At 41.1% G+C, this 288,358-nt stretch overlaps 2 protein-coding genes and 3 long non-coding RNA genes across 16 annotated transcripts; 2 read left to right on the forward strand and 3 right to left on the reverse strand.

Annotated features, from left to right (window-relative positions):
- The first annotated feature begins 4,066 nt into the window (after positions 1-4,066).
- FAM120A (family with sequence similarity 120A) lies at positions 4,067-57,934 on the forward strand. Of its 4 annotated transcripts, none has more exons than XM_040568184.1 (18): positions 4,067-5,036; positions 9,917-10,163; positions 14,672-14,754; positions 23,679-23,807; positions 24,286-24,382; positions 25,476-25,573; positions 25,820-26,103; positions 27,500-27,587; positions 30,865-31,089; positions 34,287-34,461; positions 39,900-40,149; positions 41,502-41,616; positions 45,387-45,596; positions 46,550-46,733; positions 47,719-47,856; positions 49,327-49,468; positions 53,166-53,262; positions 56,032-57,934. In XM_040568184.1, exons 1-18 carry the CDS (start codon positions 4,563-4,565, stop codon positions 56,341-56,343), a joined length of 3,348 nt encoding a protein of 1,115 aa, XP_040424118.1. In that variant the 5' UTR covers positions 4,067-4,562; the 3' UTR covers positions 56,344-57,934. The 4 variants fall into 4 exon arrangements, with proteins under 4 accessions (XP_040424118.1, XP_040424117.1, XP_040424120.1 ...); XM_040568183.1 differs by having other exon boundaries at positions 4,129-5,036; positions 25,473-25,573; XM_040568186.1 differs by lacking the exon at positions 47,719-47,856 and having other exon boundaries at positions 4,143-5,036.
- LOC121075226 lies at positions 57,345-68,524 on the reverse strand. 3 transcript variants are annotated; one of them, XR_005822828.1, is made up of 3 exons: positions 68,385-68,524; positions 64,176-64,592; positions 57,345-59,675 (listed from the first exon to the last, which is right to left on the reverse strand). It is a non-coding gene; the product is annotated as an uncharacterized LOC121075226 (long non-coding RNA). The 3 variants fall into 3 exon arrangements; XR_005822827.1 differs by lacking the exon at positions 57,345-59,675 and adding an exon at positions 62,039-62,442; XR_005822829.1 differs by lacking the exon at positions 57,345-59,675 and adding an exon at positions 62,039-63,516.
- On the forward strand, positions 60,421-165,186 carry PHF2 (PHD finger protein 2). 7 transcript variants are annotated; one of them, XM_040568187.1, is made up of 23 exons: positions 60,423-61,386; positions 120,287-120,372; positions 124,767-124,833; positions 125,246-125,360; positions 130,631-130,791; positions 133,444-133,585; positions 136,358-136,544; positions 137,086-137,248; positions 138,329-138,416; positions 139,033-139,139; positions 140,340-140,431; positions 141,702-141,791; positions 143,081-143,452; positions 144,393-144,512; positions 145,724-145,842; positions 146,518-146,696; positions 146,924-146,997; positions 148,853-149,010; positions 156,252-156,529; positions 159,038-159,133; positions 160,054-160,163; positions 161,358-161,619; positions 164,272-165,186. In XM_040568187.1, the coding sequence occupies exons 1-23, from the start codon at positions 61,242-61,244 to the stop codon at positions 164,358-164,360; spliced, it is 3,300 nt and encodes a 1,099-aa protein (XP_040424121.1). In that variant the 5' UTR covers positions 60,423-61,241; the 3' UTR covers positions 164,361-165,186. The 7 variants fall into 7 exon arrangements, with proteins under 7 accessions (XP_040424125.1, XP_040424121.1, XP_040424127.1 ...); XM_040568189.1 differs by lacking the exon at positions 60,423-61,386 and adding an exon at positions 68,510-69,047; XM_040568191.1 differs by lacking the exon at positions 161,358-161,619 and having other exon boundaries at positions 60,421-61,386.
- Positions 165,187-187,880: 22,694 nt separating this feature from the next.
- On the reverse strand, positions 187,881-196,612 carry LOC121075657. Its single transcript, XR_005823086.1, has 3 exons — positions 196,386-196,612; positions 191,724-191,766; positions 187,881-190,268 (listed from the first exon to the last, which is right to left on the reverse strand). It is a non-coding gene; the product is annotated as an uncharacterized LOC121075657 (long non-coding RNA).
- Positions 196,613-227,190: 30,578 nt separating this feature from the next.
- On the reverse strand, positions 227,191-260,771 carry LOC121075530. The gene is made up of 4 exons (XR_005822999.1): positions 260,654-260,771; positions 232,917-232,980; positions 228,103-228,158; positions 227,191-227,436 (listed from the first exon to the last, which is right to left on the reverse strand). It is a non-coding gene; the product is annotated as an uncharacterized LOC121075530 (long non-coding RNA).
- Positions 260,772-288,358: the final 27,587 nt, after the last annotated feature.

Below are 288,358 nucleotides of genomic sequence, written 5' to 3' on the forward strand. Positions count from 1 at the left end.
CAGGAAGCCTACATGAGCAATACAGGATTACTGAAAAGCAAATTCAGATGCTGCAAAATGCAGTTGATGCAGTTCACAGCTCTCAGTGAGAATGTCCAAAAGAAGATCGTTCTCCTGAGCACCAGCCTCCTACCCCAGTTCCATGTTGTAGCAAACCAGAGAGGATATGCACGCAGACACAGAAATGGCTTGATACCAGTGAAAAGATGCAAATCATATTCACCAGGTAGTAATGCAACCAGTCTCTTGCAAGTGTAAGTTCTGCTGGAAGTTGAATTTTAAATTAAGTTGAAATGTTAGACTGCAGGAGTGTTTGATGTATTAGAGTAGATCAGTAGAAACGAAAAATTTTGGCAAAGTGCTTTGCGAAGAGGAAGTTTTATGAAAGAAACTATGAGAATTGGTATTACCTGATTATTGCTGGAAGAATAATATTCCTACTTGTAGACTAAGAAAATATTTAACTGTTCACAATAAATCTGTTTAAGGTGAACAATCACGGATGGGTTTCTGCAATCATGTCTTGCACAAAGCTGAAAATGGAAGAAGTTCCAGAAATAGACTGAAACTCACCTAAGAGCTAATGTTGATGGAGACTGATAAGCATTTAAATGACTCAGGTGCCTCCCATATGCACATTTTTTTCCTGTCCTAAGAGGAAAATGTTTCATCATAAGGTATTTCACAGATATTTGAAAAAAAAGTTACTGTTTGCTAAAGCAAGATGGTCTTTGTAGATGTTCTGAAAGCCTATACAGAGGTATCTGAAAACATGAATTCTTCAGCTGTATAAATTGTGTGTTTTGTATATGGTTTATGTACAACAAAATAAGAGACAAGAAAGGGACGTCTCACCTGGAAGCAAGTGCTATGGTACAAAGTTACAGCAGGACTTCAATGATTATCAATTTTTGCACACACAGACACACGCCTTTTAAAAAATAAATAAATAAATCTGTTTTTTTAAAAAAAACAACCTACAGTAATTTTTTTGTTCAACTTTTATTTTTTTTGGAACTATTTTAGAGTAAGTGGCAAGCATGCCTATAACTTGGGGAGAAAAAAAAGAAAAAAGGAAATCACTTGAAATAACGTACGTACTGAAGATGGTGGTATGTCAACCTGGGGAAGTGCCCCAGTAAAATGTTGATGTTTTTATATAAACCACATAAGGAACCTGCTAGCTTCTATAAGCAAAATTTTGAATAAGCAGATATGCAAGAAATTTAGCATGAGAGGAAAAAGGGCTAGTTTTATCACTGCGTGCCATGTACCCCTACTACAGTCAAATGCTTCAGATTACAGGAAAGGGAAATAGGGCAGCTAACAGTCACAACTAACAGAGGAATGTCAGCGCTTACTGGATGTTTACTTACAAATGTCTGCTTGAAATTCAGTACAGAAATACTAATATAATAGGCCTATGTCACCTTGAGCGTGGAAGTAACAATGCATGAAAGTGTCCCGGTGCAGGATAAGCCCATGGCCTGCTCACTGGACCCACCAGAAAGCAGGCAGGACAGGAGCTTTTCTCCTGCTGCAGTGAGGACTGGAAAGTTCTGGGGCAGCAGCTCCTCAGTGAGACACACCAGGGTGAGAACAGAGGATAAATACTAAGGGAAATCAGGTAAAGCAAGTGTTTCCCATGGATAATACACGCATCAATTATTCCCAGGCAGATGTACCCATCGAGGTTACCCTCAATAGTTCATTCCATTGCCTACATCCACATTCATCTCGTAGGACCAAGTTCGTTAACAGAGAATGAAGGCTAAAATGGTATCATTCATCTCTATGTTCTTGCCCTGACATGGTTATTCATTAGGAGTTCTTCCTAATGACTGTTCAGTTCCTTCCTTCTAGGGAGCCACTCCTAATTCTCTTCTATTCAGGTTGGATAATGAGTCACTGACTTTAATATTAATCTTTATTAACCCTTCCCTTTCACAACCCACAGAGTGCAATGTATTGTGTCTCAGGGCTGAGAAAGAAAGCTCCTCAATGCCTTTTCCTCTATTGTGCCATTTTCTTAACGTGCAGAGAACCCACTGACTCCTGCAGGCTTTCTGCTGCTGGTTGTTGAAAAAACACCTTGTTTGTCTTCACGCCTTCGCTTAATTGCTTTTTAGATCTTAGTCTACCTGTATTCCAATGTAATTTTGTTTTCCATAACTTACACTTCTTTTCCTTTGCCTTCTTGTCTGGCCAATTTTTATTTTACCAAAAACCAGTTGTGTGTCAAATAACTTTTTCAAGCACTTTCCCCTTCCATTTTACCTCCCTTTTCTCTTTTCTATTGTGGAGGGAGGGTCGTGGCTGCTTGTGAGCTTGGTAGCACTCAGTAACGCTGAGTCCACCTAACTCATGGGAAGTGTCATAAAGGTAACAGCTGCTTTTCCAGTTTCAGATGCTTTGAACCAATTTTCCTTTTTTTTTTTTTTTTAAAAAAAAAAGAGCAACAAAACAAAAGAAGTAAAACCAAAGTAAACAGGAAATATGTGATTTGTCATTCCTAAGAATACCGGACTTAAATATCCTGTGAAATAATTACTCAAGTATTGATTTCTTCTTCAACAGTGATTGCTCTTTTCTTAAAAATAATTTAATGGCCTGTCCCAAACAGGTGCGTGACTGAGAAAATGAGATGAAAAAAAAAGCATCTCTTAAATGTGTGTTTTGAAGAGGTGGCATACTATTGTTTTACAAAGACTTGGTTCTGAATAGCACATCAAAAGAGTACATCCTTTAGCTGTTTTTGATCAAATTTTGTACTCCGTTTGGTTGGCATGTTGGTTATATGCAGGCATGTCCCATCAGCTGCTTTTTTGCACGTGTATGGTGGTACTTGCTGTTTTGATCAAGTTTTGAGCATTTGGGGATCTTTGTATTTCTAAAGCCCTTTCTCCTTGTTCCTCTTTCCTTGTATTAGCAGTGCTGGTCTACTACCATACTTTGCATGCCTTTTAAAGCGTTCTTATTAAGGCTTTTTATTTAGATGTTATCATAACATGTGACGACTACTAAAAGAAAATTTAAGAAGTCTAAGGGAAAAGTAGTCTGAAAAAATATATTATTTACTTAGGAAACCACACCTGGATTAGTCCAAAAACAGAGTTCTAGGAAGAAGCATGTGTTTCTCATTGACTACTTCCAGAGCTTTTTCAGTATTCTTTATTTCAACACCCTTACGCCGTACCAGACGGCCTCGGCTACAAATACCCACCGAGCAGCCTCACGCTACCGCTGTGCAGCCTGGGAGCGAACCAGCCCCCTCCCTAAGGCGCTGCTATTCTCAAGCGTGAATATTTACTTCAGGTGCCCATGCAGCCTGACTGAAATCTCATTAAGGATACATTTATCTCCTGATTGATAAAATATTAACGTGAATATACAGCATGCGCAGCTTGACATTTTCTTACACAGCAGAGAGGGCTCCGACACTAAGTTAATTACTTCAAAAGCAAACGCGATTTCTGTGGCGTGGGACAGCCCCGATTTGGGACTTTTTAACAACATTTCCCCAGCTCGGCCTGAAGAAAGCTAACTGCGGCCTGCCCCGGGCAGCAGAGCAGGTTTTGTCCCCGAGGTTTGTGTTTACACCTCTTTGCCGGCGGCAGTAGGCACTCGGCCGGCCCGCGGGCGACAGGCCTGGATTTAAAGCGCTTTTCGGACACTTTCCGGGCAGAGGCCGGCCGCGAGCCTCCCCGGCACCGAGGGGAGAGGCGACGGGGCCGGAGCCGCGGGCAACAGGTGCGGGGCCCGGCTCGGGCACGAAATGGCGGCGTGCGGGGAGCGCTGCGCCCCGGGGGCTTCTCCCCGCTCGGAGGGGCAGGGGTAAGGGAAGGAGAAGGAGGGGGAGGGGGAGGGGAAGGGGAACGGGCCCCGCCGCGGCCCCGTCGGGCTCCCGCCGCCCGCCCCCGCCGCAGCCCCCTCCCCTTCCCCGCCAGCCGCATCCGCCCGCGGCCCCGCGCATGCTTGGGTTATGCAACGGCGGCGGCGGGCGGGCTGCCTGCGGGGCCGCGCCGCCCCACAGCCGCAGGACGGGGCAGGGCAGCGCCGGGAGCCGTGAGGGCGGCGGGCACCGGGCGGCGGCAGCAGCGGGGTGCTGGGGGCCGGCCTCTCCCTCCCGGCGGCGGCGGCGGCGGCCGGGTGCGCGCCCCTTGCCGTGAGTGGCAGCGCTGCCCGCCGCCAAGTCCCGCCCGTTCCGCTCTCCCTGCTGCAGGCGGCGGCGGCGGCGGGTTGGCTTCCTGCGCGCTGTGCCGCTCCCCCGCCCGCCGGCAGTCGGAGCCGCAGCGGCAGCAGCCCGGATCCCCCGAGCCATGGCTCTGTGAGAGCAGCACATGGCGGCCGCAGCAGCCATGAGCCCCCCACTAATCCATACAACTCCCCGCTGAACGGCCGCCTCCAGCAGCCAGCGCTCCCGCCCGCAACCACCGCTCCCACCGCCCGCCCGCAACCACCGCCGCGCCGCCCGGCCCGAGCACAGACCCCGCCGCCGCCGCCGCCGGGCCTCCGCTCGCCCGCCCGCCCGCTGCCGCCGCCGCCGCCGCCCGGTCCTCGCCATGGGAGTGCAGGGTTTCCAGGACTACATCGAGAAGCACTGCCCCAGCGCCGTGGTGCCCGTCGAGCTGCAGAAGCTGGCGCGGGGCAGCCTCGTGGGTGGGGGCCGCCAGCGGCCCCCGCAGACCCCGCTGCGCCTCCTCATCGACGCCGACAACTGCCTGCACCGGCTCTACGGCGGCTTCTACACGGACTGGGTGAGCGGCGGGCAGTGGAACCACATGCTGGGCTACCTGGCGGCCCTGGCCAAGGCCTGCTTCAACGGGAACATCGAGCTCTTCGTCTTCTTCAACGGCGCCCTGGAGAAGGCCCGGCTGCACGAGTGGGTGAAGCGCCAGGGCAACGAGCGCCAGACGGCGCAGCAGATCGTCAGCCACGTCCAGAACAAGGGCACCCCGCCGCCCAAGGTCTGGTTCCTGCCGCCCGTCTGCATGGCGCACTGCATCCGCCTGGCCCTCATCCGCTTCCACATCAAGGTGAGCGGCCGGGCCCCGCTCGGTGCCTGCCCCGCAGCTAACGGGGCCCGGCCCGGCCCGGGCGGGGTGGGGGCGCCGCGCTAAGATGGCAGCGGGGCCGCCCGGGGCACGGCGCTCCCCCAGCGCCGCAAAATGTCGCCGGGCCCGGGGGGGCGGCCCGAGTTTCGGCGGGGCGAGCGGCGCCGCGGCCTCGCTCCCGGGGGATCTGCTGTTTAAGACATCGCTGCCGTATGGGGGGCAGGCGGTGGAAGCCCCGCTCCTCGCCCCCCTCCCGGGGAAGTTCGGGGCCTTCCCCGGGCGGGGCCGGGCTCCCCCCCCCACCCTCCCGGCCTGGGCCTCGGAGGCCTCCGGTGGGCGGCCGCCGAGCGCCCAAGTTGAGCGGGCGGCCGCGGCGAGGCCCCGCGCCTCCATGTTCTTTCGGGGCCGGCCTCCGCCCGCTCCTCGGCCTCAAAATGTCCCTCCTCGGCCCCGCGGGCGCCCCGCAGGTGAGAGGCGCTTCCCAGTGAGCACCGCCGGTTGATGGATGGCGAAGAGGAGGAGGATTAAAAAAAAAAAAGTATGAGGAGAAAAAAAAAGAAAAAAGAAACGGGGTGGATGAGTTACCGCCAGGCCCGCAACAAGTCCTACACTCCAGCGTGCCCAAGGCTTCGTCCCTGAGCCAGGTGGCTCCGACAGTTCCGCGGGCTGTGTGGGGACAGCCACCGCTATCCTGGGCAGCCCCTTGGGACCCCTGGGGGGCCAGGCACGGGTGCCCGGAGCCCTGCGTCCCCCTGCCCGCTGGGTGTCCCCAAGCCGTGGCGAAGCAGGACTGGTGCTGGGCCACAACACCCACTGCTGGTGTGGGACTGGGAGCCATGGCCGTGCCCGCCGTAGCGGTTCGTGGTTCTGGTCAGGCCACCAGCACAGCTCCGAGCATTCAGGGGATGGGAGTGCTGCTGGGGAGATGGGGTGGTAGCGAGGACGGCCTCGCATCCAGGGGTTTTCTGGTAGCTGGGAAATACTTGTGTTCTTCGAGCACAAAGTTGTAGGGAGCGTGCAGGGAAGGCATTAACCTTGCTCTTGTGGATGCACGATAAATCTCGGTTTGTTACTGAGACGTAGAGCTGCTTAGTAAAGGAATACATGGGCTAGTGTAACTTTTTTTCTTTTAATGTGGATTCTGTGTGTAATGCAGTGTTAAAATACATAGTACGTGATTCAAAGCTGGCTGTTTTGATTTTGATAGGAATTGAGTATTTGTAATGGTCCCAAAGTACGTTGAACTAGTTAGTCGTTTAAATATGTTTCAGACCACGTTAGTTTCTGTGGAAGTACCTTACATCCTAATAATGTCGCCTCGTTTGACAACTGTGTCACCTGTAGCACTTTGTTTGCTTTCAGGCTTAGTGGCAGCATTAGCTACTTGACGATTTCTTGGTAATAGGCCTTATTCTTAATCTCTAGGAACAGTTTTAGGAACGAGAGGGCATGTCATGCTGGGTCCCTTGTATAACTCTAATATAAAAAAGGGGGGAGGGGGAGGTCAATTTTGCTGGGGGAGATTCAGGAGCGGACATTTGTTTTAGGTTAGCTTGTGGAGCTGACAAGTGCAAGTTACCAAATAGTAGCGCTGGGGGAGTTTGTTGTTGTTAGGAGCATTCGTGCCATTGAACCAGCTCTGGGAAGGTCTGCATTGCACTGGTTCTCCTAGCTGGCCAGCTGTCTTGGAAATGGGAAGGATGTTGTACGTTCCCATTCCATGCTTTACCCCTACAGCTCTTGAGATACTGGATGCTGATTGAATTGATTCATTTTAGGGTTAGGTAGTATATTTCGTGGTTATAGTACAGGATGTACTTTAAAGGTACTATTGAACTTTTATCATATTCTTTTTCCTGTTTTTCTTATACAATTTATTCTCTTTATAAATCAGCTTTACTGCATTTATCTTTCTGTCTGTAAACCTTACTCCAGTTTTATTCATGTTCTCCCTCATGCTCACTTTCTAGCAACCCTCCTGGTGGGCAGACAGCAAATGCGGTTTGAATGTGTGATTTTTATTTGCATGTATGGGTGACTTTGTATTTACGTATGCATGAGACAGTTACCAAATTCTAGTATTTTCTCTCTATTTGTTTTGAAAAGTTGGGTTTGAGAATAGTGATTAACTTGAAATATGAAACTGATTTTCATATTTTGAGGAAACATTAGAGTCTTGAGTAGAAGGCTTCTTTGCAGACCTATGAACTGGCTATAAATTTAATCTATTTTGGTAATTAGGGGGGAGGAAAAAAGGAACGTATTTCATCTAGAACAATTATAAATCACTCACAGATGGTTTCAGCAGGATGTAAAAATAACAGGTTCCTCCTAGTTATAATAAATATCCTATGGGTTCTTAGCTTAATTGTGACCTGATAGTTTTCTGTTTGGGGGAGGGGGAATAGTTCATAAAAGAACCCTTTTAATGCGAAGCACGCTTGCTGAAATTTAAACACTTCAGCAGAGCAGATCTTAACATCTTTCACACTTTGGTGAGACTTTGTTTTGTTCTCAGCATATGAACGTGCATGTGCCTGTTTACTCATGCAGAATTTTCTCTTTCTGGTCCAGCATCGCTACTGCTTACACAAGATTTAGTCTCGAAAACTGTTCCAAACTGCGGGCTGTGATTCCCTCCTCCCTGCCCCGAATTGATTTTGACTTGTGCACGCTGTGTGGGTGCAGTTGCATCTTTGGGCTCCCCTCTGGTACGACCTGTAAGCTATCTATCCCGACTCTCACCGGGTTTGAGTTTTACATTGCAGGTTAGCTGTACCTCGGTAAATATAGCTCTCTTCCGTGTGGCAGCTCAATTATTTGAATAGGGATTCCAGCATTACATAAACACTGCAGTTTCACGCTCGGAGCACGCTGTGTCAGATAGCTCTGTAAAATGGGGAGGGAAGGAGGGAGGGGACTGGTGCTGTGGAGGGGGAGGAAGCAGTTTGTAGGAGAGCAGAGCTGGCCAGGAGCTGAGTTTCCTCTCGTGTTGCCTGCACATCCATGTCACACAGAGCTGTAAAAGAGTTTGTACTCTGTAGGTGTCTGTCGTGCATGCAAATATGTTTGTTTTAAATATATGTACGTAATTTAAATTTATGTACCCTTTTTAAAAAAAAAAAGCTATGGGGAATATCCTAATTTAAAACATACAAGGACTTGGAGGTGGGGAGAGGGCTGCGTTGCCCTCCCTGGGTTAGTCACTGTATAAATCTGACGTCTGTAATTGTTCCTGTGGTATTTACAGTCTGTTCCTATTCTGCGTGCAGCAGGCGCGCACATTTTGCTAGGTGACAGTACAATTCATTAGAAAAATGAATAGCTCTTGTGTTTCTCACAGAAAAAATTAAGTTTGGAAAGCGCCGTGGTACAGTCCATCAAGCATGTCTCAAAAGAAGTAACATTTTCTCAGAACTGTGGGGCTGTAGCACGGGGAGCAGGGAGAGGTTTGGGTGCTTTCCCCTGGCGGCAGCATGGCTCTGAGCGAGGTGCGGGCTGGTGGGTGCTCAGGGCACCCAAAAAGGGGGCATCTTGTGAAGCTACGTGGGAGAAGCAGGATTTGCCAAGCCTCAGTGGATGCCTAATTCAGCGTCAGGTCCAGAAGGTGCCTGCGAGGCATGGGTGGAAGAGGAAGGATCACTTTAAACTTGCTGTTGGGCGAAGGGAGCCTGTTGCTGAGAGGGAGGTGGGTGCTGGAGCATTTTGTGGGGCCGTGGAGGTGCAGGGCTGTGTGCTCAGTAGGACTTGGCTGTGGAGGAAGCACAGAGCTGCTCTGGCGCTCACGCTGTCGTTATTCATACATACCGTGGCGTCTGAAGCTAATGGTTTTGTGCGCGGCTATTTTGGGATCGCTTGCTATGTATGTTGTTAAAATGGAGTACCTAGCTGGGTTATACCGAGGCAAAACTCACGCGGGGATTTCCGAATGTTCGCTAAACGGGTCGATGGGAAAAGCGCCAGGCATTAGGAGCACTCAGCTGGCGCTGCTCGTGTCGGGCTTGCAGGCAAGGAGTCGTCGCAGCGGTCCCTGCGGCACGTCGGGGCACGGGGCTGAAGCACTAACCCGGTGCCTTGGGTTCGCCCGGTGGATTTTCCATTTTGTTTTGATCTTGTCGAGAAGAAAGGCTTGCTTTTATATCTCCGACGGTAGGGCTTGGCCCGTGTCCCCCCAGCAGAACATGTCTGTTCTAGTCATCCAACAGCCATAGCCTAAAATATGTGCTCTGCTAGGCAACGTGAGCGGAGAGGTGCAATTCGGGCTGTAAACCTGAGGCAGTTTGCACCATCAGAGGCAGCTGTGCAGAAATGAAGGGGCTGTAGGGGGTCTGAAGGTGGGAAGAGGAGGCAATTAGGCTTCAGAGGGCGGGGTGGACATTGGAAAGGTTAAGAAAGTTACCCGTGTTTGTCTGGTGTTAGTTTGTTGCTGCTGGAACAGGGTTGTGAAACTTTAAAAGTGATCGTGTGGTGGGGGTGCTTTTCAAGGGGGCACCTTGGCTTGCGGACCTGCTCGAGTATCCCCAGCCTTAGGGCTGTTTCCCATGAGTTAATGCAGACATTGGTGCAGTAATATGTTTGGAGCTTGAGTGTTTCTGTTAATAAACAGTTACTTCAGATGAGTTTAGTGCTACGTAATGCCACTTCAGTGAGTAGGCTTCCAGAATTTTGCATTGTGCTGCTGAGCAGTCCTTGCATCCTGTCTGAACATGCGATGTCATTGAGTTCTTTAATCGCTATAAATATTCTGCAGGTGTTTCAAATACACATTTATAGTTTCGGAAAGACCTAATATATCATAATACGTGTGATAAATCAGTGCTGCAATTTAACACTGTAGCTAATTATTCTGTCTTCCACTATAGGTTGCACAGAGCATTGAGGATCATCATCAAGAAGTAATTGCTTTCTGCAGAGAAAAAGGTTTCCATGGTTTGGTTGCATATGACTCCGATTATGCATTGTGCAACATCCCTTACTATTTCAGTGCCCATGCCCTAAAACTGAGCCGTAATGGGAAAAGTCTCACAACAAGCCAATACCTAATGCATGAAGTTGCCAAGCAACTGGACCTGAATCCAAATCGCTTTCCTATTTTTGCTGCTCTTTTAGGTAAGTGAAGTAATAAAAGAACTTGATGCTAATAGTTAGGCTTGTAATGTTAGTTTCTGTTAAATTATACACGCATATGTTAAAACATTTGATGAAGCATCTAGGCAAAGCTCTCCATTTGTTTTAGTCAATCCTGCTGGTCTTGAGGTTGCCTGGATGCTTTTTTTTTTTTTTAATGAGGTCAGGCATGCCAGATTTGTAGAGACCTGTGAGTGATGCAGACTGTGGCTGTCTAGAAACAAGAACAGGAAGTAAGAATTCTGCAAAGCTCTGCCTTGCCAAAGTGTTCTCAGTGGTGGGGGTAGGGATTCAGGACAGTTGTGGTTCTGCTAGTTCTGGTCTTACATGGCATGTGAGATCTGATCTTAGTAATACACTTTTCAGACTGGGGAAGAGTATTTCTGGAGCAGACTTTGGATTGCAGGGGTATTTTTCCCCTCAGATAAATATTGGACAAATATGACAGCATAACAGCTGCACCAGAAATGTAGTATAGTCGAGTAAAACTCCACAGAAAGTGTGGATGATCAGCACCTTAACACTAGCTTCGTTTGGATAGTTCTTTAGCCCTCCTGCTTCTAATGGTAAATGGTGTTGTATCTTTAAGGAGCATAGATTGGAACAACATCAGCTCCACATCCCTACTGAAATGGGGCAATTTCAACACACTGTATTAGCACAGCTGTCTAAGGTCTAAGATGGAAGAGGGAATTAATGACTAATAGACTTTACTCTTTTAAATAAATCTTACTTATTGGAGTCTTCTAACTTAGATTTCAGTAAATAAGCACAGAGAAGCCATATTCTTGATCATGTCTTACTGAACAAAAAATTAAGAAAACTGGATTTTCTTTTCATTTTCACACTGACTTTGTATTTTAGTGTGGGTGCACGATTCTTTGAAAGCTCTGAATGAGAGAGGATATGTTATGCTGCTTTAGCATACTGATATTTTAATAGTCTTAATATTAAAATTGTTTCTAATCCAGGCAGATAGCTTCCACATTACGGAAAGAACCAATGGGTCTTACAATAGAAAGCCACAAGTGTTTGACTAGCTGAAGTTGTTTTTCTGTTACTGTGTGATTTTTCATATCAAGAGTGGTTACCTGCTTTCCTGGCTGTACGGAAGAATGGCAGATGATTGGCTAAGCTGCAATTTAAAACAAAAACTCTGCGTAAATTGCACGGCAGACTACTATTGCTAGGCTTTGTTTTGGATTCTATAAATAAGTCGTTGAATGCCAGTTCAATGAGTAAGAATTACTGTTTGAAAAGCGGTTTCACAGTTGCAGATATGCGTTACAGGGTTTATGTGAAGTACATGTTAATGATGTTATTTTAACTTGTAAGAGCTGTAGAGCTACATGGCCAGTTGAGCCATTGCTGGGTTATATGAAACGGGGTATGAAAAATATGCTAGTAAAGCTTTTGAAGGTTTTGAAAATTTGAAAGGAAACTGAGGTAATTTCAAATAATTACTTAGAGATGTGTAGCTTTTTTTCCAAATTGGTACAGAGGTTGAAAAAGACAGTTCAGCTACATGTTTAACTTTGTGTATTCTTTTGTATTTCTTTTATGTGTGCATTCAGTATGAGTAAGCAGAATGGAGAAATGTTTATGAAAGACAAAGCTAGAACAAAGATACTTTAGAGTTTTTACTGTGATGAGTATATTTTTTTTTATTAGTGAATAGTATGAAATCTAGGTATTTGGTGATATAAGCAATGATTATATAAGCCCACAACAAACAGAGACTGTTTGGTTTACTGGCAACAGTTTTCAACTTTGACATCCTAAGGACTAAGTACTTAGTGTTTTCATAAAACGTTAAATGCATATAGGCACATAATACTGTGTAGTGTGCAGTATGTTTAAAGCAGGGTAGCCTATTCAGATCTACTATATTTATTTATTTTATACATGAGGGCTTGAATGACTTCACTGTTTATTATGCCTTTGTTCCTGTGGCCTTTTCGGGGGTCTTTTGAACTTCCTAAGTAGAATGAAGAAAATGACAATGGGAAAGGATAACTGAGTGCTTGATTACGTAGAAAGTATATGAATCTGTTGCATTGCTCTTCGGTTCTGGGTGCAGCAGTATAACTCCCCGTGCTAGTACCTTGTTTTGGAATAAATGAGGAGGGGCTTGTGAAAAGACACCTAAGTGGTCAGTTAATAAAACGTTCTCGATGGCACATTCTTTGGGATTGAGTTTTATTCTGGTATACAAACTCTGTTGTTAAGTATCCAGCAAAATATTTTTCTGACTGTACCAACTAGGCAAATTTTTAAAGATTACTTTCTGAGATGGTTATGTATATACTATAGTTTTTCTTTTTTTCCTTCTTACAAGTTTCCCTACAGAATGATTTTATAGTCCTAGCTTTATAATGTAATGAGCATCTTTGTCATAGGTAGTCAAAATGCGGCCAAGATACTGTGCCCTCCGAGAGTGTGCTCTTAAAGTTGTGTCCTAATTGCTGCTGATGTAAACTGGGAGCTGATTAGGTTCCTTGGTAAATTTTGATTCAAACACTTAAGAATGATCTATAAAAATAAAATAAAATAAAGCTTCAGCAGTAGAAAAACAAACACAGTGTGAGGTATAGGACTATAATTCAGTGAACTGTTTAGAAAGGGCACTGGCTTCAATTAGTATCTAATTGCTTTAAAAAAACCTAAGGCATATGCTATAATAAGCCATTAAAATGGGAAAAATCAATATATGTTGAGGTTGTTCAGCCAGGTCAAGAAATAGAGGCTGCTTATGTAACGTTGACCTCTTTCCCACTGTGGCAGTACTTTGTAATGTGTCTAGTTATGTAGTCTTACTCTGTTTCTCAGTAAAATTTTAGAACCACTTAAGGTAAGTACAGGCATCACCTATTATCTGACTATAGAAGACACTGCTGCACTTCAACATACTGAATTCCAAAACTTGCTGTGCAGTGAGAATTGATCAAATGGTCAGACCGCCATGTATGTGTGTTCAAGAGGATGGAGTTAACTGACATGACAGATGGAGACCAAACAAGATTGAAGTTTTGGTAGGGGGAAGAGAAGCTCTGACTATTTTAGGATAATCTGCAGGAGTTACCATGAGTTATCACAAAACCTTATAGTGGCCTGGCTGTAGATGATTCTTTTCAGACCTGCATTATAAAGACTGTCTAATCCTACCTTGATTAGATTAGTAAGAATGTGGCTGTTATATACAAACCTGTTGAATCTTTCTAATGTGAAGTTTAGGTGTAGCTCCTAATGAATAAAGATTATGTCTCCCTGTTGGAGATTTCAGCTGGAGGTGAAATATTGATTGGATAAGAGTTCCCTCTCTGGAAGACATTCACTAGTCGCCAGGCAATGAACAGCTTTCTTCATTTTCACATGTTGCACAGCATTAAGAGCAAAGCCAAATATTTTATGGGCAAAATATTAAGAAACTAAACAACTGTTGTGATTGATTTAGCACTGTCATATTCTTTATGACTTAGGCGGGAGCTCAAGATATTGTCCAAATTGTGAAATGCAAAAAAAAACTATCCGACCTGTAAGCATACTGATATGAATGAGAACCATGCATTTACTGCTAATCTGCTACTTGGTAAAAAAACAAATTTTGAAAATACCCTCAAGTTTCCTACCAAAAGTGTAGTAATACATTGTCTTGCTCTTTATAAAGTTTGTATTCACAAACTCTGAACTCTGTCAGTGGATGATTAATTAGTATTCAGTGAATTAAAATGTTCAAAATGTTTTCTACTAAGATTTTTTTTCCCTGAACATAATGTGCTTTGAAAAACAAAACAAAACAACCTTTTCAGTGATTTTACATTTGGTATGAACAGCTTGGTAAATATAGCTATCATCTTTGTTCATTGGAGCAACTAAGTTCCTGATTACTTTGATGCTGCCAACCCAGGCTCTTTCCTAACCTGGTAGGCCAGGAAGAAAAAATTGAGGAACTGGGGACCTGCTAAGTATCACCAGAGCTTCTAGCATTCCTGAGGGTTAGATAAACCTGCCTGCTGGCTTACTGCTCGACCCACGCTGTGTAGCGGAGCAGGGTGCGGATTCCAGCGGCAGCTCTGGTGTGCATCGGTAACAGCACGTGCTGGCGTGCAGGATGGGCTTTCCAGCTTCTCGGGGAGCAGCGGAGCCTGTTCATGCGCTGTCGCACCTCAACTACTAAAGCCTGTTGAGGATCCCCTCATAAGACGTGTGTGAGGTAGACACCGTGTGTTGTGACTGGGTCTGTTGCTTCTCTAAGTGAACTGGGTTTCCTGGAACAGTGCTCTGTGAGCAGAGGGAAGTGTGTTTTGCTGTAAGGACAGTATTTTGATTAGGATTTTCTGGAGTGACAAAAAGGATACCTGCAAGTTCAATCTGTCTTTGGTAACTCTTTATTGGGAATTGAGGACTACATACTTGTTTTGCTGCATGTGGAATCAGCGTGTAATGTTTTTAATGTCTACATCTTAAATAAAGTTCTGCCTTTATTCTAGGTAATCATATTCTACCTGATGAAGATTTGGCTTCTTTTCATTGGAGTTTACTTGGTCCAGAACATCCACTAGCTTCACTTAAGGTACAAATTTTATGCAACTACTGGCAATTAAACTAAAATCAGTCATAACAGTTAATCAGAGCGCTGTAATAGATTAATATTTTAAATGTATTGTGAGTATAATAAAGAGCAAGAGGAAGCTTATTCAGAGTTGTGGTAGCCTGCCGTAGCTTGTGCAGATTTTTGAGTCAGAGCAGCTATGCAGGGCTCTTGTTCTCAGTCACCGTCTGGTGTCCCTGCCCCTCTGTTGACTGCAGAGGATACCTGGGGTGATTAGCCTTACCAGGCTAAACTTAGCCTTTGCGATCCCCCTCTGTGCCCTTCAGCTCCGTGAGCCATCCACCCAATCGCTTCAGTGTGTGCTTTTTCTTAGAGAATGTAGCTTTTTACACGCTCTCACTTTCTTTTTATAGGATAATTTTTTGTTTAGTCATGTTCTTCAACTGTCAAAAATAATTAGTAGGATATCTTCCTACCAAATTCTTTTATTTTCTATTGGTCCGAATTTGTGTGAATTTGTCAGTTATCTGCACTTCTTGAATTACAGTGTAAATATACCAGAGTTGGTCGCACAAGAAAGTCAATGTGGTCTTCAGTAGATTACTTTTTTTGAGGCAAGTGGCTTGTGTCTGATGCTCTTAGTTTACAGTATGTCTGTTCTACTGCTTAATCACACTTGCTTTGTGCATTTGCCAAACAGCTATAAAAGGGAAACTGGACACACTGGAGATGGGAATAATAGTGACCTTTCTTTCTCTCTGCCACAATAGACATATTCTTTTCCTTTTTTCCGAAGGTGTTCCATGTAGCTAATCAATTTGCGTATTGTAAATTCTGTAAAAGTGTTCTGTTTTAGTATCTACAACAAAAATAGACTTTTTTCCTGCTACTCCTAAAGTTTCTTAAGCATTGGGGGAAAAAAGGAATTTAACTTAACTTGCTAAAGGTAGAATTTAAGATTTTCAGCAGTGTTTTTAAGGCTTTCAAGTGCATTGCCTAGCAAGCAGGTATGAGAATTTGATGTTACTCATCCCCTATTTTGCTACCACTCCTGTTTTAGGAAGGTAAGTGTCAGCATGTTGTAATCGCAAAACAATATAAACATGCGTGTTTGCTGCTGCCTTGTAATACTTGAGATGAAAAAATGAAAGATTAAAGGAATGTGTCTGTATTTTTATTTTTGACTAGGAAGGTTAAAATGTGTGACTTCTCTCAAAGTGGTTGATAAAACTTTCTGATGTGCAGAATACTTTTCTGTGTTTTAGACTGAGTAGATTTGTCTTATAGCAAGTTCAGAATATGGGTGTAGAGATCTTTTGAAACATCTTCTAAATATATACTGAATTACATGACTAGAGTGAAAATCAGACATTTGTCATCTTTGCTTCTGCATTTACGTTTTCAGTGAAAGCACCAATTGGGCTTTTTACCTGGCATCCTAAGGAAATTAAACTTATTTCCTTAGAGATCATTGGGCTGACTTGGGCAGTCCTCCCTTTATTTGATCTGTTGACCAATATTAATCAGATTTGAAAGTAGTTCCCATTTGGCTGTTACAGGCTCTGTGAAAGCTGATACGCTATTATTGGTGAAAAAGACCCAAATTAGTGTCCTTACTGAGGGAAAAGGCTAGCACAACACGCAGTTTATTTCATTTCACAGCAGCAGGCTGGTCAATTGTTAAGTACATAGCCCCAAACTAACCGCAGCATTTCTGTCTCCTGGCTGATAATGATGTCAAAAGGGAGAGAAAGAAGCTGGGCTGCAGCAGAAAGGACACAAGTCTACAGGAAACCAATCTTCATTAGTTGCCAGTCAGGGAACAACTTCATTTTTTAGCTTCAATTTCAGCTGTGCTCATGGTTTGAAATCATAACTTGTTTCAGTAGCTCATTAGTTCAGTTTTGTTTTGACATGTCAATGATGTCATTACAAGTTGCTCTGTAGAGACTATTAGTTGTAGATGTACAGAAAGCAATACTCCTTGTAAACTTTATGAATACTTAAAGAACTTGAGACAAGTTTGTTAGCTGTAAGTTAGAGGGCAAAAAGTAGTTTCAGTGCAGTTTTTAAAAAATAATAAAGTATCACAAGCTACTGTAAAAGTTGGAAGCGGGGCAAGGGGAGTCGTGGGCTACACTTAAAACGCTGCTTTGTTGCATCTATTTAGATTTACTGCTGATTGTTTTCAGTGCCTAGGAACACAGAACTCATTCTACACCTCATTCAATTCATTTAGGATATAGAAAACTGTTCTTATTGCTTAAAGACTTTAATCTTTTATATCTAAGGCAGTAGATAGCTAACAGATTTGGTTCCCAGTGGCTTGGTTCGTAGCTTCTCAGTGAAATCTGTGACAGATAATACACAATTTATTTTCTGCGTTTTTTCTCACTCTTTTATTATGATGTAGCAAAATGGTTACTCTTCCTATAAGAGAAGCTTTGCTGGTTCACCAATTTAGAAATGTGACTTAGAATAAGAAATTACCAGTCTTCACTGGTAGAAAACTGGCATGTCTGCTCAAGTATCAAGTTGTTGAGGTGAAGAAAAAGCAGAACTAAGTAAACTGTCACTCTTTTAAAGCGGGACATGGGAATGGACCATTCATCTAGGAACAGCTGAGTAGAAACTGAAAGGAAGGGAAATTGAAATCTGAAGAAAGAGTCCGTCTTTCACATCTAGAAGGAAATGAACCAAACTGTCCTGACAGCATTCTTACGTGCTGGGTAAAAAGCGGTGCCTGCAGAAGGCACCAGCACCAATCATCAGCTCAGCAAAACTGTGAAATTCTGTGGAAAAATTTAAATGAAATGACCACCAAGATCAGAAGTTGAAACAGGAGGTGAGATGTTAAAATTCCTGAGAGAATTTGGCTGCTAGTCCTAGTTTGGGAGGTAGCATTATACTGTGTTTTATTTGTGCGCTTCAGGATTTATTTTTAAGAGGTCTACAGAAACAATTCAGTTCCCATTCTGGAAAGCCTGCTACAGGAAGGGGCTTCAAGATCAGTGCATTTTTTGCATCAGAACTGAATTAGGAGGGGACTTTCTTATCTCTAGGATGAGTTGGTGTTGATTTGGGAGGACATAGCATCAAAGAAATGCAAACGCTTCATACACAAGGGAAAGGTAATCTTAGAAACAAGTCTTAACACAACCTCCGTTTTTTGGAAAGAGAAAAATATGCAGGGAAACTGTGAGATTGATGCCTTCATTTATGATGGATTATCCTCCTGTTAGGGTGGATTTGAAAGGATGAATTTGCTGAACTCTTTGGCATGGTCTCGATATGCCCACCATTACAATATATCACATCTATTTTTACCTGGCAAAATTAGCTATCTAATCTCCTTGGCTGCTTCACCTTGGTAGAGGGACAGAAAGAGATGCTTCCAGAAGGCAATTCAAAATGTGCAAGTTGGGCTGCTTCTGTGAATTGCTCTAGGAAGTTCTTGTCTTTCTCCATTGACCTGAGAGGGAGTCTGCTGGAGGGAGACTAATCTTAGACAATGTGCTGCTGCTCAGATGGTACTCTTAAAATGTGCTTCAGGTAAGTGTTCTCCTGCTGGATGCTAAGGGCCATCATAGGGTGATTCAGGTTGGAAAGGATTTCAGGAGGTCATCTAGCCCAACCTCCTGCTCAAAACATGGTCAACCTGAGGTCAGAACACATTGCTCAGGGCTTTACCTAAACTAGTCTGGAAAACCTCTGAGGCTGGCTGGTGATTGCACAACCTGTCTGGGCAGCCTTCTCCATGGCTTGACAGTCCTTGAGGTAAAAATGTTTTTCCTTGCACACAGGCTGATCCCATCTTATTATAGTCTATGCCTTTTTTCTCTTCTCCTTCCACAACACACGGCAGTGAGGGGCCTGGCTCTGTGCTTTGGATAACCTGCTCATTGGCATCAAAAGACTGCTGTTAGGTGATCTCAGAGCCTTGTCATTGCCAGGCTGAGCAAGCTCTGTTCCTTCAGCCCCTTCTCATAGAGCTACTGTTCCAACTCCTTGACAGTCCTGATGGCCTCCAGCTGAACTTGCTCAACTTTATTGACATCTGTCTTGTATTGTTTGGGCATTGGGAGCCCAAAGCTGGATGCAGTGTTCTGGGGGTGATTTAATGAGCAAAAGTCATCACATCCCTCAGGCTGTGCTCCTGCGGCCCTGGGCACAGCTGGCCTTCTCAGCTGTCAGGGCACCCTGCTGGATCCTGCTCAGCTTGCCATCTACCGAGAGCCCCAGTCTTCCTTGGCACATCTCCAGCCTGAATAGCAGCCAGGTGCAAGGCTTGCTTTTGTACTTGTTGGATTTCTTAAGGTTCCTGCTGGCTCATTCCTCCAGGTTGTCTAGGTCTTTCTGGATGGCAGCCCAGCCCTCAAGTTCATGGCAGTGTGCAGGGTTGTCAGGCGGATTGTCTCGTGTGCGGTCTGCCTGTATCATCTCTTCAGCTTGTCTTTGTGCTCTCCCCTATTCTTTTTGGCATCTTCTGGTTCCTCGATTTAGGTTTGACTTTTCTCCCAGTCCTATGCATATAAATTGTTCACAAATTATCTCCGCACTGTGTGTATTGTTCTCCGTTGCCACCCTGACATAGGAAAGTAGAAAGAGATAAATTTTCCAACCAATATGAAGGGAGGAGGGGGGAGAGAGAATTTCTAATTGAATAACCCGATCTTAAGGGAAAAGCTGAGCTTCTCATTTGAGAGGATTTTAAGGCATCCAATGAACTTCTTGCCTGTTTGGAAAGGTTGATCAGATGCACTACAAGCCTGTAAGATTAAATGTATTTAACCTTCAAAGGCTGAGACAAGATGCAAACTGTTTGGGTGGGAGCTCTACCAGAAATTACTAGACAAAAATAACAAAACCCAGATAACTTGTAATGTTCCTCATATCTTCAGCCTTTTCTCTCACCGATGAAAAAAATATTCCCTATGTGTCACCTCCCTATAATTGAACATTCGAAGTTTCTTTTTTAATGTTTTGAAAATAAAATGAAATTGATTATCTGTTTCTAGCAGGCACAACAGTAAATGCTGGTACTTGTGCTGATTAGCTTTTAAAGGCTTCACTTCCTGGAGGTGGTGGGTAACCGTAGTGGTCCCAGAATGGGGGAGTTTTTTCCAAGTGTAGCTTAGGTTCTTCCTACAGTATCCTGCTAATCTAGTGGAGTTGCACATGTGAGCCTATTCTCTTTTGAAAAAACATTTTTGCAAGTTTATTTCATCAAAACCAAGGCTTTTTTTTTTAATCTCTTAGCTTCAAGGCTTGTAATGTTGCTCTCTGCCTCTTGTTTTGACAAATACCTTTGTAAAATTAATTTCCTTTCCCCACTTAATCTTGCCAAAGTGCATTAATAGGTTACTTGTGATTCTTGTCAGTGGTCCTTCATGAAATTAAAGTAGTCCTTTTACAACTAGGAAAATGCAGTTGTCAGATGTCACGTGTTTTGTAACCTGATTCCCTCAAAGAGTGTGATCTACCTCCATGTTTGACTTTTCAAAATTTGTTTTTCATGTTGTCTGAAACTCTTCTGAAGAGGTTAAGGTAAAACTGGCTTCTAGGAAGGAAACTCTTATAACAAAAAATTAACAAAATATGATTCTAATTTTATTCTGAAATGCTTTGAGTGCAGCTAACAGCACATTTGAATCATTAACAGGTTTTCTGTAAATTTTACTGTTAAGTCTTAATGTATTTCACCTTACCTAACACTGAAGATTTCCTATGTATTTTAATGCACACAGCATTAGAAACATTTATGATTCAGTGCAAAATGTACAATTTTAGACTTCTAGAACATTCAGAAATGAATAGAATTTTTTTCCTCTTCAGTAGCAGGAAAGTAGATCTTATTTCTCTGCTTTTTTGTTTTTGGCTTCTGTGTAGGTCATGACATTTTTATTTTTGAGGGTGTTCTCACATATGGACTAGATGTATTCTGAAACAGAATAAAAGAGAATAAAATCCAGATGTCTGAAATGTCTCTAAATCTGCAATACGTACTTTTAAGATGGTCTCACTTCAGAAGTTAGGAATATGCACCAGTGAGGTCTTCAGGCTGTTGGTTTAAAAGGAGCTAAACTGGGGGCGATATGCATAGTAAGCCCGTAACATGTCTCGCTTGAGCTTTGTGCTTCCAGGGTCTGAGCTGAATATTAGTGCTAGAGTGTCATGATATCATCTCTTGATGGTAACTGCTTAACGTTTATTAAATGTAACTATCTTGGAAATTACATAAGCCTGATGATATGCTGTGCGTGCTTTTCATCCACTGAATTTTCAAGCAGACATTGCAGAAACACTTAGGCAGTAATGCAGGGTTTCTCCAAGGTGCTCTGCAGAGAGCACATCGAACACGACACAGCCATGTTATGATTCAGCTGCTTTAGAGATGTGTAATAATTACACGTACAAATAAAATGGTAGGTGTTCATAAAACGACTTAGATTACCAGTGAGAAGGAAAGCTATGTCTTCTGCTAGCAGATTGGAACAAAATTCACTCATCAATATTTGTGAGTGTAAGCTTACATATGAATGTGATCTATATTTAGGATTGTTCTGAACACTCGGATTGCACGCTACGGAAAATTTAAATTTACTGTCTGAAATAAAAAAATAATAGCTGTGCCACTTACTACACCAAACCAAACTGTTCTTTGTTCAGTCTCATAAAATGTGAAGCTCATTTTGGTAGAGAATGACCAGATACAGAATGAATATCCTGACACTTCTGAAAAGTAGATATGGGGAGAAGGAAATTAACAAAAATGGGAATCTGGGCAAAATTTCCATGGTCTAAATATTAAGAAGGTAGTCTAAGAAATTGCATAATAAATGGATCAAATACAGGCAGAGAAGACAAAGTAATGTGGTGGACTGCATATAAAAAAAAAGGGCTTGTTGTGCGGACTCTAAATTGCAAATATAAATCTAATTAAGTATTAATAAGAATTTTGCATAAACGTTTCTGACGAGGCCGGATTGCAGTATTTTTTAGTACAGTATGGTACCTCTGTGTGGAATACAAACAAGGATTTTTCACCTTTTCTCATATCTAAAGTATAGAACTCTTGAACAGTAATTACAACTTCTCAAATCTTGTATCACTGAATTTAGCAAATAGGCAGGTGAAAGTTAAAAATCTGGCTGCCCATATAGGTACTAACGGAGTACTCCAGAATTGTACCGAGGATCCAGACAGAATTTTTATCAAGTTCCTTAGGCAGTCTCAGAAATGTAGGCCGTGTAGTTGGAGGCCTCTTTTCTGTCCCTGTGCGCATGCGCTCTGTGCAGCATGGAGGGAATGTAACCACCTGTCTATGGGTGAGTACTTCTGGAGACCCAGCTAGCAGCACAGCTACACAGCTTTTAATTTTGCAGTGGTCCATGATGCTTGCTTGACCTGCACTTCCTTTAGTACAGACAGGATCGTATAGTGCGTGTAAGAGAGGTAATTCCCATCACAATATGCTGAATAATCCTTGGTTTATTTTCAGGTCTGTAGGTATAGGAGGAGCCTGTCGACAGAGTTGAGATGGAAGGCCACGATTTCCAGAACTATCTGGTTCCCTTCCTTTCTCCATAAGAGAATGGGAAGAGTTTAGGCCAAAGAACTGAGTGAAAAACTTCCTAGTACAGTAGCAGAGCCTGGTACAGCAGAGAACTTGTCAGCTGCTGAACTGTGGGAGCTGCATCTGTAGGGACTTTGGAAGTCATCCCACAAAGTTCTTCCAGCTCTTTCTTCTTTCTACAGAGGTCTTTTACTACAAAGTCCAAAGTGATTTGTATTTTGTCAAGCCCGTGGCCTCGGTTGGTGACCATTAAATCAATGGGAATTCATTATTTTCCTAAAATCTTGAGTAGACTGTACTTTGGACTCTGTAGAGAAAAATCTATGGTCTGGATGGACTCGGGTCATAAACTTGAGGGGGATTTTTAGCATGCCTTTAAAGCGCATGTTTCTCATACATTCAGAATAGTCAGTTAGTATATGAGGTCAGACACATCCGACATCAGAGGGTGGAACATCAATTATTTTAATGCCAGAGTGTTGAAACTACTTTATCAATGAAATTATCTTCTGAAGAACATCCTGTGTGTCTGTAAAAAGAGTAACTGTGTTGATATTGAAATGCTTGGAAGAGAAAGTAAATATGCTCACATAGTAATGAGAGAAATCTGTACCTCTTTTTGTATAATATAAAAGAAATAAACAATATTTTCTTGCCTAAAATGCTACATATGATGTGAAGGTGTGTGAATATAGCATACTATAATGAAATATGCAGAGTTTGAAAACACTAGTCATTTAACTATGTATTATCTTCAAATAATAATTTGCAGACCAAGACCTGTAGAATCTTGAGAGTAAGTTTCTTTGAGATATTCCTTTTCTCTGTTTGTTTTTCAAATCTTCCCCTCTGTTTCTGTTTCCTGTGCACAGAGATCTTTCTGTCCCCAGTGGATCTCTTTCAGCAATTCTGACACCACTTTACGTTCAGAATAAACTGTGTCAATATATTAAAAAATAATAAAATAAAATCTGGCATATATACCAAATGGATGTATCCTCTAGAAAATCCTTTATCTAATGTGGAAATGTCTAACTGGAAAGCAGCAAAATAATTAGTGTCATTGACCTTGTTTGTTGTTGGACCAGATACTTCACTTAGTCAACAAATATTTACATACAGGTGAGGTTTCATATACATACATACATGGATACATATATGTACTGTAAATGAAAAATACGAGTCATTGTTTAAAGTGAAGTTCTTAAAACAAGGTGGAAGCCCAAAAATATTTAGGTCCTTAAATCTGTCAACATAGAATGTGTTGAATATATTTTCAATAAACAGTTGTGTTAATTCTTTGCAGTATAACTGAAGTATCTTGGACTACCCTGTTATCTCATAGTAACGTATGTGCGTGTTTTCACAGGTACGTGCTCACCAGTTAGTTTTACCACCATGTGACGTAGTAATCAAAGCTGTAGCTGACTACGTCCGTAACATTCAGGACACCACTGATTTGGATGCCATAGCAAAAGATGTTTTTCAGCATTCACAGGTAAAGCATGAAAAAAATATATTTTTTAAACAGTTGTGCACTTGTGCTCTAGACTTGTGTTGAAGAATTGCATTCAATAAAAGTAGTGTTTTGTATCAGTTGATACAGGAATCTGTCAGTATATGCAGTGTTGTAGGTACCCTAATGTAATTTTGCACTCTTTTGGAAAGCAGAAATTCTGCGCTTATTCCCAGTGTTTTAAAGTTAAAATTTGTGATAACCACAGGGGTTTTGTAGTCTAGCTTTGTGTATTATCATTGAGAATCAGTGGTACGTGAGGATAATAATTTTCAAGCTTTATCCTTGCAGGAGTTGACATAATATTTCTTGTGAGGGTGTGGTGCTATAGTCCTCATGGCTCCATAGGCGTTAATGCTGTATGTGATATAAGTTAACCACTCCGCAGTACTGTGCTGACCTATAGATGACATGCCTGGATTTGATCCTGATGGATATTTCTTTTATTTATTTATTTTAGTCTAGAACAGATGACAAAGTTACTCGATTTAAGAGAGCAGTTGCTTATTATTCAGCAACTAATAAACCTATGCCATTTCATCCACCACATTACCTAGGTAAGTAATTAAAAAATAAAAGACTCTTCAGTTTAAACAAAACCTGGCATAACCCTAAATTATTATTTTAATAACCCTAAATTATTATTAACGGGGTCTTTTAAAACATATTTATTCTCTGGCAATACTCATTAACACTTGAATACCACGCTTCCAAAAAAGAGTTTTCACGGAGTTCAGAGTCTTCACAGTGGCTGTGTTCTTTCCCCAAAAGGAGAATAGCAGTCTGGACTGATTTTCCTCTTAGCTATTGCTGAATCAGTTCTAAGCATTAGGTCACTTGAGAGTATAGTGTTGGAAACGAGTGAAAACTGGTGTCCAGTTCCAGTCGTGAAGACAGTTTCTTTTCCACAAAACATTCTTACTTCTTGCTCGATTTACCTGATGTATTTTAGAAATCTTTTCATGGTCTTTGATTTTTCTGACGTTATAACATACGTGCTTAAATTGCAGCCACTAATTGATCTGGTGTTGCAGATTACTCACAAGATGTACAAACTAATCATATGATCATAGCACTTAACACATATCCCTCATTCTTAACACTAAAACTTAACTTGAGCTGAAATTTTCCAATGACTTTCAGTTACCATACTGGTATGCTAATATATTTTTTCTTCTCTTTATTTAATTGGTTTTTGTTTGTTTTTCGTTCCAAGAGCTACAACAAAAAGAGCATTAAGTCTACTCTAAGTCAGATACTCAAATGATAAAAAGTGCTAGCATTGTGTGTCTCTGTGACATTGGTTTTGTCAGCTTCTTGCTTATCACCTCTCTTGGGCTTTTTTCTTTTAAGTTTCCTTTGATTCCCAGGTAGAATAGAAGTGTACAGCAATGAGAGAAAAACAATTGACAAAAGGTGAGGCAAGTAAAATAGACTTCACAAGCTATTTTTATTAAAAGGCAAAAACGAATAAAACTGACTTAAGGCATACTGGAAAACAGTAATGCTAACAGAACAAGAAAAGATAAACCATAGAAGCAAAAGGATACAAAAAGTAAAATTTGTGTCAAATAAATAGTGAGCATTTTCATAAGTGGTTTTCTTTTCCCCCCTGTTTATTTCCCCTCCTTCCCATTTGCAATGCAGCAGCCAGACCAAATCAGTTTGGAATGCCTGGGATAGTGCCACCATATGTTCCTTCTCAGATACTTAACATTCCACAGACCTCACTACAAGCAAAACCTGTGGTAAGTGTAACCCTCTGTCCTTCTCCTTGGGAGAAACCTACTGTGCTCCTTGAATTCACTGACTGCATTTTAACCCTGGAGCTATAAAGATGCTGTAGACTCTGGTAGAACAATTTTTGTGGATATCCATGACAGCTGAGATTTAATGCGTACAGTTGGAGTGTGTCGCTTGGTTAAATAATATATTCAGTTTTAAAAGAAAAGTATTTTTGTTACCTTCATTTAAGAAAGATTGCTTGATTTTAGGCCCAGCAGATGTCCAATCAGGGTGGTGCCCAAGGTCAGGGTCCATACCCATACAGTCTCTCTGAGCCAGCCATCACCTTGGAAACAGGTGGAAAAAGTCTTTCTGAGCAGAACAACTACAGTAACATTCCTCATGAAGGAAAACATACACCATTGTATGAACGATCTTCTCCAATAAATCCAGCTCAGAGTGGGAGCCCTAATCATGTGGATTCAACCTATTTTCCTGCCTCTTCTACATCATCCTCCTCTGACAACGATGAAGGCAATGGAGGTGCAGTGAAGTAAGTTTTTCATGAAGATGCTTTCTTACTCAGCTTCTCCTAAAATAAATTTATTTTCATAATCATTCAGTATCCTGAAAGTAAAGAAATCTGCTTATTAGTGATATGATAGACCTTCACGAAATAGTCTTGGGTCACTATGACTGCAAATATATTCATGGTTCGCTCTAGTCACCTTGTTCCTTAATGAGCAGAAATCCAAAACCAAATAATATTGGATATTTTTCCACTTCTGCCCTTATGCTTTATTGAAAGAAGGAAAGAGTGAGATTTTGGTAAATGTCATAAAACCTTCCCGTTCTTTTCTTTGTATAAAGGAAATATTCCTACCTCACAGTACAACTCAGTAAAACTTCAGTAACTAAAAACTATGAAACTTTACTGAATTTGTAGTGTTTGCACTTCTAAAATTTTGGGATAATGTGGTTTAGCAGAGAAACTTGATGTGAATGTCAGAAACTCAAAATTTAAAGCAATGACCGAAGAGCCCTCGTTGACAGGCTATGTATAGAACAAAGGCGCAGTGAAATTGGTCTTGCTCTCTTCTACTAATGTGCCTTGTTTACTGCAGAAGTATTTCTGACTTCCAGTAGATCATATGTCTGTCCTTGGCAATAAAGTTGTGGAGACTTCCTTGTAATTACTGCTTACTGACCTACAAAAAGGAAATTTGAACGGTGGCGGTTTGTGTTTACCTTCGTCTTGTTAGGTGTAGTGGATTACAATGTGAGAATCAAAACCTGTGTCTTTAGAAGGCCTGTGATTGCCTCTAAAAGTTTGAATTTGTGTATAATAGTATAAATAAAGGTTGGACTAGATGAGCTTAGAGATCTTTTCTAACCTGAAGTATTCTGTGATTCTACGAAATATGCTTCTACATCATATTAAACTCTGAATGTATCTACAGTTATGCATGGTAGCTTGGACTTTGTTCTGATGCAGTCTGTTGACTTCAAATATTATATCATGTAAAGTATTCTTCATTTTTTTCATAAGACTGTCTATTGCATTGTATGCAGTAAGTTTTGAATTAATTTAGAAACATAAGTTTAGATAGTATTGCTGTTTGTAGAAGTAGTCTTCATCTGACAGAGAGAAATTACTTGGCATAGTGACTAATATTTAAAGCTCAATTGAGAATTTTTCTTGCATGAACGTTATATAGTCATTGTAAAGGATTCCTTATAGCTTTTAAATATGATCTAAATATTGACATAGTATAAATGAATAAACACGGTTATCTAAGTCTTCAAGACTCCTACAAATTAACATTTCTAATACATAGCATCCCTTAAAGTCCTCTCTGGCCAATAGATCCGTTAACAGTCGCTGAGGATTTATCACATCATACCTTAAGCAGCACTTTAATACTATGTTTTTCTTTGTTGTCCTTCAGCCATGTCAGTGGGAACAAAATAGGCTGGGAAAAAACAGGAACCCAGTCAGAAAGTCAAACACGCGGAGACCTGGGAGACCAAACAAAGGTAATTTGTTAAGTTCCAAACATTAATTGCAGTGTATTATTTTGTGCTAAATCTTTATAGCAAGCTTGTAAGTAGAATTTTCAAAATCGATCTGTGGGATTTAACATAATTTTTTACACTTTTTTGTGAATTTCAAAGCAGTGGCTTTAAAATATAGTAAGAAGATTTCCAATGAATATTGTAGCATATGCATAAAAATAAAAATTAAATAGGCTGTTTTAGAAAATGCTAGATAAAAAAGAGAAACAAAGTTATGAACATGTTTACCCCTTAGCTAACAGTCTCATCCATGTATATTGCTACCCACATCTACAGTAGCGCATTATTTTGATTTTTACTAAGGATTCTGGATGGGACACAGTCCATGGGTACAGGATCCATGTCATGTAAGCTACAGTATAGTGAGAACAGCTCTAACGCAACATTTCAGCATTAGTCATGGACCGTTATAGGTGTATTAAAGCTCAGCTGAGGAGTAAAAGTCCTTCACAACCACTTGGTATGATTTTCACATAATACATATTCAAGTAGCTCCATGGGAACAGCTACAATGTATTGCTACTTTACTAAGTAAGGATGGAATAATTAAGCCCTTGTTAAAGACTTAACGTTATCCTATTAAATTTCTTGAAGATATAAAACCATTGCCAAATTAAGAGCATGACGGTCCATTTTCCGAGTGTGAACCATGTTTAGCATTTGAATCATTTGCATGTGATACCTCAGCATTTTTGTGATGGAGCAAGCTATTAGTCTTTTGTCAAAAAAAAAATAAAAAAAAATCATGAGTTACTTATGCTGCAGAAAAACAGAAGAACATTTTCCCTGTACCTTTGGCATAGAAATTCCAGTAAACTTTGGCTTTGTGCTTAAAATATCAAGCTGGTGATTTCATCCATCAGTGGTTATTATTTTTGCAGACTACGCCCCGCATGATAACTGTATCTGCCTGTGGATTAGTCACCGTATGCAAATGCTAATGTGACCTATTGCATTCCTTTCTTGTCTGTACTACTGGCCATGCGTGAAGCCCTGTGTATGCTGCACCGCCCCATGCCCTCCCAGGGGAACGGAGAGCAGGGGGCAGCCGATGGTGGTGGTGCTTCCCCTGCAGCTGGGTTGTGGGTGGGTGGGACATGCTGCAGTGCACCCCTGCCTGCCCGTCCTGGGACACGTGGAATTAGAGCTGTGTAAGCAGTGATTAAACTTTCCAGGAGATGCATGCCTGCAGTACAACTTGAGTGCATCCAACTTAATGTGTAAATGCTTTGAGTTCTACTTGCATACTTTTATTTTTGAATATCAAGCCACTTCTTTAGCCTTCCTTATTAGTAGACAGTTGTATCTCTCGAGCACAACAGGGAGAAGTATGAGTACGTTTTGTAGATTAACTTACTTCCTGAAGAGGTATATATAAAATGATTAGAAAAAGAAATATTTCCTAAAGGTTTCAGCTTTGGAATGAGCTATGTGATTTTCTCAGGTAATTCGAAGTGCTGAAAACCTAGCATAGATCAGACAGCACCAATCGGCACTTACCCTGTTGACTTGCCTGTCAAAATTCCTGCCTTGGAGTTGTGTAGTGTGGGATTATATGTGACAAAGGTGTGCTCATCTCACTTAGGTGTCTGCATAGTCCTAAAAATAAATAAAATAATACTTTACTGCAGTAGTTCCTCGGTTTAGGTGTTTGAATACCACTGTGAAAGATTCAGGAAGAACCTGGGTAGTGCAAATGAAGAAAACATTGGTACATTTCAGGTTTGTTTGTTTTTTTTTGTCTTCCTCCCTATGTGCCCCTAGTAATGAGCAGTCTTGTAAACTTCTCTTCATGTTCCAATATTACTGACTTTTAATTGTTGGGGTAGTAGAAGACAGGGACAAAAATCTTTAAACTGGTAATGAAATGTAAGGATAGTGTAACAGGTTTAACAGAGCTCCAGTAGCTTGTGTTTGTGTTCTGTGTTACAAGCTTTAACCTTTTATTCTATGCATTGTCATTTTCATAAATGAAAAGTCTAGGTTACAATTCTAAAGTAGAATCTTTCAGTAATGTCCTCTTTTATTGTGTGCTTTAAATGTAAAAATCTTAAAACAGTGTCCCCCCTTTGATATTTTGATAGAGCCTGTTTTTAGTATGCACCTTCCAGTATAAGATTGTTGGAGGTTTTGAGCATTCCTTTAAAAAAAAAAAAAGGCAGATTTGTATTTTTCATCAAAGCCTGGTAAACAAACTTAGCGTGTTACGAGTGTTTGTTTTGTGTTTTTCCTCCTGTTATTTCTTGTACTTTGTATGGGATTTCATGGCTTTGGCCATTTCTGTTTAGGGTTTGCTTTTGACGTTGTATGCAGCATGTGAAATTTTATGCACAAATTGTGAAAATACTGATGCATAAGGTATCATTAAGTGCACAAAAAGTAATTTCTAATATTACTGTAATAGTTTATAGGCACGAAACTAGTATGAACTTTTTTCCTGAAGCTAAAAACAGCTTTCAGTTTTGTAGGCAAGGATTTTAGGAATGAACTCTTTTTTTTGGTAGTATCTGTGAAAGCTATAACACAAATGCTTACAAAAGGCTTATTCACTGGTAGGTTTACAGTACGTTTTTATGCGTCATGTTTTTGCTCTAAGCCTATGAACTAAATTTCAAGAAGTGGAACTAAATGCCATTTTAATCTTGCAGTCAGTAAATGTTACCATTTTCTCTTACATTCTTCTTCTCAGAGTAATTTTATGTTATAAAAAAATAACACTTAAGGCTTTTGAGTTCAGACACTATATTTGTAATGCATTTAAAATGCACTATGTAGTCTTTCTTGCTTCATTTAGAAATACAGTGGAGGGTTGTGTTAATGAAAGTCTAGATAAATTACAGCCTTTGTGTCAGTTAAAACATGTAGTTGGGTAGAATTTTGGAAATCGTTATGAGGTCATCCACATTTCATTAAGAGGTCATCATTCACTCTTTTGTATTGTGCAATTAAAAATTAAATAAAATAATAATTACTTGTTGCTGTTATAATAAGTTGAAGCTTTAACATAATACCTTTTCAGTAATTGTCTTCTGCTAGCAAGCAAAGGCTGTAAGTTTACATTCTCTGAAAATCTTTTAGTCAATGTTGGGTAGTGTATTCTACCTACTGACACGTCATGACGTGAAGATTTACTATTTTCATTGTGAGTGAAGAAGGAAATTGCTGTTCCTCTTGGCTGATCTTCTGGTATGTTTCTGTACACTTTCAAAAGCACTTTATTTCCTATGTTCTGTTATAGGCAGAAGGTTCTTCTAGTGCTTCTTCAGGAAGTCAGGCAGCTGATGTCAAAGGGAATCAAACCAGTAATCCACAAATCCCATGCCTGTTGTCAATGCCCACCAGAAACCACATGGATATTACTACTCCTCCATTACCTCCAGTAGCACCTGAAGTATTAAGAGTGGCAGAACACAGGCACAAGAAGGGGTTAATGTATCCCTACATCTTTCATGTCCTAACCAAGGTATGACATTTTACAATTATGTGCTATAAAATAATCAGTTTGTAAAGGTAATTGCACTTACGTTTCTGGATAAGAACGTCATAATTTCATATCCTTTCTGATGTTTTGAGTTTTGGTCCATTTTTAGTGCTTCCTTCTGCTTTCTAACCACTGATCTGGGCTGGTATATTGTTCCAGTAAATATGAGTTGACTGTTATTAGAAGCGTTTACTTAAAAAATGGCTGATTTTTCTGAATATTTTGTTTAAATATTTTATATATCTCTGTGTGTGGATATATATAATTTGCCCATTTTCATCTAAAAACTCCAACATGTGTACTGTGGTGTCTCTGCCAAGTCTTCTCTGTTTTCAGTGTTCAAAAAATACTTAGATTGTTTTCCTTCACAATTTGATCCCTCCCATCCCTGGTAGCTACCCCTGACAGAAACGTAGGAGCTATAAGAAATCCCTCTTATAGAATCATAAAATGCAATTATAGATGAACTTGATGATGATATGAATTTTTGGCCATTGATTTGCTTGTTTTATGTGCTAGCCTTAACGTCCCAGGGAAGCTACAAGCATTTTCACACAGCATAGGCCACTTTCTGCAGTATCTTTAGTTTAAAAAAAAAAATCAAAAATCTACCTCAATAGCCACGTAAGGACAGCTTGAAAAGCAATGGGTAAGCTACTTGTAGAAGTAAGTAGTGGTGTTCCTGCACTGTGCTCAATTTAATCAAGTTTCAAAAGACACGAGTTCACACTTTATTGTTCCTTCTAAGTGCAAACATATGCATCCCAGAGCTAGACAACTAATTCTCGTCCACTGAAGTCTTCAGAACACTTGGTGCTGGTTTTTGTTCATCAAGTCCATTCAGCATACATATTTGTACAGCATGTAGCAAAATGGTGTTGTCCACATTCCTGGTCATTTGTATTAGTCTTAAAAATCCATTTCAGGACGATAAGGACAATAGGCTGGGATTTGAAATGCATAAAAATAGACATTTCTGCATCAGGGTTTGGAGTTCCTAAATCCCATGTGTTTATTTTGCACCATACTTTGTATAGTTGTCACGTTCTTGTACTTACAATGTTTACCAAAGAAAAGTGGAGAGGAAACAAAAGGCCTATGAAGACCATTGATGCCAGTTCTATTTCTTAGTTTACATAACCATATACTCCTAATACACTTAAATACTACTTGATACTTAATTGATACACAAAAGTGTCCCAGATTTTGTTGCTGTTACATGTAGAGACAAATCTTTAAGATGTTCTTTATACCTAACTTAGTGTTGACTGAATTAACCTAGCTATATCGTAATGTAATCACTCCAAGGTGTCACCTACTGTATTCAGTACTGGGACAGTTTAAACATTTTTATAATTAAAGTAGCAAAAGTGTGCTTGCCTCTTGTCAGTGTTGAATATAAAGGCTTTGGGGTGCGATGCAGCGAAGGGATTAAATGCCACTAATTTTTTTTGTTAGTCTTGCTACTGATTCATAAAATCTTCTGTTTTCCCCTAAATACAGGGGGAAAATGAAAGGGGAGTTAATTTATTCCTTTTCTAGGGATGAAACTTTTTGCCTGCTTCTGCAATGGTGGATTTATCTTGAGTTGTAAATGAACAGTCTTCTACCTGGTTTCAGAAATCTCAGCTATGTCAGGTTTCCCTGATAAATTTCTACACTGCAGTTACTTTAATAATTTAGAAATAGTATCCTCTACTGAAATTCCAGTCTGATCTTAGACGAGAGGAGATGGAATTGACAGTATTTAGTAAAGTGAGGCATTGTGCTCTGTGCCATCACTTATTGTCACTTTGTGGAGTATAAACCACAATGATCTTATTTCCAAAATAAAAAGGTCAAAACGTTAATTGTACATGTGTACAAGAAAAACTAATTTGTGTAATACTTTAGCCATATAATATCTAAAAACATCTAATATTGCTGACATATTTTAGGGTGTGAAGCCAACAAGTAACTTTTATGTAGTTATATACTTACAGCTGTATACAGCTTCCACCAGTTCTGCCTTTTAGTCTGGTTTGTGTTGATTGCAAAGGCTTTTGAGCATATAGGATGCTGTAGTGTTTCCCTGTATCTCATTCTTTACTGGAGAGTTTAACTGGAAATGTAATCAGTGTGGCTCCCTCAAATGTTTTTCTAAATCCGTGTTCTCCTTACATAGGACGATTTAGCTTAATTTTGCTTAAAAATTCTGATACAGTAAAATAAAATTAAAAAAGAAAGAACTGATAGACAGGGCTCTTCTGCAGGTTGCTTTTACTTGATAAGGAGTTAAACTTCATGAATTATGTTACAGGTTTTCATTTTTCTACTACATAGAAAGGATAAGTTAGTGGCATTTTAAAATTTTAAGAAAAAGCCCTTTTAGAAAGCAGCAGGTATTTAATTTGTGAGATGCATCTCTGGAAATGGGTAAGGTTTATTCTTCAGGAAATTTTTGTTGAGGTCACTGTCAGAAGAAGATGAGAAAGTTGGGTAAACCTTAAAAGGTTTGGTGGTTCTCAGCACCTTTTTAAATAGGAATATGAGTAGCTTTCTCAGAAAATCTTACAATGATTGAATGCACAGATACAAAAAATATAGAATGTTGCTGATATTTTGAGAAAGAATATTGGAATGTTCTTTCATGCTTTTTTTTTTTTGACAAAGAAAGTATAAAATGCTAAAGCTTTATTTACTCACATTTGAAACAGTATTTGTATAATTCCCAGTTAGCTTTTTTGGCCAGGTCTTCTCATAATATTTTTTACAGTGAGTCCCAGCACTGTTTCAAACCCTTGCATCATAAAGTCAGGCTGGTGATTTTAGACACCATGAATATTTTTTAAAATAACTATCTGCAGTCTAGATTTAGTATTTATTATTCAAATGTGCTTTGAATGTCTCTTAATTCTATAAGCACATTACTATATTGTCATATATACTGTTTTTCTCCTAGAAATATCTGTATGTAAAGATGAGTAATTAGACAGTCACACACACACACACACACACACTTGTAGGGTAATCCTCCTCTGGTGTTACCTTCTCATATGTAAGATCCACATTACTGCTGAATCACATTTTTCTTGACTAGATGAGATTCATTTTACAGCTGGATTGAGTTATTGAGCATACCTAAATACTTTCTGTTCACTTTAACACGTTGTGTTTTTCTGCTTTCTTTCACACAAAAGGGTGAAATCAAAATTGCTGTTTCTATAGAAGATGAAGCCAACAAAGACCTGCCTCCTGCTGCTCTGCTTTATAGGCCAGTTCGTCAGTATGTTTACGGAGTCCTGTTTAGTTTGGCAGAAAGCAGAAAGAAAACTGAAAGACTCGCTTTTAGAAAGAACAGACTTCCACCAGAATGTATGTACTGTAGAATCCAGTCTATTTCTCTTCCCTTTTGCCATGTTTTCATTTGTACTATGATTTGAATGAGAATAATTACTAAGATTTCATCAATGTGACTAGAGCTGGAGGAATTTGACTTACTAGATCCATGGATAATACAAAAAGATGTTCTTACTTTGAAATTTTATTTCTTGTAGTAGTTTAAGAACTTGAAATGTTACCCTTTCTAAGCAAGTTCTGGGGTTTATTTTTTAAAGTATATGCTTAAGCTGCTGTCAGGCTTGCAGCAGGTAATGTCGTATTTTGATGTAGTTTTCAAAGGATATGGCAGAGCTTGATTAAAAGAAACTTGTATTCTGAGCATATGCATGCAAATTCGTGTGCTTTTTTCCCCCTCGAGGACGAGACATGCATATGATAACTTTCCCTGTCTTCCCCTCTGTCCTCCCAAATGTATAATTAAATGTGCTTCAGTGAATTTTGCAAGTCTGTTTAGTAACTTTCAGGTGTTGGCATAAAAACTTGGTTTGAAATTTGCAGAAATCAGGTGTAGCACAACTAAAGGAAGACTTAAATTTTTGTGAGCAGACTTGTCAGAAGATCTTATGGCTAATTCAGTCAGAAGGATCAGTGTTAATCTCATATTAATCTGGAAGTTAACTTTTTAAGTTTTCTGCTTCCAGGAATTGCTTTTATTCCAGAAAATTCACCCTCCTCATTCTGCATTGTTTTACTTGTAAAGAAATGCATACAAGGATATGACTGAATGAACTTTACAGTAGCATCTTATAAAGGTTAAAGTAATGCTAAAACATTAAGTCGATGGCAGCAGCAGAAGTATTTATATCTAGGCTGCTGTCACTAGGCTAAATTTAAGAAGCAGATACTTAGAACGTAGGAAAGCGTTATTCAGTCTTCATGTGTAAAAGAACAAAAATAAGAATCAATTGTAAACTTCATGTTCATTCCCTTTTTTCATTTTTAATTGTTAGATGTGTTTGTACATTCATAAGGAAGATGATAATCTTCCAGTGTTTGAAAAACTGTTAATCTTCGTTATTTTGTGGAATTAATATTTACCCTGTTTGAGTAATGTCTTGCGACACATATTGTCAAAACCTTAACCCTTTAAACTCAAACAACATAATAGTATTTCAGGTTACAAGGTCATTTCAGGATTAAAATAATGAAGTTATTTGTGGTATTCATTTGACCTCATTAGACATTTGTCCTTAAGTGTACTACAGTATTTGGAGTGGTGAAATAGCTAACTGTTGAAGGTCTGCTTTGGTTTTCAGAATGTTTTCATCTTGTAAGCCTAGAATGTTCTCAGTAGACTGATGGAATACACACATGATCTCTATTTTCTCTTCATTTATGCTGCTTTTCAGAGGTTTATTCTCAGTGGAGGCTAAGAACACTACTGCTGACTTGGTGTAGTTACAGGAGCTCCAGCAAATCTTGCTGCAGGACACATTCAGCTACCTGACCTACTTCTGTCTTAGGACTGGCCATGCTCTTAAGAAAACAAAAATTGGAACATCTGCCCTAAGATTAGCGCTTCACTGCAAAGCTACAATTGCTAGTAAAGATAGATTTGAGCTAAGATGCACGCTTGTGGCTTGAAAGGGCTAGCTTACACGAATGCATTTCTTTTGGTTGTCTCTGTTACGGAGTAGCAAGAATTAGGTAGCCTGTGCCAGACAGAGGGAGAGAATAGCCTCTCAAATGGCAAGAGCAGATTTCTCAAATCGATTTGTCACACTCGTTAGCTGCTACTAACTTCTCTGAGGACTACAACACAAGCTATAATGAACTGACAGTGGTGATTCCCCATTAGTGCCTTAATTTTTATCACTGCTCTAAAAAAAATAAGTATGAAACAGTAATTAACAGAAAAAATCAGAAGAATTAAGAAATTAATTTCTAAAGGCATGCATACTGTCCCTAGGTTTATGTGGAGAATTGATGATTCTAGTAATACGTCTAAAATTCTGTCATCTTTGTTGTACAAACCATTACACTGGCAATGTAATAATTGTGTGTGAATAATTTGCAAGTACATTGTGTGTGAGGGTTATAGGAAGCTGTGAAAAGTACACAATAAACTTGATATATCAGTATTAGTGCTAAATTTATAGACAGTAAGATAATGGATCTTTCTTAAAATGGACTTCTTTCTGTCTTTTAAATCATTATTTTTATGTAGTTGAAAAGTCAATTAAAACAACAGATCTGCTGGAAGAGGTAGTCAGTGAGGTTTTTCAGTAATAATTGCCTGCTAAGTAATGCCTTTGCTGTACGTGTCCTCATGTCTCCTCCCAGAGGATATGAAAAGCTGAATTGCAAAGTTCTTCATAGTGCTTTTACTGCCAAGTGTGCAGCATTGGCTGTGCTCCCCTTCCTTGTGAGGGGATACAGTCAAAATGTCTGACTTGCTCTTCTTTTCAAGCTCTGAAATGGGTTATTTCCCCGGTTCTAATAAATATATGTGTGTAGATGAAACCATCTGCCCTTTCCACTCTGCAAAAATGCACACTTGTACAAGCTGTCGTAACTCCCGGTTGGATCCGAGGGTTTGTTATGTTAAGCCTAGCCATCTTGTGATGTACTGTTCTCCATCAAGGATGTATTCAGCTGACACTGCTTCTGCCAAAAGGAAAGCCGTATCTTGGGCAATAGCCCTTTTGCAAAATCAGGCATGCGTAGCTCAAGCTGTACTGTCAATGAAGATGACAAGGCTAGAGGAGTCTTGATTAATCTTCATTAGCTAGCTCATTTTCTGATAATGGTGGGTAACTCACACCTCATGTTCAGATCATGGAAAAAAATGCAAAGAGAATACCAGAAAAATCTGAGTCACAGGTAGCCGTGAGGGCTCTAACAGACAGCTGGAGCATGCAGAATGCTGCTGCTAATGGCTTCAGAGCCTGTAGCAGCATTCACAGGTGTTTATCAAGCTAGTTGGCTTAGTGCAGGTTGGTGCTGACCTTTTTTGCTCTTGGACAGGCCATCAGTGTCCTAAGGGTGATGGTTAAAGCAGACATCAGTACGCAGTGCATTTACTTGGGCTACTGTGAGTAGTCAAATCTACTGATCGGCAGCAGGAGGAAGTTTAGTATAAAAAACAGCATAATTAGCTCTGTGGTGTTGTGGCTGAACATCCTCTGATCCTGAGTGTTTGTTGTAGCTAATGCAGTCTTCAGGGGAGACGTTTCTTATCTCCAAGTGAAAGTCCTGGAAAGAAAACACAAAGCATTCCTCTGAGGACAGAGATACTCAGCAGTTGAGGAAGATGGCATTTTTGGCAGCAGTCCCAGTACAGAGTTGTCAAATGTGTAAGATAGGTCCTGGAGAAATAGACATGGACAAGTCCTAGATTCATCTGTTATGTTAAAGGCTAAATTTGAGTGAACAGTACTGCAGTTACTTTTTGACTTGATACAGCTGTAATTCCTCCTTTCCGTCATTCGGGGGGGAGGGAAATGTTTGCCAGTCCACTAGACTGCCCTTCATATTAAACCACTCTCCAAGAAGAATGGTTATCTTTCCCAAAATAACCATTGCTTGGCGTAATTTTGAAACCAGGGTGGATCTCCAGCAGATAATGGTATTACTGAGGAAGGTACCTTTTGAGTGAAAACGAAGGGTTTTGTTCTGTTTTTACAGAACATTTGTGTTCTGTAAAGCTCTGTCTCCTTGCTGTTGTCTGCTGTTAGAGGAGTGGTGAAAGCTGGAGGGGTGATCTTCTGAGGGTGCTTAGATGTGTGCTCACAAAATTTGCATCTAGTCCCCTCTGGAGGGGCATCCAAACTGAGAAACAGAGTGTAGCTGGGAGTATTGTCTCTGTTGTCAAAAGGAGGTTGAAGGGAAGAAGAGAAGAACTCCAAAACACAAATAACTGGTTTATGTCAATTGTCAACAGTTTGGCTTTTTCACTGCTGAACAGATTAAGCTGTCCTGCATAGTAGCCTCATTGTTTTCCCTAGCCATTTGCTGGGAGAGCTAAGAGGTTTTGGTCCAAAAGTACCTCTTGCTTCCAAGACCTAAAGCAATTAAACTAGTATTTGAAAGCCTTTGTAAAAGCCGTCCTTTCATGTGTCCATGTTTACTGTCCCAGGCCTAAACAAGAAGTGAACACCAGCGTGATACACCCTGCACAAATAACAGAGTAGCTCTGCTGGCTGTTGAAGCCCGTCTTAAATAGCTGAGCGGCATATAAAAACTGGGAGCAACCAAAATAGAACGTGGTTTTGTCGTGAGGCTACCGACTAAATATATCAGAATATTTATTCTCATTGCTGCGTGTTATCTGTAAAACTTAGCCTGAGGTCTATAAAACATAGCTGTACTGCTAGAGTAGTTTTAGTCCAGAAAAGTATGAGAGGGTGTGCTTTAAGGTATTCTGGAGCTTTTTTTATAATCCAGATCATGGCCTCTGCCATGGTTTGCCTGCCCCTCATTATGAAATCATTTGCAAAGCTGATGTCTGATTGCTGAAGGAGACTTTGTAGCTGTGAGAGCCATCCTGGCACCAGCAGTACTCTCCTCTCAATCCCTAACCGAAAGGCTTCCAGCAGAAAGAGCAGGTCTGTTCTCCTGTGCCGCTTTGCTAGCGGAGGAATCTCTCCCGGCTGTAACCTGAAGCTTCACTAACAAGCTCCTTGAGTCTTTCCACACTGCATAACTGGGCTCTGAGTTAAGAAGGGTGCAAACAAATTTTGAGCTGTGTTAAACTTGGGGTCACTCCAAGGCCAAAGATATCATTTCTCGGTCTTGACTTTTTTTTTTTTAAATTGTGTTCTGTTTTAGTTGCCGTCAAACATAAAGAAGGGAGGGGCTTTAGCAGCAATATGGAGTTGAACACAGTTTTCATAGGTGAAAGACAGCATAGCAGACAAAAAATACTAACCTCTTCATAAAAAGCAGTGCTGTAAATTGAAAGGCATGTGCAAATTTTGTAAAATGTTAATTAAAAAAACAACAACATATAAACCCATATTTGAGATCTAATTCCATTGCAGTATTTGAACAACTATGAAGAAGTATGACATAAGCTTTAAATCTGATTTAAATAAAATCACTAAGGTCATATTGTTCCTAAAAGACCACATCTAGAAAAATATTTGTATTTATGTACTGATTTTATCGTATTGCTGTAGGTTTTTGATCAATGATGCAGATACTTTAGAGGAACGTATTGCATATCGATTTGAAAATAATTATTGTAACATTCCTAGTGTACACTTGGTTGCATGCACTTATTTTGTAAGTGATGGTAATTAAAGGATGGTCCGTGCAGAATTTGACTTGCCAATACAACAGTGTGATCAGGATGTATCACGATCTCAAAGCGATACTTTTGGGATCAAAGTCTCTTGCATAGAAAGTTTTCAATATGTGATACTTCTTAACTCTGAGTTCTTTTTCTTTCAATTGTTGTCATGTTATAGTTTCACCAGTGATAATTAAGGAATGGGCTGCTTACAAAGGAAAATCTCCACAAACCCCTGAGCTGGTGGAAGCACTTGCGTTCAGGGAATGGACCTGTCCTAATCTGAAGAAGCTGTGGCTGGGAAAAGCAGTGGAAGATAAGAACCGAAGAATGAGGGCATTTTTGGCTTGTATGAGATCAGATACACCAGCAATGCTCAATCCAACTAATGTGCCCACTCATCTTATGGTGCTCTGTTGTGTACTAAGGTCAGTGTTACCTTGCGGTAAAACAGAAGGAAGGAAAGGTTTTACTTTTCAGCATGAACTCTCTGATATATTTAACTTTGTATTAAACTGAGTATAGAAGGTGTTAATTCCTATTTGCAACTTCACTGGGTTTGTTTCATTTTTAGAACGTCACTTTTGGCAGTCTTTAAAGCATGCTGTATACTTCAAGATTTCTTTCTTCAGTCTCTGGAGAACTGAAAGGAAGAGGAAAAAAAAATCTTGTGTTGCAAAGAGGCCACTGTAGCATTTGAATTAATTTACCCTTACTATACTCAAGGCTTCAACTTCAAGAAAAAAAATAAATCAGAGTCTCAGAGGCTGTGTTGGTGAAGTAGTAAAGCAAAATAGCAAGCTCTTCAGAGAACAGCTGTTTAACAGTTTATTGGGATTGAAAGTGGATGTGAATGATAGTCTGCCTATGGTGTGTTTAGGTTCCCTGTGATAGAGTTGCTCATCTGGTTGAGATGATGATAACCAACACTTGAAGTATACTACTAAAGAGAAAGTCACAAGGTCCAAAATATTTATTTAATTTTCAGAATGAAAATTAAACTAGAAATGAAAGTTGCTCACCTTTTTGGGAAGGTGTGATTATTTCAGTATGACTAGCTTATAAATGTGGCAGAATGCAGGGTTGGCTTGTTGCACAGGAGAATTTTTAAGCCATTTTTGAGAGTGATAAATGTAAATTTGTCTTCAGTTCTACCCTATTATGTCTTGCCTTTTGAGCACTAAAAGTCCTTTTTCTCCTTTTAGAGTAGTAACTATACAAAAGAATAGACAAATAGTATCTTAAAGCTGAGCTACTCATTTGTTTGGATAGCATGTTTCTTTCCTGTGACATATGGCATATATAAATTGTTGTTTACTTAGACATGAAGTTTCATTGGCTACTTATTTGAAGTGGAGACCATAAAATTCACTAAGGCATTTTTGAGTAGCATGTTATCTGGAAGCCATGTTCACAAAATCTTTTTACCATTAGGTTTTTTTTTGTAAAGACCAGTAATCTTAACATTATTTTATTTTTAGGTGTATCAGAAGCCACTTACGTTTTAAATTCTATTTCAGTGGCCTGTCCTCTACCTCTTCACTTGGAAGCAGGTCATTCTGTTGTGAATTGCAGAAGTGATTCACAGCCAGTCTGTCTTTGGTTTGATCTTTAATCTTCAAATCTATTTAACGTTTTGGCAGTTCTAACTATTGAAATCTAGACAACAAAAAATATTTCTGTTTTTGTTGTTGCGTTCTGCTGACTTCTGATCAAGTAAAATGCCGCTTGATTTATCTGCTAAAGGAAACTATTGGCTAATGACTAGCTTCCTCTGTAGGTATATGGTACAGTGGCCAGGAGTTCGTATACTTCGTCGCCAGGAACTTGATGCTTTTCTTGCCCAAGCGTTGTCTCCAAAGCTCTATGAACCTGACCAGCTTCAGGAACTAAAGGTAGCTCTTAACTATAATTTCCATAACTTAAGAGATTTATTTCCAGCTGACACACGTTGATAACTGTAGCAGGTGATGCATAAATGCCTGTCTCACCAAAAGCCTCGCATGTTTACATACACTTTCCAAAATAGTAATCTTCATATTTTTAATTGTTGCGAAGATTGATAATCAGTCCTGTTTCTTTCACTGAGTAAATAAGTAAAATTTTAAACATGTTCTTATATTACAGAACTCCTGTCACTGTTTAACTAATTGTCTTTTGGAATTTGTAAAACAAATATGCTTCCATTAAAGAGACCTTTTTCCTTGTGTGTAAATACAAACTTGGCTATTTTTTCATGATTCAGCGTTCAGATGATTTTTACAGCTAAATGAAGAAGAAATGGAGAATGCCTTGCATAATCTTGAATGCTAAAATGCAGGATTATAAAAGGAAAACATACAGAATTGTAGAAAAATTATTTTAAGGATTTTAAAAATTAAGATCTCAAAGTTTCTTTTCTTCTAATATTGTAGTATTAGATGAAGTAAATACAGATAAAGTTGTTTAGTGTAGTGTCCTTATTGTAAATACAGAATGCCTGTCAGTCTGTGCAACATCTTCTTACTCCAGAGGATTTCTCCACCCAGCTATCACATGCTCACAGTGCAGTTTCCTCTTCCAGCCTTTTAGTTAAATACGAGATTTGATCTTTGGTTTTTGGTCCTACATTGTTAGCTCTTAGAAATTTGTTTAGAACCTAAAAAAAAAATCTCTACTCTGAATAAAATGGTAGAATTTAGCCCTTCATTTGAAGCAAACATTTTTCTGAATGGAAATAATTATAGATACGGTTTTCTACATAGCATAGGTTACATCAAGTAGTGTATCTGATAACTAGAAGTACTGGGAGGTATTAGGATGTATAAGGAATGGATAACTGGAAGTGATCTATCTGATCTCTTGTCTGCTTTCATGATCAACATAGTAAAGGAGGGGAGATGCTGATCACCTCATCACATAACCTTTTGTTGAAATCATTTTGAATGGTCTTTTTCATATATAGGGCTTAAGTCTGGAAAGTCTAGTTATCCGTTCTGCTCCCAGCTGTGCTTGGATACATGCTGTCCTTAGTTAAATTGGCAAGGAGAAGCCGGGTATGTGTTTTTCAAGTTACTCATATTCGCAGGTACACACTGCAAAGGGGCACAGACAAAAGCAGCAGTCCTAGCATTGCTCTTCACAGAAGAAACCGTTATTAAGCTCATGCAGATTTCATCTATTAGGCTTTTCTAAGGAACATTTTGCCACTAAAACCTAGTCAGCAAGAGCATTTTTAAAGCCAGCAAGTGACTGTTTCTCTTCTATGGGTGATGGGCAGAGTCTGGCTTGCATTCCTGCATGTAGCAACCTGGCAAGGATTTCTCAGTCTATAAACCAAATCAATCTGCTTGTGGAAACCCAACACCTTAGCCATAGAAATACTAATAAGTGTCAGGGGAAGAAAACACTACACAATCTATTTGAACTTGTCACGCAGCAACTAGTGAATTCATGTTACCAATCTTAATGGCAGAGTTAACAGAAAAATTAAATCGTCTTCCTTTTCCCATATTCTGAAGAATAAAAAAAAAATCCAACAGGAAAAATTTATTTGGCTGTTCTATCACTGTTGAAAAAGATATGAAGAAATACATAGGAGGACAGCTACAATGAACATCTGATGAGTTCGTGCAGGACCACTTGTTTGCTTCAGCACTCAAGACTGGATTGCTGGTAACATGAATTATAAGCATATTAGGCTCTCGAGAACAGCATTTTTGAGTATTGCTCATTAGCATAAATTCCTTGAACAGAGGCTAAATGTAAATGCAGTCTGTCAAGAGAATTGTTCAGATGTTTGCTGGAACTCCTTTTCAAGGTAGACATTCATGCTGGAAGCCCTGTGTGCTTACTGGGCCTTTCTGAATCTCAGAGGTTCTGGCTCTAAGACGACAGCAATTGTATGAGGTATGGTGCGAGGAGCAGTGCTTTGTCTTCAGGGAAGCAGTGGCAAACCTCTGCCAAAGGAACAAACTGACAGCGAGTTATCCTGTATGCTCAGAAGAAATACAGATGGTCTTATCTGAGGTGACAAACACTGGATGTAGCAGAGTAGGAGGGGAGAGTCTTTCAAAGTCTCAGTGAGAGCATGGTTTAAGATATCTACCTCAAGCTCCTAAAGGGGAGTAATTGTACCTGTAGATATCAGTGGAAACTCTAACGATAGTTTTGTAGGCAAGGCTGGATGCATCAAAAACAGCAGAGTATCGGCAATGTAGCATTCAATATCTGTTTTCAAAACACAGCACAATAAACACATAACATGCAGGGGCAGAGATTTTGGGAAAGTTATATACAAGAGTTATCAAAGACTTGATGCAAAGAGGAGGAAACCCCACTGTGAAAATTGCTGGTCTTGGAGATCTAAGAGAGGAATTCCTAGAAAAAATATTTTTTACATTCCAACACAAAATGAAAGGCAGAGACAAGGCAAGTGATGAATAGCATACAATATTTTTGTTTAATAGAAATTGTTCTCCAAGTATTAATTTTAAATCATACATGAAGAGTAATGTGGATGATTTGCATAATATGTCTTGGTTAACTGAAAGATGCAATGTTTCATGTGCTGTTGTTACTGTCTTCATATGAAGCAGCTGCTTCTCTTTTTGTTGAAGTCAGACAGAAAGAGCAGCTGAGTTTGAATCCAGCTGCATATCTGCAAAATGATCTGGATAGTCTTTTGGATCTTAAAGGTTGCTTATGCATAAGGAAGGTAACGTAGTTTAATTTTAAAATTTAATACCAAGGTCTTTAAAATGTTCCCAAGAAGGGGATGGTATTTTCAAAGGTGTTTTAGAGGACAGCAGTGATGATATTTTCTTATTCTAAAGCTAAAAATGTATTTGCTGCAAGCAAATCCTTTTTGCTTTCCCCCATCAGCTGTGAGTCACTATGTAATTCTACCTTCGTTTACCTATCCTGCATCATAAATACAGTTGTCATATTCATAAAAATATCACTTCATTTATAGGAGACACATTCTAACATAGCAAAATCTTGAACCAAGCTATTATAAAATCCGTTATTAAATGCATTGGAAAGGAAATGTGGTATGTAGGAATTAAAATTGAATGCTGACATAGAGCTCATTCCTGAAACTTTCCTTAAAAAAAATCACAGAAGCACAAGATTATTTGAAGTGAATTTTTTAATGAACTTTTCTACTGCTGATTTCCTATAAATGTCTTGTAAAGCTTTTCTTTGCTTTAATATGGTTCAGCATTGTTGGGAAAAAAAAAAAAAGAAAAACTGTACTGTATAGTACTGTATATTTATCAATGATATTACTGCAGCTAAAGTATGCATCGGATGTGTTTTAGACACTACATGCCGCAAATTCAAGATGTGTATTTTACTTAGAGCTTTTACTGACTTCTTGATAATGAATTGAATTTAAATAATTTCTTACGCTTTGTTGTTAAGAAAATAGCTTTTTACTTTTATTTCTCGCCTCTAGAGTTGATGGATGGGAACAGCAGCCTTCCCGAGTATCGCAATTTTGCGTATACAGGTTGTAGATTCCCATGGATTTTTCTAGTCAAACTGGTCATTACATGTGAAAAGTCTGATAACCTTTTAAAATCACTCTGGTTTCGAGAGTTTTGAAAATAATGCAACTATTGGAATAACTTTGAATCATATCACATTATTATCTTACTAAATAAACTATTTTTTTAAACAGATTGAGAATCTCGATCCCCGAGGAATTCAGCTGTCTGCTTTATTTATGAGTGGTGTTGATATGGCACTTTTTGCAAACGATGCTTGTGGGCAGCCAATTCCGTGGGAGCACTGCTGTCCGTGGATGTATTTTGATGGAAAATTATTCCAGACCAAGCTCATCAAAGCAAGCCGGGAGAAAGTTCCGCTCATTGACCTCTGTGATGGTCAGGTGTGTGGTTGCAGAAGTGTGACAGAATATTGTATGCTAGATTTTCAGAAATGTTAGGTGTGTTTTATCAGTCATTTACTTCACACATCATCTCTCTGCTTAAAAGGGATATACAGAGTGGATGGCTAATAGGTACTTGTCAGCTCTATTTACTCTCTTAACTCTGTTGTTGAGCTAGCAATTGTGTCACAAAGGACTGAGCTGCCATGGTTTTACAATGAAAGGAAATTTCTGATTTATTTTAAAGAGTGTGAAGTCATTCTTATAGTCCTTAAGTTCAAAATCTCTTCACATTTCTTACAGCCATCATAAAATACAACTGAATTAGATTTTTGATATACCTAGTTCATTTGAAGTTATCTAACTGTAAAAATGGAACCTGATAAAATTAACAGTTTACCGAGTGACCAAAACTTTTTTTTCCCCAACTGTTTGGGAGGTATGAAATCTTTTAACAAAACAGCTTACTTCCTACTTTTGACTCAAGGGAAGCTCCTTTTAGATTAGATGTTGATGCTGGCTGTGGTCACACTCAGGCTTGTTAGTCTCCAGACAAATTTTGTTTTGCAGTCCAGGTTTACGATGATTATTCTGTTTAAAGTTTAAAGGGCTGCATTAAGTTTTCAGAAGACTATACACTGAAGTTTCTCAGTTAATTTCTGGAAAACCCTTTTTAACTTTTATAATTTAGGTGTTTTCAACTTCTAAACTGTCTCAGTTTAGACTTCCATCTCTCTACTGATAAATAAGGATTTTCTTGTGAACACATGGTATATCGTTGAGCTATTAGTAGGTATGCAAGATAAATTATTGTAATTTACTAGCTAGCCTTGTGGTACTTATGTACTCCTCTGTTCTTTTGCTTTCTTCTTTGAATTTGTTCTGTGAACATAGCTTTGTACAATTGAAACCAGAATTCTAACATCTGTTTCTGACCTTCTCTTTATTCCTAGGCTGAGCAGGCAGCCAAGGTTGAAAAGATGCGTCAGAGCATCCTAGAAGGATTAAATTTCTCCAGGCAGAACCATCCTCTCCCTTTCCCACCTCCACCTGCCATGCCTTTCTATCCAGCTTCTATGTATCCTCGACACTTCGGGCCAGTCCCACCACCTCAGGGCAGGGGGAGAGGCTTTGCTGGTAAGTGATGGGGCAGCAGCGCAAAACACATGGGCGTGAAGCGTTACCTTGTTTTTCACATTCCCCAAATTGAACTGATTTGCTCGTTCAATTTCATAGGAAAAATACATAAAAACAACTGTTCGGCACATATTGTCCTGTGCCAATCACTGCATTTTGTTGTTATTTTTATTAGCTGTAGCCTGGCATCATGGAATGTGTTGTATTGCTGCATATTTCCATAAGGATTTTTAGTAGCTGTGCCAGACCACAATGTTTTTACAGCTATTGTATGAAAAAGCAAAAAAAAAAAAAAAAAAGAGGAACAGATCAACACTGGATGATATGAAAAGGCTCTTAAATGAACTGTACTTTGCTTCAAAATGTTCGTGTTTATAAATATGAAGAGTACCTAAATGAATGGACGCAGTCTAACTCTCAGAGTTGAAAACAACCTTTCCTCCTCCCCACCCCTCTCTATTTTGCTACAGTCATTTAACCATTGGCACCCTCGAGTGTAAATACTGGAGAGCACTGGTTAAACCATTCCAGGCTGTTTGTAGAATGATTCCCTTTTTCAAAACCACCACCAGGTGCATAGGACCGTAGTGTATCGATGCTGGCCATTCAGAGCAAGACTTTTTTGGGGTGCCACCACTGTAGCCATTGAAGCTCATTGCCAAAAAGTAGCTGCAAGCACCTGTGTGCTCGTTGCGCCGTAGAGGCTGGTGTAGCTGTTCCAAACCCGAGCAGAAGGCCCGCTCCCTGTGGACGGGAGAGCCCGTGCTCGCCGAAAGCAGCAGGAGGGCTTTGGCCAGGGCTCCCCGAGGCACCGCGTAGGCCTGGGCTGGGCCCAGGCACTTCTCACCCGGTGCACAGGAGCGTGGCCCCTGCTGCTGGCGCTGGGAGGAAGGAAGGAGGCAGCAGTGGCCCTGCTAGGGGCCTTCCCGGATGCCTGCCCCCCTCACAGCTTTTCCCCTGTCTTTCTTTACCCTGGGTCTAACAGGAGTCTATGGCTTCGGAGGCCCTTATGGGGAAACAGTAGCCACAGGTGCTTACCGGGCCTTCCGGGTGGCGGCAGCGGCAGGACACTCCGGAGCCTTCTCTGGCAATGACAGCAACAGGACTAGCAAGTTTCAGGGCGGTAATTATACCCCAAACCCTTTTCTTAGAGCTTCTGGCAACAGCTTCCTTCACTTTATGGTTTGGTCTGAGGCTTCCTACTGACTCCAGTTTCCCTCTCTCCCTAACCATCTCAGCTCTCCCCCTCCGCAGCCAGCCTGGCTGCTGCGAGGCCGTGCTTTCCGCTCTGCTGCCCGGGCTGTCCCGGCCCCACGCACCCCTCGGTGCCAGCCTCTTGCGCCTAGAAACCCTCCTTCGGGCACAGAATAGCTGCAAACGCAACGAGCCCTTCTGTCTCCTGCGCTTTCAAATGTGAGGGTGCAGTCTGTCGTGAGCTGAACTGTGCTGGAACCTATTAACAGTCACTTCCTAAAATGCGGGGACAATTGAGCTTTTCGTAAAACAACACAGTATAGAAGTTACTGACTTCAGTTACTGCTAACCCATTCCTTGCTGGCGTCAGTGTCAGTGTGGTTGTAGGCGTGAGACTGACTTACACATTTGTGTGTCCATTGCTTTTCTCCTATACGAGGTGAGACAATGGAAATCTGCAAATTCCAATCCCTTGTTTCGGGTGGAATTTTTCCATACGTGTAGCTGTTCTTTCTGGCCTCTGAGCTTTTATTCTAAGAGCGCACATACCTCTAATGCTTCATTGTGTGAGTAACTTTGCCCCCGTAAATAACGTGCATTTGAAGCTGAAAGACTTGTACAGGGAAGTACAAACCTTTTTGAACTTAATATACTAGGAACTAAATTACTGATTAACGTTTGATGACTAATCGTGGCTGTGTAAATGCTGTATTTTGTAACCCTTTCAGTGCTGATGGTCTTACCAGTAACATCTGACTCAGCTGTACTTACCTTCTTGAACTATGTTTCGCCCTAGTGTTGATTTTTAAGTGCACAACACAGATGTAAAGATGAGCAACGTGAATTAAAATTATATTCAAATTTTGGACAGTAGCTATTTCAGCTGCTTTCTGTGGAGGTGGAAGAATAAACCTATCTTTTACACTGAGATCAGTTTAAATGCTATATTTTTATTAAGGCTTAGCATTAGTATAGATAATTCTGCCTAATAAGTTGTTTACAGGTCATCTTTGTGTCTTATGCTGATACTCGATGTTCACTAAAAAGTGCTTTTAAGCCTTCAAAAACCACTTCATTAGGATTGCAGGAAAAAATCTTCAGATAACTTGTAAAATTTCACTTCGGTTTCTCAATGCTTGTTTAAATTGTGTTTTTAGTTACTGAAACTGAAGTATTCGAGATCATTTTTTCTTTGCAAAATTCATACATGTTTTTAAAAAGATGGAGGGGAGGACTCTTTAAAGTTACAGTTATTCTGAAAGACACAGAATGAAAAATAGTTTACCAATATCCAAAGAGGAAACTGTACATGTAATCTGAACCAACAAGCTTTCCATTCATTAGTAACTTTAATGTTGCAAATGTGAAGATCAAGTTTTGGTTTTGCTTTTGTGTGCAGGAGTCCAACCTATTCCTTCTCAGGGAGGGAAACTTGAAATTGCCGGCACTGTAGTCGGCCATTGGGCTGGAAGCAGACGTGGACGAGGGGGTAGAGGGCCATTTCCTCTGCAGGTCGTTTCTGTGGGAGGACCAGCGAGAGGGTAAGTGCAGTCTTGTGGAATGTACTTTTCATGTCATTTAATGATCAGGGAAAAAAAAACAAAGGAAAACGGGGGAAAGTTGCAGGCATTAGAAGTTGCATGCAACACATTTTAGGATACCTTACACAAGTTATACCCACTGAGTATTCAAGAAAAGCGATTACATTCATGTTAAGATGTTTTTAATCAGTTATTCAGATGAGTATAAGCACTTTTATGTGCAAAAAACATTCATACTCTGAATCTGAGAGATGAGCTGGATCGTTTTGTACAAGATGACGACTCAGGGGCTTTCCCTTACATGAAATCAATAAATACCTTATACCTGATCAAAACTGTCACAGCATTCAATTTTTTTTGTCATGGTAGAACATTTATAACCAAGTGTGATAAATTTTTTAATAGCTTCATTATGTAATTCTTCTGTGAAGCTGAAAACAAGGACGTTTCTAGGTTTAATAGTTCACTGCTACTGTCAAGATGGGAGATGTGCTTAAAAGAATGCTAATTTCTTCATCTCTTTCACTCCGCTTCACTACAGCTGAAATTACGTGTGCACAACATTTCTGAAAAATAAATAATTCGTGCAGGAGTATCTAGTGTTTTACTGTTTTAGGATTGTTTTTTCCATGGGTTTATTATTCACATCACAGAGCTGTCTGTCGTCTTTGATTAAGATTGCATCTGTTACAGTAAACTGTCCCAAAGTTATGTGATGAATGTATTACATGTCTCGTCAACTATATTAAAGGAATGGAGTAAATTAGGTATATTTATGTGGTTTTGAGCCAGGAAGTGTCTGAAAGAATAAGTCTCAAACTGCATAGAATAATAAAATTTCTACACTAACAGAATAAGTCTTGAATTCCTCTCTGTCCATTAATGAAGTCAAATGTGCAATATTAAGCATAGTGCTAAAGTCAGTATGAACTGTGTGAATGCCTGTCTTGTTGGACTGAGTGAGGAGATGGTTAGACCTGAAGCCCCGGGACAAGGGAGAGAGGCAAGAGCTGAAGGGTAAAAACAACAGAAGCAAAGATGAAAAGTTCAGCAGCAGCAGACAGCATTGGTGTAAGAACAGAGCTGACACCTTAAGGGGTGCAAATTTAGTTAGGCACACTTTATTCCCAAGGTTGGGATTCAGTTGCCAGAACATATGCCTCTAGTGCTGTTTTAGACACTTCAGACAGCTCTCCTAAGGTAACTGGCTGTGCAGGTTAGCAGGACCTATAGGACACCTGTGCTCTTCTGGAGCAGCAGACCAGCTCAAGGATGTGCTGAGGCACAAGACTCTTTTGCATATTTTAATCCTTCTCCTCAGTTTTAGTGGACAAAAATAACATTTCATGAGGCTAACGTGTGATTACAAATTCTCCAGTCCGTGGATGGACTACTACAGAGCTTTTTCCTTCAGTTAAGTACACTGACTGCACTACTGCTTGTGAAAAATGTCCAGGTAAATTATATTGCCATAATCAAGATTGCTGTCAGAGTGAGGCACCCTGAGTGGTTATCTGGAGACACCTTCAGGCTCAGATCTGTCTTACATTTATACATACCATTGACTTCATAAAATAACAGTTCCTCCATTTTCTGAAGAAGCAAATGCATGAATTTATGGAAAACAGCAGCAGCCAGAAACTAACACTGGAAAGTCTCAAGTTAATTTCCCTCCTTAGCTGGGTAGCAGTCACAATACTAACAGGATTTTATTGCCCCTTTGTGCTCCATAAAGTACCTTTATGGCAGAGAAATGCTGTTCTCCAATAGTAGCTTTTGAGTTAGGATTTAAAATACCTGATGTTTTCCTTCTGTCAGAAGCACTACCTTTGGCCAGTTAGGTTTGGATGCAAGTTGTCACCTCAGAAAGACAAGGAAGCTGCCAGAGCTAGATCTTCCTGTCTATGTTAAATCATAACTGATACTAAATTCTTTACATCTAGAATTACTAGAATTAGTCAAAGAGGAAAAGCTACCACAGGCAGGTTAGCTGTTTGTTGTTTTAGTTTGTATGAAAATTAAACGTAGTAGGAAAACGCTAATGCTATTGTTCAATCTAAAGCCAAGTATTATATCAAGTATTATAAAGATTGGGGTCCTTGTCTGCAGATGCCATTTCTTACTAATGAACACTTGACTAGGAAAGAGCACATTTCATTGACTGCAATTTATCATCTAGCTGTACACAATTATTTTCCATTTTTTATCTGTTTCAGCAGAGGGGATCATGTCAAGCTTGTTTATGGCATTGTCTTATGTCTGCGCAACACTGAACTTGAATGTTGTTCTTATATAAAATTATACCAGCTGCTTTTAACTAGCTTTGATCCATTAGTATATCTAGCGTGATACTAATCTGAGTTGGAAAAATCTATTATTCAGTTTCCTGAAGGGTATACTTTCACCACTTTAAAAAAAAAAAAAAAAAAAAAAAGGAACAGGTAAGTCATCTTAAAATCTTTGGAAAGAATGCAGTGAGAGTCATTAAACATAAAACACAATTCTTTCCTCCTTATCCTTTGCTTTGACTTTGAAAATCCAGTATTTAATTTCTTGTACTGCAATGTGTGCGTGTGTGAATCTGCAATGTGTGAGGAAAGACTCGCATGGCACAGATCGGTGTTTCTCTGCTTTGTCAGTTCAGCCTAACTGGGTTGCTACAGCATAGCAGCAGCAGGAAATAGGAGCACTGAGCAAAATCTTCATTCCTCTTTAAGCTGTTATTTGTACAGCTCATAGGGACCTTACTGGCATATGGGAATTGTTACATGATGAAACAGTAGGTATATGGATGTTAAGCATGTGGAAACATTGGGTACACAGAAGTATCCAGCAGCATCTGGCTGCCCTGTGCTAGCTTCAGGGGAGTCTGTGTTCATGTTGCGACCTCCCGGTGTTGGGCAGGGGATTTGGAGGAAAAGTAGAGCAATCACCTGTCTCCAGTAGAGATAACAAAAAGAAGTTTTAGGCAAGAAATAGTTCTTGACACAACAATGAAGGAAGTTGCATTTCTGCAATTGATTGCATTAAAAGTTTTAACTGAGTGAAAGTTTGTTTTGATCTAATCTTTACTGAATCAAATCAAAAAGCCACCACCTGATGTATCCTGGTTGGAAGATTCCCATTTAAAAGCATCCAAACTTGATATATTGCTACATGGCAAATCGGGCTGAAGCCTCCATTTTTTCCCTCAGATTTTTAGAAGAAATCAGATAAAAGGAAGAAAGGCAAAATAAAAAATTGCTTCAGTTTTGATGGGAGAATTCAAAATTATCTATGTCTAGCATATTTATGTGTGGGGAGTGTTATTAAATGGGAGAAATAGCCTTTCAAGTGGTTTGAGTTGTTTGCACGTTTTTTAAGGCGAAAGTATTTTGAGCTCTGTTTTTAAAGGACTGTAAAGATAACTTGACATCTTGAAAATGTTTTTGCAAAGTTTGAAAGTACTTAGTTATTGTTTATCATAAAGTGAAATATAGGAATAGTGATTTTACTGCTAGCAAAATGAAGTTTTTTAGATTTCATACACTTGTAAGTAGTAGAACACTAATTCTTAATTAGGCAGTCATGTATGAAATGTAAATGGTAGTCACTAGACGGTAAAGCTAGAAAAAAACATTCTGCAAGCAAGATGAAATTTAATGTACTTTGAGATTAAGTTGATGTGCGTTTTTTCTTCTTTTTCCTCAACTTATAGGCGTCCTAGAGGAGTTATTTCCACTCCAGTGATAAGAACTTTTGGAAGAGGCGGAAGGTACTATGGGAGAGGCTATAAAAGCCAGGGAGCAATTCAGGTAATAAAGCCATGTGCCTGACCCTCTAGTTCATAGGCTAGTATGGTATGGACTTCCAGGCCACCTAATACTGACAAGCACAACTTGAAAATATAAAAGTGTTTCTTACAGTGATCTTGCCTACGTGTTGAAACTGTAAGCTGCACATAAAGACAACAGGCTAGTTTTGCATCTCAATCACAAGCAAACTTTGGTTATAAAGACAGAAGCGGAAAATGTATTTTGATAGGAAGGTTGTGCCTACACAGTTCTAACCAGTTGTGGGAGTAGAAGAGAATTTAGAAAAATGGGAGAAATACAAAGCTGAAACAAATTAGCAGTTTCTGTTCCCACCCCCAGTCTTTCCCAGTTTTTTTTTTTTTTTTTTTTTCCTGGAGCCACAGTCCAATCTCATGAAGAAAAAATAGTAGCAGTAGAAGATTTTTTGCTGCTGCATGGCTCCAAATCAAAGAACTTACATTAAACTTCTAGGAAACAACAGACCAGTCTTTGCCCCCTGAGCACACAGTTTCATTTTTGATGACAATATACAAAGAGTCTGTGGATCATAATTTTTGTCTTTTCCACGGATCCTTTAAATATAGCTGAAGCAAACTGATGTTTCATATTAAATGCGAATTGCTTCAGAGTTGTGTTTTCCTCCCTTTTTTCATTGTTCTTACTGCTATGCAGTTTTCAATGTTGAAAATCCCAAGGGTAATGGATGAGTGGGTAGTAAATAGGCGGAAAAGTTTCAGAATAAATATATCATATGGTTCTTTGATTTGTCATGTAGACATTAGAATGTAAGAGTAGCAAAATGTTTGCAGGTATCAGACAGTAAGAGAAGGGATGTTCTCCAGTGGGTAATGAAGCAACTATTAACTTAAAGTAAAACTTGCTGTTTTAGATGTAAAAATGGAAATACTTCTCTTGTTAAATTTCTATTTACACAGATTGTGTTGTCTATAGATGTACTTATGTATTTAAAGTTTTAGCTCTTGTACTTTAAATAGAAGAGAAATCACTGTTAATTATATAGTATCTCATTTCCAAGTACTTAATTCCATGAAATAAAGCAAGCCTGGAGAAGGAGTTCCCAAATATGCTGGGCTTCCTGCAGGTTTACATATGTAAATGTAGTTCAGAAAGGACCTGCAGGTAAGATGGTAGACAGCCTTACCAGCCTGTCAGCAAGTTTGTGCAGTCACATTTTTATTAATAATATATGATTTGGATGGTAAATACTTGTAATGGCAAGTAGTTTGGTCTAAAACTGTGCCTGTGATATGAAGAGGAAAGATAAATAGTGACATTTTCTGCAAACTGGCCCTGAGCTCATCAAATTTTACTATTGTCAGTCACTCTACTGTAGTATATGTTCCTTTTACAAGAAGAAAAAAATAAAAAAGATGGATTAAAATGCATGTGGTAGGGAGAATTTCGGAAGCTTAATACATAACAAGTAGATTTTTATACCCAGTTAAGATTAACTGGCAACAGTGTGCTTCCCTGTCCTACAAACCTGGGCAGTTAAGGAAAGAATGCTGATGTAGGGCCAGATTCAGACATGCACATTTGCAACAAGTAAAATCCTTCCTGGAGAATCCAGTGGCTTTATTGATACAGGTTACGAGGTGCCATGGATAAAGGTTGGAGAATCTGATGGAAATAAGCAGTTTGTATTTATTGAACATAAGACATGCTTATTTCTTCACAAGATAAGATCTTTCACTCTTGATCTGGAAACACAAAAAAGCATGTATTTAAAATATAATGCTTACTAAAGCCTGAAAAAAGTACATTTACACACATGATAAATACTCATTGTTCTCATATGCCAATTATATTCCTATGCAATGTTACTCCAGAATATTTTCTGATTTCTCTAGAAAACAAGGCTTATGATACTGATAGTAGAGAACAACAGTTCTTAAGTTTTTCACCTGCAAAATCTTTCAGTCATTCATGAGAGTACTAACCATGCTGGCTTTAGTATGTCAGAATTATTACACTATGAAACTGTGTGCTATTGTTCAAGTTGTATAAGATATCCATATCTTAGTCATTTCTTAGTATTTGACTTTGTTAACAGCGTGACAGATAAGTACAGTACATTGCTTCTTAGCAACCCAACCTACTTACTTCTTGTTGTTTAAAGCCTGTTATGTTTCTGGAATGCTAAGATTCATTGTTACAGATGCTTAAAAACTAAATATACATTCTAATGCTGCATAAGTATGTTTTTTATTGCTATACTCAGTTGTGTAAGATTCTGCTATATGCTTTTCATATGAAATCACGTGCCTAATCTCAGAAGCGTATAGACTAGTACAGATAATATTGCATGGTACTTTTGCACTTCTTAAAAGTTCTGCAAAAATAAGTTTTGGTTTGTATTTGAATACTGTGTAATCATATCATTAAATTATAATGTATATGAACCAAGAAGCAGAGTTAAGCTGTATATTGTTTCTCAGTTTTGGTATTTCTATACTTTTGTGTAGCTTTTACATTATGAAATAACTGAGGCTTCAAAGTATAAAGTGCATTTTACCACAGGAACATCAAAAGGCACGGCTAGAAGGCACTCAAATCTGAAATTCCTTTCACGTCTGTGCTCTGATGTTAATTTTGTATGACACTTCGTTTTTCAGCAGTACATAATATTCAGTGTTTACTTGTGATACTTCTGCACATTGCATGCTACCTATTAATAGTGTCATTGTAACAGATTGTAAATATATAGCAGTGGTTCTTCAGTAATTTTCTTCTTTTCTTAAAAAATAGGGCAAACCTCCTTATGCTGCTTCAGCAGAAGAAGTAGCCAAAGAACTTAAGTCAAAATCAGAGGAATCTAAATCCTCAATTGTGTCTTCAGATGGATCCCTGGCTGAAAATGGAGTTGTGAATGAGGAAAAACCAGCTTCCCAGATGAATGGGAATACAGGAGACATCAGGGCTTCCAATCAGTCTGAAAGTGCCTTGAGTAATGACTCTAAAATGTGCAATACAAATCCTCACTTAAATGCACTAAATGCAGACAGTGTTTGCCATAAAGATGATACTCTTGAGGCCACTGTCTTAAAAAAAGAAGAGTAAACTTATTTTTTATAGAGGGTGAAGGATGTTGGGAAGGGTCAGGATTAGGAATATCTGGAAAGAAAGAGAGCCTACAGTTACGTACATTTTTTCCTTTCCGTAAGAGAAAAATGAGGACTTTGGAAATTCGGATCCCTCTTTGATGTCAGAGATTTAAACAACACATTTTTAGTTTTAACCAGTTGTAGTCAAAATGCTACAATAAAACAAAAAAGAAAGAGAATGAAGAGCATTTGACTCCCGCACTTAAAATGAAGTATACATAAAGTTTAAACTGGTTATGACAAAAGCTTGTAGTTTTGTTTTTTTGAAATATAAAGAAAACAAATTTTGGCAGTCTTTAAGTATATATAGCTTAAAATATAATTTTTAGTACTTGGCACCATATGTATGCCATTATATTTGATTTTGCATTACTGTGTCACAATAAAGCTTTCTTTAAGGCTTTGATTTCATGATTATGGGGGGAAAAAGGCACAACCACAGTTTTTTCTTTCTTAAATTTCATCACCGTTGATGTGGTTCTTTTGTGTTAAAATGTGCAAACTATCGAAACTAAAAATTATAGAGTAATATTGCAGTTCTGCTGATTTTAAATATACATCATACATACTTTACAAGCAAGTTAAATGGAGATAAACTTGAAATCATAGAAGATGCAAATGACCTTTCAAAATAAACACAATGTGTTCTGAAACTTTTTGTGACTAATACCATGCATCCGTGATCAATGAACTATGTGGTTTTGAATCAGACGTAGACCATTAGTACTACTATTTGAGCTAAACTTCTGCATGGTTCATAATTTTTAAAGTGTGTAGTTAATATTATGCATGTTATTGTCCTCTTTCTTCCATTCTTACAAGTACTGTGCCCATTTGCAAAAGAAAAAGCTAATAATCAGTAATAGTCCTATAAAAGATGTTAACTATGTTTAGTCATTGACTGATCTTGCTCTAACCTTAAAATTTTGTGATTATTGACCTCTGTTGCATTTATTCTAAAACTTAAAAAAAAAAAAATTATCTAGCCGTTTTGAATATCAACGTTACCCTGGTGTACTCATTGCTGTATGCATTATTGTTCTCTGTTGCTGTTTTATGCCTTCATATTAGCAAATATGAAATTCTGTGAAAAACAAAAAAAAAAAGCTTTGATCTTCAAAAAAAAAAAAAGTACCCCCCTTCTGTAGCAGGAAACAAATGGCTTGTTCTTGAGAACTTTCCCATCAAGAATTTAGTATAAGCAAATATACCTGTATCATTTTGATGTTTTTGTTAGTGTTTCCAAACTTAATGTACTTCAAAATCAGAATCATTTCTTTATATTCGTTTTCATATAATTCTCCTGATGCTCTTCATCACACATTAGTGATCAGAAATGAGGTGTAATTCCCCATTCCCTGCCCGCAAGAGCTAAGTAGGTATCTTAATGTAAGTTGAAGGGAGTTCTGCCCCAACTCATGGATTGTGCAAGAATGAACTACTGTTGGGTTTGATTGGTTGTAGATGGATTGTGGTGTGGTGTATTTGAAGGCTATTGAATGCAACTTACAGTGCTTAATAAAAATCTTTATTCTTTTAGTATAAAATACTGTATGCCTTTTTTGTCAAATATTTTTTAATTACATGTTGTAAATAAAAGTTTTCCTATGCCCAAATAAAGTGATTGAGTTAGCAGACTACATACACTATGTCCTCCTGAAAGACAGAAAGAAAACAAAGCAAAACTTTCATATGCTGCCATTCCTGGGAAATAGCACACTTAATCAGAGTAATGCTGTGTCCTTTTTATTTTATACAGCTGTTTCAGATGCCCACTCTTAAATGCAAGATAGCTAATGAGATGCAAATATTTGACAGAAATAACAAGGACAGTTGTTTAAAAAGAAAAAGGCCATCCCCAGGTGCTTGCAGTGGTGCATCAGTATTATGTTTGACATACAAGATGATCAGCACTGCTTGTATCCCAGCTCCTTGTAGCTGAGAGCAAATTATTCTGTTATGTGAGCATTATGGATCACATAATGGATCGTACTGACATAACACGAGTAGTTATACGTTTATACCTAGGTTGATATCAGAATAGCTTTTCTGTCTAGGCACGCCCTTATTGTCTGCTGTCTCTATCTAAATGTTCATCTGTTTACTCTAGTGCCTGACACACATTGTTAAAAACAGTCTTGCCCTGAGCGTTTTTGATCTCATGTTGTGTCTACATGAGCAGTATTAACAGCTCTGTGCTCTTACTATAGATGCAGTTTATAGCAGCGCAGCTGTGTTTTGTGCAAATTGCAGCAATCATTCTTCCTCTCTCCCTTCAGAAGTGAAGTGAGCTGGAGAGGAGCAGTTTTCCTGGTATAACAGCAGCTATGCTGGGGATTCTGTTGCTGAGCTCTTGGGACTGTGTCCCTTCCTGCCCAGCAACCATGCAGTACTATTCTCCCACTGTGGAGTGTGTGTTCCATCTCTTGCTCTGGTGAAGTTACAAGGCACCAGTTGCCCCCTCTTGCAACAGCAGAGAGGATGTATTCCACTGCTATAGCATAAACCAGTCACTGCCATGCAATAATCGATGTCAACAAAAATAAATCTTGTCTGATGTTGCCTACATAGATATTACCTGTGTGCCATGTGCTGGAAGTACAGTGACTTCACGCCTTTCCTTAGTGTAACTAAACCTGCAAAATTTGTCATGTGTAGCTGGAGTGCAACTAGCTATCCACACAAGCATGACTGAAGTCAGGATGTGAAAGTACAGCAAATGGACTAGATCATTGCCCCAAATACAAAGCGATGCATTGACTGTTTCCAGAAATTATGGTGAAAGTTCGGCTTGCATTACGTTTGTGCCTGTTACCCGGAGCACTTCCTTCATGGCCCATTTCAGTGCCTGGCACTGCCCCCGGGAGGCCAGAACCTGTCTTCTCGGGCAAAAACGACATGGGGCTGGCAGAGGCAGATGCTGAGGCAAGAGGAGGACAAGCTCTCGGCAGCTGGTAGATGCTTGTGGAAGTCTCTGGGGGAGTCTGCAGGTACAGTTTGAGCAGGAACATGAGAATCTAATTCAGAACCAACACTTTTTTTCTTCTTGCTCTCTGCAGTGTGGATGAACAGTTTGGCAACTGAGAATTGGGGTGATGCAGCAGTAGCAACTCTGGGGCTGAGCACAGGCTGCACACTCACAGGTTAGGGGGAGCTGAACAATGTGGTGAATCCACTCAGTGGAGGTACACGCGTGGGTGCGTGTCTTCACCCTTGGACCAGAGGCTGTGGGCACAGGAAGCGGGTTGTAATCCCTCTGCTACTAATGCAGTAGTCTCGAGTAGATTCCTGCAGGAATTACAGTGCATTTAAAATTAATTTAATCCTTTTCCAAAGGTTTACATCTCACGCTTCCTGACAAATGTCTTTCATACATGGGTTTATACATCTGCACATACATCATGTTGATTTTCACTGTCACATGAACTTTTTTGTTGTGTTAATTGAATTAGTGAACATTTTTTAATAATCTATTGCCATGCGTAGACAGGTTGCCTGTATCTCCTGAAACAACGCTGGACTTGGGGCTCACAGCAGCTCTGCCCCGAGCATGGAGACATTGAGGCAGCTGCCCTACATTTCGCTGGTGGTCCTCTCTTCTCTCTGCAGTCCTCTGCTGCCAGTCGTATGGGGACCATGCAGCACTGGGGCTGCAGCACACCTGCTGGGCGGTGGCAAAGGGTGGCCACACCAAACGCAGGCTTATGCACTGCCATAAGGTTTACTGTTAATGACCCAGAAAAATGTCTTGGGCACTGACTGCGAAGGCAGAAGTCAGCTCCTTGCCACGCAGCAAGTCTTTGCACTCTGTGGATGCAGCATCTGGAACAGGTGCCCAAGACTGGAGGGTTCATTATTATTTATATAGGCCAACGTGGTGTACGAGAAGTGAGCCTTTTCATTTCTCAAGTGAAAACTGATAGGAACAAAGATGATGGCTGCCAGACCTCCCAGCTTACATGCAGCCAGGACGTCACTACCCATCTCCAAGGCGAGAGCTACACGGGGGTATCAGCCACCAGGGTCCTGCAGCAGGGTGCTGGGGACTGTGCTGTGCCGACCAGATGTGGCTCTGAGGCCAGCTCTGTGCCCTGGCTCCAGATATGGAGCCCATCTCACAGCTCCCATTGCCCAAGCACAAGGAGGGGGGCTGGTCCCACGGGTGCAGGGAGAGCCCAGCGTTGGGTTAGAGAAGGGCAGTCAGAGAGATGTGAGCTGAAGTGACCTGATGGAGTACTGGTGGGCGAGCAGTGTGCTGGGGAAGAGCCAGAACCATCTCATTTCCTCTGCTCGTGGCCGTGCTGTGGCAGGAGGTGGCTGTGTCATGGCCGAAGTGCTGCGAACAGGCCTTGGACTGCGGCCACGAGGCAGACTCAGGGCCTTCTGGTGGGAACAGCCGGCCGGTGAGTGAGCTGGCTGGTGGGGTGTTGAGAAGGGCCAGCTCAACCCTCACAGCAATTTTGGTGGTATTTTTCACCTATAGCTGTGACTACTACAAGTAGAATAATAGACAGCCCCTGCCCTCCTGCATTTGCAGCAAGCTTTGCTCCGCTCCTTCCAGGCTCTCCACAGGCCCTGGAGGCCTTGTCGTGACCCATTTTTGCCTCCTTACAGGAGGTGAGCTGTGGGGCTAAAGCTGGATCGGATCAATGCAGCAGTACACAGCTAAGTGCAAAAGGCGCAGCAGCCCGAAGGGAAGTCAGGCAGGAGGCAAGGAGAGCTTTTGTAGCACAGCCTTACCTTGTGCCATAGGACATCCCTTTCTCTCAGCCCACCTGCAGCCTAGAGACGAGGCAAAAGGAAGGGCAACGTAACAAGCAATTAGGCAGACCTCATTATCACAGTGGCAGGCCTATGAGAGGAGAAGCTTGGGCTGGGTGCCCCCAGGTGAGCCTGGTCTGCAATCACCAGGCATGGATGGCCTCCTTCCTTCAGGGACCAGGCTGTGTGCTGGGGTTGGCAGGGTGTGAGCACGGTGCTTCTTGTGGCCAAGCAGCAGGTAAGAGCTGATCTGTGTCTGTATTTAATACGCAAGTGAGGGGTGTCAGTGCCAGGAGGGATTTGGTTGTCCTGGCAGGAGAAGGTGTAGTTCTGAATGTTTTGTGGGGTTGTAATGAGTTGTTGGTTTGGTGTTTAGGCCTAGGTGTGCTTTGTGATGAAGGGTGGGCCTGGTTTCTGGTTGTAGTCACATCTGTCCTCACGTAGTTACGCAGATGAATTTGACAATATAAACAAAAAACATGAGGGGATGAGTTTGACAATATAAAGAAAAAAAAAAACATGACGGGACCCTGAAAATATAAAGTAAAAGTTGGGGTAGGTGCTACAGAGGAGCAGGAGTGCTGCAGATTCCTGTTGTCTCTCAGCTTGTTTCATAGTGGTGCAGTTACAGCACTTGTGACAAAGTGTAGTGCCCTGTGGTGTGCCTCCTGACCAGGATACATCCACCTTTTCGGATGAAACAGCCTCAAGTGACCCTTGTAAGTACAAGTAAGAAATTCCAAAATAAAATGCAGGAGGAGCTTCAAGTCTTCGTTGCAACTTCCCCCTTGGACTCTGATATCGTAATGGATGGAGGCAGAAGGCAGCTCTCAGCACAGCAGCGTGCTTTGGGTGAAAATAACAAAATACGAGTCCGACTGCCAAGTTATGAAATCTTGTTTACAAATGGTTTAAATGTTTATAAAAACATTTTGCATGAGGCTCCTCAGTGGCCATGTTACTCGAGTAATCCTGGCCAAAATCACTTTCACAAAGCACTTCTGGAAGCTGCAGCCTGGCCCTGCAGCCTTCGTGTGCTGGGCAGAGCTGCTGCTGGGCAGAGCTGCAGCTGGGCGAACGAGGTCGCTGCTGGCCCTGAGGAGCTTCTGCTGCCCCTGAGGGTGACCTGGGGATGAGGCAGGGCATTATCCCTCCAGAATGTGGCTTTTCCCTTGAAGAGCAGAAGAGTTGGCAACCAAGTACTGATTTCTAGAGATTGCAACTGAACCTCTTCTGATGGTTTTTCTGCTTGGTGCGCCTCAGACCTCAGCTCTTGCTGGTGACTCCTGCAGTCCTACGGTGACAGTGACAAGCAGTCTGTCCATGCAGCCCATTGCTCCAAGAACCAACCATGAGAGCAGCAAAGGATTTTAAAAAAATACATATTTTTCCCTTTCTTTTTGTCTTTTCATTCTTATTTGCATCAGTGGCTGTGGACTCTGCTCTGACTTTAAACTTGCATCTGCACTGATGTATTTGGGCTGCTTTTCCTGGGGGCTCGTGGATGCTTTGGGTGCTTTGATGTACCAAGCACTGGGTGAAGTGAGGCCTTTTCAGGGAGGGAGCGGGACAGATTGCTGCTGCTTTCATCCAGCAGATGAGTTGTGAGGGAAGCCTCCTGGCTTGTGCTGTAGGTGGCAACTCTGACTCCTCTTCAGTGGCTCCTGCTGCCTGTGGGAATGCTGCTGCCCTGCTCGTGGTGTGCCAGCTAAATCACACTTGTAGCTGAGATTATGACGATTTGCCAGGGGAGGTATTGTAAATCCAGACTGGCAGATACAGCTGCTCTGTACTGCCTGTCTAAATTGGCTGTTTCCTTAGAGAGTAGAAGCCCAATTTAACCAGGACTTAGGAAAGAGGCAATGACTGCAGGGTGCATGAAAGAGGGGAGGGATGTGCAGGAGTACCAAGCCTTAGGCTTTTGTTTGTGAGTGCAAACGAGTGCCTGAGCTCCCGCTGCTTCGCTCGCCCGCAGTGCCTGCAGAGGGCTGCCGAGCACAACCGCGCTGGGCCTTGCCTGCCTCCCACACCGCAGCCTCCGCCACAACACTTCCTGAGCACTAGGGGCCTTCCAGGGTGTGTGGAACTTGGACACCGGGCAAATTGTGAACACAGTCCAACGAACATGCTGGGAAATGTGTTGCCCAGCTCACAGACCGTGGCCCAGGAGCAACTGGCTTGAAGTGGAGCGGACGTGTGGCCTCGCAGTGAGGCTTTGCAAGCTGCAGGCCCCTCGGCTGCGAGGCGTACGGAGGTTTGGCTTCTCCTCTGGCTCACGCCAGCACAGCTTCTTGCTTGTCCAGGCGAGGAGCTGGGTCGGTGGCTGGGTTTGCTGTCCTGTCTGTGGGGAGCCAGGGTGCGTCTCAGGCTGTGTGTGAGAGGTTACAGAGCGAAGGCTGGAGCAAGAGGGTGGGCGGCGAAGCCCCTGCGCCGCGGCCTCCCAGCCCAACCCCTTTGCCAGCCGCCTGTCTCACTTACACAAGTGTTTCTGATGAGTTAAAGCAGGTTGATATAACACTACATGACTGGGTGTTTTGCATGTTGGAGGATGTGGCCTGTAGGAATCGGCCAAGTCCCCATCCAGTGATGGAAAGGTGGTAGGTTGATACGGGAGGCTGCTCTCGGACTCAGCCCTCACTTACTGTCCTCTCCTTGCTCTTGCCACAGCCCAAGCGGGGATGGTGTGCTTCTCTGATATTTATTTTAATTTTTTGTATTTAAGCTATCCTCCTGAAAGTTAAGTTTGATGAACTATTGCACATGTAATGTGTGTGGTGAGAGAAAAGGCATAGCTGGTGTGATGCTTCCTGCCACCTGGGCTCTAAAAGTGAGGACTATGTTTAATGGAAATATTTCTATTGCTGAATTAAATGTTTGCTTCTGTCACAGAGCTTAGTAAAATGTGACAGTCATTCCACTACTTTATGCCCTGCTGTAAAACACAGACAATAAACACTTCAAAAATATTTCTGTACCCAATGTTCATTAAATTGCAGGAGGCTTTGGCTAATAAATGTATATACTTACTTCAACAAGCACATCTGCCAGCACACCTGAAAGGCTGCAGGATGTGGTCAGGGTGATGCTGCAAGGCAGATGATTGCTCTTTGATCCCACTGCCCTCTCTGGGGCTCCCCCCTGGCTGCAGCAGTGGCACAGGAATACCAGGAAGGGTGGTGGTGCTGGAGGACTACTCGTGATTTTCTGAATTATTAGAATCTTTTCCTCAAAAAAAAAAAAAAAAGCATTTGAAATCTTAAAGTCTTGTACAAAATGCTGGTAAGTTTTTATTGACATCTGATAGGATGGTCAAAGTTCAGGTTTTATGAACCCTGCAGATTCTGGTGAGCCATGCTGAAGACACAATTTTATTGTCAGTACAATGCTGATGCCCGATGAAGTAGCTTCCTTGTGTCAAGGTTCGGTGTAACATGAGATTGTGTGCTGAAATACGAGGCAAAAGGAAAGTGTTTGAGTCGAAAGGTACATATATGGACTGCTAAATGCAATTTGCGTTAACTGTTATGAATACAAAATAAATTCTTTAACTAGATCTTTAAGCTAATTTGCTACATGAAGGGCCCTTTTAACCTAGTCTCCAATTACAGTTTCAGTGATTTTAAATTACAAATGCTGTTTACATTCTTGACTGCCTTGCTTCAAACGGCATATCTCATTATTCCCCCTGGTTTGGAATTTGGGTTTACTTGGGTGTTTTATTACAGCATTTGAACTGCTGGCTCTGTGTATTTACTGTAAAGTTCTCCACAGGACAGCCCTGGCACTGTGAGTACTGCGTGACCGCTTGTGCCCATGGTAGACCTGCAGGTTGCTTCCCACTGTTATCTCACTTGGCCTCCGCTTCTGCCCATGGCAGAGCTGAACAATCACAGGAGACAGCGTGTGCAAGCTCTCTGTTCAGATCCTTAACTCAGCTGTATGTTTTTAGAAACCACGACATCATAGTGTTTTGTGAGATCTAACCAATTAATGTAATAAGGAGATCTGGTATCAGATGAGGAAAACTGGAAGGGACGTATGCTGTCACCAACTAGCTCCTCTCTTGCTAAAGCTCAGTGATCCCTGTTGTTTCAAGGTTGGTTTCATAGATATCTTCTTTGTAAACATTTACTTAATGAGCAGATATGGTCGAAGGGGAAAAGAAGTTAATGTGGTTTACTTCTTTACACTAGCAGTGAAATAACTCCAGGGACAACGTGTCTAAAGCTACAGAGAGGGACCTTGTATGTACCACTGTAGAGGAAATCTACAGGAAGTACAAAATGATAATAAGGAAAAACTGGAAAGCTCAAAAAATGGTAATAATGAGCTTCCCTCTAATAAAGAGCTGATAATGGTAATAAAGAGCTTCCCTCTGTGCTGGTGGTCAAGTCAGAGCCTTTTCTGTGCGCCTCCCCAGGCCAGGAACCCGAGAGCTGAGTATTGTGAGCCTTTGCTGTTTGCAATCAAAGAGCAGATGGAGGCTCCTCAGAAGTGCCCAGGTAATTCAGAATGTCACAGCTGGTGAGGCTTGTGTTCCGGGATCACCTAAATACTCCAGAAAAATCTCATCCCTTTCCAGAAGCTCAAAGATGGCAGCAGATCTCTGTGTGTGTGGTAGCCCCCGGGCTCCTAGTGCTGTGTGAGCTTGGCCTACAGCTAAGCTGCTGTGAGCATCCTGTCTGCGGAGTCTGCTGTCACCATGCAGGTGTTTTCTGGGCAGCTGTTTGGGCTTATGCTGTTGGGTGGTTGTTGCTGTTGTTTTTCCTATCGTTTTAAAAATATTTATTAAAAACTTGCTTCAGAATTTCAAACAAGTTAACTCAGTGATCAAAAAATTATGTTAGGTTAAGGCATCTCAGCATCGCTCCACCACTCGCTCCTCCCTGTGTGAGACCAGCCAAGCACCCTCCTTGCACGGCTCCTGGGTCTATAGAAAAACTCAGAACAATGAGACAACCTCACCGATTAGTTTCTTTATCTGCTAATCCCTGGCAAAATGAATTGTACAACGTCTGAGTTGCCAGAACAGAGCATCCGAGTCTCCCCTAACTTGTTTCTATGCGGTTTTGGCAGTGTCAGCTCCAGCAGCATCCGGCACGCCATCAGACAACCCCACCAACTTTGCACAAACGCTTGTGCTGGTGGCGCCTCTCTGCTGCTGGAGCAGAGAGCAGCAGGGGACAGCGGAGAAGCCTCACACTGCTCGGACCGCGTCTGTGGAGTAGTGTCTGGCTACACCCCCGTGCAGCCCAGCCACCCTTTGTTGTGGCCACCAAAATCCCCACAGTGTTAGGAGGGTTTCTTTCCCCAGTGGCTGCAGTGGAGACGTGCTGATGCTAGAATTTCAGGCGGTGCTTTGGAAATAGGACTGTTTTCATGGCGATGCTTGTGGAACTCGAAGAAAGGCAACGAGGATGTGATTTTTCACAGAACATATGGGTTTGGTAGCTCATAAACCAGGAACAAGGCACTCCAGGTTGCAGTTGCATGCCTTTCTAGTGTGCGGAGGCAAGAAAACAATTTTTGCTTGACTGTCCCATAATACTAAAGGTTATCAAAATCAACAAAAGTTCTATCTAAACCTTTCCTGCAAAGCTGAGAGGTTCTGATGGATGTGGTTGGCATGTTCAGGTGGTGACGAGGGGATCCTATAAAAGCCCACGTAACTCTTGTGATGGTTTTCTGGGCCTTGTCTCCTCATCCTGCATTACTGCCTAGACTTGCTCTTCTACTTTTCTGGTTGAAACCCCGAGCAATTAAAATCATGATAAATCAATTTAAAGTTAAAAGGGGTCTGATTTTTAGAGGACAAGATCCTTACACCACTCAGCATAATGAGGAAAATAGGCCCCTTTGTGTGCCTCAAAACGTCATTCAAAACAACTGAGTCATGATGTAAAATGTAGGCCTATAAACTTAGCCCTGTGTTACCACACCTTGAGCTATGCTAGAAATTTAGTTTCACTCGTAAACATTCATGGTAGACCCAGGAATGTAATTTCTGACACTAGTTCAATGTAGCTCTGCATGAACACTGACTGAAAGTCATTGCTGTGGCATGTAAATTCGATGGGCAAGGCAAGTAGTTTTGACAGTGTCTCTTCAATTGGCCTAGACAGGTTCTGCCTGTGCTGACAATGGCCTTATCTCTGCGGGGGGGAAAAAAAATAGAACTCAAGTTATTTGGGCCCTTGAATTCCCCTTGTCCACTACAGGTGATTTCTGATGATTTTTGCTGACTGCTGAAAAAACAGAAAGGTGTCCATTTTTTTTCTCTACTGACAAATAGATATATTCCCCCGTCCCCCAAATGAGATGGATTCAAGACACCAAATCAATCGTAACTGGCAATCACAGGTCAGGTGGGACTTCTTGTGACTACTTTATGAGAAGTTTTTGCACATCTATGAGAAGTGTGCCAGTAGCTATCAAACACACTCAGAACATATATCCCAGCAAAACATCCCAAAGTGTGACTATTTTAACCACCCTAACAGCTGTTTGGAGCCTAGGTGTTGGGGGAAATTCTCAATCTCGGTTCAAATTTTGCCTTCACCCCCGCTGTTTACTGCTCTCTGTCCATGAGGAAGCCGGTGTCTGTGGGCAGTTGTAGTCTGGGGCTACGCAGGAGTTGTGTGTCCTAGTGGCACCCCACAGCACGTAGCCCGTACCTGCTGGCTTTGGGCCGGTGCTTTGCAGGCACGGGGTGTTTATTTTCACCTCTGCTGTAGCAGCCCTGCTTGCTCTGTGGCTAGTGGCGATCGGACCAGCACATGCAGAAGCAGGTACCCTCACACGGACTGCAATTCTACCAAACAACTAGCAGGCCATTTATAATTATTTTTTTTCTTTTTTAATATAAATCAACACCCGTGCAGCTTGTGCCCAAAGGCCCCTAACCACCCCCAGGGTACTACCCAGTGGGGTGTCCTGTCAGCCGGGGGTGCAGCACGGTGGCTATGAACTGCTTGGAAGCGTGGATGCTCCGCACCTGGCCGCGGAGGGAGAGCTGCCCTTAGCTGGGGGCGTCCGAGCCTGGCTGCAGGACGGGGGGTATTGGGGAGGCAGCGGGGGGCACCGGGGGGGGGGGGGGTCTCGACCCCCTGCCCCCGTCCCTGGGCACCCCCCGCCGTTCCCGGGCCACTTTAAAAAGTCCCTCCCGGGGCACCGCACCGGCAAAAGCCCCAGGCACAAAGCGACCCCTCTCGGGCCCCGAGAGCCCCCCGAACTCACCCGGCTCGGAGCGGAGCAAAGCGGAGCTGCCGCCTGGCCTCGCCTCGCCTCGCCTCGCCTCGCCTCCCCCGCCGCCGCCCGCCCCAGCAGAGGAAATATTGCAATGTTGCAAGCTGACGTAAGGACATTACAAGGAAAGGGCTACATTTCGGAGTGTTTATGAAAAGCCTCGGTACTGTACTGTCACCAGGGGGCATGCAATATAATGCATTTCGCCAAACATTTTGAATAATAATCATTTAACAACAACAACAACAAAAAAGCCCCAGTCCGGTCGGTCGGCGCTCGCGGAGCCGGAGGAACCATGCAGCCAAACTTTGCGAAGCCCTTTATTATTTTTCTGACATTGCTCGCTCGCCCTTGAGGAGCCGTAATTGCATTATCTGATTTTTCCCCCCCCCTTCTTTTTTTCCCCCTTCCCCCCCCCCTCCCCGCTCCGTCTCTCGACATTGCAAATTTGCTGGCATTTTGGAAGGAGAAGCAGCAAAAGCTACCTAGCGGCAGGAGCCGCAGCGAGCCCTGCTCGCTTGTCTGGGAGTCCAGTGTTGTTTTGAAGGGAGCTAACATGGCGACGGTGCCCGTCTATTGCATCTGTAGGCTGCCATACGACGTAACCCGCTTCATGATTGAATGCGATGCCTGCAAGGACTGGTTTCACGGCAGGTAACACAAAGAGATCGGGCCTTTTCCCCCCTTTCGCCGCGATCCCCCCCTCTCGCTCGGTGCCTTTCGCCTCCTTTTCTCTCTCCAGGGCAGAGCGAGGGAGACGGTGCCGTTGGAGCCGCTGCCGTGTGCAGTTTTCCAACAGGCCTTTTTGGAGAGGAGGAGGAGGAGCCACTCTGCCCCCGTCTCTCTCTCTCTCTCTGTTGTATTTTTTTTTTGTTTTGTTTTGTAAATTTCGCTCAATTCTCCTCACAAAGCCCCCCCCCCCCCCCCCCCCCTTTCTCCCCGGGGCTCCGGTGTCATTGGGGTGGGGGGGCTATTGTGCTTTCCCCGGGGCGGGCAGCCGCCGAGCGGGGACCGCGCTCGCCCCGCCGCGGGGGCCGCTCCTGCGGGGACCGGAGCTCAGCGGGGGCCCTGCGGCTCCCCCCGGCCGCTCGCAGGAGCGGCTCGGAGGCGGCGGGGCGTCCCGGGGCTCGGCCGCCCTGTCAGCAGGTCGGCCGCACGGAGCCGCGGGCCCCCGCGCGGGGGTTTTCTCTCTCTTTTTTTTTTTTTTTTTTTTTTCCTCTCTCTCTCCTCTCCTCACCACCCCGCAGCACCGGGTGTTTCTGACAGGGCTGCTGCCATCGCCGCGCCAGCCTCTCGCCTTAACCCTTGGCGGGGCGAGCCGGGCGGCGGCGGGGCAGGGCGAGGGCTGAGGAAAGGGAGGTGTGTGTGTGTGTGTGTGTGTGTGTACGGGGGGGAACGCGGCGCCGCCGCCGCTGCTGAGGGCCGGGCTCCACACGCGCCCTGGCGGAGGGGAAGCGCGGCCACGCTGGCTCCGCCGCGCCGAGGGGGGAAGCCCCTCCGCACCCGGGGAGCGACGGCCCCGAGGCGGGGCGCGGCCGGGCGGGGAAGACCCCGGCGGGGGAGAGCCCGCCCCTCCGCCGGGCAGGGCCGGGCAGGGCGCCCACGCCTCCGCGGGGACGAGCAGGGTCCCCCCGGTCCCCTCCCGGCTCCCCCCCCGGTCCCTCCGCCGCCGTGTGGCGCCGAGCCCCGGCGGCTCCCGGACAATGGGCTCCCGCCTTTGAACGGCCCCAGCCGCCCCAAGGGCCGCCCCTGAGGGCTGCAGCCCCTCCGAGGGGGCTTGTTTAGGGCGGACAAAGGCGGGCTGGGGCTCTCGCCCCGGTTCTCCCCTAAAGCATTGTCATGGAAAGCAAGCGCAGGCGGGCTTTTGTGCAGGAGACAATGGCAGAGCGAGCGCGCTCGAGTTAACGCCGCGAAACTGAACTTCGGGAGCGTTTCGCTTTTTTTTTTTTTTTTTTCCTTTCTTTGTTCTGCTCTTTTCCCTCCGCGGTGAGAGCAATGGGGAAGTCGGCAGAGGGGCTGAGGAGCCGGGTGGCGGGGCGGGGAGGCAAGGGACGGGGAGAGCCAGAGAGTCACGGTCAAAATTAAAATCCAGTCTGTCACAGGACGAGCGCTGGGCACGGGTGGTGGTCGGTGAGGTTAAATTGTGTTAAATTAAAGGTGTTGGGTACGTGCCTGGGGGCAGGGGGCACTGACCGCGGTCACGGGTAGTCGACAGGCCCCGTGTCAAGTGCAGTGTCCTGGGAACTGGCCCTGTGCGCAGAAAAGCTGGTAAAGAAACCTAGCGGTGGCACTCGGGATGGTGTGCCACCAGTGGGTTAAAAAGCTGTTTATAAACGTGAAGTGAAATAGGGAAATACGCAGTTCTATGCCCGTGTTGACAGTGGGGTGCTCTGCGTTTGTGGTTCTGGACATCAGGTTCAAACAACGCGCTCTGGCCTGCGTTAACACCGAGGTACAGGTGAAACTGACTGAGAGGCTGAAGAGAAACTTCAACAGTTGTGCACTTGAAACTCGGGACACTAAAGAACTTGATAAAAATGAAGACTTTCACACTTCATGGATTCCTGAAAACCTAAGCAGGACAAGGAGTTAAGCTGCCTTGATACAGTGGGTAATGTTGATTAAAACTGATGAAAAGCGATCAGTTGTAACTGACCAAGATGATGATCATTCTGTGGGCAGCTCGGTGACTGTCTTCCACACGCAAAAGGAAAGGTGTTTCATTTATAAAGGGACAGAGTGGGGTTGTAAATCTGTCACACTGCCTTAAAAACAGGGTGCCGTATGCTTTTTGCTTAGCCACAAGGTAGCATCCAGAGATGTATTTTAATGTAAACAAAACTGAGAAGGAGGAGACTTCTGTTCAAGGGAAAACCTCAGATAGTTGTATTGGAGAAGTGTGTTGACTGATTAAGTAGGAAAGCCCTTGTATATGTGCCTATTTGATTTGCTTGGTATTACATGAACAAATACATATTCAACAACGAAAAATGTAAATCAGGATTTAGTCATGTAGAACTGTCCTGTCTCTCTCCTAGTCTCACAAAGCACTGATAGTGTTAATGTTTACATGGATACTCTACTGCAACCAAAAATAAGTGTGCAAAGCTGCACAAGGAGGCTTGCCCGACTTTTTAATTCTGTAATCATACTTATGTCTCTCTTTAACATGGCATACAGTGTGCAATTCAGAAAACAAATGTCATTCCTATTTTGGTTTTGTGGAAAAAGATCAGGTGTTTTCCTGCTTCCTTTCTGGCACTAGTTTCCAAAATTTAAAGAAATATTTTTCACAGTTTCAGTTATGCAGCAGTCACTGTCTCCCTGCAATCTAATGGTGGGTAGCATCTGTGGCAACTTCAGCAGTTCTGAGGGTAAATTAAAGGTACTAAATGTGAGTTAAACTTGTTTAATGCAATTAGAAGTTGGAAACAGGGAGCTGGAACCACCACCACGTGACAGATGAGCGCTTTCCAGACCACCACAGTGTACTCAGCAGTTTGCTGATGTGCCATTGACTACAGTTTGGAAATCACTGCTCTGTGATGTTTCCTCAAACAAGTGCTAGAGGGAGGGAGTCAGGGTTCTCAGGGGCTTTCAGATTTCACTCATCAGGGAAATTCTTATTAGTGAGGATTTCTCTTGTGAAGCAGTTTGATCTTTCTGTAGAATTCATTACTTAACTCTGAGAAGCTTCTAAGTGGTTGCTCATTGTTATATCTGAACTTTTGTGTGGCAGGGGAAGGCTGTACCTCAGAGCACTCCTCTGTTTCCTAGCTGCCTGTCATCGTTCTGTTTTGGGCCTGTACATAGTGAAGTTACTGCGTTAGAATACACTGCTGAATTGATATAGATGGCTGATAGGTTTCTTGTGAGAGACAAAGATTAGGCATCCCTGTTGATTCTGTGCATCAGTTGTTACTGGTAATCTTGCCCATGTGGTGGTGATGATCTATAAAGAGAAAGAGGGAAGACTTTTTCATCATTGGCTCCGTTCCTTTCCTGTGAATGCCTTCAGAGGCCCTTTGTTATGACTCCATATGTTACCCATCATCAGAGACCCTTAGACGCTGTTTATGAAGTGGATTGAACTAAGGAGCCACCGGTATGTTCACAGAGTGCTGTTTGTGACTTCTCATTAGATTGAGTTTCAATCGTTTCTGTGCTTTCTATGTGCCTGAGCAGCTCGAGACGAGCAGGTCCAAGCTCTGGTGAGAATGGAGGTGATCTTATAGGCAAAAGGAAAAAAAATGCGACAGCAGGGTTGTCAGACTCCTCTGCTCATGAAGACCGTACATTCTTTGCCAAAGAAATGCATAGAGTTGGGACACTTTGAAACGCTTACTCTTGGATTCCCAAGGAATTGTGCTTGTCCCTGCTGTTACTTTTCCTCCCCTGTGGTTAGTTAAGCTGGCAGAACGTTTCTGTAGCACAGCACTCACAGGGTTTTCCTGTTGGGGTGGTCATGGACTTGTCATCCTCTGTGAGACTGATGAGTGGAAATCTACTGAAGATATCACTTAGGTCAAACACAAAGTCTTATGGCCTGTATTTACAGGATTACAGTGGTCTCCAGTGGCCCTAGTTGCTGAGTCTGCACAGTCCATTCTCACTAGGGATATTGCTGGGGACTACCTGAAAGTCTTGAGTAAGGTGTCGGACTCAAATGAGCAGATAAACCATTCAACACTCGGACTTCTCTTTGTGGAGCTGACCATATACTAGCTGCGGTAAACCCAGCTCCCCAGTCCTGTGTTTGCTGTCCTCTGCATCCTCCTACTATGACCCCCAAACTGTTGTGTGGTATCTCCTGAAATACCCCTGAAAATTGGATGGCAGCTGTGGCTTTCATAGTGCACAGAACCCACCTCTGACCAGCCAACTCAGCGTAACTTCAGGGTGCAAACTCTTTTCCCCATATTTGGCACAGGATAAAACTTGTATAGTGCAGATACTGTACGTGATTTTGTGTGGTCATTTGGTGCTATATGTGATGTATGCCATCTGATGTGGATGTTTGTTCTAGTGAAATCCCTACACCCCAATTGCTTCTAATCCTTTGCTTTCTTGTAAAAGGCCAGCCTGGGTGCTCCACGCTTTCCTAGCTCCTGCATCTTTGCCATAATGCACGTATGTTACGTCCCCACCTCTTGGGTTCCCTGCCTGGTGAGGAATGCCAGGAATCATCCTGCGTGTTATCCAGCAGCAGGACTGCGGGTACGAGCAACAGCTGAGCGTCAGAGGTTCCCCCAGCTGTAAAGCCTGCTGGTGTGGGAGATGGCTCTTTGGGTCTGGGGAAGGCAAAGAAAGGAGAAGGAGGGAGTTGCAGCATGTGCTGATTGACAAAGAAGCTGAGAATCAGCAGGTTCCCATGTAGCTCCTCTGCTACGTCATCTGCAGGCCTGGCCAGCCAAATTGCTTCGTGCAGGCAGTGCTGCAAGCTACAAGTGTTTTCCAGGCCCCGGACTGTGCAGGCTTGCTTTAGGTAGGGTGGGAGAAGATAGTTCACCAGCTCAGGGGCATGGTTTGCCAAAAGCATGTTCTGCGTCTGCTTTGTGAACGACACCTTCTTCTCTACATCTCGGTGATGATGTTGGTCATAATCTGTGAAGTTGCACGTGGTTTAGGAGCTGCCTGTTTTAGGGGCACCCTCTTCTCCTGTGCAGCTTTGCTGCAGTTGAAAGCAGGTATGGTATTTTTGCAGACAGTTTGTGAATGCAAAATAATAATGGTAGGAAGATGTCATGTTTAGGAGGAAGTCATATTTAATAGCAAGCCTCTAACTACCAAGCTCAGCTATTATAGGAGTTTACAGAACCTAATATTCAAGGCAAGGAAAGTCTGTTTGTACAAGTTTGTTCAACTAAAAATCCGTTCTGGGTTATTTGGTACAGCTGTAGGTGAAGGAAGGTGAGTTATTTATTTTCTCTGCAGTGGATATTTTGTTACCAGTATTTAAAACACGCACCTGTGGTCTTAGGGAGGGATTGTACAATCACTTGATAAAAAAATAGCAAGTATTTTTAATATTTATTTTTCTATTCCATGTAGATTTAAACTTTAAAACTTTCTGCCACAGGCATAGCTGAAGTAAATGGCTTAGTAAAATTATAAAAGGTTTAGTTAACTAAAAATTGTTAATGCAGTTACTGTATCAGCATAAAATTATGATGGGTTTTAATCATAGTGCCTTGATGCACAGAATGAACTCCATCTGGATTAAGAAATGCACTTGTCTGTTATATTGCAAAACTAAACACACTGTGTTTGGGGAGATGTAATTCTCCTTCTGGAGTGTTCAGCATTGCCTCTTTTTTAAATAGGTCTAGTTTTGCATGGCAGTGTCTAGTTCTTCTCTTGTACATCTTTATCACTAGCTGTGGCCAAATTTGGGTAAATCTTAAAGATTAGGTTAATCCTTAAAATACCATGCAGTTCCCCTTAGTACTATAACAATGGAGGGAATTACTAACGTTAATTGTACCTTGCACAGAAAAGATTTCATTGAATATGAAGAATTTAGATAGAACAAGGTAAATACCTTTTTTAGATAAATAAACAGTTAATATTTAAAATTATTTCAAGTTGTTTCTGAAGAGTTTGTCAACATTATAGACTCAGTTATACAGAGAGGTTGACTAGAGCAACTATCATGAATAAGCCATACTAATACCTATACTGGAATGTGTTTCCTTATGGATGATTTATTCCAGAAAAAAAAAAAAAAAGTTGTTGAGAAGTGTTTATATAGAGTCCATAAAGCATGCTAATTATTCTGGATAAACTGTCCATACAGACAATTTAGTGGGAATTGTTTACTTTAGAAGGAAAATAACCTGAACAAACCAAAACACCTACTTAAAAATATATTTGCAAGTGTGGAACATGAAGAAGTTTTGAACTTACGATAAAGCTGTTAAAAGCCTTCTTCTGTTCAGGCTGAAATCAATGTCACTTTAATCTTCCTTTCTGTAACATAGTATTACTTATTCTGTAAGTTGAAAGCAGTTCAGAGAACTTAAGACACTTTTGTCGGTTCAAATCCATTATATACATATATATATATATATATATATATATATATAAATGCATTTTTTAAAAAATATCCAGGACTGCATAGAGGTAGAAATGCGTGGCACACTTGTCCCAGTACTCATGCTGACTTTGTTGTCTCGTACAATTGTGTGATCCCCCAGTGATTTTTAACAGCAGCTTCCAGAGTACAGGGAGTCTGGCCAGAAGGTAAAGCGAGTCAGTTTTTGTGTTGCCAGTCAGTGTTGTGTTCTTGATCCTTTGGCACGGCTAAGTAGACTGCTCGTCTTACCTTTCCACATCCATTTGTGCTCTGAGAAAGAAACTATGATTCCAAATAGAAAATATATTAGTTTTAGTATGCCATCAAAATTTCGTTTGACCTCAAGAGAGTCTCGGGCCTTTGCAGTATCAATCACATCTGCAGGAATACTTCGCAACTATTTGTTAAAAGAATATGCTCAATTTATATGGCAGATTTTCAAATACATAGTTTTATCTGCAGTTTTATCTTGCAGAGAAAATATGCTAGAGTGTTGAAAACTTGTATTTGCTGTAAATTAAAAGTATTGATTTCTAACCCCCCCAAAAATAAGTTTACGTTTAAATTGAAGTTCACCCTTAATTTTCTAAGGTGGAATTTTAATGCTGACATCCCCAGGAAAAGCACTTGATGCTGCGCTCTCTTGGTAAACTATAGGCTAGTCTGCATTTGGATTTGCATGCAAGAAGTGCATCAGCTTCCTCACTCAAGTATTTTCAAGTCTTCTGTCCTCTTCTGGAGCACTGCCTAAGTAGCAAACTGTTTTTCAGTGGATGTTAATACAACACTTAGGTCTACAAAGCTGACTTTGAATGTCCTTTTCTTTTATGATCAGTTACTTGCTGTAGGACTCAGCATGACTGTTAGACACCTCTAGGTTTACAGTGCCTGGATGCCTTGTATTTAAACATGCTGGTTAGAAAACCCTGAGGTTTCAGTTTGAAACAGCGTTTAACAGATGCACTTCAAGTCCAGTTGTGAAAAGCACTGTTTAGTCCGTTTTATGCATATAGGAGTTTAGGTATAATGAGTGCCTAACTGGCCTGTACATCGAGGCCTTGACGTGTCAGCTCAGCAATCACAGAACCTCAAATTAAAGAATGCTTTAGAAAATACGAGTTTCAGTAATACTAGGTGTGGACAGTAACGTAGGAGCTGGCCTACAAATATGTTGTTTGTTCAACCGGTATCTGACAGTAAGTATAGATCACATAAGGGTGTTGTATATAAAGATTCTTGTAATTTCAGAGGGGTTTACAAGTAAGAGGATAAAATGTTGTGAATTCACAATTCACATTTAATTTAAAAAGGTGTATTTGAAAAAGAGTATAAATTAATGAGTGCTCTTCAGCAGCCCAAACCTTTTAGCTACACTGTGTTTATTAAGCAGTCCTACAAACATCCAGGTGCCTGTGAAGTTCAGTAATAGCAAGACTGCACCCTTAGCAGGTGCTGGAATTTAATCGGGAAGTTAAAGCAATGCCATTTTTCAGGCAACAAAAAATCAGTTCTGCATGCAATGTGAGCCTTGATTAACTGACCCGCTGCTTTTTCCTTATTGCTAAATAGCTCTGCGATGGAGGAAATAGATAAAAATGTCATGAAAAAATGATCAAGGCAGTGTAGCTATGTATGGAGAAAAATTGGTGAGGAGAAAAAATGTTCCAGATGAATTATAAGACTCTCTAAACCCCATAATTTTCAATAGCACCTTAATTCATTTTCCTCTTTGTGATCAATATACATTTTCCAGTGAACGAGTGAACGTATCCACCTAAGTTCTTTTGATCATGTTATTTAAGCAGAGTTATTACAGTTGCGCAGTTCTCATGCACAGCTGCTGAACTGTTTGTTGGCTTTGTACCAGAGATACCTGCCTCCGGACACTAGCAATAGGGGTGCAGAGCCCTTTGTCAACACAGGAGGTTCAGCTCTGCTACCTTTCTAGACATCAGGTGGCTGATGGCAGTTCTGTGGCCTCCGTGAGATGAGGTGGAAGCCTTCATCCTCTCCCGACATGCCAGACACATTCAGTACCACGGGGCCGGCTCAGCACCGTGGCCGGGCTGCGCACTGTTCAGGGAGCCGTGGCAGGCAGGCACTGGGTTAACTAAGAAGTGCTATGTGGCTCCTTGTCATGCTTGGAAGGGGTAAGTGGTAGGAAGGGAGGTTAGTCTAGGATGTGATTGCTTCAGTTCGCAGATAACATAGCCACAGTGAAAACTAATGGTATTTTTATAGCCTGGATAGCTGTCTTGTGTATGACAGCCTGTCATAAAGCAAGCATGGGCTGCAGCCTAGGTACAGTTTGTACAGCTGTACAATTGCACAAGGGCTCTGAGTAAATACTTGGTGCCTGGAGCTGCACGATTGCCGCAAGTTTAAAGCTAGCTCCGATCTGCCTCCAAGAATTTGGGTTACACTTTAGAGTTGCACTGTAGGCATATGCAGAGCTGCTGTGAGTCGTGCTCTGTGCAGGAGCAAGCTGCTGAGGCCCTCGGTCGCTGGCCTCCCATTAAGACAGTGTACTTTCACTTTCAAAAGCAAACGATCTTTTTGCTCGAAGCTTTATTAGCAACATTTTACAACACTTCCAAAACATGCAAGTTCTGTCACAGCAAATATAAAACCCCACTAGTGGTGTTTTACTCTTATTACGGCATGATTCCAATGAACAGAACTCCATTAGCTAAATGGCACTAACTTTCTAGTTGTTTTGACTTGTTTTCCTGTTCATTAGAAGTTCCGTATGTCTAAAATGTCTTTTGGTTCCTCAAAACATTTATATTAAACCAAGCTTGTGATACTAAAAGTGTGAGATAAAGGTGCCCTGTAGACCTAGATGCTTTTTTTGTGATGTAGGTGAGCTAACTGTTTGAAATCAACTGGATTTTTGACAGTAGCCATTTTATGGCTTAGTCTGCAATGTGTGTGTATATTAGAAAATCCTAGACTTGCCGAGTGTTAAAAATAGTAATTCCTTTCTAGATTTTTATTTGAAAACAATAAGACTGTGCACAATCTATTTAGGGCATCATCCATGATCTATTTTGGGGGCATTATCTAGCTGTTCATTGCATTGAAATACCTTTCATATAGATTATATTGGCAAAAAGGCTTTAAGGAAATTTCCTAAGTTCTTTTTTTTTTTTTTTTTTCAGAAAATGAACCTGCTTTTAATTACTGTGTTAGGCAAATTATGTGTAATTTTACTTGCAACAATATAAGTGCTAAATGTGAAAAATATTGTAGGCCTTAACTGACATCAGCTGCAGATCAGTGAGTATACTTCAAAACAAGGCTTCCTAAATTATGAACATGCACAGTTAGTCCGGTGCAATCTGAATGGCTAAATTCACTCTATTCTTTCCAGATACAGTAATTAATACACAGGATTTATAAAACAATTGCCACTGCACCTGTGTTTCTGATGGAAATGTCATAATAACAGGAGATACAATTTGGATTTATCTTCCACATAATGGCTGAGTAGCTCAACCACTTCTGAAAAAAATTCACAGAAGGGTGGACAGTGGTGACTAAGCTCACTGAGGACGATTCAGCCAGACTTCAGCAGTTCCTCATTTATTCTGTTGCTTTTTTTTTTTTTTTTTGGTACTCTCCATAGCTGGAATTCCAGACGGGGGGGGTTACATCCAGCACATGAGGAGATAATTTTCTCATGGTCTCAGAGAGTGAAAACTCCTTGTTGAGCTCCTACTTTTTTTGAGTTGATATAAGAGGCTGAAGATGTGTGAAGGATGCCCAGCCAGGAGTAAGTGGAGTTCCTCTCCTCACTGCTTCTCAGGCAGATCCCTGAAAAAGATGGGTACCTCCTTCTCCGGCTCAGGCCACGACTTAGTAGTGTACTTGCAGTCCTGAGCAGATGTGAGGACAGTCCCTTTCACTGTGGTTTCTATCTAACAAGATATTCAGCTGTTTTATCCATTAGTTCTAGTAAGTAGTCAAGACAGGCTTAAAGTTAAGCAAGAATGTATTCTGACATGAAAAACCCAAATAATTTTGAAAAGAAAAATAGTTTTAAATTTTGTATTTGCAGTTATTAATGTGATCCCTTAGAGCTATGTGAGAGCACTTGCAGTTACGGTTGCCTTTTTGTCTTTAATTAGTTGCTTATGGATTTAATTGCATTTTCCTCTCTTAGCAAAAAATACAGTACATTTACCCTCAGGAAGAGCATTGTTCCTTAAAGTTTCTGTCTGGCAGACTCAAAGGATGTAACAAGTGGGGAAAAAAAAAGTGAGATATTTCTGCTGTGAATCATTAGTTGTGATTTTTTGTTAAACCGCCTTTCTTTGTTGTTAACATCTCAATGGTAAGTGGTGGAAATGTGAAAATTGGCAGGAACATTGTTCCTATGGCATATGTGCCATTCATTGGTCTGGAAAGACTGAATTTTATATGTCCAAATTATAATGACTTTAAAAAAAAACTAGTTAATACCCATTACTAAAAAAAAACCAACACAGTCTTCTGTGTTCCTTTTGCACAGTGACATTATGTCTACACTGTGTGTGGACAGAATAGTAATTTCAGTTGACTAGATGATGTCTTTGGTTTTCGTGGGATTTGCACATGTAGTATGAGTGATTGTAGTATGCATTTGTGATTGTTCATGCGTATAAAAATATACTCATTAAATGTGAGCCATGTGGTTATGATTTACCCTTTCAGCTCAGATCTTTATTATTACTAATATGGTGTAGAACAGTATCTCATTGTAAATTTCTAGCAGTGGGTACTGTAAAGTCTTCAGCATTCTGATGCCAGATACAACAAAGACTGCAAATGTTTTCCATTATGGTCTTGGATGAACGCAGAATAATGTGGGAGCACATGAAACAGCCAGTGATGGCTATTCAGGCATACAATGCAAATAGCCAGAGCCTGAGCAATATTTAGTCCCTTATACTGAAATTTCATCAAAGTCTCTGGATCAGGGCAGGAGGGGGAAGTGAAAGGGTTCAGCTTTCTGGTGTTGTACGACCCGTGTCTGAACAACAGGAGTATCTCCTGGGCCACAGTGCTGTCCATCTGTGACTTTCTCTCATGATTATTAAATACACTTATATACATTTACAGCAGTTGCTAAGGAATGTAAAATTAGAAGTTTTATCTACTGTACATTTTTTTTTTTTTAAGCTAAGACTTTCAGTTTATTGGCTGGAATTAATTGGGAGGTGGATCACTTGAACATCCAGCTCCTTACAGACTTCTATAGGTATGGTGTATGAGCTCCTATCTCAGAAGTGTTTCTTGTGGAATTAAAGAATGCTGTCACGGTGAGGAATCTTGCTGGATACCTGGATGAATGCTAAGTGAAAGAAGGTTGGTAAAATTGTAGAGCTATTGAATATTTTTCCATCATCACTTCAGAAATGTACGTTACAGAAGTACCATCCAAAGCAACAAGATCCACAGAATGACCAAGTAAACGAATGCTGCTTTCCCACTGTGTGTAATCTAGCTAGAGAAGAAGTCCGTGGGCAATCTCTCAGCAGTTTCAACTCATTCATCCCTACCTTTTGTGTATGAACCACTAAAGCCTGTAGTCTACATTTAGTTGCTGAATAGGGATTAATCATTCTAAAGACTTGCTTAATTTCTGGTCTGGAGAGAAGGCCTTTCAGTTATGCTTTAATATTGGAAGTCATAAAAATGTTAGAGAGTGTTACAGAAGATCTGAGAAAGATGAGAACACCATTTCCTTACAGCTGAACACAGGATATTCGTTCTAAAATGGTAGGCTTGCTCTTGCTTAGATACCTGAGGTGATCTTGAAATGTTCAGACTTGTTCTGAGAAGATCCTATGAATTCACAGATTTTTAATGCCAAAATGGTGGTTGACTATTCTTTACTCTTACATAGAATATCAATAAACTTTTTTTACATCAAAACAAACGAGCTGAATTAAAGCACATTGACTCGTGAGAAAGTCAACAAATTCACTAGTGAGTTGTTACAATGGTTGATTGTTTCATTAATAAAAAAAATAAAAATCACATGTATTTCCAATCTGTTTGCTTAGTTTCAGTTTGTAAATGTTGTTTCTTGCTATTTGGTTAGTTGAGTCAAGCCCTCTTTCTCAGTCAGATTTTTCCATCAACACATTGATATCCTCCTGTTAAGAGTCACCTTACTTCTTTAATTGTAAGATGTTACAGTTGTTCATTTGAGTTCTGCTGAGAAAGTAGTTGTGTTTCTTCTTCAGTCCAAGAAAAAAATGTTTAATTCCCTAGTTCTGTACAGAGACCTTATCTTTGACCATATTTCTATGAATGTTTTCACATATCTTCCACTCAACAATAATGGTTCCCTTTTGCTTTTTATATGTGTGCAGTAACTTGCCAGTCATAACCAGCAAATATTTGTTAACTGCATTAAACTCATTAAGAAGCCAACTATGATTTACTAGATATTTTTAAACAATTCAGTTCTGAAATGGGCTTTATACCTTTTGAAGTAAATCACGAATATTAGCAGAAGACTCTGACTTTTTAGAAAGTAAAACCCTCTCTAACGTGGTGATCTAGCAACGATAAATCAAAGTGTGAGTATTTAAGAAAATTTAAATCACTTGCAAGTGTGGGCTTATGTTGAATTTAATCACAATTGCGGTGTCAGTGTACCATGGCTACAAGCTAATAGTTCTCAACAGGCGTCAGCAGTGGGGAACATTTCATCATCAGTTCTGCAGGAGACTTTCCTATCCATCAGTCAGACCGAGTCAGTCTTGTGACCCTAAAGCCTTACACCACCTCTCAGAAACTGTCTGCATTTTTCAGGTACAAAGTATTGTGTTAGCTGGGGAAAATTATTTGCTGCGATGTATAAGGGTTCATGTTCTCTAGTCAGTCTATTCTAATATGGAAGGGAAGGTAAAAATGATAAAACTTCATGGTAAATAATAAAACTTTATGATAAAACTTCAGAATACAGCAGGATGTTAAGACAGCGTCTTTGGAAAATAATAATTTCTGAGCCCTGCAAAAGACATACTAGAACTGTGACGGTGAAATGTCTGTAAAATATTTGATTAATTTGGAGGAGCTCTGCCTAAGCAATTATCTGGGTTTCCAAAGGATTAGGAGAAATAATGCATTTGACTTCTTCAAAATCTGCTTTACTCAGAAAAGAAAGGCTGTTCTGAAGTTCCTCACTTTCTGCATTGACTTTGTCTTCAACTTGTACTTCTAACACTTTACAAACTGTATCAGAAGTGGTAACACTTTTTCACCCACAGCTGTATTTCACCCCATGGCACTACTTACAGTTTCCTGTAGTTCTACTCCCATGCTATTATTATCGAAAGCTATCCCGCATTACTAATGGCATGGATATATTCATTGAGACTTACCCATTCCTTTCATAATACCTATAGCTGCGGCCTTAAAAGGTCTTGTGGACTAAGTAACGAAAGCTGAGCACTACTGAGAGGCTCACAGCGTTGATAAAACTAGTAACGAGGACTCAGTGACTAACATGCTGCCCTTCGAGCGAGTATTGAACCAGTTGGCCAGCGTCATGCTGGAAGGAGCTGTACTGTTGGAAGACATGTCCTTAGCATTTAGCTGACCACAGGCAGTCGTTAGAGTGCTTTATGGTGATTTCACCAGGCTGGATTTTGTAATGCTAAATTCTGTAAATAAAAAATAAAAATAATAAATAAAAAATAATATTGGGGGGGGGAGGGGACTGGCAGCAAGCAATACTTTTCTTTCTGCTCTCCTTGGTTCTTCAGCATTTTCACCTCTTGTTGCAATGTACCTGATCTTCTAGCTGAAATGCACAGTAAATTACAGGCCTACACTAATGTGCTGCAACTATCTATTGTGTTTTGTAGAATGACGGAGCATAAAGGTAGTCTGGATTTAAAGTTACTGTGTAAATTATTATAGTCAGAACTCTGTGTTAAATACTTCACCAGTATGAAGACATTTATATTTTCAGACATACTGGTTAAACACACAGGTTAATGAAGAGGAAAAAGAGATGGGACTGCAAGATTTTGTTACTGGCTTTGCTCCTCATTTCCTCCTGAGTTTTTGTCAAATCAGTTATAACCCCTCTGTGGTCTGGTTTGGTTTAACTCTCATGCATGCAGTACAGAATGTAGCAGTAACAAATTGATATTAAGCCAAGGCCATAATACTGATCCATCTTATCTATAGGATGTAGTAACATCTAATTAGTTAACTTTAGAAAGTGGTTTGAACTCTTTGGTTAAAATGTCCTTTGCATTCCTCATTAATATTTTCAATGTAACACGTAACACAATAATGAAAATGAGTAGCTTACATCTGCAAGAGGAAGGGGAATGAAAGTTGTTCTGGAAGACGCAGTCAGAACAGGACCAGGAATTTGTTGGGAAGATGTGATCGAAGTGCGGTTTGTGTTTGTTGGATTTCATTCCCGTGAGTCTGGCTGACCATTTGAGTTACTTCTGATACGTAAATGTACAGGCACTGCTGCAGCCGTCCTTTTTGCTCTTCTTTTTCCATGCATTGACTTACACATTGTTGGAAGTATGTATCAATGATCTTTGCCATATTTAATTATACTCGGTGGAAGTCTGGTAAATTGTAATTGCACGGAGTCTTCCTCAGTGATTTAGTATCTTAAGAAAATTATTTCTTCAAGGCAGGACATGTATCTTGAACATGCTGTGCTACTTTGCAGCTTGGCAGTGATATAGCATAGCAGCTAAGGGACGATGCACCATGATTTTTCTGTGTGTGTGTCAGAAGACTAGCTCTTGTGATATATGCTATTGTGAATAAACACGTCTGTGTACAGCTTGCAGTTTCTAGAATGCTGCTATTGTAAACTTGAGTAATGTCATTTGATCACTCTTCTGTGGGTTTGTTTTTTCTTGTATTTGTTTTTAGTTTCATTTTTTCTCAGCAGAAGTTACCTGATTTCCCTTCTTACATAACTCGGTTTCTGATCAGCTGTATTTCACTCCTGCATAGTCACTGCTCACTGTAACTGACAAAAAAATCTGAGTTCATTCTCAGGTAATGTGGAGAGATTATAGTCTTTTGATTTTCAAGCTCAGTGTGGTCCATTGTCCTTGCTGGGTGCTGTAGGTATTACTCTAAAATAGATGTTTCAAATTCACTTGTGATGTTTGCAAGCTATATCATCCATGGAGCAGGTAAGAAAATGGGTGCTAGTAGGGTGGTTCTGTGAGACATCCAGCAGAAGCTGGGAGTTAAAATGTGCAGAGCAGCACTGAGGAAATGGTGTAAAGCCCCGTGTTTCACCGAGCTTGTCCCTGGCAATGTGCTCTGGTCCCATTCACAAACCAGGGCAGCTCCTGAGTTGCATCAGCTGCCTGCAGTAGTCAAGGCCAGGCGGAGCACTGGGACACTGGGGCTGTGTGCGCTTTGCTGGAAGTGCCCTGGAGTGGTCCTGCGAGGTCAGGCACTCGCTGCTTGGCCTGGGTCCATGGTGGTGTTGCGCTGAGCAGCCTCCTGTGAAGGAGTGCTTGTGATTTACAAAAGGGAAGGAGAGGGAGTGTAGAGGAATGAGCAGCCTGAAGATATAAATAAAGCTGTTACACTGTGTGTATAACTAATCTGCAAGATAACTGCCAGGCTGCTCACCAACTCTCCAACTACTTGAGTCCGATATACAATTTATATCACACTTTATAATACTGCTAGTTTTTTCCATTTTCAAAATGTATTGCTCTTGCTGAAATTAGATTACTTCAATGCTATTTGAAAAAATACTCAAACAGCTGTAGTAAGCAGTAATCGTAATTGTTCCTTTATGCTTCAAAAGTAAAGGACAAGAGGAAGTTACCAATTCAGCATGTTACTCGTAATCGGAGATGTTGTTACGTCTTGTGTTAAAGAAACGACAAGCCAAGCCTTGAAGTTTTTACCACCTCAAGCCTCTGCCCTTTCCTGGGAGGCTTTCCTCAGGGAGGGGCCGACAGATTTTTGTTCGTTTGCTTTTGCTGCCGGCAGTGGTCCAACAGGAGGCAGAAGGAGCGGAGTTGTTTTGTGCTGCGGCAACAGCAAGTTTTTCACTGATTCCAAGTTGTTGCTAGAAACGCTGCTCAGAATATTTTTGTGCATTTTCACGGAGAGAGAGGGTCGGCAAATGACGTTATAAAGAAAAGTAGATTTCAAGAAGGTGTGGTATGTGGAGCGTGCTTCTGAACAGTGCTTACACTGAATTCAGCAGTGAGTGGGAATGCGTCGTGTTTTCAGCCCATCTGACTGCTGATGGTCACAGTCTAAAACAGCTGTCTGCTGCTTATTTTTTTGTTGTTGTTCTTTTTCAATTTTGTGCTTCATTGTGTTCTTGGAGCTAAGAAGTTCTGCTCAAAGCAGGACCGTTCACTTTAAATGCAAAGCACGGCTCACAGCAAGTGAGGTTCAGCTGCACCGGCCCGCTTGCATTCCCACGGAAGTCAGTAGCAAAATGCCTGCTGAGTGCAGCGCAACACATTCAGTCCTGCATCTTGCTTGTGCCACAGCTCTTCGGGGAACAGGAATACTGAAATTTAAACATCAGTGGCCAGTACATACACAGATGTTTATGTCCAGTTTCCATAGAGATTACTGAGAGCAGAACATGTACTCAAAGCCGAATTTAACTCCTGGAAAGTTTCCTACTCACAAATCTGCTAGTGCTCTGCAAAGGAGTATGTATCAGAATGAAAATGGGACAGGGCTACAAAGAAGCTGGAATATTCCCCAGAACCTTTGTTTAAAACCTTGTTATATTGCAGCTTTTCAGATCATTGTTGCAGGTAGGCTCCCCAGAGTAAAGAAACTTTTGCACTACTGAGGGAGTTAGTCCTTCTGTAGATGGCTTGAGCAAGATCAGCAAGTGTATTTGTGTAAAAATCTGGTGCGTTTACCATGTGAGGGTGGGCATACAGAGTAAACCTGCTGTACAGCAGAGCCTTCCTGAGGATTGGTGTTCGATGAACTGTGGAGCATCTTGGGGAAAACCAGCCAGTGTGGACTTGAAACTTTCACTCCTTGGGTGAAGTTCTCCCTTTCAAGGAGAGCAAGGCTGTGAGTTCTCATTTTGTGTTGATATGCCACAAGCAAGGAAACAATATCAATGCTTTATGTTGGGTTTGTGCAATGATATAAAGCCTGCCTGGAGAGAAAGAGTAAATGTATTACTTCCCATATAACAACTTAAGTAGCTTTGGAAATGAATGCCACTAGTACCAGTTCTCATTTTCTTACTATTTTTATGTATGAGTTGCAGTAAATGTAGCATCTTGATACATGCAATATAATTTTTAAATGATAATCTTAAAGCATAATGTTAAGCATAAATGTAATGCTAATTTTGCTTAGGAATATGTATCGGAATGAAAACAAAGTTTCATCTAAGACTTTGCAGAGGAATAGCAGAAATTCAGTAGCATGTGTCAAGTGTTGTAGATTGAAAGAACCACAGACTCCAGGTGTATGAATATCAAAGCCTTTCAGTGTGTTTATGGAGACATTTAATCCCTGTCTCAAAATGTAACATGATTATGTTTTTTACGGTTCTTTGGTAAATGGAAATCTGCTTCATAAATTGTGTGCAGTAAATGTTTGTCAATTTGCAGACATCTGAATCAGTTGAAGCAAATAGCAATTTGCCAAAGCATAACATAACATACATAACAATGTGCAATCTCAAGAGCGTCATTCAGTTACTAATGACGGGGAATGTTACTGCGTATTTTTGGTCCCGTTACTTGTCTGTGCTCCTCTGCAGCTCAAAATAATGTGTTATTAAGAAATATTTTGGGGTTCTCTGTTAGTTTGGAACAAATTAGTTGCGTAAATGTGAAGTTAGCAGGTCTTAGCACATTTGGAGCAATTTGAAAATAGGCTAAAAATTACTGGAGAGTGATGTGTTTCTTACTGAAAAGAAATTAGTATCTCCATTATTATGTACTAGTAATGACATCATGAACCCTAAGAAAATCAATTTTAGGCAGGTTATTTGGAATGTTCCTGCTTAAATTTGATTTCAAATTTGCTTTTTCAACTTCTAAACCTTTTGTGTTTTTAGATGACACAAATCCACAGCAAAGATAAGGAAAGAGCAGCAAGACAAACATCTTAAATGTTTGCCAGAATGACTGCCAGCATAATGCCATTATAGCACATAAACGCAACCTAATAGCCACTTTTGAAGCTTGTCTTTTGCTTCCCACTCAGCCTACAAAAAGCGTTACAAGATTGTTCTGGCTGCCCAAAACAGCCTTTTCCAGCAATGTCAAAAAGGTAGCGATCAAAGAGCTGTTTTATTCTTTTTTTTTTTTTTTTTTTTTTTAAAGAATAATAAATTGGCACAATGGGGGATGAGAAGTAGGAAGTTTCTACTTTAAGAGTTGCCTGGAGCTTCATTGGGACAGCATGAACAAAACAAAGTTTGTCCATGTCACCTGAATTAAAGAGTTGGGTTTATTTTAACTAGAGAAGTGTTGAAGGTGCAGCTAGCAAACGGCTGGTAGCGGCAGGTGCTGGGGGCAGTGACCATGCTGGCCGTGGTGGCCCTGGCTGGCAGGCAGGTGTGCAGCTGCCCTTGGGCTCTCTGTCATCCTGGGCGGGTTGCCATGTATTTCCCAGAAAACGCACTGCTGAATAGTTCTATTTAAAATGTCTGGTTAAATGAAATTCTGATACTTAGTTTATGCATTCTGTCTTTCACATATTCAAAGGAGTTTTAGGTATGTCAGGTGTCTTGCCTACAGCCCTGAAAAAAAGCCCTATCTTCTTGCTGTTTTTAATTTGCTTTAGTTTAGGCAGCTTACCTTACGGAGGATTTGTATGTTACTTCAGAATTTTGTTTAAACTTCAGCTTTACTTGACATGCATGGCTTTCAAAAGAGTTAAGCATTGCTCTAGTTTCTGTATGAACAGCTACAAGACCAGAAATTGCTCCTGACTTTTGGTTAGACCATTGCATGCTAAACAGCTTTGAAAATCCCACCGCATATGTTCCTGGGTTAAAATGGCTGTGAACCTCTTTTCTCTCCGTGGAAAATTGAAATCCCGATTGCTGCAGTCACGTCTGCACCAAGCACTGCTTCTCACATGAGTAAGCTCCAGTTCACCTTGGTGTCATGAGAGTAATGCTGGATGTTCGCTGAGTCAGGCTCTAAGATTTCAGCCCAAAATAGAGCTTAAAAGAACAGTTTTATAAAATACAGTATAAGATTAATTTATCGCAAATTAATTTTCTAGGAATTGCCTGTCAAATCCTTGAGAGCTTGCACTGTCTCAGAGCCTAACAGGCTCCTTTTTGTAAAGCATGATGCCTGTGGACGAGTTGCTGTTCTGAAGGCTGAGTGATTTACTGGGACAAATGTTAATATGGTGTGTAGGCATGTGCTCTGAAATTGCTGATAAAGGAAGATAAACACTAATGCAGTACACAGAAGGAATTCGTTTAGCAGCAGAGCTTTGGGACCTGTTTTAGTAACTAAAAGTTCTGTTGAAGTCAAGAGGGAGAAAAGGGGCTCTGGGATCAAGCCTTGTTGTTCAGTGTGGTACTCGTTATTTAAGTGTGTGAGTAGATTTGTCTGGCATTGCCATAGCGTGTCACATTTACTGTCAGCTGGGTATCACCAACAGATATATGATCAATGAACTTTTTTTTTCTTTTTGCAGGAATATATTTCTTTGTTTTACGTTATCCTGTGAGGGAGAAAAACCTTGGTTTTTACTGTTTGTAGAACACGTAGCCGTTGGGAAAGATTCATCTGTTATGTTATGCCAGGTCTCATGTTTCTCTCAGTAAATCCAAGTATCATCAACCTCTTCTTACATCACACAACTTACTACAAGTTAAATGAATACCTTTGCAGACCAAGGAGAAACCAGTAGTACAAGTTAGTATTTGAAATGTGTATATTCACGGTTTAATTTTATCAGGTGGAGTAAATCATTGTGTCTCATTATGATGGACACAAAGGGCACTACTACATCTTATACCAGCCCAGTGATTCATCTCAGTGAAATTAGGAAACCCGTGTGTTTTATACCTTTGGATAGTACATATATTACTACAGGGATTTCTTTCTGAAGTTTTTACTTAGTGTTTTACTTAGCGTTCTCTATCACATCTGGCATCTATTATGCTGAGCTGTTTGTCCTCTCTGCTGTATCTAAGGAGATGTACCGTCTCCATGATGGATGTCTTCATCGATGAGACAATGAAGAGCACCGGGTAGGCAGAACAATCACATATTGCTGTACTAATTAATAATTTTTGAGGTAAGTCTGCCATAGTTGCAGAGAAGTGTACGTGAAAGCTATTCAGAGAGCACCACAAGTGTACATGTGTGCATATAAAACCAATTTATCATCTTGAAATAGAAATAAAACATGGTAAATCTGTAATTAGATCATATGAAACTGGATATGAATCTTCAGAAAAGTATATTTGAAATGCTGAAAGCTAATGAGGTTGAGATACAAGAGCAGGTTATGCAAGTGAACTACAGAAATAGTCAAGAGTGGTTTGAGGGTTTCTGTTAATAATTTATTCAAAATTACATTCTTAAATAGCGTTGTTGACGGTTTGAATATAATAGGTTCTTCATAAAAGCAAAAGTGAAAATCGTTCCCTTTCCTTCTGGCCTTCTTGGTATACCACTGGTTCATTGTTGGATTTTCCCATGTGAGCGTTACAGTTGGCTCAGATCATTTGCCATGCAAAATAGAGAATGAAAAACAGTAATGTCAATGTACTATCAGGACTGCTGTGTGTTATAAAGAATGCAAGAATGTATGTATGAATGAAAACGAGACCAGTAACATGTCGATATGTATTTTCAGTGAGATCTTGGTTTGCATAGGCATTATTGTGCTACAATTATTACCTCAGATTAAAAAATAAGTGATAGAAATGGACTTTGCAATTGAAGTAAATCAAACGTGCATTATTAGACATTTTATTTATGCATGTTTCAGTACAGTGTTTATAGTTGTACAAACTCAATGATGTTGCCTGGGGCTTTGTTGCTGTTTAGTTTACTTGTAGCATGTTTATTTGCATTTATCTGTAGTTTAGTTGTATATGTATATCGTGCATCTCCAGCGTGCTCTTTCAGTACATAGGCTTTGGATGTGATATGCAGAGTGATTGGATTCTTGATTTGGTGGGTAGGTGGTTAGAATGAATATGGAAAGGATTTGATCCTTTTATGAAAAGGATTGCACTCCTAGAACAGCAGTCGTCTCTGCATGTTACGGTGCATGACGGCTGCTGGAGAAATTAGCGGTGGTTTGGTCATTCAGAGAGTGGCTGACTTGGTGAGGCGGTTGGCAAAGTGGTGTTCCCTTCTGTGCAATCCTCTCAGTGCACAACTTCTTGTGAAGGTGGTACTCTGATTTCAGAAAACAAAAAGTGTTTTCTGAGTCTTCTGAACAGTTTCTTCAACTGGAGGACAGAGCAGCTGTGATGGTTGTCAGTTGTTTTATTTTAAAGTACTTAGGAAGCCTCAATAACTGAGATACTAAAACATAGGCTGATGGACCTCCCATGTAGACATTAACTCCAGAAGACTGCATACCAGTGTAACTTAACATTAAAAATTACTCATACATTCCTCTATATAAATGAGCCCTCCAACTGGCGTACAGGGTTGTACAGAAAGAGGCAAAGACATCATTTAATCTCTGGGCGGCCTTTCAGAAAACTTAAAAATATCTGATTCAAAGAGATTTGCTCTCTTCAGAGCTTAATTATTTGTAAACTCACATTTATCAATGTAAAAATGCATGTAAATGCAGGTGTGGTCTACTCAGTTTGAAATCCAAGCCAATGTTGTTATCTATGCACAGGGACATTACATAAAATTGTTTTTAGCACTGGGAGAAAGCCCTGTGTCTTCCTGTATTATTGATTCAAGCAGCATGCAGTATTTCTCTTAAACTTTCCATAGAAACTGGAAATTATTCCCCAAAAGAAAAGAGCAAGAAAGATCAGCCTGAGGCAGAGCTTTTTGCTACCGAAAACGTGGGTGTCAAAATCATAGATAAGCATGACAGTTTTTCATAAAGCAAGATTTGTCGGAAAATTTTTAACTGTGCCCAGGGAGCAAATACATATGCACACATGCTTGCAGTCCTGTGCACAGATCCTTCTCTTTGCTTCTTCCTGCTTTTGCATACACGCAGCTCACAATCCAAAATAAGGAAGATGCATTTGTATTTGGTAAACATGCTTTCTGTATACAGCCAGAGTTAAATCATGGCCCTCCGTGTGGCTTGTCTGCACCAGACAGCTATTTGGCAAAGGACGCGTGGCATTGCCGAGGCAAGGAGCAGCCTTGCTGTCGGCTGCAGCTGCTGGCCCGTTCTGAGCCAGCCACACAAAGCTAGAAGGGTTTGTGTGTGTGCAGATGGGACTGGGGATAGCGAATGAAAGAAGTGAAAAGGAAAAAGATAGACAGTGTTTAATGGACCTAAATTGCCACAGCTGACTTCAGCGCAGCCAGGCCACTTTACATTAGCCAAAGGTGTGATCCACATGTATCTCAAATGAAGAAAGTGTTTGGAGAAGAGGAGGAGCGCAAGTTTTTCTGTGAAAGATCATGGATTTGTTTATCAGGCAGTTCTCCTAATCTTTCTGTTAAGGCAGTTCTCTTAGGCTGCAAAACTGCTCTCAGCTAACATCAGAGGGCTGGCAGCATGGAGGTTCACAAGGGAGGGCAACGAGCAATTGAAGCCCAGGTCTCTTGCTTGCTGCTAGAAAGACAGGAATGTAAAATTATTGTTTATAATCCCAACATCTTTGGTTTGCCAAAGTTACATTGTTTTTATAAACAGCTGTGCATTATGGTTCGGTGTTTTGGCTCGAGAGTCTGTTAATGTATATTTTTCAAATTGTATTTTCAGCTATCTGGAGTTTCCCCTTAAATCCATGATGGTCTCTCAATCACTAGGCAGAACTGCTTAGCTGGAGATTTTCCTGCTGTTTACCAAAGCTAGCAAGTTACCTTGAGGTGCCTCGCAGAGTAATAGCAGACACCTTCCAGGCACTGTTGTTGCCCATATCTCAGTAAGGAGCAGTCCCTGCACCTCCTCAGCTGAAGGCAGAAGGCAGCTGACCCGAAGACCAGTGAAACAGGTATCTCCAACAGTGGAGTGCAATATACCTGCTGCTACCATCCACCTGAACCATGCTGTAGTCAAGTTGCCCGACTGAGAAGCAATATTGTCACAGTTAAAGGGAGCTTTGTTGCTCTGAGAACTGTTGCTTTTAAACTGCAAGTTAGAAAATGAAAATTGCTAAGGGATCTACCAAACTGCAGATGTGAGTTTATGACAAGCCAGTGTTACAGATTTTAGTAAGTCATGGATATTGCACGGCTATTTGTACTGTGGTGACAGGACACTGTTGCAGTAACATTTGCAGTAACATTCCTTTTGTAAGAAGAAACAAAAGGAAAAGGTCATGGAAAGACTGCAGTCAATTCGTAAGGTTTTGACATAATGGTTTATTTCCTGATACTTACATTCTTATATTTTAACGTTAATTCCTAGAATCATAGAGAGCAAGAAATAAGGGATAGGTTTTACAAGGTGGTATTTAAACTGTTTTACATTGCAGTGCTGCATTACAGGGGAAAGGAATTAGTTCAGTTGGCTCAGCTGAACACAACTCTCACGTCTCTGTTTCTGCTTTTAGGCCAGTTTTTTTTGTGTCCGTTCTGCCTCAGGTAGCTCGGGGCAACATTGGGCTCTTCCAGGAAGCTCCAGCAGAGAAGATTGGCCTGCTCCAGTCCCTGCAACACTTTCAGGCCAGTACAGCACCTGGCTGTGCCTCAGTTCCCTCTTGTTTTCCTGGCCCAAAGCTGAGCAGGCAGCAGCAGTGTGCCCCTTCTCTCTCCTGAGACAGCTTTTGGGCCACGCAGCTGCCTGTGAGGTGGCGTCCCTATTAGAGATGCTTTTCATCTTTGAATCCTTGGGATGGCAAAGAAAGCCTGAGGGCAAAATCGAGCTCATCGTCTCATACTGGGTGCTGTTGGTGGGACTGTTGCTTTCCAGTTTTCACTCAGACCAAGCTTCCACTGAAGTCACTGAGGTGCTCTGTGGGGCTTTGGTGTGCGTCAGGGCTACATGTCTGGATGCCCATTCTCCTCTTCCACTGTGAGCGTGTGACAAATTATATTGTACTGTGAGATTGTGACCTTGATCTGTGAGGCCTCAGTGCAGTATTGCTGATTTGGGCATTATGGCTTTGGAAAATGTATTTGCAGTTGGTGTGTACCATTTCTAGGTAGGCCACTTAGCAGTGTGATGCTGACAGAAATTCTGATTGTAAAGTAACTAAACTGCTGTGATATGTAATATTTCATTTTTACAACAATTCTGATTTGTTTTGGCTGAAGAACAAAAAGCACTCGCTAACAATAGACACTTTTCTAAAGCAGTTTTGACCTGTACTCACTCAGAAAGTGTCATATTAATGTAAACAAATGAAGGCTAAATTGCAGTGCTTCTTTGTGGAGAACAGTTTGTGCTGGTTTTGGTGCATAGTTGTAATACAAGAATATTTTGACACTATCTTTCATATGGGCTGCATCTCGAAGCTTTTTATGGGGCAATGGTAAATAGCACGGATGACATGTTAAGTGGGGATCGGGAGATGTATTTGTAGCTGAATGAATGGTGATTCCCAAGGAGTTGGTTTAGGATGCAGAGAGAGACAAAGGCTGGTCTGAACTCTTTGTGGAATCACCTCTTGTAGCAGCAGTTTCAAAGTACAAAACATTGATTTCTGTTGTTCTTTATTTTAGTCATATAGTTAGCATTTGGTTTTATGAGAAATATTTAAATATTGTGATACCTGTTCTTGGACAAGGAGTGTCTTTCTGTTCTGTTCACAGAGTGCCTAGTGTAACAGATCCCTGTCCCCTTGTGCTGGCTGTGCAGGAGGGCTAAGTTTGTACAAGCAAAAGTGCTGGGGTACTAATATCACCTCATTTTTTCGATCATAATGCATTTTTTCCATAGACAGTTCCAGGGTGCCCACTGTGGACACAGGGCCACAGAACTGCTCTTGCTATGGCACTGTAATTTCCAGTAACCTACAGGTAGTGCTGAGTGTTGCTGTGGCAGGACACAGAGTGCCCGGTGGTACACAGAGCTGTGCCCTATCAGACTGAAAAGCTGAGAAGCAACTTTTGTTGCGTTCGCTCAACAGCATAGCTGCAGGGAATGGTAGTTTACAAGTACCACTGCAGGCTAGGACTTACCTGGGACATGCTATGATATTGGTTTCTCAAGCTGTTCTTGATGCTGCTGTGAGAGGGAGCAGGTCAGGCTCTTGAACTGAATTCTCAGGGCACAGTGCCTTGAGGTTGCTCTCTGCAGTTCTGTGAGATCCACTGCCACTACTTGCTAGAGCCTCGTCTTGCTGCAGCACTTGAATTTCCTTTTCTGTCCCTTTCCGCATTGTGCAGGGTTTAGCCTATGGTTCCCAACTCGCAGGTGAAAATGAATACATTGCTATTACTGTTTTGTTTATTGTTGCACTTAGGATCTGTTAGAGAAAGTACTTCACTCGATTACTTGCAGCTGGTAAATAACAGGTTGTTTGGATCAGTCCAGCACCTAATTTCATGTAAAAGTTTTGAAGTTGTGTGCAGTTACACAGGGGATTTGTAGCTACCTGAACAGTTGCCTGCAGAGTCTGGTAGCAAGCGGGAAGTCTGAAGGAGAAAAGGGCAAAGGCTAATTTTGTGTGTGAGTCTTTTTGATTTATAATCACTAAAATGACAGAGTTTAAATCCAGAGTGAGCCCCAGGCCCAGTACACAGCTTGCTACTTGTTACTCATGCAAAGCTCTCAATGACTTCAGTGGGAATTTTACTGAGGTAGTAACTCCAGTACTTGCGTTGTTTGTTTTTTAGATCTCAGCCATCAAGAAACTTGGTGTGAGAAGTTATTCTGTTGACAGAGGCTTCTATTATCCAGATCCCGCAGACCAGAGCTTGTTGTTTCATTGGTGGTGGGTGTAGTTTGGTGTCCAACTGAAGAGGAAAGGAATAGCTCAGTATTAGATCCTGATGGGTCAAACCAGATGGTGGGGAAGCCAAAGTGACTTGTAGAGGGCAGGGAACCACTGACAAACAAGCATTTGACTCAAAATAGAGGAGGCAAAATTTTTTCTGTGGTAGATGAAATTTTTATGTGAGGATCACAGGTTTGAAGGCATCGTGCCTGCAAGGTGAATGTGAGGCTATTCCATGCAGTAAACTGATACCCACCACCAAAGCGACATGCTTCTTTAAAGAATGGAAAGCTGCTCTTTTCTTTTGGACAAAGCAAAATGGGTAAACTGATGTTTGAGCCGGATATGACTGCATGAAATGACCTGTCCTTGAAATAGGTCTCTCTTTTCTCTGTACAGAACAGAAGCGCTTCAGATTCCAAGGCAAAATGCTCTACTTCAAGCATTTTTACTCTCTCGGAAGTATTTTCTCACATGACTTCCCATGCTACTTTCTGCCCCGTCATTCCTGGGAGTCGAGTTGTTTTTGCTTGAACTTAGCTTGCATAGCAGCGTGTAGTTTAAAGTCTTGCACTGCAAAGGTCCGTGGCTTCTGGTGATTGTAGGTCACAAATGAGGAGCATGTACTGAAAAGTGGGAATAGCTTTGAGACCCTACAATATGTGTACTATTTATTGTTCAGTCTTGCATCTAGCCTTAACCATGGTTGAGGTCTGTTGTGCTAAATGTTTGAGCAACTGGTAGAAGAAGGTCTGTCCTTAACAGTCCCTATCATTGATAAAATAGAATCAGAATAAGATATTAATGCCATTTTATGAAATTGACTTACTGCATATTAATGCAGAAAGTGGATCCAGATCTCTGGAGTACCTGGCCGTTTTGTTGCAGATGCAGCCATTTTTCTCTTCTGTAGTGTTCTTGTCTACTTCCCGTGTTTCCTAGAAGAGTATCTGAATCACAGCTGTCAGCAAGAACCACTTGGTCAATGTGTAGGAGACAAAGACACAAATGCTTTGGTTTTATATATGTAGAGATGACAAAACTGAGATTCAAATGTGCATAAACAAGTAGGCTGGGCCTATTTAAAAAGAAATTTGTGTTGACACAGGAGACACAACTGGTTCTTCCAGAAATAACCAGAAATATTTCGGTGCTTTCAGAGATTCCAGACTGGGAGAACGTTTCTATCATCTGGGGTGCTTGTGGGCAAGCATTAGGCTCTTTTACCTGAACAGACTGAAATATGTTGCAGGTACACATCAGAATCAAGTTTCTTAAAGCTTTAATCATAGGTCTCATACTGCTTAGTAGCCTTTTCTCTAGGATCTTGACCAGGACTATAAAGACAAATTTAAGTGGAGAAGGCCTGTCCTTGTGTTAAGGTTTTAGAAGCTGATTTGGTGATTGTGAATGCAAGTTTGATTAATAAAAATTGTATTTCACTACCATTTATGTCTGTAGCAAAAAAGAGAAGCTCACTGGGTTCACTGAGAGGGAAAATACATTTGCAGAGATTTCAGACTTTTTACTCTATTACAGGTAGGAGTATGTGTCAACTTTTCATACTGTATTCTCTATATTATATATATTCCTCTGTGTTGCCTAACATAAATTTTATAGATGTGAAAGGTTGCATCTGAGAAAATTTATGGAGAGCAATCTGTTAGGCATTCCTTCTGTTGCTGATCAGCAGGCCTGTTATTTTCAGCTTTAGGTAATACTGACCTATTATTTTGTTGAAAAATTGCTGCTGATATAATGGGGTTTGGATCAGGCCACTTTTGCTTATTTAAAAACTAGTTCAGATTTTCCTCGTTGGTTCCTGTTACATTGCTATTACTATGATTATTGCATCTGTCTCTTGACTGCCTGCTAGTCGCACAGAGAAATTCTATGTGGTCATCTTTGATGTCAGCCATGGGACTGCATGCTGCCAAGCTGGAGAGGAGAATTTTGCAGACGGGACTGTGCATTGCACCTGGGTGTTGAGGGAGTGTGCGTGGAAAGGGAGGCAGAAGGTGTGCAGCCTCTCATCAGCCCTTTGAGAAATCCAGCCTCGAGTTTCAGTCATTGAAAGTATTGTGCTGAGGAAGGATTACAGACTGAAGGATTTATGCTGGTACAGTTGAAGTGCTGCCTGCTGAGCAGTGAGCCTGGCTGAAAGCTTTCTGGCAACACACTTGCACAAATACTACTTTAGATGATATCAAAACACCATTTCTCTGGCTGTTCTGAGATGGGGATAGAAGATGATGTGACTGGAGTAGTCCAACTGTGAGGACTTCAGCAAGATCCTTAGACAAGAGATTGTTCTTAAATACACAGTCATAGCCATACAATACGTGAGCTCCATGGAGACCCTGGCACTAAAAAACTGAATATCCAACAAGCCAGTGTGATGCCTCCTGATCTCTTCCACTCCTGATAACTAGCTTTACTTTTTAATTTTTCTTCAGAGTGCCAAAAACGGTCTGTTCAAGTATGTATTTTGAATACGATATTGCCTTCATATTTTGTAACAGAGAGCATAGGTACTGTCACGCTGAGTCAGCCCAGTGCCTTGGTTGGTATCTGTTTTGCGGTCATTAGCCAACACCTGGTGCATCAGTTGAAGATGTAATAGAAAACTGTATGTGAAGAACAGAAGGCAACCGGAGAAAGGAGTGGAGAGAGAAAGAAAGCAACAGAAAAAAACATGTGTGCATATAAATTCTTTTTTCACACCTGCAGGCTATCATCTTACACCTTAAAGCACAGAGCTTTGCTGCCCTCATCAAAATCTTTTGTTGTGCAGCTCAGATACAATGCAATGCTTTTGAACACTTGTATAATGGTGCAGTCTGCCAACCAGCATGTTTGTCTTTGTAACCTTCCCTGGCTACCAGGTCATAATGAGCACTTCTGGGCTCCCTGCAATTTCCTTATGTCAAAGTAGCCTGTAAAAAATTGAAGTTCTATTACTGTGTATGGCTGGATTCTTTTGTGGACCAATGCCACTTCTTTCAGTTGAGTTACACAAGGAATAAACTGCAAAATAAGGGGATGATCTTGAGAGGCAGGTTATTTTTATATTATTTGTTTAATGTACTTCTCGCCCTTTTGTTTTCAATACACTCTAGCTTTGCAGTTTTCTCCTGAGGTTTTTGTTTAGTTTGTGCTTTTCACCATTGCCTCTTTCTCTGTTGTTTCCCTGTTGGCTTATTTCCCATATGCTTTTGGAAAATCCAGTAGGGCGAAGGGCAGGACAAGAATCAGAACAGCTGTAATCACAGAGAGCTGAGCAGTTTCTCCGCCAAACAGGCTGCATTTGGCAGAGCCCTGCTTCCAGCAATGAATCCTTGGCACACTAACAGGTGCCTCCACAAATGTCCTGTGCTGAGTGCAAATACCGCGTGTGGCATATGGCTGAGGGTTTGAGCCGGGCTGGAATGGCTAGGAGACAAGATGAGAGGGCAACAGTTAAGCAAAGAAACTCAAGAACAAACTTAATAACTACTGTATGAATTAGGGAAAGAAACTGGAATAGTAAGATCAGGATTCTAATCCCAGCTGTTTGGATGTGTCCCTTGATTTCCATTAGCGTGGTCCTATGTGACAGCCTGGTGTGGCTGAGAACAGGATCAGGCTCTGATTATCAAGATGTCACAGGGAGATGATAAATTTTGGATATAAATGGTAATATGTTGGTGTTCAAAAAAACGCACAAGCCATTCTCCCCATGTTGTCTCTGGTAAAGGTGACCTTTTCAAGGTATTGCCTTTGATGTCATTCGGATGACAGACATCGCAGTCAGCTGGAATTGTATGACTAAACATCGGGGTCAGATCTCTGAGCCTTTAATTATTTTAAATTATATGACAGTGAGATGACAGAATTTTGATTTGATATAAAATAACAAGGGGGGGAAGTGTCTCATCTGGCACTTTTCACCCCCACCCCTATTTAGAAACCTTTTCAGCCTAAATTTATTTCTGGTTGGTATCTTCTTGTGAGAGTGTTGTCTTTCAGCAGTAGGAATTGGAAGAACTGGATTTGCTGCTTAACTGTGCCACGGATTTTCTGCATGACCTGCAGCAAATCGCTTTATTACCCTTACCTTGATTCCTTGTCTGGGAGAAGGGGCTAATGTCAGCTCCGAACCCCACCGAGAGGATAATGGATGGGTGACAGTAGGGCATCTAAGTGGGAGCAGTTATTCCCTGATCACAGTAAGGTGTAGCCTCCTTCCTTGGTGCATTGTTGAATTGTCCACACAGGACAACAGAAAAAATGCTCTAGGAATGGATTTGGCCCTTGGCTTGAAGTTATAACATCCCTGGTGTCCTTTCTTCTGCCTTGGCTGATACCTTCTTAAGTGTGTGACTGTGTCCTCAATGAGCCTCTGCTCCTAGTGAAATGAAATAAACTGTAGCTGCTGTAACCTGAGCAACTTATCAAAGTTGTGACATTACATGTTGATTGGTGATTGTCCCCCTGTACTCGGCTCTGGTGAGGCCGCACCTCGAGTACTGTGTTCAGTTTTGGGGCCCTCGCTACAAGAAGGACATGGAGGTGCTCGAGAGAGTCCAGAGAAGGGCGACAAGGCTGGTGTGGGGTCTGGAGAACAAGTCTTACGAGGAGCGGCTGAGGGAGCTGGGGTTGTTTAGCCTGGAGAAGAGGAGGCTCAGGGAAGACCTCATCTCTCTCTATAGGTACCTTAAAGGAGGCTGTAGAGAGGTGGGGGTTGGTCTATTCTCCCACGTGCCTGGAGACAGGACGAGGGGGAATGGGCTCAAGTTGCGCCAGGGGAGGTTTAGGTTGGATATTAGGAAGAACTTCTTTACCGAAAGGGTTGTTAGGCATTGGAATGGGCTGCCCAGGGAAGTGGTTGAGTCGCCATCCCTGGAGGTCTTTAAAAGACGTTTAGATGTAGTCCTTAGTGATATGGTTTAGTGGAGGTCTTGTTAGTGTTAGGTCAGAGGTTGGACTAGATGATCTTGGAGGTCTCTTCCAACCTAGATGATTCTGTGATTCTGATTCTATGTTGCTTCCTAGAATCACAACTGTCTTAGTTATCTGCAGCTCACTATTTTGTTTGTTTTCCTTGCTTTTTTTTTTTGTAATGGCTATTGGTGGCAAAAAATACACAGTAAACTCCATGTTCTCACTTAAGTATTGATACAATAGGTAGTGAAAGACGTCATACCACAGAGCATATGAAAAAATGTCAACTGGAAAAAGCCACTCTGTGGTGTATTGCCTTGGTCTGCTCTTTGCCTTAGTGGGATGAGGTTGTTGAAAAATGCTCATTTTAAACTAAACAGTAAGCCTCCTTCAAATTATATCTTAATAAAAAAGAGAACATCTTGGATAGTCTTTGATTTAGATGCACTGCATTTTAAATGTGTTCTAATTATAGTGCTCATCGCTTAACATTAATTTAATGAACATCCTCATTTATAAGGACAAGGTTGGCAAATAGGAATTAATGCCATTAAAACCCACAAGCCTCCCAAAGGAAAAAAATCAAAAGATCTATGAAGAAAACATAACCTTATTATTTATAACAAGGCAAAACACAAAATCACCGTCCATAAGTTTTTTGTAATTGGCTCAGGGGCCCTTAGCACATGCAGTTTCGGAGGCGGCGATGCAGTGCTGCCAGCAGCCCGTGACACAAGCCGGTGCTCCCAGCCCAGCAGTTCACCGGCAGGTGTCTGCACACAGGAGCCGCCGTCACGGTGGGCACTGTCTGGTGGCCTCACTGCAGCAACAAGTGCAACATGGAGGCTGAGCACCCAAGGTGCTTCTGGTAGGTCGAGATGTGCTCTTCTTGTGGACAAAAGCTTTTAACCTTGAGGTCTGTCAATCTGGTGCCTTGTCAGAGCACTACAACTATCAAATCAAATTACCATGTGTTTCCTTTGCCCACACAAGATACCCGATTTGTGGCTTCTCTGAATTATGTTCCCCTACTCCCAAAGATATCTTGGGATCCCTTAAGAGCCTGTCAGAGCCTGAGTGGGATTTTGTTGGCAATGCAGTGCAGGCCAGGGGCTGTTCTTGCTGCTCCATGCTGGAGGCTGCTGTAGAGCTGTAATTGCTGAAGCACAACTTGTTTTGTGGAACTCAGGTTGAAGTTCCAGACTTGCAGGTGGGCCCTTGGCATTGTTTTGGTTTCAGTTGTACAGATCAACACCAGGACTCTTCTAATCAGCTCCAGAAATGATCACAATGGTTCATCAAGGCCCAAAGATAATGACTGAAGGAAAGCATCATTGTTTTCTTGATGGATCTGGAAAAGTGGTTATAATGCATATTTTTGCTTTTTTTCATTTAGTTGCATGCTGATATCTGAACTGTTTTATCTGAAGAAACAGAAGTGGTCAGATTTTCTCCCAAGGCATTAACTTCAACATACATGGAAGCTGGGTGCTCCACTTACTCCTGAAGAACCTTTTTCATCCTGAACTGTTTTGGTGAAGTTACAGGGATTCAAGTGATGGCAATGACAGTTACATGTGAGCCAAAGATGCGTAAGGGTAGGTTTTGTTAACAGAAGGGTAGCGTAGGCCTATATGAACCCCTGCTCCTCTCACACACTGTTGCCAGAGGCTTAGGGTGCGATGTGTATCACAGCCAGCTCATCATACAGGCCTTAATGGGGTGTGGTTGGACACCACAGTGGCTGTGCTTTACATCTAGTCCATCTTGACTAAATTACTGTAAGATTATTTTTCTTCATAAGCATGATGATGATCTGCAATATTTAGCCCCTTCTTCAGTATTTAGTGAGGAGAATTTTGATCTAGTGACTTTGATTTTAGTGAGGAGAATTTTTTTTTTATTAGCCAAATCCCACTGTACAATTATTTAAGGGGTGGGGGACCACAGTTGAGCTCTAAACAAAGACATAAGCCTTGCTTCTGGGGGAGTTATGCCCTACAGAAATGCTTCTCAGTAGAAAAATGCTGAAATTTTAGGCCCAGATGGTGCAAAATTTTCCTACAAAAATGCATTTCAACTTCTGTTTGAAATCAGTGATTAGTACCTGCTGAAGGACTGCTTGACTTTGGGGTGGAGTTTATCAATAACTGATACATCTGATGCTTTATTCTTAGGTCTCATCTGTCTTCCACTTTTACTGTGGCAGTAGTGTCAATCTTTCCCCTGGATTGGAGCTGGCTACCTGTCTTGCTGCTGCTATGTTGGAAACTGTATACTCAGCCAACCACGTGGTCAGTTCAAATTCCTTAACTTTATACAGTTACGGTATCTGTATAAATTTAAGGTGTGGGTCTAAATTTCCATCTCTTTCTGAAATGCAGAAACATAGATCTTAATTCACCAAAAGTCCAAGCTGGAGGCAACTTCTCCAAGCATTGCCATCACCTCCTAGGTTTGTCAGGCAATGCACAGCTGTAGAGGCAGTTACAGCAGGAGAACAGAATTGCAGAGCTTTTCCCTCCTGCATGGCTTTTGGGTGGTTTTCAGCAGTTCTGCATCTACAGCACCAGCTTCTTCTCCCAGGTAGCTCCTGTGAGCATGAGCATTTTGTGGCATTTTTTCATACAGAATTTGTTTTCAGTTAGAAAGAAGCTTGATAACATACATGATCATCAAGTTTAGTTTTTTTAAAATGTTTATGGCTAAACCGATTTTAAACTAGGTCCAACTGACAGAACTGGGATAGCACAGCACAGCTGCTTCTTTGTTCTGAGTTTGCTGTCAGTGAGGAGGTAGGAGCCTGCCCTACTATTATGCTGTGGTGTTACAGTGGATGTGGTTGCATATGCCGCAGACAGTTACTCAAGGACAACTCAAGCGTTATTTTTTTTCCCTGCTGTGACATCGCTGAGGACATTTTGTTGACTTTCAGGGTTTCCCTGCTCTTGTCCTCTCTGTCTGTAGCCAATTCAGCCGCCTCTTCCTCTTGCCTCCCCTCGTCTTGGCACTCACAGTTCTCTGCCCTTTGCTGTCTTGGTCCTATGATGCTCATGACCCCAGTGTGCGTAGCAGAGGGGCACCTCAGAGCATGGGGCCAGGAGCCCTTTCTCACAGAGAGAATCTGCCCCTGTTGCATTGCTTCCCTCCCTGGCATTTTTAAACATGATGGAGTATTTTTGGTTTGTTTGCTTTTCTGTGTCTTGGGTTACAGACCGGCTCCTATAAAGATGGCGAAAAACTCTCCATTTCCAATGACAGACATCCTTAGGGATTAGGTTATATTTTAAATCCTCTGGTTTTGTGTTTTTGTTATTTTTTTTCCCCCTCTCCTTCTCTACAGACAAAATGGCAAAAGTCTTCATGTGTGTTTGGGTTTATCTTTGCCTCTGATGAAAGGACATACCTTCTCTGCTCATCCTGGCTGAAGTACAAGCTCATCAGAGATGATGAGTGATTATGTTACTAATATTTACCATCTTACTAAAAAAAAGAGAGGTTAATCAATTAATTGTGTATCTTTTGCCTCTAAGTCTTGTCAGCAGTTCAACTCGGTAAACATTGGAGTGAATATGAGTTGGAACTGTCCCTAGATGAGTCAAAGTAAACAGTTTTAATGTCTGTCATCTAAATATATAAACTTGGACTTTTACATTGTTTTCAAATATTGTAGCTTCTGAGCATCTCCCAAATAAAGTCAATAGTAATTCTCTGGTGGACTTCAAAGAGTTTATTTAGGGTCAAAACCATATTTACAGGAAAAATGTTGTGTCTTTCTTGTGTAGGTTTATGTCTATATAGATGTGTCTGTGTCTTAGTTGGTGGAGAGATACAGAAGTGATTTAGGTGTGTTTGTGTGTGTGTGTGTTCTGAAGGGACAGGTTCCCTTCCCTTAGATTTCACAAATCCTGCCGTTGACTTCAGACAATCCAAGTTTATAACATTTTATTCTGGAAACTTAAAGTGCCTTATAGTGAATTCAAAAATGAAAAAAATAAAGTGTTGCAACTCAGTCAGGAGCTAAACTCAATGGGAGAGTTGTTTCAAATATTAATATGGCAGAAAGGACTGTAAGACAGAGCTTCAGGAAAACCTGAAAAACTTCCTGAAACCCAGAAAAAAGATATATGATGGAGAATAAAACATCCAGTGATGAGAAGACTTGGGCTAGATCTGTGTATATTTGAAAAACAGCCTACTGATTGCTAGCATGCTTTTCAATTGTCTCGGTACAGGTGTTCTTCCCTTTTTTTATTTCATTATTCATATTTAGGTTTCTCTCTATTAATAAGACATAAGCAGATCTAAATTGAGCTCCTACATGCATAGAAGAGGATGGATTCTAAGAGCAGAAGTTGACTCAGATGATTAGTTTTGTGTGTGCGAATTTATGTTTTGCCAGGCATTTTAACTCCTTTTTGGTGACTGAAAATGTATTGTTTCTATGGTACCAAGACACTGGTGTCAGCCTCCAGAAAATAGAGCACAATAGGAAATGTACATCTCAGAGTCTTAATATGAATAACTAGTTATGTTACTAGATGAGGAAACAGGTACAGAAAGGATATTTCACAGATTGTTTATGTTAGTATTTCGTTTTCTACATGGGCTTCCTGTTTTCATTTTTAAAATTTACATGTTTTGCTTAAAGCAAGAGTGAGAGAGAGATTATATCTCTGCTCGTCTCATGACCTAGTTATTGTTGCTTCAGAAAAAAAAGGCAGGATTGTGTCTCTGCTTCTTAGCTTCTTGTGGAGCACAAAACTAAAAGACTGGTCAGGTATTCAGTGGCAGGGAACAACAGCAAAGGCTAGGACTCTGTTCCTTGCTACCTACTCCTAATTTCAAAGCCCGTTGCACAGAAAAATTTATCTGAATCAAAACTGAGGTAGGCCTTAAGAGTCAGCATGGGCTGTGTAGTAAAATGATTTATTGGTGAATTTCTTGCCTCTTTTTCAGATAATGTTTTGAAAATTAAAGCATTAATTAGTGACCAGTAGCACGTTGAAATGAGCAGAGATACCTGTGACAAGACTTAGAGCTTTACATTCGATAAATGGCTTTTCCTGCTGCTCGTGATAAAGATTTCTGTTTCTGTGGAAGGACATCCACAGTGTATATATTGCTGCCTTAAATTCAGTGAACATCTGTCCTATTTTTTTTTTCCTGAAGAAAAGCTGGGGTTTTTGGGTCCTATGAGGAGAGGAGCAGGTTTAGCCTTTGGAAATGTAGGAACTTACCCATGTCTCAAAGAGTACAAGCTTTTCTGATCGTAGCCCCTCAGGACTGACTTCAGTCCATGTATGTAGTCTACTCTGACGTGCAAGCTCTCCAGACGTTTTAAGTTGCTCAGTTTGAGTACTGGTGTGAGTAGCAGGGGCCTAGAGCTCTGCGTAGGCGTGTGGGGCCTAGGGTGGTTGGCAGCGCTTGTGTGGCCTGCAGTGCTGTAGGAACTTCACTGGGCCTACCTGCAGTGGAGTCATAGCCTCCGTTATTGTCAAGGCTGCAAAACCTGAACTGACCCCTTTTCAGTGAATACCTAATGATTCTTCGAGTTCCCTAATTTCCAGAATAACTTCAAAGTCTGGCAGTTTTTGAAAAGTTACATTGAAAACCTTCAATATTCAAAGTTATTCAGTTAAAAGTATCCTGGTTAGTTTGACCCAACTGTGACAGATGAGAAAAGAATGTGAACTGATTTATTAATAATTACTTTTAATAATGGTATGAATAAATGAGAAGAAGTTATTGGGTTATCATAATTTTTCAACAGCTGTACTAATTTAGCTTCAGAGAAGGCTGTGGAAGAGTCACTCAGAACACCCTGGCATGTCCCAGTGCCCCCTTGAAAAATAAGAGGCAAACTGATTAAAGGACCCTTCTCTCAGGTCATGATTTGTCAGCTGAGGACTTCAAGACCAAAAGAACTTCAAAGTCACTGAAACACCTGAAGAGCAGAAAGGAGGTGACTTTCAAGTTACCTAGGGAGAAAGCTTGGAGACTCATGGTCTGACCAATCTAGGGTAGGAACAGTTAGGAGAAACAGGCATGCAGTCAGTTTTGAGAGAAGCTTATTTTAAACAAATACTTTATTTACTTTATTTAAAGTACTTTAAATAAGTACTTGCTTTCAGGAGATTATTTGGCCACTGCTTACAGTTTGTTTGGAGGGAACAGAATTGCGGGTCTGAGCTTGCATGATGCTAGCTGAGTTAATTACGGCTTGTAGGGCACTGCTGCCAAAGCACCAGGCCTGAGCATGGCACCAAGTGCTGCTGCTTAAAGATACTTGTGCTAGCTTGGGTACTAGAAGTGGGGTGGTTGTAGACTGCAGAAGTGCCAGGTGCAGTTTTACTGAAGAGATAAGCAGGCTGTGGTTTCCCCCTTTGCTTCTGGCCAGGACGTGCACTCTTGCCTCACGGTGCAGTAACAGCCATCTGGCTGTTCCACCACAGCCTGAGCATTGGGGCAGGCGCTGGCCCTGAGTGCAGGTTCCCCTGTGCAACCAGTCCTATAGGGGAGGTTATATTCCTGTGCAGAGCATTTGCTAGTGGAGCGATGTTGTTCTAGCACTTGAACAAGCTGCATTGTGTCCTATAAATGTACCCCAAGAGAGTAATTGGATTCCTGCCCCTACAGAGAAGCAAGAATTGAAACTCTTGTCTTGAAATTCATTGTTCACAGAGGAAGTCAGGAAGGCCTCAGGTAACTTCACCTGGTAACTGCATCACAAAGACACTGCAGGTCATGAAGTCTGTGTATGTGGATGTATATGAATCATGATTGCATGAAGATAAATCTTAGGTGTAGGCTAATGTCTTAGATTTGGGTTGTGCAAAGCCTCTAGTCTACAAGTTGAACATGCCTTTTCTGGGGACAGCCTCTGACATAAGTGTAAAATCTTCTTTTTCTGTGAGCCTTTCTGGCACTAAACACATTGTGTAAAGATTTGTGGTTCCTAAGCACAATGGGAGTTTAAATACAGAACCAGAAAGATCAAATTCTTATGCAAGTTGATGTTTGTAAAATACTCTCTCAGCTCTTTCTGGAAGCCTTCATGATAACCGGGTGAGAACAGTGATGTTGGCTGGCTCCTGCAATGAGAAGGAATTTGGCATGCAAAGGAGAAATAGCAAGGCGAGAAGGAAGGTGGGGACTGCGTGTTGACCTGTGTTCAAATCCCAAACAGCTGCTGCAATAAAGAAGCAATCTTAGCTGCACCAGAAAGAACACTTAGAAATAAAACGAATACAGCAAAGATCTGAACTTCAAGTCTGGTTGGTTTGTTAAGGGAGAATAGTGTGTCAAACACAAATGTGACAGACTGTTGATAATTACTAAGAATTCATCTGGACAGGTAAATTTTATTCTCTAACTGTAATAGAGTCATGTTGCTACCACTGAATATCCAGACTGAGTAGCTGAGGGCATATTTACACTGGTAGGTTCAAAAAGCAAGCGCCGCTTAACTATGTTTGTGCCTTAACAAATGTGCCAGTATTGTTGGAATCACTGATGGTTCTTTTAATATAAAACAGATTTTTTGCATTGCCCCTGCTTTCTTAGAAGATTGGCCAAACCTAACTGTTACCTTTTTTAGTTTCTCTAGGTGTCAGGGAAAAAAGGTCTTATAATTCAGCATGTTCCAGGGACCCCCTTGAAATCATTCTGTTTTTAACAGATTTTTTGATCAAAAAAACATAAGTATCTGATGTCAGTAGATGCTTGTTCTGTGAAGGACATCAGGAGAATGTACAGGACTCCACAGACTGGCAAAGGTTGGGAAACCACTTTTAAATAATTTTGTTAGCTAAAAATTGTATTGAGAGATAAAAAGATGTTTTTGTAACAGATCACAGGGACCCCAGTCTTCTTTCTGTCTATTAGATATGTAAAGATCGTTATTCTCTGTGTTACTCTGACTGGGAGAACTGTATATTTGTTAAGAAAGGAAAATTAAATTAGTCTTTTGTTTGATACATTATTGAGAACTTTTGTTCCTTGATATGAATTAGATAATGCAGCCTGGTTCTGTGGCATCGGGGCATTCCCCTGTGATGGCTTAATTCTCAGCTGAGCAATTAGTGCAATTTCTCAGTCCTTTGTGCCCCAAGAGCAGCCCAGAAATGCTAGAACAGGATCCAGAATATGGCTTACAGTTTAAATACAAATGCACAAGGAACGAAAAGAAAAAAATGAAGCCAAACCTGTGGTGCTTTATGAGGTGTCTTGGCTCTTGACCCAGGTAATTGTTACTTGTGGAGCAGTGCCCACGTCCAGGGAGCAGTGCTGGTGGGGTGATGTTGGAAAACACATCAGCTGAGGACCTCATTATGGTCAGAACAGATCCCTCCTATTTCACTCCATCCTTAACTACGTGTTTTAGAGGAAGGTGAGCTGCTTGTGAAAAGAGAACTGATATTTTAAAAGGCTTTTTAAAAATAGCTAGAGAGACTGGAGTCGTCTCTCTCGCGTGAAATGGAGATGTTTGAAGGATTGTTTTGTGCTGCAGTCAGGCATTTGCTGGGAAGCTTGCATGAGGCAAAACTGTAGAAACTATTTTTAGAACATGAAATGGAGAAAAATGCCCCCAGGTTGGGAACTACCGGGCTTCCTTCCCCGACTGCAGCTCTGTGGCGTGATCTGCTGCCAAGAACCAGGCAAGGGCTTCACACAGTGAGTCCCGTGCTGGCGGGCAGCCCTGGGCCCTCTGGCACCCTTGTCCTCCCGTGGTGGTCCTTGCTGCGGTGCCCAGGCCTTCGCTCACTGCCTGCTTTGGGGTCTGCGGGGTTCATCTGGCTTTCCTCTCTGCTGGTAAATGCAGAGGGTGGCTGTTTAGAGCCTGAGAGGTGCCAGGAGTGAGGCTGAGAGCTGAGGGGTTGTTTTTCACATGGTCAGCTGGCTGGATTGCAGGACTCACTATGTCTCCACATAGGTGGGACAGCAGTTTAGTAAGAATCGAACACTTCGCTCGTTTCACTCACTGATAATTATATGTATCGGCTAACATACAGATCAGAGGCTTCTGAGTGCAAATACCGCAGCTGAAAATCAGACCTAAGCTTCAAAGTGGCTTTTAAAAATTATACCTCTTATCTCAGTGTCACTCAGGTGCTTGCTTCAAGACAACTCCCCCCTCCCCCCCTTTTTTTTTTTTGGTATTAATTTTTACTGCCCCTTTTGGGGAGAAAACTATAGAATTTCTTCTATGTTCCTTCCTATGGTAAAATAGTGGTATAGCATGTTGTTCATTTTAAGGACTCATTTTCTTACCATAAATTTAAAAGAATCTTATGGTATTTTCAATGTAGGAAGAGGCTGAAAATGGGTTTTCTGTGTGTGAGCCACTGGAGTAGTTTTAACATTTTGTATCTATGAATAGCATCAATGCAACCATGTAAAAATAGTAACTCCCTGGGAGTGAACTAAACTTTTGTTTCCTTTGTAATGTCTTGAGATTACAGAGATCACTGGGGACTTCAGTGAGTGGATCAGATATAAAGCGTTCAAAAAAAAAAAAAAAAACACAGGAAGTCTTTTTCCACAACAAGTAACCTGCTAACAAAAATAGTGACTGAGGGCAGATTATCATTAACAGCATTCAGTGTAATAGAGATGAAACTATTACACCTTAGGGAAACGTATGCTATAATAGTCTCAGTTACTAAATATGATTTGTTTCTGGTGTTTTTAAACTTGTTTTATGACTCAGGCATGAACTATCTGGATATTGTTGATTGCATAAAATCGGTGATTCTCTAAACGTAATTTAAGTTCTCAATGTCTGTTTTGTTCCTGTACCTACTTTTATTTTAACTTTCCTTGCAATTTCGGGTGCTCCTTCTGGAAAATTGCTTTTAAAACTCCAGTTGTTATTTTTCCTCTCCAGAGAGCTCAGTGTGGGTTGTGTCTTCAGCTAACCGATCAGAGCAGCAAGCCCCTATTTCAAGCAGCTGAGTATTTTGCATCACTGGGGTTTGAGACATTTATGTTTAGACTTCTGCAGCTCTGTCTCTGTGATAAACATGTAGATGTAATGTATACTTTAATGCCTGTGTGCTGCAGAGATGGTCTTCACCCCAGAAATAGGGAAGATTTTTCTCGTAATTAAGGCGGTGCTGAGCACCTGCAGTGGCCAGTAACATTCATGAAGTCCCTCAGCCATTTGCAATTAAAAAAAAAAATACTCTGCAGCTGGCTTAGTTGGCTGTAACGTTTGTTTTTCAGGGAGGTCCTGATTTCACTCACTTTTACAAATAGTTTTGTAGAGGTCAAGTAATTCACGCTTTCTGCCAAAGGCTTTATTCTCTGCTGCATACCACAACTGCAAACAAGTTTGAAACAAATCACAAAATGTAGTTCAGCCAACCAAAGAGCAAAGTTTCTCCAGGACAGCAAAACTCGTGCAACTGGCTGAGGTGTAGGGATGTAGAAGTGGTGAGAGCAGCTCCTTGCTGTAATTCAATCCTGTTTGCATTTCTGACCGGGACTGTAACAGATTTAGTCCGTTCCTCTTTTTAAAACGAAAGGACACCTACTTCATAAACAAGCAGCTAACTTCCAGTACAATTGCAAACATCAGAAAGAGCAGGTAGCACCCCTCCTCCTAAAACAATTTCCAAATAATAAAGTGTAAATGGAGGCACGTCCCACTGCCGTGCCCCTAAAAGAGCATTTCCCTCTCTGTGTTCTTGGAGGGACTGTAGGACCAGAGTTTTCAAACAGGAGGAGAAGCACGTTTTAGGAGAAAGGAGAGCATTACTTGCAGCCCTGATTTCAGCAGAGGGGTGCAGTTTGACGTGAGTCTAAGAGGCTGGCTCGGGGCCGTGCTGGGGTGCTGGCCTGCCATCCCAGCCAGCCCTTGTGCCCGAAGCCCTTCTGGGCAAGGGGCTCAGCATGGCACGCTGCCTTTGCTGTCTGTGCACACTTCTAACAGCACGCAGCCAGGAGGAAGCAGCAGCAGTGCTTGTGTTGTGCCTATTTGCTGGAATAAAACCATTTATAAGGCTTGCTGTAGGCAAAAGCTGGTTTTAATGTCATGCCTCCAGTCCCCAAGTGCTTGAATAGTTTTGTGGCTGTAACGGGCACAGCAGCTACTCAGAAGTGTGGGTGTGGTTTGAGTGACTGGAATACGTGCCCTGTGTTAGCACGGTATTCCTGGTGTGTGCTGCATGTACTCGTTTGTAGCCTGGTGGCAATATTTGTTTGGACATTCCCCTGCTAAAGCCCAGTCTAAAGTTGCTTGTACATGGTTTGCATTCCCTTTGACTCTAAAATAAAGAAGAGACAGCCTCTGCTGGCTATAGTACCTGTACCTTACCCATTTTTTTTTGTTGTTATTGTTCTTTTTTCCTCCAAACTCTTCAGTTTGAAGGAACATTGACAAAACAGAAAACATTGCAGAACAGAAAATAACTGCCTTTGGGTTTTCTATAAGCTGGAGGAGGTTAATTCTTCCAGCTTCAAATGCACAGCCTGTTTGCTTTGAAGCTGACTTCATTGCCAGGAGGTTAGAGGACACATACAGGGGCGAGGCAGCGCTCGTGCAGCACTCTGCCAGGTGGGGCCAGGGGCAGACGAGGGGCTCCAGTCCCTGCGCAGCCAACAGTGCCGCAGCCTTCGCTCTGTGGTGGTGCTCCCCAAATACGTGGATTTGTGACGCTCAGGAAAGGATAATATCACAAGGAGAACCTTTGTTTGTAGATCCCCACAGGAGAATTCACAAGCAGTAGAGACAGACCTCTGCGGCAAAAGGTCTGTGTGTGGGTAGCAGAACCGGGCACTTGCATGGAGACTCCCAGCTTCAAAACACTGAGCAAATGTTTGTTAATTATACTACAGCAGCCTTTGAGGTTATCAGGCAGGTATTAATATTACTGTTTAATAGGTGGAGAAATTGAGTCAAAGAAATTACGTAATTTACCTGGGATTAAAGAGAGCCGTAACAAGTGCTAGAATACAGCATGTGGGAGAGGAACCCACTGCTTCCTCATGATGTAAAACACGAGCTATCCAGTGGAGCTAGGTTCATCATCATTTAGGCTCTTCTTCAACAAGTCCCTTTTATTAGATGCTTGCAGATGTGCCTAAGTCAACAAGCATTGTTTTCCGGCTGCCACTGCTCGCTCCTGGGTTTCCTAGTGAGGTGACACTGATGTGTGCATCTTTCTGTTCTCCAAAATGATTTTTCAACTCGCTTTTTAGCTTTAACCATATCTGACAGCAGGCTTGAGGTCTCAAAAATTCGTGCATATTTTGTGAAAATATGTGGCTGATTAGAAGAGACAAATCCTTCTACTTAGGGAAGGGCTTGTCTGTTTGCTTATTAGACACGGGAGAACATACATGGAAGAGCCCTGGTCAGAGTTCACCCAGTAACATCCACCAGGAAAACAGAATGAGACTCAAATCCAGGCAACAGCTTTTCACTAGATTTGCTCCTCTTGGAACTACTTGTTTCTTTTCCTTGTCTTGTTTTTCCTTAACAACTCTCGTCTGCAATATTAGCCGTTGCATTTCTGGATGCTGTGATTAAGACCCAAGAAATCACTGTCACCTAGCATTGGCCTGTCTCATAACTACTGTGTAGCCAAGGGAATGTCTCAGTTTGGGGGCAATTACAGCTACTTTGGCAGATCTGATGAAAAGGAGTAATAAACACATGATCAAGTAGATATGTAAGCACCAGATAGCCATCAAAATGGGAACCATGATTCTTTTGACTGCTGAGAAGTCACAATTTTCCTGTGGTACCTGTAGTGGTTTTTTTTTCCCCAGATGACAGAGGCTTCTGAAACTCGATGTATATCTTTCCTATAAATGGCATCTTGTTGTTAAGGAAGAGTGTTATTGTGTAACGTGTGATAGATGACGTCAAGAAATTATACTAGTAGATGCCCTGTTGTTAAATGATGAGGATGAACTTAGGTTAATCACTAATTACCACCTTTATTACCCATAGAAATGCCACAAATGCCTGTTCTGCTCCATGATTGCCACCCCACCTGGGGCTTTGATGCTACATCCTCACGTGCTGAGGCCGAGCACCCTTGCTGCCTGTCCCCAAGCCAGGCCCTGCGTGGGCTGGAGCACAGGCCCCTCAGCACCACCCTTCCCTCTCCTGGTTCATAACCAGTGATTCTGCCTCCAGCTTCTGAGAGAAGAGAGAGGAGTGAGGTCAAGCACCATTTTTCGTATTAATGGTCCTTATTTAAAGCTAATGGCACAGAGAAGGGTCATCTGGTCTGTACCTGTTAGTCTGAATCATCTCAAGAGGTCTTTGCTTAAGTTGTTCTCAGCAGCCTTGTGGGGTGACGACCCCACGGTCTCATTAGCAGAATTGCTGTGTCTTACCCCACGCAGGAATCCTTCACTGCTGTTGCAGGATAAGGCAAGGAAATGAAAGGTGAACGATGCAGAAGAGAAAACCATGCATGATGAAGGAAGGGTAGGCAGATGACAAGAAAGGAGCGCTGAGGGTAAGGGCAGCTGTGTCCTTAGGTCTCCAACTTGGCTCTGGTCATTAATCGTTCAGCACAAGAAGGGTTGTCAGGCATCGCAGCCTGTCTCCTGTAGACTAGTGTGGGTCAGTGCCTGGGCGCTCAGTACGTCAGGATGCCCTGGCCTGGGGCTGTGCTGGTGACACTGAGCCCCAGGCTCTCCTAAATCCTTCGGTGGGACGAACACCACTGGTTCCCTGCACATGCATGGCAGAGGTGGCCTTGCACTTCGTCCTGTTGGGTCCTCACATGCCTCAAAGGTTGCATATGCTTGTGCAGAAAGTTCCCATGTGTCTGGATTCACGTTCGTGAAGCAGCTGGACGAAAGCTGTTCCTGAGCTGTGAGGAACTTCTTCAGCCATGCGATGCAGTTTCCAGGTCTGTGGCTGGTGGTTGAAGTTATTTGGCTTTGGACTGATTCAGGAAAAGAAGGAGAAGCAGATATGCAGTTGTGTGAAATAAGAGTTAAAATGTCATTTTTTACCAGTGTTAAAATTCTCTAAGCTTTTGGCATGCTTCTAGTGAAGTGGTAAAAGATGAAAATGGAAGTTAAATTAAATAAACAGAATATAACAACTAATCCAGCGGTTTATTTGCTAGTTACAAATTCTGAACAGTGTATTTGACAGTGGTTGTGACAGACACTACTGCACTTAGCAGCAAGCTCTGGAGACCTGTTTTGTGTTCAGCTCTGCTGCTGGCCTGCCGGGTAACCTGAGCAAATCCCCCAGTCCTGTTAGTGACACCTTCCGTGCCTGTAGGTAGGTACAGCTGTGCTGGCCTTCTCTGTAGACAGAGTGTATTTACATGTAATGCCTTAGCAGAGTGCCTCAGCAGGAAGTGGATAAACCATGGCATGAAATGAAAGCTAACAGGTTAAATCTGTAATCAGCTGGATGAGCCGGAAAGTAGGGAAAGAATGTTTTTTCCCCACTCCAGAAACTGGGACCTGCAATTAGGGGTGAGAGGTAGGAGTGAGGACAGGGTGCCTCTTCTCACCTGAACGAAGTGTGCTCCCTGATGGGTTACCAAACATGACTGAATCTTGCAGGTGCTCAGCATCCCGGGAAGCTGCCGTCATTTCCATCTGTGCTGTCTTGCAACGCTTCTTAGAGACCCAGTTCTCTGTGTGAAGACCTTATGTTTCATGCTGCTTTGTAGTTTGTGCAATAGTGGTCCTTGAGAAAGGATAAAATGTAAGATTGGTTTGTTTTCACAAGTTTTATTTATGTATTACTAAGTTTTAGTTTCTTTCCCATCAAATTGCCTTTTGTCTGGTTGTTTTGTTCTTTGATATTTTTCTGCACTTGTCTTCTGTACGATAATGGTTATTACATGGTTTTAATGGAATGGATTAATTTTTCTCATTAACCCCTTAATAGGATGGGTTAATTTTTCTCCTAAAATTACTTAAATGTCATCTCATTGAAGATTACAAATCAAGGTCCTCATAGACATTCGTGCTATAAAAACAGTTCAGATTTATGCACCTTTTGTTGTTGTTGCCTGCATATAAAAAGTCGTTAACTTTGTCAGAATGCTAACATCTGAATATCTCTTCATTGTGAACACAGAAGCAATTTTGTTTTAAAGTGGCAAAGGGCAAAGTTTCTAATAAAAATGTAATTTCTAACCTCTGATTGCAAATGCTTCTGTTAGTGCTAATTCTCATTTAAGTCACTGTAAAATGTGCGATATATCAGCTTAAACAGCTACAGTAACAAATGATTTACTTTTATTATTATTATTATTATTAGCCTATAACACTTTTGGTAAAATTCAAATGCATCAATAACAGTGCTTTGCTTTTATCTGATGATCAAATCAGTTTTACACTGCCTCAACCTGAGCTAAATTATTTTAATAACATTTAAAGTCAGCCGTTAAGTTGTTTTAAATCATCCCAACGAGATATTCTTGGATACACAACAATTAACCTCTTCTTCTAGCTTTACTGCACTTGGGCAAAGACGTGGAGCGCGTTTTCTGAGGCTGCTGTGCTGCCTGCATCTGCACTGCCGTGGCTTGCACCGTAACCTCTAGCTCCGGCTGCTGCCCTGCTTCCCAGCTGGCATCTTGCTGCTGCAGCCTCTCACGTGTTCGTGCCCACGCCACAGTGTCTTTGCAAGACGTCTTGGGGAGTGTTTTCTTCCCTTTTTTCTTTAGCCTTCGTATATTAATTTTTTTCCTTCAAATCTGCTTTGGGAACCTGATGCTTTCCCCAGGAACAACATATTTAGTCTGGGAAAACTTCCTAATTGTCACACAGTTAAGAAGCTGTAGCTAGAGATGGTTCACAGAGAGTGGGAACTGTCAGGGGGTCTGTAAATACTTGTACAGAGGACACCCACCTCATACCTGCACACGTTTGAGTATGAAATTGCAGGCAGCGGTGGGTTACCCTCGCTGTGTACGCAGGACTGTGTGTTCAGCCACCTCTGTCAGCCTACCTGCTGTAGGGTAAATGCTGTGCCACTTGATCTGTGAGCTCTTGCAGCAGAAGGGGATCTTGTTGGGATGTCAGTACGTTGTTTTGGGGATTTTACGGGCTTTCTGAAACCAATTCTTGGCCTGCTGATACAAATGGATCAACTAAGTCTGCTCCTGCTGTTGTTCTGAAGGCTGCTTCCCCTTCTGCCTGCTGCTGCTCGCCCCTCTGCTCCCTGCCCATCTTCCCCTCACAGGAGCAGCTCTCCACAGCTTCACCCCTCCAGCCCCGTGAAGCTGCAGTGTCTCTCTACTCAGCCTTCTCCATCTCCTCCTGGCCTGTGGGAGTCTTCCTGCCAGTACCACCGGCCTGTGCTCACCTTTCTCCTCTCCTCCCCTCGTGCCGCAGGAGAGCAGGGCTCAGCACAGGCAGAGGCCAGCTCCTGCTGCATGCATCCCGTGCAGTTGTTCCCTCTGCAAGTGAGGAACAGATTGCGAGGAGGCTGGCAGCTGTGTCTGTCCTGCGACGTTGGCCAGTGTTCCCACTCCCCCAGCTTATTTCCAGCTCAGACTGTGCTTTTGTAAGCTCTGCCTCGACACTACATGTGCAGTTCTTTTGCTGAACCTCTCGTGTCCATTTTTATCTCATTGGCAGATCTGAATAATTGCACAAAAGTGCTATTGAGAGGTTTTTTTTTCCAGTTCTTTGCTGCTGATGGTAATGCATCCAGGGTTCATATTGACAGATTAATGTGCGAGTCGGTGCAGCAGGGGCTGTTGCTGGAGGCTGCTCCCAGGCACGCCGCGTGGGATCCGGCATTGTCTAACTTGGAGCCTGTTTGATCATTGTAGGGGGTCAAATGGTCGACTCCAGTCTTTTTTATGTTTGCATTTCTCTCAGGCAAATAGGACAAAAAAAAAAAAAAAAAGAAGAGAGAAACTGGAGAGACTGAAGTGGAGCATTCTCACACACAAAAAAAAAAAGATACAAAATACAATGCACCTTTTGTGCTAAAATTTGGGGGGGGACACAGGGCTTGAGGGAAAGGGCAGCACTGTTCAGCTGCTGTCGATGAAATGGTTTTATTCACCTATTGGAATGTGATTTTATTCTATTGTTAATTAGCTACTTTGAGTTTAAAATACACGTGTAAGTTAGGTAGGAGACCACTTCAGGACCCTGCGCTGACCTCTGCCAAAGGCTGGCCTGGCGAGCTTCTCGTCTTCCCCCTTCACAGGTGCAAATGTGCTTTTGAGACAAACTCAGGGATGGGCCATTGCGGTGGAGCTGACAACAGCCCAGCAGCCAGTCCTTGTTCCTGTGCTGGCAGGAATTTATTTGGGGATCGTGCGTCTTTAACTATGGAAATTCAATTTTTGTGCCCACATTCATGTGGAAGCCAGCCGGTGGAAGCGGCTGGCAAGTCAAGCTCTGTTCACTGAGAAAAGGGGAATGAACTGGAGCCAGCTCATAATTTTATTAATGATCGTCAGAGTCATTTCAGTAGGGGTGATTGCTTGGAAAGTTTGTACTTGCAATTTCAGGTGCAGTAAGGATAGCAGTTTCTGGCTGCTGGTAGCTGTAAATGGCTAATCATTATTCAAAAGCCGTGTTGTGGTGGAAGAGTTGACTGCAGCCTTCAGAGAACCATTTGAGTTTGAGGTCAGTTATTTTTACTCTTCCATTTTGTTCTAGTTAAATATTTTTACTTGCTCTCAGAACAATAGCTCCCACCACACTGAAGCCTTTGCCCATTGCAGTAGCTTTTCATACCTCCTCCTGTAGCGATCCATGCAGTGCGCAAGGGTCTCATCTGCTTAGTTTAGCTAAATATAGACTTTTCAAGCCCTTGTATAGAGCCTAATCCATACCTTTACAAAGCTTGACAAGCTGAACCCAGTGGCATAAGCAGCTGATGCAGCTTTACGAGCAGAGGAATCCTCCACATTCTGTTACGCTTGTTCTAATCTGCCAGGGTTTGTTTAAATTTTCTACTGCTTAATCTGGTATTTTACTGCCTGTACGTACTTGACTCTGAGGACTGGATTGTTACGATGATTTTTTCCTGTCTGCAAACTTACTCTTCAGTTTTCCATGCTGTCTGCCCAGGGAGACCCAGTGATTTTGTATCTTTTCAAGCAACTGTTTAATACAAAAAGCATCAGCCAAATCTGTGATTACTTTTACATGATTCAGAAATAGAGTTTTGTTTACCAGAAGTGCTGTTGCAGCTCTGCAGCCAGGCTGAACTCTCAAAAATGAGAATTTCTGCAATTTTGGTTGCAAAGCTTCTTTAGTTTGGCAAGGCCTGGGTCCCATACTTACACTGGTGGCTACAACAGGGTGGAAATGTCCACAAAGGTTTCTGGCAGAATCTTATTTTGTGGTCATAAAAAAATATTTATTTCCATATCTTACCTTCTTTGGCATTTTCCAGCTTGGTGGAATACTCACTGTTTGTTTGTTTGTTTGTTTGTTTTTTAATGCTGTTTTTCAAAAGCAGGTAGATCTGTGGATTGTAATCATGATCCTTACAGTTACACGTCACTGCGTGGCTTGGATTCAAAGCGGTTTCAAACCCACCTCTGTAAATGCAGAGGGTCATCGTGTATTTTGATTTACATGGTTCTGTCACTTTTTCAAAGCAGCTCCTGCTGCCCCGAGCACGCCCGTGTGTGCATGTGTGCTCACTCATGCTGTGTGTGTGCACATACCTGCACCCCCAAAGTCACAACAAGAGCTCTGAGCTCCACATAGCCAGGCAGGTGCTGCACATGACGGCAAGATGACACTTCCATGATATGGGTCCAAACCCTTCCCCTGGCAAAAGAGATATATTGGAGGTTTTGCTAACTGAAGAGCATGGAGAAGGTGTTTCAGGGTGTGAAGCAGGGAAACTCCAAGGCTGCTCCTGTTGTGGTGTGATCCAGCCTTGTTTGTGCTGGTGGCCAAGGTGAGGCTGCCTTCGTTGCCTCTCATGGCTCCTCTTGCCTCGCTGAGCTCCCACGGAGCCATAACACGAGAGCTGTATCTCACAACCCCCAGCTTTCTGCAAGGCACTTGAAGGATATTTTTGCGTATGTGCTGCAAACATGCACCTCGCAGTCTGGGCTGTTTCAGACAGAACAAGCAGGAGCAGAATCCTGTTTGCTTTTCCTCCTCATGGAGGAGCGGTGCCATTCTGGAGTTTGATTATTTGGCTGGCTGCTCAGTGCTTCAACTGCGCAACATCTTATCTTGGGTACTTCATTCCTTCGCAATTTAGTTTTGTTTTTCCCCAGTGCTGTGTTGTGCCATTGGATTGCATTCACACAGAGTGCCCGCAGGCTGCACTGTATTGTTACGTATGTTGTGCATCCAAAATAATCTCAGTGGGTGTTCCAAGCAGCTGCCATGATACAACCCATCTTCTTGGCAGCCAGAAGTGCTGTGAGCTGTGTGTCTTCTTTTCCTCTTCGTCTTCAGATATTGTAATAGAAAGGGAACCTATAGAAGACTTGTATATGGTGTACTTTGGCAGAGTGCTCCAGTACCTAGCAGCTGTCCATACATGCTTGGTGAAGTTGTGTTTTGTTAATTAGGTTTATGCGGGAGGGCACTTGAAGAACAATGTGTAGGCACAAAGTGGTCTGCTTAGGAAAAAAACATTCTTGGGGACTCTCTGCCACATTTTAATGGGAGGTCCAGAGTGAGCTGGTAGTGGCTTTCTGAAAGCCACCTTTTTTAGCACCACATCAGGAACGTAGGCTGTAGAAAATCCAATCGGACTGTACTAGTGTAAAGAGCAGCTAAGTTTTGCCTGGGTATAGCCGTTAGCAGTCAGCATAGCTGCATACTAAATGCGCAGCTTATAGGGTGGTGTTTTTTTCTTTCATTATTAATTGTGTGCTTGCATGTTTGGAAATTGACTCAAGCTAATGTAATATCTGCTTTTAAATATTCCAGCTGTGTGGGTGTTGAAGAAGAGGAGGCACCAGACATTGACATCTATCACTGTCCAAATTGTGAGAAAACCCATGGAAAGTCTACTTGTAAGTATACTTGCATGGCTGGTCCTCAGATAGATGACAGATTCTGTATGTTTAAACAAAAGAATCTTCCTTTTGTTTTGTTTTGTTACAGTAAGACACATGTAAATAGATTGTGTCATAAAAACTAGAATTCAAAACATGAGGCAAAAAGAGGTGTCGGGGCGGGGGGGGGGGGAACATGGACTGGATTCTAGAGATCTGAATTTAGCTCCCAGCCTCACCTGGCCTCAGGCAGTGTGCATGAGCTAATGCAAGGCACCTTACCTCTTCTGCTTCAGTCCCCAGTCTGCGATGAAAATAGCACGTCCTCCCTTAAGCGTTGTGAGGCACTTACTGCTGTGGACTAGACAAAGGTCTAATACAGTGATTTTCAGAAACTGCGTGGTGTTTTTTGTCTTTTGATGAGAAGAGTAAGAAACAATATGTTATGGTTTGCCTGGGTATAAAACTGTAGCAATTTCAGCGGCAGTCAAAATTGTAGGATGCGCTGAGGATGCCAATTCTTGCTGTTATTTCACAGGTAAAAGTTTTCCTGAGTAAAAGTGATAGTTGATCTCAGTGGGAGCTTTGTCTGGGAAAGAATTGTAGGATGTGTTTGCCTTTGGTCAGATTAATTCACAAATTCTTTCTATTACACAATCGGAAAGAAAAAAGAAACCAATTGCTGTAAAAGATTAAATGCTTTACTTGAAAGCCATTTATTGTAAATAAGCAACAGTGATGTGGATGTTCTCGCTCCTTTGCGACATTACAGCAACACACAAAGGAAAAGCACTGTGCTCATCTCCCACGAACACAGAATCAGAACATTTCTTTTTTAGTGAGAAATCAGGGATGGGTGGAAACTGATTTTTGTTGTATTAAAACTCAGTAATACTAAAACCAGCTAATTATTCCTGCACTGTCTTGAAAATTCAAGTTGAAAAAAAATTCTTGGAGGAAAGGGGAATGGTCTGAAATGTTTGTTTTGTGGTCAAAAATTGAAATTGTTTTTCCACTCTTTTTCAAAATAAAGTGTGAACTGGAAACCTGGACAATCTGCAGCTGTTCTTGTCACCCAGATGGTCTGCTAACAACTGGTCCAGCAGGGCACCCACAAATTGGGCACACTGGCAAAAAAAAAAATAAAATTGGGAGGCAAGTCCTGAAGGACTTAACAAAATCAGTATGTCCCCACAAAATGTTTTGATTTAAATGAATCAGTTTTGTTGGAAGTTTTTTGACAAATGTACTGGAAATTGGTCAAACAAATAAGCACAAGTGATCTTAAAGCAAGCAGTTTGTCATTACAATGGCCTGCCTTGAAAAGGGATGTATAACTACAGATACTCTGAGGCTATTATTGAGCCAGTGTAGGAGAGAAAGCAGAGGACTTCTGAGAGTTTTGTGTGACATTGAGATGTCTTAGACTTCTTCCACTTTGCTTTGAATTATGAATGGTGAAAGACACCTACTTTTCAGTGTGTGTGTGTGAGAAATCAGACAGAAGTAGCCAAAGTCTACAATCAGGAATTAAATATAAATCCTGTTAAAAACAGTGGTGCATAATCGTAGAATTCAGAAATGGCAGTTTTTGATTAAAAAGACTACAAGTTGAATATGCTAGTTAAGATGAGGAGAGTTTAAACTAACCAGAGTCTTCTGATGCTTTAAGAAGGTTTTTGGCTATTTAGTTCTTTTTACTCCAGTAAAAAGACTCCAGACTTGGCAGTATATCCCTCAGTCTGCATTGTACAGCATGGCAGAAAGTGGAGCTAGAACACTGTCACTAGTTATAGTTTTCAGTGTCATAGAAATACAGAGTGTTATATAATTTTCCCATAGATCAATATGAGTTTGTTTTCTCTCTACAGATGCATTATGGAAAGTTAGATGATGTACAAGACCAACCGTCAAAGTAGTTACGTGTAAAGATCTTGGGAACATTTAAACATTAGTTGTTGATTAACTTACCTTCAGTTTTGGTCTAAGATCACAGATTCCTCAAGCCGCGTTGCAGTTTTCACCATTAACCAATAGAATCATGGATTCTGTTGAAAAAATAGGCTGTTATCCTGTAGCCCCTCCTTGCGGAGTGCAATAGGCTAGAAAATATAAAGACCAAGTAAATGAAGGCAGGAACAGCTTGACTTACTGCATTCATTCTGGCAGGCATTTGTATGCAGTACATCCTGCTATGCTGCACTTAGCCTCTGTTGGGACTTCCACAAGATGATCAGTTTCATTTGTTTATTAACTGTTCCAGTATATGTTTAAACGAGTTATCTAGCAGTATCAATTTTGTAATAAATGAGTAAGTGTTGTCCTGAGCCAGTTGTTCACTGGTAGGATTTAATTATTGCAAGATTAGCAAAGGGAAACACAGACACCAATTGTCTGTTATGCAACTTGTCTGGATTTAAAAATATATGTGTATTTCTGGAGCACACATTCCACAATATATGTTTTCCAGATGTCAAATTTTAAAATCATTTTCCTCCTCTTACATTCTTCCACTTTACCAATGTGGCTTAGTGGCTACTATTTCAGAAAATTGCTTCCTGTCATATGACATTTTAAGCCATTTCACTTTAATGAAATTTGTAGGGACTTCTCTTTGGGAAAAATTATACACATTCACAAAAATTTTTCTGACATCATTTAAATAAAATGTAAGTGCTTTGTTAAGGCAGACTTGACTCATTTTCATAACACAGTCTGAAATGTTTGGTTTGACTGCTGCAGTGAAAATCAGGGTAAGTTCTCTGGAATCAGGGAAGTTACGTAGATGCAAGCAGACCAAAGTTAGGCTGAAACTTTTTAAACAGTTACAGCCTTTCATGTAAGTCAATAGAGAACTAATATGGTGCTTCTAAGTAGCCCTTCATCATAAATACATTTGAAAAACTGTAAGTACACCTTTGAAGTCTAGAATTATACATTTTCAAATCATAAAAATATATTCCTTCTTTCTTCTGGAGGGTTTTCTGTCGGAGGAGTGGGTTATATTTTTCAAAGGTCAAATTTTGATCAGAAAGTTCTGCAGAAAAAGAAATCTGTAATCATTTAAGAAAAAGTCCTCTTTCTGGCCAAAGCTAGTATTTGTTGCACATGTTAATGGACTTTAATCCTTACTGCGGTGCTCATGGTAAAGATGAAACATAAAGAGAATGGCTGAAAATGGGCCAAATGTCGACTGTTTGATGTAGCATAATGGTCTACAGCAGCCGGACTGCTGTGATCCTTGAGATAGCACCTCCTGTGGAGAGTTCTGACAGCAGATGCTGCTTGCTGTCGTTGCGTGAGAGGTGGATGCCTACCGCCTCCCGGTACCCAAGGAAATAGCTCCCTGGTGCTTTCTGGAGAGTTGCGGTGGATTTCTCAAATCACGCTGATTTGTCGCTTTTATTTCTCAACGTGCAATGCTATCTGAAATATAATAAAAGAACATGCTAATATGATAAGCTCTTTAATCATCACTGTGAGAAGCAACACCTGTTTTGCTGGGACTTGTGCAAGGAGTCCCCGTGCTCCATGGCTCTGTTGGGAGGGGGCACTCACTGGGAAGGAGAGAAGAGGAGGAAGGTTCGGCATTCATGTAGGGCTTGTTTCCTTTGTTACCAGGAGCACTGAATTAATACACTAAGCCTGAGAGTCATTAAGATAAAGAACTAGCAGCTTTAATGAATATATCCAGCTAGGCTGGAGAGCTGCATGGAACTAATAAAACCAACATGCTTTGTGCAAAACCCGGGGTGGATTCATTGGTAGATGTAATGGAAAAAGTTAGCTTGTTCCGGACCGTATGTCTTATAGCTGTGGCCTCTGGATTCCTTTCTTAACGAAAAAGTATGTGGATACGTGTGTGTGCATGTGCAAAGTGTGAGGAAAGAGTGCCATCCATGCATGGCTGCTGAGGAGATCTCGATTTGGAGGTAAAATGTTTAGTTCCGTGAGGTGTAAAAAAATAAAGTTGTGATGTATGAAAATTCTGCTAATGGTTCTTGGAACTTTATGAATATGCACTTGGGACAGTACAGTTTACTGCAAAAATGAGCATGTCCAAGCAGACTGTGGAAATAGGAACAGCTGAGAGAGCTAATGCTGCCTAAGATAAAAACTGGACCAGTTTTTCTCGCTTTGTGTTATCTGGCTGTCAGAGGCAAGGCAGAACTACATAGACATTTGACTTGCTTATTTGTGCTTATTTCGGCTGACCCTTTTTCCATGAGAAACTTGCTTATATGTCAGTAACCCACAGGGAGCATAAGGGACCTTCTGTCTGATGGTATCAAGTTAATGCATAAACCTGGCTTGCCTTTCAAATCCTAGAAATAAGAGAAGTTGTAAAAATTGCATTTGTGGTGCCCTTGCATCTTTTTTTTTTTTCCCTGTTATGTGCATGTTGTGTGCAGGGCATAATTCAAAGCCCATCCAAATTGATGTCAAACCTACCACTGCTGGACAGACCTTTAGACAAAGGTAATTCATAACAAATATGTTCATAAAGACCTATGTGACGTAGTGACAGAGCAGAAAAGTGTCTTTCCTAAGGGTTCTATGATAAGGATTAAGTGTGTAGTCTGACAAGTACAAAATGTCCAGAGCCTGTGTTTGCATGAAGCCTGTGATAGCTGTGCAGCTCAGTAATTATCCGTCTGGTTGCCCTTATGTTACAAAACGAACACTGTTCAGTATGTAATAGATCTTCAGACTACAGTATAATTGTCTAATGGTGAATTGAGAGCAATACTGAAATTTTCATGGCAGCGTAGTGGGGGTCCCCTCATCTCTGCTCACCTAAGAAATGCCATGAAGATTTGTCCTTCCTTCAAACGTTTTAATAATTTTCTTCTACTTAGCATATGGTACTGTGCAACCCATTCCTTTTCAGTGAAAAAGAAAAGAAATTGGCATAAACACGATACTGGACAGACTACAGAGGTCAAACCTGTACAGAACGGGAGTCAAGTCTTTATAAAGGAACTTCGAAGTCGTACTTTTCCCAGGTAAGTTGTTTGGCTGCATAAGTAAACAGTGCTCTTGTGGAAAAGCAGATATAGCCCATTTCGTATGAAGCTGATTGTGATGCTTGCTGAAGGCATTGGATAGTACAGGGTTATGAAGTTTAAGTGAACGCTTCCTTATTGCAGATGTCCCTGGCTCTTCCATGTTTTGTTTGTGCAGCAGTATGAAAATCTACTGTTGATTGAACTCAGCTCCTGCAGATTTCAGTAGATGCGAGTATGTATGAAGAGAAGAACAAGAATGTGTTTGGCCCCTACAACATATGCTTGAATAAGAGACTAACAAATTTATTGCATAGAATTATCCAGCTCTCAGAAATACTAATGGTTTTGCTGAAGTCTCTCCATCTTGAAAAGAACAATGACATCCTCAGTTGCTACAGTGACAAAGACTCTCTTATTTGGGGTAATGAATAGTGCTAATTGTTAGGTGACATGTTCCGCACTTTATTAGGCGGCTTCACAGCCATTTGTAAGAGTGGCGATTTTTTTTTTTTTGAAGTAGGCATTAGCCAAATGAATTCTTAATTATTAATGACTAATTATTTTAGAAGTACCCGTAGAAACTGGTAAAATGTACTTGGTAAACAGAAAACTTCTTTATTTTACAGAAGATTTGATCTCACTTTAATTTCAAATATCAGTTATTAGGCTGGTTAAGGAAAAGGCTGAAAATACCCCTGCGGAATGTTGTAGTGCTTGCTTACAGATGTATTTCACTGAATTCAGTACCCAGTATTTTTACTTGCTTGGCTATTTTTATTTGGGCCTGCTTTATCTTTGTCTTAGCCTTTTTTAAGTACAGAACAATTTGAAAGGTTGCAAAGCTAATTTAATAAAAAAAGGATTAAAGTCTAAGCAGAATGTTTTCAGTAACCTAGGATAGCCTCTGAAATTGCAGGTACAAACAGCTTCTGAATCTAAAACCATAGGCTTGTACACAAAATCCAAACCAGCAATATACCCTAAGAAGTAAGTGATCACATCAAGACTGACATTCCTTTCAGAGGAGATGGCAATTCATCTAGTTTTTAGTGAATGTCTTCGTTTCCCCAGTCACTCCAGGGAGATGTGTTCTCAGTTAATGCTTTCAGCACCTTGCTGAAAGTTATACAAAACTGTATAGGATATCTTCTCTAATTTAAAGAAACAGGAATTTGACTGAGTGTATGTGCTATGCCTGGGTGTCTGAGAGGTTTGCATATTCTTGGAAGGTCTGTGCTCACATATTCAGTATCTATGAGTCATTCCCAAATTATTTAAAAATATGGACCTCCATTTTTTTTTGGTTTGTTTGTTTCCCACTTCCATGCACACATAAGGAAATACATGCTGCCAAATAAGAAAATATCTCTTGCCAAATTAAAGTTACTGAGCAAGTACAGTCTGTAGTCAAAGCGAGTCCCTGCAAGATTCAGGCCTCTGGCATTGACACTTCTGGCATTAGTAAAACAAAGTCCTGTTGAGAAATTATCTCTTCTAAAGAAAATGAATGAAATCTGCAGATGTTCACAGAACAAAACCCAATGCTCAGCAGTCAGAATCTGATGAAATGAAAACGGGGGGTCTTCGTTTAAAGACAGAAACATCATGGCTGATTCACAGAACACAACAGTCAATTATAACCAGTTAGTCCCTTGGTGAGACTCAGATCAAAAGGAATAGTGAAGAAAGCAAACAAGCAAAAAACTGAATTCATGTCATTCAGCTCCTGATTTTTTTTTAATACCGAAATAGCATTAGAATAGTAACAGTAGTAATAATAACTAAATTAATTGTTCAGGTACTTCAGTGTAGGTGTCAGACTCCATTTTGGCACGATCATTACTAGACACTTCTGTGGCACATACAGAAGCAAACCAGACTCGAATGAGTATGTGAGATGTAACTGCAAAGGTTTAATGGTATATCAATACCATTTGCTCAAACTGAGAATAAACTGAAAGACTATGCTGCATCGGGACAACAGAGGAAGTCACCCAACCTATGTGGATGACTTGCAGCTTCCTATTTGTTATTGCTGCTGCTGCTGACTCTCTCTCACCATCCATTTCTTTGGCTTGCATGGTACCTTTGTTTCCTGTGCTTATTCAAAGTTATATTAGTGCCAGATACACTAGACGTACCTGTAACAACCTGTCAGATGCTATTTTATACCCAGGAGGTAACTGAAATCTATGAGTATGCTCTAGAGCTTTCCATAAGATGGACGAATTTGATTCACACTCCTGTCATTACGTGTAGTTCTAGTCTGTGCTCTTTGTTTCCCAAATGCTTTCTTCCTCTTCATTATCAGCTCACAAGATTACCTGGAATTTAAAGAGAAGCTTAGCTTCAGTTAATTAGTATCTACTTTGTCAAGAGGTATCCTAGTTCTCTAAAGCAGGAAACCCTCCGTGAGCTAATAAGCACTCTGTGGGCAGCAAAGAAGTGTCAAGCTGTAAGAGCACATGCAAGGACCTAATTTCCCCAAATGCTGCCTTCCTCTGAGGTTCTTCCCATAGCTTACATCTTGCTCTTTAAAACCTCCAGTCTCCATCCTTCATATGTTACTGCTGCCTGGTACTGCTGTTTGCATAAATACAGAACGCTGTAATCCCTGCCAAGCCTCAGAACGTACCTGTGAGGCAGCAGGATCAGTGCCATGAACACTGGATCAGCGGTATATTCCCTAATGCTCGGTGTTTCATGCTGCTGCCCACCTGGCCACCTCTCTGGCGGTTTTCACTCCATTTCTTGCTTGCCTTAGGCCGTGCTGCTCAGGGGTGCCCACACTGTGGCACAGCAGCAGGAGCATGGCGCTAAGTGCTGGCATGGGCGGGCTGCGTGGGTCCCCACCGTGCTACCGCTGTCCTTGAGGCAGTGCTGGGGCTGCATGTTGCTTGCGGTGTGAGCCAGGCTCTCCCAGACCCAGTGACTAACCTTGCCTCCTGATTGCCCACTGTGGCTGGGATGATCCAGAAATGAGCTGTTTTCTACATCTTACCCCTGCTTGCATCCGGCAAGTTTGCATTCTTACTCTCCCTGGGAAGCCCTGCCACATGAGTGCCTGTGAAGGAATGCATTTAATACGCTTCTCGCTTCCCCTGCCTTGCCCCACATGCCTGATGTGCTTCATGAAGCTGGGTAATTGCAAACCCCTGCTCAAGCACTTATGCGCCCAACACAGGGCATGCGCAAGGCAGTCTTGTGTTCGGTACTTGGCCTAGGCCATCCCTGTGGAGCGAGGTTTCACAATACTGGGGGCTGTGTCCATGCCTGCGCCAGCCACTGTGATGGTGGCATCCAAGGCCTACAGCATGTGCCTGGTGTCTTGCAGGCCTGGCTGATCGCATGGCGGTCTGGGGAGGGCCGCGACTGGGGCCTGGCTCGCTTCGTGCCTGCAGGGATGCAGCACATGTAACGCCTGGCCATGACCTTCAGTGCCATCGCCTATCCCGCCCGTTTTTCTGCCCATTTTTGGTAACTCTGAAAACGTGAGCTGTAATTCAGAACTGATGCAGAAGAGGGCAGTCACGTATTGGCCTTCAAGGTTCTGGGTAGTAGTGCTTTTGGGCATAAATACGCAAAGTTTTGTTATTTCCACTGTCCCCAGCCTGCCCGTGACGGAGCTGGCTGTCCCCACGCTGCAGGAAAGGCCTGAAATATCTTCACAAAGACCAAAGAGTTGCTTGGTTACCCAGGCTGGTTCAAAGAGAGACGAACAACAAGCAACATCTGCTGGAGCGCTTTTAGGCCTGACGATTGGTTAGAGTACACTCATTTTTCACTTTGAATTCAAAACATTTTGCTCTTGAAAAGATCTAGAAATTGGCCTTGAAATTCTTTTTACAGTTGTCGGTTTGAATAACTGATCATTTGATAAACTTGCCCTTTTATTAGTCACTTTGAAGCCCTCTCAGCTACTTGAAAATAATTTGCAGAGTATTTCCTGAACAATTTATTTGACTACTTAAAAATGATTTGCAAAGTATTTCCTGGACAATTTATTTGAGATTATGTAGCATTTTAAACTGTACCTTCTTTAAATTGAAATATTTAACACTAATTTCTTTGACATTAATCACTGGTAACTTGACAGATTCCTATAGTTAGGAAAATAGTCTCTCACCGTAAGCTGCTATTTCAGAAGTTTCCAGTAGTTGGTGTATTAGAGTCAATTGCGTTGGTTGCAGATGGTTTTAGTATGCCTTACATGCTTTGCAATATGCTGCGTTATGGCTTTTGTCTCATGCACCTCCTTTGCATATAACTGAGGTTTTTCAGTTAGTTGTGATCATCAGCATGGTTCATAGGAATGAAATTAGCTCTTTAGGCACAAAGAGATCTGAGCCTCCGATTCCATGGCTTTCCATCATGTATAGTCACTTCAACCTACTCCAGAAGAGTACAGGATGCTGCTAAAACATTGTTTAGCACCTGTTCGGGGCAGGTCTCAGTGACAGCCTAAAACACCATGTAGACTAATGCCATCTGAAAGACTATTGATTTTTAGCTCTGTTGAGTAAATTTTCCAAGACCTCGGGGTTTATTGTATCTAGTGTAGTCTCTTCCAAAGACAGGACTTTGCCTGGTTCTCAGAGGTGCTTTGCATATAGAGTGCGTATTCCAGGTAATAGGAATTTGTTTGTTTGAGGGTTCTCAAAATAAATGTTTTCTTTAAAAAAAAAAAAAAAAAAATCACAAATATGAACTTGTACATTTCATGACCGATAGTTTTTTTTTTTTGTCTATAGTTGCTGGCATTGTGCATTCTTGCCTATCTGCAAATTGCTATTTAGAGAATACTTTTGGTTGGCTTTCAACAAATATACCACTTATTTATGTGGGAAATTGGATGTTAAACAAAAGGCATACAAGTCATACTAGAGTTCACATTCATATACTGCTTACTTCAATAGAGCTACCCACAGCAATATAGAAAAATCATAGCATAGCTGGCATTTGTAAACAAGCTAAGAATTGGGTGCCTAGAATCCACTGCTTCAGGAAGTTTGGGTTTTCTTTTTTTTTTTTTTTTTTAAACAAACAGAATTGAGGTTCAAGCACATTCTAGGTCTCAAAAACAGCTGAGACACCCAACTGAACAAAATATGCCAAGTAGGCATTAGGGAGAAGTGACTGTTATCTGATGATGTCAGTTTATTCTTGTTTGCTTATAACTTTTTCCTTTCAGTAGTGAAATGCAGAAGATGCCAAGCTCTGCCTGGAAGCACCTTACCATTGAACCTTACCTGTGTTTACTTTTCTAGTGCTGAAGATATAGTAGTGAAAGTGCCAGGCAGCCAACTAACAACAGAGTATTTGGAAGAAAATGGTTTCACAGAGCCCATCCTGGTTCCAAAGAAGGATGGTCTGGGTTTGTCTGTGCCAGCACCCACCTTCTACGTCAGCGATGTTGAAAACTACGTTGGTGCGTATGGGGCAGCAATAGCTGCTAGAGTTCATTTGCTTCTTTAAAACTGGTCCCAGGGCTGTGAAAACGGCTCCCTTGCCTGGAATATCGCTGGTCTGCCTTTTGGTGCAGACCAGCAGTAGGGCAGGGTGGCAGTCAACTGCAGGTTAAATAACCAGAGTCTTTTGGAGTGTATGTCCAAGGCTTTGGAAAGATGAAAGGCTTTGGAAAGATGGAGGCAGCTCAAAACTTCACGGCCATGTAACCCGTATATAGGCTGATCAACATACACTATAGAGGAAGCCTGGAAGAGGCAGAAAGAGGGTGTTGCACACCCTGCATATATTCATCCATTCCCCAGGTGTGGCAGAGAAGAAGTTTGGCTTTTGGTATGAGTCAAAATAATCCCAGGGTAATTTTTTCTCCAGGAGCCAGCATGGTCCTAGTGGGCTGTGACTGTGAGAGGTGAGGGACTGAAAGGTAGCATGCACTGGCATTGCTTGCTACCTGCTAGCTCAGAATCAGTAGTATTTTCTCTTGTGATTTTACAGACAGCAATGAAAATGAGGTTTTGGGGATAGGGGGTATATATGTGTGTTTTATGGCCAAAGGAGGAAGGAGGTTATGTTATTGTAAAATACTGACATCAGACCTTGAGCTATGCAAACTTCAAGTTTTATTATGTAGTGGTAGCCTGTAATTAGCAATTAATCCACACTTGTTTCTTGTACCAACTTGTGTATCTTACGGTGAACCTGAGCCAGACCACATTGTACTCAATAGCACTGTATTAAAATAGTCATTGTAGTATCAATAAATTGTTCCTTTGGGCCAAGTCTTAATTGATTGCTGCCATCTCACTTTCTATTGAAGGAATTACTAGTCTGAGACTCCCACTCTGCAGAGGCAGTCCATTTCAACACTGGTGTCAGTTCACAGACAGAGCTTTTGTCATTGCTGCTGGTCATTTGGATTCGTGCTGGCATCCTCCAGTCTCTAACCTGGGCAGGGTGTTGTACTGCATCTTGCAAGTCATCACGTCATCCACCCTTGGAAAACATACCTTGGCCAGGAGCCATGAAACTGCTCTGAAGTCACTTGTCTCATCTCCACATCCTTTTTCCTTTAGCATGTGTGATCTTGTCTCTTCTCTCTCACTCTGTCTCTCTTCTGTGTCAGTTCCAATAAGATTACAGAATCACAGAATCGTCTAGGTTGGAAGAGACCTCCAAGATCATCTAGTCCAACCTCTGACCTAACACTAACAAGTCCTCCACTAAACCATATCACTAAGCTCAACATCTAAATGTCTTTTAAAGACCTCCAGGGGTGGCGACTCAACCACTTCCCTGGGCAGCCCATTCCAATGCCTAACAACCCTTTCGGTAAAGAAGTTTTTCCTAATATCCAACCTAAAATTCTAAGATTCTTGTTCCTTCCAGTGTTCTGGTAAACTGCCGTCCTTTTGGAGCTGTGACTCCAGCTCTAATGTACGTCTGTGTTTCAGGGCTCCCTTCATCTCCTTTTATAACCTGCTAACCACTCCTCCTTCTGTGTGGTACTTACCAGGCCATTGACCTATTCCCCAAACTGGTGGATGCTGTCAACAACCACTGTTGTTCTTGACTGCCTTTGTTCCTCTTGCAGCGACTGTGTGCAGTGAGATAACTATGAATAAAGGAGAATTCAAGACCCCTGATTTTATTGTCATTTCTATCCCATTGCTTCTACAGGAAACATATTTTCCTTGCCCATCTGCTACACTTAGCAGATTTTCTTGTTTGACCTAGGTGCTCCTCATGCATCTGCTGGCTTTCTCTCAGCGTCTAGCTGAAATAATCCACCTCTTCCCCCCCCGCCCCCCCCCCCCCCAAAAAAAAAAAAATTGTTAGTGAAAAGCTGAAGGGAAGAACACAGGCTATTTAATCCAAAGCTGGCACCAGATTTTTAAAGTGAACAGAACAAATACAATGCTGGTGTAACCTCCATGGGATTGGTTGGCTTCAGTGAGATTTTGCAAGCAGGAATTTATTTCACTGTTTTTAATTTATTACATTGGACCTGGAATGTCTTCTAGAAACAATCCAAAGCAAGTAGTGGAGGACGGAACACCACAAATGAGATTGCCAAATATGTCATTACTGTGCTGGTGTTTTGTAGGGGGAAAAATATTTTTTTTCTCTCCTAATGTGATAAAAAAGTCAAAATTTTCATGGTACACCTGAAATATTTCTTTAAAAAAATCATAAATAAAATCTGTAATAGAGCATGAGGAAAACCATCCTGAAAGATCTGCTTGACAAGATATCCTGTACAGTATTGCACTCAATCACAAGAAATTTACAGTGTGGTGGGTAGGGCTTACTCCATAGATATTCAGGTATTTGCATATAATTTTCACCAAGCAAATAATGTCTGTAATGAAAAATAATATTAATCCTTTAAAAATAAAAACTATGGAAATAATTTTATCATGGGGCATGAATAAAAAAGTACCATTTTATACATATGCAGTTTATGTATGTAAACCAAATAAATTACAAAGGCTAAGAAAATCAACAAATAAAAAGTTTGAGATATTTCTGGAAATGCTAACTCACACCCAAGCATACAAAATGGGACAAGTCAGGCCACCAATCAATCTCCCTTTTTCATTGAATTAATTTTTAGGACCAGAGAGAAGTGTTGATGTCACCGATGTCACCAAACAGAAAGACTGCAAGATGAAGCTGAAGGAATTTGTGGATTACTACTACAGTACAAACAGGAAAAGGGTCCTCAATGTGACTAACCTGGAGTTCTCGGACACAAGGTGAGCTGGTCCAGCCTGCGGCACTACGCGGTGCCCTGGGGTCTGACTGCTGCATTCTGAACAGCCTCCGCCTTCTCTAGTGGTTCTCGCCTTAACAAGTACTGCTCTAGCCTTGGGATCCTGGTTTCTTGTGATGCTGACAAGTATGGCTTTGTCCATATGTAGCCATTTTAGGGAAAGCACGGAAATGAAAGTGCTGTAGCTGTATGAAGAGTATGGTGTGTTGTGGATTAGTTGGGCCAGAATTTTTCATGGTAATTCAGACATGCATATCATCACCATTCACATGCCATCAACATTCACGTATCAGAATGGAACATTTTTACATCTTTTCATTTTTGTTTTAACTCCAGTAGTACAGGTATAGTTAATTCAGTTCAACTGTATACTAGAGAGTTATAACTAAGACATAACTAGTTGTTCCAGGAGAGTATTCTCTGCCTTGTCCTGGTGGTGAGCGATAATGTTGTATGTTCCTATTATGATCTTAGATGGGGTTTGACACGTACTGGTAAAACCCAAAGAAAGAAGGACAACATGGATTTGTGGGAGAATATGGACAAAAGGGGTCTTTTATTTCTATATATATATATATATATGTATATGTATATATATATATAGTATAAGCTATTATATTATGAGAGATGAGACTCTTGATGGATGTAAATCAGTGACAGCTCTTCTTCCAGATTAAGGCAATCTCTAAACGTGTTGATCTCCTTGGAACATTCTTTTTTAAAATGTGTTGTGACATAGTGAACACCCTATTCATACAGCACTGGCATGAGTGCATTGTATATTGCTTACTGAAATCTTCTGTTTAAAGTAAATAGATGAGATGTGGCTCTAGGTATGGAATAACATGTCACTGGATGTCCTCGAATGAGAGTAAATTTGAAATGATTATGATTTTGTAGTCCTATACTGTGTGTTAAAGTTTCAGTCTCAGTGCTTTTGCAAGTTAACCTGTAATCTGGATGACAGCAGTTCAGAACTAGAGTGATGCTGACGTCTCAACAGAAAGTTGGTGTGTGTGTGTGTGTGTGTAACAGTACCAGATGAGCTCTGCATTTGAGGCTGAGGTGCTTTAGTGTTTCAGTGAGATATATGTCATGATACTGGCTATGTGAATATCATCAATCCTTAATGACAGGAAAACTACTATTCTTCTCATGCTTTAAATTACATGCTTTACATATAGGATAATCAGTTGATGTAAATGCCTAAGAGTTCAAGTTATTGCTTTGTGCTTTATATAGCTGTGATTTTATTCTATAAATAGGTAGATGCATCTATAATATATTGAAGTTTATGCAACTGTGTAAATTATTTTTACAGTTCTTGTAGTCCTTCTGGGTATCTAATGCTTCTAATGGGAAGTGTTAATGGAGGAAAAGGTTCCTTTTTGTATAAACACAACACAGAAAATGATGAGTGTCAACAACAACGACAAATAAGAACGGTGGCTTTGGGGACCATTCTATTTTAGCTGAGGACAGTAGACTTAATATAGCCTTTAAAAAGTAAGCTGATGAATAATTACAAGTTCATTTATTTTTAGGCCATTTTAACCTCAAGCCCTGTAGTTAGTGTTTTAGTAGTGCACACCCATTCCTGCAGAAGGCATCTGTAGTAATAACAGGCTTCTAAGATTACCAGTATTTTCAGTAGGAATTTTTTTAGCTTTCTGCCATTATCAGAGAATAATGGGAGGTCTTTTATTCTGAAGGACTACTGGGGCTGTCACTCATATGCTGCCAATTTAGACATTAACTAGCAAATATTTTATCTCTTAGCATAGACAGTGACATTTTAATTGAATGCACTGCTCTGTCTTTCCCTGCCATTTTAAATGGGGCTATTGTTATCAGTATTTGACAGTGAGCATAAATGACACATGGGAGCTTTTAATTTTAGTTTAAAGTGCAGATACTCTTACGGAAGTGATATTTTAGAGTGTCCAACAGTGAACTTCAAACTCCTACAAATAGTAGGCCAAATTTTCACTATTTAAATATAAAATTTAACACATTTGGGGATGAAAGACTTATAATACTTGCTTCTTACACCACCACATCATTTTGGCTGTGATTAATAATATACGGTATGCTTATATAATTTATATAATGTATTTAAATGGTATGTTTACTGTAAATAAGACAATATATAAATTAATTATATATCATACTTTAAGTATATTAACATTATCAACCCAAATTATATTTTTTCTTCTTCAGAGTTTTTCATGTAATTTAATCAATCTAAATAAAAAGATAACTGATTTTCAGCAGCAAATCAAGACTTATTTAGTTCACAAGTCTGAAGTATCAATGCTGTAAATATTATTACTATTAAGTTTAACCTGAAAGTTGTTAAGATTTACTAGACCACTTACTTAAGAGTGCACACCTTTCACTTCTCTGAATGGGGCTGGAAAAGTGGCTGGGATATAGCACAATTGGTAACTGAGCCTACATAGCAAGAGGCAAGAACTGGAAAATATAAACAGTTCATCATAAATATTGCTACTGAAAGAATTCGAAGGGTCATTGCTGCATCATCATACTTAAAAAGCCTTAGATTTATATCTGTAAACAGTTTTCACAGATTTTCTGAATAAAAAACAGTTCCACTGATATGTAAGCTGTTGCTTCATATTGCCATTGAAGTAATAGAGTCAGAGTCCACTTTTGGTTGTATTGGGATTCTTGCATTATTATTATTTTTTTTTTCTTAAAAGATGCATGCTTGTTTTTAATTCTCTCTATAAAGGATGTCCAGTTTTGTAGAACCTCCAGATATAGTTAAGAAGTTGTCCTGGGTGGAAAACTATTGGCCTGATGATGCTCTTCTGGCTAAACCAAAAGTTACCAAGTACTGCCTGATCTGTGTGAAGGACAGCTACACAGATTTCCACATAGATTCGGGAGGAGCTTCTGCATGGTACCATGTGCTGAAGGTGAGGGTTCATCTTTTTGCAGTGTATTTAGTAACGAACTACATTTTATATGTGAAGACCATCCTAAAATTCTCTTGATCTCATTTTTTCCCCAATGGTCCACTTATACACATAAGAAATATGCAAAGCCTTAACTGCTGTCAGTGGGTACACTCTCAGTAGTGCCAGGGTTTACTTGTCATGTGGAAGTTGTTGGTGTATTCTCACTCTATTAGGATGTGAATATTTGTTTAGTGCCTTCTGCAAGTACATCTCCTAAGACCTGGAAGATATTACATCCTGCTTTTGCAGGGTAAAGGAACCTGACACTATAAACTTTTTGTACCATCTGCCCCACAAATCTGAGCGAATGTAGTCAGCTAGTGATTTAATTATTTCAGCCCTTCTTTACAAAGCCGACTAGTAAGTTTTACTTAAATAGTGTTAAAATATGTAATGCTATATATTTATTTATTTAAATATTTGTGTGTGCTTGTATCCATGTCAGTGCAGCTTTGATTGATTTGGCTGCTTGTTGCTAATTGTGTGTTTTCTAATTCAGGGAGAAAAAATATTTTATCTCATCAAACCAGCCTCTGCAAATATTTCACTCTATGAACGCTGGCAATCAGCAGCAAACCACAGTGAAATGTTTTTTGCAGACCAGGTAGATAAATGTTACAAATGCACAGTTAAACAAGGACAGACACTCTTCATTCCTTCAGGTGAGCAGGTGATTACAGGTGGGGTTTACTGTTTGTTTTACAGCTGCCGAAACAGCATGTCCGAAGTGCTAGAGGAATGTGATTTGACCACCTTTCTCTGACAAAGTATGAAGTCTAACTCTCAGTAGAAGTCTTAATTTTATGTGCTTACAAAACAACAACAACAACCCCTAAACTTTTACTGTTTTCTCTCAATATTTTAACAGCCTTAAAAAATATAACTAGTACATACAGTGTTCCACTTTTAGTCTACCTGGGTTGAAGTAACTCCCAAGTCCTTTCTGTATGTCCAAGCATGACATTGATGTTTTGTGCCACAGTATCTAATGGAGAGCTCATGTTGCATTGCTTGCTTCACTTCTTGGTTGTTGATTCCCTTTGACACCAAGGTGCCTGCATGGTGTGAATGTGTATTTATGGTTTCACAAGAGGCTGAAGACCAGGGTGTCACAGATTTTTATAGGCTACTTCATAGACTCAGGCTTTCATTGTAGTTTGAGTGGTGAATTTTGTTTTTCTCAGTTCCTAGGATGATATTAATAAAGAATATTCATTTCTCTCATGACCATGTGTGAAGCAGATGGTGGAATAAACATCGAACAATGTATGGAGATTGACTAATTTAAGTAGATTTTTGTGTGAAAGTAAGTGTTTGGAAAACACCTGTTTCTGACACTGCAATAAAGTCAGTGTCAGGAATTGTCAGTGATGTGAAAACAGCTACTATTATGTAACTGCTGCTGCTTTTAACAGCAATAAAAAAGTAAGGGCACTTGTGGCAATATTTTCCCTTCACTGTCTGTCTATTTGAAATAGCCACAGTCGAAGGTAGTCCTGGGACTGTAAGTGAAAGGTGCTTAGCAAGTTCCTGGACTAGGCCTTACTAGTGCAAATTGAACAAGGGCCCAAATGCAACTTTGTTCAAAGCACAGGTGGTTCTAGTGCTGACTTGGACTGAAGAGCTGTGTTGGTATGTAGGAAGTAAGTTGTAGAGCTAAGTATGAAGTTCATGTAGTGAATACATTGTTTGTTACTATGGGCCCAGTATTTATTCTCAAGGATCTTTTCTTTCTCTTCTAGGTTGGATTTATGCAACTCTAACACCTGTAGACTGCCTGGCCTTTGCAGGACATTTTCTACATAGTCTAAGTGTTGAAATGCAGATGAGGTAATCTGTTTTTAAAATCTTAATTTAGGTAGAGGGTCAGGTTTTAATAAATCGGTCATTCTCTCTCATAATAATTATCCTGCGTTTGCAGTAATGTTATTGATGTAGCTTCTTTGGGAGAATTTTGGAAAGCATACCCATATTTGTCCCCTTGACCAGTTTCTCCTTTGCTGGGTTATTCCAAGCCGTCTTTACACCTGTTACATAGTGCATGGAAGAATACGTGAGGTGTTTGGACTGAAGCGGCCAGATTCTGAAGGAAGAATTGTTAAAAACTGTCAGGATTTTTGCCTTAGAACATGCCATTTGCCTTCTGGATACGTATTCACCTGCTCAGATGGGCTCTTTGCCCAGTGTAAAACAATAGAAGTAGTCTCTACTGATGTTGGACAAATAATGCAATAAAAATATCTTACATCTATATCACAGTTTCTTACTAGCGTTATTTTTATGTTTTGCTTTTGGTCTGATGCCAGAGTACTTGGTGGCAGCACAAAGAAATATCCTTCCATGTGTGCTGCGAAGTGAACCTCAGGCATTTATGAGCAGTGCTTGACACTGTGCAACATACTTGTGACCTGCTATGCTTTTAAGTTCAGTTTGCTTTGTATTGCAGGGCATATGAAGTAGAAAGACGATTGAAAATTGTCAGTCTAACTCAGTTTCCAAACTTCGAAACTGCATGTTGGTATATGGGAAAGCATCTATTAGAGACATTCAAAGGTAAAACTGCTTTTCTTTGCCTGCCTTAATTGCTTAGATTTGGGGGCCTGAAAATAGTTACTCTTATTTTCTGCTGATGAGCCGCAGGTTGCCAAAATCAGTCTTGGTAGTATTTAAAAACTACTTCTAACATGTCAGCTGAATGTGCAGGTCTGGTCCAGCTATCACCTTAATCAGCCTGCCACCTTGCTCTAGGAAGGACCTTAGCCATCCCTCTTACCTATACTCAAGTAAAGGTTTCATCTTCTTTGTTAAAAATATTTAAGTTGCTTCAGAGGCAAATAATGTTGTAACCAACTACCTAGGCTGGGTAGTGTAAGTTACGGATTCATTCCCTGTCTTAACGTAACGAGCTGCTTTCTTTGTCAGCCCAAGGCACATGGAATAGTGCCGCCTTTTCTCATAATTCTGATGATTCTGGTGGAAGTACATTGGCAGGTCATATGTATACATGGGTCCACGGGAACATCAGTGATGGGGCCAGCAGGGCAGCAGGAGCACTCCGAATTAAAGCAAAGTTTCTGTGACATTCAAAATCTTCTAAATCAAATCATATTCCTTCAGAGTTGATCCAAATGTCCATGCATGTTATGTTCTCTACAAATTTGGGCTCGCTTTTCTCCTTGCCTCTATTTCTTATTATGGAACGTGTCTAAAGACATCAACCAGATACACTTACAACAATTTATCTAACTAGTAAGTAAGGTGTGGGGTCCCTCCGAGTGTTGCTTGGAAGGGGGCCCCCTTGTGACAGACACTAAATAAAAATTGTAACAAGCAGAAAAGTTTAGACAAGCTTGTACTCATGAAGAAGTGAAATGCTCTGCCCAGGATAGCTTTGTTTCCACATACTGACACTTGCTTTTTCAGACAGAATGAAACAACCTCTCATGTCAGCTTTGTAAGCCCACAGCCTAGGATGTATGAACATGGAAGCTAGCTTGAATATGTGACCAAGAAAGGAACCAAGATGACTGCCAGTGTAAACATAATTTACAGGAACTACAGTATAGAAAGGCAGAGTTGGATTTATGACACAGTAAATATACTCCTTATTACCATCAAGTTATAATAGGGATTTGTTTGCGGTGACCAACTTTTAAGTTAACTTTCACAGTTTAAACTTTTTCAGATTAGAGAATTCATGTAGAACCACTTCAGCTCTCAGCATTTGAATGGCACTGCTTTTTCTCTGTTTAGGTTTGCACAAAGCTGGGCAACAACCACCTGCTCATTTACTCCAAGGAGCAAAAATTCTCAATGGTGCTTTCAGGTCATGGACTAAAAAACAGGTAGGAGAAGACCCTATCTTAACATTGTGTTCCTCAGGTTTGTCAGTCATGGGAACAAAGAACAAATGCTAGAACAGACAGTATCATCGTAGCAAAACACCTCACTCTAGAATCCCAAAGAGAAGGGACCAGGAGAGCAGGGAAGGAGAGTGACAGCTGGGGTTTCATAATGCTACGTGAGGAGTCAGCAGGGAATAAGAAAGGTACCATCAGAGTTTTAAAAATATCAGTTCTGCTTATGGTCAACAGGATACTGAATGAATGTTTTCCATGGCTCTGAGCATTTTCATGTACCAAATCAATTAAGTAGAGGCTGTGTATGTGAGCAAGGCCTAGAACAACGCCTGCATTTTTGTGTGCACAAGGTGCTCAGTTCCTGCAAATCAACACATCAGTTAAGCCAGGAAATACATATATGCCCAGAGAGATGGCTTAAAGGGATTTGCAGCCTGGATTTCCCACTGCAGTCATTTCAGCTGCGTTATTCTTGTATGCATTGCTCCAAAAATTTGGGGGAATTAGCTACAGGAGGCAGGCCATTCAATCATAAAATGGGAACAATTTGAGAAGGGGTGAGCAGCTGAGTAAACAATGTTGCATACACAGTTTAGATCACTTAGGTGGCTGTCTCAGATTTAAACGTAGTCAGGGTCTTGGCTGCTTCCTACTGCAAAAAGACAGTCTGAATTCAGAATTGTTCCTGATTGCCTGTAGTAGGACTGTCTGATGCAGAATCCCTTTTCTTCATGTCACCCTCTTTATTTTCCCACTTGCCATGCAAATGAGAAGTAGTGAGTGAAAGGAAGTCAGACTGTGTTGGCAGTTAGGTAAATTTGAACTTTGAATATTGTAACGTGGCATGTGAATGAAAACCTCAGTCCTGCCAGGGAGCTCCCAGACCACTCTGCTGACAAGGTATGTGCCTATCGGGTCCACTGAAGACAACATCCTGAAACAATCTTTCCTTGTAGATGTAGAAAATGAGTTTCTCACAGAATGTCATGTAAGGGAGTAAGGAAACTGATGTTACAGTTGTGAACATGCAATAATATCTGAAAAAGATGCTGACTTTGTAAGTAGTTGTCCTGAAGGAACAGCAATAACACCTAGAAGGGGAAATAAAATGTATTTTTTTTTCTGTATTACTGATGTAGCCAGTATTGATTTGAGTAGTTTGGAAAAAACATTGATGTGTCACTTAATGAGTTTTATTATATTTTTGCAAAAAAAACATGCACAGAAACAGCAGTCTGGCTTTGTTCTGGTTTAGGCTTTAGCAGAGCATGAAGATGAACTACCAGAAAACTTCAAACCAGCACAGCTTATCAAGGACCTTGCCAAAGAAATACGATTAAGTGAGGTTTGTGCTCTTTTCGTCATGTTAACTACACTGTTCATTTTTTAATAAGCTAGACTTTAAAACAGAGGACTTGAAATAAATGAATCTTTTTATCCCTATCTTGTTTGTTAAAATAATTCATGAGAGGTTTAAGCAGTAGGGTTACTTTTCAGGACTCTTGTCTGTGGCTGACTGGCCACATGTTTTGGGCTCCTGTTTGCTGTCTCCTTGACTTCATGCTCTGCCTGCCTGCCCTACGTCCTTCCTCCTCCACGTCATGCTAGCAGGACAGGCCACAGTCCCGTCTCCATCCTTATTTTTCCTTTCACATTAGCTGCTTCCTACCCACGAATACAGTAGAGCTCAGAAAATGTTGTTGCCATCTCCTAATCATGCTCAATATACTGTGTCCTTTTTCTTATGTTCGTTGGTCTTACCTGTGATGTTGTCTGAGCTAGGAGCTATCTATCGTTCTGGACATTGGCCTAGTAGGAGGCCTTGCTCTTGGCTGGTTTCTAGGCAGAGTTATTATATTAAACATAATCATTATATTAAAAAACAAACCAGAAACAAAAAACACACAAACAAACAAAACCAACAACCCACAGAGGTTGTATTGAGCTGTTGTCCAGTAAGTCTGGTATCATGTTCCACTCAGTGGAGGTGTGTGACAGAGCAAGGTGATAGCAGCTAGTTCATTAGTGCTTTGAGAAGAAGGTGTTGCATTCTAACTATATCCAAAGACCTCAAAATTGAAATCTATCTTACCCTCTTTGATGCAGTATGTACTTTTTTTTTGATTGTCAGAATGGCAAGTTAAGCAGAAAATAACTTCTTTATAATTAGTCAGGTATTGTCAATTGTAATTGGGCAGCTATTTCACTGCTTATTTTACCTGAGAGCATGAAACACGATTCTGCTACGTTATCACATCTGAATTAAACTGAAGTGGTTGTACTCAAAGTGATTAGCATTTTAAACAAAAGACCATTCATGTTATATGTTTGTTTGTGTGGGCAGTCCATTTAAGAGTCCTACCTGATATAACCTGGTGAGAGTTAACTTCCTCACCACTGGAGTTGCTCCAGGCCGACCTTGTGCTTGAACAGCAGCTGGAGGGAAATTAGTGGTGGGCAGAACGCTACTGTGACACGTGGTGTGGTGTCCATTCCCTGAGGTATGGATGCTGTTACTCCTGTATTGAAGGAGGTTTTCTGGTGTTTGTTTCGCTAAGGATGGGAGGGTGCAGGGGAATATCTAACATGATACAGGTGGATCTGAATGCCTTCCTATTTTGTGCCAAACTACAGAATGCTTCGAAAGCCAGCAAAGCAGACACGAGTGCCAACACAAATGCTGAGGAGATCTGTCCTGTGGAGCAGGAGGAGGCACCATCACCCGTCCAAGTGACACCTCCACCCCCACCTGTAGAAAAGCTCCCTAAAAAAAAGACTCCAAAAACTGTGAAAACCCCCAAACAACTCAAGCCATCCAAGCCTCCTAAACCCCCCAAGCCTCCCAAACCCCCCAAACCTCCCAAAACACCAAAAGTCAAGGGAGAAGGAAAAAAGAAAGGAAAGAAGGCAAAAGAGAGTCCACCGCCAGCCATCCCGAATCTTGACTTGCTGGAGGCACACACAAAGGAGGCTTTGACAAAGATTGAGACGCCAAAGAAGGGAAAGGTGGGTCATATTTTAACCTCCCCCTGTTCTTGTCATAGTGGGGATAAAATCTCTCCTTAGGTCTCATGGAAAATAAAATTAAGCAACACAGTGTGAAACCTTGCCTTTACTGAAGTAAATGAGAGTTTTGCATTTGCCTTTTTTTTTTTTTTTTTTAACCTGGCTGCTCAATTTGATTTGACTGTTTGTTTGGTAACTCATTTGATATGAAGAAAGAAACCTACTGATTCAAGCTGAGTCTGGCAAACTACTGCCAGATCCCTCTCCAAACTAAGGTGAGATGAAAATTAAAAGACTTTTTTTTTTTTTTTTGCCACAGTACTATTACATTAATATTTCAAGTGTTATTACCACTTTTGCATTTGTTTCCATGATCAGTCCATCAGACAAGATGGACTTATTTCTGGGGCATCTTGTTTGCGTGAGATTTTGCTCAAGAATGAGTGAACGAAGATAAAGCAATAGTTTGCTTCTGGTTTTGCCCATGTAGGACAAGTTTCATTTTGATGTCTGTTAATGTAAATTTTGCTGTTGACCTCAGCAGAGGCCAAGATTTCTTTGAGGTGCTGACAGAATAATGCATTGTATGCTTTATTTATTTTTTCTTAAGAAGAATCCATAAGGCTTTTCTAAAATGCTTCTGAATTTCCTAGTAGTTTGTATGCAGTTTGCCAAACCTGTCCATGGAGCAATAGGCAGGGAGGTTAGCATGCTTTTACAGTAGACTTGTATGTTACTATATGAAGGAGGAATGCAGCTAATCTTTTGCAGTCTCTGAAACAGCAATATTTGATTGAATCTCACATTTGAATTCAAAAAGGAATAAATCAGAAAAGGAGTTCTCAAAAATATGCCATCTTATATTCTAGATAAAAATGTATTTGTGTAACATGCCAGTGCTCCATCCTCATTAAGAGTACAAGTTGATTTTCTTCCCCAGGCTGCAAAGAATGTTTTAAGTGTTCCCAATAAGGAAACAGCTAATAAGCAAAATGAGGTGGAGAAATTTGAACCTCGAGAGCAAAATAAAAGCAAAACAGAAGCCAAATGGAAATATAAGGTAAGGTCTCCTGTTAAGTTTTGTTGCTGATTCTGCCACATAGAGATAAGTCAATGGTGGAGAAATGTTTACAGGCCTACCTAAGCAGAGAGTACGAGTCACCAATTTTCAGTTCCCAATGAAAAATTTTTGAACAGAAACCAACAAAGTAAGCACAAATAAAGGAGGTGTATGGCTGTTTTTCAAAAGCAAGTGCTGAATTGTCCATTCTTATCCTTGATGAAGCTGGTGGGAACACTTCTAATAGATTTTTCAGTGCTGATCACTTTTGTGGTTCTTGCTCTAACCTAGTTACAGTACTTTAAGTCTGGAGTAGTTCCAGATCAATAACTCCTGATGGCATAAAAATATTGTTAATGAAATCTGAATCACACCCCATAAACTAAAAGCTTGCCTCCTAAGAGAGCTAATGTAGGGTGAGAAAAATTCATCCATAGAATAAACTAATTTTTCTCCAGGTACCTTTTAAAACAGGGTGACATAGGCTTTCTCACAAAAATAGCTGTCTGAATTTTGCTTACTTCGCAAACTTCTAATGACAAAGGTGCAAAAAAATTCCTTGAAACAGAAGCATGTGTCTTTACTTGTGCAGAAAGCTACTAAGAATCCTGACCTTTTAACAGAGACATCTGAGTTCTAAATTTTGTGTTAAAAACAGTCACGGTTAGTGTGATCAGATCAATATATACCAGTTAATTATCTAGCCAGTACAGCTTAGGAAAGTATTAGGGCTATGCTTAAAATATAATTGAAGACTAAATGACTTTGATATTAAATTCATAATTCAAGCTCTTCTGAAGGTGTGAAAGAAGCAAGTGAAGTCTGGGAATAAAATGCGGTCATGTTACAGGCACTGTGCTAGATTCTGTCCTTAGCTGCACAAGCATGATGATGAAGAGCAGTGTTTAATATTTTATCTCAGTCTGTACCAATTTTAGAGAGCTATACATAAATTTAACATCAGGCATATTTGTGGTGGGCCCTGCTTAAACTGGTGCTGAAGTTCTTCTTGAGCAGGGACAAGTCCCTGAACTAGAACCCATCTAGTCTAAGGAAGACTATAATTCTCTATTACTTACCTCATTTGCAGGGCATATTTTTTCTATGTATAGGTCAATGGATTCTCTGACATTACCTAGGAATCTGAAATATTAGCAACTCATATAACTGATTTTATTGTTTTTTTTGGGGGGGGTCTTTTTGCATTTCAGAACAGTAAACCTGATTCACTATTAAAAATGGAAGAGGAACACAAATCAGAAAAGACGCCTTTATCAGGAAATAAGGACAACAAATTTACATTCTCTTTCTCTAATAAGAAGTTGCTTGGGTAAGTAAAAATATTAGAATATTCATTAATTAGAAAATTAAAAGTCTAGTGATTATTTATTTTTTTATACAAGAAGGTGAAAATCTGTCTTTATGGTCAATGTAGAAAATACACTTATACAAAAAGTTTTTTACTATAGAACTTGATTTTACCTTGAATCCGTCTTGGTTGTCCATAACAGCAAAGATCTACCTTTGAGGCTGGAATTTTGCTTGAGACTACTGCCTTCAGTATTCATGCTATGTCTTGTTTTTTGGTACTTCAGGTTCTTACTAGTTTAAATTTGTTATATTAAATGATTTTGTGCAGGTCCTATTCAGGGTACATAAAAAAAAAGCAACAACAAAAAAACTTTTAAATGAACACTGCATGCCAAAATTCCATGCTGTGCGTCCATTATGTATATCGTGATATACTTTCAGACAACTTAATATTGTAGTGCTTATTTCAAGCCAGGAAAGCTGCTCTGATCTGCATTGTATTTGGGGATATAAATTGCAGGTACAGTAACGTGTTTGTAAAATGATTTAAATTGCTCTGGCACCTTTGAAAGTGTTCAGATTGACTGAGATTTCTGTATGAGGAAAGGTATTCATTGTCTTCCTCTCTGTCTATTCTCAAAATGTTTCCTGGTCAGTATATTGTTACTGATTTGTAATTTTTTTTTTTTTGCAGTTCAAAGGGAGTCAAAACCCAACTGAATACTAGTGTGTTTGGGTCACTGCAGAATTTTAAAGAAGATAAAGCAAAACCTGTACGAGATGAGTATGAGTATGTGTCAGATGATGGTGAGCTAAAAATTGATGAGTTCCCAATCAGAAGGAAGAAAAACACTACAAAAAGAGAACTGCCCTGTAAGAATATTTTAAGAATATTTTCTTTTTTTGTCTGTGTGACAGAGTCTTGTGTGTTGGCTGTCCAAAACTAGTCTTTATGTTATGTGCTTTACAGTAAAGAAAACCATATCTTAACTGTTAGTCAAACATAACTGTATTTGAATTGCGTTCAAAGTAAAGGCTTAGGAGTGCTACTGTTTAGAAGAGAAAAGGACCGTGACTTACTTTTCCTCTTTTTTATTCAGTTTTATCAGATAAAAAAGACACTCTGCAGCATACTCCTGTTAAGAAGTCAAAGGTGGAGTCGGTGGCATATAAGGTATGGTAATTATTGTACCTATCACACGCGAACACCCCTTATATATCCCTTAAAGTATGTGGGGCTTATCCAAAATTGCCTGGAAAGTTGTCTCAGATCTGCTAGGCAGTGATTAATGACAGCTATGCAATATGCCTCGCTATAATCATCAGTGACTTTCGTTCACAAGATAATAGTGTCTTTTTTCTGCCCACTTGAGGTAACAGCACTGTAAATGATGGTAGTGAAGACTTCTTTCAGTTGTCACATCCTCAGCCTGCCCAGAACAGATAGCATTCAGACATTGTAAGGAGTAAGCAGAATTTGGCTTGTACTGCTTGTATGTGATTAGGCCTGATGGGAAACATTCATAGGGACCATGACAGTTGAACAGTATCACAAGAGCAGAAACAAGCCATAAGAAGGAATGGGAAGGGTCAGAAGGAGCTTTATGTTGTGCCTGGTTTGATGTTACATTGCTGATGGGCACAAGGGTCTGTCCCGGGCTGTGTTTTGACCTGTGTCCCTCCCGTTTCCAAGCTCTTTGAACACTGATCATTAAAGATTTCCATGTTCATGTTTGACAATGAAACTCAGAGTAATGCTAATAGAACTGAAGGCATGTCATTTGGTGTTTCACATTGCTGGAAGTCTGATTATGTACCAGTTAAAGGTTTTATTTACTGTCACTTAGCAGAGTCTCCATCTGTCTATTATGGGCTTACACCTGGAATGCCCTGGGCTCAGCCAGATATTTTAGCATGTCCCTAACTTGAGGCAGTGTCAATGTGCCCGTTGATAGATTTGCATCAAGAAGCTTAACAGTACAGGCATAAGTTTGCTCTTATTTGAGTTAGCATTGTAGCTCAATGCTGGAAATTAAATGACATGCTGAAATGTTTTGTCTAACTGCGGTTGATATAAATCCACATTGTAATACCTGAATCAATCATAGAAAGAAAAACAGCTTGTTAACACAGAACTGTAGGTGACTGAAATGTTTGGCCCTAAGAGCTAAACAGTTTTCTTCATCCTGGTTTGGCTCAGGGATGTTCAAGAATAAGTGCATATCTCCTTCCCTCAGCCTGTAGTTGAAGTCTGGAGTGTGGTGCAGAGGGAGCAGGGCAAAACATGCGGATATCTCATTGCATGGAAATTTAAGCAAGAAGACTAGTTCCTGAAGAAAGCAGTAGTGGCAGCCTAAGCAACAATGGCTAGAACTTCAGAGGCCTGAAAGCCGGCAGGAATGGAGAAAAAAAGTTGTTTTATTATAGTCTACAGTGCATAGAGGTATCAGCCCCAGAAAGTCAATTAGTTGCAGGTAGCTTCCTTCAGTGTCCTCAGATGGTACTCGTGTGTCTGTCCCATTCCTTTGTTCCATCTTCCTGTTCTTTTGTAGCGGGGATGGTGGAAATGGGTCTGTCCCTGTGTCTGAGCTGGCCAAGCTAAGCATCTTGCAAGATACAGACCTAAGCCATGACGTCTGGGCTGACAGATACAGCCACACGCTCACTTCTGCTGCTGCATGGGTCTCAAAAACAGGAGCAGTGGCTGCGAAGGGAACACAGCACCTGGAAACACCACTGTTACAGTGGTGTGATCCCATGCATAGGATCTGATCTCAAAGTTGGCTCCGTAGGGTTGGAAGGGAACAGGAAAACCCACCATGCCTACAGGCTGAAAGGAGACTGATTTTTATTGTGTACCAGATGTTTATTTTTATTTTTATGTTTATTTTTATTTTGTTGTTAACAAGAGCAAATTACAATGGCCAGCCCTGTGTCTTTGGAAGAGCAGCAGGCTGCAGAAATTTTTGTGTTCTTGTTAAGTAACTTAGTAAGTTTCCATTTTGTGAGCTGCCTTCTTGTTTTTGCAGAGTGATGACTCGTCGGATGAAGATTTGCTTCACATTGACACAGAGGCAAAGTCAGGGCGTAATTCCAAAGTAAAGAAAGAGAGCGGAAGTTCAGCAGGAATTCTTGACCTTTTGCAAGCAAGCAAGGAAGTTGGGGGTTTAGAGTATAACACCAACAGGTATGCACAAAGGGATGTTTTTTTTGCTCTTACCTGTAAACAAGAATTGCTCTTTTGTGGTTATGTGTGTAAGAATGAGAGAGAGAATGAACTTTGCAGCTCAGTCACTGCTTTTTCTCCAGTAAGCAAATTCTTCCTTTATCCTGTGATCTGGAGGGAGAGGTGGAAAAGTGTGTGGGAAAGATTTTAGTGGTATAATTTAAACAAATAGAGGCATTTCACATCTGTAAATGCTGAACATCCATTTTAGCAATAATACTATAATAGATGAATCATTCAAAAGGAGCTTTCTGCTCAGTGAATGCAGCTTGAGTTCACTGCCTCCACTCTTTATGTGCCAAGTCTGATCGTAAACTACAGATAGAAGAATTAGGGTATGCGTGCCATTTCAAAAGAAGCAGAATAGGACTCTTCACATATGGAAATGTCTTGCTTAATTCAAACCTTGGGAACAGAGCCCTGGAAAGGAGTTTAGGAACATCAGAGTTTACAACTAACATGCACAGAATGGCCCAGCAGACGTGAACTGCTGCATCCTATGTCCTGTGCTCCCTAGCAATCTGCTGGTTAAGTAGATCTTTGCCACTTATATGTGCAAAGCAGCAAAACCAATCCGCTTTACACAGCAGAGCTAGGTACCATATTCAGTAGTTGTTGGGATACCCCAACAGCATCTTTTGCTTCCCTGCTTTTTTTAGGTCTGCCTTGCTTATGCAAAGCCACAGAACCTGTGCAGAAAGTAGTAGTGGTGGTAGTGGGTCTGAGAGTTGATAAAACACTAGGTAAAGGGAGCCTGGTGCTGTCCTTCTCACCCAGGCTGTGCCCTTGCTGGGTGTTGGGTGTGCGTGACCCAGGTAAAGTGCAGCTTGCAAATTTGAAAGGACCTGTTAAAGTGGAATCAGAAAGGAAGATATTATCTAAACCTGGGAAAGATTGGAAGTTAAAAGCCATAACTGTGAATTCCAAAAGATATGTCTCATGGTCGAAGGGGAACATATGGAATAAGTTATCAAAGGAAACCATAGAAAATGAATTTTATCAGTGATTTAAAAAAAATAAAATTTAATGTTGGGAGAGAAGATGGAATTTTTTTAAAGGCTGCAGTCTGCTGACAGAGCTACAGAGAAATGAGGGAGCGTTGTTGAAGCAGATGTTTCGACCTTTCTCAATTTATCAGGTAATTGTCTCTTTCCCAACACAGATAATTGCAGGAGATTAAAGCATAGTATACAGACTGCCTTCATTCAGGAGACCCTCATCTCTGCATTGAACAGGGGTGTGTATGCGAGGTCTCCTGTAAGAGTTTTCTGCTCGTTCCTGATGTTTTCCCATGGTACTCATTCCAGTGGTGCATCACACAGCAGAACTGCAGGTGAAAAAAGCCAATGATTTTAAAAACAAGTAACATAGTAACTGTCCTTAGGAGGAGGCTTATCTTGACAAGACTGCTATTTCTAGGGAAGAGATCTGATTTCAGTTTAGTGCCATTTTTCTTCCATTACTGCCTTCCTTCTAGCAAGGAGTGGTTGTTCAAAACCAGTGATTGCAGAGGGTATGGGGAGAGGTACCAAAGTGTCTGCAGCTCCCAAGTAATACAATATTTTTTTGTTAGGTCTGAGTACAAATGGGTCGGTGCTTCTAGATTTTCCTGATCTCTTGAGATTTGGCCCCGTCTGCTCTTCAAGAAACACTGAAATAATCACATTGGCACTTGTTATCCATTTGGCTGTTCCTCTGAATTCCTTTTTCATTCTGTATTATGGTGCATAATGGAACTAGAGTTTATATCAAATTTACACTTATGTTTTGGCAGGTAATTATACATTTGGCAGGTAGTTAGGTGTATCTAACTGTGGGAATTAGGTTGCCTGTGTAATATGACTCCCATACATGAATATCCATATAAAAGAAGAAAATGTCAGCCATTTTAAGAATTAAAGAAATCTGTCTTGGCCATGTTTACAGTACTAATTATTGCATGTACAGTGTGGTTCATTGCCTGCTTGTGATGTGCAGATATGCAGAGGTAAGCTGAAAATACAGGTTAAAGGAATGATCCTCAAAGATTCTCTCTCTTTCTTTGGTTGTGTCTTTTGCTGTCTGTAATGGGTTAAAACTGCCATTCAGTAACAGAGTAGGACTCAGGCCTTCCATTTTTCCTCCCTTCAACCTGGGCTCTGTATCCAGTGTATTTGTAGACTTTGTGGTTTCTGAAATGAAAGTCGCAAAGGCAGTCACATAACTAAAGTCCGCATGAATTACTACACTGTGTGTGGTAGTTTAGTGGGAATGTGTCATATCAATTTTGGTTCTTGTATAAACAATTAGGTTTTGGCAGCGTGTGTTGAAGCTTGATTGAAAAAAGCTCCTGATAAATGAAATTACTGTGTTTCGTTTCATAATTATGCTAGGCTTTTTAAATGGCCATAACGTGCTTCTTTAAAAAAGAAGAAACCTGATATGCAAACAAACTGTGTTGCAACATAATGCCAGTGTGGTCCTGCCTGACTCTCAGAAATAATTTCCATGTTTCTCTAGTTTGTTTTCCTACTTGTAAGGCAGGTAAAGGGTAGTACGTATATGTATGTGTTTATATATATACGTATATATATAGGTCCCTTCCAACCCCTACAATCCTGTGATTCTGTGATATATAACGTATGTAATAGTGCAGTAAAGTCTGTGTGGGATGTCCTCTGCTCGCATGGTGATCTGTGCAGATGAGGGTGAGCTCTGCAAGGGGAAGCATAGAGTCCTCTCAGACCAGCACCAGGGCTGCGGAACTGCAGTAGTAACTTAGGAAGCAGGTTAGGGCTTTTTTGTGTTAATGACCTCGCATGTATTGTGTGCAACTTTATTCTGTAAAATGTTAGATTGTCATTTGCAACTGACCAAAACAAATGTCCTGATGGCTTTACCTAGATTGCTCTCCCACACTTGTGCCAATGGTAGCAAGATGGGGAGAGACGAGGAGAGAGGTCCTGCAGAAAGGTTGCCATAAATGTGGAAACAATCTGAAAAGAGCGAAATGGAATATAGGAAAAAAAAAAAGTTGAGGAGACTAGTAGTCATGTGATCTTGAACTCAGTGAAATTGTTTCTTGTTCCCAAGCCTGATAAAATATGGATGAAAATACTGATTTTGTGCTTGAAGTTATTTAAGTCCTGTAGTTCTATACATTTGTCACTTCTCCAAAATACTGACAAGTCATTAATGTCTCTGCTTCACTTCTTTGGAGTTCATTTCCATCTTGCCTTGGGAAAGATGAGGGAAACGCAGAAATGACAGGAAAACTATCACATAGGGAAAATGGTGATTCATTATCTCCCCCTCTCATGCATCAGTTCTTACCTGCAGTATTCCAGAACAATGGCAATTGGAAGGGACCTTGTGAAGTCATTTCATGCAGCTGCATGAAATGCAGCTCAGGCTCAGAGCATGGCCAGCTGCATAGTGTGACCTGGTTGTTCAGGGATGGAGATTCTGCAGCCTCTCTGTGTGAGCTGCTCAGCCACCCTCAGCATGGCCCTTTTCTTCCGTGGCTGGCTGGGATTTCCCCTCCACTGCCTTTCATCCTTTGCTGTGCACCTCCAAATAGAATCTGGCTTCCTCTGCTCTGTAACCCCATGAGGCAGTTTGTATATCAAGTTAGTTATTTCCACTTAGAAAATGTTCAGTGGTTCCTGTGACTTTCCTTTGCTCTTACCTATTTTCCCCCAGTTATGAGACTGGGTGGTAGTTATTCAGAGGCGAGATTAGTGAGGTTACTGTCTCTTACCCCCTTGCCCTTCAGTACCTCCAGCCGCTGTGCAGGCAGCGTGGAGAACAGGGAAGAGGCCAGCCTTCAGTGAGTTGTATTCCAACGAAATGAACACATTCAATTTCTAAATATGAGGATAGAGGTAACAGGTTCGGTAATTACGTATGAAAGGAAGATGGTCTCTCAAGAGATGTTGAACCCTCAGAGAGAGATGGCAGTAGTGGAGGGGCCAGCCCCAATGAGGGAGGCAAAGCCTTAGTCTGTCAGTGCTGAACTGTGTGTATTCCTGTCAGCGATCACAGCTGTTTGCCTGTTGCCACCTGCTCTGGAGTGCAGTGCCAGGGAAAGGATGCTCTTGTCAAGTCTAGGAGGGGAATGCAGGCAGAACGAAAGCCCTGAAGCATAGCCTGAAGGGATGCTCTGTGCACTCCTCCCTGATGAAGACTGCTAGCAACAGCAAGCTGTTCTGGGGCTCTGAGGCCCCTAGGCTTAAACCCATCCTAGCAAATAGCTGCAGGTAGCACTGTGGAGGGCACTACGCCATCTGTGGTGTGCAGACCAACGTGTCCTTCCTTGGCTTCCCTCGGAGGTGAGCTCCCCTTCCCTGCTCCTCATCACACCATCAGACTGGATGCACTGCAGGCTGATCAGTCCTGGAGGAGATTTTATTTGGGCTGAGTTTTAGCAACATATTTTCCCTTCTGTTACAGTGCTTCTCTCTGTTAATACTGTGCAAACGTGCTGCCAATTCCACCCACTGCAAGCAGCAGCAGCTCCCCGTGAGCTCCGGGTGGGAGCCGGGCCTGGCAGGCCTCGGGCTCGGCCTCCACAGCCTGGCCCTGGGGGTGGCTGAAGCGGCCACTTCATGGCCATGCCCTGTTGACAATCTGAGCACTTGTGTCTGTTGCCTGTGTCACGTGTCACGGCTGCACCAAGGTTTACTTCGTTGTCCTGGGGGTTACAGCAGGGCCGGCAGTTTCCAGTGTGGACCTCTTTTGGTTCCTCCACTGTATGCGTCTGAAAACACCAGATGCTTGCTAGGCAGCAAATGGTTATTGCAGTAATCTATTTCCTCACTCGGGCAACCCTGAGAACACTAACGCTCCAGTTCTTTGTAGAGTTTCTTTACAACAAAATCCCCAAAAGGGAGCCCACTGCAAAAGGCATGAACTGCTAGTCAATTAAAGTGTCCTTTTCTCTATTCATCCACTATATTTTTTTTTAGCTTGTGGAAAGGAAAGCAAGGCTGCTGGGATTTGCTAAGCCATGGCAGGGTCTGTGCTATCGCCAAGTGCCACCTCACTGTGTGCTCGAAGGGCTCTTGCAAGCCAGCTGCTTGGAAGGGAGCACAGGGGCAGAAGGATGCTGGTTGCTCTGCTTCTGCTCCCATTTTTACTGTTTTCAAGTTAAAGTTGGAACTCACAGTCAGTTTACTTTCATATATATATATTTATATATATAAGATCATTGCTGAAACTACAGAAAGGGGATAAGTCCTTCCAGAGTTTAAAAATTGCTTCCTGATTCTTCCTGTTTTTTTTTTTTTTTTTGGCTTAGAAAGCTGAAATACCTCTAATAGAAGCACAGGCAAGCACTAATGAGAAACACTTTGCTCCGTGTGCAGCTCTGTCTCTTTAAGACATTTTACCCACACGTTCAGGTTGTGGTTTGACTCTCAGAACCACTGGTTTTGATCATATTCCACAATTTATTTGTTGAAGCTTGTGTTGCTTAAGGCAGTTCCTCTCTGATTTACCCATTTAGTGGTCAGTTTTTGATGGTCTGTTTGCACTGTTTTGAGAGTCCAGTGTTTGCAAAAACTGTTGGGGGGACAAATGGAAAGAAAATACGTTAATTTCTTATAGATGGTGTGAAATACGCCTTTGTCAGGGGGAAGGCTAAGGCATCTGGCATGATAATGAAGGGATTAAAATGTCTCTTCACTAAATAAATGTTTCGATATTCTTTTATTCCTTGAGTTTCAAGCTGCTGACACCAGTCCTAACTCATTTTCAGGATTATTTATAAATGCAATTAGTGCCCAGAAACTCCCTTTATGTCTAGCGTGTTACTCTATCTAGAGTCTTGTAATGGTTTTAAGTGGATTAAATTGAGATCAAATGAGAGAAAGTGATGTGGTACTGCTAATTTACTTGGGAAATGCTGTACGTTAGTGGCTTCTATTGCATAACTGTTCAAATATCTTTTTTTTTTTTTTGGCATTTCACTGTTTGCCAGAAGTTCTGGAAATACTTGATGATGCGTTCTGCATTTTTGCAGAATTAATGTCTGATGTTTCCTGATAAAATTAGTGTTCTTCTACATTCTTCTGTATTGTGAAGAACATGCTTTGCCACCTTGCTAAGTGTATGTGCCAGTCAGAATTTACACATCATTTAACCTCAGCCTACTCTGTAGGAATGTGTTGTTCTCTATAGTAGATGCACAGTGCTTGTTGGCAGTTAGCAATAAAATGCCAAAAAGCAAGTTCAATGTGAGCAAGGTTCCCACCCACCCTGTAGCCCACTCATCCAGTCCCACCTCTGTCCAGCACCTCCCATCATCAGTCCATCCCACATACACATCAGAAAACCTCCCAGGGCACTGTAGAAACCTCATGATCTGCTTGTGCCCCATCATGTTGCTCTTCTGACAGTCCTGGGGCAGTGAATGTCCCCATTGAGAGCTGTGGCTTGTGATCCTGAGCTTCATTCCCGTTGTTTGGATCCTTTCTCCACTTGCTTGGCAGTACGTAGCAGAAGCCCACCACAACAGCACTGTTGCCTGTTGGTTGTTTCACTGCAGAGGGCACAGCCTGCGTTCCCCGTGCCCACCCACAGCAGCACCCTGGTGCAAGCTGTCCCACCTTCTTCATGCAGCCACGGTGATGTGGTAGGTTGGTCACCACAGCCAGCCTTCTCCATTCTCCTGAGCTCTGTCACTTCTCAAGGGGTGCCTGAGAGCCTGCCCACTGTCATGGTCCATGTGCAGTTCCCCCTCACCACTGCTCCCTGCCGTCTTCAGGCTTCGCTTTCATACACGGTCATGTGAAGGAGGGGATGGAGGAATCTGAAATGAATTTGCAAGGGTGTTGGCCAACAGCAGGGGTCTCATCGTTCAGGTCAGTGAAAGCAATGTGGTTTTCACCCGCTGTAGCTCCATTGCAGGAAATGGGAATTTGGGATGTGTGTGTAAGGGGCTGGGGTGACACCCTCGGGGTTGGGTAGTACAAATGCTGCATTGCTGGGAATACTGTTATAGAGGTTACTGTTACAGTAACCCCAAATCTAATGCACTGTGATGTTGCTGTTAACATAAAAATAACTGTTGTCACTTGTGGCATGCCCAGCTGCTCAAAGCACAGTAATCGGGAAATTTCTTCTAGCAACACTGCGAGGTGAAAGGAGTCAACTGTTTGAGAGGGGTTTGTGTTTTCATGGAATCACTAATAGCTCTTGTATTTCTCAATGTTTTCCTGCAGTCAGCCACCTGCCTCACCCAGCACGCAAGAAGCAATCCAGGGCATGCTATCGATGGCAAACCTCCAGTCATCAGACTCCTGCCTCCAGGCATCCTGGGGTACCAATCAGGCGAAGAATAACTCCATCTCCACACAGAACTCTAAAAAAACAGGCGGTGGTAGTAACAAAAATGCTGGCAAACGGTTACTAAAGAAAAGCACAAAAAACAGTATTGACATTGAAGATTACGATGAAGATCAGGACCATTTAGATGCCTGTTTTAAAGATTCAGATTATGGTACGTACACACGAAGCAGTCTGAGTTGTGTGTGTGCCTGGGTATGTGTACGCATATTTACAAATACTTCCCGTGTTTCTCATGGGATGCTTTTTCAATTTCATGTGGTCTGTTACACTGAAATATCAAAATTTTAGGAAGGAAGAGTGTAAATAACAAGAGGTCTGCACTGCAAAATTGAGCAAACACTCCATAATAGGTAGACTGACTACAGAACTGGTGGTGATGTAACTACCCAGTTAGACTGTATTTGAGACATGGTGTTACCAGTAGATTTTAAAAAGCATGGAAACACACTGACAATGTGGCAGTCAGCCAAGAACCATGGGGAGCTGTCTCAAAAATGTGTGTCAGGTACTAGTACTTATGACAGGAATGTTCTTCTCTGCACAATAACACTAAAATATCTAGGTAAGCTGAGTGAGAAGCTGAATTTGTACTTGGAAAAGGGTTCCTATGGTATTTTGAGTGTTGGCATAGAAAGTAAGCATCTGAAGCAAAAATGAGCACATAGCCAGTTTGCACCAGTTATATCAGTTCTACCATAATAATTTGCAGGAGCAATTTTGGATATAAGAAGTGAGGAAAGGAAGAAAGTAATAATGTGAGGATTGATAGGAACTGGACAACCTGAAGCCCTGAATGGGGCAAGAAGTAAGTAGAGGTTTGTGGCAAGTATGGCCATCAGAAATCACGTTATGACCGGAAAAACAGCATGTGTTTTCACCCTCTGAGATACCAAGGCAAAATGGAGGTGCTGCAACATGTTGCAGAAGGCAGCCCAGCCATTTAGAGTGCTCTGCGATGCAGTGGTGGTGCTGCTAGGTGCTTTGGGAAAGGGCAGCTCCATGAAGCGGATGCCACGCATGGGCAAGGCTCTGCTCTGCTGAGAGGTAGATTTGCTCATTACACATCTGTGCTGTGACTGAATGGAGAGCCTTTGTTGTGAGCAGGCTTGGTTTTCAAAGGCTCTGCTGTTCCACATCTAATCAGCAGACTTACGGTGTCAATGGCCAAATGCCACAGTAAGGGTAAAATCGCTAGTGAAGTAACAAATGGCAACGGGCAAGAAAATCAAATGCCTGTTAAAAAATATACACACACAAACAAACAAAACTTCAAAGTAACGGCTGGGACAAAGTTTAGATAGTTGATGTTTTATCCCTGAGGCCTTTGAAGGGTCCTTTGGTAGAATGGTTTGCATTTATCTCTTGGCCACTAGTAAATCAAGGAATACAGTTTCCAAGGTCTGCACAAATGGCATGTCGTCTCGTTTCTCTCTGCCTAACTGTGCTGGAGTCACAAGGGCCAGGAAGGTGAGGTGCCAAATGAAGTGGTTGGCTTCCCTGGCACTGGGAATTCTGCTTGCACTAGGCAGGCTCACAGTAAAGGCTGCTCCCTGCTCCTGGGGGAAGAGCAGGGGATGTGGCAGTAAAGGAAGCTGCCTTGGTGTGCTCTGTGCATGAAGGGAACCATGAGTCACTGCGGTGTGAGTTGCACTTGCAGGTATTGCTGTCCAGCGAGGATGCTGTTCAGACAGCCATGAATGTGAAAAAGTCCTACAGACATCAGAAACCAAGCGTGGGAGCCAAGATGTGTTGTGATCTCTCTTGCATGTCTCCTTGCTGTGACAGCTGTCCATGCCTGGTAATATCAATGGGCCATCCCCATGCTGAGTCATAAGTAGGACCACTGCTACTGCGATAGAGATACATGGCAGATCACACGTATCTTAGCCAAGTTGTTGTGGATAGGAGTTTGTGGGAGGTCTGTAGGATCTTTAGGAGTGTATCAAGTGACCAGGGTACTTATCTGCAAGCTGTGTTAGCGCTGGGCCTGATATCATACTGTGCATGTGAGAGAGCCTCCTTTGAAAACATGGATCAAGGCTTGCTTGCATCTGGCAAAACCTAAACCCGTGGGAACAGGAAAAAATCTGAGACATGGCACCAAGTCCTTCCATGCAGTCCAAAGACCAGTCCCTTAACAAAGAGGTGGCTGTCTCCCTGTGAATCATAGAGTGGCTCACTTTTTCCCAAGCTTTTGAAGAAAGGTAGAAGCTCCTCTCATGGCAGGAGTACCCACACACCTACACGTGTTTCTTTGATGCATGAAGATTCACATCTTGTCTCGCAAGGGGTTATGAGAATTGCACTGGCATGTCTTCAATATTAGTCTAGCTTGGGATAAAGAAACTTGTCTGTGTTTCTTACAGCTGTGCCACCACTACACAGACAAGATGAAGACTGATTTTTGCTGTTTGAGAAGTTTATCTGTGTATCCTAAAAGTAGCTGGTCGCAGCTTAATGACAGCAGCTTCTAAAATGCAGTGTGTGGATGAGAGCAGGAGAAAGTCTCCTGATTGTTGCAGCTGTGTTACCTCTGGGGGACATTGCTCTTCTGAGCTGTGATACCTGCGGGCACCATACCTGTACAGAGCAAGTGGATCTGTGTGCAGCACAGAGCTGTCACCCACACTGAAAGTATTCTCTTTGTTTCCTACCGTAGTTTACCCTTCTCTTGAATCGGATGAAGATAATCCAGTATTCAAATCTCGATCAAAGAAAAGGAAAAGCTCAGATGATGCCCCTTATAGCCCAACAGGTAAGTCCATAAAATCTGTGCTACCCAGACTCAGACTAAGGCATGCAGGTCCCTAATGAACCAGCCATTTTTCAAGGAATGTGGAAACTGTAAGACCACAACTAGCAATTTCTCTGTAGTGTGAAGGATTAATCCTTTCCAGCACAATGGGAGGTGATTTCATGTGCTGGGACTCACACCGACCAGTGTTAGCCTTTCGCCATCAATCAGCAGGAAAAAGTCATTCCTGGATGGGTTGTTTATTTTTCTTCATGCTCTTGGTGAAGGAATGATTGGTGGCCACCTTAGCAGTGGTGTAGTTGTGAAACCACAGACAGCTGAGTAGCCCTGGCTTTTAGGTGTTGACCATGTAGAGAGAAATGACAGGGAATGTGGTAATGGTCTCCTCTGGGTTCGGCCAAAGCTGATGGTCTGGAAGGGTGTTTTTGTTGTGGCTCACCAGAGGCAGTATAAGAGGCCAGGGGGTTCCTAGACCCCGCTTTGCTGTGGCCCACTAATGGGGGAGTCTCCACAGCTTGCTGTGTGTGACAAAGAAGCAGTGTCTCAGCTCGTGGCACTGCGTGTCCATCCCCAGCAGATGGGGCAGTGAATGCTGTCCATTTGGAAACGATGCTAGAGTCATTCATACCTGTAGTAGGCAGAAATCTCCCATGGCTTCAGCTTCAGGAAGCTGCATCTGCCTGTGAGGTTACTTGGCTGTGTTATATCTTTGTTGGCAGCTTCTCCCCAAACCGCTGTGACTGGGTGGAGGCTGTCAGCACCTCCTTCTTCGTACACATCCTGGGGAAGGAAGAGCAGAGGCTGTGGCATCCCTGGCTCTTCCTGCTCAGGAGGGCAGAGTCTCGCTGCCCAGTGTGTGGCTCTGCTGCTCGTCTGGGCACATGCTGCATGTGTCTCACCTACACCTGCTTTCCTTGCAGCACGAGTTGGCCCCTCGGTGCCTCGACAAGACAGACCGGTGCGAGAGGGTACAAGAGTCGCCTCCATTGAAACAGGACTCGCCGCTGCTGCTGCAAAGCTGTCACAGCAGGTGAGGTTGCTTGGGAAGTAGTAGCTGTCAGGAAATGAAAGCAGCAAAGTCATGCCCAAACAGCAGCAGTGTCAGCCCTTCTTAGGGTTTATTCATGTCAATAACACAAGGGTCATCAGTGTCAGGTGAAATAAATGGGAGGAAAGTCCTGTAGTGTTGCAGCATACCTGACAAAGCCACAGCACAGGGCAGGCAGTGTATCAAGAGTACAGAAAAGCATGAGAGAGCAACCACAGCTACCTTGCAGGCTAATGGTAGAAGGAGGGTCCCTGAAAGGAGTGTGTGAGAACAGTGTATTGATGTGTATTTGAGAGTCTGACTGGTGTGATTGCCTTGTCCGTGGAAATTGGCTGCTGGGAAATGTTAGGGTTTTCTCTCAAAGCTTTGGTGAACCGAGGATAGCTAATGTCAGTTTAACATAGATATTGAGGCATTTCTGGGTGTTGGTAAGTGTCCTTTGGTCTCTGGAGATGTCATATAGATGCTAAGTGCCCCATGCATGTGGGCCCCGCAAATGTGACAGAGCAAGTCGTGAAGGTGATGAGGTCTGCTGGAGCCACGTTGGCGAGATGCCTTGGGGAGTTGCTGGAGTTGTGGCTTTTGGTGGCATTGCGCTTTTGTGATGGGTCCTGTTGGGTAGAAGAGCTCCAAGAATGGTAGCAGAGTTTCAACAAGAAGTGGATTTGAAGGTAGGCAAGGGAAACAGGATCGTGACAGACCACTTTTCTCATGATGTGTAGTTAGTTGTAGGTGGCGAGATAATGTGTCTTAGCAAGAAGCAGATTCAGTGAATAAGTGGGGTGCTTAATATCCTCCATGCTATTGTGAAAGTGTGTGAAGATTGAAGATAGGAGATGCCAGTTTATGTGGAACATCAAAAGGTTTGTTCATGCAAAACCACGCTGGTCTCCCAAGGCAGGGTCGTTTCGGTCCTGATTGGCTCCTACTCGCCGCAGTGTGCACAGAGTTAACAAGCAAGGAGGCTCTGCACAAAGCACAGAGAGGCAAGAAAGGCAGCGTGTGCATGCGGCAGAGATCTGTGAGAGAGATGGTATCGGAACAGCCTGAGCAGTTTGTACATGGCAAACTCCATTGTTTTTCATTGTATCAGGACCCTAAGCAACGCCGCTGGCCCTTGCCATAGCTAAAGGTCTTCTGGGGATTAATATGAGCTTCATGTTTGTCATTTTAAAGGAGGAACAAAAAGGCAAGAAGAAAAAAAATACCAAAAAGAAGCTGTCAACCAACAACGCGAACAAACCGGCTCAGGAAGGCAGCTCGCCAGAGCCGAAGCTGGAGTCACATGCCAGCAGCCTCACAGATCACGAGTACACCGCAGGGGCCAGCACCTTTGGGGTCGCCCAGCCTAACAGGGGATCACAGCCGATGGCACCCGGTGTTTTCCTCACACAGAGGAGACCCTCATCATCCTCGCAGAACAATGCCTCCGCCAAAGGTACCAGGAAACGCCTGGGGTTATGCTGTAGGAATGGGGAAGGGTGATTTGGTCATGTAATCCATGCCGTTTGCAGGGCCCTCACGTATTGTGTTTGTCATGGGTCTGTAGAATTGTTTTGGTAGATCAGATCTGGTTGGAGATCTGGCCCGTGGCCTTGGCTCCCCTGGTAGTGTGGGCCCAAATTTGTGCCTTTCTGCTGGGCTGTTGTTGCAGGGTGTGAGGCATCCTGTGCTAGGAAATGCTCCTGAGCATGCCCCAGGGTTCCTGAGGAGGACATGCAGTGGCCACGTCACAGTCCAGCCCGTCTGGTGAAGCCTTGTCAAGGGGAGGATGCATCCATAAAGGCTGCTCTGCTCAGGGCTGGGTCAGGCACTGCTGAGGTCGGCTAGTGGTTGTACAATACATGTAAAGGAGGACGTCCTGCCCAGCGCATATAGAGTAGTGCAAATCTGCAAACCTGTCCTGAGAGTTGCAACAAGAGAGCAGAGGAATGTCAAACCTTGGGAGTAACACAGCCACGCAAACAAAACCAAGAGAGGAAGAAGTCGCTTGTCTGCCTTAGGGAAAGCGTTATAAAGCCGGGGCTGTCCTGGGGTCTGGGCTGGGGCCTCCTGTTCTCTGCTTGAACTGTGCTGAGAAAGCACGATAAAGGCAGGTGTGTGGGACAGGCAAAAACTCCAGTCAAGTGCACTGTGTATGGTGAAGATCAAGTGCTCGATCCCACTGGGAGAGGCCCTGTTGTTAAAAGTGAGGCTATGTGGCAGATGTTTCCAGTATTCTGCATTTGAGTGGAGCAAATTAGAGGTAGTGTGTAGTGTCCTGCAGCCCCTTTGAGGGGTGCCAACCAGTAAAACATCAGGGCAACTGAATGGGCCATACAGGAGGATGTGTACAGCCCGTTATAGGCCCAAGGGCTCTGTCAGGAGCTGGCAAGACCCATAGCTGTCTGTAGAACCAGAGTGAAATGAAAGTATTTGCCTGGAATTGTGTCTTTGTGATGAAATGGTAACGTGAATAAAACAGGTCCAAGAGCATGGAAGATGTGATGGGAAGAGGAGTGCTGAATGGAGCCAGGCCTGGTCTAGCAGGTGAGCTGGGTGCCCAGTCAGGTCATCGTGAAGGGAGCCTGAACAGGCATGTGGATCACACCTTGCCCGTGACATAGGTCAGTCCTCAAAGGAGGGAAGGAGCCATGTGCCAAGAGTACGTGCCTGACCTTGAGGGAGAGGAGCACGTTCAGAGCCTCCAGTGAAGGGCCTTGAGTCAGCTGGGGCCACCAAGGGGACTTCAGGGCATCTCTCTTGCATGGAGCACAGGAGATCCCTGAGCTTGGGAACTAACAGGTTGGGCATCATTGGGAATGAAGGGACTGGAAGGAGAAGGTGGGATGAAGCAGAGTCAGGGAGCTCTCAGACTATTTCAGGGAAGGGAGATGACTCACAGTGAGGCAAAAGGATGAGAAATGAGGAAATTATAAATTGCCTTTGTATACTGCAAGTCTTCTGTGGCTGTAGAAGCACATTCTTATTGAGAAAAGGTATGGTGTGGAAGGTCACCACCTGCCCTTTTGGGCTGGAGCACTCAATGCAGGTGGGAGAAGTGGAGAGGAATCGAGTCTTTGCAGGTGTTGCATGTGAGTGCACTGACAGCATGATGGGCAGGGAAGCAGCTCTGTGGGTTTGTGGTGTGCCAGGTAGTCCCAGATACCTTGGAGATTCACAATGTTTCTGGCTGTAAGGTAGTAGCTGGCGAGAGGTGGGGTAGAGATCAGCTGTGACAGTTGCACAAGTCTCTGAGGACAAGCACGCAGGCAGCACAGGCCTTCCTGAATGGCACAGCCCATGAGCAAGGACTCGCGGTGGTGTTTTTCTCTCCTGAGTGTGGGGATAGGGGAGGTTGTCCTAGTTCGGTGCTTTGTAGTGCCTTGATGTTAGCCTAAATTTGTAAAGATGTGCATGTCAGTGCGTGCGTGTGTGTGTGTGTGCACCTGTACATGTATCTGTTCAGCAGCTTTTGCCTATGCTGGATGCAGATGGTCTCTCTTGGGAAAGAGAGGGCAAGGAACCACAGTGGTACATGGACTGGTGCCAGTGAGATGCCACGCAGTCTCAGTGTCCCCATGCTACAGATTCCCCCTTGAGTGTGTGCAGAACAGTAGAGAGGTGCCCAGAGGTCCTGGAGGTGCGTGCATGCCCACGGTGAAGGCAGGCAGCATTTAACAGCCTGCTGGGTGCCCATGTGAGCACGGCCTCCCCAGTTGGGGAGAGTCACTGGGACCGTCCAAACTGGGGCTGGATGTTTGCTGGGGGGCAAACTGGTTACCCACAAGCCATGAGCTGGGATGCATGTGGGCTGGGTGAGGGCACAGCACAGCAGGGCTGGCACTGTGGGGGCAGCGGGTGCCCCAGGTGTGTGACGGGACGTGCCCCGGCTGCAGTGGTGCCGCTTTGGCTCCTGTGCTTGGTGCACCGGGGAGCTGGGGTGGGAGCGGGTAAGGCCCCAGGCTTGTGGGGTGGCTGTGGCCTCGTGGAGGTGCTGGGATGGGGCTGGGCTTCCCGTGGGGAAGGCAGCAGTGGTATGGGGCTGGAGGGTCACTTTGTGTAGGGCTGGAGCCGCCCTGGGGCTCACCCGCTCCCGCTCTTCCTCCAGGAAAGCGCACGAAGAAGGGGATGGCCACGGCCAAGCAGCGGCTCGGCAAGATCCTGAAGATCCACCGGAATGGCAAGCTGCTCCTCTAGCGGCCTCTGGGCTACTGCCACCTAACTTTGGCCACCACGACGGCAACCCTTTTAACTTTCAGCGGTCGGAGTGTACAGAATCCTGCTATAAATATTTTTTAATATAGATGTCCTTTCTCAGAGTGCTGAGAGCGACCAGTCCGCAAAAAGTTAACGCACCCGCGGCGCTGAGCAGCGGGAGGCGGTGAGGGGCGGGGGGGCGGGCGGGCGGCGGTGCCTGGCTGCCGTGTAGGTGCGTCTCCTGAGGCATCCTTTTCCTAGAATGTAGCTTGTACATAGCTTTTGGAATAACGACCACCTGTTTTTTATAAGGGGAAAGTCTCTCCGGGCGCCGCCAGCCGCAGCGGCCTGTACCAGCTCTTTGCGTAACTTCTTGTACGAGGAGGGAGACAGTTATTTTACTAGCACCTTGTGGAGTGTTTCCGTGTTTTGTGACGATGTAATTTATTAATGTTTGTAGCTTTTTATATTTGTACATTTCTTATGGGCTTTGTTTATATACACACATTACCGGGGCGCGGCGCCCGCGGGGAACCAGAGCCACCCGCAGCCGTGGCGAGGGCCGTGAGGGCCGCACCGGCCTGGGCGTCGCGCCGGCTTTTTTTATTATGATTATTATTATTAGTATTATTATTTTTTCGCGACATGTACATTTCTAACAAAGTTTATCGTGGCTATCTATCTATGACGGTGTTTTATTTACCGATTCATATCAAATGCTCTTGTATCAAGTTCATGAAATCTAAGTAAACCTAGAGCAAAGTTTAAAAAAAAAAGGGAAGAAAAAAAAAAAGAAAGCAAAGTAAACTATTTCAGGTTTTGTATACATCCGCCTGGGCCTGGCCTTTTTGTGGGGTTGGCGAGGGGCGGCGCGCGGGCTCAGTGGAGGGGTGCAGGGCAGCTGTGTGCCCCCAGGTCCCCCTGCGCAGGCAGCAGGCAGGGCAGGGTGAACGGCCCGGCGTGGTGCTCTTGGTGCTCTGCCCTCTTCCCCCTGCTCCTCATCAGCAGGGGCAGGCAGGCAGGGAGCTGTGCTGCCCCTTCACAGTCACACCACAGTGCTAAGCCAGTGCTCCAGCTGCAACCCTTAGCACCACCTCTCTTTGCTGAAATGCCACCAGAAGCCCTGGCTAGTTGGACGTGGTCTTGATTCCTGTCCAGCCCTACCCACCCCTGAAGGGCAGTTGCTTAGTTTATGTCCTGGCAACACACACCATGGTCCACACAGACACACCTGCCCACTGCCCAGCACTGCTCTCATCATTTACCACCCTTGGTCAAATATACACGCTCATTTCCCTCTGCTTCCTCCCTCCATCTTGGAGGTCACCAGGTGCTACAGCCTTCCCCCTTTTTCTCAGTCATGGAAAGGTCAGGTAACTCATCCTTTGCTTTTCTGCCAGTTGTCCTGATGGACCCTTCTGTCCCTGGTGCTGTTTTCCACATACTCCTTCATTATCACAAGAGACTGAATGTGGTGTCCATAGACATGTGCAACCCCTGCTGTTTCTGCAGTTCTCTTTCATAACACAAGGCTGTTTCTGTTTACATCTCCTACACCCTGGCTGCTCCCTTGTTCTTGGCCATATTATGTGGACAGTGACGGGAGCTGACTAACCTGCACAGAATTACCCATTACCCTATCAGACATCCCCAGCACGCTAGAGGTGAATATTGTGGAGTCGCAGGTAAGCGTGATGCGGCCTTGAACCGACCACATAGATGACAGTGAGAGGATTGGGATAACATGGATCTTTTCACTGCCCACATCTCTTCAAACAGGTGTCTTTTGATGAACTTTTGCTGTAAGTAATTCCTTAAGAAAGACAGCAGGCCAGGTGTGCTATTGAGGGATAGCTTCCTCTTAGGGAGAGGCTTTCAAACCAGAGAACCAGTGGTGACATGATGAGTGGATTAAGACCGTGTTTCCCAGGGGAAGACTGAGAGCCCAGTTGCATTGAGTGAGCTGAAGGAAGGTTGAGAGGTCATTTCAGCCAAAGGTAAGCGTGACTTTTGGCCAAGAATAACATGGCAAGTGTACACAGGAGCTCAGGAAATATTTCTGCGGGGAATAGGGCACCAGTACCTGGAGGAGGTACCAGGAGAGGCAGCAGTTTGCTCCTCTCTCATTGCCTTCCAGCAGAGAACTGTTAGTCAAATGTCAACCACTAGCTCCGTACAAATTCACAGGCCCAAACAGTAGTGCTTTTGCTAGACAGTGCTCCCCATGAAATGAGCTTCAAATCTCATCGACTTTCCACTTTTACTCAGGAGTTCCGTTCAAGGGTGGGCAAACTAATGCCAGCAGGGATGTGTCCTGCCTGCATCCCTATCCCCCCACCATGCCACTCCTGCCTTTGTATTCCCACCGAGCATCTTGCATTGGCTCACTGATGTCATGAGAAACCCATCCAGATCCAAAAACAAAGGTGTTTCATTTTCCTGTTGGAAAGGTGTTTTGGTTCCTGGCAGCCTCCAACAAGTGCTAGAGCAGGTGGGTGCCTGCAAGAATGCAGAGTGGGTCCAGAGGATGACATTTGCTGGCTGCAGACTCTTGGCTTGGACACTTCCAGAACCACAGCATCATAACCAGCTCAGACCATGAGAAGGTGTGTGCTGCCAAGCAGGTGAACAGCTTTGATACATACTGCCTTCTCATTAATGCTGTGCAGCAGTGTTCCTGCCTCTTTGATGAGTTTAGGGATTAATGCTTTAATTCAGGGATGCTGAATTAAATCAATAATTTAATGAATTATTGATAATTCATATCAACAATAAATAATGAATCAAATAAATAAAAAGACTGTGCAAGGGACCTGAAATGTGTGGCATGGGTCAGGTTTTGTGCCTGTTTTCCTTGAAGTCATGCTTCCAAGTGGCTGGGATGTTCCCTCATGGATAGTGATAGAGAAATTGCTGTGCCTGCAGCTGCTGGAGATTTGGCTCTTCCCATATTCGAGTCCAGAGTCGCAGTGCTCAGACTTCATGAAACAGACAAACCCCACCAGATGTATGACATTTTTAAACACATGCTGACCTTGTTCCTCCTCACAAATGGCAGGCATTCTGGTAAACCACATTAGCGCATCATTCTGCAGTTATTCCTGCTCAGATTCTCCTCCAGCTTCTGACTGCACATCCTAGGATGCTGGTGAGTGTTTGGAGTCAGTCTCGAAGTATGTCCTCACAGAGACATTTTGGAGTGGAGGTTGTGGCTCACGGTAATAGCAGACGTTCACCAGCTGGGGGAGTTCACAGTTCAGAAACAACCCCAGCGTATAAAATAGTACCTGTTGTAATAAAATGCCTATCACCTCTCAAGGCTTGGTGACACACACAGCCTTTGTTTGGCAGGTTATTGCGGTGCAGTTGAGGATGCCCTGTGACTCACTCCAAGCGTACAGCTACCAGAAGCACCAGGAGGCCACCACAAGGCTCTGATTCAGTCCGTGCAGAAAACACCCTCAGAAATAAATGATGACATAGCGCGGCTGCTACAGTCAAAAGGATCCTGACACACCAATAAAGGGCTGCAGCTTTCATCCAGTGACAAGCACTAACAGTTGCTGCTTCATCTCCCCGCTGGAATGGGACAATGTGCAGTACAGACCTGACTGCCCAAGTCCCTGAGGCTCAGCCTGGAAGTGCCTGGCTTTTGCAAAGTGCCCTCTGGACGTCTTTAGAAAGCGCAGGCAGGAAAGCCCAAATGCTTCAGCTTAACCAACAGCTCAAGCAGACCTCATCAGCAAGCACAGAGGCTTTCCAGCAACACGGGCTGTTTGCAGGCAATGCAGACTGTGTGCGGAGCCTGTCCCCTGGTCCTGCCCCCTGATCTGGGGTGCCAGCACACCTCCAAAGAGCACCGAGGTGGGCAACTTCAATTGTTGGACAATGTGGCTTCCCATATACGCAGCTTGGCCAGCAGAAGCAAAAAGTTTCAACAGTGTCTTTATGCTTTCCAAAGGATTTCTTGCCCTTCCTTATCCATAGCCAATTGTAAGGTTTTGAGCCAGTACTGCAGATGTCCTTCATGTGCTGCTTCTTGTGTAATTCCGTGGTGACATTTTTAGAAAGGACTGCCTTGCTGGTCTGTTGGTTTGCTACTGGTTTCTTGCCATTCTCCTCTGGGTTTTTTCAGTCTTCCCCCTAGGAAGAACATGTAGTGGCTTGTTATATATCATTACTTGTCTTTTTTTTTTTTTTTTTTTTTCCAGCTGATGATTCCATCCAGTCATTTCTCTTGCCTATTGCCTTAATTGTTATTGCTTTGTTTGCCTGCATATTTTTTGCCTTTCCTCTATGCTCCCAAATAGTCAATTTCTTTCAGCCATGTGCTTATGTACCAACTGACAGGGTGTGTAGCTCACTCGTGGCCTTCACTGTGAGTTGTTTTGGTAAAAAAGTCTTTGTGTCTACAGACAGGCTCTTGACCCTGTGCAGCTGACATCATTTCCAGGCAACTCCTCAACCCCTTCCTGGGCTAACTCCAGAGGGCTTGGCATTTGACAAGTTCTTCTGTACACAAACATAACATAAAAACTAGAGCACACACTGCATAATGGGATCCAGCCTACTTTACCCCCAGACTGGCTTGATGCTTCCCATCCACATGGAAGCCTTGTACTGACACCAGAGGTACAGGACGCCTGGCACAGGTCTGACATCTCAGCTCCTCAGCAGGGCTCTCAGAGCAAGCCTGAGTGAAAGCTGCTGGGTGATGGTGAGGCAGAAAAGTCTCCTTACACTGTTTCACACCGACAATGCAGCTTGTTTGGTTGCAGGCAGCTTGTGGTATCTCCAGCAGCTCCTGGACTACTCTAGTTCCCTCTGCTTGCTCTGTGCTGGGCAAATGCTGCCCCAAACATATGCTGCAAAACAGCTGTGCAGTGATCCTGCTTCTTCCCATCTTCCAGCTCCACACCTTGAACTCCCCACAGACACCTAAGGCCACGGAATGCTCCTGTGTGCCCATGTTTACTGGTTGGTTGAGGACCACCCTCAGGTAGTCTCACTATGCTTAATGAATGCTATATTTAGCACTTTTGCAGACTCAGGTGAAATATTCTTAATCTTCTTTGTCAATGTGGAGTTACCTGCAGGGGAGACTTCTAACTGCATTTTAATTTTACAGTGACTGTCAACTGAAAATTCATAAATCCAGCACTTTCTGTACAAAGGATGTTGTTACCAGGTAGGTAATTTCTGCACACATGTGGAGAGAGGCTGTTGGATGCTTCTGATAAATGATTGCCAATAACATTTGGGTTTCTACTGTGTCTGTCTTTAAAATGACAAGGATCACTCAAAAATTGACGTCTGGCACAGCCCCGCATCAGTCTTGCAGACCCTTCATTCGTCTTTCATCTCGCATCATGGCAGGCTCTAACCGCACCACAGCGAGCATGTTTGTTACTTAAAACAGTGGCACGTTGCCATCTTGCAAGACAAATGCCGTTCTTTCCATTAACATCTGACACGAATTTGTAGTACCCATCCAGCAGAATTCACAGCATTTGTGTAAACAGTTTTGAAGTTGTTCTCTGTATATCATGAGAGAAAGTCTGCTTCTCCTCTTCTCTTAGAAGTGTAATAATTATAATTAATTAGATTTCCTTCTGTTTTCAGTCTACTGTGAAGACGTACTTTGAGGCCCATTTTTAGGTCACTGTTCTGTCAAACTTTACATACTTCTTTCCCCTAGCTAACTGTATTTACTAAACATTTAGCTCCATGGCGCACTTCTCTGAGAAAGGCACATAGCGAACCTATGGCTGCCAGCCGCTGCTCGCCTCGTTTCCTTGGCTCGCCCCTTCATGCACTGGTGGGAGTTTGCAGGCCATGTGCAAAGGGGATCTGCTCCTAAAAAGAGGGCCCTGTGGTCTTTCTCTCACCTTCAACTCCATCAAATTAATAATTAGCCCTCACTTAAGTGACAAGTAGATACGTCTTAAAAGGCCTTGTGTTTACACTACTCCTTCATTTACTGTTTAAAAAGCCTTTGTTGGCAGCTGGAGGAAAACATGATGCACCCTTTCTTCCTGAGGTCACTAGGGCATCTTGGTTGAGCTCTGTAGGCCTGCCTGCACCACGAGCCTCGCAGGCCTTACCTGTCCGTGCTCGTCACTCATGTCTCGCCTTTAGCTGTGAGAGGGCAGCTGGCACTGCAGGCAGACCTCTGCCAGGACCACAGCCCTGCTGCAGGCATTGCCTCACGTTCACACAGAGCCTGCCGCCCCTTCATGAAGACCGTGCTTGTGCCTCAGAGCTCTGTGAGGTCCACGTGGGTGCTTACGCCCAGTTGTACCACGAGCCCTTCTTCTCACAATGATAGCCCCTGCACCACCACAGGTCTTCAGGTCGCGTGTGTCTTACTCTTGCCTGGCTGTGGTGGCATGTCCTCCCTCAGAGGGATGGTTCAGCAGGAAGGCAGCACAAGGGCTATTTGTTAGTTTTTCTTCACAGTGGTCACACAGATTGTATCACTTTGAATAGGCATGCATCTCCTCCATGTGCTGAGAAGAACAGGCATTTCTTCTACATAACAGGAAGACTTTTAGCATTGGCCATTTGTCTCTTCCCTCCCACACCTTCATTCTTGATTTGCTTTACACTACAGGGACAACTATCTCAGAAATTATTTTTCCCTGAATTTGTGGTATGGAACAAATGGCCTTTTCCCAGAGCTGGTGCCATTTTTAGTGTGGTGCTGCTCGCAGGCCTGCTGAGAAATCCCTGACCCCCCAAATTCCTTTCCTTCCTTCCCTCTTTGCCCTTTCTCTCTTTCAGTTTTTGTAGTACCATGACGTACTTCCAGGCCTAGGCAGACCGATACCACCCCTGTTGCTGTCAAGCTGGACAAGACGCTGCTGTGTAGCAACGTTTTGCTGAAAGCAGCAGATACAGCACTGCACTGCACCTAATGGTGAGATACTTCATGCGAGTGGGGTGCACTGCTGCTGCAGGCTGGGCAAATAATGCCTCACACAAGGGAGTCTTTACATGCTCTACCTTTGCTTTGGTGAGTAGACGATGATAATTTAATTGGTTTCCTCTAGGATACCACAACATCCTTTCTAACCTAGGTGTGCCACTGGCCATAACATGCTGGGATAATGTCGTCCAGTGATGCATGAGCAGAATGCTCAAGAGGTCCTTAACACAACAATGAGAGATGGTATATCAATGTCACGGGAGCCATTAGATAGATTAAGTGCCTCTCTCTCCCTCTGTGCACATCCAGGGAGGGCTTTCGTCAAATGGTGTCTGATAAGCCCATAGGTAAACCACTCAACACATAGTGGCATCATTTTTCTTACTGTACCTCCAGCTTGCAGCTCTGAGATCTGTAATTACTTTGCTCAGGATACAAGCTGTATCCTGAGGAATTACAGCTGGATTAAGAGACTGCTGCCTAACAACAGCACATGGCGACGGGAACAAGAAACCACTGGATGGAGTAGCTCAGCTTTTACTCAGTGCTGTAGCCTGTGAAGGCTTCAGCCACCCTAGGCTTGCTCGTAACTTCTGGTGTGATTCTGTTATGGCAAGGGCCAATCTGCCACATCTGTAAGGGTGTACAGCACTGCACCCGTGGCTCATACAACTCTTCACCACGGGGCTGAAGGCCCCATCAGCTGGCCCTATCTGGGCTCCCTGCGCTTGCTGGTAGCAGCAGCTCTCCTCGAGTGGCCATTTTTTCACCTTCCTTGCTGAACTCAGCAGTTCTAACCACATAGCCACTTTATTTTATTGCTGTCATAAAATATATTTGGTGGGTTGGTTTGGAAAACAAATACCTCTGCAGAATATGAAATATCAGATGCCCCAGTCCAGAGGAGGTAAAAAGGGAAGAAGGGGTGAATGTTTCCTAGCCGCATTTACATATAAATTTATTGGCGCAGACTGTAAAATAGGACATAGAACAAGTTATACAATAGAAAGTGTACTAATACCGTATGTTTTACATGTCCCTCACCCAAAGTTAAAGACTGTAACAGCTCCTTTCAACATACTTTCTTAATTCAAGCTCACCAGCCTCGTTACTTTTCCTCAAAATGTGCAAACCTTTAACTTCTCTCAAGGGATAACTTGAAACTCGCTCAGAGAGTGAAATATTAATTAGAGCAAAGAATCTCACCATACGCTCGTCACTGTGTGGCCTCTAGGAAGCGAGAGGAACCCAGACACGCTCAGACCTAAAGTGCCTCCTTTGTGTGGGGCTTTTGTTTCCCACATTCCACCCGCTCTGTGCTGTCACAGTTGATAAGAGCTCCCAAGTCCACTGAAAGAAAACTGTCATGGCTAAGTATACCTTGGCTGCTTATGGCGAATATAAGCTATTAACGAGCTTGTTATCTTGAGCAGGTCTTACGCAAATTGTTCCCTGTCCGGCATTTGGCATAAGCAGCGATGACAACTTTTCAACAGATGCTAGTGAGAAGAGAATAAAGATGCTGTGGCTTCAAACCATCTGCAGGGATTAAACCTTCATCACATGAGGTGACTTTTCTGCTCTTGGGACAAAGGAAACTTTTCTTTTTCTCTACCTAAATACCTCAGTTTCTCCAAGACACCATTTTATTGCCAGACACTTTCATCATAGCTTGTCTATCAAGGTTATTTGAAAACCAGCGTAAATTGATTTTTTCCCCCTCTAACATCCAGACAAATCTGGATGCTCATTAATTCTTTTCCTAATCCATGACTGCAACTTTCTGCTGGATCCTGGGCTGTTTCAGGAAGGTTCTGGTTGCTCCCTAGGCCACCAGTTTCCAGCACTGGCAAAATGAGTTAGCCACAAATTTACCAAGAAAGTGACCCTGCTCACTGATTTGTTATGTGCGACTTTATGAGTCACAGCTTTTCTTAAGCTTCTGAGCTATGTCCAATGGAAAGAAAAATGTAAATCACCAAGAACATTGTGATTCTCCATTACCTGCACAATGTCACAAATATGATGGGAAGAACAGAAAGGAACCTTTACTATCAAGAAAAAAAGAAAAAGGAAAAGATGATTAATGCTAGAGTTTATTTGCCCAGTGTTTAAAATTGATCAGGAAATAAAATTCATCCAGGCAAAGCAATTAACTTCAATTAAGAAACTCTGCTGTTTGTTTTCAGTCTGCTTTAGCTGGGTACAGTAGCATATGAAGAGGAAACAATATCAGATGGGGCCTGTTTATACGGTGGTTTGTCTCATGAAAATGACTCAGTCCTTGTGTCTGATGCGTCTCAAAACTCTATGGCTTACTCCTCCTCATTGCAACCTTATTTCCATTGAATTCCTGATTATCAGCTTGCTTTTTTACCCCTTCCAGAGCCCTACTCAGTATTTTTCAGGTGGTTAGCCGGCTTCCTACAGATTTCAACTGTTTACATAGCAAAGACACGAGGAAGTAGGATCATGTGCTGCTACTGGCCAAAGCAGATGTCCTGTTTGTGCCATGCTGGACCAACGCTTACATTCACACTAGTGGATATTCCCCAAAGTACTCTCCAAACTCTGGTCAAACACTGCATTGCCAGAGTCACAGTTCTGAGGAGGCAGATGCAAGTTTTCTGAGGGGGATTTCACAAACGTGCCTTATGTCCTACAGAGCTTTCTTTCCCCCCAGCACTACAACCCAACTGCTTGCTTTGCCTGTGGAAATTACTGGGGATGCTGGCACACTACAAGGTCTGGTAAAGAGTTTGGTGCCTTCATCAGCTCTTCTGGCAGGCCAGAGCTGTTGAGTGATGAGTCGAGAGACCAAATGGACTGTGGGAAGGATGACATTTGTCCAAATAATCCTTGCATAGCTGAAAATATGGTGCACTCCTCTGAACGCACTCTTTGTTATAAAGAATATCAAACTACCTATAACAAAAGCAAATGAGGAAGGAAATCAAAAGCCCTTCTTATTGTGGTGCCCACAGTTAAAGGGAACAGACTCTCTGTTTCTGCAGATTTTGCATTTGCTGTCAAAAGACGTTTACTGTTTGCAGTGTTATTGACACTGGAGGTCTGTACAGTGCTTGCTGCTAAACCTTCCTCCAGACTCTAAGCAATACATTCAGGAGCATTAATAACCAGACTGTTGACAAAGACAACAGCTAACCCCCCCGCCCTGCTTTGGCAGGGCTAGATAACCTGTAACTCACCGAACTAGGTGGCAAAATGGCTGTACCCTTCCTAGGCCATTCCTGACCTCCCTCCTCTACCATTTTCATTCAAGAGCAACACCAACTCAATCATTACTCAACAAGAGCCTCATGAAATATTTTTCCTGAGTTTTAACAATCTTGGTTTGCTAAATGAGGAGCGGGGGAGAAATAAATCTGTAAAACTTGTGCAGCAAGTAGTTTTTTTGATTTGTGCTTGCCTTGCAGTAGACAAAAAGTCTTGTGAACTGCTAGCAAGGGCAATGTTAGCATGACTCGTTCTGTTCTTGCAAGTGGATATCTTTGGGCTTTGGAGGACTGACTATAAGCCAAAGAGCATCTGGTTTTGTCTCTAAAGGTTAGGCATGTTGGGTGTACCTCAATAGCATGTGCTCCTTTGCAGCAGCACTGGCTGGAAAGAGAGGAGAAAAGGGGGTTCAGGGAAGAACCCCTCATCAGAATCATTTCTTGTTGATTGCTGATTAGCCCTGTTTGGCCTGTGAAAAGTGGAGGCCATATGTTCCTACCTTGAACTAACATGCACCCACTGGCAAAGGGCTGGCACAAGGTTTCCACCTGACTTCACATGGAGCCCTTCTGGATGCCTGGGGGTCCTGTGCATGCAAGGAGGAGCACGATAGACACGGCACTGCATGCACAGGTAAGGGACTGCAGGAGAAGCAGAGCTCCAGCCTGACCCCCAGGGCCTCGCGCCACATGATCGACACGATGCTTTCAAGGGAATTCACAATGCCATCTGTGTCAAACACTGCAAATAAAAACTGTCCAACCACAACCTCACAGACCTCTGAGAACGGTTCTGTCTTGCAGTGTCACCAGGTCAACAAATTGACCCTGAATCTTGAATCTCTTCTTTTTTTTTTTTTTTTAATATTTTTTATTTGCCAGCAGTGAGTGCTATGCTCCATAATACATTGTTCTACATAACCTGATCTCCCTTTAAAATGGAATAACAGAGTTTGAAAGAAAACATGACTTCGAAGATTAAGAGGTAGGATCAGAAGTAAGCCACCTGTCAGACAGCATAAGAACCCAGGATTTTTTTCTTTTGGATTTAAGCAGTCATTTAAAATGTAATAGTCATATGTTTTAATGTTCTCTATATGGTCTAATTTTAGAGTATTTGTACAAAATAAATGTGTGCCTCCCATTTAAAGCCATATTTTCAGCTATTATCTTCCTCATGGTTCTAGCCAATAATAACAAGGAACCAGGCTCTATTATGCTCATTTCTTGTCAGCAGCAATTTATTTATATGTGGAAGACAAGGGAAATTTCTTTCTCAGAACTGTCTCTGTGCTGGCCCTAAATGCTCAGCAACCGCTTGGCCAGGTGAGGCCCTTCCTAGGCACACACCTGCCTCTGGGAAGTCATGCTAATTGTGCTGCATGTGCACTTTATGGCTCTTGAGTCCTCAAGTGCTTGTGTCGCTCCCTATTTACAACCCATGCCAAGCAAGACAAACCTCGATCCAGGTCCCTTTTCCAAATCAGACACAGGGCAGCTGGCTCTATGGCTGCTGCTCATGGGCATCCTGGGCTGGAATCAGAGGCAGGAGATGGGCTCCCAGCCCCTTTCCTTCTTATTTACCAGCCAGGAGGGAAAGGCAATGTGCTATACCCTGTTACTCCCAAGGAACAAGAGATGAGCAGATGGGTGTATTTCTTTTTTATATATATACACGTATGTATTTATAGATATGAAAAACAAACTAACCTTAGACATAACAATAGCTAAAAGCCATACTTCACATTGTTATTCGTTGTTATTGCTATTAAACGGCTGTTATTCATAACACAGCCCTGCAATACTTTGGATCTTAATCTCCTTTTGTGGTATAAAATGGTCCAAACAGCTGCTAAATGGAACAAAAGTATAATCCATCAGTATTGATTTGAATAAACATAAACATCCCATTTCCTTGCAGGCAAACATGGTATAGCCTGAGCAGCTTGCTCTGGCCATCACTCCCTGAGCCTTAACAGCAAGGAAAAGCTGGGTATCACCTGCACCGGGCATGTGGCACAGCTGATGGGCTTTTTGGGGAGCATGGGGGATGTGACAGGCTGGAAGGGGGGTTGGGTGCCCCATTGCTTCATGTACACACGTCCCTGTCTGTGTCTGCACTTTTTAGGGCCAGAGGTTGGGAAAGGCCAGTGTGTGAGAGGCAGGGGCTGAGCCCAGCAGGCAGAAGGCTGGCAGAGCCGCGGGCTGCAGATGCTGCTGCAGGTAGCTCTCCTTCCCAGCAATAGTGCTGGCTCCCCACTCAGAAGTGCACTTACCAGCTCCCAGATATACAAAACCATGTCTCAGCTGCAATTAGAGCACGAGCCCAGCAGAAATGAGTACTCCTTGCATTTGCTATAGGAGAAATCCCATGAGGCATGGGGTGCCCGGCCTGGCCCCAGCTGATCCCAGGCACCAGGCGCTGCTCAGGCAGGCTCTGGGAGCGCGGAGATACGGCACCAGGGTGTCCCTCCTGTGCACTAGCAGGGAGGGTGCCCTTTTAGGTAACAAAAACTAAAATTGGAAGTTATGGGCACGAGGCTGCTCTTCAGACTGCTGAGCATGTCCCAGGCCCTGGCCTCCCTTGCGGCAGCACTCGGTGTGCTCAGGTGGCTTGGAAATGCCTGTGGCTGGAGGAAGAGGATGATCAGGAAAGCCTGGCTTTAAGAACCAGAAATGCTTTCTCTGATTGAATTTGAAACTTATAAACTGGAAACTAATCAGAAAAATGTTTCTCCCTTTGAAATGCAGGGCTGTTTTGAACACATACATACACATTTCTGTTTGTCTTGGTTTCAAAGGAAAGCAGGCACTCATCACTCAAGCGCTGCCTGGCCAACAGGTTGGGCTGGGCTGGATGGCCTGTCAGCTCCGCACTTCCTCGGTGTGCTGCAGCTCTACACGGAGCCACTGACAGTGAGGCTGCAGAAGGCTGAAGAAAAGGAGCATCAAACACTTAGTGGGTAATTTATACTGACAAAACATACATATGCTGGCAAAAGCAGCATGCAGCACATTCACAGAAGGGACAGAGCCCCCAGGTTTGTGGCTAGAGAGGAAAGTCCCAACCAGTTGTCACAGCCTGGATGGCAAGCCAAGGTCTGCTAGAGAAAAGGAAGGCGGGAGGGGAGGAAATAAAAAGCAATGCAGCTGTAAAAGAACATGTTGTCCTCACCCACGGATAATTACTACCGCCATCAGCTGCTTAAAAACACTGCTTTGCCATCTTCTGCAAGTGCTTAGGTGTGGATGGACATGACTGGCATGTACTATACATGTACGTTCACCAGAGCTCGTGGTTGCTGAAGTGACCACGCAAATGAGAGCAATGCTTCATCCTAGCAAAGGCCTAGCACACCGAGACTTTGCCGGTTACTTGCACTTTGCCCTCAGTTTCAGCTGAGGCAGGAGATGGCTTTGTGTTTGATCTGTCTCCTCTGGAAAGTGCACGTTGGGTCTCAGTGTGCTGTCAGCTGTGCCGCAAGCAAGTGCTGGAGGCATTAGCATCCATTAATGTAGAGGCAGACCTCTGTGCCATCCAGAAGAAATCACCCGATATACATCAAAGGAAATATTATGGTTTTGAGCCTGGGACTACATGGAAGTCCCTCTTTATTAACAGGCATGCCTCTAAATCTTCCCCTGCAAAAGTAAATTATCAACAACATGGCTTTGCTAATAACTAAAAGATTTTAGCATATCGCAAGTGCATGCAGAAAGGCTATGTGCTTTTAGCTGCCACCAGTCCAGACTCGGCATCCCATTCGAATGTGATCTGCTGTATGAAAGTAATTGGAAAAATATGGCTAAATATGTGTGTGTATACATGCACACAAGAAGAACAGCTTTCATTAAACAGTATTAAACAGGGAAACATACGCCAGGAGATTTAAATCACAAAAATTTCCTCTGATTTGCAATGATGACCGAGCCCTAGGTGTGCAGAGTGCTACCTCACAGGGCCTGGCCTCATGCAGCACAGGCACCTCCAAGCAAGGAGGCGAAGTTAGAGAAGAGGTTGGAGGCCTGGGGAGTGACAACTGAGCCTCATGGACCTTTGCTGACGGAGTAGGAATCAGGAGCGTTTTTGTCTCCAGCAGCACCAGACCCAGAGGCCCAGTGGCTCAGCTCCCAGGTTCTGTCACCAGGGAAGAGCCAGGGGGGTAATGCCGCAGGCTGGGCTAAGGGGAGGACAGCACCTGAACGTGTCACTCTTTCCTTTCCATCCTGTTCCTTTCCTAGCAGAAACTCCATCGAGGACAGGGTTGGGTTCATATTCTCATGGCAGAGCCCTTTGCCAGAACATTTGCATCAGAACATGGGACTCCCCTTCTCTGCCTCCCAAACGAGACGTGGGAACAGCAGCTGTGACAGCAAAACACACCACAGCAGCAGCCGGACATCGCCAACGGATGGACAGACAGACTGATGGATGGACGGACGGCCTTCCTGAGATCAGCAGAGATGTGCAAACACTGCAGGGAGCATGGGCAAGTCAGATGCTGCGCAGGCAGCTGTTTCCAAACCCCAGCTCGTGCACGCACTGCTACGATTCTGGCAATCAACTTAACCCCACGTAAGTGATTAAACTGTGTCTAATCCCATCTGTTTGCTTTCAGTGTGCGTACACGCCTTCCCCCCGCCCCAAAGACTGGCCTGCTGAGCTCGACGTACACTGGAACAGAGGTGCCATGCCGCTGCTCAGCGCAGCGCATCCTGTTTACAGAACGAGAGAATTAGCCAATCTGCGTGTTTATGCATGATGTTAGCTGGCCTACTGCTGTAATGGGAGTGCAAAGATCATGGTTTTAGTTTGTAATGTGTTTAACGTGTTTGTTTTGAGGCTAAATTACCAGACCTTTCTGTTAGGGAAAAAGAGAATTGTTTTTAAGGGGCCTCTGTAACATGAACCCAAAAGTTAGACATGGCCTTTAAACAGATCCTGCGACTGGCCAAGGTACATGCATGGCACTTGAAAGAGAACTGGTAGTGGCCAACAAAAAGAGAGTTAGCATGACAAAGGAACTTTTAATTCAAAGCTGTTCGCTCATTACATCGCTTGCAAGCACGAGCTCAGCGTGCCATGCACCCTGCACATGTACAGCAGGACCCAGCCGCATGCTCAGCCCTTAGCGCGGGTGTGCGCGCAGGCTTGGGTTTCATGCTGGCCAGAAGACACAGCCCAGGGATACAATCAGGGCAGGCTGCAGCAGTGCCGCATGACTGTGGGCATGCTGAAGCTCATGTTTCCCCATGAAAGAAGCATATAACAGGAAAAAAAAATAATAATAAAAAAAATTCCTCTGAACGGCTTTGGCATCAGCCTCTGTTCTGCAATCACCCATTCCCAAAGCATATCTAAAGGTTTACAGCCTTCATTCCTTTTATTTCCTTTTGTTTTGTTTCCACCACCTGTATACTGTACAGTTGTTCCTGCCAGTGGGCCCGTTGCACTCAGGCAACACCCCTGCAGCAGGTGGTACGAGAGGTGAGAGTAAAGGTTCCCAGCAATTGTTCTTTGGGCTCGGCAGGAGCAGCACTAGCTCAGCTGCATGTCCTGTGCCTGGGGAACACGCTTCAGAGCCTGTCAGTCCCTTTCAGAGCAGTCTTGGGGACGCGCACCCACAGCAACGCTGCAGATGCCCCGTGGGAGCCTAGCGGCTTGAGCAGCCTGGCAACTGCTGGGGAAAAGGAGAGGAACATACGGCCCGTGGAGGAAAAAAATATGCGTTTCATATAATGGCCCTACAATGCATAATGTTTAGAAAGTTGAAACCAAGGGAGCCAGTTTCCTTTTTTTTTTTTTTTTTTTTTTTAATTGAGAGTGTAGAGTTTTATTATTTAAAAGGTTTTATAAAGGAGTTTTAAATAGACCATGGAATTGCTATGGCAATTTTTTTTCTGTTGGAAATTGCTCAGCCATTTGGTTTCTATTTTTGAAAAAAGCACAGGCTTTTTGAACAATCATTTGATATGCTTGTTGATGCATCACAAAAAGGAGATATGCTTTGAATTCTCCTTAAAAACCCCATGTAAACACAAGGCTTATGTATAATTGCAACAAAATACCATCTCCTTATTGAGTGCTTTCACATGTAATTTCCTCTCTGACTACTGCATGTAAACACACTTATTGTATTTGGGAACCTCCCAAATCTCAGGCACAATCAGGATCGATAGCTCAACAAAGGCAAATTATAGTTTAGGATGTCCATGTTTTGCAACAAGATGCCTAGACGGTAACAGAGGAAGACTGCAAGAAACGTTTTAAAATAGACGCGTGGTTGGATGGCCCCATCCCCTGCTCATTTGTGTCGGGTTTGCACCACGCACATCAGCAGCATCCTTCCCATCCTGGCACCGCTGGCCCACGGGCAGATGGACAAATGTCCAGGCACAGGAGTGGAACTTCAGATGAGGGCATTTGCCTCTCTGTCCCCCCAGTTTCTATTTTTTTTTTTTTTTTCAGGAAAAGACTATCATCATGCCACCCATCGGGCCGTGTTCATTGTTCCCATTTTTCACTTTTACTAAAGCAGCAGGAGGCTGGAAGTGGCTTGGCCCTCAGTGGTTGCTGCTGCCCAGGGTCTGTGGCTGTGCCAGGCCAGATCCTGCCCCACGGCACTGCCAGCAAAGCTCAGGATATGCTCAGGGAATGGGATCACCAGCAGCCTTGAGACTGGGAACAACAACAAGAAACAAGCAACAACAGCACCAAGACATTTTTCCCTCTCAGCATAATGCTTACATAGATGAGAAGAAATAACAAGTAAAATTCACCATGACACAAGACTGTGAGAGAATGGTTAATTACCACTGAGATGAGTGTCTTGGTTTGCAATTGGGCATTTCCATGCACGTCATCCATCACTGCATACTTTCTTTTTGCTTCCCCACAGAAGCCATCCCAAGTGCCCCATATGTTCCCCATCTCTAAGCCAGTGTCCCCACGGAGACCCTCAGCTTGTCCCCTGCACAGCCCTACATGCGTCCCCTCCTCCGAGCCTCCTGCACCACTTGCAGGAAGACTAAATCCAATTTTCTTGCTGACAAAAACCCACAAAATCCTCTTAGGAAAGTCTAAGGCATTGTGTGCACCTCCAAGGCCCAACCACATTGGTTTACACTGGAGGGAAGTTCGATGCCATTTTGCCTCTGATTTTCTTTTTTTGGTTAAGGAAAAGCCTACGGGTCACACACAATGGCTCCCTCAGCATCCTCCTTGCTGTACAGTGACAGTCAATAACATCCCATTGCCCAAAAGCTGTGTTTACTTGCTTCAAAGTTGTGTTTACTTGCATTTATCTCTGCAGCAGCACAGAGACCCCGAAAGCAGCCCCTGCCTGCCAGCAGCATGCCCAGGGCCGGCACCACTCCTCCCTGCTGGGAGCACAAACGTGAGCAGAGCCCATGCACCCAGGGCTGCTGTCACTGGGGGCTCTTGCTTAGCTTGGAAAAGATGCCTAATCATGGCAAATAACCTGTAATTTTTCTCTGTGAAAGTATGTATTAAATTTTTAACCAGGTAACAGCACCGTTTGTACCTGAAGGCAGCACAGAGCTGGTCTCTGCTTCTTCACAGCCCCCGCGCTGCGCTGCATAGCTCGGGGCTGAGCATGACACGGGGTTAGGGCAGCTTTGGCTCTGCCAGCACAGCCGTGTGGCCGAGCAGTCACGTCCCTGGCTCCGTCCACACACAGGCAGTCCCACTGCTGGGCTGCACAATGCTGTCGTCAAGCAAAAGAGCTGCGTAACATGAGTATTCTGTAAAAATGGCATGATTGCAAAGCTGAAATGGTTTTCCTCTCGACTCTATGTATATTTTTTGTTTTCAAATTTGTTTCTGCTATGCCCTGATTTATCAAAGCACTAAAACACATGCTTGACTTTAAATGCCTCACTGCAGCTAAAACTAATTGCATACTTAGTCTTTGATGGCTCAAGGTCATAAAGAAATCACTAGCTTTTCAAAACAAATACTTCAATATGTTAACTGCTAGCAAACCAAATACCACAGCCTCTTCAGCTATGGGTGTAGGTTTGCATGCCTGACTAGAGGGTTAACATGTTTCTGCCTGGGATTTTCCAGCACAAATGCAGGCAGCCAGCAATTACTCGGGGCACAGAAATTCCAAAAGGCTCAGCCTACGTTCCTGCTTATAACCCGGTCAAGCCGTGGGTGCGCCACACATTTACCTGGGAACCCCTGACCGAATGCATGGAGCAGGACAGCTGCAGGGCACAGACACAACAAAAGCTGTGCTTCCTATGGCCTGCATTTCATGTGCAACAGAGCAATGGGCAAAAAATGCAGCAGTCCTGACCCCGCTGCCAGGTGTCTGGGGCAGTAATGTCTAACCTGTTGGGGGGTCACCTGAGCACATCTGTGAAGCCTTCAGCAGCCTGTCAGGAAATGTGTCCCACCCGGCTGGCCGTGTGCATGCTATAGCCCTGTCTTGACAGCATAGCTCATGCGATCTGTGCTTTGCCCAAAAATATAAGGGTGTGGAGGCATCACAAAGCCTAAGACTCGTGGAGACATGATGCTGTATCAGTGCAGGCAGACAGGAGCACGCTGCTCCTCATGAACACATTGCTCCGTCCCTGAGGGGGCTGCAGTCCGGGCATCGGCACTGTCTGTGCTGTCACTTCGGCTCCTTGGCATGTTCTCCTCCTGCTCAAGTGAGGCTGACAAAGACTGACTGTCTCCTCTGAAAATGTGAGTCGGTACTTACTAGTGAAAGCAGGTGGTGAAACAAAGGATATTAAACATCTCATCCCCAAACATTTATACATGTAGTGTGTACACACACATATATACATACACATACGTATATGCACGTGTATATAAAAAAGTAGAAGCAGTGCTGCATGAGCAGCATTCCCACAGACAGCAGTGCACACGATGTTTGCTCTGACAGCCTGGGGATATTTCTTCCTTCCCTCCCTCCCTCCCTCCATACTGGCTGCTCTCCCCCTCCAAAACTTTTAGTAGAACAATAATATTTTAACAGTTGCAGCTCTAAAAAGCCTGATTATGACCAATCGTTTCTCTCAGGCAATTGTATATTTAGCAGAAGGGAAAAATTAAACTTCCCAGGAATTAGGTTATTTAGGGCATAAAATTCAAGGAAATAGGTATTTAGGTCATTGTGGGCATGGTTTTTATTTTCCCTAATTTTCAGATTACTTTCGATTAGGTCTGTTCAGAGTAGAAACTTCTTGATGTGAAATAGATACTATCTAAATCATTAGAGCTCATTCATTGCCATGTGCCACCTTTTAGAGCAATTAAACCTGACCCCGGGGTTACCTAGCTGAACACTCACCGACCCAGGGCACTTCCTCTGAATATGAAAAGCTTGTAGTACAAATACAGTTGGAGAGCAGCGGCATCGCTCCTGGCACAGATAATGCCTTTGTTAACTGGAGCTGAGGTTCACGGGCTGTTAGACTATGGAGGCCATTGATTCAGAGCACTCTGTTGGGATCAATTCCGATTTTTTTCCCCTTCTTTTTCCCCCCTTGACATCTGGAGTCTATCCCTTCGCCAACCTCTCAACCCCCCACTCAAAAAGAGAAAGTGAGAGGAACGGACAGATTCACGGACAGAGAGTCCAGAAAGTTTTGACAAAGCTTAACATGAAAACTCCTAAATTTTTAAGCCTAGAGTCTTTTAGACAATAATTTTGCCAAGCATTTACCAGCTGGACAGCCTCAAGACTACAACACTGGCTCTCCAAATCGGCTTCTTTGCGCTTTGAGGCTTTAGGTAGGTCTTTGTGCAGTCGCACCACGCAGCACCTGCACGCCACATTTTTAGCCCTTTGATCACAGTACATTCACAGGGCAACTGACTTCCAGTATGCACATGAGTGACTCCCTGGAAATAGCTGGGAAGCCAAGCTACCCTTCAGACTTATTTCAATGCCTTCTTGCTTTGGCAGAACAAATGTGGAAGCTGCCTCTACTTATATTAAATAGAGAAGGAGATACCGGTAAACAGTTAAGTGGGGTCTTGTTTAGAGAACAAATCTTTTTAATATGCTGCCAAACTATGCTAAACAATAACTGTCAGAATCTGTTAAAATAGCAGAAAAGCAATATTGCTCGGTACAAAACTGATTTTGCTAGCATTTGTTCACAAACCGCATCACACATTTAGTCCCGTTTCCCCCTGAACTCTCAGCAATCCAAGACAGCTCCAAATGATGTTTCTTTTAGTTTTCATAATGTGTTAAGTAGGGAAGAAAAGCCATATGGCATTCCTTCGCCTGGCAGGGCAGGCAGCTCCTCATTAGGCTGCTGACCTGAAACGTAATCTCCACCATGACCTGCGGAGAAATGCCTGGGACCCACCTGCAAAGTAAAAGCCCTTTTTTGAGAAATAATGCCAGATTCCTGGCTGATGGTGAGCTCGATTCACCTTTCGGAAACTTGGTCGACTCGTGTTTCTTTGCTGTGGTGTCTGAAGGCAATGATGACTAAAGAGCTGATCCTATTTCTGTTCTCCATTTGTCTATCATCTGCTGTATGTAACATGCTGAATTATACATAAGCAACGAGTTTTCTCTTCTACCTGTAGCCCCAGCTTGTGGCCTGACCACCACGCCATCTGCGTGTACAGTACCTTTCCTGCAAGAGAAGCCAGAATTTGGAGGGCTCATGTAGATAGACCAAAATTTCACTGAAAACCACTGCTAACCAGTATTTTCCAAGTGTCCTTAACCACTGGTATTACAGTATCCACAGCAGAAATAACCAACCACGTGTTACAAAGTGTGCTCTGAACCATCCCTGACCTCTCTGATTAGGGACATTTTGTTTTTGTTTTCTAAACTGCAAAATTCAACACATTAATTGACAATCAAATGCTTTACCACAAACTAGATACCGTGTGAGATTTCCTTCTCCTGCAGTTATGAAATGCATGTGTCCGCCACACACAACTACAGAAATAAAGATGTATTTTTATAGAGCTGAAGTAGCAGATTTTGTATTAAACATGACTTCATAATCTTAAATTGTCTATAAATAAATAAGCATTATAAAATTTTATATGAAAATAATCATGCCATTAATCCTGTTAAATTACTCTGTGCTGGCTCCTACCCAGCTGTTGCATGGATTCAGTGATCGTTGCCTCTCAAAATCCAGCCTACATTGAAATCATCTGCTTGGTCAGGGCAGTGGCATTTTCAATGAGGAGGCAAAATGAAAAACACTTTGAGAGCCAGAGCTAAGGAAATAGCTGGTCTTTTTCTCTTCTAAAGTAAGGGAAAAATTATCACTGGGCCTATTATAATGAAGACAAAATAATCACTATTCCAGATGGAAAGCTCATCACATAATCCAACTGAAATGCTTTTTATTTTATTTATTTATTTATTTTTACAGGTGGGGTGGCTGCTAATTCCTGGGGAATAGCACAGTAATTTGGGAATTCTGCATGCACTGCATTTATGAATGCACAGAGTCAAAATAGGAATTCACCCTTATCTAGAAATTGGAAATTGCTCCAGTACACACTGGGGAATGTCCTGTAGTCGTGTTTTCAATGAAGCTCTTGCATTTTGCCTGTGGCTTTGATACCAGAACCACCTGTAAATCCTGCGGGATGAGCAGTTGCTGTGGACAACAGAGTCCTCCCCAGATCTACCCTGCCTGAACTGGATCTGCCCCTGCACTGTAAGTCATGGCCATGGTTTTGGGGAGGACCAAAGGTGCAGACTTCCCACCTTGGGTGCCACCCCACTTGCCCAGCAGAGATGTGTGTGAGCTGTTTTCTCTGAGTTTCTGTTCTGGCGTGCTCCCTCCATGGTAAAACAAGGTGTACATCCTAAACAAAGCTCCCCAAGTGCACTTACCTCCAACTGGCAGGCAGCAGGGCCAGGTACCAAGGACTGGGATGGTAACGATGCCAGCTGAGATTTTCTGCTTGAAGCATGCCAGTTTTCCAGTACTACCGGAGCAGGATGCTGCTCCCTAGCTCCTCACAAAGCAGAACTACTGGCAGAAGTAAGGTTCTGTGGTGGCTGGGCAGTTTCAGGGGAAAACTGTGCTCTGTACCAGGCCAAAGCAGTGCTCCAGGCACATTTTCAGCCTCGTATGTAAATGCAGGATCACACCAGCCACTGCTGCATGCTTGCAAGTGGAGCACTTGAGTTCAAGAGACCAGCACTCCTCCTCCTCTTGAAAGTTTTTCTCACCACACACTGACAGCCCCTAGGGATCAACTTATTTTCTGTGTAAGCATTTTATTTCAAAATCATAACATTACTGTGCAATGAGCATAACGAAATGTCACCTGTGTTGGGAAATACAGGCAGGAGACTCACACTACTGTCATCCTTCACAAAAAGCCAGCACAAGTGTTGGGATGTAGGATACAAATGAACATGCAGTTGCTCAGTTAAAGTACTGCAATTTTACTTGATCAGCTGTTTAACTGATTACAAAATTATACTTCTGTCAGCAAAATAATAATAATTTGAGAAACAGATTTGGCAAGCTGGAAAAAAAACCCACCTTCCGTGCCAAGCGGCAGGTGAGAATAGCAGCAGGAGCAGCAGCAGCAGCGCTGCAAGCACCCCGAGGCCCTGGTGCCGTGCTTGGTCCCACAGTCCTGCATGGGGAGGGCAGGTGGGCTCCCATGGTGGTTGATGTCCATTTCCCAGAGAGAGCAGGATAAATGTAGTCCTGCTCATCAAGCAGTTAGAAGAAATACAGGCTGCACAGTGTGGGCTCCACGCGCACATGCAGCAGCAGCCAAGGCAGCACTACCACTTTCACTGTGGCCATTAGTGAGAGCAATTTGTGCACAAACAATCTGGAAAGAGTTTTCTCAGATTACAGTAAAGTTAATGGAGTTGGAAATTCCTCCTCTTTTGGATTAGCTAGCCTTCTTTATGTAACCTTTAGGTATATTGTGGAGCACGAGGGAGGTTTTGATAGCAGCAAAAGCAATTTGGAAGCGCACAACTGATTTGTAACGGGAGGTCTCTGACAAGGGCCTGGTCCAGGAGCTGCTAACTGCTTTCAGTTGTTACGGGTGCGAAAGCACAAGACCTCCCTGTACCAGCGCCTTTGTGAACAGAGAGGAAAATTAAAACACTTGTAGGCTGACTGTGATTTAACTGACTCTTCAAGGGCGGGGGAGAACTGACAAAAACAACAGAACTTTCCCCACTTACAGCATCACCGCTTCAGTATCAGATTTTCCTGACAGCCAGAGCATTGCAGAACCTCAGGAGCGCACAGCAAGCTATTGAGAGGAGGGAAGAATAACGTAGATGTGCCAATAGAAAACGTGTATTCGAGGTTCATTAAAATGAACTGTCAGTCTGAGCCAAAATCAATTGTGTGACACCGATTAATCAAAACATCATAAATCAGCTCTGTTATCCTGCGCATTGGGAATTTTTTCCATATATCTCTGATCACATCATGGATTCTTCATGCCTTTTTTTGCAGTTGCACATTTCCACCTCTTCAGATTTAAGAGCTGTTATTATAGTGTCAAGGTAACTGATAAAAAAAAAAAAGTCATTCATTTGTGTCAGGAGGGAACTGAGCAAAAGCTGTGTTTATTCTTCATCCATCTCTAGTACATATAAGATTTGACAAAATAAATTAAACTGGGAGAACTCTGCGAAACCTCTTCCCACCTAGAGGGCAGCAGGATGTATCCACGCACCATAGGTGCTTCTATCAGCACGTATCTGTGCTTTTACCCCCAGAGAAGAGTTAGCAGGGAAGCAGTGAACACCTGCTGCAGTCACCTCTACATGCAGAAGAAAGGAAAAAAAGGCCACTGTGTTTTAGTAAAATACTGGAGTAGCTCTTACACTGCATGATCCTGATCCAAACCCCACCGCAGTCACTGCTGCTAACTTGAGTGGGTACAAAGCGCTGTCTTCTTCTCCTCCTCATTGCAGCAACCGAGGCAGGACAGCCTTGCCACAGAACTCATTTTCTTTGAAGCCAAGTGCTGTTGAGCACAGAGGCACCCACAGACATGGGGCAACCATCTTGGGCACAGCCTGGTCATCCAGGGGCTGGGGAGGGCCCATCCACCTTCTTTTAGCTCCTCTTCTCGTCTCTTTTTTTTTCTTTTTAAGTGCCATTACACTACTGAAAAATACTTATACTTAATCAGCACTACTTAATCCTGTTCACTTCCATCTGTGCCTTGTTGTAGCCTGACACCTCTCCTGTCCCGGGGCCATGGAAAGTGGAGGGTATTTAGTGCAGGCCCTGCCGCTGGAGGCCTCTGGGGAGCAGCTGTCCCCAATCATCCCATCCACGGCCCTTTCATTCCCAGATTACATCTTGTACCAACAGTTTGTGTGTGGGAAAAATCAAAGCTGTCAGGGGCTCCTCCTAGGACGTGCACTTTGCGTAAGGTGCCCCATCACGGGGGCTTGGGCATTTGACCTCTGCGCTCGCGGCGGGTAATGAATTGGGGCCAGGCCACAGCCAGCAGCGCCGCCACGACGTGCCCCAGCAATGAAAGCCGCCTGTTGTTAACCGCCTGCCTGACTGGTCCCTGGCCCCGAGACTTCCTGGGGCAGCCTCCTGCTTGCAAGGAGGTAAAAAAAAAATCTCAACGGGATAAAAGGTGCTTCATCATAGCCTTCCTGCTGCTGGCCAGGACGGTTGACTGAAAAATCCAAGAATGAAATTTCAGGAACCATAGATAATAATGGAAGTTGAATGCCTGAATAAATCCTAATGGAGTAGAAAGATTTGATAATGAAAAGAATTTCTTTTGTGTCAGTTCTTCATCCATGCTCCTTGCGATGGACCCACTGAATTACTGGCACTTGCTGCCCCAGGAGGGGACATCAGGCTTTAGTTCCAGCCGATCAGAGCAGTTCCTATGGCTTGACATGAAACCATGCTTATAAAGCTGCACTCCTTTGTGGGTGCAGCTCTGACCTGTAATACACAGCAGAGCATGACCTGTATTTTGGGTGTTGCCCCAACTAGAGCACAGCTGGGGACCCGAGCCCTGTTGCCTGACCGAGCCCTGCAGGGCAGCAGGGCTGTGCTGGGACCCAATGCTGCAGGTCCCACAGGACATGTGGAGCCTGCTCCAGTACGGCACTGCCAGCATCCTGCTTCTCCTGGTTGTTTTCAGCTTCAGACGTGGTCCTTTACACCACACCGTCCTAAAATCGTGCCTGGCTCCGACCTTCCCTCCCAGGTACTAGCAGCTCAGTCAGTGTGCAGAAGTGGTTAAATTTCAGGGTGGACAGCACGAGAGTATCCCGCTGAACTGCTATTAATGCTTTAAATAATTACACATCCACCCTCGTATAAAATGCTCCTTTTTGACTGCAGAAACACCATTGCTGAGGATCTCAACGGTACTGCTAGATAAACTTGTCAAACCCGGGTAATATTTTATGAGTGATTTAAGCACTTTTCCCAGCTGTTAAACAAAGGCTTCTCTTACAACTTGGCTGGTGCAGTGCTACTTAGTACCTGGGTCACGTAAAAAAAAAAAGTGCTGTTATTTTACGAGCAGAGAGAGATGACGCTATCGTGCTTTCTTCCCCACTCTGACAGCTTCCTGTTGCCGACTTGTTGGCAGGTATTTTACCCTGATGTTATCGGGCCGTGGGGCAGAGTTCGGCATGTCCGGACGGCTCTGAGCGACTGATGGGCCCTGTCCCCTCTCCAGCGCCGGGAGAAATAATCCCCATTTTTCACGCCGCAAGCTAGGAGACGTTGTCAGGCCTGCGCAAACAACGAAAACAGATATTTTGACAGGGAAATTTAACTTTTCCCTCCGTTATTTTGTCTAATATTTCTCATGTTTTGTCTATTGTGTTGTAGATTGGTTAAAATAGGAGCGCAGGCAATGTGGTGTGGTGCGAGCTGGGCAGGAGCCCCTCTGCACAGCCACCTCCAAGTGGATTACGGAGTTTTAGGGTTTGGGGTGCGGGTGAGGAAAATGCCCCTTCTGCATCTCCTGAGGGCACCAGGCACCCCGAGCTGCCCCTCGGTTACATGACAGCACTTGGTGTGCCTTGAAAAATGAGGAAATTTGGGGGATGAAATCTCAAGTCTCCACAACCGAGAGGTAAAACCTGCTGTGGTTTCACTGGAGCTCGGCTGTCGCACTGGCTCTTCTGCGCCAGGGCAGATGGGGAACCCCCCTGCCCGGGGCCGTGCGAGAAGGCTTCACCAGGCAGGCCTGGGTTAGGGCCTTCAGCGGTGGTACTTCCAGCAGCAGGCCAGCAGCTTGGGCACTGCGAGTCATGAACTTGTTAATCATCCACAGGTTTTAATAATCATGGAGTGTTAGTGAATACGCTGTAGTATAAATGTCTTATTAAACCTAAATTAGATGCAGATTTGGAACATAAATGTGTTATAGAAATTTATGAGGGATCTCAGCAGAGAACTTTCTTAGACTTTGCTGTGAGAGGTACAGAATATCAGTTTCTGAATCAGTATAAAATACTGTGTGCCAGCTGCCAGTTACGAGAGAATGTGTCTGTGGATGTATGTCCCAGAACCTCCATGGATCCACAAAATTTAATTTGTCAATGGGAATTTCCAGGTCTGTAAAGAGCAAATGAATAATTTCCATGTCAGTACAGAACCGTGCCACCTGAAACAGCTGGGTGCAGGTCCCACCTTCTCCATGTTCACCAAGCTCAGGATTTGCAGAAATGGAGCAGGTCTGGTTTTCAGACCTCAGTGAGAACATGTGGACATGCAATGGGCATCCTAAGGGGTTTCCACAGAAGAGAAGAGCCACTCTATATTGACTACATGCTTTCTGCAGAGCCAGTCAGTGTTGATGGCTTCCTATCACTTATGAGACCAACACATCTACAATTTCTGTCTCTAGCCCTGCACTTGATTAAAGGACACTCCACATCCAGAGCAGCGTTGTTATATAGAATGCCTGTGTTATCAAATAATAAACCAACTGTCACAATATTGGCTCAAGGTTTAGGAATTTTCTTGCACAGGAAGATTAAGACGATTACAGTTCAAATAAGTACCATTTTTGACTAATTGTTTGCAGATATGGCATAAAAGCGATGGCTTGCTTTGGGAAAGTAGTATGATTTTATGTCACAGATATCTAGCTGAAACATAGTTAGAAAGTAAATGCTCAGAGCCCAAACTTGCTTGAATTTGTACTTTGGCATTGACATGAATGGAAGCTGCACTTACAGAGCTGAAGAGCCGTCCCAGCATGCTTATCTCCCCTTTAAATCTGAAAATAAAAAGGCAATTACTAACTTGATTAAGTCGTCTGGACTTTTTCTTACAACCACATGGGCAGCCTTTCAGCTCCAGCCCAGGCCAGTGGGCAGCACCAAGCCTTCCCTCTCCTGTACCATGCCCACTGGGACACGCATACCGACATTTGCTCTGTAACACCCCTTGAGGCACCCAATGCTTTTTATACCCACTAATATATGGTGTTTTTTTGCATAGGAAAGTCACAAACCCACCACACTTACACTGTTCACTTCAGGACTCCTGTGCTGCCCACCTGCCAGGAGCCACCAGCATCTTTGCACTTCTCATAGAACAAGGGGAAATGAACATTGTGCCCACATCCCACCTTGGGCTGGCAAGGATCTGGGTTAGGCAGAAGATCTCAGACCAGAGCAGTCATTGCTGCTTCCTACTGTAAAAGGTACCTTGGGCTGGTGTGCTTTCCTGCTGTGGTGCGACTTGCTGCTGCTGGTGACCTGTCCCAGCCCGGACAGCACATGGAGCAGAAGGCATGCAGGCAGCAAGAGCACGGTTCAAGCCTCCCACTGAGTCAGGGCTCAGTATGTGACCTCCTGTCACTTGGTCTTCCAATGTCAAAACCAAAACCGAGTTTAAAAATGAGGAATGCACCGGGAACCAGATGCTCTACCGGAGCCAAAACTTTCTGAGTAAATATATTGCAAAGAGCACAAATCATATCATTTCAAACGTTGGGAATCTGTATATATTTAAATATATACAAAATTTGGCTGTTTCTCGACAATAGGTTCATACTCCAGAAGAAAAGAAATCCAGCAGACTGAAATTAATAATGCATTAGAACAAACACAAGTGCATTGTTTCCCATTTAAGGAACTGACTGGATATAAATAAACTCTTACTCATATTCTGTGATTTAAATAACAGTCATTCTTAGCCTGAGTAACAATTGCACCTTTCAGAAATATAATAGATAAAAATTATTTTCCAGGAAGAAGCTTAGAGGAGTCTTAAACTTGGACTCACCAATGCTTTTGCTGCTGGTTTACTAAAAACGCAGAACTAGAATTGACTCGGTTCAAAACCCTGACCGTGAACATCCCCAAAACCTTAGGAGAGTGCTGAGCTGGATGAGTGAAATGCAAGCTAAGGCCATTTCTACTTGTGATGCTCTACTGAAAGGTCCCATTTCCTCCACGTGGCCAAATTCCCTTGCCCAGGTTGGCGCTGCCATTGCCTCTCACTAATGCCTGATTTTCCTCTTGCCAAGCACAAGCGGCACGCAGGGAATGGAAGCACAGATACAAACATTTCCCCAAGACAACTTAGCTAAAATCAGGAAAAATGTATTACTGAAACATTTTTCTTCGCTTTCCTTACAGAGCATGTCTGGTGGCAGCAGGGCACAGCAGTGCTAACATGGGGAGGGCAATAGTGGGAATCTTTCTTTCCTCTTGCATTACAGCCCATAAGCAGAGCAGCTCGTGACATCCAAGCTCACTGGGCAACACACAGCTGAGCTAATGCACATTTAGACATCTCTGACAATGCCTCAGCAAAACACCCGAGAGAACTCAGGTAAATGTTTGAAAAGAGTCATTTTAAAATCTGAAATGCAAGGAAAGAGTTCAATTTAATAACCAGTTGTACAGCTCCAAAAGTCTCAGTGCTTTACATTCAAACACAGTCAGATCTTTTTTTCTGATAATTTCACTGTGGACAAGTGTGGTTGCAAGGTAGATTACTAGCCACTTCATTTTTATTCTGTTTATGAAATGTATAAGCCAAGACTATTTTACTGTAAAAGCACTGCAGCATACACAGTGTTTGGAGTGAACAAGAAAAAAAAAGCACATCATAAAGTATTCGTCTTTGCCTATGCTATCAGTTTGTGCAAACAGCTGTCTCATGAGCAAACCTTTTTAAACAAACAGATTTTATTAGTGCACAGTATGGCGAACTGTGGTTATTTCTCACATAACTTTGTTACATGTCAAGCACTGATTTCCTTTTTATGTAAATGAAAGCGTATAAAACGTTGCAATTACCCTCCCCACATACATTAGTGTAAATGCTGAGGCGCTACACAAGTCATTTATCTTTTGTACTTTCTGTTAGGCTGCAAGTCAGCGCTGAGCTTTAAATTTTGTTTAAAAGTTCTTGGCTAATTGATCACTTTAGAGATGCTTTAAACACAGGTAAAACACCGACAAAGACTTTTAAAGTAAGCTTTCTTAATGGATGAATTGCAACTATCCATCATCCTGCTTGCTACTTCCCTACCGCCATCCCATTAAACCTAATAAGTTCTATTAAAGCTGTTAACATGTGGCATCTGTTAATGGAAAGTGTATAATGCACAAGGTATGAAGGGGACCCGAGGGCTCATAGAAGTAAAGTTTGGAGCAGAAAGACAAATCCTAACCATTCACGAGGTGAGTGTAGCTGCGGGTCAGTGTTTCAGGCCTCTCTTGGAGACCATTCCCATTTAAAGCCTTGCCGGCATAAGGCAGCCAGGTTAGGCTCACCGACGGAGCCGGCCCGTGCACATGTTATATTTCAAATCCTTCAGCAGATGAAACGTAGAAGTTGAAGGAAAAAACATATATATATATATTTATTTTTGGCTTGAGAAAACAGTGCGACACATGACAAGCCTGGATCTCTTTTGGAGAGCCTGTGCTCTGTATTACTGAGATTAAGTTTGATCATTCCTGAAGGAACACAGAAATCCCCCAACCTGGATGGCAAGGGCTGTAATAGTTGCTCTTAATGTCTGCTGTTAGCTGATTACTGACATCTTGAAAGCATTGCTCAAGCAGACCTTCTTGCAAGCTTCTGTCATGTGGATGCTCTCTCAGACAGAGAGCATGCATAACAGCAAGTGGTCGACTGGAAGCTTCAAGGACCTGCGTGTAATCAAAAGCTTTGAACTGCTCATAGCTTGGGAGGCTGCTTTACTTGTTACTAGGGGGACTATCAGAACATATTACAATGACCAAAGCCAGCCCATGTAGTAACAGCTGTGAGTGTAATCCAAAAATTAGCTCATTAATTCGCAGGAAAGTATTTTCTCCTCAGCTTTCATTGCAAAAAATGTGTCTGCTTGTTAGTGAAATCTAGAGCTTTTACTGGAACCTTTAAAACATTAGCAATGCACATGTGCCTCTCTGTGCCTTAGTGGGAGATTTATTAAGTTTATTCTCTAATCTCTGTTTACAAGCAGAAATATGATGAACATAAATCACTTGAAATAAGATTTCAAGCTACAAACCCATTTTGCTCCTTTCCAATGCTGTTATGTTATTTCAAACCTGCAATTAATTCTTTTCTTTGTTGGCCTGTTTGTTTTTAAAAACAATTTCACTCCACTTGACCTTTGCATTTCTTGGAAAAAAGTTCAAAGTTGGAAAAAACTCTAGATGTTATCTGTTAGTGCTTATTTACCATAGAAAGCGTGCTAAACTTGAGCTGAAGTTTAGGAGCCCCAGAGAGAGACAAGATGCTGCGGAAGTGAGGGGCAAGGCTGGAAGCAGCCCCACGGTTGTGCTGGGGCCGTCACCCAGCACGGTGCACACTGCAGGCGTGTTTCGTGCTCCAGCTGTAAACACACGCTTCCACACAGCTTGGTGTGGTAAAACAGCCTGAGCACACGTTCACAAGTGTTTCAATATCTGGCTGCACTTTAAAATCTAACCTGGTGCAGAGCCTGCCAGGATGCCTATCCTGAAAGAAGCATCTCCCTCAGTTTGGGCATCTGGAAGAAACAGAACCAGGGCACAAGGAGCAGTACCTGGCATTTACCGGCTTAAATAAGAGCCTCCAATGAAGGAAACTACATTTAAAATACTGAGTGGCAGGACTAATCCTCAGTTGCAATTGTGTTTAAAACTCCCGCAGCTGGGTCTGCTGAGAGTTAAACATGAAGACATACATCCAGCTGACTTTCAAAAAAATACTACATATTTATTTCCAAATATTTCTTACCTAGTGTTCTTAAAATTGGATAGACACATAGCATAAGCATAGAAAAAAAATAAAATAAAATTTGCAGTGACAACTATTAAAACAAAACCAAACCAGAAAAGTTAGGGATCACTTGTTTCAACTAATATACAACTAATAGTTTCTCTCCTTTATTACTGTTATTACAAGTAAAAGGTAAACAAGGTATAGCTGGCAAAGGCTGGGTGGAAGAAGTGCTTTCGGATGACGCATTACCAGCTCCTACAGAAAACTTACTACATTGTTGCTGAAATGCAATGTTTCATATCACAGGAACAAACAGTGCAAGTCAGCAATGACACTGCAAATTAAATGTTTATACAGTAGATGCAAAAACTCCAACCCACTGCAAAAAAAATTCCTTGCAGAACATTCAGGTATCTAGTTTATGCTCTATACAATTAGTACCTTTTCATAACATGCTCTTAGATCTTCTTCATTGTAATGAAGAAAATCATGAACATAAACAAATAGAAATATAAACAATAAAGTGTTTTTGCGCTTTAAACCAGACAGTCTTGCCAGCCTGCTCTGGCACTGTTTGCAGGGGAATGAATAATTGCAGACATGAAAAATCCCATGGATGCAGCCCTTGTGCTATGGTCACTTTCTCTCATGTTTACTTACTCCTGTTTTTCACAGTGCAGCAATTGCTTATGTTTCAGACAGCCTATAACGTTTGCTCCTTGTTGCCCATTTGCTGCAGAGCTCGAACCACAGCAAGCGCCGTGCTGCCCACCCTCTGGCACGCAGCTCGGCTGGTGGCACAGGGCATGCCTCGCGTGGTCCCACCAGCACCCACCAGGGCAGCCCACGGTGGTGGTGGGAAACCCAGCCCTCCCTAGCCCCAGCCAACACCCACTCTGCTGTATGGCAAACACACCAACACCCAAAAGCTAAGGGAGCTTAATTAGCTGCAGGGGGCTTTTAATTGGTCAATAAACTCAGACGTGCCAGGCCTCTAGCACAGCCTGCTCAGGCCCACACACTCGTTAGGCAGGACCAACTTTAATTAATATAGCAGCCTGACAAAAACCCAGATGCCCGTGGCAGAGGCTAAAATGCTGCGTGCTGTTTGGATGAGCTACAGGAGCGAGGGAGGTTATGTTACAGCTTCACAGGCCAAAACAACCCAAACCTAGCACAACAGTAAACTTTAAACTAGACAATTCAAAAAATGTATATCTTTCTAATCCTATTAGCACTGCACCAGACTGGAAAGCAGGCTGTGGCTCCTTTGGCAGGGCCTGGGCCAGGAGCTCTGCTCAGACCCTTCACTGTGCAATGTGTTCTGCTCAGAGACCACGAGACCCCAGGCATCCCCTGAGCCTGGAGGAGGAAGAGGGGCTGAAGGCTTTGGAGCACGTCTGCACGTTCCTCTCCCCAGTGCCCGTGGAAAAGGCCGGGAGAGTTTGTGGAGTCCTGCAAAGATTCAAGTCCTGGGGATGGGGGTTTGCTCAGGGTCTCCTGAATGAAGGGCAGACCTTCCCCGAGACATTTCTGCTCTGCAAACGCTTGACACGAGCATTTCTGAAGCTCCAAGTGCTCAATCTTGTGTCCACAACAACACCTCAGCACATTGCACATCTGTAATGCAGGACTCTAGACCAGAGGCCAAAGATACTTTCTTTAGTTTACATCTTCCTGAGAAGCAGCTGACTGTCTGCCCTGAAGTAGGAAGAGCAAAGGCAGTGTGCAGAGACCTGAACAAATGCTGTACGCAGGCAGGGACTGATCCGGTAAGGCCAAGGCAGCAAGGTGCTGAAATGCCAGCAAGGAGACCCCACCTACTGCAACAGGTCAAGCCGTCCCAGCTGTTAAACAGAACCAAGAAAAAATCCCAGCTGCCAGAGCATTTCAGTGAGCTTTTAATTCTTCTTTATAAAAGGGAGAGTAGTATAAGCTGCTGAACAACTAGTTCTGCGGTGGGGTAATTGTGGAAACTCCTTCTTCTCTCCATGTACATCATGAAAAGTGCAGGGCAGGGGCAGAAGGTCCCAGCATAGATGGGGTTGGCGCTGCAGTAAAACACCATCACATCGCATGGTGCTGCTGCTTCCAGCCTGTGATGTTACACACAGGACTGAGTTTTGATTTTTCAGCGATCAGCAGAAAAGCAGCTATTGCAAATCACTGAAGCCTAACTGCATTCTGCTCCTGCCATGGACCCACGTGAATGAATGTGTTTGCAGCACTTTGGAAGAGCTTAAAAACTTTTCCCTCTTAACCCACCCACCCACCCTCCTGCTCCAAAAGAACTGCTTTTAAAGCAGTGCTTTTTGACTCTGTTTACACAAACCCAACACCTGTGGGCTTTTACCACAACTCAGGGATGAGCAGGGCACCAGCAAGAGCTTGGCATGGCTGTGCTGGAGGAGCTGCAGAAGTGCTGGGCTGTACAGCACCATTAATTAGAGACTTTTTTTTTTTTTTTTTCAGTTGCAATGCTTGGGGAAAGAGCAAGCACTTTAACATCTCTTTAGAGCTCAGTCCTTCAAGGTGCTGAGCACGTTGGCCGTGACCCAGGAAAGCGATTGAACAGAGTGTAACCCTATGCGCCCACGGCTGCAGGCCCCGACCACGCAAACACTTACTGCTGGAGTGAGTGTGGCTTGGGCACAGGTACGGAGCTGGGCCCAAAGCCCCCAGCTGGAAACAAATGTCATTATGGTACATTGAACAGGAAAAAATGTGCCGCTCACTAACTGCATTATGGCAACTTGATCCCTGCCTCAGGAAGAACTGTACTCTGCAAGTCTGGTACTCATGACATAAGAGCAACTTTAGTACTTTCTGCAAGATTCACTTTTAACTTCTTAAGGAAGTTTGGTCTGTTTTCAGTGGAAAATATATGACTTAAATTGTCTGTGCTGGTTTTGAGACCTCTGCTGTCAGCTAAATGATCTGCTGGATCATGCTTGCAGAAGTAGCGACCATCTATATTGGATCAGGAATAGGGCAATAGCAGTGCTTTAGAAGCATTAGCTAAACTGTTTTCCCTCCATTGTATACACTCCAGATACACAATCTCTGCTTTTTTGTGCTAGAGAGAGAAAAAAAGTTCAACTCTGGCAACACAAAATAATTCAAAGAAAAAATGTAATACAGAAAGCTGACAATATTTACATTTAACAGATTGTAGCATTTTGGTTTTCAAAAGGCTGAGTCCAAGGTAATTAAAACTTTGGTGGCCTTTCAGTTTTTAAATTGCAAATAAAGGATAACAAAACCAAGAGAGTGAGGTCTTTCTCCAGCACATGTAGCATGAGAAGTCCATGCTGTCACAGTTTGACAGGTGTGTGCTTGTGTGCTGCTAGGACTGCTGTTGCGCTGAGTTACTCATGAAACCTGAGAGTGTTTGTAAACAGTCTGTACTTTCTCAAAAGTGCCCTGGAGATTTGTTACAGGAAGTCAAATTGCTCAAATCTACCTAATTTGGCACGATACGTTGAAAGCATGCTTGAGTGATCATAATTGCACTGGGACTGACTTCATTTAGCAATCTCTAGGCATACCTTTCCAATAACAACTGCAGGCGATATAAATTCAATCTCTTGTTTGTCTCTGAAAGTGATTAGCCTAAAAAATTTGGAATTTAAACACTCATAATTGCAAAGTGTTATTTATATTCAATTTTGATTTATTAAATAAAAAACTCCCCCTTTTTTCCCCAGGAACGACTTGAGTTATTTTGGAAAGTGAAAGGGACAGCTAATAGAAAGGAAAAAGATAATTCTCATATGTGGTGAGCGCTGTTCTTACAAGCACGCTTTTTCCCACTACAATTTATAATATTGCAACAAGAGCATAAAAGATTCTGAGGTTTATTTCAAGTGTGACCTCTCTGCTATGAAACATTTATTGTTCACTAGGATGAATATAACTTTTTTTTTCAAATCTGTGCAGAAATACCTGCAAAGACAAACCAAATCAATGGTGCTATAAAACTGAAATGGAAAGGGGACCTGAAAAAGTCCCATTTTCACTGTGAGTATGACAATTGGTGTTATTCAATATGATGAACAAGGCTGGATGAAAGATATTATTTGGTGTCTCAATTCAATTTTTTAAAACCAATTCATCAAATGCATATTTCCGTCCTTATACTAACATTCTCCAGAAACTGTTGGGGTATACCCCATGATGGGCAAGAACTCTTCTAAAAGTGAATGATGGGAAAATATTTTCAGAAAGGAAATACTGAATTCATAAATATAGGCAAATACTCATGAGGCCTTTTCAGCAGGATGCTAACTTAAACAAGCCATGTAAAAATAGTACATGACTTCTGTATAAACCCCAAATGTATGAATTCCAATTAAAGAAAAATACAGGGAATGCTTTCTAAACCATGCTGACAAATTATGAGCTGAAAAAAAGTTAAAGGGGAGAGATTTCAAACAGCGAATATGTTGGAAAGACTGATTTCAAAAAGTCAGAGAACAAAACACAAAAACCATTAGAAAGTAGTGTCTGCTGAAAACGTCTTTCTTAACCCTAATCACAAGCAGACCCACGTATAGCTTCCTTGCTGCAGTTAGAGAAGAAATGAGAGACCGAGCAAGGTAGTAAAAACCTCCACAAAGGTGGAGGTGCCCCAGCCTGACACTGTCAGGAAGGATGGCATTCTCCTTGCAAAAAAATAGGCACTGAATAAGTCTGTTTTCCACACCACCTTTTTCATATGTTCTTTTATAAGCATTCTCCTCCTCTGCCACCATGCCTACCCTGAATTGTCATTGAGCTCAGCAATATCTGCGCCCATGGACAGGCAAAACTTTGTGCTGGGCATCAGAAATATTACATCTTGAATCAACAGACCTGATATATGCAGCACATAGATAAGCCAGAAACACCAGCACTTCCCCAGCAAAGCTGCCATCGCATGGTACATGCCTCGGTCGGAGGCACACATCTCACCTGGCGGTGCTGCCCTGCCTGCTGGTGCCCTCATGGGTGTTGGTGCCTGCAGCACACGCTTTGAGCCCTGCTGGCAAGGGCAGTGGCAGCATGGAGGGAAGGGCAGTGGCACGTACTGAAAATCAAGTTAAAGTTAAACTGAAAATCAGTTGTGGGATGCTGCGTAGCGGGATGGAGCCTGGCTGCGTGGTGCCAGCAGGTGTATGCTGCGGGGAACAGGTTGCTCATGTGGCACTGGAAGAGACAGGAAATTTCTCAGACCGACCGAGCTTTACCTAAAGTTTAGTCTGTTGCTAAAGTAAAAAATTAACCAAAGTGTCCCTAAAATAAAGCCAATCTTCAGGGTGAGTCTGATTTATAAAAGGTCTTTTCCAAACTGGGTGGGACCTTCGCCTACCTAAGCAAATAATTTAGTGCTATAATCTAGCCCATTTCCCCTTCAGCAATACTACTGCTTACCCAAAACATCTCCATTTATTTTTAAACCAAACATATTAGTAATTTGATGGGAGGGAAGAGAACAGAAAAAGTGGCACAACCTGAACATCCATCATGGTTGTTTGTGCTCCTTGAAGGACACTGTTGAATTATTGCTATAAACATCCCACATTTGGTTAAACGTTGTTGATATAAACAAGAATTTTTCCTCATTAAGGTAATTTGGTGCAGTCTGAGAAGCTGATTTATCAAGAGAATTAATTAAAGGCAGATATGATTTGTAGCTCTTTGTACTTGTAGATGTTTCAGCGTAAACATTCACATTAAAATTAAATTACTGCTAATCTGATCCTACTAACAATAGTTTTCAAGTACCCTTCACATATGCAGACACGATGCCTGCATTCCTGTTTGGAGCGGTACAGCAGAGTCCCAGGCTCGCAGCGGTCACAGTGCACAGGTGGAAGAAGGGCTTTGCAGATGCGTGGTGTGCAGTACGGTACCTTCACACGGAGGTTTGAAGATCTGGGGAGAGAGCAGATGAAAAATTTGTTTTCTCCTCCAGTTATTCCTGATCAACATGAGGTATAGATTTAAAAGGACTTTCTTGAGCTGGGGGGAGGTTGTAACTAGACAATTAAAATAAAAGGTCTCTCCCTCTCTGATTGGGACTTTGTGTAGTCCACGGAGGCAGTTCACCAGCCCCAGATCAAGTATTGGTCAAAACACCTTCCTCCAAAGCAAGCAAGATTTGTCTGTAATATCTTAGTTCAAGAGTCAGTTTTTCTATACAAGATGTCCTATCTTTCTTCTTTTCAAAAGGCTACAGAAATAGCAGAAAGAAAAGACGGTGTTGGGTGATGCTCTACTCATTGGGCTTGGGTGTTCTGCAGCTGCCGTCCCTTTGGGACAGCTGTTGGTCACCCATGGGTGCAGCTCTTCATCTCCTCTAGCCCTGATGCAGCCACAGAGCTGCCGTGGGGACACCCAGGCCGGGGGCCCTGTGCCCTACACACTGGGAAAAGCATGACAAACACTAACCAGAGCTACTGAAGTGTATCCTCCTCCTAGAAAATAAAGCTAGCAAATAAACACAGTGCCTGCCCCTGCTTCGAATGCACCCATATTTGCCCCACAGTTGTTGCAAGTTGAGGGCACAGACCTTGCCTGGATTTAGCACGCACTGCTTCCCAGGTGCTCACACACTGGCTCAAATTCCAGGGTAATCAAAAGGGATCAAATCACAGCGACCTTCTTACCTGCCTGCAATACAGAATATAGCCTGAGAAAGAAAGCAAAGACTTCTGACCTTGACAGAGAAAGAAATCAGGCATGAAAAGGAAGAAGAAAAAAGCAGCAATCCAGCTTAGGTCATGGAGTAAGCATACCTCGTGTCTCTCAGAGATGAAAGAACACGCTGCTCCAAATACAGATGAAAATGCCTGAATTTGCCCACTGCTAAAGGAAACAGACATTCCGTGATTTAGGAGAAGCCACCTTTTCCCAACCTCATTGATCAATCCTGTAAGATGCTGAGCACCTCCAAGTCACCCTTAATTGAGTCTGCTAATTACAGCATTCAGGAACTCACAACCCACGTACATCACAGAGCCAGATAGAGTACATATTTACAGAGAGGGCCTTTGGGAAGTCCAGATTAGTCTCAGGACAACTTGAAATGAAAGATAAGGAAGCTTAAGGGGACCCTTCCTCTCCTGCAGCAGACGAATGAATTAGCAGTGAAGGCTCCAGCTCTGGTCAAAGGGAAGGGATAATGTTGTGATGAAGTAGGTCTTAAATCATTCTGATGTATTTAAGTGTCACTGTAAAGAAGATCTAGAGATGTACAGAGAAAACAAAGTATCAGTCAACGTAATCAGGCAAATTTGAGGATGTGTAATTTTTCAGCACAAAGGTTTAATTGCTTTTAAAGGGTCTTTTTATATTGTTCATTTAAGTGACATAGCTTCTTTAAAAATCAAATTATTTATCTAATTTTATTATTTCTTCTCTCTTATAGAAGAGCCTCATAAACAGCATTTTGCTTGCCACAGACAGAGCAGGGGGCAGGCGGGACAGGGTCCTGCACTGATCACCCAGGGAGCTGCAGACAGCTGGGGGCACTCAGGGGACCCTGCCACGGGAAGCAACATCTTTCACCAGTCCCTGCCACAGGCCAGCACTTTACGTGGGCACTCAGCACCAGAACATGCTCCAGTTATGGCAGTAACACTGCACTCAGCGCTGTGGTGGCACCCGAAGTCCCAGCTGAGGCATGGTGGGCCAGCCTCCATCTCTGGTTATTGAAATCAAGACAACAAAGAGAATGTATCAATCACATCAATCTCATCTATTTGAGGTTTGGCTTTCACATTCTTGGACATAAATCACAGAGATACAAGACTCAGGAGAGCACAGGGGAAGAAAAATTCCCGTTTGCACATACTTCTTCAGAAGTGAGTACTCCTCAGGTTACATGCACATAGTTGAGGCACAACTGTACAGAAAAAACATTTTGGTTAGAGCTCATTAGCTAGGAATTCATTAGCTTTTTGCCACCATGCAAATATTTATTTCAGGGAAGGGTATTTGCATATACATCAAGTCTCGGAGGGAAGAGGGAGAATGGAGGATTTATCTCATAGAACTGCAGAAGATACAGAAGTTATGTTGTCTCCACACTCCTCATAATAGTTGGCTGTCAACAGCTGCGTTAAGTGGGCTGCACCCATTGCAAGGATGGAAGCTGTCATCAAAATAAATTAGAGGCTTATTTGGACATAGCTGCATTTTATGTTCCTCTGGCAATTCACTGTCTGCTTGGCACCCTAATGAAATGTAGGCTGGGAAAAGAAGGCACAAGTGCATAAGAACACAAAGAATGTAGATTATTTTCCCTTTTCATAATGGAATACTGTGGGATTTTGCAGTCATTTAAAGATACTTTTTTCTTTCCTTTTCTTTCTTTCTTTCCTTTTTTTTAAAATTTTTTTTTAAATAACTTCCACTACTAAAGAGCAGTTGTCATCCTACATCTTAACTAAAGATTATTTGGAAAGCACAAGTAACAACTATGAGATAATTCCATATCCCCAAACTTAGGTAATTAATGAGTAATAAATGATGTAATTGTGAGTGCAAACAAATGTGTCTCCACTTTAAACTTTAATTAAAAACAAAGACATAAACCATAATTCACCTAGAATGCCAATGCATGGCAATAATAAAGTGCAAACGTGAACTGACCTGATTCTTCTCACTCCAGGTCTGGGCGAAGAAAAGACAAGAAATAAATCAGCTGTCCATTTGCCCCCAACCCCTCCATTACCATAGCCATGAGCTGGCTTACAGTCTGGAGAAACACCCATACTCCACGGTTCCTTGGTAAAACACTGTCAAGGGACCTCCTACAGTGCCCACAAGCACAGGAAAACATTGCTGCTCTTCCAGGCCACCAGCAAGGGTGGCACACAACAGCGCCTGCACGTGCTGCTCGCTCAGGGACCACCAAGAAGTCATTTTACATAGGTGTATCCAGTTTTCTGGAGTCCAAAACCAGCCTGCACACGTATTTTACTGGGGGGAAAAAAAAACAAAAAGAGCAATAGTGGTAAGTGGGGGAAGTGAATACATATCTTTTTTCACTTTGGTCCCCAAATGCTAAGCCTCGTTGACTCCGTCAGCGTGAAACACCACAGCACCCAGCAGTGGCAGAGAGCAGCCTGCGTGCAGCCTGCAGGCTCGGGGGAGGAGTATTCACCTTCACAGCCCATTGGCAACTTGCTGCAGGACCGGGATTTCCCAAGGGCAATGTTTTTCTTTCCTGTGAAGGTGCAAAGCCCTTCGTCTTTCATGAGAGCACAAAACACCCGCATACTTCTCTGAATACAACAAGCTGTGCGCTGAAAATGCAAACTCCCTCTGGGAAGTGGGGCAGTTCATCCCAATCATTCTGACTGCCCATGCCAAGGTTTAGAGACAGAGCTGCAATGGGGCTCGAACAGAGTATCTCAAATGCTATCACAAAAATAGGCCAACACTGCCCTCCTATTTTTTCTTAGTAACCTGGTCCATCCCTTAGCACAGTGTAGTTGTTTGTTAGTAACTTGTGGCTGGGCTCACTGACACCACCATATGGAAACAATACCCAAGAGGACAGATTTTTTTCTCTATCAGTCACAGCGTGACAGCCCATGCCCATCTATTACCCCTAATTTTGTGCGCACAATGAAATGACAAGATCTCTGTGCTTTGCCAGTGCCACCTCATCTTTCATGGAGCTCGGGACAGGTCAGCAGCACACTGAATGCTGGAGCATTGCAGAGAATTGCTGAGGCCTTGCAGCAGTGCTGTGCCGTCTTCAGACCCATCTGTGGTTCCTGAATGCAATTGCTTTTATGAAATGCAATTTGCACTTCTGGCCACAAAGCAAATGCAGTCCAGTAGGCCTAACAAATTACCCTATCTAGGAAAACAACACGACATGAAAAACAGAAATTCAACAAAAGTCTAAATGTAATAATTATATTTTTATCACGCTAATTGGTGCAGCACACGACCAATAACAACCTGTACACAGAATGCTAAAACATCTCAGCACCTCTAGACTCCTTCCCATGCAATCCATCCACCCTTCAGAAGCAAGAGCTGCAAGAGATGAAGTGGACAACTCCAGGTGATTCAATAAATCGCAAAAGCATCCTACTCTGCATTTGTGAATCAACACCCCTGACTCTCCTTCCTTCCGAATTAGGCCCATCAGCCCTACAATGAAACAAACCATTTTGCCTTTGAGTTGCTAGGTCCAGAAGCAGCATCCTTTTAGATCGGGTCATTTGTACTTCAGCTAAACCAGTCCAACTGCAAACATGAGCACGAGCTACCCGATTTGGACTCAGAACCACTCTTCCCAAACCCAAGAGCCTCTAGAGGAAAAAAAGGGAGGTGTTGGATTAGCAGGTCACCTCAATGCAGATGAGTTTACTGAAATCACAGTGAAATTTACTGTTGTGCAGGAGGTAATTTTCAAGTGTTAATAAAGCAGCCAGCTTTGCCAAGCAGCACCCCTGCTCCCAAGATCACAGTAAATACTTGAGCATCCTGCCAAACTGCAGTGTAAACAATGAAGCATTTTCTGTTATCAGAGCACAAAAAGCACTCTAACTAGTGCAACTTGCCCCTTAACTTCGTTCAAGGCACCCCCAAAACCATTTTCCCCTGGAAGGGAGGGCTCGTTTCAGCAGGCAGCAGCCAGCCCTGGCTGGGAGAGCTGCAGGCCTGACGTTAATAAGGTGCTCTATGCCTGGAAGACCATAAAGGGAAAACGTTAACTAGGTGTTATAACGAGGGGATATGAAGTGGCACAAAGTGCGTAAATGTCACAAGCTCTCTATGAGGCCTCTGTGTTAAAAAGTCTTCCTCGTCTTAGCCTCTCGGGGTAAAATCTTTTCCTTCTGCTGTTGCTACCTGTAAGCTATTTTGGTAACAAGAGTGAAAATAATCATTTCAGCAACGTGTATGGTGGCAGGTTTGTGGGCACGGTAGCGTAGACCACAGCACTGGGGAGAAACGGGGAATACACATACAGCCTGATAACAAAAAGCAAACATGCATATCTATAAAATACTGTTTACAGAGTGCCACAAATGTTACAGATACCACATAAACTCTGCTTCCTGCCACGAGCACTTGCAGCCTCGTGCTTATGCACATGCTGAACGCCCAGCACTCGGTCAATCCATGGGACAGATCCTATGGGTTGTGCTGCAGCACTGGGGCCCCAAGTGCCATCAGGCACGTCCTGAACCATCGGCCGAACGGAGCCGTTCACCACACCGAGCACTGCAAGAGGCAGGTAGCAACGGGTAGAGCCCCGCTACAGAGACATACCGGACTATATTGCGTCACAGAAGGAGTATTTCTGGAAAGGGCAGTCTTAAATTGTTGGAGAGATAATTTGTTAAAGATGGTCTGATGAGATCGTAGGCACGTACCCAAAAGCTGCAGTCGAAACACACTTAAAATAAAGCCCTAAAACATTGACCCTAGCACTTGCAATGCATGTGCAAAGAATAAAAAAAAATAACCATTACTTTGCTAGGGCCAAATATTTTATAGCAGTTCTTATAGACTACTTCAGTTACTAATTCTGGGTACAACCAGAAACTGCAGTTTAAAATCTCTAGGAGACCTCACAGCCCGGGCTGTGGAGGCTGTCCCCGAGCAGGCCCCGGGGATCAGAAGCCACCACCCGGGTAGCAAGAGCAGTCCCACGGGTGGCAGCAGGAGGCCGGCAGCCAGCTCACGCACATTTCAGTCCCAGGCAAGCACCGCTGAAATATTCCTCTGTTTTACACGCAGTCTTATCTCTGCTGCGGACAGCAATATGAATTGCTTCACATAATGTTTTTTTGTTAATGAAAGGAGAGCTAAAGTGCTGTGCAGAGTACCTCCCCCCAGCTCTGACATTGTCATTGCTGCCTGTGATGAATTAGGGCTGTGCTTGAACCTAAAGACCAGCAAATTAACAGTTAATTAGGAGTTGATAAATAGCAGAGTCGCACAGACCCTCTGATTTAGCTTGTTTTTAGCTGCTGCCCTTCTCCCATATCTTGAAACAGCAAGTGTTTATGTGCTTGTAACAAGTGCCTGAGTGGCCTGCTATGTCTGCAGTTCGTCACTGGCCTGGGCCATGCTCCCGCACCCCCTCCCACTTCACTTCACTTACATGACTCTGCTTGACAGGGCGGCCTTATCAATATTTAGCCCCGGGATAAAGAGATATGACACTGCTTTAAGGAAGATATTACATCATGTGGCGAGAAGGAGGGAAGTATTTCCTCTACAGTCCCTCAGTAAAGGTTTGCCATGGAGGCACTCTTGGTCATAGAGTTTCTTGTTACTGTGACTGATACCTCATCTTAATACATCAGACACACTCTTGGCTCTGAAGAAAGATATCTAACTAACCTGACGGGACTGGAATTCATCCATCCTCTACACAAAGGCAGTTTGGCCAATTCCTGCAGAAGTCACTGGAAGAACTCTAGTGGGAGCATCTTCACTCCATGAACCTCAGGTGGAGCACAAGCACTTTAATGAGGTCCCCATGTTTACCCCAAACAGGGTCACTGGGACTATTCAAACATGTGCTTCAGTTCTCCACATTCACAAATGCTTTGGCACGTAGGATTTTCAGAGCTGAGCTATAACTATCAATCAAGACATCATTGTTATGTTGGGGAATAAATCTCATTTTCCATTTTTCTCCTTTTCCCTGTATACTTCAGGTGGAGCATGATAGCCTCCTATATGTCTTGATAATGCTGGTGGATTTTTCCCCCTTTTAAATCAGAAGCTGAAGTGTACACATTTGTGTCTGGGAGAAGTAAATATCATTGTCTATATTTGGATAAAAACATTGTCTATGTCCTTCAAAAATATGTCCACAGTGAAAACTCTATCCAGTCAAACACAACATTACCTGTATTTATAGCTCTGTAACACCGCAAGAAAGGAGAGAAAAGTACTTCTTAGGGAAAGCGGTGCTTCAGGAGGGAAGGAAAGCAGGGTGCACAGGCTAATTTGGCAGGGGCTAATGAGAATAAACCACTCATCCTTAAAGGCTCTACTCCAGCCAAGTGAAAACACATCACCTCATCTTTTCACTAGGTCCCATTTTTATCTACCTGGTGGTTTCCTTGCTCTGCAGGGCATGGGGCCCTCAGCAGTTTACATACGCTGCGCTGCCAATTACAGGAATTACTAGATTTGGCCAAAAGAGAGAATAGACACAAAACATTACTCTTAATTTGAAGGGGCCATACATTCATGAAGCAGGATCTAAAAGAACCCCTGTTACTAAATACATAAATCAACAAAATCCCTTAAGTGCCTTAAAGGTGATTAAACATACACTCAGATTAAATTAAATTCACCGTAGCTTTTACACATTTCTTTAAGTGATTTGAATAGGCTTGTTTTCCTTTGGAAAAAAAAAAAAAAAAAAAAAAACAGCAAAAACTGTCACATTCATATGAGAGCATTGCTTCTCTCAATAAAGGCACATTCAATCAAATCCAGAAACCAACATTTAAATAACATTACAGCTGGTCTTAAACCAACAAGCAGAAAAGGTTGCAGCGAGGGAGTGATACGACCTTCCTCCCTAGTCCTGCTTTATGAAGAGAAGGGCATCACTGTTAAATAGAAACAATTTACCAGCTTTCCTTTGGGAGTCTCTGTGGCTTTGCACTGCTAACACTTGGCTCTTAGTGCCATGCGATTGTTTCTTGTATTAGACTCACATACTTAAAGAAGCGAAAGAGGATGAACAATTACTTCAGAAATTATTAAACAGTTATTGGTCCCTGAAGTAAATTGTCATCTGCAATTATTAATATTCATCTTAATTAATAGTAGCCAGTGGTAAATGGAATATCAGTTATCCTGTTCTCATCACTCATCCTCACTCACAGTGCAACGTGTCAGGGGAACTGGCCCATGTCAAATTAATGCCTTTCTAGTGATAGGTTTCATTTACCATCAACAGTCAGAAACGTAAGAATTAAGGAGCGGAAATAAAATCCAGGTTACTGAAAGAGTCAGCAGGAAATCCTTCTACAGGCTGGGAATGGATTTTGGACCAGGTCCTGTATGAACTGATCAGGGAATTCACAGGCAGCTTTTGTCTCTTATTCCTGTTCATCAATGTCCTGTAATGCTTTTCCTCAGTTTTGCTTGTTCCCCAGTGATCATATTCATGAATCTTTTCCATTTTTCTCCATTTTTTTCAAGTAAGAAACTAAGTTTCTCATGTCAACAGCTAGAAAAAAGGTTTTGATCTCACTGCATACAACTGCTCGACCAATTTCTTGAGCATACACATAAATTTAAGCAGAAGTTTTAAACTTATTTGTTCTTAAGATTCTAGGAGATCCCTTTGACTGATGTCTGTGACTTTCCTCAAATTAGATGCCTTCAAGAAAATGCAATCTTTTAAGACTTACGCTCACAGTAGCAAACTCAATCTTCAGTTATCATATTCTGTATTCTCATAGGATTAACACCATTCTGCAACACAGACCCTAAGTGTGTGGGGGAACAACCGGTGGTTATATTTAACCATGTAATTTGGACTCCCTGTTTAAGTAAAGGAAACAATAATGGTGGCCTTAATTGCAGAAATTACCAGTTACTTTGAGCTTGACATGTGCTTAATGACTAGGCGGATGGAAACACTAAACCTAATGCCACTTGGCAGACAATTGGAACTGATAATCATCTCTATAAAAGCTATTGATGGTAATCTGTTATGAACAGATTTGGCTAATTCCAAGCAGAAGTGGTTTTATTACTTAGCTTTAAGACATAGCCTCCAGTAGATAGACAGTAATGGAGTGAGTATTCGCATACCATATAAAACAGAAACATAGATCCTGTAAAGAAAACCAAGTACTAAGAAGCAATGTTGTTTCTATCACTATTGTTTTTATAGAGGCTGCTTACTTTCAAGTAATAATGTACTACGCATTATTATCTGCCTTATATTGATTACCACATGTAATGTATTCCATGTGCTATTTGTGCTCCAGTAACGCAGACCAGTAACACAATGGTCTAACACTCTTCAAGACATTGTGATGAAGTGTGCTGATAAGATGTGCTGTGCAGTACAAAAACCGGATCTGTCCCCTCAAGCAGGAAAGAACCCACAGCAAAGCTAAGTTACCATTTGGTGAAGTTGCCTTTTGTGGAAGAAAAGCACTAGAAGGGATAATTGTAGGACTGATATTGAACAGATCAGTATCAGTGGATATCCCAGGTGAATTTTCTTATGTGAAAGCATGCAGAAGGGCTTACCCAAGTCTGTCTTGTTTCTTTGATTTCTGTCTCCCTAACAGCTTGGCCAGCATTGTTATTTTTTATTCTTAAAAATTAATTCAGCACAATTCACAATACGTAATTTGTATAGACAGCCTTGCTCCTTCCCAATCAAAATATTAATAGGATCCCTTGAACATTTTTCCTAAGCAGAGCCATAGGAGAATGTGATGTTTGGAGGAAATGTGTAATCATTGGTATCATTTTTCCTGATCTGTTCTGTAAAGGAGTTCCTATTCACTTAGGCAAAGTAGCCTATGCAGTACTCTAAGGTTCCAGTTTTACCTTGGGATTAGTTAGAATCCCTTCCTAGGTAAAAACAGAGGTGAACAGAGGCGAAAACAGAGGCGAACAGAGGTGAAAAACTATTACTACACTTATGCATGGTTCTCTACCCAGATTAACCAGGTGAAGACCAACAAACTCACTGGATTGCATTATTGTCTTGCAGAAAGGAGAGTGTACGTATGAAAGTCTTGGTGTAAAAGATAAAACACTTGCCCTTGAAGGGCAACAGGGTTCTTTAATGTTAAAAACAATTTCCAACTGTTGTGCAAAATACTAACTATTGACAAATCCCATACAGCTTTATGCTGATATTCTGAGCGCTTCTATAAGCTTAGCTATGAAATCGCAGCACAGAGACAATACATCAATCCAAAAAGCAAAAAATTTCTTGTGTTTCTTACCCCTTATCTGCTTGAAGTTATTATATTCCTTGCTTGAAGAATTATATTCCTAGATGACTGAAATTTGTTTCAGCTTTGATTCCTTGCTATTTTATCACTTGGAGGACAATAAAGATTTGGAGGTTTCATGCAAAAGACTGGTCTTGTTCCCATGCCTTCATAGTGCAACAATACCCAGGTTTTTCACATAACTTGTTCCAGGCAGATGCAAAGCCCCTCTAAAAGGTCAGTATAATTTACCACTGTAACGGAAAAATAAAGGTAGAGAAAGTGACTTGCTCAAAGGTATTCTGCGGGCCATTGAGTAAGCTAGCAACTGAACTTTTATTTATTTTAATAGGGTTTCTCACCTATGATTGATTTTAATAGAGTTTCTCACATAGAAATGGGTCACCTGTGAATAGCAGGGGCATATTCTTCCTGGCTGCAACTTGTTATTAATCAGCAATTTCAACAAATTTAGTGGAAGCAGAAGCAGTAGGACAGGCAGCTAAATTGAGGCTCTGACATAACTTCCCCAGGTAAAACTTCCAGAAACAGCTATATGACCTAAGTGATTTTGGCATCTAGTCCAGGAAACTCAGATATACAAGTCACAGAACCAACCTTCTTCTGTTTGCAATATCTGAAAGACATTAACCTGGTAAGTGAAAAAAAACCACATGGTAAAGCCCAAATTGTTTTGCTAACCAAGCAAAAGGTTGAGGAAGCGCTTTGAGGTAAACTAGAGTGCTTTAGACATCCATCATCATTTAAACACCGTATATTAAAGCCAGAAAAAACTTGTGTAAGCCTTTAACAGCTTCTCTGTAGTCAATGGGAAGTCAGGCAGCACACACCAATAAATGATGCACTGTAAATATGTGAAACAAGGCTCTGATGAAATAAACTTGCCATGTTAGCCAAACACTCACGTTAGTGCAGAGAATCATATCTTGCTTGCATCTTATTTCGGTGTCCTTTTCTCTGTGTGTTGCAGTGACATACGGGGTGTTATTCATTGGTTTGAATAAGCCAAAGCCAGGATCAGTGGATCTGGACCATCCAATGAAGGGTGCAACATCAGAAAAAAAAGCATTGGGTGGTTAAGTGAAACCCCAAAAGGCTACGAATATACATATCTAAGTACCTCTCGGGGCTTTGCTCTGCTACGCAGATGCCATGCACTGAGATCCTCCTCTTGAGTCCATGTTGCATGTTGGAAATAGCATTGTGCAAGGTGGTCCTGGCGTAACTTTCTAAAAGCTGGACTTTTACCTCAAAGGGTATGACACTGCAAGGCTGATCGCCAGAGCTGTTGAAATCAATGAGATAACTGCAAACACATCTGGAAGCCCAAACATCAGCAGCTGTGACTAACTCACTGGCCTGAAATGGAAATACATTATATTTGGTATTTAATTCCAGCTTGGAGATGGGAGGACTGTCAACTTCAACGTGCTGAAAAGCAAAGGCCAGAACAAAAGTGGTATTATTCTACAAAGCAGCACTCCAGATAGGAGCATTGCTTGTGACATCTACGTGGGGATATATGAGGGATGAAAGAAGAAATCACTTTGTTAAGTAATACCAGATTTAGTTCAGGAAGACAGTGTCGCCAAAACGCTTTCTGTTAAAGTATGCTGCTGAAATAAACACTGGAAAAGGCAAGCAGAAAATGCATTGAGCAGAAAGACAAAAAAAAGAAATGTTGTTATTTATTTATTTATTGTTCTAGTAACTCACTACAAACCTTTTGGCCAACTTTTCTGCACTGGTGTAGCTTTAGAAATATAAAGGTTGATTAATAAGAAAGATTTAGAGTCATATTTCTGTCTAGCCCAATATTCTTCACTTGGTACAGCTAACTTTCACTAACATGTAAAGAAAAATGAAAGCTAAAAGAATGACCAGAAGGGGGCCAGAGGAAAATACATATTTTCAGTCACAAACTCAGGATAGAAATAAATGGTGGAATACAAATATGAATATGAATGGAATAAAATAAAAATAAAAAGATTAAATAAAAATAAACACAATAAAATCTGCTACTTTGGAGATTTTAATAGGCAGCATATCTACCTAATCATGAAAGGAGAATATTAAAATATTTTTTAAAGGCCATTAAGTAAAGGCATGAATTATATAAACCATTTAATAGAGAATAGCTTTTGGGAAAAGTAAAATGCTATGATAAAGAAGATAATGCTATGATTAAAAAAAAGCCTTCACACTGGGGGCTGCTGTAACAAGCAGCCCGACTCCTTCTTCAACCTCTCCACATTCTGCATTGAGAGCAAATACGAAAGTTTTCATCCCAAAGGAGTTACATGTTTGAAGAAAGACGAAGCATGAGAAAAGGGAAGATAATAGTGGAAAGCCAAATATAACCTTCCCCAGACATCAGTCATTTGGCAAACTACAAATCTTGACATAACAAAAAAGCTAGTAATAGAAGCTGAACACCAGGTTCTCGATTTTAAAGGACAAATTTTATAGTTAAAAATCCTTTCCATGCAGAGAACAAAAATTTTCACTTTTCTACTTGGAGAACCAAGCCTTGTCACATGTAGCCCTGCGTTTGTTGCAAACAGGTAAGGCTGGAATCCTCTCCCCTCTGCCCAGCAGCCCACCTGGCTGCCCTCAGAAGAAACGCTGCACAGAGCCCTCTGAAGGCACTCCTGAAGCCTTGGCAAGACTGGAAAGGTTCCACCTTTCCCTTGCAGCTCTGCCCTGCCCTGCTGTGGACCTGATCCGGGTGGAGCTCAGCTAGGGAAATAACAATAGTCATATCACCTTTCCAGCCACGAGACCTCTAAAAACAGAGGCAACAACTGTTTCTTTCTTTCATCCTCTCCTGCCTGAAAATCAGTTTCCCCTTATTGCGTTATCCCTTTCTGTCCTGCAAAGCTGTCACACGTCCAAGAGCAGAGGCTTTCACCGACACGTGGCAGCCGGCCATGCCATGCTCGGACTGGCACTGCAGCGGGAACTCTCATGCGCACCAGGTACGTCCAGTGGCAGCAATACTACTGCAAAGTGTTTTTCAGGGTTATTTCTTGGCAAGTCCAGCTACGTAAAAGAGCTCAAGCTTGGGCTATTTTTGGCTTTCAGCTGTTAGCAGGTCCCTCTTTGCAGATTCTCAGTAATGCCAAGATAGGCAACTAACTCTCCTCCTTTTCAATGCACGTAAACCACATTAGTTAAAATTAGCTTCGGCGACAGTTTGAATTGTTTTACACTAGAGAGAAATGTCTGCCACAGAAGAAAGGAGAAAGCCAGCAGCCAACAGAGTGGGTTCTTCAGCTGTCTCTCAGCTCTGTATGTGTGTCAGCAAAACAAAACCCCTTACCAGAAAGCCAGCACTTGCACTTACTCACTGGATGGCAGGATGGGTACGAAACTTTAGGCTGGGGCCTAAACAGCCACGCAAATTCATCTACGAAAAATTTCACTTCCAAATATGCTTGAAGTATAACTATCCACTGGGTATTGCTTGGTGCTTTTAAGAGTGAGAACTGCTTTATAAATGCATCCCTGACAGTGCCATAAGTAATGTACGCAGGGGGGAAGTTTGCTGTGAAGGAGAAGTTGAGAATTTGTTGTGAAAGGTAGGAGACAACCCAGTCACCAAGGAATTAGAAATAATTCCCATACCTCATTCCAGGCAGGAGCCAAACTCTTCATTTTGCCTAAGCTGTAGGCAGTGAGATCCATGGGCAGGGGCAGTCAGCCAGTGTGCTGGAAACCTGTCTGTGACACAACAGCCCCATTGAGAGGGGAACTGGATAAATACACAAGCAAATTCTTTGTTTCCCTTCAAAGCACCCAATTCCAAAATAATCTACCAGGGAAAAATCTAAAAAGTAAGCCAGCAGCAATAGATAATATCAGCAGATATCATCATGAAATTCAACACAGCCCAGCTCCAGCTTTGATCTTACCGATTTTTAGGAATTTGAAAGATTTTTTTTTTTTTTTTTTTACACATACATGCTTTCTCTACAAAGACTAAAAAAAACACCCACACAACTCTTTAGCTTTTCTAACACGTAGATTTGTTTCTAAATGCAAGTAATTGCTGCTCTAAAATGGGAGCTAAAATTCTATCTACTCCTTTTGTTAAATAATATTAATTTGGGATAGGATACTTGACTGTGTGATGTTGAGGCTATGCCTCAATTACATCCCACTTCAACATAGTCAGACAGTTCTGCCTCTGTGCTTGCTTCTTACATTACCTGATGCCCAGGTGACAATCCAAGCCCATCTCAGACAGCCTAAATCAGAATTACAGTTTGTAGATATCAGTTAATAATAAATACTGAATATGGCTTTATGATTTAAAGAAAAAAAGTCAATTTTTGGACACATCATTAATGTCTAAATCAGAAAATGTATATGGCCATTAATCAATACTAATAATTTGAGACTGGCTGATACCTTTGGAGATCACCCCGACCAAACCCTCTGTTTGAACCAGGCTCAAGTACAGCAAGTTTCTTAGGGATGTGTCAAGTCATGTTCTGATTGCCTCCAAGGATCAGACCCCAATACCTCTCTGGGCAGCATGTTCCAGTGACTGGAACTGTAAAAGTATTTTTCTTATGTTTAAGTAGAACGCCCTGCACTTCAGCTTATGCCCATTGCCTCTCATCCTATCACTGGACACCACTGAGAAGAGCCTGACTCCACCTTTGTCATCATCTCCCATCAGGTCTTTACACACACTAAGAACCCCCTGAGCCTTACCTTTGCAAAATTTAGAAGCTGGAGAATGAATTCCCCTGCTTATTTAATAACCATGACTTCATAAATGCATACAGATGGATCTGAGATCTTACCCATGGCAACCTCACCAGCTCCCTAAAAGCTTTCATCAGCTCTGGAGTGTGAAACAGTCTCAAACACGATGCTTTCACTAGAGTCTGCCATTCACTGCAGAAATGTGATAACTTGTGATCGGTACTTCCAGTGTGAGGCAATACCCTAGATCACAGGTATTACTGTTTAGAGGAGAACAGTCTAATGTAAACTCCAAGACTATTCCGAAGGTATCTGGACCTTCTCAATACAATCCTTTTTTTCTCACTAGAAAACAAGTTACAAAATACACTGGCAAACAGTATAAAAGCCATGCACTTATAACTGACTTCAAAGGCAAGCGCGTGCTGCATGCGTGCTGTTTGTCTTTGGTTCCCCGAAGATTTACAATGGCACCAATTAATTAAGCTTAACACCCGTGCTTAAAAATGCACGAGTGAAATACTAAAATAATAAAATAAAACATTGTTTGATGGAACTATTTTCCTTGCCTTCTGATTTATGATTCCTAGTATTTACAATATCTAGGCAATTCTTGCGTGCATTGGGCCTAGAGCTTGTTTTGAGGAGATGATTCACGGAATTATTTGCCTGCAGAGTCTTGGTTATTAGACAAATGTGAAATATTAGGAAAAGCATCATAAATCACAAGTGTTAGCTACACTGCCACTCTAAATATCGGGGCAAGGTTTTGTTTTATTCCTGTACATGAGATTCAGGGCTAAACACCACCACAGGTCAGAGATTCTTTGTCCAGAACTATGGGACTATGAACACAAAAAAAATTGGGGTCTAAATGGTCTAAAATTTTGGGTAGACCTGTGCGGTGCCAGGAGTTGGACTTGATGATCCTTATGGGTACCTTCCAACTTGGGATATTGTATGATTCTATGAAAACCACAAATACACGATACTAAAAAAAGCACCATATTTAAATGGTAACTGTGTATTTTTCAGCTGCTGATTTCAAGGCTGTTAATCAAATCAAAATGGGCAGCATTGGTAACAAAAGCCCAGATAAATTCTGCTCTGTGATATCTTTAAAATACCTCCACATTTGACCAAGCATATCCAGAACTGTGCAACTTTTATGTGCATACATAATGTAATATAAAAACAAAAAATCACATCCGTACGAACATTATTGCTGGAAATAGCCCAGGATAATGCTGGTGGGAGATGAGAGCATAAAAAAAAAATCATGGATTACATTCTTCACCTTTTTATTATACACAGAATTCTAGTATCTATAATGTTTTAAAGTACTTATATACACTATAGTCTAATATGATTTATTTGGTTATTGCAATAACATTTTAGTGCCATTTTATCTGAGAGTTCATGGAATGTTTTAAAATCCAAGCCTAATGGAAGCCAATCAATCATCACATTTTCAAAGAACAAATTATTTAAGTTTTTGTACTACACGGAGCTAATCACTGCACAGAGATATCCTATTGTTTTGACTGATGTCATTCATTTTTCTTTAGGCTGACCTGATTGATAGTCTAAGTGCTGAAGTTAACCAGACAAATGGATATGTACTTCTGGGGTATTTCCAGTCCAGCTGCCTTTTTAGCACTAAAAACTGCATATGCCTGATAGCAACGTACAGCTGCTCCTGCTCATACAATTGAAATTAAAGTCTGGAACTGAAAGTGACAGCCTACACTTTTTCCTCTTACATTAAGGATTTTGTCCATGATGCCTCTAAGCAATCACCAGTTATAAATGAGCTGTATTAAATCCATGTCTATATTTGACTATGTGGTGGCCTGGTTTCCAAGTTCCCACTTTCACATCTTAAAACACTTATTAATAGCACTGCTGAGACACCCAAGTGTCCATTTCTTCCTGTCCTTTGTGAACTGGAATCCAATGCTGTGTCATATTAAGGCTGCTGCTTTCGATAACCAGAAAAATCCTCAACATGCCAAAAACTAGCTAGACTTCATCAGCGGAACTGACTAACTGAAGTCAGTTGGATGATTACATGATTAAGACAAGCAAAATTTGGCTTATTGCATGCAAAATCTTCAGTAATAGGAATGCAAACTTCCCTAAAGCCTGTGAAACCTAACACAAGACATTTCCAGCCCAAAGTACTGATGAGATTCTTTTACTCTAATGTATTATGTTACTTCTTTATTGGCTGACATGTACTATAAAAAGTTTTAGGAAAGGTTCACATGAAGAATTAAAGGAAAAGCTTGCATATCCGTGATTTTTCATTTATGCAGTCATTGGACCAAATATATCGCTGGTTCCAAGCATTCACAGTCAAAGCCATTAAAGCACAGATATGTTTGGCCTTTATGCTGTGACAGACAACATAAGCAAGTTATACAAATTTCTGATTGTTTAATCTAAATTTACATTTTGAAGTCTGTCCCAGCATTTGCTGTGAAGGAAGTATCAGTACTGTTCTTTTTTGCTGCTAATGGGAAAAGTTTTCAGCCTCTGGTACTGCATGAGCAAATCTGCCAGTTTTTTGACACGAGCTTTTATAATATTGCAAATACAAGCTGCACTTAACTGGTCTGAGGACAAAATGGCAGAGCTGGGAAGAAGAGAGGGGTTTATTACCTGACAGAACACATCTCTTTGTGCAGCTGCATTTTTAAACAAACACATGAAACTCCAGAAATACAACTGTTTCGCGCAGACTGATTCTTTGAGCAAGTAAACTAAAACAAACATGTTTATATATATTTATGCATGTACAGGACAATGAATAAAACAAAAAATAGCACTTTTCATATCTCCTAGAATCATTTCCACTCATTCATCATCAGTGAGGAAAGACAGACACTTGCAGAGCAATTCCTAACCAAAACCCCACTCTCTACTGTTTTCGTGAAATGGACAAACTAGATTTAGAAGGAACTCTGTCTCGTGCCCATGGAGCACCTCTCATGTGATGCTTTTAAAGGTTGGCTTCCGCTTTATGAGCATACATTTTTGCTGTAAAACCAGGAAGCTGAAAACCAAAATATTCTTTTTATATACAGGCATCTCTTTCTAAGTATCACTGGCAAAGCTACTGCTTTGACTTAATTTGCAATTACATCAAGTACGAACAAGCAATATACTCCAAGTCCCATTGCCTGCAAGAAGCGTGTTTACAGTATAGGGACTGCCAATACTGCATAATAGGGCTTTTGCAAATGGAATTTTAGCTGTGCGCCACCTGACAGAAGCACTCATATATGGTTTGAACAGTAATTATGTTATTCTTGTAAAAAAAAATCTGCCCTGTAAGCTGTGACCTAAAGGTCACTGCTGCTGTACAAGAAAAATAACAGTAAAACAAAAGGCAAGTACAAAGAACTACAAAAACCAATTGCAAATATTAGTCCCAGTAAAAATAACACAGCTATAATAAACACTGACACATCATTTAATTTTACCATTCCTAACAATTTTTTTAAATACTATAAATCATTCTGATGCTGCCTGTCATGAGTTTAATGAAATTTTACTGGAAGCTACCTACCTTCATTGGAAGAAAGCACTTCCAATTTCTGCAATGGTTTTTCAGAGACCAAGCCAAATGGCTCACCAACCACAGAAATGTCATGAATACTATAAAGGAAAGCAATGTGAAGAAGGTATTTTCAAACTATGCCTGTTGAAGGAGCAAGTATATTTGTAAGGATAAAATCCTGCTCCCCTTAAAATCAATTAGACGGCCTCTGCTTAGCCTAAGATTCTGATGTCACAGGAGCTATTTATTTTTGCAGTCATTCTCGTAACCAAGAAATGGCACACTGTACTTCTGTTAAATCACATTTTGCTAAGGCCAAATTACCACAACACAAATATTTTCAAGTGACAAAAATCTATCAATGTAAAAAATGAATTCAGCCCCAACCTGAGGCTGAGTCCACGAATGTTCAGTTGATACCTGACATATGCCTACTGCAGGCACTACCACAACGTTCATTTGGCAAACTGGAAAATACTGGACTAAGCTACTATTCCAAAATTTCATATCAAAGCACCTGTTCTCATTTAAGGAAAAAAAATAAAATAAAAACCACTGGGATCTCTCACAATTTTGTATATAGTTAATAAAACAGCCATATTTAATAAGTACATTATGAAAAGAAAAACTTTTTGGAAGTACATAGCACCTAGGCCTACGAGGTTTCTATGAACGCGAAAGTTTCTATGAAGCTGAGTGAACATTTAATGCTTTTCCTGCTGTTTTCCCTTCTATCTCTTATCCTTCTATTTATATATATATATATATTCTGGTTTTGAGATATCTCTAGACTTCACAAAGGTGACAAAATCCCTACAAAATTATTTAAGGTCTTCCTGAAAAACAGCGACTGAAAATTGGATGTATTTCCTCCCCATATGAATGCTTCATAGGGAAGCTTTCTGTCATTCCTCTCTGTACAAGTGAGATTACACCGCTCCTCACCTTTGCACAAATCCCGTTATTCCACCCTGGCCTGAGAACCTTGATGAAGCCAGCAGAGTTGAAATACCAACAGAAGGCAGACCATGCAGTGCATTTCTTGTATTTTTCTTGAAGATCCTAAACTGAGACAGCATTACATAGAGCAGAGCTATATACATTAACATATTAGTATTGCTGGCTGTAGCATTTGCCAAGGAGTTGGACAGATTAGACAGAAATCTTGATTAAGGTGGATCAAAATGATTAGGTTTGAAGTATCCAGCGAGCATTTACTTGATATAGTGCAGTAAGTAGTTATATAGTGGAATTTCAGAGCAAAAATATCACATCAAAAGTCAACCGTCAACTGGAATTTTAAACAGCCGCTGCTTAAAATGTGACAGACTTTCGCTTAGACTTTTGCTTAGTATGGAGAACAAGAATTTAAAAAACTGTAAAAGCAAGGCCCTGCAAAGCACAGAATACAGATACTATCAATTCACCGAATAAGTAAAGGACTCGTTTCATAGCTGGGATACATTTAAGGTCAGGATAAAGTTATTCCACATGGAATTGGACTTTGGACAAGACACACCCTGTCTTTGGCTGGCAGCTACTTTATGTCCACGATGTCTCCTGCCTTCATCACAGCTTTGTCCTGGGGTCTGGTTGTCTTGTTGTTCTGCCAACTCATTTATTTAGTTGTGACAAAAGACATTCTGCCACAGGATGAAACTGCTTTTGATGAGTTCTATCATACTTCTGGCCATGAGTCTCTATTTTACAAAGAGCTTATGGTGCACAGATAGCCGTGTGAGAACGTCTTACTTTACAAGCACTCCTTTAATTTTTTTTTTCCTCTTTACTAAGGAAAATGCTCATTGTAGCATTAATGAAGACAAACTACAAGGGCACACTTCAGTTCATACAGTGCAGTGGAGGTTCTGATAGCCATGAAAACCTGTGTTTTTCCCTGGTGACTAAGAGTTGAGCTTTCACAGACATTTTGTATTTTGCATTCAAAGAAAAAATGTTCAGATTTTTTTCAAGACTTGGAAATGGATCTGAGAAAGAAAAAAAGATAATCTTTCATAAAGATGATCTTTCATAAATGAATTACTCTGAACCTTTCACCCTCTAATTTTTAAATTCAGTCCTATATTGTGTCTCCCTTGGTTCCACTGAGAGGTTCAGAAGACCTGCTTGTACTAGCTTTAGACTTCATTTGTTTCTTTCTTTTCCTCTCTGTAAAACATACATCATCCAGAAATTTGCACTGGGACTTTTGTAAATGTATATATTTCTATATAATTAAGTAATTAAGTTCCACTTCTTTGAATGTATACACCGATAAAAGTATTGATTTTAGAGTCCAAGAAGCAGCAAGAAAAAAAAACTTTTACAGAGCCACAAACATTGAAACAAGAAAGGACTTTTACAATGATCTCTCTTGACTTCCTGTAAAACTTATTTCTCATAAAGAACTTCAACACCTGCACAGCCTGAAGCAAATTTATAGTAATTTGTTAAACACCTTTAAGAAAAGCACAGTTTTTGTGCAAGAATTTCAAATGAAGCTATCACTACATATACACAGGCAATGAGTATTTCCAGTAGTCACTTAGCACAAAACCAAATCTTTGGAAAAAGGGAAAGAATCGAGCCCCTCACTAAACAAAATGCACAATTTTCCCTTCCCTAGCACAACTTCCTGAGCAGCTTTTTCTCAGCCTACTCTGTTTTCTCATTCGTAATTGTGTTTTATTTGTCATGATGTCTAGGTTAATCTGGTTCCTGTTACAACTTCTCTGAATAAAAAATATCAAGTCATAGTTTATAAATAGATGTGGCAAAATGGAAAGCTTTCCTGGGAAGTATGGAATATGAGTACGGAATGATGGCAACTTCTGTTAAGAGTAACTTTTTTCTTTTTATGTCAGTTAAAATTTTAGTTGCTTTTTTTTTTCCACCTACAAAACTAACAAAAAAATGCCCCCTGCACCAAAACCTGTGATTTTTATCTAATATCACTAGAAATCACCAGTGTTTGTGTGTTCAGCAGGGCAATGTGAATTTATCTGGTATGCGTTTGAGAAAGACATTAAGTTTAATGTTGCAATAATCCAAAGCGGCTTCACATGTAAAGCAGAGCATCCATGCTGGGTTTGCAGAGATCCAAAGACGTCCATCCTCATTCCATCCTCTTGGCACATTCCCACACAGGAACCTCCCTGCACATTCCCGTGCAGGCAGCGCCTCAGCTGCTTGTGTCAGCTCAGAGGAGCCCAGGCTCACATCCATGTCCACACATGGATGGCACCGCAGAGCTGCGCAGCAATTCCTGGTGATACCCCCAGCAGGGGAATTAGTCCTCGATCTTGCTCTCCGGAGAATGAAATCTCTAAAACATAACTTTCCTATGCGCTTGCTCATCAGTAAACATTTTGCTTGAATTATTGCTCAGATTAGCTTGGGATCACGTATCTCAGGGACAGACAAGGAGATAAGCTTTGTCAGATCAGCTAAGTGTTGTTTACACAGTAGCACTGAAAAAGTCTTCGGAAAATTTTGTAGAAATTGTGGTGTTTGGCACAACGAAGGGCATCAAAGCCTGGAGCTCAAAATGTAAACATAGGTGTGATTTAACACCTCCAAGATTTCAACTAAATAGTTTCAAAGACTTCTGTCAAATGGACATAGCCAGATCCTGCTTTTATAGCATCTGTAGTTTAAACTTGGTTGGGGTGACAGTGAAGGGGAAGCTCATACCTATGAAATGTAGGAAACATAGCACTGTAATTGATACGCTGTCTAACAGGGAACTAATGTAAATCTTTCAGCAAAGGGGAAATATGCTTTGAATGTTTACTTTGAGTGATAAGGCCCCCTGATACATTTTGAACCTGCTCAGCTCTGTAAAGAGTCTTGCCTGGAAAGCCTGTGAGCATTAGTGTAATGAGTGGTCAAAAAAATCTGGACTGCCAGCCCTATTTGCAAATATAAAATACATAGCTGGGCAATGTGCTAAATGGAGTCTTTAACGTTGAGACTAATATTTCCTAATGTTTATTTAAGAGCCCATAGTGATGGGAATTGCTATGTATAGGTATCATATTATTCCTATTAATGGGAATGAAGAATAACACAAAAGAAGTTAAGCAATTGTTGAGTTTACTCCAACAGAATCCTATCCAATTTCCATTTTAGCAAGAAGAAATAGTTTTGTAATACTCAAACAGATACATTGTTTTTAAAATATAAATGCAGCTTTCTGTATAATTTAAATTTAAAGAAAAACGTAAAATGGAAAGATTTAATTTTCTTTCCTTAAAAGATTAAATTAAATATGGATGTTTGAAATATTTTTGTTTGGAGTTTTTTTTTTCTTTCATGAAAAGCACGTAACTTTGCTCAGTTATGGTTGAGAGGAATATTGTTTAAATAAAATGACTGAAACAGAATCTCTTGAGTCAATGGAAAGACTTTCTCTGGCTCCCTGGGCATTTGATCAAACTTTCATTCAGAAAACATTTTTCTCCACCAACATGCTTAAGCTGTTAAAATTAAAATGCAGTTTAAGCAATTACATAAATAAGAGTAACAAATGTTTCTTTTCCTAAGTGCAAGCAGGTGTAGAGCACCATCGAGGTTGTTCTGCAAGAGCCACAATCTCCACTTACGTGTGCAGTGCCGACAGAGACCAAGACGAAAGTAACAAAACATTACAAACCTTAAACAAGATTAGCCCAGTTTACATCCTGTTGTGCAAACAGATCTACAGCATCATCTATTTGAACTATGCCAATTGTTATTACAAGCCAATGTTAACACACATATTCATGTTACTTCATGAGCACAACACAGAGAAATACGTAATGTATATACATTTAAATGACGCGGCTGTGATGCTTTGGTTTGCATGATTGATAAGTTAAGCAATTAATTATACTTACAAGAAATCAGAGCTCATCTACCAATTGATTTGCTTTTAAGTACAAATTTCACCATGTACTACTACTATAAAGTATTACTTTCACTGGAATTACACTGAGATTTTTGAAAAAAATCTGATTCAAATATACACGGAAGTTGCAGAATTTCTTTTAAAGCATTTTACATGACAGATGCTTTCCACTCTTATATTTCCAAAAGCTAGCTCAGCCCTTAATGCTCAGATTTCTGCTTTTGCTGATAACACACAGCCCAAATCTAAGCAGAACAATATCCCAATTCTTTATAACATTTCTGAAAATGAAAATTTAAAAAGAGACCCTCAGCAACAGCAGTTCAGCAGCTTAGGTATAATACTTATACTTGAAATATACTTAACATACAGAAGTTAGAGAATCTATTACCTATTAATGACAACCTCTCTCCATTACTCCAACTGTTGTATTTTTCTTCTATTAGTCCCCAAATGCTCAGTCAATATTTACTCATGCTGTCAATACAAAAGCTGCAGTGTATTCATTATAAAAGTTTTTTTTAGTTAACCAGAAAGGAAAATCCCCAGCTAGTGCAAAATAGACGCTGAACTACAGCTAAGCATCAGATTATAGAGTTTGGTATAATGTCAATAAAGTATTTTTGTGGTTTCTAATGGTTTCTCTTTGAACCAGCTTTTGTATTTTCACTTCCAGTATGTTATTCTGTATGGACATATAAACTTTATTAATAAATGCTTTAAATCTCTTTTTTACGTATTTTTCCCCTTAATTTTCTCCTGCTTATTGATGAAATAAAACTGAATATAAGATCAAAAGGCCACCAAAAATTAGTGTTCAGTAATATAACTGAAAACTAAATTTATGTTTGCCTCTCTTTATATTTGGTTCTGCCATCAATGTTATTACTACTTTTAAACTTTTTTTTTTTTTAAACTCTTATGATGATCTTCCATGAGATTCTTCTATATACACACATTGTGCTATCAGGAATCACTAAAACGTGCAGCTGTACAATTTGCTAGTTTACACTGGTTAGGCTGCATTTCCTCCCATCTTTGTCTCACATCAATAATCTACAGCAAAATCCTTCTGGAGACAGAAAACAGCATTGAGAGGAACAGAGTTAGCGTTTCTTTCTCAAGAACCAGCTGACAAGGTGTGATGCATGCAATATAATGATAGAAAGACATGATGTGAGACAAAGAGGATTTCAACACTTATTTCAGTATAAGACAACAAACATTGAAGCATTTGCTTGGTTACTTTAGAACAGCTTGGGAACAGTAGAAAGATAATTGTGCAAAGCTGATTTTCTAAACAAGCCTGCTTTGGAAATATTTTGAATAACCACTGTAGGAATGATTTTTACTGAGCTTAAGAAAATTTGCAATTCAGTGGCTTTTTCTTTCCCACGTATATGTATGCAATAGTTACATATACCCATTAGACTAAATACAGTTTTGTGGGAAATAATTTGGTATAATGACTTTATAAATGACTGAAGGATTTCATTACTGACCTGTATTGAACGAAATGCTGGAGAGGTTTGGAAAAAAAAAACTTCCCAGATTCCCACGTAATTGGCAGGCAGTATTGCACTTGCGTGATCTCTGATGAATGCCACCCCCTCAGAGCATGCCTACAACTGCTGTTGATTTAACTTCACTTACTGGAGGATATGAAAATTTGGGTACAAAGCAGGTATGGTTGAAATTAAACAGACAGTTCATGGCAATACCAATATAAATACAGGGGAATTTCACTGAGGTTGGTGTGGGTGCTTTGCACTTCTATCAGAGGTAGGAAGCAGGATTTGGTCCATGGTCACACAAATATCTGCCAGAAACAGGGGCTATCGCTGTTCCCTTTCTAAGGATCGTTCAGTCAGCATTAATACTGCCTAAATCGGGGGCCACCTGAAAGAACTTTGGCCAAGCATTATCATCCAGTTCTTGATAATCTTATTTGGAAGGCCATCAATCCAACACCCAAAGCCAGCATCCATTACACCTCGCCCTCCACCGCTGAGCTGGACGGGTCACGTAGGGCAGGCGCGGGAAGCTGGCTCCCCTCACACCCACCCCTACCTGTCTCCAGCCTCCTTCCCCACGGCACCAGGGCACGGGGGGCGGTGGGGGAGCCTCCCAGGGCAGCCACGGCAGCGAGCAGACCCTTGGGGTTCCCCGAGCGGAAAGTACCGAGGCGCCCGGCCTGCGGTACCCCGCCAGGTGGCGGTGCGGGGCGGCTCGCAGCGCTGGGCCGGGCCGGGCCTGGCCGAGCCGCCGCGGGCTGGAGTCGGGAGGCGGCTGAGGGGCCGCGTCCTGCGGCGGACCGGGGGGTTACTCACGGGGAGGCAGCCGCAGAGAAGGAGCCGTGAAGTGCCGGCGGCAGAAACTGCTGGCTCGTCGGTACTTTGTCGCCTCTCGAAACGGTTTTTTAAGCAAAATTCGTGCTTTGGTTTCTGTGCGGTTCTGCTGTTATTACGGGAAGCTCTGCTGTCATCTGCAAACAACGGCACTGAAGTCACAGCATTTGTTTCAGAGTTATCAGCTTTCAGAAGCTTTCCGATTTTATCACTGCAGTCTCAGCTGTGAACAACCAATTAATCTACATACAACGTTTTTACAACGAGAGCTGTAAAGGAGAGACTAACAAATTGGTTGCACCGCGTTATACAATTAGCTTTTACAAGTGTTCTGCTTTACGGTTAGAATTAGTAATCAGGTTATTTCTATTTTTGATTTCATTACTGCTGAAAATTAGCTTGGGATTACAGCTACACATGCAAACGTGAAAAATTACATTTTTAGTGGTACTAAACCTACATTTCTAAAGCAATTCAGGGGAACAAAAAGAAGCATGTCACATTTACTAGCTCTTCCCTAAAGGTGATTTTTTTTTTAAATATACATTTCTGTTTGAAGTATCTTTTATTATCTGTCATTTTATACAGATAGTGCCAAGAATCTCTTCCTCAGGGAGTTCTTTAACCGTGCAAGATACTCCTTCAGGGCATGTATCTCACTTCAGTCTTCTGAGCAGTCTTGAAGCTAGAATACCAGCAACGGCATTTCAAACCTTCTGAAAACAACTTAGGGACTGTAGCTGTGGGACTCTGGCAGCACTTTATGAGGAACATGCACAGCCATGGAGAGGTTTAAGAAGTGGATCTAGAGCACAGGAAGCTAAATGGAAAGACATATCAATTTCAACAGCCTTCATGATACGTGTGAATTATTATTAAACCCACATACCCAGAAACTGTAATCAGCTGCTCTCTGTTTATTTGATTTGCCGTGTTTTCAGCTGTCTGAAAAGAAAAAAAAAAGATACTACTTTATATACATGTGTATATAAAGTAGTATCTTATCATATATATATATATATATATCATATCATATATATATATATGGATGTTTTCTAAGAATTAACACTTTTCTACACAACTAGCAAAAATCAGTGATTTTGTACCAGGTAGTACTGTGCTAGTTACAAAGAATTCTGTACATTTAGAAAATAATGGGTAGATATTCCAAGTGCTGACTAGGAATTTGCAGGGCACTCATCCTAAGATTAATGAAAAGCACATATGAAAACTGTGCAAATCACCTGGAAAACATAACCTCAGAAGCAAGCAAATACCTGCAAAGGGATTTACTCTCCTTGCTTTTGCATAGGGAAACACATTGGTATTAAGGGCACGGTTAATCCTAAGGAAGGATAATAAAATCCACCTCTTCTTCTCTCAAATGTGAGAATTTTGAGGACTGTCAAAGCAATTTTTCATTCTCTGAATTTGTTTCTAACATATTATTAGAAGTCTGCAGAAACATTCAGTGCTGGATAAGTCTTCCCAGTGTATTCAAAGTAATATTGGATGCAATATAAAAAGTGGTTTGGCCTTTTAAGAAAACCATCAGTTCAAAGTATTTTCAGCATAATCCAGGACACTAAATCACTAGTTAAATAGAAACATTTACTGACAGCCTGAGTACAAATGTTTTATTGTGAAGAGCAATGAATATAATGACCAGAACTGTAGTCTCTTGGTCTGGCTAAACAAGGTGGTGGCGTTGGTGGGTATATAGGATTAAAATGTCATTGCCAGGGCTAAGCTGGCAAGCTAGAAGGAAAACAGGAAGAGTGCCCAACAGGCCTATTAAAGCATTAGAAGGACTTTAATAATTTCTGTCAGTAAATAGGTCTAACTGAGATAGCCTTATGCACTCCAAAGAAGGCAAAAAGTTCCTTTAAAGTCATTAAAGCTGTTTATAAAGTTAAATAAAATGGAAGACAAGCTGCTCCCAAACTGATAAGCCATCTCAGTGCTGGCTGAACAAACCAGCCCTAAAAGCAAAGGTTTCCATGGGGTACGTCCACACTGAAATAAATTGTGCAAATCCAAGCTTGCTTTAATCAAGTACCAAATCAGCTTTAATTTTACTCATTCTAGTCAGTGCAGCAGCACACACAACCTAGACATCCACAAACCTGCCTGTGTTTACAAAGTCCACACTAAACCTTGTGCTCCTGCAGCAACACAACTACCCAGGTTGGGACAGATGAGCTACCAAGCTATACAGTCTAAAACTGCACCCTCAGAGCAGATCCACATTGGAGTTATTTCCCTGTTATCCAAATTGCAAATATTTTCATTAGTTACTGTTTCAATCTAAAAAAAGAAAACTACCTCTGGTTTCAGTGCTTCTATTTCTCCTCTTCCATATTCTTTCCATGCTGCAAGCTTATGTTTTCATGTTCCTGTTCTTTTACAATAACGTTTTATTTAATACAAGGTCTCTTTTCAATATTTCTTACTGAACATCAAAGCTGAACTGGCAAAAAAATCCCATCACTTCCCAAGCCTTGCAGAATTGTTTCACTATTAATTACATGCAATGTAACAACTGGCTTACTGAATATTTGAAGATCTCTGTATCCCAGCATCATGGACAACAGGCTTCAGAAATGTGATGAAACCTTTTTGCAGCCAAAATTCTGGGGGTTACTATGCATGAAAATGCTGTTCAGTGATTTTGTCAGCCAGTTTCCACCTGCCCAATACTTAAAAAGAACTGTACTATACTACATAGATACCTCAGGAAAAAACAAAAACAACAACAACAACAAACCACAAATGAACATACAAAAAACAACAACAACAAAAAGAAACAAAAAAAACCCCACAGTTTATGTGTTCAGAGGCTGGGTTCCCAGATTGCAAAATCTTTTGTGAGAATTGTTTAAGAAATGCATTAGTCTTCTGAAGCAGTTAAATGCCTCTTGGTACTGTGATGCTCTGTATCTGATGCTAGCAGGCTCCTTCTCTGCAAAAAATGCTCAGAACAGGCTCACAGTAGCTTGCTCATTCTTTACTAGGCAGATAAGACACCAAGTGATATGCTAGCATTATAGTTATAGTCAAAGACTCACAGCAGAAACAAGATACTGTTCCAGTTCAGCTGAATTATGTAGTACTGTGTTCCAAATTCAATAACATAAAAGGTAAAATGCAGTGGTTTTTTTTTCTGCAAACAATCTACTTTTATTACATTTCTATTATTTCAGACATTAACTTTCTCTTTAGCTTTCAAAATGATCAGAGCAATACTATTTACATAATTAAAAGGAAGAATGAGTGGTTACCAGTGCACATAAAATCCCACTGTTTTTCTTTAACCAGCCCTTAACACTATCAGGGCTAGCATGAAATAGATAGCAAATGCTGTACTTGTACTAGTCAGAAAAGAATGGCAAGGACAGAGTTTGCAGAGAGGAAAGTAAACAAACTCAGGTGGAAAAAAAAGACTTGTGTACGCACATATCCTTTTGCAGTTATTCATAGAGTACCTTCTATGTATGCCACTATTACATCTTCAATATAGTATGTTCTTACATAAAACACACCTTACTACAGGATATTTGCACAACCTCTTCAATATTGCTAAACTAGGTTTCATTTTAGTGCCATTAATTGACGATGATGAGATATGCATTGCTATTAGATACTTCATTACTCAATTTTTCATGAACCAAAGTTGGGAAGTGGTGCAGAGGACAAGGCACATTTTATTTTATTCACAGGATTATTCATGCATGCTCTGTGATGAGGGAGTTGCCATGATCGGTTCACCGTTTTGTTGAAAAAAAGTAAATTAGTAAGCAAGAAAGTATGCACTGGCTTGTCAGCTTTCACATTAAGGCTGCCTCGGGGTAGCCTTCACTTGCATACTTTCCTCTGTGTCAGAATTTCTTTTTAATCCACATAGTTTGAGCACTGAAGCATAACCCATTTCTTCTTTAACTGATTCTAAGGTTAGAAGTATATTGTTAAAAGAAACTTTAATAGTCCTTTAAGTCTAGGGTTAAATTATATTTCAGTAAATGTTACTTAGGTAAATATGTTAAGCTAGGTACATCGTACTTCCAGGCTTTATTAAACAAGAGATCATAAACCAGGTCAGCCCCACTGAAAATGGGTGATGTTGAAAAGAGTGCAGGAAAAGCCATCACAAATGCTATTTTCTCTCCCAGCTCAAAACTTGCTTTCCAGCCTTTTATCAAACACAAAATGTTGCCAGATATTCATTTCTGTCTGAATAAAAGGGCGTTAATAGTTAAAAAAGAAACATACTGCAGAATGAAATGTTCTGAATTTTTCAGTGTTTTTTACAGATTATATAAATTCTAGAGTAGCAAAGAATATTATCTCAATTTCCAGATGGCAATCATCTTTGCTTAATGCAAGATATGTGCAACTTCTAAGTAGGAATTAAAATTAAGAGTCAACCCTTCAGGTTACCATTGAAACAATATGCACCAACCCTCTATATTAGATTATTTTAATTGAAAGGGACGTTTTAGAATTTTGACTCAGTTTGAATAGGTCTGATGTCTGCCTACACATACTTCCCAAGAGATATGGAAAGCCACCTAGTAAATATTAGAAGTATTTAGGTCAAATCCATTAATAATAAGATCCATTCTGAACCACAAGCATGCTCGTGCTTAGGGTTTGCAAGGATACATCTCCAAGCACTGACAGGCTATGTTTCAGTTCTGCAGACTGAATCTTAAGATCTGAAAGACAAGCATTTCATGGAGATTCTATAAAGAAACCAAAATGTGGAAGAAAACAAACACACTGAATGTGAAGGACTTGTTTCCACAACTTTTGACTGCAAAGATGCATGTCTGACACAGCATTCATTTGCAAAGCCAAAAGCTAGTCAAGGAACAGATGATGTATCTCTACTAACTCAAGATTACAACCAGATTTATTGCCTAAAATTAGTTGCTCTAACAAAAACATTGATATGATCGTTCCATGGACAAAGTGCTCTCACAATCACAGCTGACTTCCAGTTACCGTCTGAGGCAATTCTCTTCACCTGACCCTTCTGCTACCTGCCCTCCATGGACTCCTTCCCACTCCTTGCTTCCCTGCCCTGAGTACCTCCCCCTGCTCCCGCTATGTTACTCACATTCTCAATCAGCTACAGGTGGCCAGGGTAACTTTTACTTAGTCCTCTTTCAGCACTTTTCTTTGGACCTTTTTTCCAAGCTGGAAACTCGCACATGCTTTAGTCTAGACATGAATACACTGTCTGTTTTTGCTCCTCAGACAGCATCTTTTCACAGTAACTTCACACATTATAGCTGAAAGTGGAACCTCGATATTTACCATTGGGGGAACAGAGGAAAAAGCAGCACCATTTTGGCAGTGCCAGCTCTTGGCTTCCCTAGGTACCCAAATTCTGATTGCGAGTAGGGGCCACAGAGACAGCAGAATACACCATGGAGGAATACCACCATAGGGAAGATGACATCTTACTGCTGTAGAGCAGAGAAATTTCCTTAGCAGCCCCTAGTGAGGAACTGTTATAAATCCCTGATCGGCACCAGAAAATGAGGAGGCTAGAATGCTTTTTCTGAGTTACAGCTCTGTTGATAGCTGCTGTAACATGGTGAAAATCAGAAGCAAGCCTGGAGGTGGAAGGGTGCCTCAATGCCACCTTTACACCGTACCCACAGACGCTGGTGAAAGACAACTTCAGTTTATACCTACCCTTGTCCTGTGTCCTGTGCTTCCCACTGAAATACAACAGCTGAAAACCAAGGTCTTAGCACACCTGAAAGAAATGAAAAACAATTAGCAAAAATGCTCAGATTTTTTTTCCAACAGCCTGATTTCTAGGATTTCTCAGTAAGTATATTCTATCACAAACGTACCGTCTCTTAAAGGTTGTGAAATTCCTTCTTCAAGCCCCACTCTGTTCATCTCTCAGTACCCAGCTTGTGCCTCAAGCCCAGGCCACATTACTACTCACGGTTCATGAGCGCTAATACAGATTTTGGTTGAAAAGCCACACGTTAGCAAACCACAGTTATTTGCAAGCCTGGCCCAGGGCTAGTGTCAGACATCAACACATAAGCAACACAGATATTTTATTTAATTAAGTCATGCCATCTGGGCCAACAATGAAGCCACTCATGTACTTTGCCTTTGCTTTCAGCCTGTGTAGTGCTCTCATCCCCTCAAAATTGTTCTAAAAGCCAAATCTCCATGGAGTTTAAGGAACAGTTTCAGCTGCTACTTGCATTAGGCTGAATTTCTGCTGCAACATAATAAGGATTTTTCCTATTCTAATAAAGCGAGTGACCAGAGTGCCACAGATTTATGTTCCTTAGTATAGTCTGAATGCTGCATCCACCATGCAGGAAATTACTAATGAGCAACTAAAAGGACTGAGCTATATATAGGATGTGTGCATACTACCACGTAGCCACCAACTTTATTCTGCCAAAGATTATTTGCTATGAAAAACAAAGGTAGGACCAAACGGATAGGTATAAGACGGGGAGAGTTGCTATTCATGCTCTACAGGCTTTCTGCAGCATTACTGCTGCTGCTGCCTGCAGACCCTCCCAGCAAAGATTTGCCTTGCTACTGAACCAGGGGTTTTCTAACATGGAAACACACGCACAACCAACAAGAACCAAACCAAGTAATCTGTGACAAATACAAGTTTAGGTCTTTGGAGATGAGAAATGCTTAAATGCTTTAAGTCTTCTGACTCCAAAAGCTGTCTTAGGAAAGACGTGTGTCCAGCTGGCTGGATTCCCACCCCCTAGCAGCCCTGTCCTTTCTGGGGTGTGACTGTGCTGTGGGGACCTGTTAGCACACGGATTCAGGGCTCAGAGAAACACAGCTAAAAAATCCCATATAAACCCAGCTCCAGCTTTGTGCCACAGCCCTAACCTGGTCTCAAAACAAAACGCGCAGCCATGCACCCTTACCATGTGGTTAAATGACTCGACAGCAGAGCCCCATGAGCAGACCAAGCAGTTTAGTAAGATTCTAAAAAGCTGCAGATACCTACAGGGCTTGAGAAACCTGTAGGTGCAGGTACACACCCATAGTGCATGGACAGAAACTTACAGACTGTCCAAGTTATTCTTAATTGTTCTTAAGCTGGACTGCAGCATGTCTGCCTTGCTTATGGACAACTTAGCAGCTGTTCTCAGTGATGGGTGGTGTGGGTAATGCCAGACCCACCACACATATCCAGTGCTATGGCATGCAGTCACTGTGTAACTGACAAATGTTTGATCACTGTATTAAACAGCATAAGATAGTACTTAGGATATCTATAATATTCAGCTTTTAAATGTTTAGAGAGACTTCACCAAGTTTTTGTGAGGTAGGAATGTAGGGAACACAAGCCAAGATCAAAGTACAATTATGCCACCCTAATTGCTGAATTTCCTGTACATAACCCACATCTTTGCACTTCCTAGTTACAACTTACATCTGACTAAATTAAACAATGAATTCTAACACATACATTTTAGCACAAAAAAATCCAATCACCACGCTGTTAAAAACAACAACAACAACAAACATATATCCTGGGAAATAGCATCACAGAGCATTTTCAAGGGAAAGGATATTTTTAAATTCCTAAGTTTCTGTATTTAGCAATGCTGGGCAGAAAGTCAAACATTTTCTTTACTGCAGCAGATGCGAACTGCTGAAACTTCTCACGCTCTTGCTACCATCTTACATTAAGAGAGTAAAAGCAAGTACTCCTAAGCATTGCTAAAATACCTACACTGTAGACATGAACAACAAATGGACACTTCAGTCAAGGACTATTTAGTACCATCGCAATAAACAGTCAAGGTTCAAGGGCAGCTGCAAATGAATTTCTTCAGTATCAAGCATCTTCTGGGCTACCACAGACTCCCTATTATTCTATGATTATGGCACTTACTATGCACAGACAGTTTTAATGGATCCGAAAGAATTATAACAGAGGTCATTATGAAGTATTTCACTAATGTACTTGATGCTCTTTTCCTTGCTTCCGAAAATACAATCACACTGTTTTAACATAGCTGGTTTATGTAGTAATGAACTTAGGAATATCCAGCAGTAATGACGATACAGTGCAGAAGAGAAAAACATTCTGCGCAAATTAAAGTACTGGAATGTTCTTTAGCATGTCACTTGATAAACCAAACAGAAAGATCAACACTGTTCTTAGTAATTGGTTAAAAAAAAAAAAGGAATAGAAACACTTGTGACAAAGCATTCAAAAAACTTTCAAAATTAATACATTTCACGAACTGCTAATACTGCTCTAAATATTTCAGAAAATATTTAATATGAATGTTATTACAGACTGTAAAATTCATTTAGGTTTATTAAGAACTCAGAAACCAGCTACCAAATTTATCTACTCAAATTTAACCTGAAAGGATTAGACGAGTGAGTTTGATGTATAAATTAAGCAGCAGTTTTAGTAAATGAAAAATCACACTGCTAAGTAAGCACAAGCTTGGTGAAAAAATGAAGTCAGGAGTATTAGGAAATAGCATATTTGGGTAAATAGGAACTCTCCATATTTACACATGGCAGGACTGGGAATGAAACCAAAGCAGTCTCTCTCTTGCATATATCACAAAGAATTCATATATATAATACATAACACTCTTATTACAGAAGGCAGTTAGTAGATGTGTGAGGTGATTCACAGTTCTAGTCCCCAATTTGGAAAAACTATTTAAAAAAAATGAATACAAAGAACAAGTCTCACGATAATGAGACAGGAGACAGAGTTCTATTTTCCCAATTGTAAAATTAATTTTGAAGACCTTAAATGTAGTCAGTACCCTCAAGGCACTGACCGTCTGTGTTGCCTCCCAAATAGCTTACTGATGCAGGAAGGAGCCCTTTTTTCTTCTGCTTGAGTCATGGCCTCAGAAGCTGCTCAGCTGGAAGATTCTCAGTTATAGACACAGAAGATAAAGCAGACAAAGAGCAATGGCCAGAAACCAGAAGGAAATCTTCAGCAACAGCCTAGGAAAACATCTTGAGAAAGGACAACTGGATAGAGAACAGATAGGGAACGAGCCATTATGCTAGCAACACAGGAGTCAGACAGTGAAGTGTCATTATTGACACTGAGAGACATTAGTGAAAAAATCCTGCTAAGATATGACTGAAGACTGAGCCATCATACGTCTTTGGCAGAGCTTATAAAATCATGCTTTATAAAGTACAGCTACGTTATAAGGTATACGATCATTAATTTTTGAGGCATAGGGTGCAAAGATAGAATTTTATTCAACTTATAAATGAATTGACAAGGACTAGGAACTACTGACATCAGAATGACAATGTATTCAAAGCATTCAAACTCTGACGAGCTACATTAGCCATCCAAAATAGACTATGCATAAGCATGTAGGAATTGAAGACAAAGATCAGAGTACAAAGTTATTGCATGCTGAGCTGAAAAACAGACTGGAAGCGGGCATAAAGATGAGGTCACCTCACAAGAATATCATAATTGTTCCTTTGTCCCAGTACAGTAAAAGGGCATAAGCATATTCTGAAGCCCACACCATTTGAATTAAAAGTATGTTCTTAAGTTTAGTGTGATTTCAAGATGTACTTTAAGTGTTTTACTGATTGGGATTAATCCATTTTACAGTGTAAAAGCAATAGCTTTAACAATGACAAAGGATCTATCTTTCTGTTGGTCTTCGACTTCTTTGGCACCTGTAACTGCTTGCTTTGGACTACATTATGATACTTACACACATTTTGAGCTTTCTTAGGTTTTATCCATTTCAGTGGGAAGACACACAAAAGCTAAAGCTTTACAATTCAATCCAGGTCACAATTAACAAGATACCAACCAAAGATGAAAAAGAATAATTTTCTCACTGCTTATATCTTGGTAAGGAGTCCTCAATTCTGTGGCCCTTGTTGAAACAGTTGGTGCCAAAATGTGGAGTTCCTAGAGCTAATGTTGTATGGGCAATTTCTAGCTCTTACCTTTCTGAAACAGACAAAGAATGAAAAGGGAGGGAACTCTGCAAAGGAAAAGTTACTGCATTTTTTGTTTATGTCTTTTATGAAAAAAATATATATATATACACACATAAATTTATATACACAAAATTGTAACATTAAAGTTAAGCTGAAAACTCAACATCAGTTCTTCACCCTCTAGATCCAATATTAAAATGTCACTTGAAAAAATTTCAAGAACACAATAACTGACTCATAGCAATTACAGATCAACTTATTTTTTCTTTTTGGCCTATAAATTCTCCACTGCTTAAAATATGCTGAGAGTTTCTCTCTTAGCCAAGCTTTTAGGAAGAAGATAAAATGACTCTGTAAACCTAAACTTGTTGTCCATGTTTTTGTTAATTGTGATCTAGTATCAGCTGTTGGTCAAATTTTTAATTTAATTGCTCTTAAATTTCAGAAAGTTATCTGAAGTCACTGCGGATATGCTCCTGCATTTGCTTGCTCACATACAGAGCCATACAAATATACATACTTGTTTGTATATTTAGATGGTATATCCAAACTATGTACATCTGTATGCATGCATACACATAGATATTTTAGATATTTACAAACACTGTGCCTCCTCACTCCCTTGAGAGCATGCTAAAACCCTTACTAACATAAACTGATCAAGATTTCAGCCCAATGATTTTTAGGCTGGGGCTTCCAAACAGGTGTTAGGATTTGTAGATATGTCCCATACTGTCATATGGTTCAAACCCAGAATACAGGGTCAAAATATGCCAAAGGTTAAGAATCATTGTTTAATGCTATTTATTTCCAGCAAAATTATGTCAGACTGTCTTTAAAATAGGCTTTTCCTAAATTTTCCTCCTGCTGTTTCACCTGATTGGATTAATCTATTTTCCACTCAATGGTATGAAATAGCTGTGTGACAAAGTGAAAAAGAAATCCCAAACAGAATATAAAATTAAATATAAATTATTTGAAAGTATGTTACAGCAAAGGATAAAAACACATAATTCTATCATCGAAAAGAGTTGACTGTCAAAAATCCAACACACAAAGTACATATGAAATATACAATCTGGTTTTTTTCATGTTTGAAAAATTACATTAATCCTTTTAGTGAATTTTTTTAACGTGTGGAGTACATTAGTCTGGATTAACGGATGGTGTTTATCATACTTTGTATTGTGGTTTCAGGAAATAGTCTGGCAATGGTAGGTTTCTACAAATGGATTTAAAATTAATCAACATCTATTTATGAGAAAGTTTAAACCATTATTAATACACTGTAAATACAGATCTCCTTAGAGCTGACCCCAAGTGTCTACCATCTGCTGAACTGTTGTAATCACATTTTTAAAGAGCATGGTCATACATAATGATTCTTCTCAGGAAAGAGCATCCTTAAGTACATCAGCAACATTTTAAATTCCACTTGTGTAATGCAATAATTTCCTACTGCCCTTTGCTAAGGAAAAAAGCATATGGCGGTGACTAAAAGCCAATCAAGCAATCCTTCATTTCTTTTCAGTGCTGCATGAGTGATGAAGGGTTTTTTATTTATTTTTAGAAAAAGCAACTAAAAAACTATAGCTGTCAGATTTTTTTTTTTCATGAAAAGTAAGTACTAACGCTGGCTTAGCTAAAGCATTTTTGACGTTAATATAGGTATACATAACATTAAGTCCAAATACTAATGGTGTGGTAAATTCAGCTATATTACACACATGAATTAAGTCACAGTTTTAGCAAAGCCAGCTGAATCAAATATAAGCGCAGCAAACAACTTAATTTGAAGTACTCCATAAAATCCTTTCTAATCCTGACAACATTGTTCCAAATTAATGAACAAGGTACGAAGCATCAGTTTACAACTCATCTATTGGAAACAGGGACAACTCATCCTGTACTCACATTATTTACACATCAAGGACAAGCAATGCTATTCATTTAAGACATTTAACATCTTTTTATGGGACAAGTGGGAGAGAGAGGGGAGGGGAATGCACCCCCAGATCAGCCTTCTGTTTCCATGACACTTGTCAGCACACAAACCAGCTACAGGGCACACTGCAATATGTTTTTAAACAATACTGCCACATAGCACCTACTGGCCACACCAACCTTCCTGTCTCCAAAGGAGAAGCTATTTGGGGGCTTCTGCAGGAAAGCAAGTGAAAGAGGTGCTGTTATACTTAAAACCATCTTAGTTCGATGCTCTTCTTGCAAATCCTTCCCAACATCAAATCCCTCTCTAAGCAGTTGAAGCAAGGAAACCCTACTTGTATGTAGACAAATGAAAGACACGTCATTCAGATTTCTAAAACTTAATACATATTTTTCCACTTACTATGCATTCTTTCAGCTAACTGATAGTCAAGATCAGGCTTTATTCCTGAACAACGTAAATCACTGACAACTATACCTACTCACTGTTTAACAAGAGCCAACAGCAAGGAAGTTTTCTTTTAATTTCCTATTTTGGTAGTGTTTTCTATAATAGGCTTATGGCGCATAGCCAAGACTCTCACGCACTACGTTAACACAATTAAATAATTTTAATCAGCAGTTTTCCTGTGAAATGAGCAGCAAACGCAACCAGAATATATACTGTCATGTTATTGAAAGGGTTCATCTCCTATTTCCCAGTGCAACTGCATAATTCATTCATAGATATTTGTTTTTGTGGAACAGATTGTCAGCAAATGTGAACTTCATTGGCTAAATGATATTTCAGTGATTCATCCCAGATGATATGTTGTTTGTCTGGTGGGAGGGGAGAGAACTGTAACTAACTCTGAAGGAGAATGTTAAAAAATCTGTAGTACTGGGCCGTCATTTTGGAAGTATATTTACAAGACACAAACAGCAGTGCAACTACCCTCTCCTACTTCTGTCTCAAAACCTGTCTATACTTATATATCTGATTTTTGCCCTCTACAACTGGAAACAACATTTCACGATTTTAGAGGGGGAATTAGGTCACAGAATCTAACACGGAATCACGCGAGCTCTTCCTGGGCTCCAGTTATGATTTTCAGCTGCCTGCAGTGCTCAGACAGCAGGCTGTCAGGCTCCAGAGAACTTCACTGCAATATAGTGCTCATTCTGGATTAAGAAAATAAGAATGAACTGTGCACCTCTCCACCCATCCTATGCCATATATCTTTTACTGTGAATTAGGCACAAGATTTATTCAATACTGTGACCCACATATAGTAGCCATGTTTCACATGGTATTTTCATTGATATTCACCAATCTTATGGATAAACAGAATGACTAACACTAAATCAATTGAGCAATTACTCCTGATTTTTTTTTTAAACTTTCTTCAAATGCTACTAGAACTAAACATGTCTGTAATTCTTCCAAGTAAAACAACAACAGCAAGCAAACAAACAAAAAACCACCAAAAGCAATCTAGGAGTTTCAATGACTCAAACAATTCATAGTAAGATACTGTTTTTCAGCTTTCAGTCACAAGGTCAAATCTATCAGCAACCACTAGTAACAGAAAAGCATTTTCATAGGATGCTTTTGCAAGTCCAATATGAATAATTTTATCATTACTGCTCTCCAAAGTTTGATGAGCTTGCTTCAAATTGACTTGACAAATCATTTTCTTGAATATGGCAGGCTTGATTTCACTTGTCCAAATGGACTCCTCCATTCCCCCAGAATAGTCCATAATTTCCCAGAGAAGATGGAGAAGAAATTTCATAGACCATGAAATGGCCTGGTGAGGCTGTCACTACACAGACAACTTCAGAATATACACCTGCAACTACGCAAATCACCAAAGAAACCTCAAAGTTAAATAATTGCTGTGAAATGAACTGGACATGTTGAATGAATGGGATGACATTTACCAATGCACGTTCATTCCACTTACTCAGGTCCTTTATTATTTTATCATATTTTATGAAGAAAGTGTTAGACAAGCCTGTTCATATAAAATCAACACTATCTAGTGGCAGGGCTTGTCTTCTGTTTTGTAACTCAGCAATATTTGTTGGAATTCAACTGGCAGGTTAAAAAAAGATTGGGGTGGACATAACTTGAGTAAAGCCTTCTGAAACACTACCAGCAGGCTACTATTATGCTATTACTGCAACTGATTACTTCACTAAATGGCCAGAGCAGCCTTCACTTCCCAGGTTACTTCCAGAACAGTAATCAAGGCCTCATTTTCAGTCATGAAGGAAATCCAAATGAATTACTCTTTTACAATGGGCATACATTTATGTCTGTGGAATCTGATGAATTTCCAAATGAGAGAATTATTAGTTACAGACATTCTCCTGTCTATTATCATCAGACCAACAGGTAAAGAAAATGTTTCAGCAAGACTCAGAAAGCTTCTCTGCAAGTTGTTGTCCTACAAAGAAAGCTGTGGCAATAATTTACTTAGCCGTTTTTTCGTGAACTTAACAGAAACTTGCCTGGCACACAGATCCAGATGTCTCCCAGAACCTCTGCAAGGCAAGGCTACAGAAACACCGCTTTGGTCACCTAGAAATCTTCCAGACCAGTACAGTAAAACTCACATGAAAGAGCATGCAAGACAGTGACAAAAATAAGGCAATGTAAGTTGATGCAGCATGTGTGACTGTTGCACAACATTATATTACATTTCTTTTTTTTTGTATTTATTAAAATCAAAGCACTAATCTTGACCCACACCTCTATGCAAAAGAAATAGTCTTTCTGTATAGGTATTTCAGAGGAGAAAGCGCAATATATTTTTCATTTGTCCACTCAAAGGTTAGGTTTGTGGTACGCAGGTGAATTTGGTAATGTCAGTTATTTACTTACTATGTGTTTTTGCAGTGAAATGAAAACATCTCATGTATGTCTCCATATCAATACAGTCCTATGCTAATTAACAAAATTTGCAAAGGCATAAAATCTCACTTGCCTTCATCTGCATTGTTGTTTTTAGCACTGTACTGAAGCTCTCTGAGGATTTTCAGTCACAGAAGTGCCAGTTTTGCACAAAAATAGCCAAACATACTCTGCAGAGGGCAACAAATTCTATTCAGATAAGGGCTCTGACATCTACTACCAACAGACAGACAAATTTTCATTCAATGAATACATTCATTTAAAATTCAAGGCTGTTGTAATCGTTAAACTTATTCATTAATGTAACTAATTACATTGATATATTAATAATTACCAAAATGCATTCATATATTAATAATTAAAGTAACTAATGCACTACTCCATTTAGCATTAAAAAAAGTGGAATAGGAACATGCTTTTAAAGACACCCTTATTTATGCTTTCCACTTTTCTTGCAGGATTTTTCCTTTGTTATCTACGGGTATTCCTAAGTGCAAGTTATAAATCACTTCAAAATGTTCAATGTCTTTTCAGGCTTCTGGGATAAACACAGCAGAATGCTAGAATGCTTATTTTGAATAAAACTTACATGAAATACATGACTGTTAATCAAGATTTAAAATTTAAATCTATTGAAATTTGCAGAAATACCTGCCCTCCTCAACTATTTCTAGGAATACATCACCAGCCCTTACTTAAAACTACATATTACATGTTTTGGAATAGCCAAATAATTCTTTATTGGTGACTAATGCAAAAGGAATGTACATAATTGGCCTTTTATAAGAAAAATGACCCTTATGAAAGAAATAAGCCTAAAAAAATCTATTTAGGACTTTTACACCTGTGTTTGCTCTTGAATTCCTATTCGTTAGCAGACCTGTGACAAATGCATTCATCCTGTGATAGGTGTTACTGTCTGTCCAAAAGCAATTAACATAACCTCTGTCAGACCAACAAAGCAAAGCAAAGCTCAATGCTTTTGCCGCATTGTCTCTGTCAAAATCACTCTGCTAGCAAGAAATCAACATTGGAGCCATCTTTCAACGTAGTATTGTCATTTCTTCCTTTGCCTCAATACCCCTGCATGCTTTTACCTTCACAAGGATTTTTCTCATAAGCTCTGTTTTATTCTTTAGCCTTGCAGGATAGCAGGCAGCATTCTACAGCATAATGCACAGTGAGACTGTCAAATGAAAATACTGGGAACGAACTTCAGTGTCCGATTTCTTTAATTTGTTTTATTAATTAGTTGTTAAACCCACAGTTAAGTTTCCCATGTGCAAGTATAAAACCTGCTGTTCAAATTTTCAGATTCCCTGATTCTATTAGTTTTACTTGTCATAATTAAATATACCAATGATATCTTTACCTATTTGATTTTCAAATTATCAGGCAATTTTCAAATTATTCCCCATATACGTACAGAATATTTAGCTACGCTTGTTACATTTCTCAGAAAATTGAATGCTACAAACATCTGTAAATTAAAGGATATTTTATCTGTGGCCAATATACAGACAAAAACCCATATACACATACAGGTGTATCTGCATAACTTATAAGCAAGTTATATGATGTGCAGTAAAGTAGCATTAACAACAAACAATACAACAGCCACTAATTATCAATATTGCTTTATACTCTACAAATCTATTTTAATTATTATCCTTAATATCATTTAAAATATATGGGCTTTGTTTACAAACTTGATTGGCAGTGACAAGCTGCAAGCCAACCTGACTGGCAATATCTATGTGTGTTTGATTAATAAGGGACTAATAGGTGCCAATTGACAGGACAGACAGGCTTGTATTTGTACTTGCTCTGAAAATGAGTGAGGTAAGAGCTATGGCTACATTACTGCATTGCACAGCACCTTTAGCTGGGTACTTTATATTTTAAACGAGAACGTTGGGTGCCAATACTGCTTTTTGTCGTCCTTCTGGAAAGGGTTTTATTTAGTGGGACAATGGCTGGCATAGCCTACCCCAGAGCTGCTTACTCTTGACAGTGAAAGGAGTCTTCTCATACTCACATTAAACAACCAGGGAGCAGGACAAGCTGGGAGAAAAGCATGAGGAAGGCTCATAGAAGCCAGGACAATGCAATCCAAACACCAACTAGTCCAAAGTAGCCTTTTTAGCACCAGTGCAGTATGCTGATTTGGTCAGAAAGAATGCCAAGTTGGTTTCACGTATGATCTGAAGAAGAAGGGTTTCGCTTTCTTTGTATACTGAAAAAAATAATAAAAAAGAGGGTGAGAGAAGTTAATTTCCTTACCTTTGTAAAAAATATATATTATAGACGGTGGCAGATTTCTTGATTTCACAAAGCCTATCCAAAGACCTCTCAGTTTTCTTTTTGATTAGCAAATTTAAGAAATTAAACCAGCCTTTCCTGCATTGTTACTTTCTGTTGTTCAGAAAAACAGACCTAAAAACTGTTTTTGAAAACTTCAGTATTAATACACCCTTCCACTACACCATTTCTCTTTGCTAATACTCACTGAACTGCCCTCAGGAATTTCTCTGATGCTTCACCCTCAGGAACTTGGGTAGCGAAACCATTTTGCTCTGGAAAATTCTGGGCTGTGTGTACTCACTGTCAGTACGTGACTGAATACTGCAGACCCCAGTAGTGAGCCTTTTTTGAACTGATAGCAAATCTTTTAAATTTCAGCTTATAAATATATATATATATATATTTATATTTAGCTTTCTTTGTGTAGTTATGCTCAGGCAATTTTCATCAAAACTGCTTTGCAGTTTGACACTGCATCATGCCAGGGATTCAAAATGTAGTGCTATAACAAGCTTATCAGTGATACCATGATACATTTTTTAGAATCAATGTAATGGAAGATCTGAAAAGAATTACTCATCACTCCTGAAAACTGGAGAGATGGATGGCAAATGTGCTCAGCAGCAGACAGCACTGCCTGGCAGGGTGGAAGTGCCAAGTGCTGTTCCTGCCTCGATGATGCCTACACAGAAGACCTATGGGGAATCAGAAATATATACAAGGCTGAATGGTTAATTGAAAGGGCAGAGAGCAAACACAAGCTTGACTGATAGGTGAAAGAACTTGAGAGCATAATTGATGGGGGTTGAAAGGAGGTGAGAATCTTTTCTGTCGGGAGCTGTTATTTTCTGTCAGATTTGATTTGATAGTGAAGGAGGGCTCTTAGGCAGCGTGCTGACACAGGCGCGTTCATGCACAGCTGCTTCAGGATTAAATATTCCCACCTCCACTCTCACTACCAGACAACTACCACCTTCACTTATGTGCTTAATCCCAGCAATGCACAAATTCAGTGCACAGAACAGCTTTGGTGTGAGGAAGGGCTGTTGTCCATCCCACCAGCCTGGCAATGCAACTGCTACCCCATCTCATAATGGGGTTGCTGCTCATAATTGTTGCTGCTCCGCTCTCAAAGTCACTTAACCATCACAGGTGTGATACAGATCAAACAGGCACACAGTCACACCAGTTTTCCTAGGTTTCAAACTAATTCATTCCCTTGGACAGCTTTCTGCATGTGATCTTTTCACAGAATATCCATCACGAGCACGGCCAACATCCCCTGCACAGACAATAAATACCCTGGGAGGATGGAGAAAGGCATCGGTACATTTCTCTCCTCCACTTGCTTCATGTCTACTGCTGCAGCTGGCAGTTTCATGAAGCTGCCAGGTGAGGCACAGCACTTGCACAGCTTCTCTGCTGCACCTTGCTACCACAGAGACTTGGAGGAGCACAGCCCTGGCAGGGCGATTTGCCCCAGGTGCTGCTAGCGAACCAAGGGTACCGCTTGCTGGTTTTATGCCAAAAAGAGTAACAGTGAAGGAAATATTTTCAACACCTCTCTCCTTGGCAGATTAGGCATAATGAGGCACCAGCAAATAACAATAATAAAAAATACCACAGTATCTCTAGTGTGCTTAATCCAAAAATTCCCCTTAGGATTTGGCTCCATTTATAACCCAAAACACCCAAAACAGAAGTTTCAGACCAGCTTTTTCTTCCCTCAGCTAAGCTGTGTATACAGATGCACCTTTCACAAAACTTCAAGTCTTCATACGCAGCAGACCACTCCTATACCTGTTAGATTTGTCAGCATCCCCTTACAGGATTCTACAATTAACTAACAGCAGCTGAACTGTCCTGCTAATCCCTCTGGAAGAAGGTACCTGCAGTGGTGTCAGATGTGCAGTTATATGGATATAACCTAAAGGGAAAAAAATAACACTGTCAAATTGAAAGCATTGAATAATAACATCTGCCAGCATATTTATTTTTTGTCACATCCAGGAAGGTGTAGATCCCAGTTCAACTTTGAGCCATTAAGCTCATCACGTAAAGACAGCAGTAACGTCCTCTGTGACGCACAGTTTCAAGCAATGGCTCATCCCAATGAATAGAAAGGTAATTCCTGCATGTAATGAATACTGAATCACATAAACTACAAGTTAAGCTGCATGAACCCATGCAATAGCAAGCATTTTAGATAAATCTAGAATGCCTCTATAGTTCTATTACTTCAAGCAGCACAGCTGCTTAGAAACAATCATATGACAAAAATAATTGAAATTAAAATACAGGTGCCAACGTTTTGACTGATTCACAGACAAAATTCTAGAATCATGGGAGTGAAAGTGTAAAATTAGGTCCTCAAGAAAGCTTTCCTTTACTTCAACTTTGTTTACTTGGAATTGCATTTAACAGTCATGGAAGACTGAAAATCAATGATGCAGAAAGCACTTGGTAATTTATTTTGTAAAAATCTTTTTAACAGTTTTCAGAAGCCACAGCTGGATATCCAGCAGAAATTAAATGAAAGTTTCTTTAAAGGTACCTTTAAAAATTTCTCTGTCACATATTGATTCAGACTTATTTTTCTAAAATACTTTAAAGTGTAATATTCAATACTTCATGATGAAATGCACTCATTCTTAAAATAATTTACTTATTTATCCATGATTTCTTTATTTATATGTATGATTTATCACGCATTGCAAAGATGAAAGAATTCCATGCTCCTTGCCTGTATCAGATATACTTGGTTCCAATAATTACTATTTTGGGATATTTTTCTACATTCATCTTGCTCTAGAATAAATGAGTATGAAGAGAATGGTGGAAAATGGAAATCCTGCCTGCTGGAGCAAATATTTATTTATCAAATACATTGTAGAAGGTGCTAACAAATGACAGCAGTTAGTGCATACCACAAGTATGAATTTAGCCTTTTGAAAACAAAACGTACCTGCAGTTTTCAAGAGAAATGAAACAATTCCAGAAGCAAAACAAGTGTTAAACTGACATTCCACTACTTTAGTATTTATTACAGCAAAGCGATTTTATGTAGGTATTCAACATAAAAACATTATCTGGAATACATTATTGCTCGTGGCAGACATGATATTTGCATGTTTATGGCTATCGACACTAAATATAGTAGGGACTGAGGGGGTTAATATATTCCTTCATTCCTTCTGGAGGCCTGGGTTCAAATTTAGTTCAAGTCACAAGTGAAAATGTGTTTGGTGGTCTCAAAGCAAAACACATTTGTCCATACACTACAAAACCACCACATAATTTGGCACACATCTGCTCAATTGAATGCTTTTGCCCAGAAGACCAGAGCTGAAATAGCTGGAATGTCGCAGGTTAGCACTGAGGTGTGCCGATAGCGGTATGTGGAAAAACATTACTGCTTGCCTGCTCTATGAATAGATCTTGGAGGGGCATTAAACTCATGCATAACATCCATTTCACCATGAATCTCTGTGCTATTAATTAGCAAGATCATAAATTATCCCTTTATTGGTGAAATGCAGAAGCAGCTTTGCTTTCTGTAAGATTCTGCCTGCTTTCAGATTTTGGAAATGTTTTAGAACCTGAAATGTTCAACTTTTTCAGAATTTAAGAAGATAAATTAAAAAGATAATAAATAATCAAAAGACGAAGCTCTGACTCCACTGTTTTCACTTGGAGGCTTTTCATTTATTTCAATAAGCTTGGGCTTTCACTGGAGTAAATTTTTTTTTGCCACATTTTCCATGCAGTCTTTATAACTCCTAATTGATACAAGATATAACAATGAAAGAGGGAACAGTCATTTTTCATTAAGAAGTATTTCAAGAAACAGTCATAGAGTATGTATTAAAATATTATTTTTCATAAAAATACTAATTTATATACCTATTGGAAATATATTTTTATATATATTATATAATATATACTATACATATGTTATATACATATTACATAAATCTCAGTGCCTAACTTAAATACTGGATAACTGGACAAAATTTTATTTTTTATTTTTTTCGTTATCAGACACTAAATACTGAATCATCAAATGGATTTTTCAGAAAGTAATTCCTCCTCTCCTAACTCAGGAACTTAATTAAATTATTAAAAGAATGATGTGAAGGTGAAGCAAAAGTATGACAATGAACTCTTTTAAAATATTTCATTTTTGAAAATTCTGCTCTTAAACAAGGAGCATGAAGGGACCAGCGAGACATCTGTCTTTCCTGCAGAATGAATGCACACAAATTCTCCTGCAGCCTTCTGCTAAGAGACTTCAGGATCTCTACTGGTACATTTACAATAACACAAAGGCAAATGACCAAAAAGGCAAAATTCCTAAGGCTTTCTCCACCCTTCCCCATTCATCATTCTTTCTCTACAATATCATTTAGAGTGGTTCAAAACCTGGAAAAATAAGTCAAACTATTAAAAGCTCTCCTGTGATTTTTGTCAGTTATTAACACAAACAATGGTAGGATTGCTTATCTTCGGGTAACCAAGAACTGGATAAATATAGCAGGATGCTTTCCACTTCTGTTAGATATTGCCGGCTACCCTCACCTGCCTCCTTTCCCCCTAAATATTCGTTTTTGCAAATATTTAGGTGTTTGAATTTAATTACAAAAAAAAAAAAAAAAAAAAAAAAACTTGCAAGAAAGTGAAGCTTTTGGCTGAAATATGTTTGAGCAACTCAATCAGAAACTACCTGCTTGTTTACAGGGACAGAAACATGACACGTATTTTGTTAATATAAAACTGTAACTGGTATGTTCTACATAAGCATTAATGAAATAGTAAATTGTTGTGTCCATGGCTTCAGAATGGGAAGAGAAGCAGTCTTTCACCATTTATTGAGGGGAATTTTGCTCGTTTCAGTAACTGAGTTTTCTTAAGTTGTTTACTGGATCTGGCTCTGAACGAGTGCGCTGGACATCATATAATTACCTGTTTGACAGTGCACGTGCCACTTGCTAGCTCAATTTAGAACTCAACAAACATTTATTGAGCAGGAGTTGTGTCACATAATGCTGAAAAGCCTATTATAAAATTTTAGATTGTCTACACAGATTAGAAAATAACAAGGGAATTAATATATTAATTAATCTTGGAGCAATTCAAACCTTAATTTAGCTACGTATTTAAAATAAGAATCAGTAAAGTAGTATTTGGCAAATATGAAATAAGTTGTTGCCATGTTGTCTAGTCTACAAAGATCTCAACTACATTTGCCTGCTTTATCACAGAACAAAACTTTGCCAACCCATGTGCAGTTTGTGTGCACTGACTTTAGGAGAGTGTGAAAGAGCAGCATCTTTGAGCTCACACGTCAAAAGCCAATTATGGAATTCTCTGTGGCAGCTGAGATTGCATCTTAGGGTTTCTGAGCATTTAGCATGGAAGCTTATATTTAAATATAACAGTTTTTAAATAATGAGTTTACTGCAAACAATGTAAAGAAAATACAATAATTAAAAAAAAAATCACTAAGAAAGAAGTAAAATATTATCCTTTATTCCAATTCTAATATTTACATTAGCTACTTTGAGTCTATCTGAAAGTATGTTTTCATTAAGGAGTATCTAAAGCAAACAGACAAAAATACTAAACAATTGTTACTAGCTGAAATGCTTAGGACTTGGAAAACAAGTTTATATCAGATATTAACTGAAGAGCACATAAGGTAGCCAGCAAACTCTAATGAGACTTAAAAATAATCTGCAATATATAAAGCAATAAGAAAATCTCTGTGATTTCCTAGTGAGAGACTTGGATGCTGTCTAGTTCTACATGCTATAATTTTTGGGAAAATATTTTTTTGCAAATGATGGGAAGTCAGTAGTTACAGTTACTGCTTACTGTTGACATTAGGTGACTGTTCCTATGCCCAGAATACCACCTACCTCAGCTAAATGGTATCTTTATGAAATTAACAGAATGCGGTTACAACATGGTTATAAGAAAAAATATTAACGTCGAATTTTGGATTATAATTGGAAAACTGACCTTTGGAAAATATGTTACCACTGCAGTCCTGAACTGTACTGTAAAATGACAACTTTAAGATCTAGAAGAATGACTGTATTATGCAGTTTAGAAAATGCAGCAAAATAAAAATAATTATACTCTTTATGCTTCACTAGAACTCGAAATTAGAAAAAACTTGAACCTTTCTATAGCCTTCCTCATGTGAAGTAATTCATGTTATTTTCTGTCTTCAAACTGTCAAACACTTTCAAATGCATTCAGTAAACTTGTGGTTTGTGTGTGTGTGTGAGATTATATGGGCGATCTCCACTGGCAATTGTGACAGGCATTGTAAATAAAGTTCTTCCTAGAAACACCTCATAGTAATATCATTTAACAGCATACTTTTTTTTCCCCCCTCTAAATTGCTCTACTTGATAGAGAACACTGAAATACAAAAGTCCCCAAATGCATATTAACAGAAAATTTTGAGGAGCTTCTACAAGAATCACTTGGATATTATATAGTTTCTCTTGCTACATTACTTTTAAGACTTCTGCCACTCCTAAGTTTTAATTGGTGCTACATGCATTTTCAGTTGTTCTCAGTACATTGCTTTCCTGCCCAGTTCAGTACGTATTAAAGTATGTATTACTATATGCACATATAGCTTTATTAACACTAACTATTAGTCTAGTCTTGTACCATTAAATTGAATAGCATTTTTCCAGTAAGGCCTCAAATCTGCATAGAAAAAAAGTCAGCCTTTCACAATTTTTTTCTTTATGGCCTTACAAATAAGAGTTGTTTTTCTGAGACAAGAGTGATCAGTTATGGTACTGTTTCTCACTACATACATTAAAATAACACTTCCATAAAAAAATTCTGGTAAATAAATTAATAAACTTCTACATAGGTAAGTAGTTAGTTCTTGCAATAAACCTAAATACAGAAATGAAAGGGGAACAACATTGCTTTGTACGGACTTAAAGCAATGTGGTCTTAAATGCTCCAGAGATCAAGTTAGTCAAATCAGGTGTCAAAAGACCTTTTTAAGGAGAGTTTCTGGATGCAAAGCTGAATGCAACTCCTTTCTTTCCTTTTCCACCACATTAAAACAACTACTGGAGGAGCGTCCTATTTCCTCCATGTCCAGAGTAGCTTTGAACTTGCCTGGTAAGGACTGAAAGGAGGATATAAAGGCTTGTTTGTCCAGAACTGATAGAGCTGACATATCAGCCAGATTCTTCTGCTAAACATTCGCTTGCCTCAACAACAACTGTGATAATGTCCTGAATGCACCAAAGGACATCGCACCGCACCACACCTCTGAGACAACCTGAAGTGCTCTCCAAAACAACCTGCTTGGAAGGAAAACGTTAAAAAGGCAGACTGGATAAGGAGAAGGACCACAGCTCTTACTCCTTGTTGGGTATTTCACTTCTTCACCAGGCACACAGACATAGCTCAGTTTCTTAGGAGGAGGAACCAGGCAACCATCCCAGGGGTAACATACAAAATGCTCAGTCAAAGCATCTGGCTGAGAGCAGGACTGCAGCTGGAGCCAGCGGGAAGACGCCCTGCCTCATCCCTACTAATGCCTTGCCATGAACAAGCATCCTGTGAAGTTGCTTGCCTAAAGTCCTATTTATGCAGACTACTGCAAAACCCAGCAACAAGAATACAGCTGTCATAACACCTTGAATGAAAGTATCTGAATGAACTTGCTATCTGCAGAAACCAGTTGCGGCAAGAGGAGTTAAGCTTGAGAGCACACATGCATGCCTCTTCCAACTAAGTAGCCTTTTGTACATGTATTTTGCTTACCCAAGTGATGGTTAATTTTAAGCTAAATCTTTCTCAGAAAATAGTATTTGATTTAAAACACTGTACAATACACAACTATATTACAATTGTATTTAATCTAGCTGTTTGAAATAGTGTTAACGTACGAGCTAATGGAGAATGTAGAACGAGAGGCACTAAGCCTAATATTTATTTCTAAGGCGACATTAAGTTTATTCACAGCATAGAAAAATAGAGACTTATAAATAGCCAATCTATCCCAGTTTATCAGTGACTGATGATTAAAAATTAAATCCAAGGGAATTCTTGCAGGACTGAGAGAATCAAATGAAACAATAGCATTGGTGAAATGCAATTTAAAAAATACCAACACCATTATGGAACACCTTAATGAGGAAATAGCCCCCTGCTTGTGTCAATGGAGTTGGCAGAGACTCCTCTTCCAAAACTTGAACCAGATACAACAATTGTACAAGGACTAAGCTTGTTTGATCTAAAATGAAAAATAAAAATATAAACATAATCCGATTAAACCTGTTTTTTGTACTAAGCATTCTGGCTTGGTTTAAGTTTTTGTTGCTGGTGCTGGTTTGGTCTTTGTCGTTTTTGTTTGTTTTGTTTCTCAATTCAGTGAAAAAACGATTTCATTTTATAGTGACTCAGAATGATCCAATTCAGCCCCATTTTTTGGGGTCTTGTGAGAGAAATTAAAAGAGTAAGGTATTCACACATCTGTATTTTAGATACAGCTACCGTAAGCTAAAAGATCTGAGTTAAGACTCACTTGTAGGACGATGATCTTCTGGACAATTCCATAGCACTTTTTCACCATCTTTTTGACAACTATGTCATAAAGCATGGAAATTGGTGCTTTTTGATTCATGGCATCCATTCATGGCCAAAACCTCTAGGGTTTGCTGTACATAATAAAGGTAATCCACTGAAAAACATTTCTGGGGTCCTCGGAGGGAAAGGTACAAAGACAAAACACTTTTTTTTTTTTTTTTTTAGTCACAATATTGTGTTAATCATTGTACATTTCAGAATACATCCATTTGCTATCATCCATCCCACCCCTCAGAGTTCTATATTCCATTCCTCTACAAAACGAACTGCACTCTGGTTACCTGCAGAACAATCTCTCTTCACTTCCCATTTTATTAGAGCAGCTATTTATTTCTATTTCTTCTAATTAAAATCTTCATGTCAGTAGCATATATTAAATCAAGTTCCATTACAAGCCCAACTTTCAAAAGCACATGTTTTTAAGCAGCTCATATTTTGTCAAGACTAATTGCCTTAGTTCTACGCAATATTAGTTGCAGAACAGCCAGTAATAACCTTTAGTCCTGGCAAATTTTCTCTCTACAAGAACTCAATCACATAACATAAACAGCTATAAAAGGAGGCTTTTTTAAAGCTTTATTCATAATATGTAGCACATGCATGTGGCAATGTATATCAGATCACAACACCGAATGAAATATGAGATTTATCCATGATGTAAGTTATGCCAACATAATAGTAAGTCGAGAGCATTAATTTGAATTTAGTTATATTAGAAAGGAGAGGGAAGAAAACAACATGCTTCTTCACTAGTGCAGGCTTTCCCAAGTTAACATTAAAAATTGTTTTTGATTCCCAAGTGTACTTGGCTGTGTACAATGGTTGATGGTGCAACTAAGCACAGAAAAGAAATAACAAGCTGTTAGCAGTAGAGAATCAGGGTCCTCCATATGAAGAAATGCACACTCAGGATTAATGATAAGGGAGAAAAGATTTTACCTTTGCTATGGTAAGGCAGTAAAAAGAAAGCTGTAAGGACCTAAAATCAGAAAAATGAGAATTTATAATGGCTTCTTGGCCTCACTAGGTTCACACCAAGAAGCAGCTGAGGTGCACGTGGCTTGTACCACGCGTTCCTGCATGCTGAGTGCAGGGCTCCTCTCAACCGGCAGTCAGACAATGACAGTTGCCCCACAGCAGGCCCCAAACATGTTTCAGCAGGACCAGCAACACTAGCTCCATCAGCCCATACTGCTCCAATTCTCCCCACAACCTATGGTTTTCCTTAGGCAGCAGCCCCCGGACCAATGCAGCACAAATGACCGCAGGTTGACAGAGCCCCGGCCTCAGACACATACCTGAGAGCATTCTTCAGACCCACAGGCAATGGAAAAGCCACATGTTGGCCATCCCTGACTTACTTTGTAGCCTGGATGTGTATCCCACAGTGCAGTTTGGATTATTCTCAAAAGCCCATATGTAATTTATGGGGTGTATTTACAAAATGTCTTTAGCTTAAGCCACTAAATTTGTTAATCCCCGGAGACGAGGATACAGTCTTCAGTATGGCAAATATACAGCAAGGATTTAGTACCAACTTATTTAACACTTAATCTAGTATATTTTAAGCCAATCTATTAGAGGAATATGCCTCACAGTTTCCAGACCAGTGCAGAACACAGAGTGCCTAACTGGTGGCCAGTAAGAAAGAGAGCCTTCTCAAATCTTCCACTACCATACTATACTCTCCTAAAAGATGGCACAGTAACAGAGGGCATTTTTATCCCATTCTGCCATTTTGCTGCTTTTTGTTTTATTCATGTGAAAAGTTACAAAAAGGAGGGACCCAGAGCAGAATAATCTGAAATGCCACTGTACACAAGGATATAATTTTGAAAGCAGTAAGGTAAACATGAAGCAAGTCACCCGGTCTCTGAAAGAGAGAAAAGCCTGATAATGACTTCCTCTGTGTAGTTACATAATATACAACACACCTAATAGTAGCATATTCTAAAGAATCTGAAATGTACTGATAAGAACATTCTTTATGATTTATAAACTTCTCTAAATTAAAAATATATCATTAATTTCACAAGTGCTAGCTGCAGAGACCTACAGAAAGTGAAAACCTACATCGCAAGTTTGAATATGAAAAGGCCAAGATTCTTAAGAAACATAATCTTCTATAGGACCATTACTTATTTCATCAATAAGTTTGCATAGTTCAAGTCAATTTTTTTCTAAAAGGTAATACAATCCTTTTTCAAAGGATCCAATGTCAAGGGCAATTATTTGTGAGCATATGAGAAGTTCATAGAAACATTATGCATACAAATTCAATTTGGGAAATTTTAGGAAGTCCAAATTCATTAGGAAAGGTTGATCACAACTGAAAAGCAATTTGTGACTATGTCCAGCCCATTTATGAATGTTTTGCAATGCTTGAAATGAAATGTTTTCTTTAGTAGTTACAAAAACTGATTGGTATTGGGTATCTTATTTTTTCTATAAATACTGTACAATTACTTACATATAAGAAAAATATCATTACACAACTAAAAAAGTTAAATAATACAGGTTACTTTTGCAATGAAATACAGGTTTGACCTTATATTAAGGTTATCTTTTCTACTTGAAAAAAGTTCAGAGCACTTGATATTTTATGTATGTGTGAAGAAAGCCATAATCAATGAACTTAAGTTTCAGCACGTTAACAATCTTAAAAGCAAGCATCTGCATAAATCTGTGCTGGATAACAGAATTAATTTTACTAAAAATGGATACTATCAATCTTTTATTACAATAATTTTTGTTCTAAACTACAGCAAATCCACAAAGCCTTCCAAGCTAACCTTGAGCTATTTCAATAGATTTTTTTAGTTCCTGAACCTAAATATGAAGAGAGGCAGGCACAAGTATCTCCTTGTGGCACAACCACATTCAGTTTAGTAATTTCAAGATTTCTGGTGTATTCAAATACAAAAGAGCTACCAAGAAAGATCACTAATATAACTATCAAACAATTACAGGGCATTTTGTGAAGCACAAGGTACATAAATAACATTTCCAAACAGCATGCCAGGTTTTCATGAATTTACCATATCAAAAAAGTATTTTCAGACAGAGTCCTGAGTTAACAATAGCTAGGTGAATAGATTCTCCAGTGCAGAGCCCCACTGCTGTCACAGGAGATCTGTGTAGGTGCAGCAGTTCATCCCTGCCAGCTATACTGTATATTCGATAGTTCTCTAAGGATTATGTGTTATGTAGAATAACCCAGTAATTGCAATAGCTCATTCATAAGACTAGTATTGAAGGAGAATATAAAGACACAAAACAGATATAGAAGAGCTCTTTAAAAATATTTTTTCTTCAAATAAACCTTTCTAAAATACAGATGGTATTCATACTGAACAGTGACATAAAGCACAATGTTTAAAAAAATAAGTAACAAAAGATTTTATTTCTGAAAACCTTCCTAAAGGAGTTTCCACAGAGAATCACAGAACATCCAGGGTTGGAAGGGACCCACTCATCAAGGGTCCAACTCATTCATCGAGTCCAACTCAAGAGGGATTTCATTAAATTTAATATATCTATCATGAACTTCGTTTGTTTTTCAGCTGTTAGTTTTATTAGTAGTTATTTGCTGTTTCATTTACTGTTTTAGAAAGAAATTACATATAAAATGTCATTCAAAGATGTATATACAACTGAATATTAATACCATGCTGTTAAAAAAACAACCTTCACTTAAAATAAAATTTTATATTACCTAACTATATTCATTTCCTGAAGAAGAAGTTTAATAGATTTAGGATTACTTTATGTACCAGATAACAGGACCCAACGGAGTTCAAACCTATAAAAAAGAGGTAGCTTTATTTCTGTTATTTACATTCTATACTGCCTTAACCTGTAATTACAGAAAAGTTTTCTTTAGCAGAGATCACAGCAACCAGAAACTGAGTTTTGCCAAGAAAACTGATGCCTTTTCCATTTAATTATTGAATGTGTTTCTCTGACAGAATTTTATCTTTGAGACCAATTTTCACATTAGCAACTTGGCCTTTTTCTAATACATTGCCTGCATTACCATCCTAATACATGCTCTAAGTACATAAGAGACTAGGACATGCACAAGGGAGGTGAAACAGGAAGTTTTATGATTTCTGACATTCTTAAACCGGCATTACTAACTCCCCTAGGTCCTTCCTCACAAGACCCTATAAAGGCAACTGGGTGTGATAGACTGGAGACTGAGCAGGGTATTTGCAGAGCTACTGCAGGTTTGGAGTATGATGCTAGCATTAAGCTAGCCATGACTGCTAGAACTTTACAAGTATATTTCTCATTTGTCCATGAATGCCGAGGGTAATATCCACAGTGGTTCGAAAAAGAAGTTTGTAAAATCTCCTCATCATATCAATTTTCACCTACACACACACACAATCCTCTTTAAAATTGATGGAAAAAAAAATGAGACTGGACCAACTAACAAAACCCAGGCACACAAACTGGTCTGGCTCTTCACGGTTCTCAAGGACTGAGAACTCACCTGGACCAAGCACTTTATTACTAAATCCAACATCAACTACATCCACAGCTATCTGTTTTCATGACTCACATATGGCATTTTTGCTGTATTCTAACATAATAAAGGATGTAAAATGCCACAATACACACTTAAAAGTCCAACAAATTATTTCCTCTCCATTCTTTCTCCTCACTAGAATTTCCACTTCTCAGATTTTTACATTTTTTTCCTCATATTTTCTTTTTTAATTTGATACATTCTTTATTGCACTACTCCATCTGAAAACCAGAAACATTTGTTTTATCTATTGTGTGGCTAGAAAGAAAATAAGAAGGGACTGGATCTTGAGAGCCTCCTTTCCTAATTTTCACAATCAAGAGTTTATTGCTGTTAAAATTCCTGAATCTTATAGCAGGAACGTTAAAGATGTCACATTTAGAAGTATTAGAATTTTCTACGTATCATACATCAATAACTCAAAAAACAAATGGCATTACTAATTTGGCTTTCTACAGAAATGACTACAAAGACAAAACTTTTAAACAGAATTTTTTAAAATCCTGTCTCACACTAGAAAACATGTACACATGTAACATTACAGAAACCAACTGTTTAATCATTTCCTGTAACTATCACTCTAATCCCCCCAACCTTGTCTGTCACCTATTAACAAGGCCCATATGGACCAAGTCCTCTGCTTACTGAAAGGGTAAAAATAACTAAGCCAATCCTATCAAGAAAATTACTAAAGTAGAATGGTTTTTCTAAAAGACAATACTAGAGAGCATTAAAAATCTCGTTAGTCATCATTACCATACCTGGAAAAAAAGAAATTATTACGGCCTGTATGCCACGTGTAGTTCTCCAATTCTTTTCACCAGAAACTGGTAAGAAAAGTTTTAACTAGCAGTGCAGATTTTCTTGAAAGAATAATCTTATGGGCTGTCTCAGTGCTAAACAGATTAAAGCAAGCTGAAGAGATATGTATTAGTACTGAATATAATAACCGTCACTTTCAAACTAGAAGGGCCCCAATTAAGTAAAGAATGAACCAAACCTAACTCAGCTCACAATGTTTGTCATTGTTATTTTTGCTATTAAAAATATATATATGCAAATTAAGAATTAATAGAATTAGCAAACAATATCACTTATCAGTAGATGATTAATAATACCAGGAACTCCTAATCTTACAGAGCTTAACATATTTTTGTTCACTCCCATCACAAGGCTTTCTCTTAAACCATTTACTCCAGTTAGTCTGGCTTGGCTTATTAAGTGCACCGTAAAACCTGTACTGGTTGCTTCAGCAAGCAGAAGCAGCATTACACAGAACTGAGCAATGAGCCCTAGGGATTGCAAGATCTCATATTATCACATCTGAAATCTGTACCAAGTTTTTCAGGAAAAGACATTCAGCTAAGTTACTGTTTATCTCTTTGGAAAACGTCCACGTTCAGCTAGACAAGCCTACAAGTTCTAGTCTCTGCTGCCCAATTTCCAGAGCTGTACATGCTCTGCACTTCTGAATGTTAGGCTACTCAATACGTGACCAAGTGCCTAATTTAGACTTCTTAATTTAAAACACTTTGTTCAAGATGCCAGAATAGCAAAGAACAATTGGAACACACTGATGCTTAAATGGCATTTCTAGAACCTGAAGCTGTGATAACAAAGAAGCATACTAAGGAAGAAAAACAAAGTCCAGAGCAATAATAGGTCAAAAATAAGAAAACTAAGAAACTTCAAATAGCTACATATACACCTGGAAAGCAATAAAAATGTATTAATGGACACTGAAGAAGCTCCACCAGAGGAGAACTGAATTTCAGATCCAGGTTTGAATGTTATACAGAAGTGCATGGATCTTGACACTTATTGCAATACTATACTTTTCATGATCTATCAGAAAAGGGTCATTTATTTTGTATAACCACATGCAATACTATGGGTACACTACAGCAATGTGTAAGAGCATATATAAATCTTATTAACAGCATATAGAATTTAAGCCAATACCAAAGTTCATTGATGCGTTATGGGTGAGATTAGGCATGATTACCAGAACCAAATCCTTTGTTATCCTGTTTCTAAAAGTGAGATATAATTTTGAATTAGTTTGCTAAAATCAACAAACTATTTGTATGGACTAAAGTACCAGCCTGCTTCCAAGTTCCAAATCTCAACCTGTAAACTCTTAGGCACATGAGCCAGACTCTAAATGCACCTGGACACTACTATGGAAATACAGAAATAAATAGCAGAAGCAGTGGGAAAACCTATCCTGATCGAAGAAAAATGTTACATCCAAAAGGGAATGCAGCTCGCAGATACAATTGCAATAACTACAAGTGAAATGGTTTTGTAAGTAGGTATCACATGGAAAACAAATTAGCGGAACTTGAAAACATCTGGAATAGATATCAACATAAAGCTCAACAATGCATTTGAAAAGCAAACAAAGATATGAGAAGAAATATCATAGAAATAAAAGCAATACTGGAAGCAATAGTTAATACTGAATCATGGAGGCCTCAATTTAGTTAATAACAAAGATGTTATTTTTCATGGTTATTATTACTATGTTACATATATCCTGTCTAGTAAAATAAAGTGATGCATGAAATCAGTTAACACATTAGTACTGAAATATCTATTTAAACATGAAAGACTAAGAAAAAGAAAGATCCTAAATGAGTTTACTTTTACTACATTTTGTCAATATTTTACCTACTATCTAAGTCTATACATGTAATTTTATGATTTGTATAAACAGGAAAAACAAAAAAAAAAACCACAACCATCCCCTTTCCAGAATGAACTGAATTACTCAGATATTAAGATAGGGAAGGTATTAAATCGAAATGTGAAAAACAGTCCACATTTTAAGATACACAAAATGCAGAGTATGGCATTGTTCTATACCAGATGTTTTAAATATGCAAGAAAATAGCCAGTTCAGGGTTAATTCAAGTATCTTTTGTATATTGATTCATATTTTACATAATGCATAATGCTATATATTTTCTTATTATATAAACATCCATGTATTTCTCCAGTTGTGACATTAGGATTTCAGTACCAATTGCATTACCAGGACTTTGCTCATAGCAGTCTTTTAAATCTATTAACTATTTCAAAAAGCCAGAAAACCCCCTTATATCACTATAGTTTCCCAGACACATTTCTCAGTAACTTTACCTTTTCCTCCCTTGATTGCTTCAGTTGCTGAAATGTCCATTCCTTCTTCAGTTCCCCACCTCATGGGGACTCTTTCCTTCCGAGTTTGAATGCTGTCAGTGTGTCCTTCTTCACTCAAAATCCTACAAAACGTATCACATATATGCATGCATACCTTGCTCCTCATTTCCCTCTCACTTTACTATTCTTTGTTTAGAAAGCAGTATTCATTTCATAGAAATGTTTAAAACCACAGAAATGTTTCTTCTTACTGCCTCTACCATTTCACTATATAAAATTATACATTTTTTCTCCCTCTGATCAAGTAACTTTTATGTGGCTATAAAGAACATGCTTATCTTATTGAGCAATTCCACTTACCTCAAAGAAAACAATGTTGTGTATGAACTGCAAGTTTTGCAGAACTGGGAGCTTGTAGTGATGCTATAAAGATTCTCCTCTGTTTCTCACTGTGCAGAGCAGTGAGAGACCATGAAAAACAAAACTGTCCACTGCAATCACTCTTATCTATAGGGATTTTCCACCCATATGCATCTATCAGTAATGCCCCCTATTCTGATATCCTACTGCTTCTGAACTTTAGGAAAATTAAATGTACAATGCAACAAAGTAGGTTTTATTTCATTTACTACAAATGGTAGACTTTTAAAAGTAGACCTTTAAAGTAGACTTTTATATTGGGAAATGCTAACATAAAAGAGGTGCCCTCTAATGAAACAGTTTTGCCACAATTATAAAATTCTGTATTACTCATTGTCAGCAACCGACAGAATACTCCATTTCAGCCACCAAAGTATTAACCAAACCTGGAGATAAAAAGCTAATTATTACTAATTAAAAAAGATACCAGATTGACTTCAGAGTTTTTGAGTCTGCAGACACAGCAATAAGAAGAAAAATGACAAAAGCAATATTGTAGGTGGTCTGCCAACAATTTATAAGGAAAAAAAATAAAAGTTATGCTTATCCACCTCTAGAATGCTGTAAATTATAAGCCCATTGATGGATGGTGTTACAGAAAGTTAACAAGTATTATTATTATTATTACCTTGTACTCTGCAAAGATTGATTTGTAGATGCCTTAGAAAAAGACTAATCATTAACCTTTATAAATAAGTAATAAATGATAACTTAATGTATAGGTAGGTTATTTATTTATTGGTGAAACAAAGATTTTTGACTAGAAATAAATGACAATGGCCACAGCTTTCCACATTGGCATTGTTACAGTAAAACACCATTCAAGCTATGAAGTAGTTGCTGTTCATGAAACACAGGTGATGAAAAACAACTATTGAAGAATGAAAGAGTCCAAAACTACTAAATTTACTTTACTTTCTTGCCTCATAAATGCTTAGATGATCAACACACCATTCAAATACCTGGATTGCATTTTGAGTTTTTTGGTAATTTTTGCTCTTCTGATGTTTGTGCTACATTAAGTGAGTTTCTATCCTGCAGCATTGAAGCTCCACGATAGTGGTTTGGATCAAAACTCCAGAATTTTTGCAGTAATTTGCTACAGCTACAGAACTTTTTCCAGTATTTTAATTTCTCATTTCTTAGTAATTCCAATAGTTTTCTGCATCACTACTGAATTAGCCCCACAATCTGAAATTACTTGTTCTTCAAAGTATGTCACTCTTTCAATTAACATAAAGTTAATCAGAGACCTAATATACTTTGCAGCTCTGTGAGACAGCAAAGTGTTTGTAATAGAGCACACAACAAATTACCAGTTTCACAGATGCAGCAAACAAACTGCCATAGCAGAGAACTACTTTCGAGTAGAAGAGATCTTTGTCCAAGCAGGAAGCAAGGCCACTCACTATCTCCTATATATTCCTAACATGAATTAAACTCAGAAAACTAAGGTTATACCACCATGCTTGGTATCAATATATTTTTCAGTAGCTCCAAGCTAATGATTTGTTAACAAATGATATTAAGAAATTGGCTCCAAATAGTCATCACTCCTCATTTAAACTACTGTTTACTTACCAGATTTTTTCATAAGGCACAATTGTGTCTGGCACATAAAGCATTCAGCTAATGTTCTTCAGCTAGAGAAGGCATATGCACTACCGTGTGCTCTAACTGCAAGAGGCTTAGTTTTCATTAAAGTTGTGTTTACTCTAGTTGAGCAACTTTTGCCGAGTGCAGAGATGCATAACAGAGGATGCTACAGACAAGCAGCTAATGGAAGCAATGCCTGCATACAATCTTTGAATTACTCATTGCAAAAAATAGTGTGTCAAATTCTCTGTGCAGCATGTTCCTTACTAAGAAATAGATATTTTAGGGTAAAGAATTATGGCTGAATTCGGATCAGTAAAAATCAACATGCTAATTGCACTTGGCCTCGAGATGTAGGTGCAAGAGAACAGTCCAGTTTCTCCACAGAAAATCTTTTACTTCTGTTCCTGCTTTATTTTGGTTTCAAATGACAGACACTACTAATTTAGTGAAGGAGTGACCCTAGACCCTGTTTCTTCTCCCCAGGGGAGCTCCAATCAGTCAGATTTTTCTCTGCCTTCTTTGCTACCAATGTATTTCAACTGGTTTCCCTAAATTTTTCTGCTAATTCCCATTTCCTTCATAATCACAGGCTTTTATGTGACTTGCTGGCCAAGCGATTTTCAGGGGAGCTGTAATTGCCATAGGTCTTAAACATTAACCCTGCCAGGTGTCAGTGCTTGGACCGCTTGTGCATTTGATTAATGATACCAGAGGAAAAAAATTGTTTTTTAATTGGCTGTCGTGTTTTTCTTCTTGTCCAAGTGCTCCTGAAACAGTCAGATGGTCTGGAACAAAGGTTTCTTGGGAAAAAACACCTGAGATGGCATGCTGAAATACAAGAAGTACAAGCTAGCTTAACGGAAAGTAGGTCTCATAAGCCCTAGATGTATTAAGTATTTTAAATGTACATAAATTTCAGCAAGCCTGAACTGTTTGCAGCTTTGTCACCTTAGACGGATGTTCTACCACTGAAAGATTAGATGTATTAGATGTCACTAACAATGTTAAAATATTATCTTTCATAAATAAATATACAAAAATAAAGGTAACCTTGATATTATTAAGGAAGACTATGCTTTTATTCGTTTGGGAAATTTCCAAATTAAGCCTTTGTGGTAATTTGTGCATATTAAGATCAGCATTTTGCTCCAACAATTAGCCAGGCAAACAGAAAGAGTCTGTGCTCTACCAGAAGTTTAATAAACTATCCAAGTGGGTAATGAGAATACAGGCTGCAGCTAGATTGCTCTCTACAACTGCCTGAAAGGAAGGTGTGGGGAGCTGGGGGGCAGCCTCTTCTCGCAGGTAACTAGTGACAGGACTAGAGGGAATGGCCTCAAGTTGCACCAGGGGAGGTTCAGGTTGGAAATTCGGAGACATTTCTTCTCAGAAAGGGCAGTCAGGCATTGGGACGGGTTGCCCAGGGAGGTGGTGGAGTCACCATCACTGGGGGTGTTTAAGGAAAGGTTGGACCTGGTGCTTAGGGACATGGTTTAGTGGGTGACATTGCTAGTAGGGTGATGGTTGGACCAGATGATCTTGAAGGTCTTTTACAACCTTAATGATTCTGTCATTCTAGATTCTGGGGCAGCAAGGTGTACCTGGGTGTACCACAGTACGGCCTAGAAGAGTCACATGAGAACACCATGCTGAGTCAGTGCCGTACAAACAGCATGGAAGACAATCTCTACCCTCATTAGCTTGTAATCTAATTAGAAAAGTATATTTTTCTAATCCCAAACTGATGTCCACTTCAGAATATCATCAGTGAAGATGAATATGGAGGAATAATAGGTATCAAGGTCTGAGTAAGAAATGCAGAAGAATAATTGCAGAAGAATATGCAGCAGATAATTGCACCAGATGACAAGGCCAGAAATTTAGGGAAAAGCCACACAGCAAGGCTCACTGTTATAGAACGAAAAGGAACTCTTATTTCCCAGTTTGAAATCACGTCAATTTACATGCTTAGAGTTCAGCACACACATGGTGGTATCTCAAGTTACAGATGTTTTTTAGGAGCCAATAGACAGCAAGATCCATATATCTGTTGTTATTTTTAGCACTTTAAGGACCAGAAAATTCATTGTTTCAATGAGCTGTTCTGTATTTCTTTTTCCACTCCTTACACTGTGGAAGCAGCTGAGGATCCACCAACTATTGGACCACAGCCTTAATAAGTCTTCCTCAAGCCATCAATTGTAGAGAAAATGTAATGTTTAAACACACATCTCTACAAGCTACTGCATGAATTCTATTACTTAACAAAAGTTGTTAGAGATTAATTTCAGTGAATGTGCCAAGCCAATCTCCAGGAAAGGCCAGAAGAAGCCATCATTCAAAAGACAGAATTGTTTAAAATCTATTAGTAGTTAGAGTTCTATTAAAATACGCTTACAACTTTTTTTTTTTAATTTTTATAATTAAATATTTGGAATATTTCCACTGAATTCCACTGCCCTAAGTGAAACAGGAGTGGAGGAAAATATGCATTGACAATTGTACTGTGGCCTTGGAGCACGTGCTTTTTGGTGGCTAACCTCTGTTACGAGCTGAAGCATGCCCCGAACTGAGGTGCTTTCACTAGACACAATACATGTAAATCAACAAGGAAGGCTCAGGTTAGATTAAGTGCTTAACAGTATAAAGTGATTTAAATCAGTTGAGGTGATACTCTCTTGAAGTCTCCTATTTGAGTGCAGTAGCCTTCAGATTTTAAGTGTTTTAATGACATTTTATAAGCCCAATGACTTCAGGAAGCACTGGTCCAGCTCCTATCTTCATTACTGATACTGCCATCAATTTTTCTCATGGGTTGTTACTGGTATGTGTGTGTATGTATGTGTTTGTTACTGGTATGTGCATTTGTGTATATATATACGCACATACACACAGAGCTCCAACTGGCTCAGTTTTGCCACTAGGCTATAAACATAGCATAATTCTACACATATTTAAGGTTCTCATTTAGTTGTGCTCACAAAAGTACTTAATCCATGCTTGACTTCCAGCTTTTCAAGATGTAATTTCTACAAAATACCTTGTATTGCAAAATCACCCTCCAGGTGAGACAAATCCCATGGGGAGGAGGGGGGAAGCAATTGAAAAAAAAAAAAAAAGTGGGGCTAAAATGGAAGCCAGCACTCTATTTCTTAACAACAGCAAACACTTCGAGTGATCATTCTAATAAGTGTTTGTTTGAGATACAGTTATTATATACTGTCTAAATATTTAAGTTAGCCAAACCTCTGATCAACTGAAACAAAACCTACACAGGCCAAGAAGCTAGAGCTAAACTGTTAGGGGGAATGTGAAGCTGGCATTAGCACTGAAGAAGGAACAGAGGTAGTGTGAGGCACAGAAAACCACAAGAAGTGATCTCATGTCTTTAAACTGTCCAAAGAATCATAATAATAAAGTTCTAGATGAGTGTTGAGGGGACACATGCCATTTCAATGAAAAAAGTAATAATTTTAAATGACATTTTGAAACATTCCATGGAAATGTATTTGAAATGTAATATGGGGACTCCAATAAAGAATATGCTTTTAATACATTACAGATTATATGTGATCATCAGTTTAAGACTTCCCCTCAACAAGTAAGATAATTCAAGTAGACATCTAGTCTGTCTATACAGTTAGTATTGCCATCCTTTCAAATGCAAACTCTGATGTTTCTTCATGGCTGGAGAAATGCAGAGAAGGTATGGTTTTAATTTTTCAAACTCCTTTGCAAATAAGCTTAAACATTTTACAGTTAAAAGGACAAAATTTACATTTGCTGTGTCTGGTCAGTTTTAAAATTGTATCTGTTATGAATCATGTTCACTTTTAAAGTTCATTTAACTTGGCTTATGGTTTACTTTTAAAAAATGTTATGCGCCATTTGGAGCTGCACTTCTAACCACTATTAGTAATAATAATGGCGTGCAGGTTCCATCTGATGGCCCTTCTATAAACTTAGATTTCCATAGGAAAAAACAAACAGGATCCACACAGTCAGTAATAAATCCCACAGGCTCATGCCATTATCGATGCCAGGAGTTTTAATCAAGGTACAGCTATTACAGATCTTTTTGTTGCCTTAATGTGATGTCTGTGTGGATTTAACTAGGAAAAACAAAACAAAGCCAACAAAAGCTACAACAAAAAAACTGTTAACCAGAAATGGAGATAGGTTTTTCTTTTTTAATGCTAACGAGTAAACACGCCTGCCTGTATGATGAGATGAAGTCATGGAATTACTTCAGTGGGACTTGAGGACTCCCAGTACCTTCAGGTATTGAGTTATTTTAGACCATTCTCAATTTCACAGCTACTGTGCTATTCACTCAGGTTACCTAAAATGGTCAGGTAAGAGAAGCATGTCCAGCAAGAGAAGAAATGTAATACTGCAATTAATTCAATACAAGGTACACCACGACACAAAACAGGGGTGATTACACATTCAATTCTCACAGATATGCATATGATAAACACATGATAGTCTTTGTTTTGTGAAAGCCTGTGAAAATTACCTTGCTCTGTAACCGTGGATAAGACAAAGTACCTAGGCTGTTTTGCTTGTAAAATGTGATCATATTCAGGTGCTAAAAGATTAACTTTTTTTTTCTGACGTTTTGTAATGGAAAAAGAAGGCAAGTGTTTAGCAAATAAATGCACATAGACTCCATGAAACAAAAATACTATTCCCCCATCGTAGATAATTTATTTTCAAGGTGGATTAAGCTCCTTCAATTAGAGACAGCTTCACATGGTTGTGTCACCACAACACATTTATTGCTCTTTCACTGAAGGCTTCTCATTGTTATCTAAAACTTAAATGTTTCTCATCAGGTTAAATCACCTATTTACTTATGAGCCCTCTACTTGACTCTACTCAGAACATGCAGAGTTTGTTTGTTTGTTTTGCTTTGTTTTTGTTTGGATTTGCTGACTATGACTAAGGAGCTAAAGAAACCATAACATCAGAGCCTCCAGTACTTCAGTAAACACAAAATGAGCCTCTGCAGAAGCCAGATGTAGAAGATGAGAGACAGGAGGATCCAGAACACAGACTGAACATGCACCATCAATTTATAGCTTTTTTTTTTTTTCCCTTTACCATTAAGTATTGTAAAGGAAGAAGGAAAAAAAAAAGGTTTGTACATGAACCCCTGTAACAGCAGAAACACCTTTCATTCAGGGATATTCACTGACATTTTTGACACAAGAAAACTAATTTTTTTAATTACATCCATCTCATAAATACAGTAAGATTTCATTTCAAAAAGCCACCACATGAAATCTAAACATATATGAAATTAGTAACAAAATTCACTCTAAAAGTCACTCTTTAACACTGTAGCTTATAGCCTCAAAGAACAAGCTACTACCTATTAGATTGTCCCACACTCTTCAGCCTCTTCACTAGAAAACTTTCCACTTTAGAGCTCTAGACATGCACATATCCCTGTTACTGAGCAGCTATTCATAACTCTATCCTCCAAATCCAAGAGTCCTTTAAAAAGTTCAGTTAGAAAAGATCACATAAAAAATTCAATGGGAATCACATTACTAACACACTGAGCAGCCATACAAGCTCAAGGTCTAGCTCCTAAAGCAGATGAACTTTGAAGTCTCTTAAGACTTCAGGCTCTTCCAAGCCAATATGATTGAACCTGCAATGATCAACCAAGTCTTGGAGCAAAATGAGAAGACGCACGTCTATGTTTCCAAGAAGAACACCAGTACTATTTAAGAATCGCAAAAAAAGTACCCTGCTCTGGATCTCTATGGTTTGTGACATAATTGTTAAGCTTTATAGAGATGTAGTGCTCAACATTTGTGTGACAAAAACCTGAATACTAACCTGCCAGTACCATACTGTTGGGCTTCTGATAGCTGCTGAGAACCAAGACAACTGCTTGCTAAAATGCTGCTATTGGAGTTTTAGTCAGAGTTGCCTACACTAATTTGCTAATTGCACTAGTGCTAGTCTTGCAAGACAAAAATAGTCATAATGAAGCTGTTCCAAGAAAAGTTCATCCACAGGTGTTACGTGATTTCATCATCTTCCCCCTCATTTTGTCTTACTAGCTGCCAGGGCAGCAGTATTCTCTCGACATTGACTGCAGCTGTTGCATAATGATGTTGGCTTGTATGAACCATACCAGCTTGAGTCCAACCCCTACCTCCATAACTTCCTAAACACTCTGCCTTTCAGCAGCTGCATTAACAAAAAGCACAGGATATACAAAGCCCAGCTCCACTATATATATCTGCCCAGATAATGCATATTTATTTGGAGAAAAAAAAAGTATCAAAACAACAACAAAAAAACACAACCATCAGGATTGTGCATATGGAGGAGAGTAGATTAAACCCAAACATGCAGCTGTACATATTTCAAGTTACCACGCAGCAAGTCTGTGTTCTAAAGCATGATCAACTAAAAAAAAATAATTATAATAATAGATGAAACCTCAAGTCCACAGATGGCCAGTGCTAAAGTGTGAAGTATTTCTCTGGTGCCACAATTGTGTTTAACAGCAGCACAAATGTTTACCTCAATATTGCCTTTAAAACCAAAGGTATTTGCACTCTGCAAAACAAACCAGAGAACAGACAATGCAATTAGCTTCATTTACCATATACAGCAAGGCAGCTTGCCAGGTCTTCCTAAGAAATCCAGAGCTTAAATTGGAATGACCAGCAATTGCCTAATAGAAGTAGGGTAGGTGAGTAACGGCTAATGAATAATCTATTCCATGCATTTAGGACTCCTTTCCATTTCAAAACTGTCTATGAACACATCAAATAATTTCTGGAACAGTTGCTTGAAAGCTTTCTCATTTAGATTATGTTAGTCATACGTGCATATTTCTTGGCATCAGGATTCTTGTGCCACGCTAAAAAAAAAAATCAAAATTTTCACAGAAACAAAAAGCTGAAATATTTTCTTAAAGTTTTCTGTTTTGCTGAACGTTTTTGCAATAACCCTCATTGGCTCAAATGTTCTCAGAAAGCAAGTTGAGCAGGAAGGGGTTCCCATAACAAAATCTGTCCCTCTGAATCAACTCTGCTTTGCAGTTTGCCACACTTAAAAAGAGATTAAACCTGCAGCCATACTGGATAGGATGCTAAACAAAGCCCTTCTGCCTCTCTTCCTGTGAGGGTAAGAAGAAAACAATGCTTCTGGAGGAGCTCTCACAGCAGCAGGGCTACACTGAGAATAACCAGTCAGTGCTGTATCTGCATCCACTGCCTACTTGGAGCTCAAGTACATGCCTCTTTGGTGAGCCAAAAGGAACGTCACTCTGAGAAGCCTCATCTCTTCAAAAAGAGTGTTTACTTTGGAACAAAGGATGGTGAGCTCACTCAGAAACATGGCAATTCTGTCAGCAATCATGGTGACTACTTTCCCATCCCTTATTCAGAAGGAACGGGTCAGAGATCGAGTACTAGCTCATATGGGTGTCAGGTTGGTACTGATTCTGAAGACTCCAGCAGCTCACTCTTAAATTGCACCTTCGAGAAATATAGAGCAGTAGTCAGATAAAAATAAGAACCTTCTTGATAACAGTCTGCAAAACATCGTTTCAACTGTACAAATACAACCCCAACACATTTGTAGAGTCTGCTGTATGCTGAAAGTATAGCTGAGTTGAAATGTACAGTACATATTTAACATATCAAATATCAGAAGTAAAGAGGTAAACATTACCTGTGTGCACCTTACATACCATATATGCTTTGGAGATTAAAATGGAGACTTAATGCTCCAACTCCTTATGCATTTTAAACACCCACATTCTAAATTGCAGTTCTTAGCATTTCCAATTCCCTGTTTATGTCAATATAGAAAAGTACATTCAAATCAAAATAAACATTGCAAACTTGAGAGAGCAGAGAGATACACACAGAGACAAGCTATTGACATGTAGAGTGCACCCCAGATGGACTTCTGGGTCTTGCAATCCATTTCCTGACTTGTGACCAAATGCCGCAGAACTGGGGCAATCAGCATAGGTGTCATGCCACAGACTTGACAAGCTTTTCCTACTCATTACCCTGTAACACCAATCCACTTCATGGAGAAGATAACTCTGACCATGATCTAAATAAGCAGTTGCCTTCGTGATGAAGCAGTTAAGTTGTTTCATCCCATAAGTGTTCTTTGTTGTCGATAGAAGAGCTGCCAGTGGCTTTCTAAATGTTTTCATGAACTTAATGAACACAATTTTGCACATGCAAGAGTCTCTACACTTTAAATGCAAGGCAGCTTCACGAATCTCCCTTTTGGGGTAAAGAACACATTTGGGTTCCTCACTCTGAAGCACTTGGACAGGTCATTTATATGCACTTGGCCTCAGTCTCCCTTCTTATAAAACAGCATTACTGTTTCCGTATCACTCATGTTTATTAGGGCCTTCACAACCCGCAGTGACGGGCATTACGGAATGCCTACAATAACATATAGCTTACACAGTTGACTGCCTTGCTGCAGACATAGATTAGATGTTTAATTCCACCCGAGATGCATTCACCTCACTGAACTGGAATCTGAGTAAGGGAAAACTTTCCCATGTCAGTTTAATGTCAATTCCCATGTCATCGTTACCTACATATACATTAAGTAACAAAGATGTGAAATTCCTAATGAGTTATTACTTAAATATTCAAGAAACAGTAAGAGCAAATGGCTGAAGAGGAAGATTTTAACTAAGTGATGCACATTTGATAGCTAGTCAGTTTTCCAAAATAAAGGTTAAAGAGACTGAGTACACTTAAGGGATATCTACACATTTTCTGTTTATTGAAAAATTTCAGGCCTGACTTCAGTTAAACGTACTCTCTTTCTTGGAAATTGTGCATGTATCAGGACGGAAGACTAAACTCATTATTAGTGAGATAAAAGCACTGAATAAATTCACTAATAATGCTCATATTTTGCTATAGTAAAAGACTCATCTACATTAAAGATTTATAAAGGAAATAAGCAGTTGTTTCACGAACATTAGAAGTAACATCTGTAGATCAGCTCTTTCTTGTCTGGGTTCTCCGTGGCTAACCAGACAGTAAACACATTACAGTCCTTCTTTTAATTGGATTGCTTAATATTATTTCTCTCTTGTATTCTAGCACTTACTGAAGGGGAAAGGAACATATGCATATGAAGATTTAAGTTTTGCTTTATGTGAAACTAGGTAATAGCAGCACTGTAACCATGCATGCTGTATACATGATGTCTGCTGCATTATATTGTTCAGTCATAATTTTCGCATAATGAATTGTACTAAACAGAACCCTGTCAAAGACAATGAAGTTGCATGAGGAAGTTTTAATATGTCTTTAAAAGATCTCCAAATGTTACATTAGTTTAAAAAAAACACAAAATCATATAGCAAAATATTGCATACTCTATCATCAGTCTTAAGAATAGGATCACCTCTCCTGCATAATTCCTGGCAGATGCCTATCTAGCTTGCTGTCAAATACCTCCAATGGCAGAGAACCCCAAGCCATTGAAACAATCCTTATTTCAACAGGAACACTATTTACAGGACACAAACCTTCTTCTCTGTGGCAATATAAGACTGATATAGTTCATTGTATCCATTAAAGACATGGTCAAAAAATGCCTCTTCAGTAGAGACAAAACAAGCAACCAAAACCCGTATCCTATTTGTCAAGATCATTTGCAATTATAAATATGTCCTCCAATATACTTGCATATAATGGCTTGTGAAGATAGCATGTGAAATAATCTCAAAAGCCTTAATAAAGTCAGGATTCATGACATCTGCCGTAAGTCCAAAAACTTTCAGTTAAAATTTTCATCTCTGCAGTAAAGACACCAGCTAGGCAAGGACTGAAAACTACTCAACTGAGTTGGTTGTGAAGCTAAATGCAGAAACTGTATTTGGCTTGAGGTTTGCTCTGTCTAGCTCGGATATGAAGTTCCGAGCTTGTGTTCCCCAAAGCTAGCGTATTCTTTTCTCCCCAAAATACAATTTCATTTACTAAAAGATACCACCGCAGCTCCTCTCTATTTGGCACCAGCCTCAGCTCCAGTACTCTTGAATCATTCCCATTTTATTTGGCTTGCATTTTTCCTTCTGACCAAGAGAGACTGTGGGACTTTTATGACTCTGTAGCCTATCCCTAGGATCCCACATTGGAGGACAACAGCATTACAACATTCCAAGCCATATTAAATCTAACTTGCACTATTGAGATCATGTTAGTGCATTCTGTTTTGTTCTCAGGTCCCAAAGTCATGCAAAAACAATCATGCAACTCTCCCTTTCCAGACAATGCTTACCTTTGGTAAGAAACAAACACTGCTCTATGCCTTTCCACACTGTTTATTAAACTTACTAATCAAACTGTTGCATAAAACAGAGACCAATTTAGCAGTTCTCTGAATAACATTTCTGCCGAAGTGTGTATAAGGTAAAGTATGTTAGCATTGCAACGAGGAGAAAATTTTTAAAGGAAATCCAAGAGAGGAAAGTTCCATTTTCTTAAAAGGAAGCAGTTAGAAAAGTGGATTATGAGCAATTCAAAGATGAGCCAAAAAAGTACACCACTAGCAATCAAATAGGCAATATAGAAGAAAACCCATATTTTCAGGTTTTCCTTCCAACAGATGAAAGTGGTTTTATTTTTTTAGTTTATTCACTATTCTGCTCAACATGCTAGCTAAGATTTAAATATTTTAGTAAAAGTCTCCACTAGAGGACATAAAAAGTTTAAGTCTGGAGATTAAATCCTCAACTTGCAGAAGCTGCTAAATGCAGACTTCTTAGGTGTACATATAGGTAAAAATTTAAGACTTATTTTCTTAAAATAACATTTTATTTTAGAACTTGCCAAAATTGAATATCTCTTTGGAGTAAAATCCCTCAAAACTGGACTATGCATCCACTTTTAGAAAAAGGAGAAACATTTTGCTATGGTACAAACATAATAGGGCTAAAGAGAAATATATTGCTTCCTTATGTATTTGTTGAAATATATTACTTTAGAGTTCATTAGTAAAAGGATGCTATATTTTGTGGTTGGCAAATCACATATTTTGTCATCCAGCTCTTGGCGTTCAGTGACAACCATGAAAGAAAAATCACTGAGAAAAGTTGTTGGTCCCTCAGATTCAAAGTTAAACATTTTCAGAAATCTCAAGCCTCAATTAGCCTCCTTGGTTCCCATCAAAAGTCACGCATCTTCATTTAGGCACTGTAAGAAATCTCTCTATAAAGATACAGAGACAAATAACGTGGAATATCTCCTCATCTATCACAGGGTATTACAATATCAAAAAGACAACATCTACCAAATAATGTTCTAATTTGGCAGCATGATAGTATCAGCCTTCTATAGCACATAGGCAAAAAGGAAAGCTCTCAGAATGCTATTAGAAAGCTGGTTTGCCTTCCACTCCTGTTTTATGGCAGTGCCTCTTCAATGTCCCCAATAAATTTACTCTTGTATTAAAACATACGTAGGTGTTTTCAATAATATTTTCTTAGAAATTTTATCCAGTAAAAGAAGCATAAAAACTTAAGTCTTTGTTCCTTTTATAGTCCTCCATGGGATATGAATGAATTGTAGTGAAATGCAAATCCCCAAAACACTGAATAATTTGTGTGTTCTGCATACAATGGAAAACTGTATACAGGCAAGGAAATTTTCGAAAACTTGAAAACAGACCAACTTCTGCATTTATTCAGAGTCTAGTGAAGGATGACAGAAAAGAAATCTAACCACTTGCCTTGCATTTATGCACAGGTCAATGTACTACTACCATTGGAAAAAATGCAAACAGTGAAAAAACAGATACCCTGACGTAAAAAAGAGATGAGAAGTGATCAAGTTCTTCTGCTAGATCCTAGAAAATATACAAGACCTCAGAGACTTAGCCTTGTTTATTAACCTGAATAAAGAATTGGGAGCAAACTAATCAAAAAGGGTCTAGAAAAGGATAGGGTGAATAAACAGGAAGGCCTTTGGGGTGGTAGTGGCTAAGACTCAGTCCAGAAGTGCTTCTAGAGGGCTCCTAAGAAATTCTCAATGTTTTCTCAGTATGAAAGAAAAGAACTAAAGAGGCTTGTAGCACACGTGGAGGACCTAGTATGGAGGACAGCCTCTGTAGTTTGGATAGCTGCTCATTCAACATTCAGTGTTAGGTCTTGCAACCCTAAAAGCAGTGGGATTCAGTCCATTCTATGAGACACCTCACAATGCCAAAAGACTGTGACAACTACTCTTGAAAATGAAGAATTTCTGTTCTTTTCTGGCGCGGTTGGCCATGAAGACATCCTTCTGTTTTAGTCATCCTTTTCTGTATCAGGGGTAATAATCCACCATTATCTTTGACCACACAGGCAGGACATGACTGCATTCCCCAATACCTAGTAAGCAAAATGAGGTGACACCCTAATACTGTGCATTTGACACTGCAATTGGCACCTCTTCTCATAGGAGCTGGGAAGCTACTTTCAGGTTCAGTTAATCCAGTTTACAACATAAAATTAGTATTTCAATATAAGGAAAGCTCTACTCAGTTACGTAGTGTGGTAGCCAAAATTAAGCAAACTGCCCATGATTTGAACAGTTCCACAGCTCCAGATTTCACAAATGCAGCAGTTAAAAAGAGTAAAATTCCCTGAGCTTCAACTACCATTAAGACACTGTAACAAGACAACTTTTCACAGATAATCAGGTAGACAGGCTCTAAAGAAATTTGTGTGACCCTTTCTACAGCTTTTTCCTCTCCTGCTGTTCTTGTATTACAAACCACTGTAAACCATGGTGAGCTGCAAAGTTCATTTTCATTAGTCAGCTGACGACACTACCATGTCAGGTGTCTATGTGCATACCATGGAACAATTAGATTTCTGCTTGCAGAATTCTATGAGAATGGAAAGGAGGACCCTGACTTTCTTCTATTCCCACCAAACACTCTGCTATGTCATTTTAATCCACTGAAATATGAGCCTGTTGTAACCGTAATGCTGAGGTTGCAGCCCAGAAAGGCTGTGATCTTATCTCTGGGTGCACTAACAATTAACAGTGCAAATACTGTACTATTAAACAAAACTGATTTCCACTCTACTGGCAAGGTCCCAAGGGCTCTGCAAAGTAATTTCAGGGTTAGATAACACAATTCAGTCAAAACTAATGTAGTTTTTCATTTATTTATTTCTTCTTATACCATGAATTTGTTCCCTGTGCAAAAACTCTCAGTCCAAGGTAGAGGAAAGAGCTGTAAAGCATAGTTGCTAACAAAGTGATGTGGCTGAAACGTAGTTAATGTGTATTAAAAATGCACATTGATGTCATTTCCTTTAAAGTAAAGTCACTATCATAGAAATAATTTGATTTAGTATGGGGTATCTTTGTAACAGGAACCTAAGTGTAGCTGAGCTCTAAACCATCAGTCCCACATACTGTTCTAAAACCAACTGTGTTACCTGCATAGCAAGGAGAGAGCAGCATAAATACCTCGCTGAACTGGGATGTAAGTTGTTTGTCCAAACATTTCCTCAGCTTTAAAACTTGTTCTACAGAGGAAGCTAAGGTATATTTGCTCTTATATTTGTTTTGGTATACACTTAGAAAATGGAAAGCAGACCCCTGAATGCAGACTGAGAAGTGTCATATGAAACATGTTCTGGATGAAAGCTAAATGATGTTTACCCCAGTTGTTTCATTCAATAATGGAGCCATTATGTAATGTGAATTCCTACAACAAGCACCAAATGAAAAAAAATTCCTTGTTTTGGTTGTCACTGAGATCTGCTGTTACTAAGACATATGGTTATATATAAAATCCTTGGAATTATACAGGAATCAAATGGCTTGTTCATATTGGAAATTTTGAAATTTGTGGCATTAAATCTGAACGAAGCAGCTTAACTCAAAATGATGAAAACCCCTTAAAATAAGATTTAAATAAATATACATCTTGGGTTACATAAGGATAAAGAATTATGAGATTTTGCAATTTGTAATGTGAAAAAATATAATGAAATGCTAAAAACAAAGTACTTGCCCATGCATTTAATCTGTCCGATAACATATAAGCAAATGCATTTCCATTTACTTTAAATTTGCTATTATTTTAAAATAGTGTTGCCCCATCTCAAGTTGAGAATCAGATACTTTGCTAGCACAGACATTTCCATTGCACTCTGAAAACACGATCATTGCAGAACACCTGTCAACATTAGAGACAATCAAAGACATTGAATGCTATATAAACACACAAATATTTCATTATATAGTTGTCCTTATAGTTTGATTGAAACTCTCTGAACTCAAAGTAAGCTTTTCCTTTCATTAAAACAAAGCTTTTGGACAAGATTTCAAACACACTTACCATGCTGCTGTGTTCAGACCACAAATCATTTATAGACTCTTGCTGCAGCATGGCTCCACAGCCCTTTTTTACACAGATTAAAAGGAAATATCATCAAGCACTAAACACGCTCAAGTTTTAATGCTACACGAGGAAATATTTTTTATAATTTGTGTAAGTCATTATATTTCCAGGAAGAAAACCTTACTCCTTGAACTTCACAGACATGAAAAATATAAGATCTTCAGCATTAACACAAAAATACTATATGCAAAAATAAACAATCTATAATCATTAGCCTGTGCTAGGACAATTTGTTCATAGCTTGGCAGAACTTCCTTCCCATCATTCATAAAAATGCATTTCAGCAGTCTCTTCAAATGACTGCCATGTGCTTCTACTGTATATCCTTTTCTGTCTGCTCGTTCCACCCTATAATTAACCTGCTTAATTCAATATTAGTATTCCAGCAACTTCAACAGAAAATCTGTTGTGCACAGGCGAGATTTCAATGAACAGCTAAAGATTCTATGGACTGTTGTATGAGATATAGCAAAATGAATAGTTGGGTAGGAGTAGAAAATCTATGAGAATGCGCTGGTTTAGACCCAAAATTCTGAACTAGCAGTGACAGGAAGCAAATTCAGATAAAGAACAAAGCACTAAAATTGGGTTTACTAAAATACAACGTTTCTAAGAATTGCCTGAGTATGGCAGGTACTTTTCTAAATTTACAGAAGTGTCACGGATAATTTGTTTGTGGATTTCATATTATTATTTTTTTTGTCAATCCACAGTACAAGCTGTCGAGCTTTAGTCCGTCTGTCTGCATCTCATATTTTTTTAAAGATGTGAGCTTACTGCAGTTGCAAGCAAAATATAAATAATTACAAAAAAAAATCAAGCTAAAATAAGAGAAAAAAAATGAAGCTGTGGATCATCAGCATCGCTTACTCATAGTTCCCCTCTACTTCACTTGATAATAAGTGAAGGATGTTGCACACATCCTTCACACATACACATTCTCCCAGGCACACAGAGGCTCTCCATCCTTCTTCTATGATCTGAGAGAATGCACAGTCACACTGGAGGGTGCAACTCTGCCACACTGGCAATCTGGACAGCACGCTCAGCTAATACTACTAACAAACAGGGCTGTGTTTCACGTGAAGCCACCACATGGGGAGCAGTTTTCCAGAGAAGACAGCACACTCAGACAGCTAAGGATCGCTATCTTTTGCAACAAAGATTGGAGAAACACTGATGGGCTTCAGAAACGTATATATAGAAATTCTGATTTAAGAATGCAAACTGAAGTTCTGCTTTAAAAAGGCTGACTTTACATCAAATATAAGAACAATTTACCAACAGCTATATTCTCTGCTTTTAGAAAAATGACTGAAAGAGAACCATACTCCTAAGCAATACAATTTATTTTAGATTCTCCTGTTCAGTAGTCACCATGTTCCAAAAGGTCAGGCTCGTACTACACAGGATGTTTAAGGTAAACAACAACAACTCTTTTCTGGAACTTGAATATAGTCGAGTTCAGGAGAGGAAAGTTCTGCCACAGACAGCTTATCACGAACAGTGGCATTTGGGTCTTCAGCTGAGAGTCTTCCAATAGCCAAGCAGAACTGCACTCTTCCAGGATTGCTATGCCCTACCCACAGGTAATTTCACCAGGCAAAATTTAGATGGGAATTGAGCCCACTGAATGCTACTGCAAACTGAGCTAGAGTCTGTTCTGCTCCTGGAAAAGTTATTACATACGGCTTGTGCTTACACTTTACATGGAGGTATTCAGATTTACAAACCAGCGAAGCAAGTTTAAAAAAAAAAAAAAAAAAGAAAGAAAGAAAGAAAGAAGCTGGCAGATTCCCCCTCAAACAAAAAAAGAAGAAAAAAAAAAGAAAGAAAAAGAAAAGAGATTACATCGAAACTACAACAAATAAGAGTTTGTGATGAGAGGATAAAATTACACAATAAATCCATTGTTTCTGAAAAAAAGATAGCAAACATACTCTTCTTGACTCTGAAAGCTAAGTATAATACAAATAAAGCAATCATAGATGTTTTCCTTAAAAACTTGACAAACACACTTAATTCTGTGCTTACAAAAATATCAGCAGGAAACAGCACATGAAAATACCTCTTAAGTTGGATTCTCTTCATTAATACATATTGCACCATTTTAAAAAGAAAGACATTTTTACCTCTGTTTAAAAGAAATATTCAGTAGTTTTCAACAACAATATCAAAGACTCGAATTAAAAAAAAATGCTGAAAAACCTGTAAAGAATTCAAAACCAAGATCAAGCAGACTAAAGTAAGCAAATGTATGTAGATGGAGAGAGCCAAAAGGTTTGAATTTCTTAATTTTACATCCAAAATCAAGATTACATGGAGTTCAAATCAGTGCAACCTTTATCCCATGCACATTTCAATTCTCATCATTAGGGCAAAGAAAAAGAATGCAATGCTGAGAAGTATTGAAGGGCGAAGAAAGATTCATTTCTATACTAAAAATTCCCAATCAGATTCCCAATTTCTGTCTTCCTTTCCCTTTAGTATTTGCCTTATTTTAAACATGTTGCTCAGTAACCACATATTGATGGATGTCATCTACTGTAGTTTTGTTCAAAACTGTAAGCCAGACTTTTTCTAAGCCATCAATTTACTACTGACTTCAGGAAGATAGGTGAATTTTGCATCAACAAAAAGTAAGGGTTCCTATATGCACTGTGATCTTTATGTGAGCGTATATAAATACACAGGCACATAAAAGCTGTCCAAACAATGGTTACTTAATGACAGGCTCCTAACATAACATTTAGGCAGCTAATTAAGACACCTTATTTACTGAAGCACTCAGCAGCCAGCAGTCTCCAAGGCAGTTGTAAAAGTTGTTTCTGAAGCTCAACTCCACAATCCTATTTTTCATATGAGTTCGGCCACACAATCTGATCGCACTGAGAGGTACAAAATTATTTTTAATGAGAGGGATGGAAGCATACTGTAATCACAAGCCTTGTGCTAGAGACAAGGATCTACTGTGAAATCCCAGCAGCAGCCAGGAGGCAGAACGATGGCAAGGGAATGGCAGAAGTCCTGAGCTTGTGGAACCTAAACTCCAGTGCCCAGCATGGCAGCACCGCTGCTAGGTGCAGTCTACAGAGGAGCCAGTTCTCCAGCCAAACCCGACTTCTATTTCACTTCCATGAAAATTCATGTTTGCCAAACCCTGTGCTGAAGTGGAACACATGCAAAGATGTGAACAGTTGCCACATATCGATATGCCATTCGGTCCAACACAAAGCACTAACAAAAAGTACCAAGTGCATACAGAAACTCTCCCCTTGGCACAATCGAGCTGCAAGGATTTATGGACAGGAATATGTTTTATTTTTTAAATGAATGAAATAAAAAGTCCATATCAGTATGTAGGTAAGTACAGAAACAACACAACCCAAGGAAATATGTATCTGAAAGCCATCTTGCAACCATTAGAATTTATTTCAGGTCTCCTTTGTAACTGGGCTACGAATCCATTTTCTTTTAATTTTTTTTTTTTTTTTTTTTTTTTTTACTAATAGCATACAAATTTTCTCTTAAAAGATAAAAACAACAGTAAAACAAAACAAAACCCCACAATGTACTATTTAGCATCATGTGACAAGAGTCATCTTAAGACCACAGGACCTATTTCCTCCGTGTCAGGAATCTGCGGGCACTGTCTGTCCTGCTCAATGTTACCGAGCATTACACAATCCCAAACATTGTTTTTTTGGATCACTTAATGGATTAAAACCTGTCAGCCCTTAGCCAAAAAGGGAAAGAAAAGAAAAAGAAATGAAAAAAGTGCCAAATGACACATTAGAAGCACTATATTGTTGCTAAGTACTTACAGCAGGTTCACCTTGACAATCTGTCACAATATAATGGGATGTTCTGTCACAGATGAATCACCTAACACCACTCACACAAAGGGCAAGGGCAGAATTTGAAGTAACATGACAAGCCATGATTTGCCTCAATCCTCTAAAACATGTTAAGGTGGAATGCAGAAGAGAAAGCCAAGAAGGAAGAGATGAAAGTTTGAGGCAACAACGCAGTGTTTCAAGACAGCACGTGTTTTTCTCTGCTCAAGTTGATGGACATGGCATGACTAAGTAGCTAAATATGATGTTAATTAAAAACAAACAGTTCATTTTTAAAATGTGTATTATTGACCAAAAATATTATTTTCTCAGGAGCTTGTTACATGAGCATTATTGACTTGATGGAGCATTATTAGCATGTCAATCACTTCCAGGCTATTTTTATAACCTTGTTCATGTTGTTTTATTGCAACATATACAGATAGAAAAGTAGATATACACAGTAAAAAGTAATGGAATTCATAATCTCCACCAACAATATCTGTTTTTTAGTATCTGGGGCCATGAGGAGGCTATAGAAGGGACTTTGACATTGGAACAAACATGGGAATTCAGTAATCATCTTTCTTAGTGTTGGTTTGTTCCTTTGACTTTCTAAAGCCACGACTATTCAGTCCCCAAGACCAAAGATGGTCTCAGAACATGTTCATTGCCACAGTGGGATGGCCCAATATAAAATTTAGACAAAGTATATAAAACAAAGTGATTGCACATTATGTATAAGATGTAAAAGGGGTGAAAAGGTTTGCTTAGTTAACTCTGTGAGCACACAAGGATTGGTGTTTACAGTCAGTGCAGGAGCCAAAATTATGTTAAGTTTAGGATTCAGTTTTGAATTTTGAAGAGTCAGTGAGAGTCCTGATGCCTAGTATATCCCCACTGAAGAACTCCTGAAGTCTTTAGCTATCCTGTTAGTCACCAGGAGATAAAGAGGTTGATTACTGCCAAGAACAAGACTGAAACCATGTGGTATAAATAAATTTCACTAGGGACCACAGTTATTCCCATTACTACCCACATCAAATACAATGAGTATACTTTCCCCAAAATCACCTGTTTTCTGTGTTCAGTACAAATTAATGTAGATAATGGTGGTGCTGTAAAAAACATACATTTTATTTATTTACTATCCGGAAGGCAAGCAGGTGGCAAATGTCTGCATCTCTCCAGCTGCTTGTGTCCATTCCAACTGATCTCCCCGGCCAAACTCCTGCTCAGTTTCCAGGACTGCCTGAATTTTTTCATGTGCAAGCACAATTACCAGAGGTTGTTTTGTCTTATTTTTACCAAAGGAAGCGAACTGTATTTTGTGTTCTTTACTTGGGGCAGAGAAACAGTTTGCAAAATGAGTGGTTCTGTGCTGCTTTTTTCAGGCAAGGCAAGAGAATTACTTCTTACAATTCTCCAGACTAACCCGAGTAAGATGAAGGCATGGAATTATTTATACAAGGCAATGGAGAAAAAAATCAGTTCCGACAGTGGCTTCTAAAGGCCATGCGTTATTTTGCTGACATAGGATAACAGCAGGGTAAGTCTAAGTGGCACAGACACCAACACGCACCCTTTAGACACAGTGCCTAGGCCAGCATCTCATTCACAATGTGTACATACAGAGACACATGCACGTACACAAAAATATTCTGCGTGGTCTTCCCCCCCCCCCACAAAGCCAGCATTTCCAAGATCAGGTTTTGCCTGAGTACAAGATGGATTCAAAGTCCTGTGGAACACTAAAACACTCAAACGTATAAGGCAACTGAAGACTTTTTTGTAAAGTGACACTCATCTGTTGTAATGCCCATTGGGCATTCACCGGCTCCAGCAAAAAAAAAAAAAACAACAGAGATGCATGTGACATGACTGTTTTCAATTTCAACATTTCTTTTCTTCCATCTGTCTTGAAAAGAAATAAACTACAGCAAGCTGACAGTTCATTGAAACACAGCGTCATGTGGGATGGTAACTAAAGAAAGAAGGCAAATTATTTCCTTTTATGAAAACGTCTAACCAAGAGGCTTCGTCAAGCTACCACCATGTTTGTGAGGATTTCATTTCCTTTTGGCCCTGGATGAAGTACAACTGTGTGGTGCAACTCTAGTACTTACTTATGTTGTGAAGCAAAATTTAAGCATTCATTTTATTTAATTCTTTTTCAGAGCTTACTACAAACAAGGTTAGATCTGTATTTCAAAACAAATCTGAAGGAAAAATGGCAAGAGGCTGCTGAAAAGTATACTAAAAAGTGGCATTCTACAAGAAAAAGAAAATAGAAATTGTTACTTGAAACCTTTACTTCAATACGTTTAGATCAATAAGCCACCATCGAAACTCTCAGCTAAACTGTCTGGATCAGTCAAAATAAACCTGTAATCCAATTAACTTTCCTATCTGAATTGTTTTCAAAACTTAAGAAACTTTCTACAGATGGCTTCTGGGCCAGTGGTCTGCTGGAGGCTACTTCCATCATAAAACTCAGCAAGTCTCACACTATAAACATGTCTGATCTACAGGGTTTGGTGACCATTCTTAAACTTGAAAAAGCCTAAGGTATTTAAAATACTGGGAGAAAAGGGAAGCCAAATGCAAGTTGTACATCAAATGGAATTTTTTACTGAAATAAAATTTAAAAACTTATTTCTTGTGTTATTCTGCAGCTTGTAACATCACTACACATGAGATCACTACATTCTGCCAGCTCAACAGTTATTACAGGGATGATCAGAAGACAGACAAAAAAAAGAAAAAAAAAACTCCACAATGGTACTCCTAAGATAACAGGCATTAGCAAGCTCAGATCTAGCTTTAGATGTATGTGGATTAATGGAAAGATGTAGGTCTCCTCTTCCTACACGCTATATGGCTTTACCTAGTGGCTCATAACCATTTTAAAGATTTTAAAAGTGAAAACTGCTACTTTTGTCAGTTAGGGGCAACAAAGCCTCTTCAGTGCAAGTCTCTCTTTCACACTCCAGCCTGTAAATAAACAAAAGGAGTAGGAAAAAACAGCACAACAAGTAAAATAAAGCCTTTACCTTTCTTCAATCCTTGAAGAAACCAAGATGAAAACTCTCCTCCATGTGGAACATAGTCAGCAACTATCTTTCAGGAGAGGGAACTTAGGAAACTTACAGTCCTTCTTGCTCTGTCAATGCTAGAAATCAATTATGCCTTCATCAATTAGTAACAGCTGTCTATTGTTTTTGCTAAAAAATGGAGCAAGCTTTGATCCCTGGAAACAGACCAATGCCCTACAAATGCTCTGTGATGGTGCTGCATGGGACAGTCGCTCTGCATCTTAAACTTTTTGCACAGGTTCTAATTGATCTTGACCACTGCTGTGCTACCCAGTCTTGTTAAATTTCATTTGCACAAACAGACATGTCCTACAAGACCAGATGGCTTTCCAGTGAAGTGACAAAAAAAAGTGCAACTTTAGAAAAGAGAAAAACTCTATTTTCAGAAAGCAGCGATAAACTTAATACAGGGCAGCAACCTTGAACCACAACTTTAAATCCCAAACCCTAGGGGTTACTGCTTGGAGCATGTAAAATTCAGTGTACTATTATTCTGAAAAAGTATAGCACAGTTCCATACCTACTGTTATATGCAGAGGCTCTAGAATGGATGGGACTAATCTTTGATCAGGAGAAGAAAACAGTTATTGTTCATACAGCCTATTCATACATGATACGAATACAAACGTTGACATATGACTAGAGTAACCTGATGCAAGACAAAGCACTGGACAGTCATGTCTATGGACATGCCAAAGGAAATAAGATGAAAAAGAAATAAAATCTCTCACTACTTTCACTCAAAATGACGTACATTGTGTTACCATAAGGACTCCGCTGGCCATTTTCATGATTTTATATGACAGAGACAATATTTACAGCTTTATTCTTTGCAGCTCTGATTCTAACGTAAGATCATAAAACACTGTACACTGATAAAAACTGCCATGCTTTGAAAGGCTGTCCTGTCATCACAAACATTTGCTGGTTATGGAGACCACCAAGACCACAACTCACTGTGGCTCGAGACATTTTGGTGTCACCAGGATCACAATGAAGTTGTACTGCCATTATCCCTTTGAGGCCTAGTGCCAGTTCTCTTTATGCTTTTCTCCCCAGCCATGAGTTTCTGTGCCTTTGTTTGAGAGAACTGTTGCTCACATAGCCATGCTGGGAGCCACATCAGAGAACCAGCATTAGGATCCGTACAAGGGAAAAAGTAGAAACTTGTAGCTAGAGAGGAGAAAAGAATAAGAAAGGCCCTTTCACTTTTTTCAGACTGCAATTCCACAATTACTTTCTACAACAAAACCACAGAGCTAAGGCAGACCATATTTTGGGGAGGTGGAATCACAGGAGGACCTCTTTAAAACAGCAGATTCTTACACAAGAAGAAATGTATCCCCCCTTTACAAGAGGTCAGAAAAGCTTTGGCAAGTTTTTCCACGTATTTTTACAGAACTAAACTGACTTTATATGCTCACGATTGAATTTAAGAAATGATATACGGGATCTTTTCTTTCAACCCAAGCCTTTTAGGGGGTTTTCAAAAAGCTAGTCTAATTCCATACCTCCCTGTAAAGTTCTTGAAAATACATTCATCCTCACAACAGGGCATGAAGTTACTTATTTGTGCTTCCAGATACCTGAACAATTCACTATAAAAGCACTGGGCTAGAACTGGCTTCCCAGTGTTGAGTTTCTCACAAATGTCTTACGCAGACATAAGAAAGTTCTCTGCACTATTTCTTCACTTACATTTCTCATCCAGAAACAGGAATAAGAACAGCAACACCTCTATACTTCCCAAGCTTGTTGTCAGATAGATGCATTGAAGAATGTGAAGTACCTGGCTATTACCTAACTGTGAATCACAAAAATACCAATGATTGCTAGGTGGAAAGGAATGAAACAGAAAAAGAAGTCAAGGGCCTTCTTTTGACTGACAAACAGACCTCAAAATTTAAACAGTTTCCAGAATACAAGAAGCAGCTGCTCCCATTGCTCTTCAGAAGAAAATCTTTAGACCTCAACAATTTAGTGTTTCTTTACGTTGCTGTAAGAGCCATCAATCCAGACACCATGGAGAGCAGATAGCAGACAGCACATCAGCTAGCATCACTTTTTTCCTTATCTCAAAGAAATCCAAAGCAGTTCTGGCAATATTTGACTTGTGACACATTGCTCAGATGCAATGCTTTTTATCTTTATGGTAAATTACACTTTAACTGTTTTATACTGATTTTTGTTAGAGGTTTTGTCAACAAATGGAATTCAGGTGTTCTTAATGCAATGACTCATAGTTCCTTAAAGGTGAAGCAGAGAGCTCCTAACAAATGCAAACAACTTTTTTCAAACAAATATATGACAGAACGTTGACAAATTTTTAAAGTTTAAGACTGATAATTTCACTGGATTTCATCATCAAAGAACAAGTAAAGAAGAGGGGAAAATCTCATTCTATTTAAGGGAAAATGCCTTTGAAATAGCATTCATAAAGCCCATCTATGTAACTACATATGCAAAACGTCTGTAAATACTATTCAGAGGAAATTATTTATTTATGCATATATTTTCCTGCTGGGTTTATACAACTGCTGTAACTGAGTGAACAAAATTAATCTGAGGATCAAAACTCTGCCATATTTTAAAATAATAGTAATAATAATAATAAACTGCAGCTCATGGTTGTGCAACCATTTCGAAGGTATCATTTTTTCATCATAAGCTTTTCAACAGCTGTGACTCATATGGTTTCATAAACACTTAGTACTAAGAAATTATAAATGACAGATGATTTATGATGTGTTTGTATCTCTCTCTATAAAAATGTTCTTTCTTTACATATAGGTTCAATATGCTATACACAGAAAATATGCTTCATATATGGAAGGAAATCAGTGATGCAACTGAGACACCTGACTACGAACTTCAGTTGACACTGGCAGGTTCTCTTTAGCATACCAACTGATTTTTTAAATACTGAATTTGAATGATACTGAACTGCTTGAATTTTGTCATGGAGAAAGGCTTTGATTTCAGCAGTATACACTTACTTTCTACCATGAGCCGCAACATTTCTAGTTTGTGGCATGTGTCTGATCACATTATATTTAAGAATTGTTTTCTTACTGGAATCTTTTAAGCTAAAGCATATATTCTCTGTCAACAGTATTCCACATTTCCCCAAAAAACAAAGCAAACCATTTTTAATAGCTTATATCAATGTTTCCTGGATCACTTCAGATATTGTTTCCCATCGTCACTGTATGATATGCCTAAATCCACAGTTTTACAGACTAGAGAGTGATTGCCTGGTTAAACAACAAACAAACCAACCAACCAACAAAAACACTTAATGACACCTCAACACCTCATGTAGAAGGTGTAGGAATATTTTAGAGAATTGCAATGCACATAATCCTATAGACATAGGTTAGGTAACCCTAAGCAGTATAAGTAATATCCTCTCCAGAAGCATAAAATCTATACGACACTTAATGTAGAACTATGTGTGTCTATATGTCACAAAGTACATCTTAAGGTAACCAAAATAACAATAACATAAAAGAACCAGACACACCGTCCCATTTATCATATCTAGGAGATTAAATATCACGTACTTTCTGGTTTAGTTCAGCTCTGGCTTTTGTTGTTGTGACTTGTTTCCCTCCATACTTTACAACTAATCTGCAAAGCCTGTGAAGGAGTTAAACTTTTTTTTTTTTTCCTTCAGTGGTACGAGGCTGTTAATTTGGGCCATCTACAGGGATCACTTCACTATAATATAAACAAGCACTGAACGTAATGTGTGTTTCACAGGCAAATGACCATGTGGGAGTAAAAAAATAAAAAAAGGCTATATATTGAATAATTTGGTGTAGTTGAAGCACGCACAAGGAAATGATGCATCATATAACGTCATACAAAATTTAAAATTGGATTCTTTTGGGTACTTAAAAGTTGGCCTAAACAACCTGCCATACAAGTGCTTTTGAAAGCCCCCAAATTCCAAGAGGCTACAATTTATCTGCAATAGAAAAATCTCAGATTTGTTGCACTCAGTTCAGCATATGCTGCAATATTTTTCTAAAATAGAAGGAACTCAATAAATAAATAAATCTGTTCCTGATAGTTCTTGATTTTTTTTTCCGAGTGTTAAAATAAAATATTCCTTTTTTTTTTTTCTTCCCCAATTTCCAAGGAAAATCCAGCCAAAAAGGGAGGGAAATGACTAACTATACTGAGGAAATACAGACTTGGCTGTACATTAAAGTTGAGTGCAAAATTAGATAAACTGAAACTTCCACTCCAATCTACATGCTTAGTTAATATAAGAATTTTCATTTATAATATCTATATGTACCAACTGAAGCAGATATGGT

The sequence above is a fragment of the Cygnus olor genome, chromosome 10 (genome assembly GCF_009769625.2).
Source record: "Cygnus olor isolate bCygOlo1 chromosome 10, bCygOlo1.pri.v2, whole genome shotgun sequence".
Classification (NCBI taxonomy): domain Eukaryota; kingdom Metazoa; phylum Chordata; class Aves; order Anseriformes; family Anatidae; genus Cygnus; species Cygnus olor.

What these genes read in the sequence shown, in the direction of transcription:
- FAM120A (XM_040568183.1), top strand. Translation starts at nt 4,563, where the DNA reads ATGGGAGTGCAGGGTTTCCAGGACTACATCGAGAAGCACTGCCCCAGC. An exon ending in TCTTTCATGTCCTAACCAAG is followed by an intron (nt 31,090 to 34,286) that starts GTATGACATTTT and finishes TTCACACAAAAG; the next exon opens with GGTGAAATCAAAATTGCTGT. An exon ending in GTGGGAGGACCAGCGAGAGG is followed by an intron (nt 49,469 to 53,165) that starts GTAAGTGCAGTC and finishes CTCAACTTATAG; the next exon opens with GCGTCCTAGAGGAGTTATTT.
- PHF2 (XM_040568187.1), top strand. Translation starts at nt 61,242, where the DNA reads ATGAGAGGAGAAGCTTGGGCTGGGTGCCCCCAGGTGAGCCTGGTCTGC. An exon ending in TTCTTGTGGCCAAGCAGCAG is followed by an intron (nt 61,387 to 120,286) that starts GTAAGAGCTGAT and finishes TAAATATTCCAG; the next exon opens with CTGTGTGGGTGTTGAAGAAG. An exon ending in CATGGTACCATGTGCTGAAG is followed by an intron (nt 136,545 to 137,085) that starts GTGAGGGTTCAT and finishes TTTCTAATTCAG; the next exon opens with GGAGAAAAAATATTTTATCT.